The sequence below is a fragment of the Sorex araneus genome, chromosome 4, assembly GCF_027595985.1.
Source record: "Sorex araneus isolate mSorAra2 chromosome 4, mSorAra2.pri, whole genome shotgun sequence".
Classification (NCBI taxonomy): Eukaryota; Metazoa; Chordata; class Mammalia; order Eulipotyphla; family Soricidae; genus Sorex; species Sorex araneus.
Genome location: NC_073305.1, coordinates 197473254 through 197736372, shown reverse-complemented (window position 1 = coordinate 197736372; position 263119 = coordinate 197473254). Strand labels below are relative to the sequence as shown.

At 57.7% G+C, this 263119-nt stretch overlaps 8 protein-coding genes across 12 annotated transcripts; 4 read left to right on the top strand and 4 right to left on the bottom strand.

Annotated features, from left to right (window-relative positions):
• Window positions 1-16277: 16277 nt before the first annotated feature.
• On the bottom strand, window positions 16278-21572 carry CCL26 (C-C motif chemokine ligand 26). The gene is made up of 3 exons (XM_004620879.2): window positions 21481-21572; window positions 21284-21398; window positions 16278-16413 (listed from the first exon to the last, which is right to left on the bottom strand). Exons 1-3 carry the CDS (start codon window positions 21551-21553, stop codon window positions 16317-16319), a joined length of 285 nt encoding a protein of 94 aa, XP_004620936.2. The 5' UTR covers window positions 21554-21572; the 3' UTR covers window positions 16278-16316.
• An 18114-nt stretch (window positions 21573-39686) lies between these two features.
• On the bottom strand, window positions 39687-40726 carry CCL24 (C-C motif chemokine ligand 24). The gene is made up of 3 exons (XM_004620880.2): window positions 40654-40726; window positions 40435-40552; window positions 39687-39873 (listed from the first exon to the last, which is right to left on the bottom strand). The coding sequence occupies exons 1-3, from the start codon at window positions 40724-40726 to the stop codon at window positions 39687-39689; spliced, it is 378 nt and encodes a 125-aa protein (XP_004620937.2).
• Window positions 40727-77276: 36550 nt separating this feature from the next.
• On the top strand, window positions 77277-85381 carry RHBDD2 (rhomboid domain containing 2). The gene is made up of 4 exons (XM_004620881.2): window positions 77277-77549; window positions 79861-80268; window positions 83316-83466; window positions 84664-85381. The coding sequence occupies exons 1-4, from the start codon at window positions 77324-77326 to the stop codon at window positions 85022-85024; spliced, it is 1146 nt and encodes a 381-aa protein (XP_004620938.2). The 5' UTR covers window positions 77277-77323; the 3' UTR covers window positions 85025-85381.
• Window positions 85382-109140: 23759 nt separating this feature from the next.
• On the top strand, window positions 109141-148589 carry LOC101544915 (NADPH--cytochrome P450 reductase). Its single transcript, XM_004620850.2, has 16 exons — window positions 109141-109264; window positions 129940-130124; window positions 142452-142500; window positions 144330-144458; window positions 144683-144832; window positions 145114-145238; window positions 145408-145497; window positions 145573-145671; window positions 146050-146166; window positions 146242-146360; window positions 146882-147063; window positions 147151-147300; window positions 147395-147665; window positions 147742-147887; window positions 147961-148046; window positions 148141-148589. The coding sequence occupies exons 2-16, from the start codon at window positions 129952-129954 to the stop codon at window positions 148283-148285; spliced, it is 2031 nt and encodes a 676-aa protein (XP_004620907.2). The 5' UTR covers window positions 109141-109264; window positions 129940-129951; the 3' UTR covers window positions 148286-148589.
• A 99-nt stretch (window positions 148590-148688) lies between these two features.
• TMEM120A (transmembrane protein 120A) lies at window positions 148689-153171 on the bottom strand. The gene is made up of 12 exons (XM_004620852.2): window positions 152981-153171; window positions 151855-151973; window positions 151650-151766; window positions 150442-150501; window positions 150211-150306; window positions 150046-150135; window positions 149793-149858; window positions 149658-149719; window positions 149459-149551; window positions 149315-149379; window positions 148996-149064; window positions 148689-148925 (listed from the first exon to the last, which is right to left on the bottom strand). The coding sequence occupies exons 1-12, from the start codon at window positions 153059-153061 to the stop codon at window positions 148812-148814; spliced, it is 1032 nt and encodes a 343-aa protein (XP_004620909.2). The 5' UTR covers window positions 153062-153171; the 3' UTR covers window positions 148689-148811.
• A 754-nt stretch (window positions 153172-153925) lies between these two features.
• Window positions 153926-173503, bottom strand: STYXL1 (serine/threonine/tyrosine interacting like 1). 4 transcript variants are annotated; one of them, XM_004620883.2, is made up of 8 exons: window positions 173401-173503; window positions 169992-170053; window positions 168150-168294; window positions 163470-163615; window positions 158481-158626; window positions 157762-157859; window positions 155349-155461; window positions 153926-154312 (listed from the first exon to the last, which is right to left on the bottom strand). In XM_004620883.2, the coding sequence occupies exons 1-8, from the start codon at window positions 173501-173503 to the stop codon at window positions 154181-154183; spliced, it is 945 nt and encodes a 314-aa protein (XP_004620940.1). In that variant the 3' UTR covers window positions 153926-154180. The 4 variants fall into 4 exon arrangements, with proteins under 4 accessions (XP_004620940.1, XP_054992334.1, XP_054992335.1 ...); XM_055136359.1 differs by having other exon boundaries at window positions 163470-163612; window positions 168156-168294; XM_055136360.1 differs by lacking the exons at window positions 163470-163615; window positions 168150-168294.
• Window positions 173504-182724: 9221 nt separating this feature from the next.
• On the top strand, window positions 182725-193918 carry MDH2 (malate dehydrogenase 2). The gene is made up of 9 exons (XM_055137156.1): window positions 182725-182880; window positions 189847-190015; window positions 190468-190551; window positions 190735-190844; window positions 191197-191322; window positions 191714-191791; window positions 192385-192484; window positions 192880-193031; window positions 193648-193918. Exons 1-9 carry the CDS (start codon window positions 182815-182817, stop codon window positions 193777-193779), a joined length of 1017 nt encoding a protein of 338 aa, XP_054993131.1. The 5' UTR covers window positions 182725-182814; the 3' UTR covers window positions 193780-193918.
• Window positions 193919-208916: 14998 nt separating this feature from the next.
• On the top strand, window positions 208917-261566 carry SRRM3 (serine/arginine repetitive matrix 3). 2 transcript variants are annotated; one of them, XM_055134469.1, is made up of 15 exons: window positions 208917-209095; window positions 232054-232322; window positions 237055-237156; window positions 245164-245298; window positions 245788-245868; window positions 246111-246140; window positions 246677-246739; window positions 246821-246856; window positions 248520-248570; window positions 248999-249103; window positions 249228-249384; window positions 257716-258071; window positions 258385-258609; window positions 258700-258837; window positions 260252-261566. In XM_055134469.1, the coding sequence occupies exons 2-15, from the start codon at window positions 232090-232092 to the stop codon at window positions 260478-260480; spliced, it is 1941 nt and encodes a 646-aa protein (XP_054990444.1). In that variant the 5' UTR covers window positions 208917-209095; window positions 232054-232089; the 3' UTR covers window positions 260481-261566. The 2 variants fall into 2 exon arrangements, with proteins under 2 accessions (XP_054990444.1, XP_054990445.1); XM_055134470.1 differs by lacking the exon at window positions 260252-261566 and adding an exon at window positions 259146-259320.
• The last annotated feature ends 1553 nt before the right edge of the window (window positions 261567-263119 follow it).

Below are 263119 nucleotides of genomic sequence, written 5' to 3'. Positions count from 1 at the left end.
TAGTGCATCTAACGAAAACTAAAATTCAATGAAGTGAGTATAATAAATGATACTGTGCATGGACCAAAAAAAAGTTACAGGGAGAATGAATAACCCAGAGACCCAGAAATGACCCTGCCCCAGGCTCAGCCTCAAACACGGTGCCCAGGACCCAGCATTCCATGTGATTATGTCAGTTGCCATGAACCAGTGAACAGCTGACTGGATGCCTTCCCTAGGGACCCAAACGGGAAGGCTACTGTAGCAGAGCCTGTGTGGAGTCTTATGAATGGGAAAGGCTACAGTAGCAAGCGTGGTGTGGAGGCTTCTAGACAACCGGAACATAAAGGGATTTATTTAGAACAAGACAATTGGAGCTGGAGCGATAGCACAGTGGGTAGGACATTCGCCTTGCATGCAGCCGACCCAGGTTCGATTCCCAGCATCTCATATGGTCCCCCCGAGCAATGCCAGGAGTAATTCCTGAGTGCATGAGCCAGGAGTAACCTCTGTGCATCGCCAGGTGTAAAACAAAACAAAAAAATAAAGTAGAGCAAGACAATCTAGCAGGACTAGTAACAAGGGCTGAAAGAGTCAAAGCGACATGAAAACTCAAGATCCGTTTTTCAGGAAGTAATGAAAACACGGAGTCCCTTGTTCAGGGAATAACAAGCATTTCCCAGAAGAGCCGAGAGCCAGGAAGGGCCCTTCGGAGCTGGGCTCTTATGCAGTCGGCCACCCGGACCACCCAACATGAAGGAACTCAGTCCTGCTGGAGGGGGTTCGAGGAGCGAATGAGGCTTGGTCATGGGGGCCAGGTCCCCCCATAAGGACCCAGGGATTTCAAGATCAGCCCACAAAATTCTTTGAGAAGAGGTGAAGGCCTGGACTGGGTTGGACACCAACACGCTCTTCTGACCAACAGACCAAGCAGAAGTGACCATCCCCTGAGGGTGGAACCCACTGCCAGTTGCTGAGGACACACACACACACACACACACACACACACACACACACACACACACATGACAAGGGTCCAGCGCCCCGACCAGCAGCTCTACAGGTGAGCAAGCACGGCCAAAGTCCATGAGCAACTGTATTCAACGTTTCAGGTGAGCGTGGTCTCTGGGCACAAGGACTCAGAGGGACACGGAGCCACGCTCTCCCCAAGCTGCTGACTATGGACCAAGAAATAGGTCTTGTTTCAGCCCCTCTGTTGGGGGTCATTAGTGATGCATCCTTATACATCAATACAGCACGAATGCTCCGGAGGGTTGGAGTGACAGCACAGCGGTGAGGGCGCTTGCCTTGCATGTGGCAGGCCCAGGTTCAATCCCCAGCATCCCATACTGCCCTTGGAGCACTGCGAGGATCTTGAGCACAGAGCCAGGAGTAACCCCTGAGCACTGCCGGGAGTGGCAAAAATAAAAAGCTCAAAAACCAAAACCCAGATACTCTAGAGCCCCATAAAAACCACCCAGTCAGGGGCTGGAGCGATAGCACAGTGGGTAGGGCATTTGCCTTGCATGCAGCTGACCCGAGTTCGATTCCCAGCATCCCATATGGTTCCCTGAGCACCGGCAGGGGTAATTTCTGAATGCAAAACAAGGAGTAACTCCTGTGGTGCATCGCAGGGTGTGACCCAAAAAGAAAAAAAAATTCCCCAGTCAAAACTTTCCGGGGGAGTCTACCTGTTCCTCTCAACTCCCCTGTGCGTGTTCAGCCCTGGAAGACCATCTGGGTTTAGTGGGAAGGAGGACGTGTCCTGCAGCTGTTTCTGCTTTGGTGATTGGACTCTTGGGATGAGGAAAAGTGTCCCACATGGGGTGTCCCTGCTACATGGGGGACTCAGAGGAATCAGCAGGAGGAGGATCTGAGGGTTGGAGTATTGGGGCGTGTCAGGGAGCCACCCCCTATCCCCCTCAGCTCAACTGCTCTAGTCTGAGGCTTTGGGGTCCCCTCTGGGAGTTTCCAGCAAGGGAGAGAGATATTGGGTCTGGAAACTTCCCGGGTGGGGGGGTGGCATGCTCCTGCTGTGTTTGCCCCCCACTCTCTTTTGCCCTCTATGCCGTGAAATGGTGATCTTTCGTCCCCTGTGCGTCCCAGGATTTGAAGTCAGGCTGTAGTTCTATTTCTCCATTTCCCCTCCTGTAACTACAAAACAGCTGTGGTTGTTTTTTTTTTCTTTTTGGGTCACACCCGGCGATGCACAGGGGTTACTCCTGGCTCTGCACTCAGGAATTACTCCTGGTGGTGCTCAGGGGACCATATGGGATGCTGGGAATTGAACCTGTGTCACCGTGTGCAAGGCAAATGCTCTACCCGCTGTGCTATTGCTCCAGCCCCCAAAACAGCTCTTTTTGCTTTTGTTTTATTCTGAGGCCACACTGCTGGTGCTCAGAGCTTCCTCCTGGCTCTGGCCCCAGGGATCACCCTGTCAGTGCTCTTGATGTGTTGCACTCGAGCAGGAGGTGGGGTGGCCTCCTGTCACTATGTATCTGCTGCTGTGCTCTCAGTCGCTAAGCTCCTCTGAGCTAGAAAAGAAACGGGTTCATGGGAAGTTCAGATGTGGGGACTAGCTGCCCTCGCTGACCGGTCAAGCCTAGCCCTCAGCCCTCTGCCATACTTTCAGAACCTGACTGAGAAAACTGTTTCCGGGCGGGAGATAGGACAGTGCGTGGGGAGGCAGAAGACGCAGGCTTGCTCCCTAGCAGCCCACTCCGAGTCCCACCAGGAGTGACCCCTGAATGCAGAGTCAGGAGTCAGCGTGGGCACTGTTGATTGTGGTCCCTAAACAAAAACAAAGAAAACACTGTTTTGGGGCTGGAGTGATAGCACAGCGGGTAGGGCGTTTGCCTTACACGCAGCAGACCCGGGTTCGATTCCCAGCATCCCATAGGGTCCCCCGAGCACCGCCAGGAGTAATTCCTGAGTGCAGAGCCAGGAGTAACCTCTGAGCATTGCTGGGTGTCACCCAAAAAGCAAAAGAAAGAAAGAAAGAAAGAAAGAAAGAAAGAAAGAAAGAAAGAAAGAAAGAAAGAAAGAAAGAAAGAAAGAAAGAAAGAAAGAAAGAAAGAGAGAGAGAGAGAGAGAGAAAGAAAGAAAGAAAGAAAGAAAGAAAGAAAGAAAGAAAGAAAGAAAGAAAGAAAGAAAGAAAGAAAGAAAGAAAGAAAGAAAGAAAGAAAGAAAAGAAAGAAAGAAAGAAAATACTCTTTCCCCATGCAGGGGGTTATGATGGGGGGTGATTGCCTCAGCCGCGTCCCAGGAACCTGCAGGGCACAGAGGTGCCCTCCAGCAGGGAGGAAGTAGCCGGGCTGCCCGCCAGCTCCCGGTCCCGCTGCTCCTGCCTTCCACTGCCCTCAGCGCTAATGCGCTCGGTGGAAGCCTGGCAGCCCCTGGGAAGCGTTAATGGCCCCACAGACTCACAGCTGCAGCTGCCCCCGCCTTTAATAATGCAGGAGACTGTGGCATCTCCAGGCAGAGCCCGGAGACAGGCCAGGAACAAGATTGGCATCCTGGGGTCGGGCAGCCAGCGGTCCGTGCTGCATCCTTCTAGATTCTTCTGCCGGGAACCCGCCTCTCCGGCTTCTGCAGCGGCCCCCAGCTTCCATCCCTAGCCTGAGCGTATTGGGAGAAGATTGACGGGAGGACAGGAACAGATTGAGAAAAAAACTTCCGGAGATTCTGCAGTGTCTGCTGAGAGTCGGTGCTGAGTCGGCCTTGAGTCCTTCCGGCCGCCTTCCCGCAGAGGGGGACAAGCCAGCCGGAGGCCGCGGACAGCAGTGGGGAGGGGGGGGGCAGGGAAGGGGCCAAGGGCCATTTGTGGGAGGGAGAAGCACAGACGCCCAGAGCAGAGGTGAATCCAGGCTCGGGAGCGGGCGAGACCCTGGGGGCAGGGGCTGGATCTAAGCAGGTGACTCAGGAATCACTTCTCCCCACTGGGCCTGGCCCCCCTCTCAGCCCTCCGCAGCTCTCACTGGTTATAGCGGTTCACCTGCCTTTTGTTCTGTTTTGTTTTGTTTTGTTTTAGAGCCATTGGTGGTTACTCCTGGCTCTGAGCTCCAAAATTACTCCTGGTGGGGCTGGAGCGATAGCACAGCAGGTAGGGCATTTGCCTTGCACGCTGCCGACCAGGGTTCAATTCCTCCACGCCTCTTGGAGAGCCCGGCAAGCTACCGAGAGTATCTCGCCCCCACGGCAGAGCCTGGCAAGCTCCCCGTGGCGTATTCGATATGTCAAAAACAGTAACAACAAGTCTCACAATGGAGATGTTACTGGTGCCCGCTCCAGCAAATCGATGAACAACAGGACGAAGTGCTACAAGGCGGTGCTTGGGGGCCCTATGTGATGCCGGGGCTCGAACCTGGGTCAGTGGAGGAAGGCAAACGCCTTCCCCACTGCACTATGGCTCCAGCCCCTGCGCCTGCCCTTTTGTTTGTCTTCGTTTTGTTTTGGAGCCACACGCAGTGGTGCTCAGGACTCACTCCTGGCTCTGCACTAAGGGGTCACTCCTGGCAGGCTCTGGGGGCCAGATGGGGTGCTGGGGATCAAACCTGGGTCAGTAGTATGCCAGGCAAGACATCCTGCCGACTCTACTATCACTCTGGCCCCTCCACCTGCCTTTTAGAAAACCTGCTTTGGTCCCCTGAGCCACACCGCCAAGAGTAAGCCCTGAACACTGCTGGTGTGGCCCCAAAACAAAAATGAAAAACTACTTTTTGTTGCAGCAAAATAACAAAACTAGTAACAAAATTTACTAATTTTGGGGCTGGAGCAATAGCACAGCAGGTAGGGTGTTTGCCTTGCACGCGGCCCACTCAGATTTGATTCCCAGCATCCCATATGGTCCCCTGAGCACCGCCAGGGGTAATTCCTGAGTGAAGAGCCAGGAGTAACCCCTGTGCATCGCCGGGTGTGACCCAAAAAGAAAAAAAAATTTACTAATCTTCCAGGGGGGTTTTGGGGAGGCGGGGGTGGGGCAGAATTAAGGATAGTTGTTCTTGGTGACGCTTGGAGAATTGAACCCTTGCAGAGCTGGAAATTGAACCTTTGCTCCTTTGTGCAGGGAACCTTCTCCCCCGTCCCCCACGGCCTCCTTCCAAGCATGTGTTTTAATAGCATTCGGTTCATTCACCATGCTGTCCAACCACCCCCATATTTCTAGGACTTTCCTGCGGAACTAAACCACAGCTCTGCTCTCTCACTTCCTCCTAGCCCAGGAACCTCTATTCTACTCCGATGTCTCTGAACGAGCCTTTTCAAGCGACCTCAGAGCAGGGCAATCACGGTTTCTGTTCTGTGTCTTCCTTCTTTCACTTGGCTCTGTGCTCCCAAGCTTGATGCGTGCTGGGCTGTGGGTTCGAGTGTGCCCTCTGGGAGTCCACTTCTGGGCTGCCCACTGTTCAGTGGACACTCAGGTTCTTTCTACATGTTGCTTTGGATCCACAAGCATAGTCAACCACAGAACATCCAACAGCCATCGCAAGGGAAGGGGAGGGCATGAAATTTCTTGAACTCCTTTCAAAGCCCCGGGGAGATATTCTTAACTGATGCAAAAGAGTGCAGCCTTCGCATGCTGGAGCCCTGGGTTCAACCCACAGCCTCTCATGGTCTCCCAAACACTCCCTAGATTGACCTCTGGGCACAGAGCCAGGAGTAGCCCCTGAGCACTGCTGGGTGGAGCACCAAATGGAAAATAAAACAACAACAACAAAAAAGAGGCTGGGAGTAGGAGAGTTAATACAGCGGACAGGGAGCTGGCCTCCATGCAGCTGATCTGGGTTCTATTCCTGGCACCTCATATGATCCCCCGAGCCCTCTAGGAGTGATGCCTGAGCCCCAAACCAGGAGAAAGCCCGGAGCACTGCTGCATTTGGCCCAAAAAACAAAAACAAAAACAAAAGAGAGCGATAGCACAGCAGGTAGGGCGTTTGCCTTGCACGCGGCAGACCCAGGTTTGATTCCCAGCATCCCATATGGTCCCCTGAGCACTGCCAGGGGTAATTCCTGAGTACAGAGCCAGGAGTGACCCCTGTGCATTACCGGGTCTGATCCAAAAAGAAAAAAAAAAGAGGGAGTCTGAGAACTAGACTCAAGGTACAGGTTTGGAATGGAAATGAAAATGTAAATAGAGGGGCTGGAGCGATAGCACAGCGGGTAGGGCGTTTGTCTTGCATGCAGCCAACCCGGGTTCGATTCCCAGAATCCCATATGGTCCCCTGAGCACCGCCGGGAGTAATTCCTGAGTGCAGAGCTAGGAGTAACCCCTGTGCATGGACAGGTGTGACCCAAAAAAAGCAAAAAAAAAAAAGCAAATAGAGGCAAAAAGGTTTAACCACAAAGAGGGAAATTGTTTAGTGAGACTCCAGGGCCGGAGACCTGTGAGAGACCTGTGTCACCCGCCTCTGATGGGCTGGCTGGACATCCCAAGAGATTAGACCCCACCCAGTGCTAAGAGATGGACCCTGGGGCAGCCACATGCAAGGTAAGCGCTTTCTCCACTGTACTGTCACTCTGTCGCCCACAGATATTAGTTTTTTTTTCTGGTCATAGGGGAGAATGAGCTTCCAATGCTCCCAGGGATCTTGGAGGCTGGATGGGACCAAATGCAGTGTGCATGGAATGACTTGTGTCCCCCAGGGCCAGGAGGATGAGGGTGCAGGGGGTGGAGATGGAGCCTCACACCCTGGTCCTGAATGTATGTGAACCCCATCTTGGCCTCACCCATGTAGGCTGTGTAGTATGAGGGGACATGAGCAGAGCAGGGGTTGGAGATATTCTTTTTTTTGCTTTTTTGGGTCACATCTGGCAATGCACAGGGGTTACTCCTGGCTCTGCACTCTGGAATTACTCCTGGCAGTGCTCAGGGGACCATATGGGATGCTGGGGATCGAACCTGGATGGGCCACTTGCAAGGCAAACACCCTACTCGCTGTGATATTGCTCCAGCCCCTGGAGATATTCTTTTTTGAAGCGTTCTCTTCTGTTTGTGTTTTTTATTGGGGGGTGGCCACACCCAGCGATGCTCAGGGCTTACTGCTGGCAGTGCTCAGGGGACCATGTGAGGTGCTAGAGATTGAGCACTGGGTTGACTGCATGCAAGACAAAAGTTCTATCCACTGTACTATCCATCTGGCCCCCCAAGAGGGCAGGTAGCTTATTTTTATTTGTTCTACAGCCAACCTGAACTTTCTCTGACTAATCTTCAAGGAATTGCAGCAACCAGCAACCCATTCTGCAGGTTCCAAACCAAGCCAGCTCCGTCCCTGTCCTTCCTGTCCCCAGCGTCCTCAGCCTCCTGGTACCATGTTACACGTCTGTGTCTATTTTTACCTCAAACGCAAATGCATGAGATGAGGGGTCAGCATTCATTGGTCTCTGTCTTCTCAAAAACTATCGAGTCTTGGGGCTGGAGCAATAGCACAGCGGGTAGGGTGTTTGCCTTGCACGCGGCCGACCCGGGTTCGATTCCCAGCATCCCATATGGTCCCCTGAGCACCGCTAGGGGTAATTCCTGAGTGCAGAGCCAGGAGTAACCCCTGTGCATCGCCCAGTGTGACCCAAAAAGCAAAAAAAAGCTATCGAGTCTCTCGTGGTTCATAACAAATGTTTACTGGATGAATGAATCAAGTCTTTTATTGAACACTTGGATCTCTGCTGCCTAACCTCTTTATACATTTTTGGAAGCTGAGAACTTAATTTTTCTTTTCTTCTCTATATATTTTTTGTTTGGGGGCCACTCCCAGTGATGCTCAGGGGTTACTCCTGGCTCTGCACTTAGGAATCACTCCTAGTAGTGCTGGGGGGACCATATGGGATCGAATCCAGGTCAGCTGCATGCAAGGCAAAAGCCCTATCCACTGTACGATCTCTCTGGCCCCCGGTGAGCCTGTATTTCTGAAGCAGAACTGGGGGTAACTAATAATTGCTACATTTACAACAACCTCACCAAGAGCAGCTGCTGTGATGGGTCATTTCCAGAACCTTCGGCCTGCAGCCTCTCTCATACTAGAGCGGGAAGTTCCTAGCACCATTGTACAGGATGCACAAACTGTCTGGTTTCAAATGACTTTCAAATGAGGGAGAAGAATGAACGTCAGAGAGTTGGGACCCTGGACTCCATGCAGGACTGAAATTTGAGATTTGGGAAGTCAGAGCCATAGGACAGCGGGTAGGGTGTTTGCCATGCCTGTGACCAGCCTGGGTTTGATCTCCAGCATCCCATATGGTCCCTGAGCTTGCCTGCCAGATGTGGTCCTCGAGCACAGAGCCAGGAGTAAGCCCTGCACACCGCTGGGTATAGGACAAAAAACAAACCAAACCAAAATAAAACCACCAAACTTGAGATTTGGGGACTTAAAGGGCCAGAGCAGCTGGGACTTGGCAGTTCCCTTGGGGTGGACCGGCACCTGCATCGCCAGGGTCCTCTGCGAGTCCACGGTACCACTGGACAGATGGAACAGAGAGGCTGGCTGGTGAGTGTTCTCGGGGAACACTGCAAGGAGTGCGTGTGGGCGTCAGGAGAGAGGGACGAAGCCCGGCCGGCAGCTCCCAGCAGTGGGTCCAGTGGGCACTTCCCTCCCCTGGGACCGAGGGGTTTGCTGGGTCCCCTGGTCAGTGACGTGTCCCCAGCACTTCCCTGACACTCACCCCAGGGCTGCGATGTTCTCGTTTGTCACTGACTTGTGGGGTCGGGCTTTTGAAAGTGCCGTGAAGATGTGGACAAAGCCACCAGACGTGGCTGAGGAGACTTTGGCTCGTCACGCCTTCCCCGGCTCTCACAAGCCGCTGCTCCTGACCTGGCCATCACTCTGGCATCTCTGCAGACTGAGGATGCCTCTCTGTGCTCCTGAAAGATGCAGCCACACAGCCCTGGGGCTGTGTCTGACAGGCCTGTCTCCAGCCCTGTGCAAGCTTTACGGTAATTATATATTGCCAAGTCTGCTTTCCAATAGACCGTAAATTCCTAGATATCAGGGGCCATCTTTGCCCCATTATACCTACACCCCGCCCCCACCCCCACAGAAACACACACAACAGGGTGTCCACTGCAGAGCAGGTGAAAGTGAAGGAGAGTTCAATGGATGAAAAGAAGAAGAGGGGCTGGAGTGATAGCACAGCCGGTAGGGCGTTTGCACTCGGCCAAATTGGGTTCAATTCCCAGCATCCATCCCATATGGTCCCCGGGACCAGACCAGCCCCTGGGTGGAGCCTTTACCCAGCCACACCCCTGGGTGGAGCCTTTCCTGGACCAGCCCCACCACTGGGCGGAGCCTTTGCCCAGACACACCCCTGGGTGGAGCCTTTACCCAGCCCCGCCCCTGGATGGAGCCTTTTACCCAACCCCGCCCTTGGGTGGGGCCTTTCCTGGACCAGCCCCGCCCCTGCGGTCCTTTCCTGGACCCGGACCAGGTGGAAACTTGAACAGCAATAGGTCTCCACGCCTGGAGCGGTTCAAGAGCTTTCCGGAACCCGGTATTGCTATTCCAGCCTGCTGGTTTGCTGAATCAGGAAAGTGGGGCCCGGGGCTGGAGCAATAGCACAGCGGGTAGGGTGTTTGCCTTGCACGCGGCCAACCCGGGTTCGATTCCCGGCATCCCATATGGTCCCCTGAGCACCGCCAGGGGTAATTCCTGAGTGCAGAGCCAGGAGTGATCCCTGTGCATCAGCGGGTGTGACGCAAAAAGCAAAAAAAAAAAGCAAAAGAAAAGAAAAGTGAGGCCCGGCGTTGGCATCTGTTCGCACTCACACAGACCCCTCATCCCGTAGGGGGATTCCACCGCTCTGTGTTTGTCAGGCTCCCCTCCTGGTCCCCCGCCACTAGCCCTCTTTACCTGCTGGAGTCTTCTCTAAAGACGGAGCTAAGTCTCCCTCTTCTCACATCTCCCCACCGTGAGTGCATGTGACCCCTCAGCTCAGACAGCGTGTCAGTAAAGACATTCAAGGATGAATTAATTCCGGTCAAGGGGACGGTGGTTAGGTCAAGAGGAAATGCGACTCCTTAAATGATGGCGGGAGACTGCTGCCATCTGCTGGTAATTATGTGGTACTGCAGGCACCGATTAGCCCGAGAGACCCTCCACTCCGGTTTGGCTTGTAGGTTTCTGTTCACAGATGCAGCATTTGGACTCAAAGCCGAGCGGGAGCAGAGGGGCGATGTTCAGTGGCATTGTCCATCAATTTGCTTTTGGGAGTTTTTTTTACGAAAATATATGTAGACATCAGCCCTACAATTTCTAGGAGATCAGAGATTTCACGAAAAACATGATGCCAAAACGTTCATCAAAGAGTAGAGGTTCTTTGCCCTCTGGGGTCTGGTTGGCAGGGACTAGTGGAATTTTGACCGGGAGAAGATGGCTGGAGGGAAAACGGTCCCTTGGAAGGAAGGGACCCAGTGCTCACGGGACTCAGGAAACCCTGGGTCTGCTGGAGTGAAAGGACAGGGGTTGCACTAAATATTAACTGGGTAATTATGCAGATGTGGTGTCATGCTCAGAGCCAAGAAGGACGCAGCGTGTGGGCAGGTGGGGAGCTGGCATGCCCATGGTCCTCAAGGTGGGCTTCTTGTATGTGTGAGCACAAGAAGAGGTTTCATTGTCTTCTTCTTCTTCTCCTTCTCCTTCTCCTCCTCCTCCGCCTTCTCCTTCTCCTTCTTCTTTTCCTTCTGCTTCCCCTTCTTCTCCTTCCCCTTCCCCCTTCCCCTTCCCCCTTCCCCTTTCCCTCCTCCTCCTCCTCCTCCTCCTCCTCCTCCTCCTCCTCCTCCTCCTCCTCCTCCTCCTCCTCCTTCTCAGATTGCTGGGGCTGGAGCAATAGAACAGCAGGTAGGACACTTGCTTTGCATATGGCTAACCCAGGTTTTATCCCCAGCACCCTGAGCTCCATCAGAAAAGATCCTTGAGCGCAGTCAGGAGTAAGTCCTGATCACAGCTGGATGTGACCCAAAAACAAAATAGAACAAAAGAAAAATGGATTGCAGACCAACCAACGGATGCCAGAATAAACAGTGAATTCCCTGTAAGCTGGCTTCTCATGCATATTCCCTTTTGTCTGCAAACCTTTAAAGAGGACCTACTTTCCATCCTCAGTTTCTTCCAGAGAGACAAAGAAACAGAAATAACCCCTCACAGTTTCTATGAGGTCAATATTACCCTCACACCAAAAGCAGACAGAGACATCACTAAAAAAAGGGGGGCTGGAGAGATAGTACAGTGGGTAGGGTGCTTGCCTTGCACATAACCAACCTAGGTTCGATCCCTGGAACCCTATAGGGTTCCATGAGTGACACTCCTCCAGGAGTGATTCCTAAGTGAGAACCAGGAGTGACCCCTGAGCACTGTGGGGTGTGACCCCAAAACCAAAATATCAAAAGAAATCAAATTACAGACCAACATCCCTGATGAACACAGACACAAAGAACAAAGATCTTCAGCCAAACTTTAGCAAGCCAAATTCAACAAAGCATGAAGAGGATCATACCCCCAAACCTAAATAAACAAGTAAAACAATTGTGGTTAAGTGGGATAAACCTAGGGGTGCAGGATGGTGCAATACACACACGTCTATGAACAATGCAATACCACATTAGTACAAGGAAAGAGGAAAACTGTGTAGTCAAATCAATAGCTGCAGAGAGTACTTGACAAGATCCAACACCCATTTATTATAAAAGCTCTCACAAATGTTGGGGGGAGGAACTTTCCTCAATGGAGCGAACATCACTTACCACAAACCCACAACTAGCATCATACTCAGTGATAAAAAACTGAAAATGTTTCCTCTAGGGCCAGGCAGGCAGGAATGCTCCCTCTTACCATCATTATCAATAGAGAACTGGAAGCACTTGAGACCAGAGAGATTGTACAGCAGGGGGGAGAACTTACCTTATGTGCAGCTGAACTGGGCTCAACCCCTGGCACCCCTATGGTCCCCCAAGCCTGACCAGGGAAATTTGTGAATGCAGAGACAGGAGTATGCCCAGTGCAATTGGGTGTGGCCCAAAAACCAATAAACCAGAAAAATCATGGGAAGCTCTTGCCACAGCTCTTAGGCAAGAAAGAGATCATAAAAGAATTCCAACAGAAAATGAAGCCAACGGGCTGGAGCCATAGCACAGCAGGTAGGGCATCTGCCTTGCACATGGCCGACCGACCCAAGGTTCGATTCCCAGCATTCCATATGGTCCCCTGAGCACTGCCAGGAGTAATTCTTGAGTGCAGAGCCAGGAGTAACCCCTGTGCATTTCTGGGTGTAACCCAAAAAGCAAAAAAAAAAGAAAAAGAAAAAGAAAGAAAGAAAAGAAAAGAAAAAAATGAAAGAAAACAAAGTCAAATGCTCGCTATTTGCAGATAACGCGACCCTAGAAATTCTACAAAAATCTCCTAGAAATCATAAATTTAAGTAGTAATGTGGCAGGCTACAAAATTCATGAGCAGAAGTTCTTGGCATTTCTCTAGCAAACAGTGAGGTTGAAGAGAGAGGAATCTTTTAAAATCCCTTTTACAATTGTGCGCCCTCCCCCCTCCAAAAAAAAACACCCCCAAGTACCTGGGACTCAATTCAACAAAGTAGGTGAGAGATTTATAGAGAGAAAACCATGAGCCACTGTCAAAAGAAGAGAAGACACAAGGAAATGAAAAGATTTTCCTTCTTCATGGATTGCAAGAATTAGGATCATTAAAATGACCATTCTATCCAAAGCATTACACAGATTTAATGCAAGTCCCATCAAAATTCCCAGAACTTTAAATTTTTTTTTTTGAGGGGGTCACACTCAGCGGTGCTCAGGGCTTATTCCTGGCTCTGTGCTCAGGGATCATTTCTGGCAAGGACTCGGGAACCTTATAGGGTCGGCCACATGGCCAAAAATAATGGCTTTGGGGCTGGAGTGAAAGTACAGTGGGTAGAGCATTTGCCTTGCAAGCAGCCAACCCAAGTTCGATCCCCGGCATCCCCTATGGTTCCTTGAGCACCGCCAGGAGTGATTCCTGAGTGCAGAGCCAGGAGTAACCCCTGAGCATCGCCGGGTATGACCCCCAATTTTTTTTTAAAAAAGGGGCTTTATTTTTATTTCGTTATTTCTTTAATTTGTTTTTTGGGTCACACCTGGAGATGCACAGGGGTTACTCCTGGCTTTGCACTCAGGAATCACTCCTGGCGGTACTCGGGGGACCATATGGGATGCTGGGAATCGAGCCTGGATTGTCCTCGTGCAAGGCAAATGCGCTACCCTCTGTGCTATCGCTCTAGCCCAAGGCTTTATTTTTTAAGGCACAGAAATCAAATAGTTAGTAGTTAGTTTCTACAGAAGATCTGGAAGACAATACAGGGATTAAGGTGCTAAGTCAAGGCCCCTGGGCCTTCTGAGCATGCGCGGGAGAGCCCCACCGTTAACCGTCACCTCAGGTAATATTCGTGAAATGACAAAATGTGAGGAAGGGCAGATTAGCGATGCAGAGTTAAGGGAGGGACGAGGTCTGTGCAGGGCTACTGGGCATATCTTCTCGATGTTACGATTGTCCTGTCCTGTTTCTTGGCCGTGGGGGTCTCGAGAATATGCACAGGTGATCAAATGACAGGACCCACATGTCACCGCCCAGGTGCGTGTGCCAGTTAAGGAAAAAGGGAACTATTAGGGGAAAAAGGGCAAAAGGGCAGGTAATTTCTCTGCTCTTTTTGTCACTTCCTATGAATCTGTAATTTATTTATTTATTTATTTATTTATTTATTTTGCTTTTTTGGGTCACACCCAGCAATGCACAGGGGTCACTCCTGGCTCATGCACTCAGGAATTACTCCTGGCGGTGCTCGGGGGACCATATGGAATGCTGGGATTCGAACCCGGGTCGGCCGCGTGCAAGGCAAACGCCCTACCCGCTGTGCTATCACTCTAGCCCCTGAATCTGTAATTTATTTACTGATTTATTTATTTTATTTTTTGGGGGGGCCCACACAGGAGTGCTCGGAGCTTACTTTTTTTTTTTTGCTTTTTGGGTCACACCCGGCAATGCACAGGAGTTACTCCTGGCTCTGCACTCAGGAATTACCCCTGGTGGTGCTCAGGGGACCATAAAAGATGCTGGGAATCGAATCCGGGTTGGCCATGTGCAAGGCAAACACCCTATCCGCTGTGCTATTGCTCCAGCCCCTCAGAGCTTACTCTTTTTTTTAATCAATTTTATTTTAAAATCTTGCATAATTATCTACTGTATTACATAGTCACTGTCACTGTCATCCCGTTGCTCATTGATTTGTTCGAGCGGGCACCAGTAACGTCTCTCATTGAGAGACTTATTGTTACTGTTTTTGGCATATCCAATGCGCACGGGTAGCTTGCCAGGCTCTGCTGTGCGGACTCGATACTCTCGGTAGCTTGCCGGGCTCTCCAAGAGGGGCGGAGGAATTGAACTCGGGTTGGCCGAGTGAAAGACGAAAGCCCAACCATCAGAGCTTACTCTTGACTCTGTGCTCAAGGATCACTCCTGGCCGTGGAATGCTGGGGATGGAACCCAGGTTGACTGTATGCAAGGCAAGCATCCTCCCTACTGTACTATCTCTGTTCTCATAATTATTTTTTTTTAGTGCCACTTATTTTTCTGGTTTGGGGAATAAACCTGGTGGTGCTTGTGAGCTATTTCTGGCCTGTGCTTGGGGCTCACTTCCAGCCAGAGCTTGGGGGACCACATGGTGCCAGGGATCAGGTGTGAAGCGTGTGCTCCAGCCCTTTGAGCCGTCTCTCCCACTCCTTGGTTATTTGTGTGTGTCAGGGGTGGGGACAGGCTTGAGTCACACCTGCTGCTGTTCTGTATATGCAATTGCTAGCTTGGGGGCCACACCTGGCAGTGCTCAGAGATGACTCCTGGTGGTACTCAAGGAACCATGTGTGGTGCTGGGGATTAATCCCGGTTAGCCGCGTGCAGAGCAAGTGCCGCATCTGCCGTACTGTCTCCCTAACCTCCTGCGAGTTCTTTTCTTTTTTTCTGTTTGTTTTTATTTGGGTGCCACAATGGCAGTGCTCAGGGCTGACTCCTGATGCTTGTGCTCAGGGATCTCTCCTGGCCGGCCCGGGTTCAGAGGACCATATGGAGTGTCAGAGATTGAACCCGACTCAACGTCTTGCAAGGCAACCCCGGCGTCCCACCTCTGTAGCCCCCATGCGAATATTTCTTTTTTTTTTTTTCACTCTTTTTTCTTTTCTTTTTGGGTCACCCCTGGAGGTGCACAGGGGTTACTCCTGGCTTATGCACTCAGGAATCACTCCTGGCGGTGCTCAGGGGACCATGTGGGATGCTGGGAATTGAACTCGGATTGGCCGCATGCAAGACAAACGCCCTGCCTGCTGTGCTATCGCTCCAGCACCCCCATGGGAATATTTCTAAAAACTTTTTTAGGCCCTCAAGCCAGGCAGGTTGATAACTGTCACTGTCATCTCATTGTTCATCGATTTGTTCGAGCGGGCACCAGTAATGTCTCTCATTGAGAGACTTATTGTTACTGTTTTTGGCATATCCAATATGCACGGGTAGCTTGCCAGGCTCTGCCACGTGGGCTCAATACTCTCGGTAGCTTGCCGGGCTCTCTGAGAGGGGCGGAGGAATCGAACTCGGGTCGGCCGCGTGAAAGGCGAACGTCCAACCGCTGTGCTATCGCTCCAGCAGGTTGATAACACTTCTGCTAACTCCCTGATCCTGAGCCCCCATGGGGTATGAGGATTCGATCTGAACTTTTCACCTTCCACAGCCACACCTCTGGGAATAACATCAAAATATTTTGTGGCTATTTTGCCATCAAGGACAAGATCCTTGATTTTTGTTTTTGTTTTTGAGCCACACTCAGTGGTGCTCAGGGCTTACTCCTGGCTCTGGGCTCAGGGATCACTCCTGGCAGGCTTGAGTGGGGGCCTTTTGGGATGCCAAGGATCAAACCCAGGTCAGCAGCAGGCAAGGCAAGCACCCGCCCCGCTGTCCTGGTCCAAGACGGTTTGTATTGACTATGAGTTACGAGCAAATCAGATCTTTTTTTTTTTTTGCTTTTTTTTTGGGGGGGGTCACACCCGGTGATGCACAGGGGTCACTCCTGGCTCTGCACTCAGGAATCACTACTGGCGGTGCTCAGGGGACCATTTGGGATGCTGGGACTCGAACCTGTGTCGACCGAGTGCAAGGCAAACGCCCTACCCGCTGTGCTATCACTCCAGCCCCCAAATCAGATCTTTATGAAAGACAACAGCAACTTTATTGAAAGAAGTGAGAAATCGCCCCCACCCCCCACCCCCACCCCCACCCCCCACCCCCAGAAGCTCAGGAAGCAACTCTCGAGGTGCCCGGCCGTGGGCACAGGCATCACAGCTGCTGCTGGCCCTTCAGGGAAGCGAGGTACGTCTGCACCCACGGTTTCTTCGGGTTCGCGCAGATCTTCCGGCCCCTCTTGGTGATGAATCTGGGGTGGGAGTGAGGGAGAGACCGTCGTCATCACCGCCCCGGCCAGAGGGCTGGCTTCTGGGGGGCTGGGGAGATGGAGCCAGCACACGGGACTCTGGTTTGCTCATTGCGGTGGCGGCTCCAGCTGACCGCGGTCCTTCACCTCCTGCTGGCCCTGACCACACGGATGTTCAGTACAGGGTACGCACAGGAAGTGAACAGAGTGGAGAATGGGGCTCGCCGGCTTTCAAACACCACTAGGGGGTAGGGAAGGGCCTGCTGTAGCCGGGGCGGGGTGATGGCCTGAGATCTATCACCTGCTGGAACGTGGGTAGAAACGGGGGGGCGGGACTGCCCCCAACCCCTCCACTGACCCTTGGGCCCCTCAACTCCTCTCACTGCTAGGAAGTGTGTTTGGGGCCAGAGAGGCAGGACAGTGTAGAGGGCGCTTGTCTTGCACACAGCAGACCCGGGTTCGATCCTTGACAGCACACAGGGTCCCCTGAGCCCACCAGGAGTGATCCCTGAGCACCACCAGGCTGGACCCCTCCTCCAAAACAAAATAGAAACTTTCACATTCTAGGTCTACACCCCACCCCGCCCTGGGCATATCCTTTTTTAATAAAACAGCTTTGAAGCAGAGATAATGCAGCCTTTTGGGGTGTGCAACATGGCTTTCGGGGGTTTCAGAGATGGTGCAACCAGGACAGTTCTCACTCTTTTGGGGGCCACAGCCATCAGTGCTGAGGGCCCACTCTGGCTTGGGGCTCAGGGATCACTCCTGCTGGGGCTCGGGGGAACCCCGTGGGGTGTGGGTTGGCCACGTGGAAGGCCAGTGCCTTCCCCGCCTTCCCCCCTGTCCTGTCACTTGGGTCCCCCAGTCTCTATTTTAGCACATTCACATCCTCCCCAAGGACCCTGTCACCATCTGCCGCACTACCTTAGCCCATCAGCCTGTGAGGTCCCTGTCCCCACGGCTCTGGTGGCCCCCCGCCCCCGGGAGCTCATTAAGGTCACAGTGTGGGGCGTCTTGTGCACCTGAGAACTCCCATCAGCGACTAGAACCCCTTGCAGCCTCCTTCAATTTTTTCAGGTTCTTGGGCCAGAAGAAGAGCTAAAAGATGGGGCACAGGGAGAGGGTGGAGCCAGCGGAAGTGAATTTTTTTTTCTTTTTAGTTGTGTTTTTGTTTTGTTTTGTTTCGCTACACCCAGCAATGCTCAGAAGTTACTCCTGGCTCCGTACTCAGGAAGCATTCCTGATGTTTGGAATGTTGACGATGGAACCCAGGCTGGCCACGATGGAACCCGGGTTGGCCATGGGCAAGGCAAGTGCCCTCCCTACTGTCCTACTGCTCTGGCCCCCCAGGAATGAATTTTGTCTATGGGACTCACCTCTGGGTCGAGTGTGGCACCTAAGTTGGGGGGGGTGGGGCGGCTCAGGGGTCAATGCAATGACAGATCCCTACTGTTCACCCCGGATTCAGAGATCCTCACCCAAGGCCTCACACTTTCCCTTTGCGAATGAGCCGCCCGGACTCCCCGGGGCCACACAGCGCCCGCTAGTGTCACGGCTCAACCCCCCAGTTCCGTGGCTGGGAGGCCTGTCAAGCTCCTGAAAACCAACCTAGGGCGAAGAGGAGACCCGGGACCTTCTGAGGAACCCCCACCTCATACCTGGGGACCCAGGAAACTCTCTCCATCCTAACTGTCTCACGGTGACATTCAGCTTTGGCCCTGAGACCCCCCTCGAGTGCCCCCAAAGCAGTGCCAGAATCGCTTGTGTCTTTCACTGGAAAACCAGCTCCCTGAGGCCAGAGTGATAGTACAGCGGAAAGGGCGCTTGCCTTGCACACAGTCAACCTAGGTTCGATCCCCAGAATCCCATAGGGTCCCCTGAGCACTGCCAGGAGTGATCCCCAAGCACAGAGCCAGTAGAAAGCCCTGAGCACCGCTGGGGGGTGGCCCCCCAAAAAATAATGCAAAATAAAACAACAACAAGAAAAAGAAAACCAAGAGGGGCTGGAGCAATAGCACAGCAGGTAAGGTGTTTGCCTTGCATGTGACCGACCTGGGTTCGATTCCCAGCATCCCATATGGTCCCCCTGAGCACTGCCAGGGGTAATTCCTGAGTGCAGAGCCAGGAGTAACCCCTGTGCATCACCAGGTGTGCCTCAAAAAGCAAAAAAAAAAAGAAAGAAAGAAAGAAAGAAAGAAAGAAAGAAAGAAAGAAAGAAAGAAAGAAAGAAAGAAAGAAAGAAAATCAAGAGCCAGAGAAATAGTTCAAAGGCCAGAGCACATGTTCTGCTCTGCTGGAGCCCCAGGTTCGATCCCCAGCACAGCCTGGTCCCCCCAACAGCCAGGGCTGACCGTGACTCCTATGTGCTTAGCTGGGTGTAGTCACCAAGTACTGCTGAGTTTGGCCCAAACTCCCTCACCCCCCCCCCCACACACAAATGTTAAGGCAAAAACAAAAGAAAATCAGCTCCCTTCGTTCAAGGCCGAGCGCAGGTGTGGAGCGCAATGCTCTGCCTCTGCCTTCCTGTCCCACCAGGTGTGTCACTGCTTGGGACACCTCAAGGCAACCCGGTCATGACCCACTCACCTCCCCCTCTCCCTGCACCGTCCCTTCACCCCAGAGGCTCCCGCTTCCCCTCGAGGGTCTCTGGAGAGATTTTCTCAGCACCAAGTTCGTTCTCTTGTGACTATGCTAAAGGATGGCAGAATGCGTTACTCCAGGATATGCCACTTTGTAAAAAGATTCTTTTTTTTTTTGCTTTTGCTTTTTGGGGTCACACCCGGCAATGCACAGGGGTTACTCCTGGCTCTGCACTCAGGAATTACCCCTGGCGGTGCTCAGGGGACCCTCTGGGATGCTGGGAATCGAACCCAGGTCGGCCATGTGCCCCCCCCCCTCCGTATAAAGATTATTTTTGTGGGGCTGGAGCAATAGCACGGCGGGGAGGGTGTTTGCCTTGCACGTGGCCGAACCGGGTTCGATTCCCAGCATCCCATATGGTCCCCCAAGCACCACCAGGAGTAATTCCTGAGTGCAGAGCCAGGAGTAACCCCTGAGCATCACTGAGAGATAGATAGATAGATAGATAGATAGATAGAGAGAGAGAGAGAGAGAGAGAGAAGACTCTCTTGGAGCCAGAGAGATAGTCAGTGGGGAAAGTGATTGCCTCACATGTGGCAGACCCAGGTTCAACCCCCAGCACCCCGTATGGTTCCCCGATCCACCAGGAGTGAGCCCTTCGCACAGTCGGGTATGGCCCAAAAACCAAACCAAAACTGGTTATGGAGAGATAGACAGCGGGGAGGGCGCTTCCCTTGCACGTAGCTGACTCAGGTCTGATCCTCAGCATCCCACAGGGTCCCCTGAGCAGTGCCGGGATCCAGGAGACACCTGAGCATCGCCGGTGTGGCCCCAAAACCAAAACCAAGTAAATTTTTTTTTTTTTTTGCTTTTTGGGTCACACCTGGTGATGCACAGGGGTTACTCCTGGCTCTGCACTCAGGAATTACTCCTGGCGGTGCTCAGGGGACCATGTGGGATGCTGGGAATTGAACCCGGGTCGGCCGTGCAAGGCAAACACCCTCCCCACTGTGCTATTGCTCCAGCCCCCAAAACCAAGTAAATTTTAAAAAGAGATTCCCACGTAAAAAATGTTCTCTTTGTATCAGGAGGAAATAAACAGAAATATTCTTGGGGCACACCCCAGTGCTTCTCAAGGGCTCTTCCCAGCTGGGTGCAGGGGCCGGGGGGACACTCCTGGTGGTGTCCAGGGGACCAGGCCCCAGCAGGTGGCCAGCCCTGTGAGCCAGGTCCCCAGGCCCAGAAGAGAGACCTGTTCTCACTGCCAGGACATCGCACAGTCCTGGCCAGAAGGAGGCCAGGCGGGAGGACCCAAGCTGCTGAGAGGACTTGGATCATTCCCTGAGCCTCCCAAATTTTCTCACTTTTTTCACAATAATCTCTTGCTCAATCTAATAGGAAACGCATGGAGCTTTGGCCCCCACTCGGGGTCTCTCATTTCTCTGGGAAGGCTCCTGCCTAATGCAGCAGAGATCAGAATGTTTCTTCTCTTTAATCTAGATCTTGGCTCTGAATTGGGGGTTACTCCTGGCTCAGTGCTCAGAAGTTGCCCCTCCCGCAGTGCTCAAGGGGCCGTGGGGTGCCAGGAATGAACTGTGCATGCAAAGGCTGTGCTCCAGACCTTGGCGCCAGCCCCCCGCCCCTGAGCCATGGCCTTTCAAAGCCCTGAGTTTCCTATTCTGACCCCTTGTTCTCTCTTTCATAGCCAGCATTTGTTTTGCTTTGGGGGTGGCCCAAAATAAAATCAATTTATGTTTACATAAAACAAGTCCATTTTAGGGCTGGAGCAATAGCACAGCGGATAGGGCGTTTGCCTTGCATGCAGCCAACCCAGGTTCGATTCCCAGCATCCCATATGGTCCACTGAGCACCGCCAGGAGTAATTCCTGAGTGCAGAGCCAGGAGTAACCCCTGAGCATCGCCAGGTGTGACCCCAAAAAACCACAACCAAGTTCATTTTATTTGCTTGCTGGGGCGGGGGAGGGTGGCTGGGTTTCATGTGGCAATGCTCAGGACTTACTCCTGGCTCAGTGCTCCCTCCTGGTGGTGCTCAGGGAACTATCTGTGATGCCAGGGACTGAAGCTGCCTGCAACTCAAGTGCCTTCCCTGCTGTACTATCTCGCTGGCTCCATACCCTGAATTTAGTCTGGGGTGGGTGGGACTTGAGGGCATCGAAGCTCAGATCACACTAGTGAGCAGTATTGGGGGCCCCGGGGTGGGGGCGGGGAAGGCTCGCCTGGCCCCATCCAAGGAATGAGGCAGGAGATGAGGCACCGGGCGGGGAATACTCACATGACGGCCTGCTGGGAGCAGCTGCTCTGCGTGAACTCGAACGCGTGTACCAGCTTCCTGGGGATGACCTTGTTGCTGAACTGGAAGCAGCAGAACTTGGCCACATCGCTGCTCCCTGGGCAAGGGGAGAAGATTAGCTCTTGGGTCCCCCAGCTTCGGGCCGGGAAGGGCAGGGGAGGGAGCAGGCAGGTACGTACGAACAGTGGCGCCCAGGTGGACACTGAGCAAGCAGGCCAGAAGGACCGGGAGGGCTGCGTGGACTCTGTTCATGCTGCTGCAGGCTGCTGGGCTGGCCACGGCTTTCTCCCAGGTCCCTCTGAAGCCCCTGTTATAGGGCTGAGCTGTCCCCAGGGGGCATTCCTGGGAACTCTGTGGTTTGGGAAGGGGGGCAAGGGGTGTGTAAGGGCAGAGGCATGAGCCAGCAGGAGAGTCTCCAGCTGTGGCTATTGTCTTGTTCGCACATTTTTAAAGCTGTCTGATGGCTTGAAAAGCAAATTCAGAGGAAATGCAATGAGTAATTCCGGCAAAGTGACCTCAATTTGCTTCATGATGCAATGGGTTAATCCAGAAGGAGGGCTGAGCTCAGCTTGCCATGAGCTCCTCTGTCAGCCCCCTCTCCAGACAGGGTTCCTTCAGCGCCAGAAGGCGGCTCTGGGCTGGGTCCTTCCTAACTCAGTGCCATGGGAGGGAGCAGTCTCTTCTTGTCTGGAGCTCCCAGTCAAACAAGCAAAAAGTGAGGGCTGGAGCAATAGCACAGTGGGTAGGGCCTTTGCCTTGCACGCGGCCAACCCGGGTTCGATTCCCAGCATCCCATATGGTCCCCCGAGCACTGCCAGGAGTAATTCCTGAGTGCAGAGCCAGGAGTAACCCCTGTGCATAACCAGGTGTGACCCAAAAAGTGAAAAAAAAAGAAAAAAGAAAAAAATGAAACAAGCCTGGGGGCGGGAGACATAACACAGGGGAAGGACTCTCAGAATTGCAAGTGAACGACCTGGGTTCGATCCCCAGCACCTCATATGGTCCTCCAAGCCCCGCCAGGAGTAATCCCTGAACAGAGAGCCAGGAGTAAGCCTGAGCACTGCTCGGTATGTGTTCACCCCTGCCCCCCACCACCCCAAAAGAAACAATTCACCAGAAATCTGCACACAGACCAGAGTCAGAACATACAAAGAAGACTAGAAATCAATGCTCAAAAAGACAACACACAGGGGCTGGAGCGATAGCACAGCAGGTAGGACGTTTGCCTTGCATGTGGCCAACCTGGGTTCGATTCCCATCATCCCATAGGATCCCCTGAGCACTGCCAGGAGTAATTCCTGAGTGCAGAGCCAAGAGTAACCCCTGTGCATCTCCAGGTGTGACCCAAAAAGAAAAAAAAATGACAACACACACAAAGAGGCACACACTCTCACACACACACACTCACACACACAAATACAGAGAGACATGCACACAGACACACAGACACACTCACACACACACACCTGAAACAAAAGTGATGAAAACAAAGGTGATGATGATTTATTAATCAATAATGATGAATGATGAATAAGACATTTCCAAAAAGGGGCTTGATTCGTCATGGGAAAATGCAAACTGAAACCACATTGTGATACCAGACACAAAACCACAAAGATGAAGACAATGGAACAGACAGGAAGAGAACGTGTTCTCAAGGACTTGGAGCGGCGTGGACACCAAGGCCTTGACGGATGCCTCAGCAGACCAACTCTTCCACGACAGCCCAGCAATTCCGCTTCCCCGCCTGAGCCCCCCAGAGAGGGACCTTGTGTTTACCTGAGACGGTCTGTGATAGCCCCAAACCGGAAGTGGCCGATAGACGTTCCACGGCTGATAGGAACAGGTTGCAGACCCATCACCAGACAATAGTCAACAACTTTTATTTCCAGTTCCACAGACCAGATATAGGGAGGGCAAACGCTAGAGTGTGGGGGACGGTGGGAAACAATGGGAACTGGGAAACGATGCAGGAAAGTGTGGCACAGAGAAGAATCCAACAAAGGCACAGGGCACTGTGAGCACCCCTGGGCATCTATGAGCCAGGGAAGCCCTGCAATGGGTGAGAAGAGGTGGCAGGAGCTCAACTTCCCAGCAAGTGACAGACCTGAGCCAGGCCGAACTCCTCCTAATAGAGGAGCAGTGATCACAAATTAGGGGAGCCGGCCCACTTTGGGCACCGTCCTTTGCCTCTGAGGCGACGTCTCCAGCGCTCTCTCCCCTCAAGGAGAACCCTTGGGTGTATCAACAGAGCAGCACGCCAGACCGCGCCCCATACAGTTGCACTGTGAACTCTCCGCTCGCCCTGAGGCTCACCTTCCCATTTCCTTGGCGCTGCCTTCCAAGGAACATTCCCGATGGTGCGATCGTCCCTTGCTCTTCTTCAGGGATTATTCCCGCTGCCTACATGAACACCAGGGTCCCGCCAGCCAGGGAGCACGTCTAGGAAAGAATTTCTGCAGAATCTTTGCTCAAGGCCGGGGCCACCCCTTGGCCCAGAATCCTGCTCCGTGGACCAGCCTCTTCCCGGCGACTGAGGCTTCGCCCTCACCCCCCGAGAGCCGGGATTTTGCCGTTTAGGCACAGGACATTCCGAACCCCAAGTCCAAGGCCTGGACAGTCCCCTGTATTTCACGCTGAGCCACAATTCTCAAAACAGAAACTATCCCTGAGGAAGAACGTGGGGAGGCACGAGCCAAGAAAAAGTCCAAGGGATGCTGAGAGCAGAGAGCTGGCGGCTGTCAGTGCCACGGAGCGAAGCCTTGAGAGAAACCAGGGGTGAGTCTCCCGACCCTGGACGCTCTCAGCCACGGGACTGCGATAGTAAGGTCCGTCCTTATGTATTTTTGCTTGAAATTTTTTGCTGCAGGGGCTGAAGCAATAGCACAGTGGGTAGGGTGTTTGCCTTGCACACGGCCGACCCAGGTTCAGTTCCCGGCATCCCATATGGTCCCCCAGCACCGCCAGGAGTAATTCCTGAGTGCAGAGCCAGGAATAACCCCTGAGCATCTCCGGGTGTAACCCAAAAAGAAAAATAAAATTTTTGCTGCAGGGCCAGAGAGCTAGTACAGAGGGGAGGGCACTTGCCTTACATGCGTCCGGTTCGGGTTTGATCCCTGGCATCCCATAGGGTCCCCCTAAGCACCTCCAGGAGTAATTCCTGAGCACAGAGACAGGAGTCAGCCCTGAGCACTGCTGGGTGTGGCACAAAAAAACCAAAAATTCAAAAAAAGTTTTGTTGTTGTTTTGGGGTCATGCCAAGAAATGCTTAGGGGTGGCTCCTGGCGGTGCTTGGGAAACATAGGGGGGTCAGGGAGGGAACCTGAGCCTCTGAGCTCAGCCCACCCACGTCAGTCTGGCCCCCAGCTCTGTCCCTGGACTCCTTCCACAGCCACCCCCGCCCTGAGACTGGGTCTCTCCCCTCCTCCTCTGGGCCTGGGGTTGATTCCCCAAGAAGTTGTTTCCAGACAAGAATTTGAGTGGGAGGTGGGGGGCGAAAATACCCACAGCGGGTGGGAGGGGAGGGCGGAAGAGAAGAGCAGGCAGCCCACAGAGCAGCGCCACGGGGCCCCAGGGGGACTCGGGCGGGAGCACGGGCTTTGCCTATGGGGGACCAGGGTTCCACCTCTGGCACTGCATGGTCCCCCAAGCACCACTGGGTGTGCCCCCCCCAACAAACAAAGACTCTCATTGTGCAGGCTGCCCCCATGGCCAGCTGGGGCTCCACCCACTGGAAACCCAGGACTGGAATCAGCCGCACAGCTGAGGACCGGGAATGGACATCTGCCCCCCATCACCGTCGCCTCTGGCCAAGCGCCCTGTGCGCGGACCGCCAGGAGGGAACCTGCAGTGCGGAACCTCAGGGCAGAGGAGGGGATGGACACGGGGTGGGGGGTGAGCAGAGGGAGGGGCGGGGGCGGGGCTCCACCACGTCCTGCCGCTGGGATCTGCGGCTGCTCAGGGTCCCCTCCTTCCTCCTGTGGGCAGCCCGGTGCGGACGGTGACGTCACCCCTCACACTCACCGCTCACCTGTCGGCCTCCTTTCTGCACGCGTCCATTCATTCCCTCCCTGACTCATTCACGCAGCACGTCTGCGGGGTGGGGGGGGGGCTAGGGGAGGGGGGGGCAGGGCAGCGTGGACAGATGTGGGCACTGACCGGGGGTGTGGCTTCACGCGGAGCCAGGCTGGACCTGGGCGGGCGCCCAGAGAAGCAGCCCGTTTTTGGGGGTGCTCACTGAGGGAGACAGGGGCGTTCATATATTTTTTTTCTGGAAATAACGACCCTCGTATTAATGGAAAAGACACGAGGCCTTTTCTGGTTGTTGTTTTTGTTTTTTTTTTTTTTTTTTTGCTTTTTGGGTCACACCTGGCAATGCTCAGGGGTTACCTCCTGGCTCTACACTCAGGAGTTACTCCTGACGGTGCTCAGGGGACCTTATGGGATACTGGGAATCAAACCCAGGTCGGCAATGTGCAAGGCAAACGCCCTACCCATTGTGCTATTGCTCCAGCCCCCAACAAGAGGCCTTTTCAAGATTCTTCTTGAAAGAAAACTTCTTTCAAGATTAACTTGACTTGGGTCATTTCTTATGCTTCTGGAAATCAAGCAAAATTCTGTGTTTCCAACAATTGCTAAGAAGCAACCATTAGCCTGTCCCCTGTCATTTAAGGAAGTTCTAATACTATAATCACTTTAAAGAATAAATTACTGCCTTCCCACTAAGTAACTGTTAGAACAGTGTTATCTTTCAGCTTCCTTCCTTCCTTCCTTCCTTCCTTCCTTCCTTCCTTTCTTTTTTTTTAATGGGGGGTAGTGGGGGATGGGTTGTCAGTTTTTTGTTTGTTTGTTTGTTTGTTTTAGGACCAAAGGAGACCATTTGTTCTTTTATTGCTAGTCAGCCCTTTGCCGTGTACAACTCTGTACTCTGGTCACAGGGACAAGCAGAATTTATGGGTCGGGCTTCAATCACGGGGAGAAAGTGGGGGAATTGTAAGAGAAGCGTGCCTGGGCAACGAAGATTTAGTAGACACTTTCTGGGAACTGAAAATATGAGACACATATTGTCACAATTGCACCACTCCTTAAAGTTCAAAGATTTATTCTAAACTCTTTATATTTCATTAGCTCGTGGTAGAAAGAATGTATCTAAATTCTTAAGAATTAAGGAGGAAATTCCTCCTATGCCATCTCAGGGCAAATTAGTTCAAGAGTTCCCATCCACCCCTTCAGTTAAATCACATTTAGTATGGTCTTTCTTTCTTTCTAAAAAAAAAATATATATATATATTTAGTTGAGTTACCGTGAGAACAGTTACAGCGCTTTCAGGATCAAGTCTCAGTCAAACAATGATCAAACACCCGTCCCTTCACCAGTGCACATGTTCCACCACCAAGAACCCCAGCATACCCCCCCTCCCACTCCCCCTCTGCCTGTGTGGCAGATGATTTTCACTTTACTCTCTCTTTACTTTGATTACATTCAATTTTCAACAGGAAACTCACTATCATTATTTGGAGTTTTACCCCCAACAGTCAGACCTGTCGGAATGGCATCATTAGATTGTATGTTTTCTTTTGTCAATAACAAAGAGCATATGATGTTGCATGGTCTCGAAAGTGGCCGCCCAGTTTTGGGATTCTGGTATTAAGTCCAGAGGTATTTTTTTGGGGGGGTCACACCCAGAGATGCTCAGGGGTCACTACTGGCTCTTCACTCAGGAATTACCCCTGGCTGTGCTCAGAGGACCATATGGGATGCCGGGAATCGAACCCAGGTTGGCCGCGTGCAAGGCAAATGCCCTCCCCGCTGTGCTATCACTCCAGCCCCCAAGTCCAGAGGTATTTCTGCCAGCAGCCACTGCGTTCCGAGATGGTTTCTGTGCCTCTGGGATAATGGACGTTAACGGTGGCAGAGCCATTCCTGAGTGGTTTTTTTTTTTTTTTGTGTGTGTGTGTGTGTGTGTGTGTATCAGGAAATGTCGCGCGGCCTTGTAAGTTTGGAGAGATTGTCCCAGTCTCACATACCGGAGCCATGTTAGTAGAAGCTCAGTGTCGCCAGGACTCCATCTGGAGATGGCAGGTTGGCTGCACCTTCTCCATCTGGCACCCCGGTGTTGTTGGCCTGGTCTAGGGTCCGGAGCATTCTCCAGGGGATGGGGTTTTTAAAAAGCTTCTATTTGCTTTTAATGGAGCGCCATGCCTAGTGATGCTTGAGGACTCCCAGCTTAGTGCTCCCTCCTAACGGCCGTGCCTAAGGGAAACAAAAGCCAGGCCCACTCAGTCCTTTGGGCCATCGCCCCATGCCCCCCAGCCTGGAATAGCCTTCCTTCAGAGACTCTCGCCAGAAAAACAAGCCCTGGCGATTCTCCGTTCTCACCCCCCACTGCTCCCACACTTCCTCATGCTTGGGGGTGGTCTTCGGGTGACCTCAGGGCTGCTCTGGGGTGCGTCTGCCAGTGTCCTGGCCTCAGGCTGCGCCTGTCTCCTGCTCATCCTGCTCTCCCCCCTGCCCTGTGATGGGGTGTTGCCATGTTGGCGCGTGGTCTGGCTCCAAGTGCCCCACCTCCAGCGGGCATAAGTTCTCTGGCTGCTGCGGGCTCCCTCTTGCCCAGGTTCGGCACTCTCAAAGGGCCGTAGCTTCCTGCTGCACCGTTACTCTGGAGGCAAGTGCTCACCTCCCCACACGCTCCTCGTTTCCGAGTCTCCCCGGATGGTGGTTTGCAGCCATCGATGAGGGCCGGCCCACAGGGACCCAAAGGGTGAGAAGAAACCAGGGCAGTGGCCGTGAACAGCCTGAAGCCGAATGCATGTCAGAGGCGGGCCCTTGGGGGTGACCTGGATCTTTGCCTCTGTCACGGATTCTACTGGAGCCCTGAGCAGAAAAAAAAAAAACAATTTCTGGAAGTAGAGCAATAGGACCGCAAATAAGGTGTTTGCCTTGCACGCAGCTGATGCGGGTTTGATCCCCAGCATCCCACAGGGTCCCCGAGTCATTCCAGGAGGGATTCCTGAGTGCAGAGTCAGGAGTCATCCCTGAGCACCACCGGGTGTGACCCCAAAAAGACAAAAAAAAAAAAAAAAGAAAATTCCTCCCTTACAAAGGCTGGAGGACTGACCCCGGTTGGAAACTGCCACAAGTGGGGGGAGGGTTGTTAGGATGTTAGGACAGAGAAGGGACCGCTGTGACCATGATGCTTGGAAATGGTCACTCTCGACAAGAACTGAGTGCTGGGTCTGGAGCGATAGCACAGCGTGTAGGGCATTTGCTTTGCACTCGGCCAACCGGGGTTCAAATCCCAGCATCCCATATGGCAGCCTGAGCACCGCCAGAGGAAATTCCTGAGTGCAGAGCCAGGAGTAACCCCTGTGCATCGCCGGGTGTGACCCAAAAAGAAAAAAAAAAGAACTGAGTGCTGAAAGGAGGTAAAGGGATAAACATAGTAACCTTACAGTGGCTGTACTGCAAACCATGATGCTCAAAAGGAGAGAGAGACAGAGACAGACAGACAGACAGAGACAGAGTGGGGAGAGAAGGAAAGTTCCTGCTGTAATGGTAGACTGCAGGTGGGGGTGGCAGGAGGGAAACTGGGGACATTAGTGATGGGAAATGTACAGTTAAGGGACGGGTGTTGGAACACTGTTATTGAGAGCCAATCAAGAACAATTTTATAACTGTGTATCTCAGAGTGATTTAATAAAAAAATGAAATTTAAAAAAGGATGGAGAGGAGCTGGAGTGATAGCACAGCGGGTAGGGCATTTGCCTTGCACGTGGCCAACCCGAGTTCAATTCCCAGCATCCCATATGGTCCCCTGAGCACCGCCAGGAGTAATTCCTGAGTGCAGAGCCAGGAGTAACCCCTGTGCATCGCCAGGTGTGAGCCCCCCCCACAAAAAAAAGGCTGGAGAGGGCCCCAGGCAGGGTCACCCCATGAGGAGGGAGTCATTAGTGCTGTCGGGAAGGGGTGTGGCCACTGGCTCGAGGAAGCTGTCCAGGGAGTGCCAGGTGGGTGAGCCCCATAGCTAGTGAATAAGCAGCGAGTCTCACTGAGGGGTGAGCTAGAGGAAACCCAGGTGCTGAGAGGGTCTGTATGGTCGGGGGAGGGAGCGGGCAGTGCCCGGGGGGGGGGGGGGGAGGACGCTGTCCAGGTCTGAGCACTAGATGCAGGGCGGGACCATGTAAAGGAAAAATAATGGGGCCAGAGTAACAGCACAGAGGGGAGGGCGTCTGCCTTGCACATGACTGACCCGGCTTCGATCCCCGGCCTCCCACAGGGTCCCCTGAGCACCGCCAAGAGTCACCTCTGAACATCATCACTGGATGTGGTCCCAGAAGAAAAGGGGGAAAATGTGTTTCTGGGGGCTGGAGCGATAGCACAGCGGGTAGGGCGTTTGCCTTGCACTCGGCCAACCCGGGTTCGATTCCCAGCATCCCATATGGTCCCCTGAGCACCACCAGGAGTAATTCCTGAGTGCAGAGCCAGGAGTAAACCCTGTGCATTGCTGAGTGTGACCCAAAAAGCAAAAAAAAAGAAAAGAAAATGTGTTTCTGGCCCAAGAGATGAGCCCAGGAGCTGGGGTTTTGGGGAGCCCCAGGTTTGCTCCCCGGTGCCACAGGGTCCCCCAGCATCGCTAGGAACAGGCCCTGGGCACTGTGCTGGGAACAGCCCCAAACCCAGCAGGAGTGGTGCAAAAAAAAAAGAAAGAAAGAAAAGAGAAAGAAAACCACTTTTCTTGGGGCCGGAGCAATAGCACAGCATTTGCCTTGCATGCGGCTGACCGGGGTTCTATTCCCAGCATCCCATATGGTCCCCGAGCACTGCCAGGAGTAATTCCTGAGTGCAGAGCCAGGAGTAGCATCGCTGGGTGTGACCCATAAAGCAAAACAAAAAAACAAACAAAAAAAAACCACTTTTCCTGACAGTGGGGACCAGCGGTTGTTTCTGGTCCCCCCAAGGGCTCCCCAAGGCCCCCTCACGCCTGTCAGCTTAGGAATTAGGCAAAGAAGACATGATCCTTCCGAGGAAATTGGCTGACTGCAGGGTATTTCCCCCCTGGAATGAGGAAATGTCAAAGTCCTCATCTGCCTTTGTTAAAAAGAGGGGCTGGTCTGGGTGGGAGCCAAGGGAAGAGGGGGTGCCTGGGGTTCTCTCCCTGGATGTGGAGTTCGTCTTCATATTCCAGAGAATAAATCCAGATCACACGTACATGATCAACAAAATTTCTCCCTGCCGTTTGCCTCTGCTGAGGCCGGGATGGGACCGGGGAGGACCTCAGTGGAGAGACCCACAGACCCAGCGTCCCGGGGAAGAGTATTTACGGGTTCCTGAGGGGATTCCTGGAAAGGGCTGTGCCTGCAATTCTGGGAAGTGATATCAACCCTCTAAGAGACAAAGCTGTGGGGGGCGGGTGCGGGAGGGATACTGGGACGTTGGGGTGGAAAGTGTCCTCTGGTGGAAGGATGGGAGTTCAATCATTGTGTGACTGAAACTCAAACATGTACCTCACTGTGATTCAATTAGAAAAATGGAAAAAAAAAAAAGCAAGTCGGCTACATCAAACTAAACAGTTTCTGAGGCCAGAGCGATAGCACAGAGGGTAGGGTGTTTGCCTTGCACAGCCCACCCAGCTCAATTCCCAGCATCCCATATGGTCCCCTGGTCACTGCCAGGAGTGATACCTGAGTGCAGAGCCAGGAGGAACCCCTGAGCATTGTCATGTGTGATCCAAAAAAGCAAAAAACAAAACTAAACTAAACTAAACAGTTTCTGTAGTGCAAAATAAATGACTGCTAAATTAAAAAAAGAGAGAGAGAAAGCTGGGAAAAGAGGTGGGGCGGGCAGGAGAAAGGACAGGAGTGAGGGTGCAGGCTTTGGTGGGGGGAGACACCCACGTTCAGTCCCCAGCGTCACCTGGTCCCCAAGTGTGGCCAGGTACAGACTCTGAGGCCCCGGAGCACTGCGGGCTGTGGAGCTGGTACCACAACACAGAGACTAAGTAACTTTGAATCCTCAAATGGTGTTTGGCAGGGAATAGCAACTCCTAGTTTTGCTAAGTGGGCAGAGTGGATATATAGCCACTCTGCCCACTTAGCAACACTAGGAGGTATCCTATAAAGGAAGGAAGGGAGGAAGGAAGAAAGGAAGGGAAGAAGGGAGGAAAGGAGGAAGGAAGGGAGGGAGGAAGGAAGGCAAGAAGGAAGGAAGGAAGGAAGGAAGGAAGGAAGGAAGGAAGGAAGGAAGGAAGGAAGGAAGGAAGGAAGGGAGGGAGGGAGGAAGGGAGGGAGGAAGGGAAGGAGGGAGGGAGGAATGGAGGGAGGGAAGAATGGAGGGAGGGAGGAATGGAGGGAGGGAGGAAGGGAAGAAGGAAAGAAAGAAGGGAAGAAGAGAGGGAGGAAGGGACGAAGGGAGGAAGGAAGGGAAGAAGGGAGGAAGGGAGGAAGGGAAGAAGGAAGGAAGGAAGGAAGGAAGGAAGGGAGGAAGGGAAGAAGGAAGGAAGGAAGGAAGGAAGGAAGGAAGGAAGGAAGGAAGGAAGGAAGGAAGGAAGGAAGGAAGGAAGGAAGGAAGGAAGGGAGGGAGGGAGGAAGGGAGGGAGGAAGGGAAGGAGGGAGGGAGGAATGGAGGGAGGGAAGAATGGAGGGAGGGAGGAATGGAGGGAGGGAGGAAGGGAAGAAGGAAAGAAAGAAGGGAAGAAGAGAGGGAGGAAGGGACGAAGGGAGGAAGGAAGGGAAGAAGGGAGGAAGGGAGGAAGGGAAGAAGGAAGGAAGGAAGGAAGGAAGGGAGGAAGGGAAGAAGGAAGGAAGGAAGGAAGGAAGGAAGGAAGGAAGGAAGGAAGGAAGGAAGGAAGGAAGGAAGGAAGGAAGGAAGGAAGGAAGGAAGGAAGGAAGGAAGGAAGGAAGGAAGGAAGGAAAAGACAAAAGTCCCAGATGTCTTGGGAACAAACTTTGCAAAGGTTGAAACCAAGAACAAAAACAGGATTTCCACTGATCTGACAGCAAGACCTCTCCCTCGTGCCCGGACTCCCAGCAGGCCTGTTTCTGAGCAGATGTGGGTGCAGTGAAGAAAGGGGCAGTCTCTCAAAGAACAGGGGCTCCCTTTACCTGAGAGGAGCCAGCCCCCTCCTTGGGTGATGGTGACAGGGCAGGCAGGGGTGGGGAGGAAGGAGGAGAGCAGAGGAGGGTGAGGGAGGAGGAGTGTCTGAGAAGTTCCAAAGCTTCCAACAGGGGCTGGAGCGATCGTACAGTGGGGAGGGCCTTTGCCTTGCACGCAGCCAACATGGGTTTGATTCCCGGCATCCCCTAGGGTCCCCTGAGCACCGCCAGGAGTGACTCCCGAGTGCAGAGCCAGGAGTAAATCTCTGACTCATCATCTTGGCCTAGCAATAATGCTATTCATTTTTATTGTCTTTTTTTTTTTTTTTTTTTGCTTTTTGGGTCAGACCCGGCGATGCACAGGGGTTACTCCAGGCTCTTCACTCAGGAATTACCCCTGGCGGTGCTCAGGGGACCATATGGGATGCTGGGAATCGAACCTGGGTCGGTAGCATGCAAGGCAAACGCCCTACCCGCTAGGCTATCGCTCCAGCCCCTATTTTTATTGTCTTTTTTGTGATGCCCAGAACTGAGCCCAGAACCTCGCTCCTCTGCTGAACTACGACCCCAGAGCCCTGCTTTTAATTTCAAGGAACCTCCATACGGTTTTTCACGGTGGCTACCCTCACGTGGGCTTCTGCAAGAATGCAGATTTCTGGGCTCCTTGTTGGCCCGCTAGAGTGCTGTGTGTGGAGGGAGGGGCCCAGCAGTCTGTGTTTTTATTTATTTGGAGGGATTTAGGGGGTCATATCCAGCAGTGCTCAGGGCTTCCTGATGGCTCTTGCTCAGGATCACTCCTGGTGGGGCTTGGAGCACCTTGTGGTGCCAGTGATCAAATCTAGGTCAGCTCTGTGCAGGACAAGCGCCTTTCCCACTGTACTGTCTCTCCCGCCCCAAGAACCTGTATTTTGTTTGTTAGTTTTGTTTTGGGGGGGCCACAGGGTCAGTTCAGTTTTGTGGTCCGGGGTCACTCCCGGCAGTGCTCAGGAGACCATATGGGCTGCTGGGGATCGAACTCCAGTCTGCCTTGTGCATGACAAATGCCATAGCTGCTATACTATTGCTCTGGCCCCAGGACCTTTGTGTTCAGGGTGAGGAGTTGGTTTGGGGACCACACTGGTGATGCTCAGGGATTACTCCTGGCTCTGCACTCAAGAATTACTGTTGGTTGGGGGCTGGAGCGATAGCACAGCGGGTAGGGCGTTTGCCTTGCACGCGGCCGACCCGGGTTCGAATCCCAGCATCCCATATGGTCCCCTGAGCACCGCCAGGAGTGATTCCTGAGTGTAGAACCAGGAGTAACCCCTGTGCATCGCCGGGTGTGACCCAAAAAGAAAAAAAAAAAGAATTACTGTTGGCGGGTCTCAAGGGACCATATGGGATCAGACCTGGGTCAGCCATGGACCAGCGTGCACTTGGGTGAGTGCCCCCAGGAACCAGTGTCTTAAGGCCAGTCTTGCAGGGGGCCAGAGCGATAGTACAGGAGGGAGGGCACTTGTCTCGCACACAGGTTTGGTCCACAGTGCCCCGTGTGGTCCCCTAAGCCCACCAGGAGTGATCGCTGAGCACAGAGCCAGGAGTAAGCCCTGAGCACCACTGAATGTAGCCCCAAAATAAAAAAACACAAACAATGGGGCTGGAGCAACAGCACAGCGGGGAGGGCGTTTGCCTTGCACACGGACAACCCGGGTTCGATTCCCAGCATCCCATATGGTCCCCCGAGCACTGCCAGGAGTAATTCCTGAGTGCAGAGCCAGGAGTAACCCCTGAGCATCGCCGGGTGTGACCCAAAAAGCAAACAAAACAAAACAAAACAAAAAAACCCACAAACAAAACCCAGTAAAGGCAGTTGTGCTGCTGGCCAGGCGCGTGTCTCTGGCTCTCCTTCCTCCCGCCTGCCCCTGTCCCTGGGTCCGGAACTTCTGGGTCTCGCCAGGTGGGGGCGAGGTGGCTAGGTCCCTAGCCCAGCAGGGAGGGTACTTACCTTGCACTCGAGCAACCTAAGTCCAGCCCCCAGCACCCTAATATGGTCTCTCAAACCCGCTGGGAGTGATCCTGAGCACGGATCCAGGAGTCAGCCCTGTTGTGCCCCCAGGTCTGACCCCCCAAATATATGTGCTTTGGGGTTCAGCAGCCAGGCTGGCGGCAGAGCTTCCCTCAGAGTCAGTGGCTCAGCTGACGTTGCACTGCGGCTCGCTGGTCAAGTGGAGCTAACAGTGGCCAGGCCCTGACCCTCCCCACCCCCCACCGCAGCCGACTCCCAGCACCCCTCCACCTCCGGGGACCCCTCCCCAGGACAACTGGAGAAAGAGGAATGAGTCGAGTGAGTCGGTATGTGTGATCCTCCCAGTGATCCTGGCCTGGCTGTCCTCAGCCGGGGCCCACAGTCCCAGGCAGGGCAAAACTTCCCTCCAGAATAGTACCAGAGCCCCGGTCATCTTTCTGGACAGTGCTTCTGTCACCAGGGACATTCAGTGGCCAGCAGAGGGCAGGGACAGGAGGAAGCAGGGGGCACAGAACCAGCTGGAATGGCCACAGTGAAGTGCTGCTGGGTGCTCTGGCCATCAGACCATGTCCATGCTGTTCCTGAATAAACTTTTTTTTTTCTTTTTGGGTCACACCCGGCGATGCACAGGGGTTACTCCTGGCTCATGCACTCTGGAATTACTCCTGGTGGTGCTTGGATGACCATATGGGATGCTGGGAATCGAACCCTGGTTGGCCGCATGCAAGGCAAATGCCCTACCTTCTGTGCTATCACTCCAGCCCCAGCGGAAAAAATTTTGTTTGAGGGTTTTGTTTATTTTGAAGGCCACACCCGGCGGTGCAGGGATTGCTCCTGGCTCTGACTTAGAGACCATCCTGGTGGCCTCAGGGGATCAGAGAGGAACCCTAGGATTGGCCTGGGTTGGCTGTGGGCAAGGCCAGTGCCCTGTCCTCTACTCTATCACTCTGGCCCCACGGTTATTTTTTTTAGGGTGGTTTAATCCCAGGCAGGTATTTTCCAGTCTACACACTGGTCCTCTACAGCTTCAAGTTCCCGAGGAGTCTGGAGAGAATGAAAAGGGTCTTGAGCACGCCCACCATTTGGTAAGCCAGGAAATCTGTAAATCAACCCTCCTGGGGTCCAAAAGTATTACAGGGCATGGGGGGGGGGGTGGCCCGGAAAAACAAATATTATATGGGAAGGCTCTGAGCGATAGGATAGTGGGGAGGACATTTGCTTTGCATATGGTTGACCCGGGTTCAATCCCCAGGACCCCATGTGCTCCCCTGAGCCCACCAGGAGTGATTCCTGAGAGCAGAGCCAGGAGTAACCCCCGAGCATCACCCGGTATGGCCCAAAAACAAGAAGAAAAGGGAAAGAAATTTGTGCTTCTATTCAGTCTGTATGCTGAGCCTGGGCCTGCCTGCGTCCGAACCTCACGCACGGAACGACCCCCACGACCCTGCCTTGCTTGTGTGTCTGGCACATTCCCGAACTTGGCTTGCTGGCCCGAGGGGGCACTTGTAAGGGTGAAACTGACGCCATAACACGCGGCAGAAATGGGAAAAATCAGGTGGGCCTCAGGTTCAGTTCCTGGAACTGAAACAGACTCAGTTTCCCAGCAATAAAACAGTGCAGAACTAGCCAACCTGACCCCCCTGGGAAAGCTCCTGTGCTCAGCAAGTGGGCTCAGTGAATCAATCCACACGATGCCCCAGAAGTTGCTTTTTGTTAACCCTAAAAGAACGAGAAGTCTATGTAATCATAAAATTGGTACTGATACCTGGCAAGCTACCGAGAGTATCCCGCCCGAATGGCAGAGCCTGGCAAGCTCCCCGTGGCGTATTCGATATGCCAAAAACAGTAACACCAAGTCTCACAATGGAGACGTTACTGGTACCCGCTCGAGCAAATTGATGAGCAATGGGATGACAGTGACAGTGACAGTGACTGGAAATTATTGTTTACTTGTTGTCTAACCACTGTTACCCTAGACACTTGCCAAAACACCTTTGTTTGGTAACTAAGTGAGATTCTTTTTGAAACAGTAAAGCATGGACTGCTTATGTAATCAACCCCTATATCAACTGCTTGCTGCCTGTGGTCGGGGTCACTATCAAGAGACCACTCTGTGGGTGAGATGGTTGACCCCAGTGTACTGGAATAAAACTCCCACTGCTTTTGCAATAACGTGTTCATGTTTCTGTCCGTCTTGCTGCTTGGGAACCTAGAATCCCTGGCTTAACACACAGTTTAGCATATTCAACAAAAGCCACCTCAGGTTCTCAAAGGAGGCAGCACAGGCAGCAGGGGAAGAGACCTGCCCCCCTGCCTGGGACCTGCCCCCTCTGTACCTCCAGATGTGGCTTTCTGGTGGACATAAAGGAAGTTCTCCCAGAATTGACTCCAGGGCTGGGCAGAGGATCCCCCAGACTGTGTTTGGGCAAGATCTTGGGGTTGATCGAGCTGCGTGCAGATAGGCCAGAGGGAAGACTCAAGGAGTTTGGAGAGGGCATGGCGGGGCAGCCAGGTTGAACAGAACAGGGGCTGGAGAGCGTTTGCTTGCAACATGGCCGACCTGGGTTCGATCCCCAGCACTCCATGGGTCCCGAGTCCACCAGGAGTGGTCCCTGAGTGCAGAGCCAGGAGTCAGCCCTGAGCACTGCTGGGTGTGGCCCCCAGACAAAAATAAACAGCAGGAAACAGCTTGTGGAATTGAGCTGGGAGCAGGTTTAGCCTTGTCTGGGGGGTTCCAGGTGGGAAAGGTGGGGGGAGTCCGGTAGTAGTGAAGTCGGTGGGCACCCATGGGTGGCTTATGCGAAGCGGGGAGGAGAGAGACGGTCACTTTCTCCCGATCCACTCTGCTACCCCGGGACCCGCTGGGAAGACTAGGGCCGAGAAAGTCTGGGATGAGCCCCTGCTCGGCATGGGCCTGAGCCCCGCCTGCCCCACGAGGTGGCATCAGGCCACACGTGATACCTGCTTGGCCTGCCAGGCACGGGAGTCGATCCCTGCCACCCGACTTCTCGGGGAGCCACGGACCCAGGTTGGGATGAGGAATTGCTCTTTGCAGGAAAAAAAAGTCAGTTCTAGGCATTACCCAGGGTTACTGGGTTCTTGTCTCGCCTCGCAGAAAAGAATTTTAGGAGTACACAAGCAGTGAAGTGAAACAGATTTTGGAGGTTTTGGAAGGTGAGGAGGGAGGGAAAGTGAGAAAGAGACAGACAGACAGACAGACAGAGACAGAGAGAGGGAGAGAGTGTAATGCACTCGAGAGAATACAGGCTTCTCCAATGGCCGAGGGAATCTTGAATGGACTTTTTTGTTCTGGAATGTTCTGGAATTCTGGAATGTTCTGGAATGTTCTGGAGTCTTCTTTGGACCGAACTGCAAAAGTTAATCAGATTAAGGGAGGGAATTGATGGTTCTCGAGGATTTTCCTTCAGGCCCTTTCCTTGGGAAGGGTCTGCTGCTGCTGAAGGTCTTATAGGGTCTGGTTTTCTGTACCCTCAAGGTAGATCAGCCTTAGATTTCCCAGAAATGTCATTGGAAGCCCAAGTGACTTTATTACCTAAAAATTGCCATGGGTGGGCCTTTCCCTGCCTATCTGCCTGCCTACATTTCTTGTAGATGCCAGCTCTGTGCTCAGGGATCACTCCTGTGAGCTCCCTTCCCCAGCATGGCTGGGTGGGCTTAGAAGGGGGGTTCTTGTTGGCCACTGGTCTCTGCCTGTCTTTCACTCGGAGTAATGAAGTAACATGTTTCGAGACTGTCTGTTTCTGAAGCAAGACTGGGATGCCATGGACCAGACATGTGTGTGTGTCTGTGTGAATGCCGCTGCTCCAGGATGTGTGAGTGTGTGTGCACAAACACAAACTACTCAGGGACCGGAGTGGTAGGACGGCTAGGAGGACACTGCCTTGCATGCAGCAGACCTGGGTTCAATATCTGGCATCTCACAGGGTCCCCCGAGCACCACCAGGAGTGATTCCTGAGTGCAGAGCCAGGAGTCATCCCTGAGCACTGCTGGGTGTGGCCCCAAAATACAAGCTACTCTGTGTGTGTTTGTGTGTGTGTGTGTGTGTATTTTGCCATAATTCTTTCAAACTAGAGCCCCTCTTACACACTTTCACAGACCCTTGTTCCGGGAACTGTTCCTTCTGCAATGACATCTATCACAATCTGAACCAAGGATCTGCGTGGGTTCAGCTCCACAGGCTGTGAAGCTGCATTTCCTGGCCATCACGACGGTCTCCTGAGAGCAGCAGGGACCCCTCCGCAGCTGCCGTGGGCCTCGCCCACCTCCCAGGCCAGGGTGCTCTGAGGCACACGTGTCTCAGTGAACCCCCCAACCTGGTGCCCTCCCCCAACGGGAGACAAGAACAGGCAAGATCAACCTTCAAAGGAACGACTCTCTTTTATTTGGGGTGCTTTTTGGGAAGAGCAGACACGCCCCTGTTGGGCCGCAGCCAGGGATGGAACCCAGGGCCTCCCCCGCCGGGCCGCACCCCGGGCCCTGCTGTCCTTACATTTAGATCACATCCATGCAGAGGGGGAGAAAACAAAACAAAACTGGGGTTCCGCACCCGAACACCCTCACCTCATCTTCCTCTCACGAAAGTGGAGTGGAGGGGGGTGGGGAACCCCGCTTTCAGACCAGAGCAGGTCCTTGTCCCCCTAGCAGCATGGACTAAACTGGGGTCAGGAAGCAGAACCACCCCCTTAGGCAGGAATTCAACACCCCAGCCCAGCCCGGTCCAGCCCAGCACGCAGGCCCAGCTCTGAACCAAGGCCCAGGAGCTCCTGCAGTGTCCACTGTTTTCCACAGGGTTCAAACCGGGTCAGGAATCCACAGAAAGGCCCTCCAGGTTAGCCGGGTTTTATTCACTTATGGGGGGTGGAGAGTGGGGTCAGAGCACACAGCTGAAGAGGGACCAGCCTGGAGCATCCCTCACTCCCCAGAGAGCCCAGCTGCAGAAGGGGCCCATGCGCAGACGTGCAGAGAGAGGGTGAGCGCCAGCGCGGGCCCCAGGGCCTGCTGTGGCAGGGAGGGCCTAAAGAGGCAGGCACAGGCCAGGGAGCGCGAGGGGTGTGCCTGCAGCTGGTGCGCTGTGGACCTGAGGCTGGAGAAGGCCCGACCCCAGCTCAGGAGGAGGCTGTAGAGCTGGCTCAGGTCCTTCCAGAACCTTCTCCTTCAGTCCAGGGAAGGCCAGGAGTCCAGCTGCATGGGCAGACCTCCCTGGCCGGCCTGTCCTCTGTCGAGAGACGCTGAGAGCAGGAACGGGGCCTCTCGGGAGCAGACCCCCGTCAGGACTGCGCCCAGGCGGCCGGGACAGCCCTGCCGGCAGGGCGTCTGCGAGCGGGCACTCTGGTGCCCACGGGCCTGGTTCTCGCGGCTGCCTTTTTCTGCCTGGCGTCCAGGTTCTTCATGTACTTCTGTACCCACGGAAGCTTGGGGTCAGCACAGAACTTCTGGCCCTTCCTGGTGGTGAATCTGTGGGAGGGAGAACGGGCCGCCCTTGAGACCCCGGGACAGAGAGAGGTGGGTGGAGGCTGTTTGCCCGATGGCAGAGGTCTTTTTCCCTACCCGATGGGAGAGGCCCTGCCTTTGGGCAAAACAGATGGAGAAGGGACCCTCCATCTCCAGCCCCCGGGGAAGAAGGGGTCATGGGAAAGGCACTAAGACCCCCCAAGACCAAGAAGGAAAAACAAGTGTGGCTGGGGAGGCCGGAGCCGGGAGTGCCCACAGGAAGTCCCCGGGAGCTGGTTCCCACTGGGGGTGCCACGGCGGCCATGTTCACTCAGCACGCAGCAAGAGGTGGCAAAAGGGGGTCTGGGTGCTCAGTGCCCTGCCCTCTGGCCTGTCCCAGCCTGTGTGGGCACACGGGCCTCACCCCAGCACTGCACGGGGCCTCTTGGCAAGAACCTGCCCTGGGACTCGCCCGGGGGAGGAGGAAAGCTGAGGCTGAGGGTGGGACAGTGGCTTCCCGGGAACCGGGAGCTGGTCTGGGCAGTGCCAACCCTCCCCGAAGTGCCCGTGGGGGCGGGGTCTCACATCACGCCTTCCTTGGGGCACACGCTCCGGCTGGCCAGCTGGTAACCCACCACTCGGTTCTGCGGGATCTTCTTGGAAATGAAGGTCAAGCAACAGGAAGGGGGAACGCGCACGGAACCTGGGGGGGGGTGAGAAGGGCAGTGTCCTTCCCCAGCCCCGCCAGCAACCCCCCCACCCCGCTCCCCTCCCGCTGTGCCACCCTCGGAGCCACCCACTCACCTGCGGGAACCGTGTGGAGGGCGCACAGGGCCAGGAGCAGGAGGCCGGCGGCCAGGCTGCAGGGTCCCGCCATGTCGTCAAGCCAAGGAGGTGGCTCCCGGTTCTGAGCTGGGGTGCAGAAGGAGAGGGGCCGGCTCCTGACCAGTCCCCCACCTCCCTCTGCCCTTTATAGGGGTGGTGAGGGGGGAATGTGGGCTAACCGCACCCCCGCCCAGGCTTCCTTGAAAGCCTCAAGCCTCGGAAAGGGGAAGTGCTTGCCCGGCTTCCCCGGGCTCCCTGGACACTTGAAGAGTGTGTGTGGGGGGGGGGCGGGGGAGGGGGAACCCCCGCCTGACCCAAAGCTCAGGCTCCCCTGGAGATCCCAGGTTTGGCCCTTGCTTCTCTGAGCCTCAGTGTTCAAGCGAAACAAACAGTCACGTCCATGTCCCCCTCCTCCACGCAGTCTCTTATCCATTTGCTCAACAATATCTATTGGGGGGGCTGGGGGGCAGGAGGGAAACTGGAGACACATGTGGATGCGTGAAGGGAGAACGTTACAGGACTGAAACCCAAGCGTGAGCAACTTTGTAACGGTGTGTCTCACTGATTCAATGAGAAAGCAAACCAAGGCTTCCCCACCTTCGGGGAAGCCCACGTTGGGTTAACGCAACTGTTGCCCACTTTCTCTCCCTCCTTCCCCCTCCTAAAAAACTCCAAATAAAATCTGTTTTACTTCCAATTAAAAAAAAATAATTATAAAGCAAAACCCAAACACCAATGTCTGCTGGCTTTGTTGGGGGCGGGGGGGTGGGGGCGGCTGTCACAGCTGAGGGAGTCTGGGGAGCACTCCCGGCTTGGTGTTTGGGGACTCCTCCTAGTGATGCGTCTTGGGGGCCATGTGACACTGGGGATAGACCTGGGGGTTCAGCCGAGCAAGGCTCAGCCCTTGGATTCTCTCTTCAGCCTTCTCTTCGACTGTTCTTACCATGAATTGCCGGGCCCAGCTGCTGTCACTGACTGTCCTTGTCCACGACCCTGGGCCTGGGTGGTCTCCCATTGCCCCCTGCCCATCCCCAACCCCGTGCTGGGAAACCCCTGCAGGCTCTGGGATAGGGGGTAGAGCTGGTAGCAGACGCCTCCCCAGGACGCGCTCCTGGGCGCCCCGCGGGGTCCTGCGGCACGCTCCACTATGCCCTCCGTGCCGGCTGCTCCCTGCCCGCTGGCGCCCCCTGGAGGCAGGTTCTGCTCGCCCTGTTGCTTCGGCTCCTGAGAGCACTGCTCTGGAGTGGGGTCCCATCTGAGGTTTGGGAGGGAGCTCGCGGGGGCTCGCACAGCACAATGCTGAGGACTCGCAGGACAGAGCAAGACTGGGCACCCTGGGAGTCCCCATTCAGAGACGCAGCCCTGGCCTTCCTGTGCCCTGCAAGCGCGGGCGTCCCTGCGAGGGTGGCCAGCGCGGTCTGCGCCCCCCTCCCCGCCCCCACGTGAACTCCAATGCCTGTCCCTTGGCAGTGTAAGGAACGATTCTAGAAGGGACCAACTCTGGGTCCCTCTCCTTGCACCAGGGACATCAGGGGTCAAGATGTGCATGGGGAACCCTACTCTATCCTGCCTGTCACACAGGCAGAGCGGAGTGTTTCACCCCTCTTTGCCACAACCGCTTCTAAGGTGCTTCCCCACCACGCAGAGGCACAGAGGCCGGTGGCGGCTGGCGGGGAGAGAGGTGCCAGCGGAAGGAAGCGGAGCGGGAGGAGGCCAGGTCTGGGACACGCGCAGGAAGGTGGGGATCGGCTTGGTCGGGTGCGTGGCGCAAGGAGACACACTCGGTGTGTTGCAATCGGGGTGTAGGGGAGGCAAAAGGTCACTGTGTGGGAGGGCTTGGAGTGAGGCATGCCCCACCACCCATTAGTGAGATGGTGGGGAGCTTCCCCAAAGCCCTTTAAGAAAGCACTCAAGGGACCGGAGAGGTAGTACAGGGGCCAAGGTATTCGCCTTGCATGCAATGAGCGGGGTTCAATACTTGATACACCGTAAGGTCCGTTGAGCATTGACAGGAGTGAGCCCTGACATAGAGTCAGGAGTAAGCCCTGAGACCCACTGGATGTGGCAGAAAGAAAGGAAGGAAGGAAGGAAGAAAGAAAGGAAGGAAGGAAGGAAGGAAGGAAGGAAGGAAGGAAGGAAGGAAGGAAGGAAGGAAGGAAGGAAGGAAGGAAGGAAGGAAGGAAGGAAGGAAGGAAGGAAGGAAGGAGAGGGAGAAAAAAAGAGACAAAGAGAAAGGTATAAAGAGATCACGGATGGACAAGCACCTCCTAGGATTCTGATGGAGATGCAAGAAACCCAGAATGAGCCGTCCCCCATCCCGAAAAAAAATCCCCAAAACAAGGAACAAAGCTGGAGAACTGACACTGCCTGATTTGATTTGATTTTTAAAAATTTATTGAGAGGGGCTGGAGCAATAACTCAGCAGGTAAGGCATTTGCCTTGCACGTGGCCGACCCGGGTTTGATTCCCAGCATCCCATATGGTCCCCTGAGCACCGCCAGAGGTAATTCCTGAGTGCAGAGCCAGGAGTGACCTCTGTGCATCTCTAGGTGTGACCCAAAACAAACAAACAAACTATATATATATATATATATATATATATATATATATATATATATAGCGAGAGGAAGCCCACACCCGTCTGCACTCAGGGCTTCCTCCTGGTTCTGTGCTCAGGCATCGTCCCTGGCAGGGCTTGGGAGACCCAACGTGGTGCCAGGGTTTGGATCAGGATCGGCCACATGCAAAGCAAGTGCTTGAAGCCCCGTGCTGCCTCTGCTACGCCCCCACCTAACTCCAACTGTCTAACTCCAACTGAGGCACGAGCCGAGGCTGGGGCTGCCAGCAGGACAGACGTAGAGACTGGTGGAGGAGAGCTGAGAAATAAACCCTCACAGGCACAGGCACTTGAGTTTTGATGAAAGTGCTCAAGGCAAAGAACAGTCTTTTCAGCTGAGGGTGCTGGACCCCAAGATGCCCACATACAAACAAACAGAAGTGGACCACTACCTCACACCTCCTACAAAACTCACTCCACGTGGGTCCAAAACCTGCGGGTAGGATGACGCTGAGAAAACGTCATCGTGCCCTTGGATGAAGAAAATTTCCCTGGGGTCAGAAGAGAGCACAGCGGGAGGGCACTTGCCTTACACGTGGCTCACCCCAGCACCCCACTTGGTCCCCCGAGACTGTCAGGAGTGAGTCCTAAGCACAGAGCCAGGAGTAAGTCCCGAGTGCCACTTCATATGGCCCAAAATCAAAACAAAAAAGAGGGGCTGGAGCGATAGCACAGCGGGTAGGGCGTTTGCCTTGCACACAGCCAACCCGGGTTCAAATCCCAGCATCCCATATGGTCTCCTGAGCACCGCCAGGGGTAATTCCTGAGTGCAGAGCCAGGAGCAACCCCTGTGCATCGCTGGATGTGACCCAAAAAGAAAAAAAAAACTCTTACAACTCTACAGTAGCAAAGGCAAAAAGCCCATCTGAGGGGCTGGAGTGATAGCACAGCAGGTAGGGTGTTTGCCTTTCACTCGGCCAAGCCAGGTTCGATTCCCAGCATCCCATATGGTCCCTTGAGCACCACCAGGAGTAATTTCTGAGTGTAGAGCCAGGAGTGACCCCTGTGCATCGCCAGGTGTGGCCTAAAAAGCAAATAATAATAATAATAGTAATAATAATAATAATAATAAAAAGCCCATCTGAAAAATAAGCAAAGAGGGTCCAGAGAGATAGTACAGTGAGGAGGGCACTTGCCTTGCACACGGCCACTGCAGGTTCAATTCCTGGCCCCACCTGGTCCCCTGAGCACAGTTAGTGCCTGAGTGAAGAGCCAGGAATAACCCTTAAACATCACCAGGTGTGACCCAAAATCCAAAATTTTTTAAGCCAAAAACAAACAGATAGATTTTTCCTCAATAACCCTTCAGAAAAATCAAACAAATAGTCAAGGATCCCATGGAAAATTGGGCAGCATCATTAGTCATTAGGGGAATTCAAAAGTAAACCATGATGAGTTATTGTGAGACACCCACCAGATAGCTATAGAAAAAAAAAAACAATGGAAAATAGTAAGTGTTGGCAAGGAAATGGGATCGCCAAGCCATTGCTGATGGAATCCAAGATGGTGTAATCCTGGAAGAAAGTGCCAAGTTCCTCCAGGAGATAAACAGAGTGATGGGAGAAGGACCCAACAGTTCCAGAGTGAGAGAAGTGAAAGTTCTGCGTCTCACAGAAACTGGCTGAGAAGCGTTTGTAGCAGCATGAGTCAGCAACCAGAGGCGACACGACCTAATGTGGCCGAGAAAAGGATAAATTCAGTGGGTTCATCAGCCGTACATAGGAACCAAGGGCGCTAGCGGTTTATGGTGAAATTTCATTTGGTCGTGAAAAGGAATGAAGTTCTGAATGAAGTACAGGCATTTGCAGTAGTAATATATTCCTTCTGTGGCGTGGCAGAGGTCAGAGAGATGGTTAATGGCGGGGGTACGGTGCTGCCAGCAGGTCAACCTGTCCCTGCGGGGCGAGTGCATCAGCAGCCTGAAGGTGCTTTCAGACTTCCTGATACCCCAAAATTGCCACTGTGCCTTTGGCCGGACTCCAACAACTTGGGGCCAAGTTTACCAAGAAATTAAGGGGCCAAAGGGCTGGAGCTATAGCACAGTGGGTAGGGCATTTGCCTTGCACACAGCCCACCTGGGTTCGATTCCCAGGATTTCATATGGTCCCCTGAGCACCGCCAGGGGTAATTACTGAGTGCAGAGCCAGGAGTAACCCCTGTACATCACCAGATGTGGCCCAAAAAGCAAAAAAAGAAAAAAATTAAGGGGCCAAAAGTTAGGTATGTGGGAGCCACACCCACAAACCACATCCATTTTAGGTATATAAGCTCATTTATTGGCCTTATTTCAGAGACCCATAAATCTCAAAAAAGATCAAAAGCTGGAGTTAGGGCCGGTAGAGCTGTGAGTGAGCAGGAGCACCCTGCAGGGCATATGCCAATACTTTATTTCCCTGGAAAAGATGGAAACAAGGGCCATGATCCAGAGACACACAAAAGAATCTCCGGACCGAGCAGCTGGCTGCAGAGATGCCTTTAAGCCAGGCCGACTTCAGTTCACCCAGGTACCTCAGATGGGGGCAGGCACCGTCCCTCCACCTGCCCCCTAAGGCCCCTGCGGCCGCCAACTGCCAGAACCTAATGAGAAGTGCAGATACAAGAATTCAGTGATGGCAAACTCCAGACTTCAAGGGATAGGGGATGGGCTGATCCTTCTCACCCCCTGTCCCCATAGAACCCTGGAGGCCGCGCCCACAAACTGTTTCCACCTCTACTTAAGCTCCTGAATGGCCATGATCCAGAGACACACAAAAGGAATCTCTGAAATGAGCAGCTCATTGAGGAGATTTTTCCAGACCCTAATTGTCTAAAATTTTAGAATTTCAGGAGCACTCAGCCGCTCTCGAGTGCTGTATGGGGGATATTGTCTGCCATAGAGGCAGGGGAAGGGTGGGATGGGAAAGATTCTAGGGACCCCGGTGGTGGAAGATGTGCACCGGTGCTGGCTTGGGTGATCAATCATTATATGACTGAAACTCAAACAGGAAAGCTTTGCAACTGTATATCACAGTGATTAAAATAATAATAATAATGATAATAATAATAATAAAATTAACATTCTGAATTTTAAAAAATAATGTGGAATTCATACCCAATTCAATCAACTTAATCAATGGCTGAATAAATAGCACTACTCTTACATTAAAAAAAAATGGATAGGGCCTGGAGTGATAGCACAGCGGGTAGGGCGTTTGCCTTGCACGCGGCCAACCCGGGTTCGAATCCCAGCATCCCATATGGTCCCCTGAGCACCGCCAGGGGTAATTCCTGAGTGCATGAGCCAGGAATGACCCCTGTGTATTGCCGGGTGTGACCCAAAAAGCAAAAAAAAAAAAATGGATAATTGCATTGATAAGAAGTGTTCAGACCAGGTAAATCCAGGGAGGTAAGGACAGTGGTGAATGCCAGAGGCTGGGAGGAGGAGGAGAAAGGGGTTTCCATGAGAGCTAATAAAGGAGATTCTTTGGGGGGGGTGACTTTATTTGGGGGAGGTCACACCCCATGTTGCTCGGGGGTTACTCCTGGCTCTCCACTCAGGAATTACTCCTAGCAGTGCTCAGGGGACCATATGGAATGCTGGGGATCAAACCTGGGTCAGCAGTGTGCAAGGCAAATGCCCTGCCCACTGTACTATTGTTCCAGTCCCTAAAAATATTCTCAAAGTGATGGTTTGAGCCGAGAGATAGTCCAGGGGTAGAGCACTTGGCTTGCATACGCCCGAACCCACTTCAATCTCTGGCACTGCACATGGTCGACCCCCACAGCTCTTTCAGAAGGGAGCCCTGAGCACAGGAGTTAGCCCTGTACACAGCTCACAGTGACCCAAAAGCAAACCAAAACTAAAGTGAGAGAGTTAGGCAATGAATTGTTGACAATACCACTCAACCACCCACTGATGAATATTAGATTACTTAGATTTTTATTTGTTTGCTTTTAAGTCACACCCATAGTGCTCAAGGCTTATTTTTTTTGGGGGGGTCACACCTGGCAATGCACAGATGCACAGGGGTCACTTCTGGCTCTGCACTCAGGAATTACCCCTGGCAGTGCTTGTGGGACCATATGGGATGCTGGGAATCGAACCCAAGTTGGCCACATGCAAGGCAAGCGCCCTACCCGCTGTGCTATCACTCCAGCCTCTCAAGGCTTACTCTTGACTCTGTGTTCAAGGATCACTTCTGGTGGGCTCAGAGGACCATATGAGGTGCTTGGAACCGAACTGAGACTGGCTGCATGCAAGGCAAGTGCCATCACCACTGTACTTTCACTTTGGCCCCAAGATGATGTAGATTTTTATCTGATTTTTAAAAATGAAAGTTAAAGAATAAGAAGTTGGGCATGGAGTGATATCACAGTGGGTAGGGCATTTGCCTTGCACGCACAGCTGACCCGGGTTCGATTCCCAGCATCCCATATGGTCCCCCAAGCACTGCCAGAAGTAATTCTTAAGTGCATGAGCCAGGAGTAACCCCTGTGCATCGCCGGGTGTGACCCAAAAAGCAAAAAAAAAAAAAAAAAGAAGTTGAGGAAACTTAAAGAGACTGCCTGTTCAAAAGCCCTCCACCGGGGTGGAGGGGGGAGGCCGGTTATGGTGTACGGTGCTCGTGCCGCCATCAGATCAACCTGCGCCTGTGGGGCGAGTACATCAGTAGCCTGATGGTGCTTCAGGCTTCCTGATACCCCAAAATTGCCGTTGTGCCTTTGACTGGACCCCAACAACTTGGGACCAAGTTTACCAAGAAATTAAAGGGCAAAAACTTAGGTATGTGGAAGATACACCCACAAACCACCTCCGGCTCAGCTATATAAGCTCAACGCAGGCAGGGGAAGGGTTGGAACGGGGGTGGGGGGCGGCAATACTGGGGATTTTGGTGGTGGAAAATATGCACTGGTGAGGGATGGGTGTTTGATGGTTGTATGACTGAAGCTCAAACATGCAAGCTCTCTAACTGTATCTCACGATGAATCAAAAAAGGGGGGAAATAATAACAAAATAATAAAGTAAAATTAACATTCAGAATAGAATTTTTAATGTAGGGGACTGGAGCTATAGCATAGCAGGTAGGGCATTTGCCTTGCACGCGGCCGACCCGGGTTTGATTCTCAGGACCCCATATGGTCCCCTGAGCACCACCAGGGGTGATTCCTGAGTGCAGAGCCAGGAGTAACCCCTGAGCACCGCTGGGTGTGACCCAAAAAGCAAAAAAATAATAATAATTAAAAAAATAATGTGGAGATCAGCTACTGTCCAGATCCCATGGCTACTTCTCCTGAAAGGGAGCATAACATGAGGCCCCCATAACCATGCCACTGGACTCCGCGCCAGGCTGTTTCACATGGGGTGCCCCAGAGGGGGGCGGGGGAGAGCCCTCTGCGCCCTAAGGGACCCAGCCCCAGCAGCCAAAAACCTCCACAACTCAACCGCTGCCACACTCAAGGCTGCTCCCCATGCGCTCAGGACGAGCCTCACACATAAGTCCTACGGAACCCAGGTAATGTGGAACTTTGTGACCTTGTACCCGAGCTCAATGGGACCAGGAACGGAGATCCTCTGCCCGCTTTCCCCAATCTCTGGTGACCCAGGGGTCACGCCCATAAGTCACCTCCTGCTCAGGCCAGATAATTTCATTATCGACCACCATCCACATCCCACCGCTGTTTCTCCCGAAAGGAGCCCAACATGACGCCCCCATAACCATGCCAGATTGTTGTTTTCACTCGGGGCACCCCAGAGGGAGGCAGGTGAGAGCCCTCCCTGCCCCAAGGGACCCAGCCCCGGCAGCCAAAAACCCCCACAACCCAACCGCTGCCACGCTCAAGGCTTTTCCTGGACTACGTGGCGGCTTTTGAAGCCACGCGACACATCATAAAACACTCCCTACCCATCCTCCATAATTACCACACCACATTTGATGGGGTTCAGATAGTAGGCAACAAATCATAGAGGGAAATATATATATACACGTATATGTATATCAACATATATAGCAAAGTTCACATCACCCAAACTTTAACAACATGGTTTATCAGACTACAACCTGGACACACTAGACAGGTGGGGCTGTGGGGTTTCCCCTGGCTCTCCCCAGCCCAGAGCACCTTTAGGAACAGGAATTTTAGCTCGAGCACCCTCCGAGTGCATGGAGAACAAATCAGCAGGCTTCCTCTGCTTTCTTCCTCCCCTGTCTCTGGCTATCAAAACCGGCCCTACACAAGCATCCACTCTCGGACCCAGGTAGTCCAGGAGGCAAGCCTCGAGCCTTGCAGGTTCAAATTCCCGGCACTATATATGGTGCCTGAGCACCACTGAATGTGCCCCCCACCTCCTGCAATGAAACAGAACAAGGACACCCACTTTCCACCTACATGGGCAACACCAACTTAAAACAGAGGCTACTTGTATTCTAGGTCTCTTGAAGTGGGAAGCACAATTCTTACTCTCCAGACTTTTACAACAGATGACAAAGGGTGACGTGAGTGAACCCAAGGACAGTGGACTGGACACGGCAATAGGTGTATGTTCATACAAAGCAACATGGTTAGCTGGAGTCACACCAGGTAAACTCAGCTACTGGCTATGATCCAGAGACTCATAATAAAACAGGGATTGTTAGATGCTAGAGATCAGAAGGCAAAATAAATAAATAAATAAATAAATATTTTTAAAAAGAAAAAGATCAGAAGGCAATCTTTTCAGCAGATAGGATCTTTTTTTGTTCGGTTTTCTGGGGTGCCATGCGGCAGTGTTCAGGGCTTACTTCTGGCTCTGCACTCAGAAATAACTCCTGGTAGGTCAGGAGACCCTATGGGTTGCTGGGGATTGAACCCAGGTGGGCCATGAGCAAGGCCCTCCCCACTGTACTATCTCTCCAGCCCTTGGAAGAGATAAAATCCCTGCATCTAAAATGAGGTCATACAGGTACCCCCGGGGAACTACCTGGACATCAAAGGGGACATTTGGACACAGAGACAGACACACAGAGGGACTTTAATGTAAAGACACAGGGAGAAGTGGAGATTTACAAACCAAGGAGAGATCCTTCCCTTACAACCCCGGGTGCCCTTGACCTTGGTCATTTAGCCTCCAGAAGGAAGACAAGGTGGTGCATTTCTGCTTTTCCATGGCCCCATCTTCGGTCCTTCGTGGAACAGCCCAAGTGGACAGACAGGAAGAAGAGAAGTCTGTCCCTTACCACTGAATGCCAGCTAATACACATAGGAGAAGCAATGGGTTAGGAAATCATGCAACCGCGGCTAAAACCAGCCAGAAAAAGCACAATGAAATATGGGAGATAATGTAGAGCTTCTCAAAGTATTACCCCACTAATGCTAAATGTTCATTACCAGAAGCAAATGAGTGATTTTCTAAAGAAACTTAGGAAACAAGAGTTTCCTTAGGAGACAATTTTAGCTGTAAAACATATCAGTCCTGGGCTGGAAAGATAGAACAGCAGGAGGTCAGACACTTGCCTTACATCCGACCAGATTCAACCCCCAGCATCACATATAGTTTTCTTCCCCTCTGAGCACAGAGCCAGGAGTAAATACAGCTGCATGGAGCCCCAAAGCCAAAACTAAAAATCATATCAGTCTTCTAAGTAAGGTTGGAAGATGAATGAGGAGCCAACATGTGAGTGGAACAGCTTAACGGATGCCAACCATTTGTCTGCTGAAAACAAGTTGTCTGAACTGTAGCAAGTTGCTCATTTCTACCAAGCTTTGATTGCCCCATCTATGAAATGGGCAAAAAGGTACCCACCTGCCTTACCATGAGAAGGGGAATTAAGAAAATGATCGCTGGCGGTATCTTAATAAACCTCAAAACCTGGGCTTCATTACTACTCTAGACACAAGTTAAATCCAACCCCACACTCACCCCTTAACAACCTGACAGTGCTGTTAGTAGCTGAGGAGACAATACCCTCCTCTCACACAAGCATCTCCCTTAGCCAGAGGAATGAGGTCCACCTCAAGCATTAGAAAATAGGGGGATGGGGCCGGAGCGATAGCACAGCGAGTAGGACGTTTGCCTTGCACACGGCCAACATGTTTGATTCCCAGCATCCCATATGGTACCCGAGCATAGCCAGGAGTAATTCCTGAGTGCAGAGCCAGGAGTAACCCCTGTGCAACACCAGTGTGACCCAAAAAGCAAAAAGAAAACAGGGGAGCACTGTAGTACTGTTGGATCTTTTCTGGTTCCCTAAAATTGAACCTCAACTTTCTGACTCTACTGGCTCTTGAATGGAGTTGAAGAAAAAGGAAAACAACTGGAAGATAAGATCAACAATATTGCAATTGTCCTTAGTGGGGGACTAGGCAACAGCTGTTTTAAGACCCTTTCTAGAGTAGATGAAGGGTAGGTATGTTTTGAGGGGTTAGAAATATTTCTCTCCTCATCATGTTTTTCCAAAACAGATTATTGACAAATGACCTCTAAATAGTGTTCCATTAGTTAAAATGATGTTTTTTTTTTTATCACACCTGGTAATGCACAGAGGTTACTCCTGGCTCTGAACTCAGGAATTGCTCCTGGCGGTGCTCAGGGGACTATATGGGATGCTGGGAATCGAACCCGGGTTGGCCGCGTGCAAGGCAAACGCCCTACCCGCTGTGTAATAGCTCCAGCCCCGATAAGTGTTTCTTGATAGGAAGAAAAAAATCCCTCACACTGACCTATTAATCAAACATAATCAAATTAGTTTTCCATCCAACCATCCATTCACTTGCCCATCTACTCACCCATTCATTATCCATCCAACACCCACTCACCCATACAACCATCTACTCACCCATCCTTCCATCTATCCATTCACTCATTCATCCATCTATCCATCTTTATCCAACCGTCCACTCACCTACCCATCTATTCACCCATCCATTCATCATTCATCGAACCATCCACTCACCCATCCATTCACCCATCATCTCTTCATCCACTCACCCACCTATCTACTTACCCATCCATCTATCCATCCATCCTTCATCCAACCATCCATTCACCCCCCCCACTCATCCATCCACCCACTCACCTCCCCACCCACTCCTCCACTAACCCATCCATCCACTCATTGAACACAGTTACATATCAGGTTCCCTACTCAACCTGAACATACCCAGGACCGCTCACACTGAGCTATAAAAGACAAAGTCATTAATGATGTAGGTGGCAGGCACTCATGTGCAGGTGAGTATAGCAGATTGCATTACAGAGCAGAAGAAATCAGAGAAAATTTACTGAAAGAGATGATTGTTGAGCTGAGCAAGGCAATCCAAGTGGAAGAATTGTGGGTGTTCAGGTTAGAATGGGTCATAGTAAAAGGGGGGTAATCCAGGATCTGGAAGCCACAAGTTGGAAGTGGAGGAGGGGGTGAGTTGGTCCACTCAAAAGTTTTTAGGTCCTGGGGCTGAAGCTATAGCACAGCGGGTAGGGCATTTGCCTTGCACGCAGCCAACCCGGGTTCGATTTCAAGCATCCCATATGGTCCCCTGAGCACCCCCAGGGGTAATGTCTGAGTGTATGAGCCAGGAGTGACCCCTGTGCATCGCCAGGTGTGACCCAAAAAGAAAAAAAATATTTAGGTGCACCCTCAGCCCCCAGCTGCAAGATCCTAAACACAGTAACTATAACAAAGGCTGTGGTAGGAGAGGTGGGATGGCGGGGTGCAGGAGCAGGAAGAAGAAGGTGGATTTGAGATCTCCTCTAGAAGTTAACTCTCCTGCTCTTGCTACCCTGAAGGTTGAGGATGGAGAAGGAAGCAACCAGGATCATTCCTGAGTCTCAAACTTGAGAATGTGGAAGCCAAAGCAGGTAGGGTGTTTGCCTTGCACACGGCTGACTGGGATTTGATCCCCGGCATCCCATAGGTCACCCAAGCTCCGCCAGAAGTAATTCCTGGTTGCAGAGCCAGGAGTAGCCCCTGAGCATCGCCGGGTGTGACCCCTCCCCCTAAGACACCAAGTTGAGAGCATGGAGTGGGGTCATTCGTGGAGACCGATCTGAGTGATAGCTGTGGTGGGGGGCAGGGGATGCAGCTCAGTGGCAGAGCATTTGCCTTGCATGTGTAAGGTCCTGGGTTCGATCCCAGCATAGCACACACAGAGAAAGCAAGAAAGGAAGTTCTAGGCAGAGTCTGGACTGGACATGCTGGCCATTCTAACTCACAGTCTTCATGATTGGAGCAATCCCTTTGGGATCTCAGCTGTCCAAAATTGTGCTGGAAGCCCCAAGGGATCTCACAGCCCCTCAGATACAACTCCTGATTGCAGAGTGCCTGGGGTGGGCTGGGAGGACCCTGAAAGGCAGCCCTGCCCGAGTCAGGCCAACCTTCAGGTCTGAAACCCATTTGCTCTATTGGTAGGTCCCAGCCGCCTCACTGTGAGAAGGGGCTAGGAAATTCCCCCTACCCGGATTGCAGGGCCCCTTGTGTCTCTAGGAGGGTCCCCATTCTGGGGTACACCACTGATGGATAAAACATGACGGCATCCTAGGAATCCCCACGTGGCAGATGTGAACCCAACTGATTCTCATCTACCCCAGGTGGGGAAACAGAGGCATGGAGAGATTAAATGATTTGCTTGAGACCCCATAGCCAGGCCACAGCAAGGCCACACACACACACACACACACACACACACCAGACTTCCTGTCCTCTCCTTGTCCAGGCGCTGCTACCATTATTACACGGGAGCCAGTTCCCATCCACCGAGTGGACACTCTGGTCAGCTGTGCCAGGAGCCATCACCCCCGTGGGCTGGACCACAGTGGCTGGGGAGTTGAGGCTGGCAGACTGAAAGAAGGCACCAGAAGACTGGTGGGGTGCTGGGATGGGGCGCACAGGGTACTTCAGGGAGCAGCATGGGGACTGTCACTGAGACACATGGCACCTGCCGCCCTGCTCACACATGCACACGTGCACACACGCGCACACACACACACACACACGAGTCCCCAACCACAAAAACATAGAAACGGGGGAGGTCCTGGGACCCAGTTACCTGTCGGTGTCGAAACTGCAGCCTCAGCACCAGGAACAGAGCGTTTCCCCTCAGTGCACAGATCTGGGGTGCAGAGATAGTGGGACGAACGCAAACTCAGGAGCCCGGGGTGGTGGGGAGGCAGGCAACAAGGACTTTGAGAAGTCGGCTCTGCAGCACCTGCAGACCTTCGGGGTGCTGGGCCAGGCTATGCTCACCGGGGAACACAGTGCGTCCACTGTACGATGGACTTCTCCACACCCTTATTGTTTCTGGAAGGGGCGAGGCCCTGGCGGCTCTGCCCTTTGTGATGCCGAGGGCTCCATGAGAGCAGGAAGGGGAGGTCCTGATAGTGGCTGAACCCTCGGGCATCGCGACTTGCCCAGCCCCATCGGGGGTGAACAGAGGTGAATGGAGCCCAGACTGAGGGTCCCTGGTATGTCTCAAGATCCGTTGATGTTGGAAGCCCATGGTGGCACTCAAAGGAAGAGGACATTTGGAGTGGGCAGAGCCACCCAGAGACGGAAGTGACCTTCCGGGTGATGGCGAGGCCCCACCTCCCCCAGGAAGGCCATGCAAGCATCCCTCACTGCAGCGTCAGTGAGGGGGTCCTGGGGTCTGGGCTCTGGCGAAGGGCCTGCTGCAGACTCAGCACTTGAGGAGCTCAGAATGCACCAGTGACAAACACAGCCAGTGACAACAGTATCAGCCTCGTGCAGGCCACCGGCAGCTGCTCGGAAGAGGCATGGAGGCCTCGGCTTGTCTTCTGCTGGGGCCAGGAAGCGCTTCTCTGCCGGGGTGTTATGAGGACAGAGAGAACGTCTGAGCCGAGAGCGCCTGGCGGGGTGCCTGGCCCGCAATCTGCGCTGATAAGGGCAGCTGCTGCTCAGAGTGGGCACTGGGCAGGTTCAAAGGGCTCTGGGGACAACAGACCTGGGGCTCCTGGAGGACTGGGGGGAGGTGCAAACTCCAGGGGCGCAGGGAGGGGGGCAAGGACAGCAGGAAGCAAGTCCTGGAGGGGATGAAAGGAGTTTGGGACAGGGTGGGGGGGTGGCGCACGGACCCCATGCCCTGCCCCCACTACACCTGGTTTGTCATTCCTCACTGTCCAGATGACGGGGCTGTGCTCCCCTCCCCCCCACCCTGGCTGGATCAAACTGTGACTCTAGCCTTGCGTTGGCGGGAACACCTGCCCAGCAGAGCCTCTGCTCCCTCTGCACCTGGCCTCCCTCCCTCCGATCGGCTCTGTCCACGGGTGCCAGGGGCAGCTCGGCACTGCCCTGGAGACCAGCCCCAGGCTCCATCCCCGACATCCAAGAGCACCAGTGCTCACGGCATCTCCAGAAGTTTTGCCCATTTTTGATAACTTGAGTTCATCCAGAAATATCCAAAAATTCACGAGTTGAGAGTAGTGGTATATTTTTTTCTCCAGTGATTTTCCCTCCTCTTCTTTTCTCCCGTTTTATCACCGTGAGATACTCAGTTACAAAGTTGCTCATGATTGGCTTTCAGTCATATAATGTTCTGATACCTGTGTCCCTTCACCCCTGCACATTTCCCACCCTCAATAGCCCCAGTTTCACTCCTAGCATCCCCTCCTAACAGTTTTCCTCTCTCTCTGGCTTTCTCTCTGTCTCTCTGTCTCTCTGTCTCTGTCTCTGTCTCTGTCTCTCTCTCTCTCTCTCTCTCTCTTGCACTGTGGTTTGCAATGTAGGTATTGAAAGATTATCAGGCCAGTTACTTGACCTCCTCTCAGTGCTCAGTTCTTACCAGAGGGATTATTTCCAACTATCATTGTCATAGTGATGCCTTCTCTGTCCTAACTCTGCACCCCCCCAACTTGTGTTCTGTTCCGATATACTTTGAAATAGACCCATAAGTATTAAATGGAAAACAATGAGAGAGAAAGAGAAAATAAAGAGAGAGGAAGGGATAGAGAGAGAGGGAGGGAAAGATATGGGGAGGGAGAGAGAGGGAGGGAGGGGAAGAGAGAGGGAAGAAGGGAAAGAGTGGGGGAGGCAGAGAGAGGGAGGGAGGGAAACAGAGAGGGAGGGAGGGGAAGAGAGAGGGAAGAAGGGCGAGAGAGGGGGAGGGAGAGAGGGAGAAAGAGACAGACAGAGAAGCAACAGCAGCGGTTTTCAGTAACCATGGTGAGCCCAGTAAACACCTGGCAGGTGCTGGCAGACAGCCCTGGGAGACGGGGCTGGGATGCACCAGCAGCAAACGTTTCAGCACCTGCATTTTGGGGGAAGCTCGGCTTGGGACTGTAGCAGCAGGTTCCCACAGAGGCTGAGGGCAGGCTTCCAGCCTGATGCCGCTGCCACTGGAGCCAGCACTGGGGTCCCAATAACAGGCCGGCCAGGATAGTGGGGACTCGGGGTCAAGGTCTGGGAGAACACGGGTGGAAATCACCCTTTACCCGAGATATGCTCTCGGCCGCCGGGAGGCAGGAAGGCCTCTGAGCTGCGCCCCAGCATTGTCCTTGTGGCCCCCGCGACGGAGGCTGCAGCAGGCCCAGGACCGACTGGACAGACAGGCCAAGGAGAAGCCACTTTCGTGTCTTTCCTCAAGACCTGGTTCATCCTAGTAGAAATAACTCCCACTTGGAGCCCAACGGAGGGTCAGGTTCTGCTGATCCACAAAATCTGCTCGCCCGAAAGAGAAGTGAAAGTGTTTTCTCAAAATAGATTTTTTAAAAATCTTAATGTGCACATGAAAAAGAGAAAGAACGAAAGCGTATTCTCCCCTGAGCCCTGGTGCAGCTGGACTTCTTCCCTAAGGAGGAAATAAAAGAAAAATCTGCAGCTGGCGAGATGCTCAGAGGCCCAGTGGACAGCATCTCCCCGATACTCATGGAATTGTTGGGCCTGCTCCTTCTGGTCAGGTGTATAGGGGTGGCAGGGAAGCTCCAAGCTCTGAGCACTGCCCACGTAGTACGATATGAACGTGGACAGCTGGTGGCTTCTTCAGCCCCTACCCGCCAGCTCTCTATAAGAACTCGGTGACAAAGGTATGTTGCAAACGCAAGGGGGACTGGAACAATAGCACAGCCGGTAGGGCATTTGCCTTGCATGTGGCTAACCGGGTTTGATTCCCAGCATCCCATATGGTCCTCCAAGCACAGCCAGGAGTAATTCCTAAGTGCATGAGCCAGAAGTAACCCCTGTACATCGCTGGGTGTGATCCTCCCCCCCCCAAAAAAAAAAGTAAAAAACAAAACAAAACAAAACAAAAAACAACTGCAAGCCTGGTTCAGAAATGTGGAAGGAATGATAGCCGGGTCCCTCCTACACAGCCCACCTGGCAAACAGCCTCAGGCCACCAGGGGTGAGCCAGTTTCCCACAAGTTGGGGGACTTGGAAGAGCCGCGAAGAGTCCCAGGGGAGAAAGGAGGCACTACAACAGACAACAGCGCTGAAAGAGGAACCGGGAAGAAGCAGTGTTGGTGCAGGGCGAGCCCCGCGCGCCTCCTGCAGGCTCTCGCGGGTGTTCCCGTCCCCTGCGGTGTCAGGATCACACAGGCCTCACAGAATGAGCCGAGAAGCATTTCCTCCGCGTCTCTGTTTTGGGAAGAGTTTGTGAGGGATTTGTGGTTCTTTCTTCGTGAAATGTTCAGTAGAATTCACGATTTACGTCCCCAGAGCCCGTGCTTACCTTACCTTTGCGGGTGCTTTCAGTCTGTTTTGTTGGGGGGCTGGAGCAATAGCACAGCAGGGAGGGCGTTTGCCTTGCAGGCGGCCAACCCGGGTTCGATTCCCAGCATCCCATAGGGTCCCCTGAGCACCACCAGGAGTAATTCCTGAGTGCAGAGCCAAGAGTAACCCCTGAGCATCACCAGGTGTGACCCAAAAAGAAAAAAAAAACAGTTTGTTTTGTTGGGGGCTGTGTTCAGGGATCCCTCCCAGCGGGGTTCTGGGGATCTTATGTGGTGCGGGGGATAGAACCAAGGCCCAACCCCATGCAAGGCAAGCGTCTTCCCCACTGTACCCGCTGATGCCCATGAACGGGGCTGCTCTGCCTGCCAGCTCTCCCCTCTGTGGTTCCTGGCTCTGTGAGGGGCATTGGGCCCTACAGCTCCTAAAGAGATATGTGAGGGGCCAGGGTGGCAGTAGAACAGGGAAGGCACCAGCCCTGCATGCAGCCAACCCTGGTTCAATCCCCAGCACCCCACATGGTCGCCCCGATCCCTGCCAGGAGAGGTCCCCGAGTGCAAAGCCAGGAGTCAGCCCTGAGCACCGCCAGGTGTGGCCCGAGGGAAAACAAACAAAACCAAAAAGAGATGGGTGCGCTCCCGGGCTAGGAAGTGGGGCCTCTGGTGAGCAAGGGTGCGAGCTCCGCCGTGACCCTGAATAAACACCACAACTACAGTCACCCCCAATAAACACCACAACCATCCTGGGTGTGTCTCGCACAGGAGCGCAAGCACAGGGCTGGGGGAGAAAGTACAGCGGGAGGCATTTGCTTGCACACGGGTTTGATCCTCAGCACCCCACGTGGCCCCCCTGAACATCGCTAGGCGTAATTCCCGAGCACAGAGCCAGGAGGAGCCCCTGAGCATCGCCGGGCGCGACCCCGCCCCTCCCAAAGCTCAAATGTTGGGTGAGCACTTGTATAAGGGCTGAAAGAAAAGCCAACCTCGGGGTTGGAGCAATAGCACAGCGGGTAGGGCGTTTGCCTTGCATGCGGCCGACCCGGGTTCAATCCCCGGCATCCCATATGGTCCCCCGAGCACCGCCAGGAGTAATTCCTGAGTGCAAAGCCAGGAGTAACTCCTGAGCACCGCTAGGTGTGACCCAAAAACCAAAAAAAAAAAAAGTTAACCTCGATGAGCACCGTGGGCGAGAGCATGAGCACCACAGCCGGGTGTGCGACCCCAAGAGCATGACCGCTGAGCGTGTGTGGAATTCACACCTGGAGCAGGGGAAGATCTAAGTCAGCAGAAAAACACCCCATGCACAGGAACCGGAAACCAAGATCACATCTTGGCACCCCTTGCTTCTGGGGCTCACGGCCCCCAGCGAGCTCCAGATGCTTTTTTGCAGAAACTGACAAGCTGACTATGACACTCTGACGGAAACCCAAGGACCCAGAACCCACCCCACACCATTGTGAAAAAAGAAGAACAAAGTTGGAAGCCTGACACTTCCTGATATCCAGATTTCCTACTAACTCAGAAAAACCATGATCATTTGTTGACAGACGCCAGAGTAGACACAGAGGTCAAAGGGACAGAACTGAAAGTGCAGAAACAAGCCACACATCTGTAGCTAATAAGTGCTTAGAGACGAGAGTGTCACGGACACTCACTGGGAATAAACAGGCTTTCAACAGACGATGTGGGACAATTGGAGCTTCGTATGCAAAAGGTCCAACAATTTTATTAGGAGTTTATCTAGAGAATGAGAACATAACTCATGAGATATATGCACTCCAATATCCTTTTTCACACTTTCCACCAAAGCCATGGCAGGAAAACAACCTACTGGGCTGTTAGGCCCACCAGATAAATAAAGATGCGATAGATATATTCAATAATACTCAACAAATAGAACCTGGCAAGCTATCGAGAGTATCCCGCCCACACGGCAGAGTCTGGCAAGCTCCCCGTGGCATATTCAATATACCAAAAACATTAACAACAAGTCTCACGATGGAGACTTGGTTACTGGTACCCGCTCGAGCAAATCGATGAATAACGAGATGACAGGGCTACAGTGTTATTGAAAAAATGAAATTTTAGGACTAGGAAGATAGAGCTCATGTGGTAGAAGATTATTTAAAATGTGTTTGGGGGCTGGAGAGATAGTACAGTGTGTAGGGCGTTTGCCTTACACCATACAGTTCCTCAAGCACCTCCATGAGTGACCCCAAGCAAGGAGGCAGGAATAGTCCCAAAGTACTTATGAGTGTGACACTCTCCTCCAAAATAGCAGCTTTATTAAGATTTTTTCTTTCTTTTTTGTTCTTGTTTTTATTTTTGGGTCACACCTGGTGATGCTCAGGGCTTACTCCTGGCTCTGCACTCAGGGGTCACTCCTGGCAGGTCCAGGGGACCATATGAGGTGCCAGGGATTCAACCCAGGTGAGCTGCATGCAAGGCAAACACCCTAACCACTGTACTATCCCTGCAGCCCAAGATGTGCTTCTTTCTTTCTTTTTTTTAACTTTGTTTTGTTTTGTTTTGTTTTGTTTGGGGGCCACACCTGGCAATGCTCAGGGGTTATTCCCAGCTCTGCTCTCAGGAGAACTGAGATGCCAGGGATCGAACAGAGTTAGATCAAATAGGCAAGGAAACTCCCGACCACTGTACCAACACTCCAGCCCCGAGATATATTTCTTATATCATAGAATTCACCTAGTTTATTCTTTTGCTCTATTTTAAACAAAATATTATTGGGATGATATTGAAATACATTATATAAGGTGTATGGCATTATGATTCAATAACATCTATAGACATTTATCATAATCATCACCAAAAATCTAATTTCCATTTGTCACCAAAATTTTGTGCTCCCAGATGCGCAGTAAATAGGGAGGTGGCCTTTTTCCTCACTTCAGCCCCAGGACTTGGCATTCCTAAAGCAGCCTTTACCACAGGATACAATAATAGCTCCTTGTGTTTTTTTTTTTATTTTCTAATCATCTTTTCCTGACCATCCATGTATCTTCTTTGAAAAAATACCAATGTCTATTCCAATCCTCTGTCCATGCTTTAAAATTCACCCACAATGTTTTGCTGAGTTGTTTCTGGCACTGCTGTTTCAGGCAGTCAGGGTTCCAGCACCAATCCCACCGTCCCTGCGACCTTCCCTCCACCGCTGTCCCCAGTTTCCACCCACCCACCCACCCCCCAAGCCTGGCCCCTCAGAAGGCACAAACAAATTTACTTGATATTGTTTATTTCAACACCATGGCACATGAAATTATCAGAAAATGAGGGGCTGGAGCGATAGCACAGCGGGTAAGGCGTTTGCCTTACACTCGGCCGACCCGGGTTCGATCCCCGGCATCCCATATGGTCCCCCAAGCACCGCCAGGAGTAATTCCTGAGTGCAAAGCCAGGAGTAACCCCTGAGCATTGCTGGGTGTGACCCAAAAAGCAATAAAAAGAAAAAAGAAAGAAAAGAAAATGAGACACACAAAAGAATCCCGAACCGAGCAGCTCGCTGCAGAGGTGCCCCTGGACTTGGCACCAGGCCGCTTTCACCAGGCTACTCCAGACGAAAGCAGGTGCCGGCCCTCCACCTGCCCCCTAGGAATCCTGGTGGCTGTCATCTCCCAGAACCCAGCGAGAAGGCCAGGTACACAGGAGCAGTGATGACAAACGCCAGGTCCCACGAGATAGGGGATAGGCTGGTCCCTCTCATCCCTCTGCCCCGATGGGCCCCTGAGATGACACCTACGAACTACCTCTAGGTACTATTGAAGCTCCTTTTTTTTTCCTTTTTGGGTCACACCCGGCAATGCACAGGGGTTACTCCTGGCTCTGCACTCAGGAATCACCCCTGGCAGTGCTCAGAGGACCATATGGGATGCTGGAAATTGAACCTGGGTTGGCCACGTGCAAGGCAAACACCCTACCCGCTGTGCTATCGCTCCAGCCCACTATGTAAGCTCCTTAACAGCCATGATCGAGAGACACACAGAAGAATCTCGGAACCGAGCAGCTCACTGCAGTGATCTCTCCAGGCCCTAATTATCTAAAATTGTAGAATTCCAGGAGCTTGCGGCCACTCTTGCAGTCACGCGACATCTTATGCTATTCATAGCAAGGAATACGAAATCAACTGTCTAGCATTGCCTTTTCAGCAGGTTTGAGTGGTGGCGGGAAAATTGCAAATAATAATGGTGGGACTGGTGTCGAAATACTGAATTTAATCAAAGTAGAGACAGAGTATTGTGGAAATTGTCTGCCACACAGGAAGGAGGAGGGTTGGGATGGTGGGGGGGGGGGAATGCTGGGGATTTTAGTGGTGGAAAATGTGCACTGGTGAAGGGATGGGTGTTTTATCATTGTATGACCAAAACTCAAACATGAAAGCTTTGGAACTGTATCTCACAGTGATTCAATTTAAAAAAAGAAAAAGAGGGGCTGGAGCGATAGCACAGCGGGTAGGGCGTTTGTCTTGCATGCGCCCAACCCGGGTTAGATCCCCAGCATCCCATATGGTCCCCTGAGCACCGTCAGGAGTAATTCTTGAGTGCAGAGCCAGGAGTAACCCCTGTGCAGATCCAGGTGTGACCCAAAAAGCAAAAAAAAAAAAAAGAAATTATCAGAAAATACATGGATGAAAGTCCATTTGTGACCATGGTTATATCTCATGATGAGTTGCTGAGGTGATTTAGCATTCACTGAGCTGGTGGGTCCTGGCTGAACCTTCTGAGTCACAGCTTTTGCTCATTGAACTAGGTGGGCTTCTACACAACTTTCCCATCAAATTTGCTGTGCTCCGACAGAGCTGTCAGTACTGTGAGGTTTGGGGGAGATTCCATAACCACGTATGTGGCCTCATGCTCCAGGAGCTATAGAACTGGATCATTGATCTGTCAGAGGAAGTCAGGTGTGGCAGCCCCGGGGCCTCTCCAGAGGGAGGAGACTCTTCCCACCCCATTCCAAGAAAGTCATGGTGCTCTCAGCCTGGAGATCGACCTACCTAGAGTGATTTGGGAGCTCGGGACTTGTTCAGAATTCACCTATTTTATTTTGTGGAATTTCTTTTGCTTTGTTTTGTTTTTGTGCCACACCCCGCCATGCTCAGGGGTTACTCCTGGCTCTGTGCTCAGGGATCATTCCTGGTGGTGCTTGGAGATTGAACTTCGGTCACGCAAGGCAAGCACCCCGCCTGCTGGACTCTGGCTCCAGCCATAGCATTCGCCCATCTTAAAGACACAATTAAGGGCTGGAGCAATAGCACAGCGGGTAGGGCATTTGCCTTGCATGCGGCTGACCCAGGTTTGATTCCCAGCATCCTATATGGTCCCCTGAGCACCGCCAGGGTGTAATTCCTGAGTGCAAAGCCAAGGGTAACCCCTGTGCATTGCCGGGTGTGACTCAAAAAGAAAAAACGGTAGTTTTTAAGTAGTTTGAATTTGCTTATAAAGTTATATGAACATCATATAAAGCAGAAGATTTCTGCTTTAAAAAAAAAATCAGAGGGTAGGTATAGTCCCCTGGGTAAAACAAGCTAGTTTGGCTGATGGGGCTGCGAATGTGCTGCAGGGCAGGAATAGGTCACCCTGTGATGTTTAGATCACCCTGTAGATCACCCTGACTTTGATGCTGTGTGTGAAAGGTGCTTGCTGGTGGCCGTCACCCCTAAGGTCACAGATGTGTCAATTCCCCAGCCTTTGTTTGTACTGTACTTGCTGACTGTTCTCAACCTGTCTGTTAACTCAAACAGTGACACAAACCAAGAAGCCAGGGTTGGGGAGCAAAACTCGTACTCCACAAAAGGCCAGTCACCTTCGACATCTGGGGATGCTGAGGTTAACTTGCAACCTGGACAAGCCACAGCATCTGTCTGTCTCATTCTTTGTGACTGACCCTGCTGGACAGAGGTCGGAGGTGCCAATACAATTGACTTGGTTGTGGTCAATCACCACACAATCAGTTTTGTCTTTGAGGAAGGAGAATCCCCCAGGCACTGTTGAGTGCATCTGGGGGCCACTCCCCGTGATACTTGGCAGTGCCCATATCCTGCAGAACTGAGAGCCACTGGGGCAACATTTGGTGGTGCTGTGGGGGACTTAAGGTGCCAAGGGTCAGACTCAGAGTCTCAAGGGTGCAAGACAAGAGTTCCGCCCTTTGAGCGATCTCCGAGGCCCTCACACAATCCATTTTAGGGGGTTTTCATCTCCTTAAAAAAGTTCCCACCTGCGGGCACATTCCTTTGCCCCCATTATCTCTCTTGGTGCCCCCAAGCCTGGGCAACCACTAATGTACTTCCGGCCTACGGGTTTATAGACTTTGGACACTGAGCTATATCTTCAATTCAATAAAGTTTGTTAATGATAAACACAAGCCAATGGGCAGTTTTTACAAAAGTCAAACAATTTAGATGAAGTGAACAAATGAATTGAAAATAAACAATTGATGGTGCCAGGGAACTCTTCAAAGGGGACCGATGTCTGTGGCAGGTACGGGGGCCTGGGATTTGGCACCACATGGCCCTATTGAGTATGGCCAGCTGTGTCCCTAGAAAAATGAAATTAAAAAAAAAACAAACACACTTCTCAGAGCTGAAGAGATAGTTCAGGGAAGAGGGTGCTTCCTTGCACGCAGCCGTTCCTGGTTCCATCTCTGCCACTGCATATGACCCCCAAAACCCTCCCAGGAGTGATCCCTGAACACAGAGCCAGGAATAAGTCTTGTTTACTGTCAGGTGTGGCCCCAAAGCTCCACCCCCCCCGGCCAATAAAATCAACATTTGCCAAAACAGGCATAGCAGGAGCGTGGTTAATAGCTCAGTAGTAGAGCACATGATCTGCAGATCCTGGGTTCTAGCCCGTCACCCCCAAATAATAGAAATAATAGTAATTAGTAATGATAATAATAGGGCTAAAGCTTACAAGCTGCCAGCCTGGGTTCAATCCCAGCACCCCATATGATCCCCCAGGCACCGCCAGGAGTAATTCCTGAGTGTAGAGCCAGGAGTAACCTCTGAGCACCTCTGGGTGTGTCCAACCAAACAAACACAATAATAACAATAATGAACAAGTATGTGTTGGCTTACAGCTGTGCCTGTGCAGGTGGTGGAAACCTCTGCTCCCTGTGGCACCAAAGGGGGCATTACTGGCCCAGTGGCTCCCCCCTGTGGTCTCTCAATGAGGTTCAAGTTAGACTGGACTCAGCACCATCATTTGACTCCACCTGACTCAACACCATCAACCAGCAGCTTGGCCCAGCGAGGGAACCACAGAGAACAAAGCCCAGTGTGCCAGCCACGAATCTGACTGCACCCCACTTCCTAATGCTCCCGCCACTTTATTTCTTCGGAGGGGGGGGTCACAGCCAGCAGGCTAGAGCTTACTTCTAGCTCTGTTCTGTGCTTTGAAATCACTGTCACACTGTCGTCCTGTTGTTCATCGATTTGCTCCAGCGGGCATCAGTAATGTCTCCATTGTGAGACTTGTTACTATTTTTGGCATATTGAATACACCACGGGGAGCTTGTCAGGCTCTGCCGTGCGGGCGGGATACTCTCGGTAGCTTGCTGGGCTCTCCGAGAGGGACGGAGGAATCGAACTCGGGTCGGCCATGTACAAGGCAAACGCCCTACCCACTGTGCTATCACTCCAGCCCATATATATCCATATATATTTGGCTTTTAGGGTCACATCTGGCAATGCTCAGGGGTTGGTCCTAGCTCTGCACTCAGGCAATTACTCCTGGCATTGCTCAGGGGTCCAGATGGAATGCTGGGGATCGAACCCAGGTCTGCCACATGCAAGGTAAATGCCCTATCCGCTATACTATCACTCCAGGCCAGCTTTGGAATCAGATGCTCAGGGACCATATGTGGTGCTGGGATTTGAGACAGGGCCCCCTGCGTTCAAGGCAAGCCCCTTACTTCCCTTATCTCTCCAACCCTTTGATGCCTCTTTGGTCCCAGACACATGTGTGGTCCAGGCCAGGGTTAGTCTGAATAGCAGGCTTTGAATACCCAGAAATACAGTCACCTTCAGTCACCTTCAGTACAGTAGCAGACCATGGGCCCAAGTGACAGTAGAGCGGGGAGGCCATTTACCTTGCATGCAGCTGCCCCGGTTCAATCCCTACATCTCGTATGGCCCCCAAGCCTGAGAGCAGAGGCCAGAGAAGGCCTAAGACTGCTGGACATGGACAAGTTGCAGTCTACTGGCGTCTGCTTTCTGAGACGCTAGGAAGACGCTTCTCTCTCTCTGCCTCTCTGTCTCTCTCTCTGTCTCTCTGTCTCTCTCTCTCTCTCTTTCTCTCTCTGTCTCTCTTGGGTCTGGAGCGATAGCACAGCGGGGAGGGTGTTTGCCTTGCATGCGGCCAACCCGGGTTCAATTCCCAGCATCCCATATGGTGCCTTGAGCACTGCCAGGAGTAATTCCTTAGTGCAGAGCCAGGAGTAACTTCTGTGCATCACCAGGTGTGACCCAAAAAGAAAAAAAAAAACAGCTTCTCTCTGTCTCTCTCATTGAATCACCTTCACCGTGATATACACAGTTAAAGTTGTTCATGGTTGGGTTTCAGTCATACAATGTTTCAGCATCCACCCCTTCACCAGAGTACATCTCTCTCTCTCTCTCTCTCTCTCTCTCTCCCTCTCTCTCTCTCTCTCATCTCCCCCCATCTCTCTCTCTTTCTCTTTCTCTCTCTCTCATCTCCCCCCCCTCATCTCTCTCCTCTCTCTCTTCTCTCTCCTCTTGGGCATTGTGGCTTGCAATACAGGTACTAAAAGCATATCATATATATCTCTGTCAGCACTCAATTCTTGTCCAGAGTGATCATCTCCAACGATCATAGTGGTTCCTTCTATGTCCTGTCTGTTTCACGTGCAAATCTCACTCAAACTCTCCAGCCAAGATGCCCTGATGCCCTCAGAGGCCAAGGTCGCACCATTTAAACCCTATGAATGGGCTCAGGGCACACTGCTCAGTCTGAAGGTGGAAAGATGAAAAAAAAAATTATGTTCATGTGGGAAAAACAAGCACAAAAATGTGTGAATCTGTAACTGTACCCTCACTGTGACTCACTAATTAAAAAATAAATAAATATTTAAAAAAAGATCCAATGGATTATAGTGAAAGGAAATTGACACTTTGCTAAGGGGTATGGTTTATAAACATTGTTCTCTGGAAGCATGTAAACATTTGAGATACTGGAAATCGGTGTTATTGCAACTGAAAACAGATTAATGCGAACTACAAAAAGAAATTCTAAAGAGAAGTTGAAGCTGGTGTTTAGCTCTATTTTTGTCAGCAGCATTCTTAAAGCAACATGATTTGTTATTTGCAATTGACTTCTTTTTTCAGGTAACAGATCTGTTTCCATGTTGAACCTATTTTCTACTAAATATGGCAATGGAAATAAGGGAAAAACTCTTGTAACATAGCTTATAATCCAGGATAAAGTGTTAAGTACTTATACTAATGAGTGTAGGTAGCCATAGTTGAATTACAATTTCAAATTTCTATCTCACAGTGATACAATAAAAAAAATTAAATTTCTTAAAAAAAATTATGTCTTGGAGCCAGAGATAGAGTGATGTAGGCAGGCAGCTAGGGAAGGCCCCTCCCAAGGTAATGGCAGTAAATCTCCTGGGAAATAACAGCCCTGACCTCATGGAGAACTGGTGCCAGTCCGTAAGAGACCCTGAGGAGGCTGGACCAAGCCCCTCCAACAGGAGCTCCTGCAGAAACAGAAGTCAGGAAAGGAATTTCAAAGAAGACCATCACCACGCCCAACCCCCTTGGAAACCTCCCTAGCAAGGGACTTTTACCTAGGCAGGAGCCCCACGTGGGGGCAGGTTGGAGAAACCCTATGAAGCCACTGAACAAAGGAAGCGCCTGCAGATGCTGTCCAAGCCATGTGCTGCTCCTGCCTATGTGGCCGAGCACATGTGGTGGCTGAACACATGTGTCTCCCGCATCTTTAGATGTGTGCTTTCATGCTTTCATGTCGAATGCTGGGGTGTGTGCAGGGGCTCTCTCCACCCTTGGAGAAGCCCGGGCTCTCTCTCTTGAGCAGGTTACTCTCCACTCTCTCCTACTTTCTCTCCCTCCTTCCCTTCAAAACCTCCAAATTATGGGGCTGGAGCAATAGCACAGCGGGTAGGACGTTTGCCTTGCACACGGCCGACCCGGGTTCGATTCCCTGCATCCCATATGGTCCCCTGAGCACCGCCAGGAGTAACCCCTGAGCATTGCTGGGTGTGACCCAAAAAGCAAAAAGCAAAAAAAAAAACCCTCCAAATTAAAAAACGTGTAATTCCACTGCCCTCTACTCCTGAAATTCCTTTCTGCGAGGCGAGACAAGAACCCAGTAACCCTGGGTCCCGGGTGGCAGAGGCGGATTGGGAGAAAGTGATCGTCTTTCTCCTCCCCACTTCACATGAGCCACTCTGTGGGGCCCACCGACATCAGGAGCAGCAAGTAAGGGGCTTGCTCTGCACACGGCTGACCCGGGTTCGATCCCCGGCACACCCTAGGGTCACCTGAGCCTGCCAGGAATGAGCCCTGAGCACAGAGCCAGAAGTAAGCCCTGAGCTCCACCAGATGTGGCCCCAAATCCTAAAGAAGAAAGGAAAAAATGGTCTCTTCTCACGGTGAGACAGACAGGAAAAGGAAAAGACAGGCCGGACCCCCTAATCCTGAGGTGGCTGAGCTACTTCCGTCCTAGGCACGTCCACCTTTGTTGGATGAAGTGGAGATTGGGTCATTCCATGCCCAGGGACTGCCCCGCCCCAGAGGAAGAATTACAGACTCATCTCAGGTGCAACTGTGAGTGAAACATTTTCTTTCATTGTTTTGTTCTGTTTGGCGGCCACACCCAGCTTAAGGCTGACTCCCCACTCTGTGCTCAGGGATCACGCCAAGTTCAGCCCCTCCTGAAACAGTGCTGGCTCTAAGGCTGTGGGGGAGAAAATGCTGTGGTTTTGCCAGTGGTGGGGGGGGGAGTGAGGGGGAGGCTCTGAGCCCAGGGGCACTGCAACACCTCTTCCTGGGTCCCGATGTTCGTCCGCTGCCGACCACCTTCTCTGTGAAAGAGGGCAATGCGCTTAGTGGCAGCCCCTGCACCCCAGTTCTCCTCGGGGAGGGCCATCCAGGTGGGGGGCTTCCTCAGCCTGCGAGGGCAGGGGCCCTGGTCATGTCAGGGTGCTCTCTGCACGCCCGTGGGTGCTTCCTCTGCGGCCTCACTCAGGGCTCCCCAAGGGGATTCAGATCTGTGAACCCCTCCCCAAAGTCTCCCAAACTGGGACCCCTAGCAGAGTCTCTGCTCCTGTATTCTGCCCCTTAGAGGGGCCACCTCAGGACCGATCCCCACAGGGCTGGGCAGGGGTCCGACCCCACTTGCACTGTCTCCAAACCCGCCCCCACGTCTCAGCTCACTGGTGCATGACTCACTCCTGACTCTGACCTCGGTCTGCATTTTCCCTCCTGCGATGTGTGTGGGCTTCTCTCCTGTTGCTTAGGCAACCATGCCCCTTGGGGTCAGTTTTTCCAGGGTGCACTGTGCTCCTTCAGCATCGCCACAAGCAGCAGCTACGCCCCCCCCCCCCACCCTGCGCTTCTCTCCCCCTCTGGGTCTCCATCCCTCCTGCAAGCCTGCTGCCCGCCCTCACTCCCAGTCCTGCGGTCCTGCAGGTGGGTGCTGAGCCCCAGCTGTGGATGGGGGAGACTGACACAGAGCCCCTGGGGGTCAGTGGTCCCCACCTGCACTGTCACAGACCCCCACTTTCCGCTGTCTCAGCTGCAGAAACTCATTCTCCTGAGGGGGCCTGGGGGTGGGTACCCTGGACAGCAGGGAGCCGTGGAATAGGGGAGGGAGATGGGGCCAAGCTGCACCCCCACATCCAGCCTCCTCCCATGCATCCTTCCTCCCTCCCTTTTAGGGTCCCTGGTAGCCCCCAATCCAGGTACTCGGGTGCTGGGAGGAGGCAGGAGTCTTCGGGGATGTCCTTTGGGGGATGTCGTTGCGGGGGCTGGGACAGAGGGAGAAACTGAGGGTCTCCATTCTCCCGACAGCACCCCCCCTTCTCTGCTGCCGGTTGCCTTTAGGGACCCCAGGAGGCTCCCTGGTCCTTGGCTTGGGCACAATCCTCCCCCCCCAAGTCTCCCCTGGGGTCCCCTCACCCGCTTGCACTCCTTCCCCTGCTGCTTGCTTCAGAGCCTGTGGGAGGAACAGCAGCCCCCAGTCTTGGGGCTTCTACCCAGTGAAAGGTCAGTTTTTAGTCACCATGAGCCATGGGGGCATGTGGGGGTATCTGTGTCCCCAGAAGGCGCTTAGGAAGTTGGGTCAGAACTTGGGAGGGGAAGTTGTGGGTGGAGGACGGGCTGTCCCAACACAGACCATTTTCCTGGAAATGGGGGGCCACCCTCCACTCAGCTCTTCTGGGGTCAGTAGGTCAGAATGTTCCAGGCACAGGGAAGGGCCGTGGGGGCCAGGTGGGCACCCCCCAGTACTCCTGCTGTCAGAGAGACAGCTCCGTCCTGGGCACCAAGCCACACAACAGATCCTGGGGTATGACCACACTCAGATAAAGGGTCCCCCCAACTTAAAACATAGTTCAATTTCATCTCTCAATTCAAGCAGCAAAATTCTCTCTCACTCTCTCTCACTCTCTCGATCTCGCTCTCGCTCACTCTTTCTTTGTTTAAATTTTTGGCCAGACCCAGCAGTGCTCAGGGCTCTGCACTCAGGAATCACTCCTGTAGGACACAGGGGATCTGGGGTGCCAGGGATTGAACCCAGGTTGGCTGCGTGCAAGGCAAGCGCCCTCCCCTCTCTCCTATGGCCCCGGCCCGACTTCACTCTTTTCACTATTTTCTAACTCTGAGCCCGAGCATCTTTATGATGCAAGACCTTCGTTCTTGAAAATATTGAAGAACCCGGGAACCGTGGATGAACCCAGAGCCCCGCCATCACTGCTCCCGCATCAGCACCGGATGGGTCCCTCCCCGGCACAGCATGGCCGGAAGTGCCCCACACCCCAGCAAAAACTAACCAGAAACACCAGAGGCCTGAGCGATAGGACAGCAGGAGGGAGCTTGTGTTGCATTCCGCCAACTGGGGTTCAATCCCCAGCACCCCATATGCTTCACCAGGAGGGACCCCTGAGCACAAAGCCAGGAATAAGCCCTGCGTACTGCCAGGTATGACCCAAAAAACAAAAAAGAAACACTTGAGGGGCTGGAGCGATAGCACAGCAGGTAGGGCGTTTGCCTTGCACGTGGCCGACCTGGGTTCGATTCCCAGCATCCTATATGGTCCCCTGAGCACCACCAGGAGTAATTCCTGAGTGTATGAGCCAGGAGTAACCCCTGTGCATCTCCAGGTGTAATCCAAAAGGAAAAAAATGAAACACTTGACCCAAGAGGGTCCACTCCCATGACCCCTTGTTACCCACCGGTGTATGTTAGTCTGGGAGACTGAGCCACACAACTTCATGTTCCTTGTAACTTCTCCGAGTGGCCTGTTCTCAGGGCTCTGTGTTAGAGAAAGTTCCAGCACTTTTCCTCAGTTTCTCTTCTTTGGGTGGGTGCTGCCTCTGTTCTCCCCCTGCTACTGTTGCGATGGCTGTGATGCCCACACACGCCAGACTGTCCTGGCTGTAGCTCACTGGACACCTCTGGCCCCAGTGCTTCTGGGACAGTGCTCAGACACGTGGGCCAAGGGCTCTACCTCCAAGCTCTGCCTGGCCCGGGGCTTTGATCCTTGGGATGACTAGCTCTTTGTTTGTTTGTTTGTTTTGTTTTTATTTTGTTTTTTTTTATATTACATGATTATTTTACTTATTTATTTATTTATTTTTCAATTGAATCACCATATGGAAAGTTACAAAGTTCTCAGTTATACAATATTCAAACACCCATCCCTTCACCAGTGCCCATATTCCACCACCAAAAACCCCAGTATATCTCCCACCGCCGCCTCCCCACCCCCAACTGTGTAACTGATCAATTTCACTTCATTTTCTCTTTACCTTGATTACATTCCATATTTCAGCACAAAACTCACTATTGTTGTTGGAGTTTACCCCCAATAAAGACAGCCCTACTAAGGAAGCATTTGATAATTAGTTTTCCATTGCTTAGAATGAAGAGATATGGAGTCCCACTGCTCCAAGTACATAACTCTTTTTTTTTCTTTTCCTTTTTTTTTTTTCTCATCCCCCTTCCCGCGCCTCATAGTATGGTGGATGTCATGCCGTGTTTCTCCCTGAAAATGGGAAACAACCGGGAAAGAGGGATATTTGTCTTCTCGGCCGGCATGGGGCTATGGCTTAGTTCATAGTCTAGAGAAATGGCTGCTACTTTGATAATCAATATTTCAACAAAAAAACTCACTGTTATTGTTTGGAGTTTCCCCCCAAAGTCAGACCTGCTAAAAAGAAACCGTTTCACATTGCTGACAATTAAGAGATGTTAAGTTTTGGATTTCTGTATAAAGTCCAGGGAAAATTCTGCCAGAAATTGCATAGCCCAGCTCACAGTCCCAGTGCATTGCTGTAAAAAGCCGCTCTGGATGCCAAAATGGGTTAGAAGACCTCTGGAATCAAAGTCTTTAGGAGCAGAGGGTTCGTTTCGCGCTCAGTGGCTCCGGATTTATCTGGGCCGAGGGCGTGCCAGTAACACCCACTTCCCATGATTGCCTAGAGCCCCAAACTGTAAAAACCGTATACCTCTGGGTTAGGAGTCTTAGAAGGTGGCTCTCGACACGTGGATATTTTTGCCACCGCCATTTTCTGTGCAGAAAAACAGGGTGGAGAGGAAAAATCCATCCCCGGGCAGCGCGGAGTTGTAGCCCAGCTCACAGTCCCAGTGTATTGCTGTAAGAAGCCGCTCTGGATGCCAAAATGGGCTAGAAGACCTCTGGAATCAAAGTCTTTAGGAGCAGAGGGTCTGTTTCGCGCTCAGCGGCTCTGGATTTATCTGGTTCTTTAATTTCTTAAGAAAGGTTCTACCTTTACCATCTTGCATGCAGCGGACTCGGATTCGATTCCCAGCATCCCTCATGGTCCCCCGAGCACCGCCAGGAGTAATTCCTGAGTGCATAAGCCACGAATAACCCCTTATCAGACGCACGCCCTGGCACCTGGCCTCCTGCCCCCCGGGAGAGAGGACGGCCCGAGTCCCCGGCCCCCGCAGGCCCCCGCTGCACAGCCTGGAGAGTCGCAGCGTACAGGGCCATGGCTCAGGGCACCCTGTTTTGCTCTTTTTTAAAAAATTTATTTTAATGAATCACCGTGAGATACAGTTACAGACTTCCGTGATTATGATTTAATCATACAATGTACCCATCCCTACACCGGTGCCCATTTTCCACCACCAATAATGTTCTCAGTGTCCCTCCCACCACCTCCAGTCCTTCCCCCACCCCCGCCTCTGTGGCAGGCACATTCCCTCTTACTCTCTCTCTCCTTTTGTGTGTCATGGTTTGCAATACAGGTACTAAGCGGCCATCATGTTTGGTCCATAGTCTACTTTCAGCATGCATCTACCATCCTGGGTGAGCCCTGCAAGCATCATTTACTCAGTTGTCCCTTCTCTATCCTAGCTGCCCTTTCCCCCAGGGCATGACTAACTCTCCCACTGCATTGGTGGAATGCCCTGTTGGCGGGTGCCCGTCTCTGGCCTTCCTGGTGGTGGCTCTTGGGCTGTTCCTCCACTTTGCCTCTGCACACGCACGCTGGACATTCCCAGATGCGCTCTGACGCACATTTCCCAAGTGGCTGATGCTGCCGACCTTTCGGGCATTTCTCTATCACCTTTGAAGAAAGATCTATTAGGTCTTTAGCCTAATTTTTTTTGGTGGGGAGGGTTGCCAGGTGCCCTCCCTTTCCAGCCAACCAGGAGGATTCAATGTGAGGATGCAGTGCTGCTTAGGCCCCGGGGTACCAGGGGTCACCCTGATACTCTAAAGGTGTCTGTGGCCTCCAGAGCTGCACCCACTAGTGTTTGGGGGATCATGTGGTGCAAGGCATATACTTTAACCCCTGGACTAGCTCTCCAGCCCCTACCCAGTATTTTTGGGGGAAGGGAGGTTAGGTCACACCTAGAAATGCTCAGGGATTACTCTTGGCCCTGCAATCAGGTATTACTCCTGGCAGTCCTAAGGGGACCATATGGAATGCTGGGAATCAAACCAGGGTTGGTCACATGCAAAGCAACTGCCTTACCTGATGAACTATTGCTCTGGCCTCAATTTTTTTTTTCTTTTTGGGTCACACCCAACAATTCTCAGGGTTTACTCTTAGCTTTGCACTCAGGAATTACTCCTGGCGGTGCTCAAGGCAAACGCCCTACCTGCCATGCTATCACTCCAGCCCCAGGCCTCAATATTTTTTTTTTAAAGAAATATTTTATTGAACCACCGTGGAAAAAAAGGAAAAAAAATACAAAGCTTTCAGGTTTAAGTCACAGTCAAATACTGATTAAACCACCATCCCTTCACCAGTGCACCCGTTCCACCACCAAGAACACCAATACACCCCCCTCCCACCCCACCCCCCATCTAGTAGCTAATGATATTCCCATTATTCTCTCTATATATATTGAGTACATTCCATATTTCCATACAGAACTCACTATTATTGATTGGAAATTTTCCCCAACAATCAGGCCTGCTGAATAGGCATCATCTAATAATTTCTCTTCATTGCTAAGAGTGAAGACTTTAGCAATGAAGAGACGGTTTTGGGTTTCTAATATTTTAGCTCAGTTCACAGTCAAAATGGATGGCTGCAAGCATCCGCTCTGGTGCCAAAATGGGTTAGGAGACCTCAGGATCACAGTCAATAGGCGCGGAGGGTCTGTTTCTCGTGCCACGGCTCCCGGTTCATCTCTGGGCGGAAGGCACGCCGGGAACGGCCCCCCTCCCAGGACCACCTACAGGCTACGTCACTAAAGAAAGTCCTACCTCCTGGTGGAGGGGTCTTAGAGGGTGGCTCTTACCACGTGACTGCTACTGCTGCCGCCATTTTCGCTCAGAAAAATGGGGTGGAGAAGGAAAAAAATCCCTCCCCGGGCTGCACGAGGTTGTAGCTCAGTTCACAGTCAAAATGCATGGCTGCAAGCATCCGCTCTGGTGCCAAAATGGGTTAGGAGACGTCAGGATCACAGCAATAGGCGCGGAGGGTCTGTTTCTCGTGCCGCGGCTCCCGGTTCCAGGCCTCAATATTTTTTAATTGGATGTTTTTTTATGTTTTATTTTTATTTATTTATTTATTTGCTTTATAGGTCACACCTGGCAATGCACAGGGGTTACTCCTGACTCTGCACTCAGGAATCACCCCTGGCGGTGCTCAGAGGACTATATGGGATGCTGGGAACAAACCCGGGTTGGCCGGGTGCAAGGCAAACGCCCTACCCACTGTGCTATCGCTCCAGTCCCTGGTGTTTTATTTTTATTGCTGTTATGGGACGGGAGTAATAGTACAGCGGGTAAGACGCTTGCCTTGCTTGTGGCTGACCCAGGTTCAATCCCTGGCATCCTATATGAGTTCTTCCTATATTCTGGTTACTAGACCATTATCAGATGGTGACTTACATTCGTTCTCCCATTCAGTAGGTTGTCACATGGGGTGTCAACCGATACACTCCCCATACCCCAGTGAAGCCAAAAGGACCAGCCAAGAGAAAGCAGCACGTCTGCGCAGAAGTCTGCTGGAACAGGCGGGGCAGATACGGGCCTAATTAGTGGGCTGGCAGCTCCCGTGCTCTACCCTGAGTGTGGGAGGAGACACCTGGGGGGAGATGGCTTAGCAAATGACCTTGGGGGTGCAAGGTGCAATCAGGGCTTAGGACCTAAGGGGCTTCTTGTCTAGCGTCCCCACCCAAGTTAAAGCAATCCGTCAAGATGCGCGCCACCTCCCTGCGCAACCAGCAGAAGGCAGTATCCTCCACCAGAGCAGAGAGCGCCTGTCCTGCACCATCCGGCCGCCAGGGGTCGCTCAGTACAGGGCTCGGCTGCTGGAACCGGGACCTGGAGACTTGAACCAGGGGCTCTCCGATGCACGGAGCAGGTAAGAGAGAAGGGCGCGCACAAAAGGAACTCCACTGCCTAGTGAAGCTATGGCCCGAGAGGAAGGGAGCGTTTCTGACGGGTGGGATGGGAGAAGCGGCGGCCAGAGGACTGAGATGCTACTTGCCTAGAAGGCTTGGTGGGGGGAGGTCCCATCCCCATGTTCCCCCCAGCCCCTTGGGGATTCCTGCAGTGCCGCATCCCGTGCCCAAGGCGGTCACTACCCAATCCTGGTACCTCCAGCTCCCAAGTGTGGGCCACATCGCTCCCAGACTTGCCACCTCTCAAACCTTCTGGCCACCTGGCCTTTTCTTCCCCACACTCGAGATCCCGTGGTGTTGAGAGGGATGCGTCAGTATTTCCGGACTTCTGCCATGGGCGGGGCTGGGCGCCCCGCAGGCTTCGACCACACAGAGCACCTAGTCCAGCCGCAGTGACAGTCGCCGGGTGGAGGCTAGGGCTGTGGCTCATACGAACAGAGCTGCAGGTGTGAGGCCCTGGGTTGGATCCCCCATACTGCAAAAAATAATAATAATAATAATATATATATATATATAGACAACATGTGGGGAACCCCCCAGACAGTGGAGGAGCCCTGAAAGGGTGTGAACCAGGGGGCTGGGATGGAGGCACCACTCAAAGAACAAGGCAGGGAATAGTTACAGCACCCGGACAACACACAGGGTGGCCCGAAGGACAATCGTGGCCAATTCCAGGTCAGAATGGCAACAGAACCATAGTTCTAATATTGCCTTGCCATATTAACATATTAACCAGTTTACCCAGAAGCCACCCCAGTGCTCAGTTTCCCCACTGGGATATCTCTGTAATCTGGCACTGCATACTCTTCATCAAGTATCATGGGCAGAGGCGATGACATTTTGAGTTGCGGAGGTTGTGGCAGGCTGTGATGTAGCCTTGAGACCCTGGGTTCAAACCCCAAGCACTGCCTCAATAGCCAAAAAGAAAAAAGAAAAAGGAAGTCGGGCGGGGCCAGGAACGGGGCTCATCATTTGCACACTTGGCTTGCCCGAGAAAGTTCGCCATACGCCCACATCTTTTCTCTGACACGTTCCTGCAGGAACCCAATCCCAGACCACACCTCGGGCAGAGGGGCGGGCAGGTAGCGCGGCCGGATTGGTCTGCACGGCGAGGGGCGGGCAGATAGGCGCGACCCGAGTGGGCAGCTCGGTGCGGGACGGGGCGGAAAAGCACGACCGGATTGGGCTGCCCGGCGAGGGGCGGGGCGGAAGGGCGCGACTGGATTGGACAGCTAGGCGAGGGGCAGGGCCTCATGGAAGGCGGGGCCTCCGGACGCGGGCGCCGCAGTTGCCAAGGGAGATGTCCCGGGGAGGCGGAAGGGGCCACGCGGCCGCCTGGCCAACCGTGCTGGCGGCCCCCGAGCCCCGCTGTCGCGGCTGGTCCTTCATTCCCGAGGTGCCTTCCGCCACCTTCTTCACCGCGCTGGTCTCTCTCGTGGTGTCCGGGCCCCGCCTGCTCCTGATGTCGCGGCCTCTGGCGCCCTCGAACCTCTCGCTCAAGAACGAGGCGCTGCGCAACTGGCAAGGTGAGTGGGTGGGGGGCTAGACGGGGACCCCCGGCCCCCGGGGCCAGCCCGGGCTTCACCGCCGCCACCCCGCGCCCTCCGTCCGCATCATCGCCAGTGCCCCCTCCTCCAGGACCACCCCCAGAGCCCCAGACCCGTCATCCCTGGCACCCTCCTCGCGCCCGGTGTGCGCCCCCCGGACTGGTCCTTCGCTGGTCAGCCAGTTTCATGCACCCAGCCTTCACCTCCCCGCCAGCCTTAGCACCAGCCGCCACTGCAAGAATGAGCTCTCTTGCCTTCCCCGGGGACACACGTGAAATGTGCCCGTGGTACCCCCATGCCCTCCCCCGGACCTGGGAATTCCGCACGCGGACACCAGTCCCAGAGTCCCAGCGGGGCATCTGGCTTTGCAGAGCCTTTTGCTTGCGCCGGGGAAAAGACATGTTTCAGATCAATTCAATATAAACATCTGCTCACGGGAGACTCCTAGTCACCAATTCTCTCCAGGGGAAGGGGGGGGGAAAAAGGGAAATTGGCAGCTGGTTACTGCGTGACCCGGTGCACACCTTTTGAGTGGCCTTTGATTAGGGCCCATTAGGGAGAAGCAGCAGAAGCTGGGGCTGGATTAGGGGTGCAGGAGGGGGGAAGCTAGGAAATCCAGATTCTCTTTTCGATTGCATGATATTCTGATCGAAGTGTATGCAACCCACACACCAGAGAGTTGCTTCTAGAATATTCTACTCAGAAGTCTTCGCTTAGGGAAGGAGTCAACTACTAGTGTCGTATCTGGCAAGTATTGTGGCCTTGCAGAGAAGGCCTGATGGGGGTGGCTAGCTCACAACCTGCGACCCTGACCTGAAGCTGCCCCTACCCCCAAAGCCCACCTTGAGCTGCACAGTGACGCTGGCTGGTGCAAAATGTCCGTGGAAGGCCATAGCCACTCTCAGACCCTCCAGTGACCTTGGGGGCGGGTGGGTAATCCTGTTCCTTCCCACTCTCTCCCCCAGCCCTTTAGGCTGCTGAGTCTATAACTACTGCCACCTCTCTCTCTCTCTCTCTCTCTCTCTCTCTCTCTCTCTCTCTCTCTCTCTCTCTCTCTCTCTCTCTCTCTCTCTCTCTCTCCCTCTCTCTCTCTCTCTCTCTCTTTCTCTCTCTCCCCCCACCTCCCCTCCCTCCCTTCATGGTAGTGCCTTGGCAGCAAGGGCCATAAAATATACATCAGAGGGGCTGTAGCAATAGCACAGCAGGTCAGGTGTTTGCCTTGCACGTGGCCGACCAGGGTTCTATTCCCAGCATCCCATGTGGTCCCCTGAGCACCACCCCTGAGCAGCACTAGGAGTAATTCCTGAGTGCATGAGCCAGGAATAACCTCTGTACATCACCGAGTGTGACCCCAAAAAAAGCAAATATATATATATATATATATATATATATATATATATATACACACACACACATACATGTATATATACATATATATCAGAAATAACCATTTGAGAGGCTGGGGTGGTATACCATGTAAATTGCCTGCCCTGTACATGGCTGACTGTGGTTCAGTCCCTGGGTCTCCATATGGTCCCCCAAGTCTGCCTGGAGTATGCCCTGAGCAGTGCTAGGATGGCCCCCAAACAAAACAAAACAGAAAAGAAAAAAAATAATAACCACCTGAGGGAAAAGACTGTCTTTTGGGTTGAAAGGGCTGCTTCCACCCGGAGGTCTCGCTAAGACTCAAGACATCTGAGTTGCCTCTATTATTAGCCTCAGTTCCACTCTCTGTAGAGTTGCAAGATCATTAACAGTCCCTCTTTTCTGCTCCTAAACAGCCACTTTGGAAGGAGGGGCTGGGATTACCGCCAAGGAGCCTGGCACACAGACAGTTAAGTGACACCTCTCAGTGCAGCCCTGAAGCGGTCACTATTAATTAACACTCAGACTGCCAGGTGAAATAGGTTAGTACTCAGGCCAGAAAGCCCGCTGGGCCGGGCCATGGTTCAGGGTAGGTGCATGCCTTGTGCCTGTGTCGCATGCATGCATGCCACATGCATGAGGCCCCGGGTTCAATCCCCAGCACCACGAAGAGTGGTGAATCTGCTTAATGTCACGACGCAGATTCGGAAACCATGGCGTGTGCAGACCACCTCACCTGTCTTCCCCCAGGAGCTGGGCTCGGGCCTGGGACAGAGGGCTTAGGCACCCAGGCCTCGGCACTGAGCCTGGAGTCCTCTGTGGCTGGCGCCCAGCTCTGTCCTCTGGGCGCCGCCACACAGTGACCTGGCCCTCTCCCTGGAGCGTCCACCACTGCCCGCAGGCCACTGACCCGCTCCTTCCGCAGTTTACAGGCTGGTCACCTACATCTTCGTCTACGAGAACCCGGTGTCCCTGTTCTTCGGGGCCGTGATCATCCTGCGCTTCGCTGGCAACTTCGAGAGAAGCGTGGGCACCGTCCGCCACTGCTTCTTCACGGTGGCCTTCACCCTCATGACTGCCGTCATCTTCCTGTCCTGTGAGGCCGTCTTCTCCCTGGTCCAGCTGGGAGAGCTGCAGGCCGCCATCGGCTTCAGCCCGGTGGCCTTCGCCATGATGGGCGTCACCTCTGTCCGCAGCCGGATGCGGAGGGCCGTGGTGTTGGGCGTCTTCGTGCCCACGGTGCTGATCCCGTGGCTCCTGCTGTGCGCCTGCGCCTTGATCCCCCAGACCTCCTTCGTGTGTAACTTCTGTGGCCTCTGTGTCGGCATCGCCTGTATCCTTCCCCCCACGGTGGCGCGCCAGAGGCCAGCCCAGCCCAGGGCCCAGTAGATGGGTCTGGGGGCTGGCCCTGGTCACAGGTCACTGGGTGCCGGCTTCCCGATTCGACATCACGTGGGTGGGGTTTACCCTTTTCTCTAGGCACAAATTCCCTCCTCTGGAAAAAACCAGCAGAGTTCCAATATTCTTTTTTTTCTTTTTGAGTCACACCTGGCGATGCACAGGGGTTACTCCTGGCTCTGCACTCAGGAATCACCCCTGGAAGTGCTCAGAGGACCATATGGGATGCTGGGAATTGAACCCAGGTCGGCCGTGTGCAAGGCAAACGCTCTACCCACTGTGCTATCGCTCCAGCCCCATGCATCCTACGTGGGTTTTTTTTTTTTTTTTGGCTTTTTGGGTCACACCTGGCGATGCACAGGGGTTACTCCTGGCTTTGCACTCAGGAATCACCCCTGGCAGTGCTCAGAGGACCATATGGGATGCTGGGAATTGAATCCAGGTCGGCCGTGTGCAAGGCAAATGCTCTACCCGCTGTGCTATCTCTCCAGCCCCCGCATCCTACATGTTTTTATAAGCTGTTTTCACTATCACTTGATCTAAAATGTTTTCTTATTGTCATGGGATTTCTTTTTTTGATCCAAGGGTAATTTATAGACTGCTTATTTTATACATAGTTGGCGATTTCTCCATTTCTTTTGGGTAATTATTTCCAAGCTAACAAGAATATCCCGCCCACACAGCAAAGCCTGGCAAGCTCCCCATGGCGTATTCGATATGCCAAAAACAGTAACAACAAGTCTCACGATGGAGATGTTACTGGTGCCCGCTTGAGCAAATCAATGAACAGCGGGAGGACAGTGCTACAGTGCTATTAATGTGGGCAAGAGAAGATTGTGGTCTTAGAAAAATACATGTAGCAAGGCCTGAGTGATAGTATAGCAGGTAGGACCCTTGCCTTGTATGTGGTTGGCTAGGATTTGATCCCCAGCACTATATATGGTCCCTTGAGCTCTATCAGGACTGATCCCTGAGCACCACCAGTGTCACCAAAAATTGAAAGAAAAGAAAAATCAAATATTTTCTTTTTTAAAAAAATTTTTTATCTGTGAGGGGGCTGGAGTGATAGCACAGCGGGTAGGGCATTTGCCTTGCACGCAGCTGACCCAGGTTCAATTCCCAGCATCCCATATGGTCCCCCAGCACCGCCAGGAGTAATTCCTGAGTGTAGAGCCAGGAGTCACCCCTGTGCATTGCTGGGTGTGACCCAAAAAGAAAAAAAATTTTTTTTATCTGTGAGATAGACCATTACAAAGCTATTCATGATCAGGTTTCAGTCATAGAATGATTCAACACCCATCCCTCCACATTTCCCACCACCAATGTCCCCATTTCCCCCCACCCCCTCCCCCAGCCTGCCTTTATGGCAGGCACTTTTCTTCTTTCTCTCTCTCCTTTTGTGCATGATGGTTTGCAGTGCAGGTACTAAGAGTCATTGTGTCTGTTCAGGGAGTTCAGTAATTTTGTCTGGAAGAAAAGGCTGGAGTAACTCTTAACTGGGTGGGAGCTTGGGGCGTGGATGTGATTGCGGAGGCTTCCAGAAGTCAGGGAGGTAGGTGGAGGTAGCCCACCAAACCCCAAGAAAGCCTCGAGATTTCAGTCACAAAACCCACATACCCAAATTTTCAGCAGGTTATATCTTGTTGAGTCCATCCCGAAATGGTGGCCCGGGGGGTGGCGGCGATTTTGGACTGTGGGAGCAAGTGGCTGCCAGGGACACTGCTTGGGCGGGCACTAGGCTGACCCATCACCCCTCCAATTTACCCTGGTCTGTTCAGCCTTTCGAAAGTCTGAGATTAACTGTGGCTCTTGATCTCTCTCTATTTTTTTCTTTTTGGGTCACACCCAGTAATGCTCAGGGGTTACTCCTGGCTTTGCATTCAGGAATTACCCCTGGCGGTGCTCGGGGGACCATATGGGATACTGGGAATTGAGCCTGGGTCGGCCGAATGCAAGGCAAGTGCCCTACCCGCTGTGCTATCGCTCCAGCTCCAGTGGCTCTTGATCTCTTTCAAGATTTGTTTATGGGTCTCTGAAGCAAGGCCAATAAATGAGCTTGTATCGCTGAGCCAGAGGTGGTTTGTGGGCGTGTAAGGCTCCCACATAGTTAACTTTTGGCCACTTAAAATGAGAAAAACTTCTTGGGAAAAACTTCCCATTTCTTGGGAAACTTGGTCCCGAAGTGTTTGGGTCCAGCCAGAGGCACAGCAGGAGTTTTGGGGTATCAGGAAGCCAGAATGGGTACAGGTTGCTGATGCACTCGCCTCAGGGGTACAAGTTGACCTGCTGGCGGCACCACGCCCCCTCAGATATTCTCTTTTGACACCATTATCCCTGTCATTTCTGAGTCTCCTTTGACTGATGTTCCTCCTGCTCATGAGCCCCACTTGCCTTCATGGCTCACAATTCCTGTTTTGTTCCAGACATCGGGACGCGCCCCTCTCTAGGGCTTGATTCAGTCGTTGTCCTCTGAAATGTGGCATTGTCCCCTCACAGGCTGGTAACTTACTCACTAAAGTGTGTGCCTGCCCCGTCCCAGCCAGGGCTCAGCTCCGAGGGGTGGGAGGGGGTCCGTTCAAGGGGCTCGAGGGCTGCGATGAGCTGACATGGGAAAGGCATGGGGGTCGGGGGGCTCTCGACTTGCCAGGCCTTGAACCCTCCAAGGAAGGAGCTGGTGGGCTGGAGTGATAGCATAGCAGGTAAGCCTTGCACACGGCCGACCCGGGTTTTATTCCCAATATCCCACCAGCATCCCATATGGTCCCCCGAGCACCGCCAGGAGTAATTCCTGAGTGCAGCGCCAGGAGTAAGTCCTGTGCATCGCTGGGTGTGACCCAAAAAGAAAAAAAAAAAGGAAGGAGCTGGCCTCTTGGTCTCAGGGCTCTGGGGGTGGGTGACGGGACCAGCCCCCCCTCTGCAGAGGGGAATCGGCGGCCCACATTCTCTAGCTGTGCCCCGTTTTACTTAACCCGCCCACCCCAGACGGCATCTCCTACTGCTACTCAATCGACGTCTCCGAGCGCATGGCCCTGAAGCTGGACCGGAAGTTTCCCTTCTGCCTGATGAGGAAACTGTCCATGGTCAAGTACATCTCCAGCAGCTCGGCAGAGAGGAGTGCCGACAACTGCCGGCGGTGAGTGCGGGGACGCGGCGTGGACAGGGCCCTGAGTCCAGGTGAGCAGGGTGGGGCGTGGGGCAGCCGTCGGGGAGACGAGGGAAGAGGGGGCTGAGCCGGCCGCGTTCTCCCGCCTTCCCCGCCAGGCCGCACATATGGTCAGGGTCTCGCTCGCTCCCTCCCGCACTGCCCTGGGCCCGGGCCCTGCTGACGCTTGGCCAAACGAGAGATGGAGTGTGGAGAGGCAGACGCTGCCTCTGGCCTGAAAATCACAAACGGTCATTCCTGGGGTTTCACTGTGGGTGACGGCCAGAGTTTGGGGTATCACGGTTGCCTAGCTCTGGACGGTGGTTCCCAGAACCCGGGGAGAGTTTCAGGGGCTCGCCAGCTCCTTGAAACGGAGGGTAGGCGTCACTCCAGCACACACCCCTGGGGGCTGGGAGCCCCCTCTCCAGCCTGGCAGCCTCATACCCACATGTGGCTCGGGCGGTGGGGGTCTCTTCCCTGCTGCCTGCCCCCTGGGCCCCACTGCGGCAGGCACTGGGGCATTTCAGTAGGGAGGAGTGTGGCGTCTTAGCAGAGCCACCGCGCTTGCTGGGGCGTCAAGAGTCTGCTGGGCACTTCTGTCTCCTTGCAGCCTCTGGCCAGTCTCCCAGGAGGCCCAACCCCCACCCATTGACCCTAAGATCCCCCTGGCACACCTGACTTCAGTGTCCGGCCATCCTTCCCCTTGGAACGCCGCTTGGTGGTGGGCTCTTGCAGTGCTGGAGACAGCCCACCCCCGGCCCCGGCCCCCATGGCCAGCTGTGTCCCTCACCTAACACCAGGGCTCCTGCTGTCCTATGCGGAACGTGGCCTGGCGGCTTGGAAGAGAAAACACTGATAAATGCGCCCATTCTGGCACAGACACCCCCACAGCTGTGGGGGGACGCGGGGCTGTGTGGGGAGCGGGTTGGAGCAGCTCAGGCTGGCCCGAGCCCATTCCTCCTGCAGGTCCTGCCCACAGAGTGGCCACCCACACCCGCACCCACACTGTGGGGGTCTGGAGACCCTGTGTGTGTGCAGAGCTGGCGAGAAAGCAGCCCTGAGGGGCGGGGCCCTCCACACACGGGCCTTCCCTGAGCTGAGAGGACCCCAGCCTTTCCCCGAGCCTTGCGGGGGGCACTGCATGCTTTGGCACTCCTGACTGGCGTTCCGTCTCTCCTTCTCTCACAGGTTCAGTCCCCCGCCTGGCTCCTACCCCACGCAGAGCAGCTGCTCCAATGCGCCCCTCGGCTGCCCGCTGCAGGCGCAACACGCCAGTGGGGCCAAGGCCGCCCCACCGCAGGACCCCGTCCCCAGGAGCATGCCCAGCCTGCCTCCCTACCAGCCTGCCTCCAGCCCGAGCTACGTGCAGAACTACTTTGGCTCAGCCTGTAACCCCTCAGGGGTCCACCCAGCTTCTGGCAGGGCCTGCCTGGGGGTGCAGCCCCCTGCCCCCCTCCACTGCCCCGGTGTGGTGCCTTCCCAGAGCCCGGCCGCTGCAGGGGCTGCGCAGGCTCCAAGGAATATTCCAGGGTTGGCCGCGATCCCCTGAGCTTCTCCCTGGGGCCCACTGCGCCCCCTGGGGTCCTTGACAACGTTATCCTTGGGACACATCTGTGCCACGCCAGCCCCTCCCCAGTCCCCTCTGTCCTCAGGAGCTCTGAGGGGACAGGGACCCGGCACTGTGACTGTCTGTGGCTCGTCCCCTCTGCTGTGTTCGTACTGCTCAGTTCTCTCTCTGTGCCTTGTGTCTGCCCAGCCGTGTGGTATTTCTCCTGCAGTGACCCCCCAGCCCCCAGAAATGGGGAGGACCCGTGGGGCACAGCGGCTAGCTGCCGGCTGGGCCCGGTGGCTGAGACCTTTGTATATAAAGAGACTGCCTCCCCCTCCAATGTCCATGTCTGTGGCCGGCCACGGCCGAGAGGGCCCTGGAAGGGGGCTGTGGGTGCTGAGGGGTGCCCGGGCTATGAGCACTGCCCAGTGGCCTGGAAGCAGGAGACGAGCAGCCCCGGCTCTGCCCGTCTGACCCCTGGGCAAGGTTCACCAAGATCCCTGGGGCAGGTGAGCCCAGAAAGTATAGCCCGGGGCTCCCTCCCCCCCACCATGGTCTCAACAGGAGACACCCCGAATGCAGCCACAGCGCTGGACCTTCCCCTCCCCCCAAGTGGGGAGCCCCAGCCTGACTTTCCGGCAGGTCCCACAGTTTGGAAACGCTGAGAGCCCCATCTCTTAGCACACCAGCCAGGTGGGCCAGCAGGGACGGAGATCCGGGGGGTCTCCCTGGGGCTGGGGGTGAGGATGAGAGGGGGCCTCTCCCCCAGGTCCCCGAGTAGCCTGGCCTAGGGGTGCTCAGAGGAGACTCGGCTCCCACCCCTCCCACCAGTGTGACTCTGGGTCCCGGGGCATGGGATGGGTGTGGGGGGCCCTGCACCCTGAATCTGAGTCTTAGCCTGTGTCCTGGATGTCCCTGGGTTGGGCCCCCGGCTGGCCATGGAGCCCACTGAGGGGACCCTTTCTCCCAGCCATGGCCCATGCACTTGTCCCTAGGCCCCGAGCTGGAGGGGCCAGCGGCTCCGTGAGCTGGAAGCTCCCCATAGGTGTTCGTCACATGAATAAAGGGGCAGGTGATCCCCTGCCACGGGGGTGAGGGACAGAGAACTGACCTTCATGAGCGCCACCCAGCGCTTAGGGGCGGCCAGCCGGGCCTGGAGAGTGAGCGAGCTGGGGGCAGTGCACATCCGGGGCTCAGCCGGGATGGAAGGAGGAACGCACCAGCCGCGTCCTCTGGACACAGCACGTGAGTCAGGAGGAAAAGCTCCACTTCCTCCCCACAGGCTCTGAGCCTCCCCTAGTCACAGGCAGGCAGGAGCTGCTGGGCCAAAGAAGTTTCTAGAGCTAGCCCCATTTCAGGCTTGGCCGCCAGGGGGCAGCAGAGAAGCACATCACCGCTCACCTTCATCCTTTGCACCAGCTGTGATGAGGAAGAGGAGGCAGCCCCAGCTCTGCCTGAGAGGGCTAGGGGAGAAACGGGCTTCCTGGCAGGGCAAGGGAGGGGCCAGGAGGAGGAGGAGTGGGCATCTGGGCCCAGGGGCCCGCTGGGAGCACGGCGGGAAAAGAGCCGGCTGCTCCCTGGGCGAGAGAGCTGGGCGGGAGGCCGGCGCGCCCCGGGAGCGCAGGGTGGGAAGGGCGACCCTGCAGAATGAGGATCCAGATGGGGGCTGACCCGGGGGTACTGTCCCAGAGGCTCCTGAGACCACAAGGGCCCCTCGAGGTTCTCGCTGCAGCACGGGCAGCGGTCCCTGCCCCTGAAGCTTGGTTGCTTGGGGACCCGCACGTTACCCCCAGATCTCGCTGGGGCCCGCTTCCTCCTGGGGGCCCAGTTCCACCCGCAGAGGAGCCAGGGCCTGGGATGGACAAATCCAAGCGGGAAAACGAAGCCCACCTGGCCCGGGGAGCAGGAAGCGCAGCAAGCAGGTGGGGCGGGCCGCAGGTAAGCCCACAGCTACCTGGCACAGGCTCCTAGAAACGCCAGCTCCTGACGTTCCGGACTCACCGAGCTGGGTGCTCGCCTCCATATCCATGCAAGCTCACGCAGGCGACCACCGCCGGGTCGCACACGTGCGGGAGGAGGGCACACAGCCACGGCACCACCCCCACCCCCGCACGCAACTGCGCGTGCGCACACACACCCCCACACCGCGGGCACGCGCCCTCAGCTGCCCCTGCCTCTCCTCTGACCCCAGCGAATCTCACACCACACCCCCTGCCTGCCTTTCCCGCAAACACAGCCCGCATGGGGCCTCGGGAAGGGGAGGGTCAGCAGCAGGTGGCTGGCGTCCTTGGCGGGTGAGGGGTGAGGCAAGCCCTCCGGGTGCGAACATGTCAGTGCAGGGACCCGCATGGGAGACAGGGTTGGAAGGGTGTGACCCTCCTGCATCGGACAGGGATGGCAGGGCCCGGCTGGCCTTTGGGTGGCCGAGTGGCGCCCACTCATGGGCAAACCCAGGAGCCCACGGGGACCCTAGCCCCTCTTCCATCTCCCCAACCCCGCCCGTTGACTGGCCCTCTCCCTGGTCAGCGCCCCCTGCAGCCTGGATGCCCCAGGAGAGGAGAGCAGAGAGCATTGTCCCCTTCTCTCAGCCTCCCTCCGCCTCTCACCTTCGCACTCCCCCTGTGGGAACCACACCGCTGCAGGATTTCAGTGAAAGCTCCCCCTTCCTCCCTCCCTTCCTTCCACCCTCCCTCCCTCCCTCCCTCCTTCCTCACTTCCTTCCTTGCTTCCTTCCCAAACTAAGGACACAGACGAATGGTCCCTCGCAGGAACCCCAGCCTGCTCCTGGCCTCACGCACACCTGGGCAGGCAGTCTGAGAGCTCAGGCGACCAGCCGAGTTTCCACTCCCCTCCCCCCCTCGCTGTTCTGATCATCCATGGAACCCGACAGAGGGCCCCCGGAAGGAAGGAGGATGAGGGTGGTCCTTCCCTCTTGTCCTCTGAGGGAGGAGGGTCTCCACCACACATCAATTAAAACTTCTGGGCCCCAGATCAAAGTAAGGTTCTGCTGCCCCGGCATGGGGTGCCTTGTTCTAGAAGCTTCTCCCCAGGAGCTTGGCCCGCCCGCCCCAGAGCAGAATGTGGAGAAGGGCCTTCTGGCCCCCATACCCCCCACCCCTAGAGGGTGTGTGGCCTGGCTGGGTGTGAGTGGGGGACAAGAGTGCGCCTGAGGCCAGTGCCCAGAGGTGGACAGGAGAGTCTGAAGGGGCCCACCACAAGAGTTTGGACTCGATCCTGCCGGCGGTGGACACGTTTCCAAGGGATCCCTGGTCTCCTTACTGGCGGGGGCCTGCGGGAACGAGCCGGGTGGAAGTGGGCCTCCCGGAGCTGCCCCGGACATCAGTGTGTCCTCCGTGTGCCTGAGGTGCATGTGGAGCAGGGGTGACTGCCACGTGACAGGCTGGCTCGTGGCCCCATGCCTGGCCGGGGGCATTCCTGTGGCCAGCAGATTAGGAACCCGAAACTCCCTGGCCACCTGTTGGGACTTTGTTGTTCTCTGCCCCTGGGTGTGTGCTGGCGTCTCTCACTCCAGGTGCACAGAAGGTTCCCTGCCAGCGGTGGCTGAACCCGGACACATTCACCCCAAGGATGCTCGTGTCGGGGTTCCAGCTTGCCCCAAGGCCATGCCCCAAGGCTCTGCCATCTGGCCTTGGAGCCAAGTGCCTCCCTGTCCAAACAAAGAAGGCGGGCGATCAGCTGCAGGCGTCACAGCCCCCCTGGGGACCCCTCATCCCTGGGATGCTGGTAGGAGGGAGGGGGGTCAGAACCCCAGCGGGTCAGAAGAGCCCCCGAGGGTTGGAGCTAGCCCTTGGGGGCGGGGGTCTGTGCTTCCAATGTGGGCGTTAGGTGTAAAGCCTGGAGGTGCCACCCGGTGTCTCCCAGAACAGAGGCCCCTCTGCAAGGGTGGCCGACCTGAGCCCCTGAGGACTGTCCAGGACCGGCCTCCTGGGGTCCTGAGACAGGGTGCCAGCCATGCCCTGCCGACCTCCAGTCCCCATGCAGCCCTGCACTGGCCTCTGTCCTTCCTGGGGTCCAGCAGGGCCCGATGTGCTGGGAGAGCTGCCCACCACGCGTGGGCTGGGCGCGACCCACTCCCAGGCTTTGGGGAGGAAGTCTGGCCCCCACCACGCCTCCACCCGTCCCAACTGGCAGGGGTGAGGCTGCTTCCCTGAGAACCAGGCTGGAGGGGTCCGGTTGCAGGGAGGGGCCGGCTCAGGTTACCCCTGGCCCCCGGAGGCGGCTCAGGTTAGGTAACTGGCGACCTCAAGGGACCAGCCCCAGGCCTGCTGCTATCCTGCTGAGCCACATCCTGAGCCAAGGGAGCCGGCCTTGGCCCTCCCCCTCCCCCCAGGGACCAGGCAGGGTCCCTGGGCCTGTCACTCAGCCTCCGAGCCTGGGCACAGAAGCAGCGCCTTAGCCCCCTGCTCTGCCTGGGCCAGACCATGGCCGGTGCAGCTGCCAGCAGAGCCACGTGTGTCCGCACCTCACATGTGCAGCCGTGTGTGTATACATGCGTCAGTCCACACAGACCGTGTGCACATATGTGTGCCTGAATATGCATGCCTGCCCACGTGCGTGTAAGCATGTGTCTGCATGTGCACACATATGCATGTGCGCACATATGTTCATCTGTGTGTGCATGTGCCAACACAGTTGTATAATGTGTGCTGTTCCATGTACACCTGCCTGCACACATGTGATAGCATGTGCATGCATCTACTACCTGTTCATCTGTGTGCACACATGAGTGCTTCAGTGTGAATGTGTGTGTTCCTGTGTTTCTCTGTCCATGCGTTCACATGTGTGCATGTGAGTATACTGTGTGTTGTCTGTGTGTTCACACATGTGTGTGTCTGTGGGGTGAGGGCCGGGTTCCTTGTGGTCCCCAGGAACCCCGGGCCTCCCTCTCCATTGCTCCCCTTTCCCTGGGAGGGGCCCCTCCGTGCTGCCACATGTAAAGCCACCGTCCCTGGTGTCCTGGAGGCCACCAGCCCCCACCAGTGTCTGCCTGCCCCCAGCCTGGTCTATGGGGAGCATTTGTGCAAACTGCCCAGGAGCCAGACATCTGGTGACATCTGTATTGTCCCAGAAATGACTGCTGGGTCCCAGACAGGGCTGTAGGCTGCAGGGCATGCCCAGGCCAGAGCGTCAGTGCCAGCCAGTGGACCCCAGGAGTGCTTCCCTGTGGGCCCAGCTGCAGAAGTCAACTTCCTTCCACTGCTCTTCGGAGCCCTCTTACTGGCCTGATCAGGAGGGGACACAGTCCTTGGGCCCCAGGAGGCACCTCCCCGGTGTCCCCGGAGCTCATCTCCTGCTTCCCTGTCCCCTCACAGAGGTACCCACTGGGACCCCCAGCTGCAGAATGGCCCCCAGGCCCTTGCCCCTCCCTTGCTCTAGGCCTCACACACCCCCTTCCAGCCCCCACCAGGCTTCCCCTTGTGCCCAGAGCAGCCCTGTCCTTCATGCCCGGGCATAGGGCAGGTGCCCGGCCTTGTTGGTAAACGTCATGCCCAGCCGGTTCCCACGCTGCAGTGCCGAGGCCGGAAAGCTGAGTGGAGATTCAACTCCAGCTGGGAAGAGGACCGAGGGTGGGCACTATCCGACAGCGGGGAGGGTGTTTGCCTTGCATGTGGCTGACCTAGGCTCGCTCCCCGGCATCCCACATGGTCCCCGAGCACTGCCAGGAGTAATTCCTGAGCACAGAGCCAAGAGTAATTCCTGAGCATCGCTGGATGTGAGCCAAAAAAAAAAAAAAAACCTTTGAAAACAGTGGCAGGTTGAGCCTGGCTGGCTGAGCTCCGAGGCTCCGGCTCCTGCCACGGCAGCCCGGCAGAGGCCCAGGAGTAGGGCGGTGCTGGGCCCTGGGCAGACCTGCACTGCCGTGGCCCTGGCCCCTTTCTGGGCTTGTGCTGGTCACTCAGCAGCACTCGCCTCTAAGAGTGGGGCTGGGCCCCAAGGATGCACCCAGACAAAAGGAAAGGTCCTGGGGAAATATCTAGGGCGCCAGGGAAGGGAAAGGGCCAGCTCAGGTCCAGGACAGAGCCAGGACACAAGCCCTGGTGCTCGGCAGGAGCTCCCTCTTCCACATTGAGAGTGTGTGCATGTGTATGGGTATGTGTACACACGTGTGTGCATGTGGGCACATGTGTGTGGGTATGTGTACACAAGTGTGTGCATGTGGGCACGTGTGTGAGTATGTGTACACAACTGTGTGCATGTCGGTACATGTGTGTGGGTATGTGTGCACACATGAGGGTGCATGCATGTGGCATGTGTGCACACGTTTCAGATGCATGCTTGTGTGTCTGCATGGGTACATGTGTATATAGTGCATGGTGCATACAGATGTGCCCACCTGTTTACCCATGCATGTGTGTGCACAGGTGTCTGTATATGTACACCCACGCATGCATAGTGAGTGGAACCATGTGTATTGCTGTGCCCACATGCATGCACATGTGTGTGCAGTGTGCGCATGTGCTCCCAGGAGTGCTGCCGGGAGGAGGCGGCTGAGCCCCAGGCACTGCAGTGGGGGACACTCCGCTTCTCTGAATGGTCTTGGCTTCTAGCCATCAGCTCAGCTCAGGGGTGGCTCCTGGGCTCCTGCTGGCACCTCCACGGGCCTTCTGGAAGCTTCCCCAACTGCAGGACAGAAGAGAGTAGCAGCCAACGGTGGAGGCCAAGCGGGTCAGCTGTCCATCCCTCTCCCTAGCGCCCTGCCCTTCATGGCCCCAGTGTCGGGGACCCCAGGAAAGGCCACAGCCAGGGGGCACGGGGGCTGCTCAGCTGGTAGACAGCCTGTTTCAAAGATGAAGACACTGAGGAAAGAGAAAGCGACTCCCTCGGGTTCACCCCACCAGCAGCATGGGGGGATCAAGAGTGTGGGAGCCCGCTCAGGCCACCAGGGTCCCGCTGCCCCTCTGGAGCACCCTGGACAGCTGTCCCTGACCCTTCACAGTCTCCCCTTCGGCGGAGCTGGTCTCCTGACGGCCGTGATTCCACACAGTCCCACGGGGAAAACAGCTTCTGGGCCATTTCAGTCTGGCCCACCTTGGGCCCGGAGCCCGGCCTCCTCCTCCAGGAGCACTCCCTGACCGCTCTCTGCCCACAGCCCTCAGGGATGTCTCCCAGGTTGCGCCTCTGCAGTACTGGGTGCCCAGAATCCCTGTAGGGGTGGGGGGCGTGGATCCAGCATCCAGAACCAGCAGTGTCAGCATCACCTAGGAGAAGGGGGAGACCTTGGGTAGAAGCAGAATGTCCTGTGGACTAGTCCCTAAGGTCAGTGCTCAGGTCAGAGAAGAGTGATGCCCAGAAAATTCCCAACTCTCTGAGTTGGGGCAGAATTTCAGCAGATCTCATCTTACTGGATCTCATCTTTGTCCTGGGCATCACCCCCAAGTGCTGGGCGCTGGGCCAGAGCAGTAGCATAGCCTGGAGGGTGCCGGCCTTCCACATGGCAGACCCAGGCTCAGTACCCAGCGCCACATAAGCTTCCCTGAGCACAGAGCCAGGAGTGAGCCCTGAGCCCCAAAAATTCAAATCCAAGCAATCAGGAACTCTGCCTTACCGGGGCCGAGCGATTGGAGAGCGGGGAGGGCACTTGCCTGGCATGCAGACAACCTGGTTTCAATACACAGAGTCCAGTAGGGTCCCCAGAGCCCACCAGGAGTAATTCCTTAGTGCAGAGCCAGGAGTGATCCCTGAGCATTGCTGGAAGTGGCCCTAAAACAAACCCCCACCCAAAACAGAGAGAAAAACTCTGCCTTATCCAGAAGGGAGGGCCATTCTCGGGGCCAAAGCTCTGTTAAAACAGGGGTCTTAGGGCTGGAGTGATAGCACAGCGGGTAGGGCGCTTGCCTTGCACACGGTCGACCCGGCTTCGATTCCCAGCATCCCATATGGTCCCCTGAGCATTGCCAGGAGTAACCCCAGTGCATTGCCGGGTGTGACCCAAAAAGCAAAAAAAAGAAAAAAAAACAGAGGTCTTCTGGGGCTATGGGGGGGGTTTCAGCTCTCTGGTTACAGAATGGGGTGAGGGACCCTGTTCCCCAGGATCAACATCCCCTGCAGTGAGGGCTTCTGGGACCCCTGGAGGGGATGGGAGCAGGGACCAGGCTCCGGAAGCGGGGGGAACCCCAGCTCACACCCCCACACCTCCCGCCCTTCTCTGAGACCTGTGTGTCCCCTGAGAGTGCCCCAGCCCCAGCCCAGCCTGGCATCAGGGCTGGAAGTGGGGGTAGAAGCCGAAAGCCAGGCAAAGGGCACCAGCCTCCTTGCCTGGCCCCTGTCATTTCCAGAGCATTCTGGAAGCACAGGAGCTGCCCTGCACCACCAGGGACCCCCCTGCTCCCAGGCCGGGACTTGAGCCCCAGAAAGAGAAGCTGCTTCGTGTCCAGAGAGGGGCAGGGCGTGTACCAGGCCAGGGGAGTTCAGCCATCTGGCTGCCCTTGGGCTCGGTGCCTCTGTTCCGGCCAGACCAGGCCGTGAGTAGCCCTGGGTCATTCCCTGCAAATGCCATGGCCGTGGCACATCCTTGATCTTTGCAGCTGCAGCACCATCTGGCGACCTGCCAGCAGCTGCCTCTTGGGAGTCTCCCACCCCCACCCCCCATGTGCGTGGCAGCCCCGCTGGGGGACGGCTCCAACGCTGGGCCCCTCCCTCCAGCCCTCCCATGCGACTAGGGACACCTGCTGGTTTAGAGCCCCGCCCCCGCAGCCCGGGTGGGGTCCCACCACCGACACACCACATCATCCTGAGCAAGTCTCAGCCTCTCTGAGCCTGTTTCCCCTCCATAAAACTGGCTGTTTGTAACTGTGACCTGGGCCTGTGAGCCACAGGGAGAGGGGGCAGAGCACTTTGGGGTGGGATTTTTTTTTCTGCAATAAGTTTTACTTGTGGGGCTGGAGCGATAGCACAGCGGGGAGGGTGTTTGCCTTGCATACAGCCGACCTGGGTTCCATCCCCAGCATCCCATATGGTCCCCTAAACACCGCCACAAGTAATTCCTGAGTGCAGAGCCAGGAGTAACCCCTGAGCATCGCCAGGTGGATCCAAAACTAAAAAAAAATTTTTTTTACTTGTGTCCGTTGGGCCCATGAAGGAAGAGGGGTTTGGGATGGTTAAAGCACTGCCGGGAGGTGGGGGAGGGGGGAATGGTCGGATTAAGCAGAAACCCTGAGCCCAGGGGAGTCTTGAGTATCTCCCCCTGCAGCCCTGGGCTTGCCATGGAAGAGCCTGTCAGAGCCCACCTTGCCCAGCCCATGGCGGGGAGGGGTCCCCACCTGAGGTTTCTCCTGGGATCTCTAGGTCACCATGGGACAAATTCTGGGTCCCCTGAGACTGGGGGACTTTCAGCTGCAGGAAGGAAACCCCAAATCTGAGTAGCTTTCTGAGCGAGACAGTGACCTCCCCATAAAGCAGAGGTGGGGGCTGACCCAGAGTTGGGTGCGGGGGTGGGGGGCATCCCATGTCCCCTCGGAGCTAGCACCTCTCACCTGTTAGGCGGGAGATTGTTCACTTGAGGTGTTGCCCATCCCTGCACCCCTTCTCTGCTGCCACCAGTCCTGGCCCCCATTCCTGTAGCCACATTTGGGTTCTCAAGGCCATGGGGAACAGGGGCTGTGCGGAGTCAGCCAGCAGCACTTCGTGACACAGGCTGGCACAGACGGGCTGGGAGACAGGAGAGCCTGGGGTTGTCTGGGCGAGGGAAGCAGAGCCCCGGGGGAAGGAAGGGCGGAAGGTCCAGTTGGGCAGTCACCTTTCCACTCATCCACTCCCTCACCCATCCTCCCGTCCGTCTGTTCATCCATCCATCCACTCATTCATTTATTCACTCATCCATCATCTATCCATCAACCATCCATCATCCATCCATTTATCCATTCATTTATCCATCCATCCTTCATCCATCCACCCCCATCCACCCATCCAACATCTATCCATTCCCCATCCATCCCCTATCCATCCATCCATTCATCCATCCATCCATCCATCCCCCATCCATCCATCATCCATGCTTCATCCACCCATCCATTGCTGAGCACCTGAGTCAATCTTGGAGCGAGGTTAGGAAGACCCTTAACCACTGTCCCTGAGTAAGTGGGGACTGTCCTCTATCTGGCTTCCCCCACAACCCAATACCTCAAAGAGCGGCCAGGAGGGAGCTGGGGTGGTCCAGCATCCCAGAAGGGCCTCACTCCCTGATCCTGACCAGGCCAGCCCCTGTCCTTTCCCCTCCCCACCCCCTCTCTCGCTCCCCATTTCATCCTCTCCCCCCATCTTCCCCTGTTCTCTCTTCTTCTGCCCTTCCCTCTTCACCCCTTTCCTCCCACCCCTCCCCTCCTCTTCCCTCCCCTCTTCTCCTCTCCCTCTTTCCCCCAATTCACCCTTTGCTCTCCCATCTTTCCCTTCCCTTTCCTCCCCTCCCTCTCTCCCCTCCCCACCCCTCCCCTCTCCCCTGCCACTCACCCCCTCTTCCCCTCCCTTCTCCCCTGATCTTTGACTGAGATGAAGAGTTCTGTGAGCCTTGGCCAGAGGCTTCTGTGGCAGCAGCTCCCAGCTCCCTTCAGTGGGGGCAGGGGAAGAAGCCTCTCAGATGCCCATGCACACCGCTAATCCCTCTCACCACGCCTCTTGGCTCCATAAAAGGCCACCATGGGGCTCCAGCCTTGCAGAGCTGGGACAGTCGCCAGCACTGCTCCTGTCTGGGCACCCACACCCTAACTGCTCAGGTGGGTGCCTCCTGCAACATGGGCGGGGGGGGGCGGGGGGCAGGGGCTACAGCAGGCGGGACAGAGGGGAACAGCCGCTGCTCACAGCTGGGCTGGCAGGGGCTGGGAGGGCTCTGCCATGCCACTCAGCCTCTCAGCTGCGGGGGGGGGGGGGGGGGGGGAGGGAGGAAGCAGGAGCACCCCTGGAGAGGCAGTGAGAACCATCCTAGAAGGGAATGGAAAACGCTAGTCCCGGCCCTGCCACCCATTTGCTGTGTGACCTTGGGAAAGCATCTCAGCCTCTGCAGTTTGAGTAGTTTCTGGTCAAACAGGGTGCTTGTTGCTGCTGATCTGTTTTCTCTGCGCTGACGAACGCTGCTTCTAGCCCTTCTTCACATCCGCCGCCTCTTATCACATCTGCTATCATTTCTGATTTCTGGCTCCGCGTCCCCCAGTCAAGGACTGGCCGCTCTCCAGGGGCCTTGTGGGGGACATCCATCTTCCGCCTGGCCTGGGGGCAGGTCAGACATGCGCTTTCCGAGAGAACTGTGAAGTGTCTTCCAAGGCCAGGGGGCTACGGCAGCACCCGCAGGCTTATCCCGGGCAGCGGGGCCGGGGCAGCTCGGTCCACCCCTTCATTTCTCCGGCTCTGCGCGAGGATCTTTGTGAAAACGTGTTGGTTTCTGGAGGCCAGGGCGGGCACTGCAGGGCGAGGGGACGGACATGGCCTCTGGGAGCCCAGGGTTGATTGTCGTACCTCCCTCTCCCCTGCGTCCCCAGGAGCAGCCTTGGCAGAAGCAGGAACGAGTCAGACCCCAACACGACGGGGGTGGCCCCCAAACAATGCAAGGCTGCTCCTTGTTTCGGGTTTAGTTTTGGCTTGGGGGCCACAGCCGGTGATGCTCAGGGCTTACTCCTGGCTCTGTGCTCAGGGATCACTCCCTGGAGGGGCTCTGGGGAACATATGGGATGTTCCGGGGATCGAACCCGGGTGAGCCTTCTCCTTTGTTCTCTCCCCAGCAGCTCTTGTCTCTTGAGTGGGCCCTGTGACACAGTGCTCAGGAGCTCCTCCAGCTTACTGAGGCTTGGGGAAAGGTGTGAGGGATTCCCTTCTCCAGGGCAGGGGTGCGGAAGGAGCGAGTCCTAGACCAGGGCAGGCCGCCAGCAGCCACCTGCTTCAAAGAGTGAGGCCCCCGGGGGCTGGAGTGATAGTACAGTGGGTAGGGCATTTGCCTTGCATGCAGCCGACCCAGGTTCCATCCCCGGCATCCCATATGGTCCCCTGAGCACCGCCAGGAGTAATTCCTGAGTGCAGAGCCAGGAGTAACCCCTGGGACTTGCAAGGTATGATCCAAAAAGCAATAAAAAATAAATTAATTAAAAAAAATTTAAAAAGAGTGCACAGCCAAGACTCTCAAGAGTGTCTCAAGGGGATGGCGGTGGGTCACAGGCGGTTGCCCAGAGCCAGGAGCGAGCATGGGGGTCACGATCAAGGAGCTACTGATCCCTCCTGAAAAACATGTTCTGGGGAATGAGGCCAGAGAGGTTTCCTGTTCTGTGTGGCAGCCCTGGCTCCTGGCTAGTCTGGCAGAGCCCGTGATGCCAACACAATGAATTAATCCCTCCCCCACCCACTTGCGTGGGGGACCCGATTGGGTTTCCTTCCTTGTGGCCTCTCCCCCAACCCAAAGCCAAATCAAGCTCCTCCGACACCCTCAGGGCACCCAGGGCCTGGAAGTACTGTCCTGAAAGCCAAAAAAAGAAACTAAAGAGATCAGGGACCAGCATCTCCTACCAGGGGCTGAGCTGGGCCTCCCAACCCACTTTCACACTTTTATTCGGCTTTGGCTGGATACAGCTGAGCCGGGATAGCTCCTGACTCTGCTCTCGGGCCGTGTGCAAGGCAATCACCCTCCCCGCCGTCCTATCGCCCCACCCCAGATCCGTTCAACTTTCGAACTCAGAGAATGTAAGAGCATCAAGACACACAGTTCCTCTCTTTGGTTCATTCAATCCTCAAACCACCGTGTGTGTTGGGGACAGGGGGAGGGCACGGGGTAGCTGGTGAGTTTCCCCCCATTTATAGACGAGAAACTGAGGCCCAGAGCTGGTATCGCCAGCTTGCTGCGGTCGGTGGCCATGGAAACAGGGTGGCAGAAGCTCTGGGATCCCCATCTGCTGCTCCCAGTCACCTGCACGTGGCTGGCTGTTCAGGTTAAACAACACGACAGTTTGGCCACTGCAAACTGTCTGGGACTTTATACAAATAAACAAGGACAGAGGCCGGAGCGACAGCACAGCGGGTTTGCCTTGCACACGGCCAAACCAGGTTTGATCCCAGGCATCCCATATGGTCCTCCAAGCACCTCCAGGAGTATCCCCAGAGCATTTCTGGGTGTGACCCCCCAAAAAAAGCAACAAAGCAAGAACAGCCCCCTCTTTCTTCCTGGATAATCAGATTTGCAGTATCAGATTTTTTTTTCTCCAAAGGGGTCTTGAGGCCCAATCAACCCCCCAAACCCTGCTTGGGTCCTGCCGGGGCCTCCTGGAAGCACAGGGCCACCCTCCACGCTGTTTCTCCCTTGCCTCCTCCCGGCTCTCTCCGCCCCAACCGGCCTTTGCCCCCACTCCCAGAGGTGACAGGCCGGTAGGTTTGACCTGCTTTGCTTCTCCGTAAGTCAGGCGGTGTGGGAAACGGCCGGCTTAGTCCTCCTGGCTCACCCCCGGCACGTCAGCCTGACGTTTATTTCTGTTCAGGGGATCAGACTCAGTCCCATTGCCCTGGGCATGCGTCTGCGCCTTCAAAGCTGGTCAGAGATTTGACACAGGCACCCGTGCCCTGAAACCACAGTGGCACCCGCTGGTGGGGAGGCCCTGGGAGCTGCAGGGCGCTGAAGTTGGGGCGGGGTGGCAGGAGAGAACCCAGAGGGTAAGACGCTGGCCTTATGTATGGCACACCCAGTTCCATCCCTGGCACCGAGTATGGCTCCCGGAGCCCTGAGCACAGAGCCAGGAGTCAGCCCTGGCCGCCGCCCGATATGGCCCCTGTCCCTTCCTCCCCCCTCAAAAGAGAATTTGATGTGTGTTGGGAAGCAGCTCATCCGTGCAGCTCACTGCAAGTATGATACCTCGGACGCCAGCCCAGCACCCCATGCCCCCAGATCAGAAGAGAACTTTGAGGTGTGTGGGGGGGGTTCAGGCAGAAGGTTCACAGGGCAGGAACCTGAGAATCTGCGGGGGTTTGGGATGGGGGCTGGGAGATTCGGGGTTTTGCTTTCCATTTGGGCCACACCTGGTGGGGTTCAGGGCTTGCTCCTGGCTCTGTGCTCAGGGATCACTTCTGGAGCCCTATGGGGGTGCTGGGGGGCTAGGAAGTCTGGGTGGCCTCAGCTGGGGGTGTCACTGTGTCCACTCAGCACCTGGTTCAGGGGTTCATGGGTCCAGGGCAGGCACCCACCTCCTGCCCCCTTGCTCTGAGCCCAGGTTTCACTTTCAGAGCCCCTCACGTCCTCCTCGAGCCCCACAACCCTGAGGCTCTAGCAGGGGGCGCTGGGAAGGCCCCTGCCCCCACGGGGAGCACTGTGACCAGGGCTCAGGTTCTGCTGTCGGGCCCGAGAGTGACCATCTGCTCAGTGCCTTGTCACCAGGCTCGAGGGGACTCAGACCCCAGAGCGACCTGTCGGTCAGTCCCTGTGCCAGAGCAGGACGGAGTGGGACCCAGCGTGGGAACGGTCACCCCTTGGAGGTGTCTGTGGGACTGAAAGGGGTCCCTGACCCCGGCCCAGCCTCGTGCCTTCTGATTCCAAGGGGTTGTCTCTCCCAAGAGCTCCTGGTTCAAATTTAGGGGCCTCGGAGAGGTCGAATAAGGGTAAAGGGCCTCCCTTGCTCGTGGCTGACCCGGCTTTGACCCTGGCACCCCATAAGCCCCCCCACAGCCCTCCCATGAGTGATCCCTGAGTGCAAAGCCAGAGGAAGCCCTGAGCACAAACAAAAGGAGATTTGGGGGAACCTGAACTTGGACCTCAGCTCACTCACGCAGCCCTGGGGACACTGGGGGAGACGCACTGACCCAGCCCAGCTGGGCTCAGGAGACCACGGTGCCCCCAGGCCAGGGCAGGCCCGCGGCTGCCAGCGCTCTCTGCCCAGGCGTGCCGGGAACAAGGGCACCGGGTCGGAGCTGCTCCTGGCTCGGAGCAATGGTGGCAGCTAAGCTAAGCTTTGTTCCCCACGCAGGGTCCTCCCTGCACACACAAGGGTTGGAAGCGGGGTGGGTTGCCATGGCAACAGTGCAGCATCTGAGCCTGTTGCGGAACTCAGCAGGTTCTCTGCAATATATTTTTTTTTCGGGTCACACTTGGCGATGCACAGGGGTCACTCCTGGCTCATACACTCAGGAATTACTCCTGGCGGTACTCGGGGGACCCTATGGGATGCTGGGAATCGAACCCAGGTCGGCTGCATGCAAGGCAAAGGCCCTCCCTGCTGTGCTACCGTTCCAGCCCTTCACTCCAGCCCAATATTGAGGAGGGCAAAGGTCTGCATTTGGCAGCACTTAGCTGGGTGTGTGGAAGGAGGGAGGCAGGGGCGGGCTCGCCTTCCCGGCTTGTTCCTCTGGACACGGACATGCTGTTGGCCCTGGCAAAGCCAGAAAGAATTGAAATGCTGGTTGCATAACAGAGAAAGGAACAAAGAAGGGGGGGGGGTGTCCGGGTGATTCAGGGGACAGGAAAGAGGAAAGGATCAGGTCCCTAAACCCGCCTGGGCCACTTCAGGTGCGTGAGCCCCACCGACTCCTCACTCCCAAGGGCACATGGGACCCTCTCCAAGGTGATCCAGCTGGCGGGAGCTTGGCAGAGCCGAGACTGAGATTGTGAAGTGCAGTTACCAAAGGCCTTGCCACGTTGAACTCCTGACGCAGTTCAAGAGGTGCAAGAGTCTGGCGGGGTGCCCCGGCGGGGGAGCCAGGACGGTTTCTGACCCTCCTCTTTGTCTGCCTTTGAGTCAGGCTTCCCGGGCGCTGCCCGCACCCCGCGTCTGGCCGTGTGCGCCCCAATCAGATGGGTGATGCTCTGGAAACAGTTCGGTTGGGTGCTGAAGCTTCTGTTAGTTCTTGTCCGTGTGGGGGCCACACCGGCCGTGCTCAGGCTCGCTCCCAGCTCTGTGCTCAGGAATCAGGCCTGGCGGTGCCTCGGAGGGACCCTATGGGATCCCGGGGGTCAAACCTGGGATCAAGGCTAACACCCTCCCAGCAGGACAATCGCTCTGGCCCTGGGAGTTGAAGTTGTTTTCAAGGTTCTCTTGTGGCCTGGATTCTTGAGGTGGGGGTTGGGGTGCCGTCCTCCCATTGACAGTATCAATGGGATTGACGTCAGCAGCGCAACCCCCCACCTCGCCCCCCAGACTGCCCTTTGAGGCTCGCCGGCATTAACCCTCCTGACTCATGGCAGGTCTATGAGGCCTCCCACCCTCAGCCCTGCTCGGGCTCTGCACGGGGCTGTGTTCAGCTGGCGGCCCCCCTGCAGCCAGGGCCTCTGCTCTCTTGCGGCCGAGCAAGCAGCTGAGAATGAAAACGGGCACATCTGGGAGCTTCTGCAGAGAGATTCAGGCAGAGACTCCAGCTCTGGCGGAGAAACAGTCTTAGTTCCTGGGGGCCCCAGCCAGAGGACTCAGTCCTGTTTCCTCGTCTGTAAGATGGGGCAAGACTGAGGCCAAGTGCTCAGGGCCGACTTCTGACTGGAGACAGAAGTTGCCACCGGAGGGACTTAAAGACCCCAGAGCTGTGTCTCCCGGGAGCACCTCCCTCCCTCTGCCCCCAGCTGTCACCGTCCTGTGATCGTTAGCAGCGACTCCTGAGAGAAGTCACAGAAGCAGGATTTCCTCCTCCAACCCTCCCCCTGCCAGGTACTAGCAAGAAAATGAATTTCTTTTCTTCTTTTTTTTTTTATGGGGGGAGGGGCACCCGGGCACTGCTCGGAGGGGCTTACCGCTGGGGCTGCTGAGGACGGAACCTGTGGGTGGGCTGTTGGACGAAGCAAGTGCCCGACCTGCCATCCGGTTGCTCCAGCCCTTGGGGACTGATTTCTTAATCCCGGCAATCTGGCTACAGCGCTGCCTCTGGATAGCCGTGGATGAGGAATTTGTCCTCTGATCTCCAAAAGAACATTTTGTCCTCTGGTGACGGCCTCACCCCTGCCTCTTTGGGTCTCTTTATAATCGTAGCCACTGGCAGGGGAACAGAGAATCTGCAGACTCATTTCCCCTGCAAGCTCAGGGAAACTTCTCCGGGAGAGCGCGAGGCTGGCGCGAGGCTACGGCCTGGAGAGCAGATCGCTGAAGAGATGGGTGTCCCCCCCTCCCCCCTGCATCCCTCTGCTTCTCCCCCTCTTAGGCACCAGCTTGGTTTTTCCTTCTGTGAGACGACCGTCAGCCTTTGCAGGCATGCTTGGAGGGGCCATGCCCGGGGCTGGGTTCCCAGTGGCCTTACAGACTCTATAAGCCCCTGTGATGGGGCTGCAGCAATAGCACAGCCGGGAGGGTGTCTGCCTTCCACGCGGCCAATCCAGGTTTGATCTCCAGCAACCCATACGGTGCTCCAAGCACGGCCAGGAGTAATTCCTGAGTGCGGAGCCAGGAGTAACCCCTGAGCATTGCTGGGTGTGACCCAAAAGTCCAAAAACAAAAACAAGCAAACAAAACCCCTATGATATTAGAAGAATAAGTTAGAAGAGAGTGCCAGGGCGATAGTACAGCAGGTAGGGCATTTGCCTTGCACACTGCTGACCTGGGTTCAATCCTTGGCATCCCACAGGGTCCCCTGAGTCCCAGCAGGTGTGACCCCTGAGTGTAGAGCCAGAAGTAACCCCTGGGCATTGCTGGGTGAGGCCCCAAAATGGGGGAAAGAAAGCTTCATGTGTAGGGATAGAGCCACTAAAGAGATAGTGCAGTGAGTTAAGGCATTTGCCTTGTATGTGGCCAACTCTGGTTCGATCCCCGGCATCCCATATGGTCCCCTGAAACTGCCAGGAGTGATCCTAGAGCACAGAGCCAGGAGTCAGCCCTGAGCACCGCTGGGTGTGGCCCCCAAACCAAAATAATTAGGTAAAAGCATGATGAAGGGCCCCTGTCCTGTGCTGTCCATCTGCTCCCTGTGTCATGAACCTTGGGGGCGGGGTGATGTCAGTAGGGGGGTGGTATCTGCAGTGGACAAGTGGTCTACTTCCCGGTGGACGCCGCTGTCAGTGGGGGGGATGGTGTCTGCAGTGGACAAATGGCCCATTTCCCAGTGGACCCCTCCCTTAGGCCGATAAGCCCTGGAAGGTTCCTTAACTCAGCTGCCTGACCCCCACGAGACCAACTTTCTTCTTTCCCGGGCGGCAGCGCCAGCTGCCCACCAGCCATGAGGCAGGCCGTGGACGGCTCTCAGCAATCCTGAGCTGCAGGGCCCAGGAGGATGTCCTGCAGCGACCCTGGCCCAGCCCCCCAGTCCCTGTCACCCCCGCGCCTTCCCACACGCCCAGTTCCTGACTGTCTGTGGCTCATTCAGTGACTCCCTCCTGGTGGCCGTCACAGAGGGGCTGGAGACCATCAGAAGCAGGAGACCGTCTGGGCCTTGGGGCCCGCCTGCAGGATGACAGTTTTTCTGGGGACCACACAGAGAGGCTGTGGCCTATTCATGAAAGTCCGTGACGGCTCAGAGGGGGAGGCGCCCAGGGCAACGGGAGAGTCCTGTCTCCCTGCAACAGAAGCGGAGACAGTGAGGAGAAAGACGCTCAAGATCAAGAGGCAAAGCTGAGCCAGGCCACAGTGCTCGGGCCCGGCAGATGCACGCAGCCCACACTCTTCGCCCCATGCCCTGCTCTGAGAGTGCAGACACGGGGAGAAACACCTGCAGAGGCCCAGGGGGAGGTTCTGGGGGGCCCGGGGAGCACGAGGTCCCAGGAAAAACCAAGAGGTTGTTTCTTTCAAAGCAGGTCAGAGGAAGGAAGGCATGAGAGTAGAGTGGTTAAGATGCTTGCCTTGAATGTGGGCCGACCAGGGTTCGATCCCTGCTCTCCTCAGCACTGCCAGGAGTTATCCCTGAACACTGCTGGGTGTGGCCCCCCACAAAAAAAAAAATTACAAAAACTGAACAATAAATGGAAAAGTCGTGGTCCTTTAGCTCCGAGGAAGCCAGGTAAGTTTTTTGGCCAGCACCAGTTGTTTGGATATTAAATATATATGTATGTTTGGGGCCGGAGTAATAAATAGTACAGCGGGTAGGCATTTGCCTTGCATGCGGCTGACCTGGGTCCGATTCCTGGCATCCCATATGGTTCCCCGAGCACCGCCAGAAATAATTCCTGAGTGCAGAGCCAGAGCCAGGAGTAACCTCTGAGCATCGCTGGGTGTGACCCAAAAGGCAAAAAAAAAAAAAAAAAAAAGTATGGGATTTAGATTAACGAAATGGAAGATGAGGAGGGATGGGAGGAGAATGCTCCAGCCTCTTCCTTTCCAGAGGCCCCACACAGGCATCCACACGCATTCTCACTCCAGACAGACTCCCCGCGCTCCTCCCCCCACTCCCCTCCCTCTGCTCTGCTCCCCCTCCCCTGCTCCCCTTCCCCTTCTCTCCCTTCGCTGTCCTGGCCACTGCAGGTGCTCAGGGCTGTGGTCAGCTGGAGAGCACCCAGTCCGCCCTCAGCAGGGGGTGCTGGTGCCAGAAGGGAGCTCAGCTCGCAGTCTCTTGCCTGCAGGCGCTGCACTGGAGCCACATCCGGGATCCTGGATGCCCGGCGACGCCCACGGTAGCTCACTCTCCACTCTGCCTGCATCTCTGTGTATCTCAGACTTGAGCCATCAGTCTTGAGCTTCCTCACTTGTTGCTCATAGATGTGGCAAGCATCAGTCACCATGACTATTTCCACATAGCCCGCCATGTGTCGAATTTTGTCATCATCCTGGATGAAAAAGTCTCACCACTGACAAGGTGGGTCATTTTTGTTTTTGTTATTTTTTTTGATGGGGAGAGGGGTTGGGTGACTCCCAGTAGCTCATGGGCTACTCTTGGCTTTGTGCTCAAGGATCCTGGAGGTACTTGGGGAACACATGCGAGGTCACGGATGGAACCAGGGGTCAGCGTGTGCAGGGCAAGGGTCTTACTCCCATCTTTTCTCTCCAGCTCCTTGGCCAGGTTCATGAGTTTTCATGCCACCTCAGCCAAGTTCCTCTAAAGTGTGAGCGTGAAAGAGTTTCCATCGATTATACTGTGTTAATGTGTTTCCCCTTTCTGGGAACTAAGAGGTCCTTCCCTTCTTTTGCCTACTTGTGTCTGTCTTCTTCTCATTTTTCTCTGCCAGGGAAATCAGCCCTTAGGTTATTGAATAAGCATGAAATTTCTTCCAAGTTTGTCCTTTGTTGCTAATGGGTCTATCACATACCGAGTTGGAATTTTTTTTTAAAAATGTTACGATTTTATTTTATTATTTTGTTGATGTTATTGTGGGGGAGGGGGCTACACCCAGTAGTGCTCAGGCCTTACTCTTTGCTGAGTTCACTTCTGGCTGGCCTGGGGGGACCATAATTGGTGCTGGGGATTGGAACTCGGGTAGGCAGTGTTGCAAGGCAAACATCCGACCTGCTGAATTGTCTCTATTAAGTTTTCTTAATTGTCATTTTAAATCCATGCATTCTAAAACTCTAGAGGTATTCTTTTTTTTTTTTTTTTCGCTTTTTGGGTCACACCTGGCGATGCACAGGGGTTACTCCTGGCTTTGCACTCAGGAATTACCCCTGGCCGTGCTCAGGGGACCATATGGGATGCTGGGATTTGAACCCGGGTCGGCCGTGTGCAAGGCAAATGCCCTACCCGCTGTGCTATCGCTCCAGCCCCCGAGTTGGAATTTTTATGTTTGTTTGGGGGCCACACCTGATTATGCTCAGGGCGACTCTTGGGTCTGTGCTCAGGGATCAGTCTTGGCAGTGCTCAGAGAAGCCTACGGGGTGTCGGGATCAAACCTGGGTTGGCTGCATGTTCTGTTGCTCTGGCCTCCAGTTATGGAAGCAGTTCTGACTTCTTGGGTTTGTGTCAAAACCCAAAAGCGTCTTGAAGAGTATGAACACAAATTCTCCCATAAGTTGTTGTACAATTTTGGGGTTTCTTTTTCTCATATATGTGTGTGTGTGTGTGTCTTTGGGGGACCACACCTGGTGCTGCTCAGGGTTTTTTCCTGGTTCTGCACTCAGAAATTATTCTTGGCAGTGCTCAGGGTATCATATGAGGTGCCAGGATTGATTTTTTTTTTTTTTACTTTTTGGGTTACACCTGGCTCTACACAGGGGTTACTCCTGGCTCTGCACTCAGGAATTACTCCTGGAAGTGCTTAGGGGACCATATGGGATGCTGGGAATTGAACCCGGGTTGGCTGCGTGCAAGGCAGATGCCCTCCCCGCTGTGCTATTGCTCCAGCCCCGCTCCAGCCCCCTTAAAAGTATTTAACTCGGAGCAATAGTACAGTGGCTGACCTGGGTTCGAGCCCAGCAGCCCATATGGTCCTCAGAGCCCCACCAAGAGTGATCCCTTAGCACAGAGCTAGGAATAAGCCCTGAGCACCCCTGGGTGTGGCCCCACCCCCACCTCCCCAAATTAAACTATTCTCTCTCACTCCTCTTTTCTTCCTTCCTTCTTCCTTCCTTCCTTCCTTCCTTCCTTCCTTCCCTTCCTTCCTTCCTTCCTTCCTTCTTTCTTTCTTTCTTTCTTTCTTTCTCTCTTCTTCTCTTCTTCTTCTTCTCTCTTTCTTCTCTTCTCTTCTTTCTTCTTCTCTTCTTTCCCTTCCTTCCTTCCTTCCTTCTCTCCTTCCTTCTTTCTTTCTTTCTTTCTTTCTTTCTTTCTTTCTTTCTTTCTTTCTTTCTTTCTTTCTTTCTTTCTTTCTTTCTTTCTCTCTCCTTCCTTCCTTCCTTCCTTCCTTCCTTCCTCCTTCCTTTCTTTCTCTCTCTCCCTCTTCTTTCTTTCTTTCTTTCTTTCTTTCTTTCTTTCTTTCTTTCTTTCTTTCTTTCTTTCTCTTTCTTTCTTTCTTTCTTTCTTTCTTTCTTTTCCTTCCTTCCTTCCTTCCTTCCTTCCTTCCTTCCTTCCTTCCTTCCTTCCTCTCTCTCTCCCTCTCTTTCTTTCTTTCTTTTCTTTCTTTCTTTCTTTCTTTCTTTCTTTCTTTCTTTCTTTTCTTTCTTTCTTTCTTTCTTTTCTTTCTTTCTCTCTCTCTTCTTTCTCTCTTTCTTTTTTCCCAGGGAGTCACACCCTGTGCTACTCAGCTCAAGGATCACTCCTGACAGTGCTTGGGAGACCACATGCAGTGTCAAAACTATGGTTGACTGCATGCAAGGCAAGTGCCTTACCTCAAGGACTAGCTTCCGAGCCCTCTAACCTAATTTTTTCCCCATAGCTGGCTGGTGCACATTGACGGGGCAGGGGAAAGGGAAAGAAATGCAGGGCAGTGACCTACCTTCTGCCTAAGCCGGGCGCAAGGGAGCCTCCATGGTCAGTGGGTGGAAGGGCATCTGCAGGTGGCACCCACAACGCAGGTCTGCCCCAAATAGGGAGACGTGTCCACGCCACTGTAGAGATTGTATTCCTTCCCAAAGCCTTGAGAAGGTGGGAGGCAGCGTCAGAAATCTGGATGAAGGATTTTTCCACCCACTCTCCAGATGCCCGAGGGAGGAGGAGGTGTGCCCCACCCCAAGGACTATTACATTCATCAAACCTGTTAGAGGGACTGGTTTGATGGGGTGGATCCCAACTAGCTCCTGGGCATAGGAAGTATAAAACTGGGGCCATTCAGAACCCCTGGCAGCCACTTGCTTCCACAATCCAAAATCACTGTCATATCCCCGGCCTGACTCCACAATCTCAGGACAGATCTCACTAAAATATAATCTGTTGAAAATTCTGGTATGTAGACTTTGTGACTGAAATCTCCAGGCTTTCTCGGGGGTGGGATGGGCTACCTCCCCCCATCTCCCTGTACTTTTGGGAGCCTTGGCAGTCACAACCACACCCCAAAGCAACCATTCAGTTGAAAAGCTACTCCAGCCTTACCGTCCTGATAAAAATACCGAATGCCCTGAACAAACACATGACCTCTTAGCACCTGTATTGCAAACCATAATGCACAAAAGGAAAAGGAGAGAGAGAGCAAGAAGGAAAGTGCCTCCCATAGAGAGGCTGGGGGCGGGGGGGGGGGAAAGGTGGTAGGGAAATGGGGGACATTGGTGGTGGGAAATGTACACTGGTTGGAGGGATGGGTGCTGGGTCACTGTATGACTGAAATCCAATTATGAACAGCTTTGTAATGGTCTATCTCACGGATATCCAATTTAAAAAATTTTTTAAAAAAACATAATGTGGAGTTCATGCCCAATTCAATCAGCTTAATCAGGGGCTGAATAAATAGCAGTACTCCTCCATTAAAAATTAAAAAACTGGGGCCACCAAAATGACCCATGACCTGACTTGACTACTGTCCAAGTTCTTCGACGTTTGCATCGCTCTTGTTTCTTTAATGATGGTAAGTGGATTGATTGGAAGAGAACTGAGTTACAATGTGATAAAAAGCAATAATGAGGGCCATGCTGACAATCCAAGGCCAGATAACTAAAAGGAGATAAACTTCAGCAACTCGGGGTGCATCACCTAACCCTCATAACCCTGTAACACAGAAGGCAGAGGGGGGTTTCTTTCTCTTTTTCTTGTAGAGGGTGGGCAGTACGCTTCCAAGCGGGGCCCAGGAGGTCCAGGGGCGACCACCGACTCTCCGCCTGCCAGTGGGCCCCCGCCAGGCGGTTCCTGGACCAGCCCGGAGGTGCTGGGGAGCGGGGCTGCTCTGGGACAGAGCGGCGTCAGGACTCGGCCCGAATCAGGCGCATTTTCAGGGGCGCACCTTAAACCCCGCTGCCATCTCCCGGGCCACAGACTGGCGTTTTCAAACACACTCGTCCTGCAGCTCCGGTCTGGTCCTTGTTCCGCCACTTCCACGCCCACCGGCGCGGCCCCGGCCCGCCCCACCTGAGCCGGCCCGCATTCCATCCTGTCCTCCCGCGCCCGCGCCCGCGCCCGCGCCCGCGCCGGGAAGGACCTCGGCGACCCCTGGTCTGCTGCCCATTCATCGTCAGGTGAGGGGACCGAGGGTGGGGAAGAAGACGCCGCGGGCACGCTCGATCGCCGCCTCGGAGGCCGAGGCTCAAAGGCCCGAGGCAGTGGCCGAGAGAGCTGGCGGTCGGGCGGGCACCCGGACACGCCAGCGCGCGAGTAAGACGTGCGGGACCCAGGCGGCCGCCGAGGGGCGTGGCCGGCGCCGCCGGGGGCGTGGCCTTCGCCGGGGCCGTACCAACAGCGCGGGCCGCGGGGGCCTCCGAGCTCTGGGCGCGGCGCGCGCAGCCCGCGAGCGCGAGGCGGAGCCGCGGACGGCCCCGCCCCCACCCCCGGCCGGCGCAGGCGGTGGTAGCGGCCGGGGGATCTGGGCCTGCGTCCTGCGCGGGGCTCGGGAGAGCTGCCCGGCCGCCCGCGGTGAGTGTACGCGTCGGCGGGTGCCGGGGCGCGGGGCGGTGGGGTTCGGGGCCCGGCGTGCCCGGGGCACCGGGGGCGGGTGGGCTCCCGGGCCGGGCGTGGGCGTGGGTGGGCTGCGCGGCTCCCGCCTCGGCCCTGACCGTCCTGCCCACTCCTGGGGCTGCGGCTCGGGAGCGCCGAGGATTTCCCCCCGGCGAGGGCCCTTGGGCCTCGGCGTCACCATCTCCGAGCTACGCCGCTGTGCCTCAGTTTCCCCGCAGGAAGCTGCCCGTTGCCATGGACGCGCGCGGCGGCGCTAAGGACTCGCTCTGCGCCGTCGGGGGCGACCCGGGGCTGTGGTGGGGGGGTGACAGGTGCGTTGGTGGCTACCGCCTGGTCTTTGCCTGACTAACGTCACCCTTAGGTTCTGGGAGGTCACTGGGTTAGAGGTCGCGGTCCCCGGGGAGGTGCGGGGTGCCGTTCAGGAACTCGGCCTTTGGCCTTTGCTCTCTGCGGTCAAGCCCCTCTGCATCCGGACTGGAGCAGGGGGCCTTTCGGGACGGAGCGGCCACCTCTCAGTGATCCAGCGGTGCCGTTTCTTTGGGGGGTGCTGGAATGTGGGCCGGTGGACCCCTTCCCGGGAGCAGGGCGCCACCACTTGTGTACCCCCAAACGCGGAGGGTCTGATGCTTCAGTGGGAGCTCCTTTCCGGGGGGTGGGGGGGGCTCCAGGAAGAGAAGGGAGGCGCCTTTCAGGGGGTGCAGCTACCGATCCCCTCTCCAGTGCCCCCCCCCCCCGGGGTCGCTGCCGGTCCCGGTGCTCCTGTCTGAAGCATCCCCAGGATCTGCCTGTAACAAGTGGCTGCGGTGGCCACGGGACAGCAGGAGGATGGTCCAGGGACTCTGGGGTGAGGTGTCCCCCCACTCCTTCTTGGGGCTTCTCTAACACCATCGCACTGTGCCAGGGGGCTCATGTTCCCTGAGGTAGAGAACTCTTTGCCCCTTTGGCTTCCTCAAGTGTTCTGGGATAAGGATCCGGAGTAACAGCTCCCGGCTACCTGCGGCCAGGATTCCCCAAGGGGGTCCCCAAGATTCGTCCTTCCTGGCACTGGGGAGAAACACCACGGGGGCGGCAGAGATAAGGGGAGCCCCGGGGATACCCTTCAGCACCTGGGATTGGCCCCATCAGGCCTGAGCAGGCCAGCAAGGATGCCTGAAGTCACAGGACCTGCTGGTGACTCGGGTGACTCTCCTTACTCTTGAAAATCAGGCTCCGAGTCAGATCAGTCTTTGTTCTGAGGCGGTGGGACTAAAGTCAGGACAGTTAAACCCAGGGAACTTTCAGGTTAGCAGGAACTTAGCTTTTCTGGGGCGGGAGTGGTAGCGCCTGCCATGTACACTGTCCACTGGGTTCCTTCCCCGCACCCCTTAGCACCCCTGAGCTCTGCCTGGTGAGCCCTCCACCTGCCTCCGAAAGAGAAAAAAAAAGAAGAAAAAAAGAAAAATTGAGTTAAAAAAATGGGGGGGGGGATTAAAAAAAAAGAATTTAGCTCCTCAGCAACTTGGTTTTGCCCCCTTCCCCTTGCCGTGAAAGCCTCTTAAGCTCTGCTGCCTGTCGTGCCCCGTGGCGGGAGACCCTCCAGTCCTGGCTTTGCCTGCCAGCCTGGCATGCACCCTGGCACCCTGGGCCTGGTGTGTGTCAGTTCATTTCAAAACCAACATCAGTGCCCAGAGCACTAGTACAGGGATTAAGGCCCTTACCTTGTACGGGGCAGGCCTGTGTGCGAGCCTTGGTATTGCACGGGGTCCCCCAAGCCCCACTTGGAGTGATCCCAGGGCACTGCCAGGTGTGGCCCTAAGACAGAAGAGCAGGAAAGAGTGAAATGAAAAATGACCGGATTTATGAAAATGTGTATTTTCTGTTTGCGAAACTATTAAGTGCTCATACATATATATACACCCACATGTATACATGTATACATATATGTGTATATATTTATACACATATATACTTATATACACACATATATGTTATACATATAAGTTTTCTATATGTTTTGGGGCCACACGCAGCAGTGCTCAGAGCTTACTCTGGCTTTACTCTCAGGGATCACTCCTGAGGGGCCCGTATGGGGTGCCATGGATTAAACCCAGGTCAGTCACATACAAGGCAAGCATCTTACCCTCATAACTATCTCTCCATGCCTCATTGCTCAATATTTTTTTTAATTACAAAAATATAGAATGTAGTGAATATCCCGCATAATCCCTTACCGTGAGAAACCAGAAAAAAAATCCTTACTGGTTGTGAGGACATTCTCCAGATATCTTTAGTCACATATAAAAATATTTATTATTATTCACTTTTTTCTTTTCCCAAAAATCAACAAACATGAAAGTAATTAAAAAACAACATGGGGGGTGCATAGGGTGGGTGTTCAGGGGCTATTTCTGGGCTCTGTGCTGGGGAGTGACCCCTGGTGGTCCTTGGGGTCCATATGCTATGCCAGGGACTTTGAATCTGGGTCATGTTTGATGTAGCTGTGTGCAAGGCCTTACCTGCTGTATGGTCTCTCTAGCCCCTCAAACATTTTTAACTCAGTAAACTTTATTTGGCTTTTTATTTGGTTTTGTTCTGGGGCCACACCGGGCAATGCTCAGAGGTTACTCCTGGCTCTGCACTCAGGAATCACTCTAGGTGGTGCTCGGGGATCTTATGGGATGCTGGATCCAGCCTGGGTCGGCCGCGTGCAGGGCGAGCTTCCCTGCTATGCTATGACTCCGGCCTAGGGGGCTGCTATTTATTACCTAACACGATGTCTTCCCGCATCATGCAGGAAAGATGCACCCCCTTTAAAAGGAAAATAGTTACTAACAAATGACAGAATATTTAAGTAACCTGTATTTTTTGGTAGGGGAAATGCATGTAGTTTGTGTTTTTTTAATTCTGCTGCAGTGAGTATATTCTAGAAATACGGGAACTGGACAGCGAATATCCTCCCTAAGCTTGCACTTTTTTGATCTCTCTGTGGAGGAAAATCCTACAGAGAAGAGCATGTGTGCAGAAGTGGTGTGATTAAATGGCAATAGACCAGCCAAACTCCCAGCCAAAAAGGGCACCTCTGGCCAGAACCATAGTTCAGCAGGGAGGGCCCTGGGGTCAATGCCCTGCGCCCCCATGGTCCCTTGAGCTCCTCGGGAGTGATCCCTGAGCGCAGAGCCGGGACTAAGCCCTGGGCACAGCCAGGGGTGGCTCCCAAACCGAAACGACCAAAACCAAAAAGGGTCTCTTGTTACGTGCCCACCAGAGAGCATCTTGGTTTGGTTTTCGTTTTTGAGTCAGAGCTGGCGATGGTGGGGGCTGCTCCCGGCTGGGCAGTGACTGGGACCTGAGGGGTCCTGCGTGCAGAGCAAATGACCCCGTCTGTTGGGCCATCCCCCTGGCCCAGGAATCATCTAGGGGGAGGGGTGTGAGTCACTCAGAGGTGCTCAGGGCTGACTTCTGGCTCTGCGCTCAGAGGTCACTCCTGACTGAGCTCAGGGCACCCTGTGGGATGCTGAGGGTCCAACCTGGGTCGGCTGTGTGCTAGGCACGTGCCTTAACCCCCGGTATCTGCGGGCCCGGAGAATCATCCCTGTGAATTCAGAATTGTAAGGCTCATGCTGAAAGCTAAATGGCCCCTGCAGCGATGCTCGGGTTTCAGGGAAACCTGTGTCAGGTGTCGTGTGTCATGTGTGCCCATGTGTGCAGCACCCACTGTGTGCACTTTTTCAAGTTCTGGTGCCCCCAGAAGGCTGGTTTTTCGGTGCCCCCTGGGCAGATGTCGGAGTGCTCTCCCGCCTGTCCTCCCCCCTCCCCCATCCCCGGCCAGGCTCTGGGGCTGCTGCTCGCAGGACCCTCCCCCTACCCGGCGGTGTTGGTTCTTCTGAGTGCCGAGGACTCTTGAGCTGAAAGGGAAAATTCCCAGTTCACAAAGTCACGGATTCATCTGCGTGTTCCTCCTTGCTTGCACTCAGCCCTTGAGGGTTTCTGCGTCTGTCCTGTAGGTCTCGCTGGACATTGCGTCGCATATAAGAAACCTCAGTGTGAGGCTGAAGCGATAGCACAGCGGGTAGGGCATTTGCTGGCCCCAGGTTCGATTCCCAGCATCCCATATGGTGCCCTGAGCACTACCAGGAGTAACCCCTGTGCATTGCCGGATGTGACCCAAAAAGCAAAGGAAAAAAAAAAAAAAGAAAAGAAATCTCAGTGTTTGACAGAGGACACCAGCCCCCTGTGACCCTTTCTTTTCGGGGCGGGGGGCGCACACCCAGTGATGCTCAGGGCTACTCCTGGCTCTGCACTTGGGGACTACTGACAAGTAGTTGCTGGGGATGCTGGGATTGAACCCAGGTGAGTCACACGCAAGGCCAGGGCCTGCCCGCTGTCCTGTCTCTCTGGCCTTGACCCGGGACTGTTTTTGTTTTTTTTTTTTTTTGGGTCACACCCGGCGATGCACAGGGGTCACTCCTGGCTCATGCACTCAGGAATTACTCCTGGCGGTGCTCGGGGGACCATATGGGATGCTGGGATTTGAACCCGGGTTGGCCGCGTGCAAGGCAAACGCCCTACCCACTGTGCTATTGCTCCAGCCCCGACCCGGGACTGTTTTTATAGAAAGGCTGCAGCACACGGCATGCTCCCCCACCCCCATTGCTCGCCGTTTTGTCCACTGGTGATTCAGACCGTGGGCAGCAGGGAGAAGTGACCCCGTGCCAGGTAACTGTCATTCAGGCGCGCTGCTGGGTGCTGGCCCAGCCCAGTCCTTGTTTTCTGCACCAGCGAAGTGGGGGAGAGAACTCCGCTCCCTGGGTGTGGCGCTTCTACCCTGAGTGGTCCTCGTTGTTGGCGACTCTTGTCCTTGACAAATGGCACTTAAAGCACATGTGTGGGCCTCGGGGCCGAAGTATCCGCAGCAGACCCATTCCACCACTTGAGAACCCCCAAGAGGAGGGTGCGAGCGTCAGGGGAAGCCAAGGTGGCCAGCCCTCGTGGGGGCATGAGAGGCTCCCCCAGAAAGGCGACATCTGAGTCGGGTCGAGGGGGCTGGGGAGGAGGCCACGGCAGGTGCGGTCAGGGGACTGAGAGGTACGTGTCTTTCCTTCCCGGGGCTCAGGCGCCCGTCTCCAAGCGCCCCCCTGAACCCAGGGGTGACTGTTCCTGGTCGTGTATGTGTCTGGGGGGTGACCAGAGAGGTGGCCCCCGGGGTGGGCTGGTGGGGAGGCAGCCTTGGGTGGGTGTGGGGGGGATTCACTGGAGCTGGGCCTGATGGGGCAGCTGTACCCATTTCAGGCGTCCGGCTCCTGCTGAGCTGGATCCAAAGGGGGCCAAAGGGCTGCCCCGAGACCTCCCGCCGAGTCACAGGGACCGGGAAAGCACCTGCCACCCAGGACACACAGGCGTGCCCACGCACAGGTCAGGGGCGGGGCTGACCGGCAGAGACTTTGCCTTGGTTTAGTCACTGTTTTTAATCTCCTGCAGTTTTATCTTCCGGCCTGGTCCCACAGCCCGCCACCCAACCCCACCTGTCCGCTTGGCCCTCCACGTTGCCGCTGGTGCTTATGTAAGTGCCCCAGAGCCTGTTCCGGGCCAGGCCGGGCCTGTGCAAAGGTTTGAGGCTAAGCTGGGACGTGTGAACTTGCGCTCACCTCTGAACTCAGACGTATTGACTCTGTATCTGTATCGGGAGCCCACGAGGGGTCGGTTTTCACTGCAAACAGGACTGTTGGTTCCAGAATGCCCAGGCCAGGCTCCAGCCAATGGTGCCCGGCCGCTCTCGGAGGTGGGGTTTGGGTTTGGCTGGGATGCTGGCCAGGCTTTGGAATTGTTCCCATAGGGCTCTGTGGTCTCATGAAGAGCAGTCTCTGGTTTGCGGTTGTTTAAGAAACCCGTGTTCCGCAGCCCGTCGCCGGGCCCCTTACATAACACCCTTTGCCAGCCCCAAAGGTCACGAGACCCGCCCACCTCCACCTCCCTCTGCTTCTCCCTGGAGCCCTCTGGGAGGGTCTTGCCTGCTGGCGGCCTGGCCCCCAGCCCCATCCTCTGGGTCAGGAAGCTCCAGGCCCCACCCCCCACCTCCTCCCCTTACACGTCCTCCCCCACCCCCCAAACGCTCTCAGCTCTGTCCATGGTACCGCACGTCAGACTGAGCTCTGAGCCCTTGCTGCTAGTGCTGTCTTGCTGTTTTGTGTGGGGTTTTTGTTTGTTTTCTTTTTTTTTTATATATATACTTTTTTCTTTTCCTTCTCCATCTATGTATACAAAGGACATGGAAGTGGCCCTTGTGACATAAGAGTCTCAGGTCCGGGGAACTGGCTCAGAGAATCAGAGCACTGTCTCAGCTTGAAGGAGACCCACCCTCCCCACCCTGAGCCCCGGCTCATCCTCAGCCTCCACGTGGGTTCCCATGTGACACTGGAAGGGCCCAGAAAGGCAGACAGGAGGCTGAGATAGGGGCCTCCCAATAGGATTTTTGTTATCCACCTGTACGTGAAACTTAAAACATTTTCGCTTCCTCCTACCGTTGATCATTTATTCGATAATAACCAAAAAATCAGTTTACAATGGAAGAGAAAGAACCCGGGTCTCTCCCACCCCCAAGTAGCCTGAGTCTGTCTAGATCTGTCTGCAGCAGTTGGTTGGACTGTGGGGCTGGAGAGCGGGCCCAGTGGTTGGAGCACGCAGCCTGCATGCAGGAGGCCCGTACCATCACCGGCACCGCTGCTCGGTTGGCCCCAAACCAAAACAGTTAGAATGAATTATGTGCCAGGAAGCCTAGCTGACCTGTGCGTGCCTCATGTGTCAGGGCCCTAGTAGCATTTGTGTCCTGTGATCACCGGAATGTGGGCCACGGAGCACTGAGACTGGGATGCCTTAGCGCCTGGGCCCTGTGCCGGCCTTGCTGGACTCTGTCGGGGTTTGGAACCACAGTCGCACTGCCTTCAAGGCCTGTGTTGCTTCAGGGTTCTGCTGGGACACCTGGTAATGCTCAGACCCTACCCCTGGCTCTGCACTCGGGGATCACTTCTGGCGGGTCTTGGGGGTTGGGACCCCGTAGGATGCCAGGGATCGAACTCAGGCCAGCCACCTGCAAGGCAGGAGCCCTTCCGGCTGGACTCTGGCTCCAGCCACTCTGCCAGGCTTGGAGTGTGTTGGATTTCCAGACCCACGCTCTCAGGGAGCCAGAAACCTGTTACAGAGTCCGCCAAGACTCATCACTCACAGATGTTGGTGTTTGTGTTAATTCAGCCATATCCAAGCGTGAGCCACCTTTGACATGCGCAGGTGCGTCAGCATGGTTTTGTTTATTTTGGTTTTAAGGCCACACCTGGTGATGCTCAGGGGTTACTCTTGGCAGTGCTTGGGAGATCATACGGGATGCCGGGGGTTGAACCCAGGTCAGCCTTGTGCAGGGCAAGCGCCTTCCCCCTGTCCTGTTGCCCCAGCCCTGGTTCACCATGTTAAGAGAAGGGTGGGGTGCTCCATCGTACTGAGCTGTTTCAGTGCGTCCAGGGCGTCGAGCGTGCTGAAGGCTCGGCTAAGCCAGGTGGGGCGGGAATGGACAGTGCAATGCAGTGACCAACCCTTGGCCTTAGGATTGCGAAACCAAGAGGACGGAGCAGTAGCAGGGGTGGAGGAGGGGCCTAAGGTGGACTCAAGTGACTCAAGGACAGTGGGGGAGGGTCTTGGGCACACCCATGGTGGCGAAGGTGCAGTCTGTCCCTTGGTACCTCAAAACCAGAAGCCTCAAGGTGCTGGTAGCCAGGTTACCTGAAGTACAGTAAACAGAGAACCAAATTGCTTAAGAAAGGTAGCTCAGAAAACAAAGGCGGGCAGCATAGCCAGCCTCCCTGGACGAGGAGGCCACCGGGTCACTGGGCCTCTGCAAAGGCCACAGGGCTCAGGCCGTGAGCCTCGTCACGCTCCTGTGCTTAAGGGAATACTCCACAGAAAAAAGGCAGAGAGAGAGAGAGGTGTTCAGGACCTGGGCTCGGAAGAGCAAAGCTGGTCTTTCAGTAAGACTGTTTCTACAGCGGGCCGGACAGTCCGGGGCGGGGAGGGTGTTTGCCTTGCATGTGACCAACACGGGTTCTGTCCCCAGCACCCCCTTAAAAAGTCCCCCGAGCACTGCCAGGAGTAATTCCTGAATGCAGGAGCCAGGAGTAACCCCTGAGCATTGCCGGGTGTGGCCCCCCAAAAAAAAAAAAAGTAAGAAAGGCTGTTCGCACTGAGAGTCAGCAGGCTGGGCTTGCCCTCTGGGTGCCACCTGCACCCCATGAACCCAAACTCCGTCCCTTCGTAGCACGCCGTGAGTTTTCTGCCAGTGTCTCCTTTCTGTCCCTGGGGGCCACACCTCCGTTTAGTGCTCACATCTCCTCTGTCGCCTCCTAGCCATGAGACGTTTCCTCACAGTTGGGGTGAGGGCACGCAGCTAGGGCATCCCTCCAGAAACAGGTATTAATGGTGGATTGTTGCTGCTTGGGGCTTTGTTTAGCGTGTGTCCCCCCGGCCTTGTCCCTGAGAAAGTGACTGTTTTTCTCTGTGGGAGAGCCTTGAGAACACATAAATCCTGTTTCTCCTGGGATTTTTGCTCACTAATTTTAACACATGATTCGTAGGTCTGGCGCCACCAAGGAGAACACGGGCTTTTCCAGAGTGGAAAAAGCAGACAGGGAGAGATAACGTGTCCCCGTTATTACTGTGTATGGTCTTATGTAACTTGTTCTTTTTCTCTCTCTCTCTCCCCTCTCTCCTTTCTCCTCACTCTCTCTCCCTCCTCCCACTACATGTATTTGTGGGGATTTTACGGTAAGGAAGAGCTGCTTGCTCCTTTCTCCTCCGTTTTACTTTGATTATGTCCATAACGACCCGTTGTGGTTGTTTATGCTGTGGCTAAGCTCACGTTATTCGGCTGGGAGGAAGAGGAAGCTAAGGGAACTTTGGATTGCACCAAGAAGAAAAACTCTGGAATGATCAAGGAAGCGTAAAACTTGCTGGCTGCAGATAGCACACCATTGCTAGGAGGAAATAGAAATTCCTAAATGGGTGGGAAGGCGTTTCCTGCTTGCAGGTGGGAAGACTTCCCCGGAACGTGATATTATCCCCCCAGGCGAGATCCAGACTCACACAGTCCCTGACAGAACCACAGTGGCACTGCGGGTGGACTGGGAAGGCGGGTCTGCATCTCCCTGGAATCGATAGAATCTCCAGATGGCCGAGAGCAGTCCGGGAAAGGAAACGCCAGTTTGACAGCACAGCTCCTGATTGTGCAACGCGCCGTAAAGCCAAGTGAGGGCTGAGAACTGGGAGTCCCCAGACAAACCCATCAGGTGCTTCCTTATGGGGGGACTGCACCTGCCATGCTTGGGGACCACGGGGCCACTCCTGACCCGGTGCCAGCTGGCAGCACTCAGCGCCCCGAGGTCACCAGAGTTGCACCCAACAGTGCTCGAGGGCCACCAGCGCTACGGCAGATCCAAAGGGCGCCCGGTAGTATGGGGGATCAAACTCCTGGCCTTGCCGCTGTGCTGTGTCCCTGACCTGACCAGGGTCACTAGGGAAGTGATCTTTCGCCAGCAGCGCTGGGAGAGCGGGATACCCACATGCAGAGAATGAACCTGGGCCTCGCCTCACTCCCTGGAGAAGGACCAGCTCAGGGATGAAGAACTGATTGTAAGAGCCAGAGCTCCCCACCCTGAGACTGTGCAGGCATCCACCCGTAGGACCTTGGAGTTGGCGGTGATTTATGGTTGTTACACCCAAACTAAGCCACTAGCGAAAGAGTGGATAATTACGGGCTGGATGTTTGCGGTCCCCTAAAATTGATAGTTGAAAACTTTTTTTTTTTTTCTTTTTGAGTCACACCTGGCGATGCACAGGGGTTACTCCTGGCTCTGCACTCAGGAATCACTCCTGGCAATGCTCAGGGGACCATATGGGATGCTGGGAATCGAACTCGGGTCGGCCACATGCAAGGCAGACACCCTACCCACTGTGCTATTGCTCCAGCCCCGATAGTTGAAAACTTTAATCTTAACCCTGAGGGTCTTAGGCAGGACTTTGGGGGTGCTTAGACAGTGAGGGGGGAGCTCATGCTAGGATTGGTGTCCTTAGAAGAAACAGGTGGGCTTGTAAGTCTGTAATTGTACCTCGCGGTGATTCATTAAAAAATATATTGAAGAAAGAAGAGAAGAAGAAACGGGAGAGGGGCCAGGGTGATAGTACAGCCGATAAGGTGCTTACCTTGCACGAGGCCAGTGGTCAACTTGGGTTCACTCCTCGGCATCCCATAGGGTCTCCTGGGCACTGCCAGGAGAGATTCCTGAGTGCAGAGCCAGGAGTAACCCTTGAGCATCAACGGGTGTTTCAGAATAGTGAGCGTGTTACTCTCTGTGCTCTCTGCCCGTGAGGCCTGCACGGAGGACAGAGTTCTCTGCCCACTGCCCATCTCTCCTGGCACTGGACCGCAGGTGCCGGCATCTTGCTGTGCTATGAGAAATGGATGTTTCTGACTTCAGCTCAGTAGTCTCTGCAGTCTGTTATAGTAACCTGAGCTAAAATGTGGATGACATCAAACTCATTAAAGCTTTTGTGCCCCGAAGGAAAATAACAAGAGAGTAAAAGCCAGCCCCATATAATGGGGGAAATATTAGCCAACGATGGCTCTTCTAAGGGCCTAGTATCATGGGAACATGAACTCTCAATAAAAAATACAAAACCACTGAGTTAAAATTGGAGCAAAGTTAAAATTGGACTGGGGAATGTGGCTTAGTGGTGAACTGTAGGCTTGACATGATTGAGGCCCTGGCTCCAACTCTGGCACTGCCAGAAAGACCAAACCATACCAAAACAAAACCCAAAACAACACAGCAACAGCTGTGGAATAGATTCCTTTCCAAAGAAGGTATAACTGATCATGCATAGGATGCACTGCGCAGCATCCTTAGTTAGGGAGGTCGGTACCACTTCCTACCCTCTGGGATGGTTATTTAAAATGCAACCAGTCAATGATGTGTGGGTGAGGGTCTTGTGGGGAGAGCAGAGTTCACTGTGGGCTGGAGAGGTGCTCACTGGGCTGGCTTGCTAATCGGGCTGGACTGTGTGATCTGCTTGCCGGAGGCCTGGCTTCTGTCCCGGGCACTGCAAGGTCCCCTGAGCACTGCTGGGTGTGGCCCCCAAACCAAAAATAAGTAAACAGTGTGGGTGTATTTGCTGTGGAAAAGTTTGGCATTTCCTAAATTCTTTACGCAAAGAGTGACCAGCAGATCTACTTGTCAAACACCCAAGAGAACTGCAAACAGGTGCTCAAGTGATTGGCACATCATCGCATAGCATTATTGATCACAAACCCCCAGAGGAAACAGTGCACAGGCCCTCCGCTGGCCAGGGGGTCCATCAGAGGTGTGTTCGTGAAGTGGACCGGAGCTTTGGGCGCTGCGTGGGTCCCCCACACCACTGGACACTACCTTTAGCACCGAGTGGGAACTAGCCCCACTGGACGCTACCTTTAGCACCGAGTGGGGACTAGCCCCACTGGACGCTACCTTTAGCACCGAGTGGGGACTAGCCCCCGCAGCACTGCCAGGTGTGTCCCCTCCCTCTTTCCCTCCAAAGAGCAAAACAAACAAATTTTGAATCCATTCTGCAGAAGAGGTCGCATATTTGCACGGTATGTCCCTAATCTTAAACAATCCTGGTCAGCTCTGACTGTCCCCGGACAGAGGGAAGGGGGACTCTTGGCTGGACAGATGTCAGGAACCGCTTTTCCTTTGGGGTGATGCGACCGAGTGTCTGGGAGCAGAGTGGCGTGCTCAGAGCAGCGTGGCGCTTCCTGACTGGTGCCATGGGCAGTTTCGCTCTCCGTGGTCTCTGCTGTCAAACGCCTCTCGAGGTGGGCGCCCCACTGCACCCCAGTCAGCAGTGACTGTCCGGCTCGGGTGTTGCCTACGCCTGAGGGAGCCCCACTCTCGGGAGCCCAGTTTTCCCAAGCACTCCCTCCGGTGGTCACACCACAAGGTGCTTTAGGCCCTTCCCTGGCTTCCCTTGTCCCAGCCCCAGTCCCAGTCTCTTTAAGAAGTCTGGTTCAGGGCTGCAGGAATAGCACAGAGGGGAGGGCGTTTACCTTGCATATAGCCGACCCAGGTTCGATCCCCAGCATCCCATAGGGTCCCCTGAGCACCGCCAGGGGTAATTCCTGAGTGCGTGGCCAGGAGTGACCCTGTGCATCGCCAGGTGTGACCCAAAAAGCAAAAAAAACAAGAAGAAGCCTGGTTCTTCCTTAAGGGCCAGGGAAGTGTGTAAAGACAGCCCATGTGGATGGTCCACTGATGCTGGGCAGTCAGACGGCTGCGTATGGGCTCAACCCTTGCGTACATGGTCCTGGGGGCCAGGGGCCAGAGCCAGACACGGCGGCTAGGTGGGTCATTCCATTCCTCTGACATTAGATGTATTTTCTAATAAGCATGGAATAAGGGGTGGGACAGAAATAAGTGGTGAGCACTTGGATTCCGTTTTATGGTTATTGATTGTTTTTTAATTTTTCACATTTTCTTCAGTGGATGTGCATTTTTTGTTTTTGCCTTGGGGCTGCACCGAGCATTACCTCGGGGCTCCTCCTGGCTCTGTGCTCAGGGGTTGCCCTGCAGTGCTCAGGGGTCGCCCCCACCCCCGACGTGTCGCTGGGCATTGAACTGGGCCTCCCACTCGCACAGTGTGAGCTCAGCCCCTCGGGCTGTGTCTGGAACGGTTTGTAAGCTTCATTTTGAAATACTTGCAGATTTTCAGTAAGCGACAAAAACAGTGCCACCTTCCTTTCTGTCTCTCAAATTTAAGGACATTTCCCTTTTGTCTTTCTTGTGTTTGGGCCACACCTGGTGGTGCTTGGGACTTACTCCTGGTTCTGTGCTCAGGGGACCCTGGTGATGCCGGGGATCAAGGGGAGAGGGGCGCAGCCACAGCAGACACGTTCAGAGCCAGTGCCGTGTCCCTTCCCGTGCTCGTGACGCCCTGTGCCGTCGCTCGGCGTGTTCGGACTCTCCAGGTCCGGGCCCGTTCCAGTATGGCCATTCTCTGGTTCCCTCTGGCCACGGGTCCCTTCCCCGTCCCTCTCTTCTTCGTCTTTTCCCCAGAGTCTGGGCAACATCCCTCACTTGGGCGCGACTTCTGTTCCCTCGGGGATGGGGCTCCGGGTCAAGTTTGGGGCAGGATATCCCTCCCCGAGGGGGCACTGTGCGCCGAGAGCGAGAGTGGCAGCCTGGGACGGACGCTGTCACCGTCTGGCATTGCTCTGCTGCGACCCGGTACCCCCGGTGGAGCCAGGCTGGGGCTTTGGCTCTTGTCTGAAACCCTTGTCCGGTGGTTGTCGCCAGTCGCTGCTTCTCTGAGAGCCCGCTCCCTCCCCTCACACAGCTGGCCCTGCTCTGCGCAGAACTTCCCACTGGGCCTGTGTCTGCGTCAACCTGTTACTTATTATTCTTTCGGTTCTAAAGGCATTTATTTATTTATTGACAGGAATAATCTTTATGTATTTATTTTGATGTTTGGGCCACACCTGGCTCTGCCTCAGGAATCACTCCTGGAGATGCTCAGAGAACCTCTTGGGATGCCAGGGGTCAGACCCGGGTCTGCCACGTACAAGGCAAGCGCCCTCCCCGCTGTCTTGTCACTCCGACTCCAAAAAGTCTTGGTGCTCAGGTTGCCTGGGAGTCGGCCACCGGGAATCCCCGAGGAGCCCGGGGAGTGGACTCCTTTGTGTTTCGACATGTTCCCATCATTCTTGGAACCCCGGTCCGTCTCAGTAGAGCCAGGGTCCCCACACCCACCCCATTTCCGTCCAGTTCCAGAGTCCGCCAGCTCCCTTCCGATGAAAAAGGGGATTTGGAAACCCATCTGAGGCCCAGTGGGGTACAGCGGACTCGGCGGGGTCCTGAGCAGAGTCCCCGGAGCACCGTCTGTGTGGCTCCACAGCCCAGACCCGCAAGATCTGGGTGCAGGCCAGCACCTTGTTGCCTGGGTCTCCTGGGCAGAGCGGCTCGCTAGAGGGCATCCCCTGACCAGTGCCAGGAGCAGCCCTGGACATAGGAGCCCCGGACTTGCTCTTGCACATTCCCTGGTGTGGCAGAGACACTCATGCACGCACACTCGCGCGCACACACACACACACACACACACACACACACACACACCCTCTGTGTGTGTTTGCAGCGCTGCCGTGCTCTTTCCACCCCCACAGCGCCTTTCTTCTGCCGTGACAAAGCCAGCCAGCAGAATGGTCCTTCATTTTTTCATGTGACAGAGACTGGCCAAGGCTGGGGGCCGGGGCGATAGGACAGTGGAGAGGGCACTGGCTTTGCACGTGGCCAACCTGGGCTCAATCCCTGGCACCTCATAGAGTCCCTGTCAGGAGTGACACCTGAGTGCAGAGCCAGGAGTAAGCTCTGAGCACTGCCGGGGTGGCCCCATAGCCCCCACTCCACCCAAAGCCTAGCCACTGTGCCACAAAAGGACAAGGCCCCTTGTTAAGGCTTCTCTGGGGCTGGAAAGAGAACAGTGGGGGAAGGCACTGGTCTTGTACTTGGCCAACCCAGGTTCGATTCCTGGCACCCCATATTGGCCCCTGTACCTCGCTGGGAGTGATCCCTGAGCGCAGAGCCAGGAGTAATCCCTGAGCACAGCCGGGTGTGGCCACAAAACGAAAAACAGCCAAAACAAAACAAAAATTTGAAAAGCTGCTCCCTAGAGGAAATCACTCCAATTATTCCTGTCTTCTGCATTTGTTTTCTGGAGAAAGACAGAATGCTTTGATTTTATGAATGGTTTCCTAATGACCATATAAACCGTTTGGATTTTCTTTCCTTTTTATGTAATGCGCGTTGGCAGCTTAAGTGCGTTCCGCTGATGGGAATAGAAAACATAAACATGCAGCTCGGGACTGGTACACGCTGTGCTGCCCAGGGCCAGCAAGAGGCACATTCCAAGATGATAATCACTGGACCTGAGGGCCTGGGCGCATTTCACTTTGAGAAAATAGATAGAAAAAATAGATTTTTGGGAGCCAGGGCCATGGGTCAGCAGTAGGACACAGCACTTCATGTGTGGGAGGCTTTGGATTTGGATCCGCAGCACCACATCGAAATAAGACCCTAGGGCTGTGTTCTGACGGTGACCCCGCGGTCCTCAGAAGGCGAGCTGGGTCATCCTGTCCCCTTCCTTTCTCCCTTCCTCCCTCCCTCCCTTCCTCCCTCCCTCTCTTCCTCCCTCCCTCTCTTCCTCCCTCCCTTTCTTTCTTTCTTTCTTTCTTTCTTTCTTTCTTTCTTTCTTTCTTTCTTTCTTTCTTTCTTTCTTTCTTTCTTTCTCTCCCTCTTTCTCTCCTTCCTTCCTTTCTTTCTCTCTCTCTCTTTCTCTTTCTTTCTTTCTTTCTTTCTTTCTTTCTTTCTTTCTTTCTTTCTTTCTTTCTTTCTTTCTTCTCTTTCACTTTTTGGGTTATACCTGGCAATATTTGGGGCTTACTCCTGGCTCTGCACTCAGGAATCATTCCTGGCAGTGCTTGGGGGCTCAGCAGGGGATTGAACCCAGGTCAGCCACGTGCACAGCAAATGCCCTACCCGTTGTACTATTGCTCTGGCCCCCTGTCTGTTTTCTGAGTCTGGTAGGATCAGTGTCATTTCTTCTGAGTGCTGGGATTCACTGATGATGTTGTCGCCCTTGGGACCTCGATTTTCAGTAAAGGTTCTAGCTGCTAGTTGGATTTCTTTCTGAGAACGCTCCAGATTTGCCATTTGTTAATTCCCCAGAAGAGCTGAAGAATTGAACAAACCGAATGAGATATCCGTCCGACCTGGAGCTAGTTAATCATCCTCTTTTCTCTTTCCTTCCCAGCCTGGCCAGAGATCAGTGTAGCTGGCGACCGCTTACGTATTAGAAGTCTAAAAATGCGAATCTCGCGGAGGCTGGGTGGACAATTTTGTGGTTGTTTTGAGGCCACACCAGGCATGCTCAGGAGGTACTCCTGGCTCGGTGCTTGGGGGTAACTTAGGGGGTGGCTGAGAGGGACCGTGTGGTGCCTGCATGGAGCCAGGGTCTCCCCATCTCAGAAGGTTGGGGGTGTTCAGAGAGAGAAACACGTCCCGTCTGAGGCGCCGTGGTCAGGACTGTCCCTCTCAGCTGTGAGGCCCAGGAGGCGGGTCCGAGTCAGTGTCACTGCTGTGGGGAGCAGCTCAGACACCCCAGAAGTGTGACCGCCCCCTCCGTCGCTACATCAGTCCCTGCCTTCCACTGAGGGCCGACACCCGTGCAGTGCGTGCGGGACCGTAGCGCCAGCCCTGATTCTCACCTGCCCGGACCTGCTGCCTGGGTCCCCCCTTGGCGTCAGGCCAGCTCTCCTCAGCCGCTGTTTCTCAGGGGGGGTTCCCTCCTGGGAACAAGCCAGGGCTGGGCCCCTGATGCACACTGGCTCTGGGGACGCCAGGCTGGCTCTGGGGAGGCTGGGTTGGCTTTGGGGAGTTCGGGCTGGCTTTGGGGAGGCCGGGCTGGCTTTGGAGAATTTGGGCTGGCTTTGGGGAGGCCAGGCTGGCTTTGGGGAGGCCGGGCTGGCTTTGGAGAATTTGGGTTGGCTTTGGGGAGGCCGGGCTGGCTTTGCGGAGGCCGGGTTGGCTTTGGGGAGGCCGGGCTGGCTTTGCGGAGGCCAGGTTGGCTTTGGGGAGGCCGGGCTGGCTTTGCGGAGGCCGGGCTGGCTTTGGGGAGGCCGGGCTGGCTCTGTGGAGGCCGGGCTGGCTTTGGGGAGGTCATGCTGGCTTTGGGGAGGTCATGCTGGCTCTGCGGAGGCTGGGTTGGCTTTGGGGAGGCCGGGCTGCCTTTGGGGAGGCCGGGCTGCCTTTGGGGAGCCGTGCTCGTTGTCCTAGGATGGCCCCTTCCCACCCCCTCAGGTCCCCAGGAGGGGGTTGACTGACCCCACCACAGACTTATGCAAGTCGGGACCAGAGGGTGCGGTCCCCGCCCAGTTCTGGCAGCCCCCAGGCCTCCGCCCGCGCTTGCTGCTGCTGTGGGAACAGGCCTGTGCCCGGCACGTTCCTTTCTCTTCCTCCCTCACGCCCAGCGAGGATCAAGGCTGCCACTCAAGTGGGACACTTCAAGAACAACACCCCTACCTGCCTGGGCATCGCTCCCAGGGCTCAGGGGAGCAGCCGGTGCCCCGCACATGGAGCTGGGTGGGGTGGACGGGGCCCCACTGAGATGGGAAACTGCCACCTGTCTGTCCCCCGCCACCATGCACACCACGGGCCCTGCTGACGCCGCTCTCTGGGGTCGCCACCAAGGCCCTCGGTCTCATATCTTTATTTTAAGTCATTTACTTTGGGAGGTGGATATTCCTGGGGACCTTACAGGGCCCCACTTTGAGCGAAGCCTGCGCCGGCTCCCAGGCGCCTGTCAAGGTCTCGGCTCTGGGGTGGGGGTGGGGGGCACTCGCCCTTCCAGCCCCCCTTCCCCGGAGCCCTCATTCTCGGCTCCCCCTACTGGACCACCAGGAGTCCTAGCTGAGAATCCTCAGGAGTCTGACCCGGCCCCCTGAACACCCCTTGGGGAGCCCCCTCCCCAAAAGTCTCGCCTCTGCTGTGCTGCTCCCGTCCACACAGCAGCTCAGCCCCCGCCTCGAGACCCCCCGAGTCCGTGGCTCCTGCTCTTTCCTTCCTGAGCCCAGTGCCGCCCCCAGGGTCTGGAGTTTCTCTTGCCTCCATCTCTTGGGGCCGGGGGGTGCCCGTCGTTGCTGCAGCCCCGCCCGGTGACGGCCCGCGGGGCCCCATTCCCAGTGTCCCTCCGAGCTCGCCTGGCCTCCCCCGGGCTCGGTGGCGGCGGTCAACCCTGTCCCGAGAGCCGGGCTCAGGGTTAGTGGGTGACCGCAGCTCGCACAGGGGCCAGAGAGAAGCTGGGTAGAGGCAGCCCAGGGGCCAGCCCCGAGGGGCACTGCTGGAGAGCGGCCACCGGCGGCTGCCTGGAAATGGGCAGCTGGGCAAGTGGCGCTCAGCGAGCGGCCCTGGGCAGGGTGGCGGCCGGGAGGCGAGCTGGCAGCAGCGCTGTCAGAGTGACCGGGGCTGCAGCGCTACGGTCACGCGGGCGGGCGGGGAGGCGGGCAGTGTTAAGGAGCGTGGCTAAGGAAAGGCCACGGCCCTGCACGTCCAGGTGAAGCGCGCGAATCCCGAACAGGACAAAACCCAGAGACGTTCCCTCCAGCCCCCGTGGGCTTGGCCGAGTCTGTGCGGGCCTGTAGCTTTCCCCGAGCTCCCCGCTCCCCGGCTCTCCCCTCCGCCTCCCGCTCTCTCTCCATCCCTGCCTCTCCCTGCGCTGGGCCCAAGGCAAGAATAGGCTCTGTTTCCTGGGCGTTTTTCCCCTTGCCCTGAAGCCGCTGAGCCCGAGCGGGAGCAGCACTTTCTGAACCTGCCACCGCCCGGCCCGTCAGCACAGTGGGGGGAAAGGGATGTCGTCATCTGGGCCGTCCGGGTGACACTCAGGTGCCGGCTTCCTTCCTCCTGCCTGCCTGGTGACTTGCTCACCATGAGGTCAGCGTTGGGTCCATCGGCCAGCCTTGCTTACGTCCAGGAGGGGCGGGCGGTAAATGCAAAGACACGAAGACTTCCTGGAGGAGGCCTCCTGCGCTCATGTGTGGTCAGCAGCGAGTGGAGAAAGCACCCTTAGGTTCGGCCTCTTCTGCCCTTTCTGGCACAGGAGGACCTCCCCACCCCGCCTGTGCCCGTGGTCTGCGCCGCCCGCCGCAGGCCTGCCCCGCTCTGAGTGTGCTGGGCCGCAGGCTCTGGCGGACTCTGTCATCCTGTTTCCTCTGTTCCCTGGTCTGGGTTTTACTGGTTTTGGGTCACACCCGGTGATGCTCAGGGGTTACTCCTGGCTCTGCACTCAGGGGTCACTCCTGGTGGTGCTCAGGGGCCCTGTGGGATGCCGGGGATGGAGCTGGGGTCGGCCACGTGTGAGACAAACGCCCTGCAGTCTTTCATGACAGAGGAGAGCTCGCTTGGGCAGCCGCTCACAGCAGCGTGCTCCCTGCGTGCCCCGGCAGTACTCCCTGTCCCTCCAGTTGTACAGTGGAGGCTTGGAGGCGCCTGTGGGTGAGGGAGCAGTGCGGGGCAGGTCGGCCTCAGCTCACTGTCCAGGGCCCACACGAGCCCTGAAGTCTCTCCCCGGCACTGCCCTTCGGCCCCGCGCTGCAGCCCCCCACACCCCTGCCCCCCAGAAAGCAGAAGTCGCTCCTTCTGGCCTGTTTCCTCCTTTCACTGCCCAGGATGGCGGGGAGGTGGGGGGGAGGGGGAGGGGGAGGGGGAGGGCGCTCAGGCTGAAGGCGCTGCCTGCCCACGCAGCGCCCAGCCGGGACAGTCTCTGAGCCCCGAGTGGAGGGGGGGGGGTCCAGACGGGGGTGGGGGCCGAGGGCCGTAGCCAAAACCTAGCACGTTACTTCTCTTGGAGGGGAGGGCTGACTCTGAGGGAGTGGGCCAGAGGGGTGACCGCTGACCCCTATGGAACAGGACCCGACCCCCCCCCCACCCCATGACTTGTGTCTGTGGCAGCCGTTATGTGTTCCTGGAGGCTGGGGTCTCAGGGGTTCCCCAGCACGACACTCCTTCTTCTCCTGGACACTTTCTGCCCCATGCCGCCAGGGTGGCCTCCTCTCCCTGGGGTCCAGGAAGGGGCAGGACACGTGTGACAGACCCCAGCTGTACCTGTGCTTGCGCCACAGAACCCTCTGCTGGTTCCTCTTGGGCTTCCCGTGTCGGCCGAGCAGTGACTCAACAGGACTGGTCCTTCCAGAACCTTCCACCGCTGTCCTTGTCCCCGGCTTTGTGGGAGTGTGACAGATGACACTGCAGTTTCCTAAAGCCAGGGACAGCAAAAGGACGTAAGGGTGACCGTGACCAGCGCCCGAGACGCAGGGCCATGACTGAGTCTGAGCGCCCCGGGGTGGCAGCCGTGATTGCAGAAGGGGGTGACGTGGGTTTCCTGTAGGGCCTGTCCTGGCATGTCCAGCTCTCCCCGCCTGCCCACGGCCTGTGCGGAAGGACCAGGGGAGCCACTCTCCAGGGAACTAAGACGACATGTCGGGGGTCCCCTGAAACCACCCTCTGGCTTGGTGGCTCCCCGGGACCCGACCCAGGCAGCCGTCTCACTTCAGGTTGCGGTTGGTTCTGAGTAATACAGACGGGACCCAGCTAAGGAGCGAGCGCCCCAGAGGGGGATCCCGAGTGACAGGCCGTGGGGTGGCAGCCCTGCCCGCTGAGCCCCGGTGCCCGGGGTTCTGTGGAGAAATCGGAGCACCCACATCCCTAGACTATATAGTGCTCCTTCCCTGGTGCTCAACCTGGAGTGCCGGCTTTGGACTGTGCAGGGCCTGGGGCCACCTGGCCAGCTGCCCCGTGTGGGGGAAGTTGTCTGAACCCAGTGTTCCTTCGCTATCTCCACGGGGCGGAGGATTCTGGATGGTTCTGGGAGCCTGCAGCTGCTGGCCCGTTGCAGGCGCGCGCCGGAGCCAGCCTGGTTCTGGAGCCGCCGCGTGCTGCCTGCCTCTGCCGTCTGGGGGCCCTGAGGTGCCAGCTGAAGCTGGGGGGGCCTCCCCAGCACCTCCCTGCTGACGTCCACTCTCTCGCTCTCTCCCCCCACAGTGTGTGACCAGGATGGGGGGGCCCAGTGTGGACAGCGGCGCGCCGGACTCGGGGCCCGAGGAGGTGTCTCTCTTCAGCACCACGGACGTGGTCCTCTTCTCGCTCATCGTGGGCCTGCTCACCTACTGGTTCCTCTTCCGGAAGAAGAAGGAGGAGGTGCCCGAGTTCACCAAAATCCAACAGACGTGAGTTGCCCCCCCACCCGCCCGCCCTCTCAGCCCCTCGGGGCTGCAAGACAGGGACAGACAGACAGATGGACAGACCAGGACATGCGGAGGGTCTTCTCGTTTCTGCTTCTTACAAGGCCTTCGTGGTCTCCCAGGGCCCCCCAGGCCCTTGGCCCTCCCCACACGCACAGCTTCCAGTGGTGTCTTCCCCGGCAGGTGGCCGGGGCTGATGGCACAAGGGAGCACCCCCTCCTGGCCACGCTCAGTGCTCACGCGGGCTCGGCTGCCGTGCTGGGCTCCCTGACATCTCAGCCTGTGCTGAGACGTCAGGGAGCCCAGCACAGGCCTGCAGATGGCTCCACCTCGGGCGCCTGTCCGTGCCAGCTTGCCTCTGTGCTTCTCAGCAGCTGGCTGTGACTCGGGCACACTTTGGGGTCTGAGAGCTTGGCACTCAGGGGTGTCTTTGTTCACCGGAGACCATGGTAGGACACTGAGTCTTTCTCCTTCCCAGCCCTTCCCTGCAGGAAGGCAGCAGGTCGGTTTTGTAGCCTGCCGCGTCACTCTGCTCTCTCCGAGAGCTTTGGATTGGGATCGTCGGCGTCATTTTAGTGCAGCAGCCTCGGGTAAAGGGAGCGTCACTTTCCCTCTCCGGTCTGGCTTCCTCTCATTTCCCACCACTGCCTGACTGCTCCGACAGACCTTTAGCAGAGGAGGGAAGCGTCGGCGGCCAGGTCTTGCTCCAGATCTTGCTGGGAAAGCTTTGATTTTCCCTTGTGAAGGACGAAGTGCGCTGCGGATCTGTAGTGTGCGGCCTTCGTTATGTCGAGGCATGTTCGTGCTGTCCCACTTCATCACGGTTTTGTCCCAAAGTGGACGTTCTGGGTCCTGTCAGGTGCATCTCCATGCCCACAGAGATGCCCTCGGCATTGGCTGTCCCTGGCAAACACGGACATGGAGTTGCGCGTGTCAGTCTGCCCATGTCCACGAGTTCCGGCTCCCACAGCTGTGAAATTATGATCCAGGATGTTGCTGGGTGAATTTTGCCCTCTCTTTCCTTCCTTTGAGGGGAGGGCACACCCAGCAATGCCCAGGGCTTACTCCTGGCTCTGCACTCAGGCATTTATCAGGGCTGGAGCCATAGCACAGTGGGTAGGGTGTTTGCCTTGCACACAGCCAACCCGGGTTTGATTCCTGGCATCCCATACGGTCCCCTGAGCACCATCAGAAGTAATTCCTGAGTGCAGAACCAGGAGTGACCCCTGTGCATCACCGGGTATGATCCAAAAAAGGAAAAAAAAATTTCTCCTGCTGGTGCTCTGGGACTCTGGGATGCCCCCCTTGCCCCCACCCGCTGCACTGTCGCTCCAGTCCTGGGTCTGTTCGTGCTAGAGAAGCGTCCAGTCCCGGTCCAGTCCTCGGCAGGCGGTGCTTTTCCCCAAACCCACCCATCTCTTCTAGATCACCAAGTTTATCTCTGTTTTCCCTGTGAGCCAGCTCACAGAATAGCCTCATCCTGCCACCCCGCCCCCCTCCTGACGCTGTGGTGACCGGGAGTCGCACTGGGACAGCCGCGCTTCCGCACTCGGCCGTGATGCTGCCTGGAGTCCCTGGCACCGGGCTCTGGCCGGCACCCCTGCCAGGCCGCAGCTCCCTACATGGCTCCCGCCGCTCCCCTGGGGGACGACGCCGCTCTCTCCTGTGACCCCTGTCGGCTTCAGGTCTCGTGGCTCCCTGCTCTGCTTCCGGTACTGTTCTTCCGTCTTCCAGGTTTGGGCCTTGTTCTTTCCTGGGTTCCCGAGGTTCCAGGCTGAAGTGTTCCTGGGAGTTTCTATTCCTCTTGGGCCTGAATCGCTCGTCCTGTCCCTGAGTGCCCGGCCCACCCCATGGGTTCTGGCCATTATGTTTTTGTTTTCATTTTTCTCCAAGTCGTTCCGCTCCTCGCGGGACCCCGTGGGAGCTGGGAGCGTGACCTTCCGTCTCTGGGACCGAGACTTGCCCGGCGCTGCCTCGGATGGTCGACTTCTGGTTTTTGTTTGTTTGTGCCGGTGGTGCTCGGGACTTACTCCTGGCTCTGTGCTCAGGGGTCACTCCTGGAGGGGCTGGGGGACCCTCTGGGGTGCCGGGGAATGAGCCCAGTCAGCCGCGTGCCAGGCAGATGCCTTCCCGCTGTCCTGTGGCTCCAGCCCCGCAGTCTTCATTCGTTTCTTCCCATTGCTCACCTGTTCTCCGGTGGGGGGCGCCATAGCTGCTTCGCCCATCTGTCTGTTTCCTTGCTTACTCTCCTGCTCGGGGTGTGTTTGTGGTTGTAAGTGGGGTGTGAAAGCCCCTTGCTTTGGCTGTCGCGCTGCCAGGGCCGCCCTGTCGTTCCGTTGCTGCTGCTCCGTCCCCGTCAGTGCGGAGGGTGAGTGAGCAGCTTACAGGGTCGCGCTGTGCTCAGCCTCCAGCCGCCTCATACTCGCAGCCCTCTCCGTTGCCTGGAAACAGCTTTCCCCGAGCCACTGTGGCCTCTGTCTGGTCACGGCCACCGGGTGCTGTAAGATTGCCTCCGCCCTCCGTGCTGGGTATCTGCCAGGGTCAGACGTGTCAGACAAAATGAAGGGACCGCAGGGGACAGACTCAAACCGAGCTGGGGAAGCCGGAGCAGCAGCACAACAGGGAGGGCATTTGCCACGTGGCTGACCTGGGTTGGATCCTCGAGACCCCATAGGGGCCCGTGAGCCCCGCCAGGAGTGCTCCCTGAGTGTGGAGCCAGGAGTAAGTCCTGAGCACTGCGGGGTGTGGCCCCCAAACAAGACAGAACAAAAAGACTGGGGAAGTAGAAATGCAGCAGAGCTAGGTTATTCACCCGAAACGGGGCTGGAAGGGGCCATGCTAATGATCCTCGTTTGAAGTAGGGAGAAGAATTGAGCAGCAGGGATGGGGCAGCGGTTTGAACGAGCAGGAGCGCTCAGGGACACCATCGCCGCCGAGAGGCTGACACTGGCAGCTCGTGGCTCCGCGGCAGCCCAGCAGAGAGGGAGGATTAGGGGCTGGGGCAACAGCACAGCGGGGAGGGCATTTGCCTTGCACCCGGCCAACCCGGGTTCGAGTCCTAGCATCCCATAGGGTCCCCCGAGCACCGCCAGGAGTGATTCCTGGGTGTGACCCAAAAAGGAAAAAACACAAGAAAAGAAGAATTCAAAGGACAAAACGCAGGCTCGGGAGATGGCCCACAGGGATGCTTGGGGGCTCTGCCTGCCGGAGGCCGGGAGGCCGGGGTGACGCCCCAGCACCCCTGGGAGCAGCCCTGAGCACTGCCAGCTGAGCCCCCACCCCCCAGAATACGAAAGTGGTGTAAGAACTTTGTGTGAAGAGACGTAACATCCACACCTCACAAGTGGGTCACGGAAGAGGCAAGCCCAGTGACACTCAGGAGGCGCGGGGCAGGGTTTGGGGTGGGGAGATGGGGCACGGCCCCGGTCCCCCTCCGGGTGCCCCTCTCCAGCACCTGCCCGCGCTGGCCCACTGATGCTTCCTGTCACTCACCTGAGGGGCCGGTGGGGGTTAAAAACTGTCCCCACCACTGGGGGGGTGGGGGGCAGGGGGTACCCCGGCACATGAGCAGGGAGACTGTGGACTGAGCCGGGGACCACGTGACCTTGATGCTGTATTTCCCATCTCTGAGGTGAGGTGCATCCCCACCCCCAGACCCCCGGTGAGCCGGGGCCAGTGAGGGAGCCTCCAGCCTCCTTTTCAGCCGGACCTGGCTGTCAGGGAGTCCCGAGTGTCCCATGGCTGGGAAAGGGCCCCGCTCCCTCCTCCTGACCTTGGTTACCCCCACGCTCCAGGGCACAGGACGTGCCTCGGTCTCAGTGAAGTTGGCCAATGGCGTCTGCCACTGCCTTCGTCTGCTCACAACCGTCACCTCGGCTTTGGGCAGGAGGCAATCCAGGATGCACCTTGCTGGCCTGTAGAGGTTCAGAGTCAGCGTCCATCCCTCCCGCCCCTCCTCTCCTGCCCGTCCGTCCCTCCCGCCCCTCCTCTCCTGCCCATTCGTCCCTCCCGCCCCTCCTCTCCTGCCCGTCCGTCCCTCCTGCCCCTCCTCTCCTGCCCGTCCGTCCCTCCCGCCCCTCCTCTCCTGCCCATTCGTCCCTCCCGCCCCTCCTCTCCTGCCCGTCCGTCCCTCCTGCCCCTCCTCTCCTGCCCTTCCCTCTCCTTGCAGAGAAGTGGCGGCAGCTGTTTGCTGCAGGTCACTGAAGGACATGTGTGGGCTAAGCCCCTGGCCCCCCAGCACCCTAGAGCGAGCCCCACACCCCGTTCCCCCACGCGGCCCTTGGTGTCTGCACACAGGGCCGGTGCCCCCCTTCAGGGAAGGGAGCGGGTCTCTGAGTCGACCCTGCCGGGCTCCGAGACAGCGCCCGGGCCGGTGGGTCACACATCCCCCTCCATCCCCCCTGCCAGTGCCCCATGTGCTGTGCGGGGGTGTGGGGACACAGCTCTGATATGCTGCCCAGCCGCCGTGGGGGTCTCCAGCCCCTCCCGTCCCCGCTCCCGCTAGTTTTTTGTCCCCGGCTTCAGCCATTTTTGGGGCACAGATGCGTCGTGGTGTCCCTGCGTCTCTCTGCCCGTCTGAGTTGCTGGTCTTGCCTCCCCCACCCCCACCCCGTCACCGACCTCACAGGCTTGTCAGGTCCATCACATCGGCAGACCCGGCTGCCCAACCCGTCCCCTTGAGCCCAGTGGTCAGCTGGGGCCTCTCGTCCCGTCTCCACGCAGCAGTACCCCTGCCACCGCCGTCCCGAGTGCCCTGCTGCGCTCACTGGCCAGCCGTGGGGCGCCGTCTGCACCCCTGCTTCCAGCAGGCCCTCCCGAGCACCCGTGGCCTCGCAGCCCCGCAAAGCCCCGCCGCCCCACCCCGGCCCAGCGTGGGCCGACCTGCCCGCGTCTGCGCTCTGCCATATGCCCGTCCCTGCCCCTCTCCAGCCGCTGCTGTCTTCCGGCTTTGTTCTCTCTCCAGGTTCTCTTGGCTTTGGGGGCCCTGACCTGGCCTGTGAGCGTCAGCACCCGAGTGTCACCGTCCACCCCAGGGACCCCAGTCACTGCATCTGTCAGTCAGTCGTGCCTTGCTCTCCTCCCTGACGGCCTTTGGAACTGTCATAGTGACAGCCCCGTGTCCCCAACAGGCTCTGGCCCCACACCTTGAATTGAGTGTCCCAGCTGAGTGGGAGGCCACTGGAGGCCGCACTGGCATCGGCTGGTCAGCCGTGCCCGCTCCTGCACAGCCTGTGGGCCCGCAGGGGCCTCAGCCTGCCTGCTGGCCAGGGGGCACCCTTGAGCCTGCTGGGGGCGGGTGTTTCTGCCTCAGGGTGCCCCAACCCACCCACCTTGGCACACGGCCTGGCATGGTCAGGTACTGAGAAGACGGTTGGCTCTGGCGCGGGTTTGGCCCACACCATGGTTGTTGTTAAATGTTTAATGAGCGCATTGAGAGGCCGCCAGTGCCACGGGAACACGCAGACCCAGGGCAGGGGTACAGGCCAGGCTGGCATCGGGCCTCAGGTCTTGGCCCCAGCACCACATGGTGGCTCCTGAGCATGTCTGACCACCCGGCACACGCGCATGCGCGTACACACATATACACACACACACGCACGCACGCACGCACGCACACACACACACACAGGCACGAACACACGCACACACACACACAGCCTGAGCACACCTTCAGGGAAAACAACTCTTTCTTATGCAATTTTTCAAACAAACAGCAGCGCTCAGGAGTGACCCTGCGGTGGGCTGGCTGACAGCGTCCACTCCTGCTGGCCTGGCCGGCCTTGGCACCGCTCAGAAGCTGTTCCCAGAAATCGCATCACGTCAGATTTGGGACTGGTTCCTGGGAAGGGGGCGCCACTGGGACATGGGCACATTCTAGTCCCCAAGAGGGCGAAGGGCCTCTTCCCAGCCTGCCATGCCCCCCTTCCCTGGGGGACCCCACAAGCGGCCAGCAGTGTTTGGGGGCCTCTGCCTCAGGATCTGAGCAGGGCCCTAGTGCTGCAGCTGACCCCTTGCAGGCCGTGACCCCATTTCCCCACGCCCTTGGGCGTGTGTCCACTCCCAAAGCTGCCCCCACAGTTGGTCTCCCCAGCCCTACCCCCGCCCCCTGGCCACCCCATCCCCCTGTCCCAGCGGGAGGCGCCCTCTCCTTCCCGGCTCCTGCCGCCTTTCCTTGGTGCCCGCGGCTCGCCCCCCAGCCGGCCTCGAGGGGGCCTGCTTGTGGCTCAGGGTCCAGGCAGCTGCGTGGCTGGGGCGTGGGCACCCACACCCTGTGGCGGGTCTGTGTTTCCCACCCCCTCTGGTCCGACCTAGGAGGGCCTTTGCCTGCCATCTGTCTGTCTGTCTGTCTGCTGGGACGGGCACTGCCCAGAACCCCGGTGGGGGGCACGTGGGGACCTCGGGACCTTGCGACTCCAGCTCAGGGCGCGCTGCAGGTGTGAGGGCGGAGGGGGCACCCCGCCATTGCGCCCACCGAACCCCCAGAGGCGCACAGGGTCCCGGAGCAGCTGGACCCAGGTTTGTCCAGGCTTGCGAGGAGACCGGGTGTGGGCGTTGGACTTCGGGTCTGTTGTCGCGGTCACTCGCATGGTGCTGGATCCCCAGGGCCACACGGGAAGGGGGAGGAGCCAGCTGCGGGGATCGGACCCAGGGATCAGCTTGTGTCCCTCACCCGGAGGGTGGACACTGAGAACTTTGGGATGGAGGCAGGAGGATGCATGGTGGGTACCGCTCAGACTCGGTCGAGCGCCCCAGTCCCCTGACACCTGCTGGGCTGAGGGGCCCCTGCAGGCCCAGGCGCTGACGATGCCTCGGAGGCTGTTTGGGGAGCCCAGGTGGGCAGCACTGCCCGTGCCTCAGAGCCCCCTGGTGGCGGGCCCGGGCAGGAAGATGCTCTCTGATGGCTCCAAGGACCCCCTGCGTCAGGCAGAGCCAGTCAGCTTGCCCAGGTCGCGGCTCTGTGAGGAACACGCCTGAGAGGGCTTCGTGCCCGGGCAAGGGCTGTCAGAGCAGAAAGAAGGGACCTTGACCGTGGCTGTGGCCCGTGTACAGCGGGTGCTGGGCGGGCCCCTGCCAGGTGCTGACACATGTGCATTGGGCAACAGTGCCCAGTGAGTGGCTCTGCCTTCTGTCTCTGACCGGCCTCCCTCACCCCTGCCCTTCTCCCGCGGGAGCCCTGCACTGCCGGGGACAGACCTGCCACCTGTCACTCGCTCCAGCTAAGCACTTGGTCCCCAATGAAGGTGGCTCTCTCTCTCTCACACACACACACACACACACACACACACACACACACACACACATGCACTTGGTCCCCACTGAAGGTAAAACACACACACACACACACACACACACACACACATGCACTTGGTCCCCACTGAAGGTAACACACACACACACACACACGCACTTGGTCCCCACTAAAGGTAACACACACACACACACACACACACACACACCCCACCCCTGAGGTCAGGACCAGCCTGGGGAGTCTCTCTGTCTCTCAGTCTTTGTCTCTGTCTCTCTCTCACACGCACACACACACACATGCGCACACGCACACCCACTCACACACTCTGCCTGGACACGGCTCTGCTGGGTGCCCGTGACCCTGGGGTGGGAAGGGTCACCTGAGTGGGGTGCAGAGGTGCCTGTGCAGATAAGGAAGTTGAGTTCTCAGAAGTCCTGCCCGTGGCCTGGCCTGGGGCAGCAGCCAAGCCTCTGGCCACTTCTCAGCATGACTCAGCAGCCCCCGCGAGCCCCAGGCCGCCTGCGCCCGCAGCGCTCCCTGTCAGCAGCCGGAGCCCTAATTGGAACCTTTTGTGCTCCCCGCAGGAGCACGGCCTGGGCAGCTGCGAGGGGCCGCGTGCGCAGATGCCTTGGAGGGGGGGTTTCTGTTGAGGGGGAATCTCTCCACCGCCCCTGCCCCGGGGAGAGGGGGTCCCCCAGCAACGCCGGGAGCACCGAGGCCCGAGCCATTCAGCTGTCCCTCACTCCCCCCCCCAGCAGGCGGGGCGAGGGCCGAGGCTGTTGCCAAGGAGACCCAGTGGGGCTGGAGAGGCCGCTCAGTCCTGGTCCATACGGCGGGGGCGGGGTGCGCCCACACGCAAGGGCTCACGGGAGCAGCCAGCCCGACTGCCCAGATGTTGCTGTCCCGGCCGCAGAGCGTCTGAGGGGCTGCGGGTGGCCAGGGCGCCGCGCGTGGAGGATGGCCGGAGCCCCCCACTTCCCAGCTGCTGCGCCCCGGCCCCTCCCCTAGAGCTGGAGTGGGCAGTGAGGGCCATGGGCTGCACGTACTCCTCCCCTCGGGACGAGCTCCCCCCGAGGTCAGTGCTGGGCAGGGTGCCCCGACCACAGATGGGCGCCAGGAGAGTTGGGGGGATCAGGGCCTGCGGGCAGGGGGCGGGGGTGGGGCGGGAAAGCACTGTCCCAGCACCGGGACGTCGAGCAGCTGCACTTTGGGGGGCTGGGACTGGGGGCTGAAGGCTCCCCTCCTCCCCCCATTCTCTTTCCGCTGAGGGACCCCCGTCTGCCTGATCTCTAGACAGTCCCGCGCCGCGAGGAGCAGCCCCTCCTTTCCTGCCACCTGCAGCTCTGCCTGGCCCGGCCCTTGCTCTGGGTAGGGGGTTCGCCAGGCCTGGGGGGCCCTCACCTGGCCCCTCCATGGAGCCGTGCCAGCCTGTTCCTCGGGGTCTCTCCCCGCCCGCCTTCTCTCTGAGGGTTTGTCCTGTGGGGTCTCCCCGCCCACCTTCTCTCTGAGGGGCTGTCCTGTGGGGTCTCTCCCTGCCCCCCTTCTCTCTGAGGGGCTGTCCTGTGGGGTCTCTCCCCGCCCGCCTTCTCTCTGAGGGTTTGTCCTGTGGGGTCTCCCCGCCCACCTTCTCTCTGAGGGGCTGTCCTGTAGGGTCTCCCTGCCCCCTTCTCTCTGAGGGGCTGTCCTGTGGGGTCTCTCCCTGCCCACCTTCTCTCTGAGGGCTGTCCTGTGGGGTCTCCCTGCCCCCTTCTCTCTGAGGGGCTGTCCTGTGGGGTCTCTCCCTGCCCACCTTCTCTCTGAGGGCTGTCCTGTGGGGTCTCCCTGCCCCCTTCTCTCTGAGGGGCTGTCCTGTGGGGTCTCTCCCCGCCCGCCTTCTCTCTGAGGGGCTGTCCTGTGGGGTCTCTCCCCGCCCGCCTTCTCTCTGAGGGGCTGTCCTGTGGGGTCTCTCCCCGCCCGCCTTCTCTCTGAGGGGCTGTCCTGTGGGGTCTCTCCCTGCCCACCTTCTCTCTGAGGGGCTGTCCTGTGGGGTCTCTCCCTGCCCACCTTCTCTCTGAGGGCTGTCCTGTGGGGTCTCCCTGCCCCCTTCTCTCTGAGGGGCTGTCCTGTGGGGTCTCTCCCTGCCCACCTTCTCTCTGAGGGCTGTCCTGTGGGGTCTCCCTGCCCCCTTCTCTCTGAGGGGCTGTCCTGTGGGGTCTCTCCCTGCCCACCTTCTCTCTGAGGGGTTGTCCTGTGGGGTCTCCCCGCCCGCCTTCTCTCTGAGAGGCTGTCCTGTACCCTCTGCGGCCTGCTCCCTCTGGAACCCCAGGCAGATCCTGTCCTATCCGCCATGTGGTCTCGGCGCTGCCCCCGGAGCCACAGGGGTCCCAGGCACGCCCTTGCAGGGAAAGATGCTTCTTTACCTCAGCTGTTGGGGGCCCAGGACTCAGAACTGCCCTTTTCAGTCTCACACTGATTGGGGGCAAACCTAGGCATGACCCGGACATGACCCCCAGTTGTTGCTCACGGTGTGTGTCCCCGCTGCCCCCCACCCACGCGTCCCAACACCTGTGTTCCTGCTGGCCACTGGGCCGGCCCACAGCGGTGCCTGTCCTTTTCGTCAGCCAGGCCTTGAAGCCACCTCCAGATGTTGCTTCTCCACCGGCAAGAAGAGGCAGGTGCCCCCTTGCTCACATGCCCGGTGACCCGGTGTCTGGGGGGAGGGCCGGTGCTCTGATAGGGTATTTTATGTGGTGTCTTGAGGGATAGGTAGGAGTTCGTGGGAAGGGGGAAGAACCTTCTGGAGAAAGGCTGGCAGGGCCCAGGGACGTGCTGGGCTGGCTGCGGCCCAGGCTGTGGGGGATCCCTTCTTCCTCTCCAGAGCACCTTCTCTGCGCTGCCACACCCGTGCATGTGTGTGTGTTGTGGGGGTAGGTGGGGCTTGGGCCACACCTCGGCTCTGCCCGGGGATTGCTCCTGGCAGTGCCAGGGGGACCATATCAGATCCTGGGGATGGAACTAGTGTCTGCCCAGTGCAAGGCCAGCGCCTTCACTCCTGGGCTCTGTCCCTGGGCCCCCAGCATAAAGACACAGGGCCCAAGTACCAGAGCATTGCCTGGCACCAAATTCGAGCCCTGGTACTGCCTGGCTCCCCAGGTACCAGCTGGGCACAGCCCCCGAGCACAGCTGGGCAGAACTGTGAAATTCTTTTCATTTTTTTTTGGGGGGGGGTCACACCTGGCGATGCTCAGGGGTTACTCCTGGCTCTGCACTCAGGAATTACCCCTGGCGGTACTCAGGGGACCATATGGGATGCTGGGAATCGAACCCGGGTCGGCCACATGCAAGGCACACGCCCTCCCCGCTGTGCTATCACTCCAGCCCCAGAACTGTGAAATTCTTAATTAGAAAGAAGAACAATTTCCTTTTCTGTTGATTTAATTTTGGTACCACACCTGGTGGTGTTTAGGGGTTACTCCTGGCTCTGTGCTCAGGAATCATGCCTGACCATGCTCGGGGACTCCAGGAAACCCCAGGGAACAGGGACCAAGCCCCAGGTGGCTGCCTGCAAGTTGAGTGCCCTCCCTGCTGTACTGTCCCTCTGGTTCCTGTCTTCAGCGTTTGTCCTTACTGGGAACTGTTGTTTCCTGTAGGGAACCCAGGGCCGGGCGTGGAGCAAACGTCAGTGGGGAAAGGAAGAGCCCAACCCACCTGCCCCACCCTTTCCTGGGAGACACAGAATTGCAGCTTCTCCCTGTGAGCTGTGTGCGCCCCGTGTGGCCCTGGCACTTTCCAGAGCCCCCCGAAAGTACGGCACCCGCCCGCTCCCCTCCGGCCCTCCCCGAGCACGGCTGGGGCTCGCCACTCAGCGCCAGGGCGGGGCAGCGGGCCTTCCTTGGCACGGCCCCTGGACAGGGCAGTTTTCAGGTTCTGCTGAACCTGCACCCCGTAACTGGGGTCGCCCCATGACTGGGGGCTTCCCTGTGACTGAGGTAGCCCATGACAGGGAGCCGCTTCTCCATGTCTTTAAACCTTCGCATTGCTGCCCCCTTGCAAACTGACAAACCACCCTTCTGGAGATGACGTGGGTAAACAGATGTCTCGGCGGCCACCACGCCCCCCACCCCCAGGCTGGCCTTCCGCTGGCTACTGGGCCGGCCCGCATCGTTGCAGACAACCTTCCTCTGAGGAGGGTTCCCTGCCAGCAGACAGACTGTGGGAGGGGGGTGGGAAACGGTCCCTGCAGTCATGGATGCCCCGGCGGGTGGCCACTCCGCTCCTCTCTGCTTCCTGCTCTCCTGGACGGTGCCTGTCGGCCTTCAGCGGCTTACTCTTCGGGATTACACCTTGCCGATCGTCGTCACCCCTGTTGTTCCCACCCCCAATTCTGGGCTGCCTTCCGGCCCCCTCCCGGCCTTGCCGTCCAGTTTCCCCGAGTTTCATTGTCCTTGAGTTTATTGTCTGGGGGCCACACTCAGTGGGGCTTGAGGGATCTTGCAGGGATCAAACTCGAGGTTCTCTCGTGCCCTGGAGACGCCACCTCCTGCGATGCTCGCCCGTAGCAGAACCTGAAAACTGCCTTGTCCAGGGGCCGTGCCAAGGAAGGCCCGCTGCCCCGCCCTGGCGCTGAGTGGCGAGCCCCAGCCGTGCTCGGGGAGGGCCGGAGGGGAGCGGGCGGGTGCCGTACTTTCGGGGGGCTCTGGAAAGTGCCAGGGCCAGATCGGGAACCGTGCGGTGGGGCCCCAGGAAAGCGGGGGCACTGGCTGTACCCGAGGGGCTTTAGGGAGCAGGCGGGTCTGCTGGGTGGGCAATGAGTGGAGTTTGACAGGACCCCCCGGGCCCGCCAGGAGGGCCTGTGTCAGCTGCAGGTGTCGGGGGGTGATGGGACTGGGGTCCTGGGCGCCACTCAGGGGTGAAGGGTGGGGACGGGCCGTTGAGGGGCCTCCCAGCCGCTATGCGGGCAGCGAAGTGACGGAAAGGGGAGGTGAGGCAGGCAGGTGGCTGGGGGTGGTCTGTACAAGCTTTTCCATGCCTGATGTACAGCAGGGACCTGGGGGTCCCCTCACCTCTGCGCCCCTGTTCTGCAGGTCCACCTCTGCCAAGGACAGCAGCTTCGTGGAGAAGATGAAGAAGACGGTGAGTTTCTGGCCGCCCGCCCAGCCGCCCCGAGACAGGAATAGAGGCTCCCTCCCCCCGCCTGGCTCAGCCTGCACGCAGGGGTGACCTCTGCAGCAGGGCCGGGGCGCAGCCCGTCCCTCGAGAGCCAGCTCACCGGCGGGCCATGTCCAGTGCTGGCCAGGCGATACCCTGTCCTCTTGGGTGAACCCCTAGCCCCGGGGCGTCTCTCCCCGTTCCTGCCGCTCCGGGCTGGCATGGAGCTGCTCTAGAGCCGTTTCATGCCTGTGTCCCCCCAAAATGGCGGCTTCTTATTTTACTGGGCTTGTTTGTTTGGTTTTTGTTTTGTTTTGTTGCTTTTGCTTTTTGAGTAACACTCAGCGGTGCTCAGGGCTTATTCCTGGCTCAGCGCTCAGGGATCACTCCGGGTGGGGCTCAGAACCAGGTGGGATGCCTGGGATCGAACCCTATTCAATTGCTTGCACGGCAGGGGCCCTGCCCGCTGTACAGTCCCCACATTTTACATGTCTTTGCTTTGGGGAGTGCTTAGAGGGAGGGGCACTTTCCTAGCGGTTCTTGGCCCAGAAGTGCCAGCTGAGAGCCCAGGTCGAAGCACAGCTCCAGGCCTCCAGAGTTGTGGCCATGGGCCGGAGCAGTAGCACAGCGGACTGGGCGTTTGCTCGATTCCCAGCATCCCATATGGTCCCTCAGTACCGCCAGGAGTGATTCCTGAGTGCAGAGCCAAGAGTAACCCCTGAGCATCGCTGGGTGTGACCCATAATGCAAAAGAAAAACAGTTGTATCCATGGATGCTCCGGGCACCGTGTGGCAGTTTAGGGGGGCCCTGAGGACTGAGCCGTGCTCTTGTTTTGAGGGGAAGAGAATCCCCCCACCATGGGACGGATGTCTCTATGCAGAGGCAGGCCCCCAGGGCTAGTGAGCTCCTTCCCTGTGTCCTTCTCCTCCATCTGATAGGAGCAGTTCCCTGGTCATTTGCCAACACTGCGATGATTGAAAGTGATTTTTGGGGCTGGAGAGATGGCAGAGACGAGAGGTGCCTGCCTTAGGCATGGCTTACCGGGATCAGTGCCTGGCAGATAGGGTCCCCTGAGCCCGGCACTCCGCTGAGAGGGATTCCTGAGCACTGCGAGGTGTGGCCCCGTTCCAAAGGGAGAATAATTGACGTTTGTAGGATCTTCAGGAACTCTGAAAGATCTGAGAGCTGGTCGGGGTGATGGGGGGAGCCAGTGCAGGACATGGCTCCATGCGGACGTCTCGCACCGCCCACGGGGTGCCCCCGTCAGAGGTGACCAGGAGTCTGGGGAATGGCTTGGGCTTCTTGGTAGCTGCCAGAGAAGTTCCTGGAACAGGGGGAAACAGTGAAGGTGGCAGGAGCTGCCCGGACGCGCTGCAGCGGCAGAATTGGCCAGAAAAACTCATCCTTAATTGCCCATTTAGGGGCTCTGGGTTCATTTCTCTCTGGCCTTTTGCCTTTGGCTGAGTATCTTGTCAACTTTGTACAAATACACGCGTGCGCGCGCACACGAGGACCCTCGTCACAGACGGAGCAAGCACAGGCCTGAGTCCCTCCTCTGCTCCCCGAGCCTCCAGGTCTCCCCCAGGAGCACTGCCAGGGAGGCGCCGCTCCAAACGCAGCTGACCGATGGCTGCAGGGAGCCCCCGGCCCTAAGGGAGGAGGCCCTGAGGCTGGGAGGACAGCGCCAGGGAGCCTGAGACCGCCCCCCGCCGGCCCTCTGCCCCTCGCTGCCCTCTGCCCCCCGCTGGCCCTCTGCCCCTCGCCGCCCTCTGCCCCTCTCTTGCCTTTGCTGAGCCTCGTGTCCGGCTTCCAGGGCAGGAACATCATCGTGTTCTACGGCTCCCAGACCGGAACTGCCGAGGAGTTCGCCAACCGCCTGTCCAAGGACGCGCACCGCTACGGGATGCGGGGCATGGCTGCGGACCCCGAGGAGTATGACCTGGTGAGCCCGCCCGCCCCGGATCTCTCCCCGTGCTGGGCCGTCCCCGAGGGCCCCGTGTGCGCCCCAGGACCCGGAGTCTGAGGGCTGCAGCCCAGCCCTGCCCTCTGCACCTTCCAGACCCCGCCCCCTGAGGCCGGCAGTGTGCCCTGCCCCCGCGCCCCAGGGAGGGTGGCGCTGCCGGAGGGCATCTCACTCACCGGGGCGGGCCCGCGCGCTGCCCCCAGGCCGACCTGAGCAGCCTGGCTGAGATCGAGAACTCGCTGGCCGTGTTCTGCATGGCCACCTACGGCGAGGGGGACCCGACGGACAACGCCCAGGACTTCTACGACTGGCTCCAGGAGGCGGACGTGGACCTGTCGGGGGTCAAGTATGCGGTGAGTCCCCCAAGCCCAGGCCCTGGGACTGCAGGCAGGTGTCCAGCTCCTTGTGTCCCCACCCAGTGGGCGAGGGTCCGAGCGGCTCTGCGGGCTGAGCCTGGCACCGAGGCCTCCCCTCCCTCCCGGATGCGGCGCAGGGACCACAGCGCCTGGCCAGCCGCCCTGCCAGCACGGAGTAGCTCCAGGTCACCTGGCCAGTCCACTGCGCCCAGCTGCCTGGCGGGGAGCCCGCCCCCCGCCCCCGCAGCCAGCTCTCAAGTGGCCTCCTGCCTGCACAGGTGTTCGGCCTGGGGAACAAGACGTACGAGCACTTCAACGCCATGGGCAAGTATGTGGACAGGCGGCTGGAGCAGCTGGGCGCCCGGCGCATCTACGAGCTGGGCCTGGGCGACGACGACGGCAAGTGAGTGTCGGGCCCGCCCCCCTGCGGCCTTTCCACACCCCAGACCCCGCTCCGAGCCTTCGAGCACATTTGAGATTCTTCCAGTCCCTCTGAGCCCGGGTGGGGAGAGGGAGAGAGGCCGCGCAGGCCTGGGGGCACGGCTCACTGTCCCCCTGCCCCCCGCCTGCAGCCTGGAGGAGGACTTCATCACGTGGCGGGAGCAGTTCTGGCCGGCCGTGTGCGAGCACTTCGGGGTGGAGGCCACGGGTGACGAGGCCAGGTGAGTGCGTGTGCAGGGGAGAGGGGGGCGGGGGGACGGGGCCTCCTCCCTCCTCACCGCCCACCCCCCCTGCAGCATTCGTCAGTATGAGCTGGTGGTCCACACGGACATGGACACGGCCAAGGTCTACACGGGCGAGATGGGCCGCCTGAAGAGCTACGAGAACCAGAAACCGTAAGTGCGGGTTGAGCCTTGGGACCCCCGTCTCGTCTCTGCTGCTTGGCAGGGACGACGCCCCACAGCTCCGCTGCTGTGTGGACGCCAGCCTGTGCATGGGTGGGCTGCAGAACTTCGGCCAAAGGCTCCTCGAAACCTGCTCAGTCTGTGGCCTTTTGGGAGCTGGCATGCTGCAGCCTGTCCCGGGCCCCACGCCTGCACCGTGCTCGGGCCTCTTGGTGTCTGCTCTGCCCGCCCTGGGGGGTCCGTGGAGCGGGCAGCAGGAGCCCCTCTGGCTGTTGCTGTGTCCTCGTGGCCACCGAGGCCAGCTCCAGGGTGCCCGGTGTGTGTGACCAGAAGGGCAGCGGCAGCCGCTGACCTGACCGTCCCCCGCAGCCCCTTCGATGCCAAGAACCCCTTCCTGGCCGCCGTCACCATCAACCGGAAGCTGAACCAGGGTGGGGAGCGCCACCTCATGCACCTGGAGCTGGACATCTCGGACTCCAAGATCAGGTGTGCCCCGCCCCTGGCCGAGCCCGCCCTCGGCCCCCGCGCCCCCTCCCCTGACCCCTGCCTCTCCCCCTCCAGGTATGAGTCCGGGGACCACGTGGCCGTGTACCCGGCCAACGACTCCTCCCTGGTCCAGCAGCTTGGCGAGATCCTGGGGGCTGACCTGGACGTCGTCATGTCCCTGAACAACCTAGACGGTGAGCCCCCCGCAGTCACTCCCCCGCCCCCCCCCGCCCACCAGTGCTCGGGCCCCTGGCTCCCCCGGGCGTGTCCTGCAGGCGTCCAGCCATGACCACCCACAGGTGCTGAAGCAAACAGAGGCTCTAGACTTGGCCGGAGGCGGCAGGTGGAGTCTGGGGAAGCTGCGGGGAGGGGCCAGCGCCCCCACCTCAGCAGCACAGTGCTCAGGTCTCTCCTCGGCCTCATCAGAGCCGTGAACCCCACCTGCAGTCTGGGCCCAGCGCTGCCCTGTGGAGCGCAGCGGCCCTGCGCATGCAACCTCTGCTGGGGGCTCCAGGAGGCTCGGGTACAGTGCTCCAGCCAGCCGCCCGTGTGAAGTGCTCCCCGCGGGGCCCCTCCGGCAGCACTGCAGGGCCGGCTCCCGCCTTGCCCACGGCAGCCCTGCTGTGCCGGGAGGTTCTTGGACACTGCCCCGGAGAGGCCCTGGGGACCCCCAGGGCCCCCTGCTGAGCCCCCCTCCTGCCCCCTCCTCCCCCAGAGGAGTCCAACAAGAAGCACCCCTTCCCCTGCCCGACCACCTACCGCACGGCCCTCACCTACTACCTGGACATCACCAACCCGCCGCGCACCAACGTGCTGTACGAGCTGGCGCAGTACGCCGCCGAGCCCGCCGAGCAGGAGCAGCTGCGGAAGATGGCCTCGTCCTCGGGCGAGGGCAAGGTGGGCGGCCCCCCGGCCCCCGGCACGACCCCTGGCCCCCGGCGCGGCCCCGCACCCGGCCCCACTGAGCCCCTTCTGCCCCCCCAGGAGCTGTACCTGAGCTGGGTGGTGGAGGCCCGGCGCCACATCCTGGCCATCCTGCAGGACTACCCGTCCCTGCGGCCCCCCATCGACCACCTGTGCGAGCTGCTGCCGCGCCTGCAGGCCCGCTACTACTCCATCGCCTCCTCCTCCAAGGTGGGCCCAGCCCGAGCCCGGCGCCTGGGGCGGGGCCCCGGCACGTGCCCGCAGGCGGCCCTGACTCCAGTGACGGGCTCCCCCCGACCCCCAGGTCCACCCCAACTCCGTGCACATCTGCGCCGTGGCCGTGGAGTACGAGACCAAGGCCGGTCGTGTCAACAAGGGCGTGGCCACCAGCTGGCTGCGGACCAAGGACCCCGCGGGGGACAACGGGCGCCGGGCGCTGGTGCCCATGTTCGTGCGCAAGTCCCAGTTCCGCCTGCCCTTCAAGGCCACCACACCCGTGATCATGGTGGGCCCCGGCACCGGTGTGGCCCCCTTCATGGGCTTCATCCAGGAGCGGGCCTGGCTGAAGCAGCAGGGTGAGTGGGGGCCGTGGGCCGGGGCCCCGGGAGGCCTGGCCAGACCCCCGCTCACCCCAGCCCCTGGCCCCCGCAGGTAAGGAAGTCGGGGAGACCCTGCTGTACTACGGCTGCCGCCGCTCGGACGAGGACTACCTGTACCGCGACGAGCTGGCCCAGTTCCACAAGGACGGCGCCCTCAGCCGCCTCAGCGTGGCCTTCTCCCGGGAGCAGCCCCAGAAGGTGAGGCCGCCGCTGCTGGCGGGGCGGGGGCGGCTCCGGGACCCCCCTGCTCACGGGTCCTGCCCCCCCCCAGGTTTATGTCCAGCACCTGCTCAAGAAGGACAAGGAGCACCTGTGGAAGCTGATCCACGAGGACGGCGCCCACATCTACGTGTGCGGGTGAGGAGGCGGTGCCCCGTCTGTGCGGGGGGGGGGTGGTGCAGGGGGCACCCCACTGGGTGTGGCCCACGGTGCCACCTCCTTCCTGCTACAGGGACGCCCGGAACATGGCCAAGGATGTGCAGAACACCTTCTACGACATGGTGGCCGAGCTGGGAGCCATGGAGCACACCCAGGCTGTGGACTACATCAAGAAGCTGATGACCAAGGGCCGCTACTCCCTGGACGTATGGAGCTAGGCCCCGCCCACCCGCCCGCCCCACAGACTCGCTTGCCCGCCCGTATAATTGTTTTCCTCGCGCCCTCCTGCCAGCATCCGGGGGTCGCCCGGTGACAGAGACTCCTCCAGGAGGTGCCACTGGAGCCCCCAGGGCACAGGGCCACACTGAGTGGCCCCTGCTTGGCGGCCACCTCACTGCCCCCATGGCCGTTCCAGGTTCGACTCTCAGCTGAACTGGGGCCCGGACCCCTCCAATGATTTTCAATGAGTGTAAATAATTTTAAATAACCTTTGGCCCTTGGAATAAACTTCTGTTTTCTGTACTAGTCTGGTTACTGCCGACGAGACCTGGGGTACCCCTGAGTCCGCGGGCTTGGGGACCAGGCCCCTGCCCCGGGGATCGGGAGAGCACACGCGAGCCATCCTGTGCCTCTCTCTTTATTGAGGCCTCCGCCTTCCGCTCCCCGCTACTGGGGACACAGGCCGGCCCGTCCACAGCCCCGGGGAGCAGCCCGGACAGGGGGCGCCCCGCCCCGCACACGGGCTCAGTCCGTCTTGCCGCCGCGCCGCTGGCTGTGGAACTTCTGGTGCACGACGCGCAGTGTGGTGAAGAAGTTCCCGAGGAAGAGGAGCAGGAAGGGGAAGCCGCACATGAGCACCTGGGGGAGGAAATCGGGGTGAGGCTGGGCTACGGGTCCCCCAGCACCCCCCCAGGGGGCGGCGGCTCACCTGCCACTCCTTGCACTCGGGGTCCCGGGCCAGGTTGAACAACGTCAGTGCGTTAAAAAGCTGCCAAAACTGGGGGGAGGTGGAGATTACTCGAGAGGGGCCAGAACTGGGGCGGGGTACACGGGAGGGGCCAGAACTGGGGGGTTACACGGGAGGGGCCAGACTGGGGCGGGGTACACGGGAGGGGCCAGAACTGGGGGGGTTACACGGGAAGGGCCAGAACTGGGGGGGTTACACGGGAGGGGCCAGAACTGGGGGGATTACACGGGAGGGGCCAGACTGGGGCAGTGTACACGGGAGGGGCCCAGAGCCAACTCACTTGTCCGAAGAAGAGAAAGGGCAGCAAGAAGGTGAGGCCTCGCCACATCCAGGACTGGAAGCCCTCTTGGGGAGACAGGAGGGCGAGGGTAACCTGGGGCAAGGGGCACAGCCCCTTCTGGCCAGCCCATGTGCCCTGACTCACCCACGGTCAGGTCCATGGTGTGCCGCTGGCCCAGGGCCCGCAGGCGGTAGAGACAGCCGCTCTGGTAGTAGTACTGCAGGAACTGCACAAAACCTGGGGAGGTCAGGGGACGTCTGAGTCACCGAGTCAGACCCACGGCAGGCCCGCCCTCGCCCCCCACCCCCCCACCCCCGCCCTGCCCAGACCCCAAGGCTCTCACTCTGGTACATGGAGAAAGACAGAAACTGGTTCCGGAACTTCTGGTACATGAGACCATCGGGCCTGAGGCAGAAGGCAGAGGGCGGTGGGTGCACTGCCCCCGGCCAAATCCCCCATCCAAGGCCCAGCTGCTCACCACGTCAGCATGACTCCGGACAAGAACGTGGACACGTAATGATGGAAGACCCACCAGCCTTTGATCCTGCATCGGGAAGGACCGTCACTCCTGCCCCTGGGGTGGTGCTCAGGGCTGGGGGTGGGGCTGAGGTGGGAAGAAGCCAGGCCCCGCCCAGTTCCTGCTTCCAGGGGGCCACACCCACCCTCTGGGCGGCCCTAGTGGGGGCTCGGCTCCCACCCCGCCCCCTGAAGCTGGCCCCGCCCTCACACACCTGGAGCCGTTATTGATGAGAATGCTCTCCCGGATGGTCAGGGTGCAGTAATACCAGACCAGCAGGAAGTTGAAGGTAGCGTCGGTTACCCTGGGGGGATACAGCAGGGGGCGCTCAGGGGCCTGGACCAGGCGCCGGGTCCACCCCGGGCCGCGCTGGGCTCACCTGGAGTTGAGGAGGAAGCGGCAGGTGAAAGAGATGAGGATGAGGATGATGGTGAGGTAGAGCTTGAACTTCTCATACTCATCTTTGTAAGCAAACCTGGGTGGGCAGACACGGGCAGGCTGGGGGGCCAGTGGGAACCCCCTCAGCCCCCCCCCCACAGCGGGCTTCTGCTTCTGAGAGCAGCCCCTGCACCCGAGGCGAGGGGGGCGTGGGTGGGGCACCCCCACTTACTTGGCCTGCTTGCTCAGGAGCGTCACGTTGACGTTGCCCAAAACCAGGCTCAGGTACAACCTGGGGTGGGGGGCACAGGCTGAGCTGGCATCCACCTGGCCCTGGCCCCCCTGCTCCCCTGCACCAGCAAACCAAGCCCTCCCTCCAGCTCCCCGTCCTGCCTCAAGCCCCCTCCACACACATCAGGACCCCACAGGCAGCTGGCTCTCCCCTCACCCCTGCAGAGCTGGGCACCGACCAATCCCACCACAGCCGCCCACCACCCGTGCTGCCCCCTGCGGTACCCGGGCCCTCGGGGTCCCTCTCCTCCCTCTGAGCCTGCCAAGGCCACCAGCCCTGCCCACACACACCTCAGCCACTTGTCTACACACACACACACACCCCACCACCACCACCACGGCCCACCAGCACAGCCCCTCTTGGCTCGCCCCAGCCTCTCTGCCAGGCTCTCCCCGAGACCCAGGGAGCCGCCGGCGTGGACGGGGCTGCACTTGGCTTCCTGTTCAGCCTCAGCCACAGTCCCTGCGCACCAGCAGCCCCCTCCCAAGGTCCCCATCTGCCCCACACTGTGACAGCGCGCTTCCCCCACCGGGAGGCTCCCCCCCAGCCTGGGCTCCCTCCTCAGGGCCTGTCCCTTTGGCCCCCGACCCCACGGGTCTTCCCAGGCACAGCAGAAGCGGCCCCTCAGCCCTGGACCCGATGCCAAGTGCCAAGTGCCAGGCGTGCCTCTGCACTCAGAGCCCAGCGCAAGAGAGCGGCCAGCTGCGGCTGTTCTCCCAGGCCTGTCCCCCCACACCCACGGCCCCTCCCCAAGGGTCCTGGGGGTCTCTGCCACTCCCTCCTGAGGGCCTGGCTGGCCCACACTGGCGCCCCATCTCTCCTGCTCTTCCATCTGCTCTCGGGCGCAGTTCTGCGGGACCTTTTCCCGCCCAGCACTGTCCCTGCCTGTCCTCCTGGGTTTCAGCTGCTTATCCAAGTGCAGGTGGCCCGTCCCCCTGCCCCGGCTGCCCCCTGCTGTCACCTCCCTGCCATGCCCTCCCCACCCCTGTGCATCGCCCCTTCCCAGGCCCTCCCGACTGGCTCACGGAGGAGGGGGGAAGCTGTCGCTGCTATGTCAGGGGGCCACATCCCCCACCAGGGGTGTGACCCCCCTCCCAGTCCGCCTGAAGCACCCCCCTTGGGAAAGCAGCGGGGCGTGGGGGCCTCACCCGTTCTTCTTGGGCAGGTACGCCTCCATGTCAAAGAAGAGCCCTTGGCGTTCCTTGATCTGGTTCTCCAGCTCCCTCGCGGCCACCTCGGCCTCTGACGCGAGGGAGGGTCTGCATCTGCGGGGGGGCACAGGAGCCCGTCAGCGGGGCCCGGGGAGGACCAAGCCATGGGCACGGGCGCAGCCGGGGCCCCGGGGGTCCTAACTTCTTCAGGACGAGGGCCAGGTCCTGCAGCCGCTTCCTCTGCCTGGCGATGGCGCCGGTGCAGCTGTTCTGCAGCTTGGTCAGCTCCTCCAGCTTCAGGCGGTACAGCCGGTGGGTCTCCTGGGTGGGCGGGAAGGCACGGCTGGGGGGCGGTTGTCCAAGAGCCCCGGGTGGGGGCCCCTCGGGAGGGTCTGAGGCAGAAAGGAGCAGGACGGGCGGCCCGCTCTCCCAGGATGGCGAGGACACAGGGGGGCTGGGTTCCTGGGGGGCTGCTCGACCCCCCAGTGTTTCCCCAATCTCAGCCCCTCCACTGCATGCCCCACCCTCCTGCCCTGCCTGCGTTTGGACAGTCACAGGTGTCTTCTGACCAAGGGGGCTAGGGGGCGAAGGGGCACTCCCAGGTTAAAGGTTGCAGCCCTTGGAGCTCCCCGCACCTTTGGCCCGAGGCTCCTGGAGCACTTTGCCCTGGTGGCTGAGTCGGGAGCAGCGGTGGCCGGGAGCGGGCAAGGGGCACTGTGAGGAGGGCTCAAGGGCCGGGGCCAGGCTAGGAGAAGCTCCTGCCTGGGCTCCCGGGAGGAGGCACCCGGCTAGGCAGGGGCCGGGCCTGGACAGCAGGAGCCAGTCCGAGGGGGCCGGAGTTGTACCTGCCCCAGGAGGGTCTCCCACGCGCTGTGGCACTCGGTCCCCGGCTTGCCCGCAGGCCGGGTCCACCCCAGCCCCCAGCCCCCACTCTAAGCGTTTCTCTTCCTGCTGGCCCCGGGGCCGCAGACACAGGTCAGTCCGGGGCACGCAGGGCTGCCCGCGGCGCTGTTTGCCGAGTGACTGGGCGAGTCGGGCCGGCCACCGGCGCCAGAGCTGCGCCCCCGGGAGGGGCCGGGGCCGGGGTCGGGGTCGGGGCCGGGCCCGGGCGTCGCCTTCCCGCCCGCCCGGGGCGCGGGCAAAGGTTCGATCCGGGGACGAGATGCGGCCCCAGCCGGGGACACCGGGTCCTCGCGGTTCTGAGAGCCACTCCAGGGGGTTCTGGCCCCAGAGCCCCTGCAGCCTGGCCCGGGGCGGCCCGAACCTTGACCCTGAGCCAGGGTGACCTGGGTCGGGGCCGAGGGGCGCTCGCCGCGGTGCCCGCTCACCTGGATGCTCTGGAAGTCCTGCTGCAGCTCCTCCCAGTCCCGCAGGCAGTCGCTCAGCGGGCCCGGGGGCGGGGGATGCATGGCTGCCGGGCCCCACGCCGGACCGGCCACGAGTCGAGGACAGCACGGCCACCCCCGCCGTCCCCAGGCCCCTCCGCCGCCGCCGCCGCCGCCCCCGTCCGCTTCCGGGCTCGCGCCGCCGCGCCCACCAATGGGAGACGGCCCGGAGCGGCGCGCGCGCTGGCCCCGCCCCCTCCGCAGCCAATCCGGCTTCAGGGCGGGGGCGGGGCGGGGCTTCGCGCACGGCGGCCGCTCAGGTCCGGACGGGGACGCGGCGGCCGCGACCCCCTCGCCCGCCGGGCCCCGCCGCTCGTGGCGAGCGCTGAGGACAGCCCGTGACCGCCCGGAGAGTCGTGCTGGGAGAAAGCCGGAGCCTCCGTTTCACTCTCATCCGTGGAAAGCTGCCGCGGGTGGAGTTTCCCAGCGGCCTCCCGGCCCTGCACTCGGCCGCCGCTGTCCCTCCTTGCCTGCCAGGAGGCCCGCGGCTGACCGGCGGCCCCACGGCCTCCGGGACTCTGCGCTGCGTGCTCGACCCCCCTGCAGCCTTCTGAGACCAGACAGCGGTCAACGCCCAGCCCCCTCCCACCCTCAGGTGGCAGGGTATGTGTGGGGCACCCCTAAGTCGTCCCCCGCCCACCCTCCGCCGCGCTGCCCTGAGCCCAGCCTGGCTCCCAGCTCAGTCACAGGGTTTGGGGCACACCCTGGGAGACCCAGAGTCGCTGGGAAGCGGGGCTGGGTGAGTGCAGGGGGCACGCAGTGACAGACAGGGTTAAGCAGTGATATGGTGGCAGTTCCAGCCAGGACTGTGTGTGCTCTGTGCCAGCTGCCAGGCTCCGCCAAGGGCAGGCGTGGGGATCCCCACCCGCAGGCATTGTGACAGCCCCAGATGCACCAGCCCAGGGTAGGAGAACCCCTCGGGCAGCCTCGGGAATGCCAGGGGAATGTCCAGGAGGTTCTCTCGGACCACGAGGACACCTCTAGTGGGTGTGGACTACGAGATGCCGGGAAGAACCAAGGCAGGAGACAGACCCAGGCCAGGACAGCAAAGGCTTTAATCCCGCCCTGAACATGCCCCCTGGCCCCCGGCTCCCGGGGAACTGCAAAGTCGCTTCTCGAGCACCCAGAGGTGGAGCGCAGGGATCAGCAAAATGGCTCCTGGATGTCTGTGATGACGTCCCCGAGCACAACCTTCTCCCACTGCGACAGCTGAAGCACCAAGGTCCGGCTTAGAATCATGCTGTTCTGGCAGCTCTTGACCAGGGACCAGGACCTCTGCACGGAGGCGGGCGGAGAACACGGTTTAGGCTGCACGGGACTGGCCACCTGGCTCAGAGACAGCGCTGCAGGGCCAGCAGGCGTCTGTCCAGGGGTCAGCCACCAAGGCTGAAGGGCTGGAAGGAGGTTACAGCAGCCTGGAGGGGCCGTGGGCAGGCCCCTCTGCACATGTTTCTGAAGCTGGGGACGCAGCCCAGTTGAGCTCAGCAGGGAACCCCGACTTCCAGACAGCTGATTTTGAATTTGTTTTGGGTCTTGGTCCCCTCGGCCACCTCTCACTCATGCCAGATATCCTGTGACCCCCCCACACTCAGATTTTGTTTGGGGGCCACACCCAGCAGGGCTCAGGGCTTAGTCCTGGCTCTGCACTCAGGGATCACTCATTTGGCAGGGCTCAGGGGACCATCTGGGGATCGAGCCCAGGTTGACCACGTGCAAGGCCCTACTCCTTACACTGTCCCTCAGGCCTGCGACCCCCACACTCAGTGACCCGGTCCCAACTCACAGTAGATTGAGTTTTGAACAACCTGGCATGGGGTGGGCACTCTGGGAGGGCCTGTACCCTGAGTTCAGTGCTTTTCCTGGGAGGGAGATGGCGTCTGGGTAATGCTGGCCACCCTCTGGGGGGACTGACTGGCCCCTCCGACCCGCTCCCTGGCCCTAGTCTCGGCCCTGAGCCTTACAGGCCCTCCCCAGCCCTCTGAAATTGGGTCCAAATTGTGCCAGGCTCCCGCCCTCCCCTGGGGCAGGGCTGAGCCTTGAAGTGTGGGCAGGGCAGGAAGTGTGAGGCCCGTCCTGAGGGTGGGGTCCTGCTGCTCTCTGGCCCTGCTGGAGAACTGGGCTGACGGCCTGGGGGACTTACTAAGTGGCCAGTAAGCCCCCTCAGACACAAACAGCAATGGGGGACACACAGACAGGGCTCGTCCAGCCTAACCCGGGGACTGCCATTGCACCCCGCCTCCAGCCCGGCCCTGGAGCCTACCGAGGGAGTCGGGGTGGGGGGGGGAGTGGGCCCCGCCCGCCCACTGCCCACCTTCAGCGACTGCGAGTGATGGTGCATGAGGAAGGCAATGGTGGCCGCGCAGCTGCGGTTGATGCCCCGCGTGGAAAAGATGAGGATGACGGAGTCCAGCTCCAGGTGAACCTCTGCAGGGGGCGAGCGGGGGCTGAAGCCCTCCCTGAGTGCTCGGGACCAGCACCCCAGTCCAGGCATGGCCCCCGCGGCTCCAGGGCGTCCGCAGAGCCGGCCGCGGGTCTCCAGGCTCTCCAGCATCTTCCCGGCTAAAGCTTCCCTTGGCTCCTCCAGGCTTCCGGCCCAGGGAGCGAACCACCTCCCGGGCTCCCGGAGAGGAACTCGAGGTGCCCTCCAGAGCAAACGCGGGGGTGACACCCGGCTTGCTGGTGAGCCTGGGACCACCCCCCCCCCGCCATGTCTGACCTGGTTCCAACATGCCTGAGTCGCACTGAGCCGCCTCTGAGGCCAGCAAGGTGCGGGTCCCAGAGCCCGGCTGCCTCTGCTAAGTGTCGGAGCCCTGGGGAGCTGTGTAGCCTCCGCCCCTCTCATCACTGAGAGTGAAGCAGGAGGAGGATGGGGAGGGGGATGGATGCAGGTGGAAGCAGAGAATCCTGTCTTTTATTTTTTCTTTCTTTTTGGGTCACACCCAGCGATGCTCAGGGGTTACTCCTGGCTTTGCACTCAGGAATTACTCCTGGCGGTGCTCGGGGGACCATATGGGATGCCAGGGATCAAACCCAGGTCGGCCGCGTGCAAGGCGAACGCCCTACCCGCTGTGCTATCACTCCGGCCCCTTTTTTTGCTTTTTGGGTCACACCCAGCGATGCTCAGGGGTCACTTCTGGCTCTGCACACAGGAATTACCCCTGGCCGTGCTCAGGGGACCATATGGGATGCTGGGAATCGAACCCGGGTCGGCCGCGTGCAAGGCAAGCACCCTACCTGCTGTGCTATCACTCCAGCCCCTAGAATCCTCTGTCTTTAAAGTGCCTCTGAGGGGCCGGAGCGGGCAGGGCGCTCGCCATGCACACAACCCACCCGGGTTCCATTCCCGGCATGCCATAGGGTCCCCAAGCACCACCCAGAGGAATTCCTGAGCAATGCCACACGTGGCTCCCCCTACCCCCCAAAAACAGCCTCTGAGGGGCCTGGAGCAATAGTAATAGTGCAGAGGGCAGGGCTCTGGGCTTGCACGGGCCAAGCCAGTTGCGATCCCCAGCAGCCCACAGGGGCCTCTGGGTTGAGCACAGAGCCAGGAAGAAACCCTGAGCATCGCCAGGTCCAGCCCCATAACAGAAACAACCCCCCAAGGCCTTCGCGGGGTCTGTGCGCAGCTTGTGGGCAAGCTGGGCAGTGTGGCCCCCGGATTCCATCCCGCACCATGGGGCAGGAGAGGCTAGGCTGGTCTCCTGACCCCTAGGGACAAAAGACAAATGTAAAGCCTGGGACATCCTGTCGGGGCCAGGGGGGCTCAGCTGACGGCGGCCAAACGCCTGCCAGGAGGCTAAGGACACAGACGCTCAGAGCTGCTGGACTGGCCGCCCAGAGGGATTCTCGGTGCCACCAGGGGGCTCTGGCATCCTGCAGAGGGACGCAGGGAAGGTTCCGTCTCTGAGGCAGAGCAGCCACCGTGCCAGTGTCCAGTAGCTGGGCGCTGTGGCCTCGAAGCTGACAGCCTCGTTCTCCCTTGGGCAAGCCTGACCCTGGGGGTGACAGAAACAGCCCTGCGGGGGTGAGATCCTGGGCAGGTAATCTGGGGCTTGGGGGGAGATGGGGTACGGGGCACGTGCCGGCCGGGAAGAGTGGGTGTCGTCGGAGCAGGCCGGACACGCCCCCCCTCACCCCCTCCCACCCATCACCCGTCATGAAAGCAGGGAAGTGAAGGGCTGGAGCGTGAGATCAGCAGGGAGGGCATCTGCCTTGCGTGCCACCAGCCCAGGGTCGCTTCCCAGCACCCCATTTGGGCCCCTGAGTCTGTGGGGCACGACCCCTGAGTCCAGGGCCAGGAGTCAGCCCTGAGCACAGCCGGACATGGGCCCCGAACAAAGCAAACAGGCAGATCAGTGAGCTTTATCTCGGGGTCCCCAGAGCCAGCCCGGAGTGGGGCTCTGCATCCGGTGGGCCAGGACCCTCGCTCATGACAGGCACGGGGCACAGCCCCCCGGCAGCCAGCCCTGCCTCACACAGGTCTCCCCAGGCCAGACCGAGGGGGCCGAGCCCACAGGCTGCTCCTTGGGTTTGCTCCTCGCCGTCAGGGCTCCCCAGAGTGGCTGCCGCTGGGATGACAAACTCTGGGGTTCCCGCCCGCCCGGCTCTCCTGAGCCTCGAGCAAGACAAGTGTGAAGAAGGGGCGGAGCCACCCCGCCGCGGCCCTGCCCAACCCCCCCCTGCCCCCCCCCGCCGCCGCCCACTGGGCGGTCGCCGTGCCTTACCAATGAAGTGGCAGAGCAGGCGGAGGAAAGGGAAGAGGATGCAGTCCACAGAGTCCCTCACCTGGATGTGCAGGAGCCTGTCTGAGTCGCCCACAAAACTGCGAAGGGAGAGCCCAGGGAAGGGCGGAGTGACAAGCAGCCCCCGGGAATCAGGGACCCCCATGTGCGGCACCCAGCCACCTGTGGAGGAAACCCGGCAAGCCAACCCGCTGGGCTGGCGTGGCTGCAGCTGGGGCTGCGAGGGGGGCGGGGGATAGGTGGGTGGGGCTGAGGGAAGGCGTCTGGGAAGAGTCCCTGAGAGTCCCAAAGCCCAGTGGGGCAGGAGTTGAGTGTGGCCGAGAAATGAGGAGGCGGAGGGTCCAGACCCTATGACACACGAGGGGGCCGGAGCAACAGCACAGCAGGGAGGGCGCTGGCCTTGCGCACGGCAGACCCGGATTCGAGCCCTGGCAGCCTGCATGGTTCTCCAAGTCCCCAGGAGGGACCCTGAGCACAGCCTGAGGTCTGAGCACGGCTGCGTGTGGCCCCGGACAGAAACGGCAGACAAAGCGCGGCTCAGAGGGTACAGGCCAGGGAAGAGGACGTCGGCCGGGAGCAGAGGCAGCGGAGAAGCCCCTGCAACGGGTTGCGCTGTCTCCAAGCCCCCTCAACTCTGAGCACGCACGCCAGGGGTCCGTCAGGAAGGAGCCGGCCCGGAGGCACCAACGCCTGCTACTCACAACGGCGTGGACTCCGTGGAGACGTTGATGTGAGCTTTGATTTTCAGGTCCTTCTGGATCTGAGGGTCACAGGCTTGGGCAAAGTTGCCCAGGTAGACCTGGCCGTCCAGGACCTCGAAAGGGTAGGGCTTGAAGGCGTCCAGCTCCTGCGGGCCGAGAAGAGGCACTGTCTCAACGTACGTGTGTCCCATCTCTGGGACTGCTGACGGTCCCAGAGAAGAAGTTGGTTTTTTTATTATTATTATTATTATTATTGGTTAGTTTCAGAACTAAATAATTTTTTTTTAAAAAAAAGGGAAGGAGGATAACAGTGCTACAGTGCTATTGGTTAGTTGGTTTTTTGGTTTTTTGTTTTGTGTTAGACCACAGCCAGCAATGTCAGGGCTGAGTCCTAGCTCTGCACTCAGGGATCACTCCTTGGGGACTCCTTGGGGTGCCAGGGCTTGAATATGGATTGGCCTCATGCAAGACCAGTGCCTTACCCACTGTACTATCATTCTGGCACTGGTTTAGTGTGTGTGTGTGTGTGTGTGTGTGTGTGTTTAAATCTGACTCAGTGGCTGGAGCAATAGTACAGGAGATAAGGGTGCATGCCTTGCCAACACGGGTTCAATCCCTGGCACCTGATATGGTCCCCAAGTCCCACCTGGAGTGATCCGTGAACACAGTCAGGAAACAGCCCTGCACACCTCCAGGTGGGGCCCAAAACCAAATAAATCTGACTCAGCCAGTAAGCTCAGAAAGACAATTCAGAAAAGTAAGACTAGAATCCCAGCATGCAAGGAAATAGGTGGGTGGAGCCTGCCCGGGAGTGGCTGGCTGACCAGGTCATCCTCAGAACCCAACCCTCAGGCTGCCTCCACAACACCTGTGTGGGACTAGGTCACACACAAAGCCCACGGCTCAGGGCCAGGGCGACAGCACAGTGGAGGGCATTTACCTTGCATGCAGCTGGCCTGTGCTTGGTGCCAGCACCCTGAGCCCCTGCCAGGGGTGACTGCCGAGCCCAGAGCAGGAGTCAGCCCTGGGCATCACTACCCACCCCCCCACCCACAAATTTAAACTAAAGCTCCCACAGGATGCCACAAACCGGGTCTGTGAGCCACACTGTGGGTGCACACGGAGAGGGAATAGTCTGCAGTGTCTTCCCAGCACCCACCATGTGGAAGGAACATGCCCTCAGCATGGGCGAAAGCAATGTGATATCACACACACACACACACACACACACACACACGCATGCACACATGCACTCACAATGGCACCCTCGAGAGCCATGAGAAAGAAAACCAAGCCACCTGCAGAGACAAGGAGGAGCCCGGAGGGCCTTCGATAAGCCAGCGCCAGACTCACACGGAACCAGCTCAGTCAGGCGTGGGGTCGAAAGCGAAGCCAAACTCACAGCAGCCGGGCGCAGAGGGTCGGGGGTGGGTAGCTCGGTGGCCGAGCACTGGCCCTGCATGTGCCAGACCCCGGGCTCCAGCCCCAGCACACATACACATTCCCAAAAGAGCGGAGCAGGAAGGGGCCTGCCAGGGGCTGAGCGAGGGGAACAGACCGGGAACTGTAAGGAGCCTTCCTGTGCATTGTTAAGGAAGTGACAAAGGGTTTGGAGGGCACCAACAAACGGTGCGGGCGTGCTGATGAACCGCGTGCGCCAGACCACCAGGACAGACGCCCCTCAGTTGCAGGGCACGTGCCAATCCCATCTCAGTAAGGCGGCTCGCTCCACATAGTGTGATTGCTCAGGAGCCTGCCAGCCACGCAGCCGGGCCGGGCACCGTCGACGAAGGACACCAAGGGTGCCATGGCCGGGACAACCTGTCAGTGCGAGAGCCCCGCCCCGTGTGCCTGCGGGGCCGAGAGCTGGCAGGGTCTCCCTCGGATTCCTGAGGCTAAACTCAGATGGTAAAAGACCGGCTTCCTGCTCCTTCCTGGCACGGGCTGAAACTTCCCTCGTGCTGTTGAGTCAAATCAATCCTTGGCAGCGCCACACGCCCAAGAGAAAGTCAGCAGCAAGCCCCGGACCATGACGCGTCTGAGCACAGACCCGCCCCCTCGCTTCTGCAGTGTCCTCTGGGAAACGCTGGCCCAGGTGAACTGCAGAGGCAAAGTCCGGCCTGAGGTTCTGGCTCCAGGTCTGACTCAGGCCACGCTGTGTCAGCTCCTGCCCTCCCGAGCCCTGCCCTCCCGAGCACTGCTCTCCTTCCTGGAGCCTCCCACCAGCCAGCGTGCTGCCCCGGGGTTGCAAATGAGTTCTGGGACCTTGCTCCAGGCAGGCAGAGCCCCCCCCACGCCCCCGCCCAGCTTTGGCTGCCCGCCCCTCACCCCCGATGCTGAGCCTGAGGAAATTCGCTGAGTTCCGTCGGGAAGTTCCCGTGTGTGGGTCAGACCCGCCGTGAATCTCTCAGCGTCTCCCTCCTTCCCCAGTCCCGCTTCCTCTCGGGTGTTTGGATGGCTCCAGGGAAGAGCACGTGGCCCGGATCACACGGGCCCGTGTTCCACACCCTGGGCACCTTTCTAAGCAGATGCCAGAGCCCCGGTGTTGGATAGCAACCCTAAGGCTTCACCTGTGAATAGCCCTTATCCTCCTCCCAGAGAAGCTTACAGTGCTCTTGCGAGCATCCCCAACCCCCTGAGCTTATCTTGAACCTTTCCTTTGTGTTTTTCCTCTCAATTGTCATAGGTCCCCAAGTCAGTCTTGGTTTCTTAAAAGCCAAAACTCTCTGGTAACTCTGGATTTTTGTATTTGTAGTGAATTACTTGCTTTTCTATTTCCCCTCTAGCCTCTTCATCTTTTACTACAGAGCAATGTTCTTTGCTTAACCACAGAAAGATCATTAATGCTGTGCTCCTAATATTTGGGAGCTGATTGACTCTGAAATAAATCTACCCCCAGACATCCATCATAATTACTTGATTCAGGCTCTGGTTGCCATAGTTCCTCACATCCCCTAAGGGAGGTCCTGCCGTGGGACTGGGAAGGGCCTGGGGCAGGTGGCAAAGCTACCCTGGCATCGAAATGGGACAGTCTAGAAAGCATAAATGCATGGTCTTGATGCAAGCCGTTATGACTTAAGAGACAGGACCCCCATGGGGAAGGACAAGCTGAACTGGCCTGAGGACTTAGTCTGGGATTTACGGTAAAAGTCTTGCTTGCTCAGAGAACTAAGAGCCCCAGAGAACTAGGTTTGGGATCTTTATCTCTTACTGTGTTTATCCAAACAACTGCAAGTATTGATAAGAAGCTGACTTAATTGTTTGATATATAGGACTAGAGGGAAAGAGAAAAGCAATACAGATGTCCCTGGGAGACAGAGCATCTCCTTGCGTTTATCTCCCCCAGAGAACTGCCTCTGCGGGAATGTCTCGCCTCTGTAAATCACATGGACATGCGGTCCTACACCTCTGACCCCCTCAGGTGTGCTATAAGGATGCTAGCAGCTCTGCATTCAATGGGCCATTTTCACCCTCAGCCTGGTCCCCGTCTCTGGCTCTCTGGGGAGGCCTGGTGGGGGGGTGGGGGTGGGAGGTGACTCTCCGCCACTGAAGGCACGAGTCTCACAGCACCCGGCCTTGTGAACTCACACCCCAGCTTCTCACAGGACCCAGTCCAGACAGCGCCAGGGCCAAGGCCGTTTCCTGCACCGCCACCAGGCTGGCAGGAGCCCCTGCTCCCCCAGGTCCGACCAAAGCGCATGGGCCTGTTCTGCACCTGCAGGTCCTCCCCCTCCACTCCCACCGTCTCCCTAAATCTGTCCTGTTCCTCTGGGCCAAACTGACTTTTCAGGGTGCGCCCCAGCCCTGCCACCTGGCCCTTGCCATGGTCAGTGGCTTGTTACCAGCTCTCCCAGGCGAGGGTCTACACCAGCTACAGCTAGTGTAGGTGGTCTACACCTGGTTCTGACCAAGAACCAGGACATCACCGAAGAAACAGAAAACTCTGAAGGTCATACTGTGCAAAATCTATGCTTCCCGTCTCCTCCAGGGAGCAGCAGGCACACCCCTACTTACAAGATCCGATAACAGAACAGGTAGCAGGAGGTGGAAGGGGCCTTCACGTGTACCCTGGATTAGGACAAGTTCCCAAAGTAGCACTGTTGCACTGTCATCCCGTTGTTCATCAATTTGCTCGAGTGGGCACCAGTAACGTCTCCATTGTGAGACTTGTTACTGTTTTTGGCATATCGAACACGCCACGGGGAGCTTGCCAGGCTCTGCCATGTGGGCAGGATACTCTCGGTAGCTTGCCGGGCTCTTCGAGAGGGACGGAGGAATCGAACCCAGGTCAGCCGCGTGCAAGGCAAACGCCCTACCCGCTGTGCTATCGCTCCAGTCCCAAAGTACCCAAAGTACCTAAATTTATTTGCTTGTTTTCATGGTACACCTGGCAGTACTCGGGTTATTTCTGATTCTGTGCTCACAGATCACGCTTGGTGATGCTGGGGGGACCATATGGGATGTTGGGGATGGATCCCGGGTTGGCCACGTGCAAGACAAACGCCCTACCCTACCCACAGCACCATCTCCCCACAGCCCCCTAATCTGAGTGCAAAGAGGCCCGCAGGCCAGCCAGCCCAAGCCCCCAAACCGGGCTCTGCCTGCTCATCACTGCCACCCGGTGGCTGTCCTCAGCACTGCATCCCGCTCTGCTCCCAGCCAGGCTCTGGGGGTGGGGGTAGGGGTGTGGTACCGGATACCCGACTGGTCCCACAGCCCCTGTTCACTCACCTGCTCCTCCTCTGCACCTAAGTCTGTGGGACAAGTCAACTCACAGCGTGGGAGGAATGCCCTGCCAGCCAGCGCGGATCACAGACGCCGGCCCTCTGCCCAAGCCCCTCTTCAACCCCATGCTGCTTCCCGCCGCATCTGACTAGAAGTCTGTCCCCAGAGGAGTGGACTCCCCGACTGCCCCTGGCCCAGCCTTGGCCACCTCTGCCGGCGTCTCCGTGTGGGTCCCCCTGCTCCCCCGCGGCCCCCGAGTCTCACCTGTGGCATCCAGATGATCTTCTGCGTCCGGAAGAAGTGGTACATGGCGGAGAAGAGCTCATAGCCCCCTTTCAGGATGAGCACGGGCTGGCGGGTGTGTTGGCTCACGACTCGGCCACACTCAATGGCAGCTCCACAGTGCAGTTCTGGGAGGAGAGCAGAGGGAGGACTGTCCGAGAGGCCCCTCAGGGCAAAGCTGGGGGAGGGGGCCTCATTCTAAGGAGGGATTACCTAGAGAGTAGAGGCAAACAGAGCTGAGTGTGAAAGTAACACTCATTAAGTAACTAAGTAACACATTGGGAACCCAAGGGATAGTACAGCACACAGCAAGGTGGGCGTTTGCCTTGCATGCAGCTGACCCGGGCTTGATCCCGGCATCCCATGGGGTCCCCCAGACCTGCCAGGAGTAATTCCTGAGTGCAAAGTCAGGAGTAATCCCTGAGCATCGCAGGGTGTGACTGAAAAAGCAAAATAAGTCAAAAAAAAAGAAAGAAAAAGTAATGCAGAGGCTAGAGCAATGGCACAGCGGAGAGGGCGTTTGCTTTGTATGTAGCTAACCCAGATTCGATTCCTGCCACCCCATAGGGTCCCCAGCACCCCCAGGAGTGATCCCTGAGTGCAGAACCAGGAGTAAGACCTGAGTACTGCTGGGTGTGTCTCCACCCCTCCCTTGCAAATAAAAAAGCAGGACCAGAGCAATAATCTGGGGGGAGGGCATTTGGCTTACAAGCTGCTGACTGGGTTCGATCCCTGACATCCTGTATGTCCCGGAGCCTGCCAGGAGTAATTCCAGGAGTAAGAGCCTGTGCTAAGCACGTGCACGTGCAGGATCCTGCAAACATGTGGACTCATCGCTTTCGGGTATTTTACTGCTGTTGCTATACCCTACGGTCTGTCTAATGCTCCAAGGAAACGCCAAACTCTCTTCCACAGCAAAGAAGCAACTGCGTCCTGACCAGCATCGAGTGAGTGTGCCCCTGGCTGACGCCCAGCTCTGTGCACAGGGTCACACCTGGCAGTGCTCGGAGGGACCATACATGGTGCTGGGGGCGGAACTCAGGCTGTGGCATGCAGGCTGGCCTCGCCTTAGTGGATGCACTGCTCTTTCCCCTCGCACTCTCCACCACTTTAATTTTTGTGTGTGGGAAGGGCTTGGGGTCACACCCAGCGATGCTCAGGGCTTACTCCTGGCTCCACACTCAGGAATCACTTCTGGCTGTGCTCAAGGGGGTGGACCCTATGGGATGCCAGGGATCGAACCTGGGTTGGCTGCACAGAAGACAAGCACCCTTCCCGCCATGTTATCGCTCCGGCCCCTCTTTTATACAGGCTGTCTGGGTGGCAGGGGAGTGACGGCTCATGGTGGTTTTCACATCAGTTTGATCTTCAATGTCTTTACGGAGCTGCAAAATCCCTCCAGTCAGCCTGTGTGCAGAACACAGTAACTGGAAGCTTCCTCAGGCTGAGCCAAGAAGTCTGAGGCTAGCACTGGGTCCCGGAGAGAACTAACTGCATGGACACAGGAGAAAGGAAGGGCGTGGGGGGGGGAGCTGGAGCAATAGCACAGCAGGTAGGGCGTTTGCCTCGCACGAGGCTGACCCGGGTTCGATTCCCAGCATCCCATATGGTCCCCCAAGCACCACCAGGGGTAATTCCTGAGTGCATGAGCCAGGAGTGACCCTGTGCATCGCTGGGTGTAACCCAAAAAGGAAAAAAAAGAAAGGAAGGAAGGGCGTGGGCTCTGGCTTTGGTGCCAGGAAGAGGTGGCCTGTCCACAGGGGCTGCTGAGGACACGCAGTGGACCTCTGTGGAGGACCTGGAGGGTCTGCCCTGGGGAGAAGAGCCCAGAGCCAGAAGCCAGGTCACCTGGAGCCTGACCCAGAAGCTCTCACGGCCACCAGCTCCCTCTGGAGCGAGAGTGTGGTGACCCGCTGTGGATCAGAGACCTGGGGGCAGCGGGGACGCAGGAGGGAGTGCTGGGCTGGAAACCAGAGAGCCGCTCCCGGCTCATGTACCCAGGCCCAGCAGCGGCTTATTTCCAGGGATCAGTGAGGATCCAGCAGACAGCCGGAATGGCCTGTGGCGGGCCATGAGCCAGGATAGGGGTGGGGTCAGCCTCCTGGCAGGATTCTGCCTGGTGGTGCCAGCTCAGGGCTTGGACACGCCCCCTCCTCATGGAGCTGGGCCCCCTTCCAGTGGTGCTCAGGGGGCCATATGGACCTTGGGTTTCCACTTCTTCTGGGAGAGTGGACACCACCCAGAACGAGAGGAGCACTGTTCAGCCGAGCTCCCTAGGTCACCTTGGTCTTTAGCCAGACCATTGTCCTGGGGATCTGGTTTCCTTGAGTAAAGGAAACTCCCAAACTCCCCCAGCTCCTCTGCACAGTGGCCCTGGATGTCCGTCCGGGACCCCCAGCCCCCTGGCTGTGGGCCGAGGTCCAGTACAGGACGGATGACAGGAAGTGGGCGTTGTGCTAACAGAGCCCGAGGCAGGGAGCAGACGGGGCTTCCTAAGGTTCGGAAGCAGGGAGCCAGGGCAGAAACAGCCCCTGGGGAGGGGTGAAAACAGTGCCCTCCATTTTCCACGAGGCTCCTGACACCCCCCCAGTGGGGTGGGGGTGTCAAGGTCAGAGGTCAGAGCCTGGGGAGCCTGCACGCCAGGAAGCCGGCAAGAAAGCACCTGCTCTGGACTGTGGCAAAGGCCGCCCACACCCGGGTCCCCCTGGGTAGCAGAGGAGCAGAGAAGAGGGGAGTGGGGGTCTCTGGCGTGTCTTCCCCAGGGAGAGGGGCCCTTTGCAAACGTGCATTCCACGCGCTGTGGCTGCGTCCTCCTGCCCAGCAGACGCGCTCCTCAGCGCCGTGCGGCCGGCGACAGATGGCAGACGGTTTACTTGTGGGGCACCAGCCTGGAGGATTGCGGGCAGAGGGGGAAACCCAGACCTGAGGGTTCCCCTGGGGAGCAGCTCGGCCAGCGTGGTTTTATGACAGGTGGAAGCCTAGCACCCCCCAGCGGCCGCTGGCATGAATGCCCCAGTGCCCAGAATGCCCAGGTGGGGTCAGCCGCAGTCCCGGGGCTGTGGCAGAGCCTCCTCCAGGCGGGTGAGAACTGTTGGGCTTAGCGTCTGGCTCAGGACTGGGGGCACCGTGCCAGTGGACCCTGCCCGTGCCCGCCGCCCGGCTCTCCAACCATCACCAAGTTGGAGCCCAAGTGCAGACTCTGGCTTGTATGGCCTGGGGTACTGTGCTGAGCCCCCAGAGTAGCAGGGGCTGTCTCTGTCTCTGTGTGTGTCTCTGTGTCTCTGTCTCTCTGCGTCTCTGTCTCTGTCTCTCTGCGTCTCTGTCTCTGTCTGTCTTTCTGTTTCTCTGTCTTTGTCTCTGTCTGTCTCTCTGCCTCTGGGGAAACCAGCTGCCACATCAAACTGGAGGTCCCTGGGGTGAGGAACTGGGGATGCTGGCACAGCCAGAAGGAAACAGAGGTCTCTGGACAGAGCCCAGAGGGAGTGACTGCAGACCATAGTAAGACCACGCCCAGCAGACAAGACCACGCCCACCCGGAAAGACCACGCCCCCAGGTAGGTCCACGCCCAGCCCTGCAGACCTTGCCCTCCTAGGCAGCCCTCCCGTGGCCGTCTGGCTGAAGTCAAGACTCCAGTCTGGGGGGCTTGAGGGGGAACTGCACTGGAAGCCCCCAGCTAAGCAACTCCTTAATTCCAGACCCCACAGAAGCTGAGATAAGCAATGTCTGCTTACGGCAGGCCATGGAGTGTGAGGATGGCTTTTTACAGGGCAGCGGAGAATTTATTAGGACCCTCACCAGTCACCCCACCTTTCCCAGCCCCCTGGAAAATGGAGGTGCCACATTTTAGGAGATAAATTCTAGGGTCTCATTTCTCTGTGTGTTTTTTGCACAAAAGCGTTGGCTTTGGGCACAGCGGGTAGGGCGTTTGCCTTGCACGCGGCCAACCTGGGTTCAATCCCTGGCATCCCATATGGTCACTCAAGCACCACCAGGAGTAATTCCTGAGTGCAGAGCCAGGAGTAACCCCTGAGCAATGCTGGGTGTGACCCCAAAAGCAAAAAAAAATAAATAAATAAAAGCGTTGGCTTTTCTGGGATATTTATGGAACAAACTGGGGCGAGAGATTGAACCCCCAGAGCTGAAGCAGGCAGGCTTCTGTCTGTTAGCAACAGTTCAGGTGTTTGGAGTTTGGAGTTCCCCTAAAACAAAACCCAGGGTCCAGAGAGACATACAGCGGGGAAGGCGCTTGTCATGCATGCGGCCGACTAGGGTTCTCTCCTCGGCACCAGGTGTAGCCCAAAAATCAAATAAACACAAAACTTTTTAACAAATAAAACCCAACAATGTGTGTAGAGGTTTGGCCTTCGCAAGGGTCCCTGTGAGCACCCAGCCGCGGGGTCCCCCGGTAGGAAGCAGGAGCTGGCGCCTCAGCTGCATGGGAGAGTAAATGCCCCCTCTCCCGCCTGCACCACGGCATCATGGCAGGCAAATGCCATCCCACAAGGAAGGGCCTGGTTCGCCCCTGCCCAGCCTGCCCTCCCGATGCAGAGGAGAGACTCTGCACATGGCAGGGCCGAGCGGAGGGAGCACTGGGCACAGCTGTGACCCAGGGCCGAGACCTTCACTCGCTGACCCTTGTCCTTGCCCTGGTGGAAACCCACCGTTATTGTCGCTTTCCAAGTCCTCGGAGTTGTCGTCATGGGCTTCCAGGTTCACGTCCAGGGTGAGGGTGTTGCTGTCGTACACGACACAGTAGCGCACGCACTCCAGGTCCACCGACTCGGGGAGGACGTACTGACCGGCCTTCTAGAGAGACCACACGAGCGGCTGTTGGCGGGCAGGCGGCTGAGTGGAGGGGACGTCGCCACCCCCCAGACACCGCAGCACAGGCAGACACTGGCCATCGGGGCACCTAAGGGGTCCCCGGCATCCTGGCGTGCCCGGCATCCTGGCCTGAGCCTGCCCTGGGCACAGCGGCCTTGCTGTATGAGCGCAGAGCAGCGGAACAGCGCCCTCTGGTGGCAGCGCCGGATCCAACAGATCCGTAAAGAGGCCAGTCAGGAGAGAGGCCGGAAACCACCAACTTGGGTCCTGCTTTACATCACTGATGGACCCCAGGCTTCAAGATCAGTGCCCCGGCTCAGGGCAGGTCAGAACTCGGTTAAGGGATCAAATGTGCCAACAGAGCCATCAGGCCCCACAGGTGGAGCCTGGGAGTGGCCCCAAGGGGGAAGGATGGGGGCTGGAGTGGGTAGAGCGTTTGCCTTGCACGCGGCCAACCAGGGTTCGATTCCCAGCATCCCTTATGGTCCCCTGAGCACCGCCAGGAGTAATTCCTGAGTGCAGAGCCAGGAGTGACCCCTGAGCATCGCCGGGTGTGACCCAAAAAAGCCAAGGGGGGAGGATGGACTCGCCCTAAGGTCTCTGAGTGGAGTGACCCAGAGCAGACTCTGGTCTTCCCTTGTTCCCCGGGCACCCCGAGCCTGACGCCACCACCAGGGTTGGACGGCGGAGAGGCCCCCCACAGAGGGGGTAGGTGAGGACGATGCCGGGGACCCCAAGACCTCAGGGTCAGCGCAGGCATCTGACGTGGCGGCTCTTCATTTTGGAGGCAGAGCTTAAGGGTGGCGGGTTGTGGCTTGGCCCGAGAGTATCCACCCTGCATATCTGATCTCCACACACCCCCTCAAAGGGGAAGGTTTTATCATGCAAACAAGAGTGCCCTTCCTCCTCGGGGCTGGCAACGCGGGCAGAGGCAACGAACCAAGAGCGGCTCATCTCGCCAAGACCCAGAATTAAGCAGATGGTTTTTTTTTTTTGGGGGGGGGGTAGAGTGGAGGGGTGGATTGGGTTTAGTTTGGTTTGGCTTGGGGGTTACACCTGACAGTTTTCAGGACTTACTCCTGGCCCTGTGCTCAGGGATCACTCCTAGCAGGCTCAGGGATGCAGGGATAAACCCGGGCTAGCCACACCCACAAGGCTACATTTTTACTAATACTCCGCTCTGATGTCTTTTTGGTTTGTTTGTTCTGGGACCACATATGGTGGTGCTCAGAGGTTACTCCTGGCTCTGCACTCAGGAATTATTCCTGGGGGAGCCTGGGGGGTGCTCAGGGGACCATATGGGATGCTGGGGATCGAACCCGGGGCTGCCATGTGCAAGGCAAGTGCCCTTGCCACTGTCCTATTGTTCCAGCCCTGATGTCTTCTTTTTTTTTTTTCTTTTTGGGTCACACCCAGTGATGCTCAGAGGTTACTCTTGGCTTTGCACTCAGGAATTACTCCTGGCAGTGCTTGGGGGACCCTATGGGATGCCAGGGATCGAACCCGGGTTGGCCGCGTGCAAGGCAAATGCCCTACCCGCTGTGCTATTGCTCCGGCCCCCTGATGTCTTCTTAATGAAGCTATTGACTCTGGGGTGGGACGGAGGCATGGGGGCCCTCCGGGGATCTGGGGAGGGCCCACAGGGTGCACAGGGGGGCCGGCTCAGACTCAGACTCTACCTTCTTCACGCGGTGGGCAGTGATCACGTGACTTTCATCATAGTCCTGCTTGGGACGCACATCTGCAAGGGAAGGTGTTTGGTGAAAGGTCTCAGCCAGGGAAGGTTCCAGAAATGACATCTGCTCAGAGTTGATACCTTTGATTTGGGCGAGTATTCCTTTCTTTCTTTTTCTGTTAACTTTGGGGACATGCCCAGTAGTGCTCAGGGATGATTTCTGGCTCTGTGCTCAGGAATTCTTCCTGGCAGGCTCAGGCGACCATGGCAGATACAAGGGATCGAACCTGGGTCAACCCCAGGCAAGGCAAGCACCCTATCCACTGTATTATCTCTCAGGTCCCTGGGGGAGTTTTCTGAGATCCAAAACGGCAGGGAGGGTCTGGGCTGGAGAGATAGTACAGCAGGTAGCGTGCCTGCCTGGCAAACAGCCAGCCTGGGTTCTATCCCCAGCACCCAAACCCCAGCAGGAAAGAGCCCTGAGTGCAGAGTGAGGAGTTAGCCCTGAGCACAGTCGGGTGTGGCACTGAAACCAAAAATAAATAGAATAAAGGCAGGAGGGAGAGGAAGGAAGGTGAGAGCAAGGGCACACTCAATCCCGCGGGAGTTTTAGAGCCAAGTTCAGACTCTGGAATGTGCAAGCCGAGGGCCTTGTGTCCGGCCAGGATGGATGGGTGAGGGATCGAGGCTCCTCAGACTCGACTGAACAAGGAACAGACACGGAGTCGGTGCCTGAGCCCAGAGAGTTCGGGGACGCAGCCTGCAGGGCCCAGGGTCCAAGGAGATGGCACAGCAGGGAGCGGCGTGGGCTTTGCATATGCTGAGACCCCCCGGCCCCGCTCAGAGCCCATCACCACAGGACTCTGAGCACTGAAGACTACAGCTGTGGAGATGACACCCCCAGTTCCAGGTCCCCGGCACTGCAGGAGCTGAGGAACACGGCACCCTGGGGCCCTGGCTCAACCGGCATGTACAAATTCTCCGGGACTGGGGGGCCCTGGCTCAACCGGCATGTACAAATTCTCCGGGACTGGGGGGCCCTGGCTCAACTCGCGTGTACAAGATCTCCAGGACTGGCCCCCAGACCCCCTCACCCAAAGCCTGGAAAGCAAAAGTAAATTAATGAATTAAATAACTACTTAAATAAATAAAAGGACCAGGAATGTATGTGGTTCTGCAGGTGTGAGGTCCTGAGTCCAATCTCTTGCACCACCACAACCTACAAAAAAAAGTGCAGACACATGTAGAAAGACTCATCACTCTATTACTGAATAAGGAACGGCACGAACACACACCTTATGGAAGACATACACATGACCAAAAACACGTTAAAGAGGTTCAACATCAAGTATGTCCATAGGAAATTACAGTTACAGTGAGACACACATACCTGTCGGAATGCTCAGAAATCCCATATGGTTTCCTGAGCACTGCCAGGAGTGATTCCTGAAAGCAGTGACACTAAACACACATACAGAGAGAGAGAGAGAGAGAGAGAGAGAGAGAGAGAGAGAGCAGAATGACACGCCTGATCACTGAGGAAGCAAAACGCAGGCTCCCAAGTCAATGTGTGGGATGGGTGGAGGGTGAGAGTCTCATAGGGAGAAATTCACAGTTTCTGGATTCCTGCTGGGGGCTTTCATTTTGCCAGTCTCATTGTCCCTGGGGAATGTTATTCTCATTTTTCCTAGGGGTTCCCACTTTGCTGGAGAGATTACTCTCATTGTCGGGGGAGGGGGGGCAAAAAACAAAAGGAAGGAAAAAAAAGGAAGGAAAAATTAAAGTAAACTAGATCTGAGGCTGGAGTGACAGCACAGTGGGGTAGGGCGTTTGCCTTGCACATGGGCGATCCGAGTTCGATTTCCAGCATTCCATAAGGTCCCCTGAGCACCGCCAGGAGTAATTCCTGAGTGCAGAGCCAGGAGTGACCCCTGTGCAATGCTGGGTGTGACCCAAAAAGCAAAAATAAATAAATTAATCTAGTTAATTAATAAAATAAAAAATTAACTAGATCTTCATGTAAAAGAAGAAACTCAAATATAATTTTGATTTGTTTTTTTTTTCTTTTTGTCTTGGGGGACCAGCTGACAGGTGATGCTCAAAGGGCCATCTGGGATACTGGGTATGGAGCTGGGTTGGCTGGGAGTGGCAGGCAAGGCCCTCCTGGCTGTTCTGTGGGTCCAGTCCCCAAGTATGAGTGGAATCTGGGGAGGTGAAAGTGCCACCTGGGCGGGAGGAAGTGCAGAGGACCTTGTTCAAGGTCTGAATGTGCAACATTTGAGTTTCTGTGTTAAGTGCCGGATACACAGTGTTCATTAGTGTTACTACAGTGAGATCCTGTGTTAAGTGCTGGATACACAGTGTTCATTAGTGTTACTACAGTGAGATCCTGTGTTAAGTGCTGGATACACAGTGTTCATTAGTGTCACTACAGTGAGATCCTGTGTTAAGTGCTGGATACACAGTGTTCATTAGTGTCACTACAACCAGAGGATCGAAACACTTTTGCTGAAAACAGTTTGGGGAACCTTTTCCGGAACAGACTCACTGGTGATCTTCCAGAGATTTCTGTGTTTATTCTGGGATGGTTTCCAAGTCTGCTCCAGTTAGTGGCATTTTGAGCTTTGTCTCCAGAGCCCAACAGGTTTTTTTTTTTCTTTTTTGGGTCACAGCCAGCGATGCTCAGGGGTTACTCCTGGCTCTGCACTCAGGAATTACTCCTGGCGGTGCTCGGGGGACCATATGGGAGGCTGGGAATCGAACCCGGGTTGGCCACGTGCAAGGCAAATGCTTTACCCGCTGTGCTATCGCTCCAGCCCCCCAATAGTTTTCTTAAGTGGCTTATTTTCCCAGCCCCAGAAGTTTGTCATTTTATCAGGACAAAAGAAACCCTCCAGAGGCTGGAGCAATAGCACAGCGAGTAGGGCGTTTGCCTTGCATGTGGTCTACCCGACCCAGGTTCGATTCCCAGCATCCCATATGGTCCCCCAAACACCGCCAGGAGTAATTCCTGAGTTCATGAGCAAGGAGTAACTCCTGTGCAATGCCGGGTGTGACCCAAAAAGCCAAAAATATTAAAGAAAGAAAGAAATAAAGAAAGAAATAAAGAAAGGAAGGAAGGAAGGAAGGAAGGAAGGAAGGAAGGAAGGAAGGAAGGAAGGAAGGAAGGAAAAAAAGAAAGAAAGAAAGAAAGAAAGAAAGAAAGAAAGAAAGAAAGAAAGAAAGAAAGAAAGAAAGAAAGAAAGAAAGAAAGAAAGAAAATGTCTGTGGCCGGGGCTGTTGCTCAGTGGAGCGTGCCTATCTTACATGTCTGAGGTCCTGGTTTCCGTCCCTGCCATCAATTAACTCATTTTCCTCCTCGCCATCATAATATCAGGACACTGTTGTCACCTTATGCTTCTGAAGGGACTTACCCAGCAGACAAAGGTAGTTGGGTTCAGTTAATCTGGACAGTTTTGTCACTTGGTTCAAGATGTTGTAAAGCTCTTTTGGCTCGCACAAAGCCAGACCAGCCATCCTGCGGGGAAGGAGACCGAGCCCAGCTCTCCTGCTTCAGACGGATGGCCTCCAGAGGACCACTTAGATTCTTTGAAGTACCTTCAAATTAAGATGAAAATCAGCATGTAAGCGATCAAGAATGCTTCAGGGGGAAAACAATAGGAAACACAGCAGGGCTGGAGCGATAGTACAGCGGGGAGGGCACTTGCCTTGCACGCAACCAACCCAGGTTTGATCCCCGGCATCCCACAGGGTCCCCCGAGCACCACCAGGAATAATTCCTGAGCGCAGGGCCAGTAGTAACCCCATGTATACTGCCAGGTATGGCTCCCCCAAAACAAAAACAGAACAAAAAACATGGGAGCCAGAGAGATAGTTCAGCTGGTAAGGCGTTTGCCAACCTAGGTTAAATCCCCAGCATCCCATAGGGTCCCCTGAACACCGCCAGGAGTAATTCCCGAGTGCAGAGCCAGGAGTAACCCCTTAGCATCGCTGGTATGGCCCAAAAATAAAAAGAAAAATACACAGTAGAATGCATGCAGAAGAGCACAGCGGACACATATGGAAACCAGGAAGGCTGAGGCAGCCAGGGTCCCCTGATGAGCGTCGCCGGACTCCACGTGTCTGCTGGCCTTATCGAGACGGGCAGGGAGCAACGCCAGAAGCCTCCAAGGAGCCAGGTGTGACCACGTTGGGAGGTGGCCAAAGGCCCCCATCAGGGCTCTTGAATCTTGTTCAAGATGGTCAGGTCAGCAGCGGGTAGCGGTTCTGATGTGCACTGACCACGCTGGCTGCTGGTCCGAGGCTCTGGCTGACAAAGGCTCCTGGGGCCAACCCCAAGGACACTGAGGCAAGGGCCAGGCCTCAGCGGCATTCCTGCAGGAGAGCCCAGCAGGCCTCCGAAGGTCAGCATGGACGCTGGGGAGAAGTTGAGTCCAGAGGTCACTGTGGTTCAAAGACCACTTCCGTTACCCAGTCAAGGCCACCCCCACCGCCCTTCCCGGGCTCCGGAACCTTCTCCCCTCCTCAGGATCTCCATTTCAGCCTCCTGAACCCACCTGGTTCTCTTTTTTTTTTTTTTTTTGAGCCACACCCGGCGATGCTCAGGGCTTATTCCTGGCTCTGCACTCAGGAATCACTCCTGAAGGGCCTTGGGGGACCCTATGAGGTGCCAGGGATAGAACCCGGGTCAGCTACAAGCAAGGCAAATGCCTTGCCCGCTATACTGGAGGGTACAGTGCAGCTCCAGCCCCAAGCCTGGCTCCTTCTTAGGGGCCTTTGCCCTCCTCAGCAGCCTGACTTCTCAATAGCGTGGGCTTGATCCAGCCCCTCCTTCCTGGGCACAGTGACACTGGCTTGGAGACCCAGCTCAGCCTGACCTGGAGGAATGAGCCTCTCTGGCCGGGAGTCAAGCAGGGTCGGGACTTCTGCAAAACAAGGACCGGAGCCTGCACATGGCCAACGCAGGTTCGCTATTCCACAGACTCCGTATTCCACACGGCATTTGGTCCCTCGAAACCGGCAGGAGGGATCCCTGGGTGCAGAGCCAGGAGTCAGCCCTGAGTGCTGCCGGGTGTGGCCCAAACAAGGCTGGCAGGATACCGGCACGCTGGGTGGAGGGGACTGCAGAGACAGCGGAGCCGGGAGGGGCAGCTGGGTGCTTGTGAACTTCTCAAGCCCCAACGCCCCCCACCCCAGAGATCGCAGAAACTGCTTTTGTCAAGCTGCCAGCAGCGCCCCTTAGCCAGATATGTCGGTCACTTCCCTGCAGGCTCCACTCCCGGGGCCACTTGGCACTGTTCGCCCATCAGCTCTCACTCCCCAAGCCCTCCCGGGACGCCTCACGCCCCAGCGTGCCCCCCCCCCAACCCCGCAGCTTCACTTCGACTCTAGCCCTTGCTTTGCACACTAGGTGCCCAGCTTCAATACCGGCACCCCGTGCACCGCTGGATGTGTCCCCAAAGAGCAAAAAAGAGTGTCCTTGGGCATTGTCACCCCTCTTGGCCTCTGCACTCCCTCTCTTGGTGCTTCAGTCCCTGGAGACCAGGCGCTTCTCTGTGGGGTGCGGGCCTTGCCCTGAAGTTCCTGATACGGCCGCTAGATGTCAGTAGTAAGCAAATCCACCTGCAAGCTCAGATTCCCCTGAAACGAATGTTTGTTGTCCAAAGTGGACAACACTGCAAGGGGCACTGGGCAGTCAACATCTAGGGGGTCAGGGTCTGAGCAATAGCACAGTGGGGAGGGCGCTTGCCTTGCACGCAGCCGACCTGGGTTTGATCCCTGGCACCTCTCTTGGTCCCCCGAGCACCACCAGAAGTAAACTCTGAGTACTACTGGCTATGACGCCCCCCTTCCTTCCAAAAAGAGAAGAGAAAAGAAACCGGCCTCTAGAATCTGGGGCTTGGGGGATGGGTACTCGAGCACTGTATGACTGAAACGCAAGCACGAAAAGTCGTAAGTCTGTAACTGTACCTCACAGTGATTCACTAATAAAAATTTTAATTAAAAAATAGAATCTGGGGGCTGGAGCGATAGCACAGCAGGTAGAGCATTTGCCTTGCATGCGGCCGACCCGGGTTCAATTCCCAGCATCCCATATGGTCCCCTGAGCATCGCCAGGAGTAATTCCTGAGTGCAGAGCCAGGAGCAACCCCTGTGAATCGCCGGGGGTGACCCAAAAAGAAAAAAAAAAGAATCTGGGGCCTGGGAACAGGCACCTGTTTTAGAATGGTCCAAGTCCTATTGAGGCTGAAGCCTTAGTACACCAAGTAGGGCACCCGTCTTGCAAGAGATCCCCGGCATCCCACGAGGAGTAATTTCTGAGTGATCCCTGAGTAACCCCCGAGCATCACCAGGTGTGGCCCCAAAACCAAAAAATAAGATAAATACTCCACAGCGGGTAGAGCATTTTCCTTGTGCACGGCTGACCCAGGTTTGATTCCTCCATCCCACTCGGAGAGCCCGGAAAGCTACCGAGAGTATCCTGCCTGCACAGCAGAGCCTGGCAAGCTCCCTGTGGCGTATTCCATATGCCAAAAACAGTAACGACAAAGTTTCACAGTGGAGACGTTACTGGTGCCTGCTTGAGCAAACTGTTGAGCAACGGGACGACAGTGCTACAGTGCCACTAGTGCATCATTGAGCCCCTGGAGAACACTTGCATGCCAGTGAGTGCCCAAAGGTGGGCCGGCTTGCCCACTGCCCCAGCTCCAGACTCCACTTGGACACCTGATGGGCATCGCCAATATTCCATGGTCAAAAGGGGCCTTTAATGGTGCCTGCCTGCACGGGAGTTCTTCCGGCTCAGTCGACTGCACCATTAACACTCAGATCCTGCTATCTGCTCCTTCCTTCCCTCTCCCCTCCCAGCCCCTCTGCAGCTCTGCCAACCTAACTGCTCCCTAATCCGCTGCCTTCCTCCCTCCTCCACAGCTGACATCCTGGTCCAGACACTGGCTTCTCTCTGTCTGTAGCACCTCCCAGTTGGACCTTATGCCGCTCGGTTCCCCCAGCAGGTGAGCTGTGATCCCCCTGGGGTCAGGGTGATCTTTCCCAAACGGGGGCTTCTCTGAGCTCGCTGCACGGGCCCTTACCTCACTGCTGCCGTATTGGCAGCCTCCTGACTCTCACCCCCTGCAACACAGGGTAGGGCTCGAGCCAGAGCCTTGCCTGTCTTCCTCACTGCGGTGTCCTCAGCCAAACTTGGGCACAGAGTCCTGCTCAGAGAGCCCACGGGGAGGACGCGATGGCCAGTGGCCCTGCCTTCTCACCAGTGGGCCAGCAGGACCAGACGCCGTGTCCACGGCACCCTGAGGCAGATCTCTCCGAAGGGCACCCTTGCCCTGCTCCAGCAGCCCCAAGTCCTCTTCCTCAGAGAGTCCTGCCTGTCCCCCCATTTTAGAGGTGGTTACTACGGGGGCAGGAGGACAGGCTGTGGGACCACCCCAAAGCTGGCTCCTAGCTCCCCTTCCCCCCCATCTGCAGCTACACCCTCCCTTCCCCCTTCACACCCAGGGACATGTCTGAGAAGTCAGTCCCAGAAAGTTCCAGCAGGGGGCGCTCTCCAGCCAAGGAAGCCCCCTGCTCCCAGCCCCTCCCGCACGGGACACTGCCAGTTCAGTGGGGCTGAGAGCAGTCCAAAGCCTAACAGCCAGTCCCGAGAGGGTGCCAGCCTGAGAGCCCCGGAGGAGGTTGGGTGCACCAACCTGCAAGCTGGTTGAGTGTGGGACAGAGACAGTGGCATGCCTTTGGCACTGCTCCAAACACTGGGGTCAAGGGCACTTACCTTGCACATAGCCAACCTGAGTTTAACCCCCGATACCCCAAAAAGTCCTGAGTCTTGCCAAAAGTGATCCTTGAGCACAGAGCCAGGAGCACCCCTGGGTGTGGCTCCAAAAGAAAAACAAACAAATGCTCTACTATTGAGACCTAAAGACTATTTTGATAGTCAGGGGCAGGGGAAAAAATAATATTTTGATACTGAGCTTTTAAGTGACAACACTAAGGCAAAATTAATGAGTTTCTCCCCAAATCTCCTTAGTGAAGCCAATTTCACCTTTTCTTTTTCTAATTTGCATTTACCAATTCTACTTTTTCTTTTCACTTGCAGTTTGGGTTAGTCAAGTGCTTTTACAGAGATCTCAGTTTTTTCCTGTTTTGTTTTTGGGACATACCCGGCGATGCTCAGGGCTTACTCCAGGCTCTGCACTCACAAATCACTCCTGGCGGTTTTGGAGACCATACGGGATGCTGGGGTTCGAATCTGGGTCAGCCACATGCAAGGCCGATACATTCTCCCACTGTCCTATCACTCAAGGCCTGGGGGCAAGTCTTTTGCATGTGAACATTCCCGAAAGAACATGATTTCTTGGGGCTGGAGCGATAGCACAGCGGGTAGGGCGTTTGCCTTGCACGCGGCTGACCCGGGTTCGATCTCCGGCATCCCATATGGTCCCCCAAGCACTGCCAGGAGTAATTCCTGAGTGCAAAGCCAGGAATAACCCCTGAGCATCACTGGGTGTGACCCAAAAAGCAAAAAAAAAAAAAAACAACATGATTTCAACATGTTATCAACAGTTTTGATAACAAATTTCACAGAACAGGGTGTCATCTTTTGGGGGGGGCAATGGGAGGCTTTGGGGGCCACACCACCAATGCTCAAGGCTTACTCCTCTTGGCTCTGCACTCAGAAATTACTCCTGGCATGGCTCGGGCGTGGGGGATGCTGGGGACTGAGCCCGGATTGGCTGAGTGCACGACAAGCATCTAATCCACTGGGTTTTTTGTTTGTTTCTTTTTTGCTTTTTGGGTCATACCCGGCAATGCACAGGGGTTACTCCTGGCTCTGCACTCAGAAATTACTCCTGGCAGTGCTCAGGGGACCATATGGGATGCTGGGAATCAAACCCGGGTCGGCCACGTGCAAGGCAAACACCCTACCCGCATTTTCTTAAGGGTTATCATGGCCTGAATCTAAGTGGGAACAGGGTCTTCCCCGTGCCACACACGAGGACAGCAGAGCTGCCGAGAGGCTGGGCCTGGACTCCAGGATCTACCGCATCCCTCAAGTCCCTCAAACGGCCAGGCTCATAAGCGTCACTCTATGTCCCCGTGACCCAGAGGATGGTCCAGACTTGAGCCAAAATCCACAGCCACGCCTGTGCCCTGCTTCTGTGGGACACTCGGACTGGACCAGGATGGCCCAGGACTCCAGTTGGTGGTGCCACACCAGAGTCATCGCTGCATGGACTTGACACAGAAATGGCACACGGGCTAGTGAGCACTGTGCAGAGAGCAGGGAAAAGAAAACGTCTCGGGCAAAGACTAACACAGGAGTTGGCTAAGTTAATCAGCCAGCGTGGCCGAGGGCAGCATGAAGATCAGGAATTCTGGCTTCCAGCGGGACATTGGCCTGGTGACAAAACTGACCAAGTTGGAACACCGAGCTGGGACAGGCCGCAGACGTGGTCCAGAAATCGGCCTGAGTGCGGAGGGACACCAGGTTCTCTTGTGGGACCCTGCATTACTCGCTTCCCTGTCACCAGACTCCCAGGCTCCACGGAGGTGGCCCGGTGGTGCCACCTGCCCCCTCCTCCTCCCTCCTGCTCCTCTGATGTGACCCCTGACCCAAGGGCCCTGCCCAGGCCCGGAGGTGACCAGGTCCCCCCTCCCCTCACTCAGGCTGCTCTAAGGGCTGCAGGCCTCGGTCTCCAATAAGAAAGGACTCGGCCAAGGACTCCCAGGGGGAAATGTGGGGGGTCAGAAGCATCCAAAGGGCCAAGGTCAGTCTAGTGTCTCTGCCGAGCATGGGCTGACATCCTGGTCTGTAGGGAGCCATTTTACCTTACTGATCTTATCCTGTCACTATTTGTTTAATCACTAGCTAACCCCATGCCACACCTAGCAAAGGTTGCCACTCCTAATCTTACTGATCTTATCCTATCAGCATTTGTTTATTACTAGCTAAATCCCGTGCCACCCCTGCATTTCTGTTGGGGGTCCCGGCACCACCTCCTCCCAACAGGGAGGTATAAATACTGTAACTGCCATAGAATAAATGCCTTTTCTCCCTCCTCCGGGCTCTGCGTCTGTTCTTTCGGCTGCGCCCTACGAAGGGTTCTCCCTGCTGAACAGAATGAGACCTCCACATCGACTTCCACACTGGTCCTTGCACAATCTGCTTGTCCCTGACTTGTTACCCCCCTCCAGCCTTATCAAAAACCAATCAACTCTCGTGGCTGGAGCAATAGCACAGCGGGTAGGGCGTTTGCCTTGCACGTGGCTGACCCGGGTTCGATTCCCAGCATCCCATATGGTCCCGTGAGCACCGCCAGGGGTAATTCCTGAGTGCAGAGCCAGGAGTAACCCCTGTGCATCGCCGGGTGTGATCCAAAAAGCAAAAAAAAAAAAAAGAAAACCAACCAACTCTCCCCAAATTCTCAGCGCCCGCCCCCCCCACTCTCAGGCTGGTAACATGCTGGACAATGAACTCAGAAAGATAGACTAGAAAACAAGATGCTGTCAGCTCTACTGATAAGATAAAGGGGTAAATCATCCACCAGAGATAAGGAGAGGCTCATCCTCAAGGCCATTCCAATGGTCACTGTCCCCAGGAAAGAAGGACTTTCCTGCTGCTGGGCCTTTTTTGGGGCTCTCCTGTACCCTCAAAGCAGCACTCATGGGCTTGGGGAGATGGTACAGTGGAACGGGCGCCAACCCAAGTTTCATTCCCGGAACTCCTGAGAGCCACTGGAAGTGATCTGTGAGCACCGAGCCAGGACTCAGCCCTGAGCACTGCTGGGTGTGGCCCCAACACCAAAAAGGGAAAAGTATAAAGTGTAGGAGCTGGAGCAATAGCACAGTGGGTAGGGCGTTTGCCTTGCACTCGTCCAAACCGGGTTCGATTCCCAGCATCCCATATGGTCCCCTGAGCACCGCCAGGGGTAATTCCTGAGTGCAGAGCCAGGAGTGACCCCTGTGCATTGCCGGCTGTGACCCAAAATGCAAAATAAAATAAAGTATAAAGTGTACTGTATACTGTTCAAGGCCCAGCTTCTAGTACCCTCATTTTATCACTCTGACACCAGCAAGACCTCTCTCCCTTCCTCCCTCTCTCTCTCTACTCTCTCCCTCTCCTCCCTCTCCCTCCATCTCTCTTCCCCCCCAGGCCTCCCCCCCCTCTCTGAGACTAGCACCCACTCTTTTTTTTTTTTCTTTTTGGGTCACACCTGGCGATGCACAGGGATTACCCCTGGCGGTGCTCAGGGGACCATATGGGATGCTGGGAATCGAACCCAGGTCAGCCGCATGCAAGGCAAACGCCCTCCCCGCTGTGCTATTGCTCCAGCCCCTAGCACCCACTCTTTCAGCTGAGAGGTCTCACTCACTCTCCGGAGAACCTCTCCCATGGTCCCCAGCCGGCTGCCCAGCACCTCCTGTGTGCCCACAGCTCGGGGCAGCTCCCAGGGTGGCACCGTTCGCTACTTAAGTAGCAGTTTCCCTGCCTCCCTCTAAGACCCCGGAGTGCCTTGCAGGCGGGAAGGCAGCTGGAGTTCAGCCCCGTCCAAGGGCTCCATAACACGGGGAGAGAGGGAGGGAGCCAGCCAGTGACCACGGACTTTGGGGGTATTTTGTTCGTGTTTTTGAGGGGGGCTGCGGGCTGGGGCATTCACACCCTGCAGTGTTTGGGGGATCGGGCCCAGCCAGGGATCCAAGAACTCGGGCCTCTGAGTCACGCCCCCAGTGGGTGCAGATATGTTCTGACTCAGTCCAGCGGCTAAGGGAAGGGAATCATCAGTAGGGAAAGTCACAGGGGTGGCAGGAGGCCTGAGTCGCCTGGGTGACCCAGCATCCGATCCGTTATAACGCTTTGGGGTGGGCTGACCTCTAAGACCCCGCTTCCCTGACCACTGCTCCAGACACATCCCCCCGCACGGCGGCGTCTGTGTCCACCTACCAGGCCTTCAGCGCCTCGGAAGGCCCACCTGACGCTGACCTCGGAGGGCCGGTGGCCCAGGAAACCCAGCGGGAGGGAAGGGGAACCGGGCCCCGAGGCCGTGGGGCAACTAGCGAACCCGCTGTGCTGTGGAGAAGCTCGGAAGGAAGTGGCCGCGCCCGCGGTTCCTATGGCAGAAACAAGCTGGGTGACACTCTGAGCGTTGCCGGGCAAAGCTGCGGGCGCGGGCAGGGGCGCGGGCGCGCACGTGACCACCTCGAGCCCCAGCTCTCCTACAAAGCTCCTTGAACCGTGCTCAATTGCTAAACGAGGGGCTCAGAGCCAGCCTGCCCCGAGGGATCGTGGGGGCCCCGGGCTTCTGCCCACACAGGGGAGGTCCGGTGCACACCCCCGAGGGTGGACGGCAGTGGCAGGGGGGCTGTCTGTGCGCGTTTGGGGGAGCAGATGAGTTTGCACTGGAGTGGTTGGTTGGGGGCCCGGCGGGGGGCGGGGCCCTCTTGCCTCTGCAGCGCTTCGAGCGGCCTCCCCTCTCCCCGCCGGAGGGGTGGAGGGTCGGGGGTGGGGTGGGGACACACGCGTCTCAGTCACAGCCAGACTCGGGCCCCCTCCGGAAAACGGCTCCCGTAAGGGTGGCCCTACCACCAGCCCGTCCTCGTCCACCCGGAGCCGGCGCGCGCTAGGACCCGGCCCGCGCGGCGCGCCCAGAGCCGGTCCCGCGAGATCCGGGAGGGGGCGTGGCCGGAAGCGGGGCCGCTATCGCGAGGCCGGCGCGGCGGCGGACGGGGCCACTTCAGCGTGTGGAGGTCGTTGGAGTCACTCGTCGGCGCCCGCCCGCCCGCCCGCTCGCCCGCCGCCCGCGCCGCGCGCCGCAGCCATGCTCTCCGCCCTCGCCCGGCCCGCCGGCGCCGCCCTGCGCCGCCGCCTCAGCACCTCGGCCCAGGTGAGCCCGGGGGGGTGCTGCGTGCGGGCCACGTGCGCCCCCGGCCTGCGGGGCCCCCGCGCCGCCGCCCCCGCCCGCCGCCGGGGCTGGGGCCGCCGGGCTGGGCCGTGGCGCCTTTGCATCTTGCTGCAGCTTTCCCCGGAGCCCCTGCGGCTCTCCGGCCGCCTCCCTGCGGCGGATGCCCAGTCCTCCTCCTGCAGGTCCGCGCCGAGAGCCGGACCCGCCGCGCTCCCGCCCTGCGCGTGCCGTCCGACCCCCGGACGCCCCTCGCTAGTGGGCAGCGGGGTTGGAGGCCACACCCGGCGCTGCGCCGGGGCTTTGCCTGGCACGTACTTAAAGAAGGGCGCCCCTGGCGCTGCCCCAGCGTCCATCTGCGGTGCTGGGAGTCGTACTGGGGCCAGTTGCATGCGAGGCAGGCGCCTTAGTCCCCGGAAGAGACCCGGGCCTTGAGCATATACCTATTTTTACTTAATTGCGGGGACCACGCCCAACTGTGTTCAGGGCTTATTCCTGGCGGGCCCAGGGGACCAGATGTGGTATTGGGGATCGAACCCTGAACCTCTGCGTGCAAGGCAGTCGCCCTCTATAGCTGTATTATCTTCAGCCCCCCCCCCTTTACATTTTTATTGTTGCTGGTTTTGATGCTGGAATCAAATCCAGGGCCTCAGGCGCTGTACCCCTCAGCCGTGTCCCAGGACCTTTTGTAAGGAGCCATCCTGCCCCCATGATGTTGGGCCTGGCCCGCGACTCCCTAAGCCGGAGTTATTTTTAGCCATCTTCTCAGCCCTTGGGTGGCCCCCGCTGCCGTGTCAGTCACCTGGACGCTAGTAGCGAACACCTGGCACCTTCTAGCGTTACGTGGCACCCCAGATGCTTCTGACAGAGCTTGAGGCCCCGGGAGATCCCACTTGGCCCCTTAGCATCTCCCTCAGAGAGGTGATGGAGGAGGTCCCGGGTTTGTAATCATGTTGCTTCTCCCCCTGAGTTTCCTGTGCCTTAGATTCGTTTGGAAAAATAGATGGGGCACCGAGTGTGTGTCTCTCTGGGCGGCGCTGCCAGGCTGAGATGGCCTGGAGATGGGCCAGAGTTGAGTAAGTTTGGGGCAAGTGGGGGTGATGAAGATGGGGCGGGGGTGTCCTGTTCCGACCGAAAGGAAAACAGTGGGGTTTGCTGAGCGATGATCAGATAGGGGGCAGGGATGAGATTGGAGCGGGGCCTGGGACGCACCAAGGCTGGTTCAACCTTTGGAGGTGAGGTTTGCGGGGTTGGGCAGGGGCCAGCAGGATGCAGTGGACTTCCAGGACCTGTTGGACAGCAAGGTGCAGAGAAGGAATCAGTCAGGAGCCAGACGGTGCATCCCTTGGTGCCTCCGGTCCCGTGTCCTTCCCTGGAAGATGGGTTGGACACGCAGCTCTGGGTTTTCTTGGCTCAGATGTCCTAACACAGGCAGGCAAGATGTGGAAGTTTAGAAGCAACCCCAGTAGACTTTTTTTTTTTTTTTTTTTAAGGTTTGAATCCACACCTGGTGGTGCTCAGGGGAGCCGGGGATTGAACTGGGCTGGCTGCACGCAAGGCAGGCGCCCTCCCTGCTGTGCGGTCTCTCCAGCCCCCAGTAGACTTAGTGAAGAGTAAGGAGGTGCTGGTGTAGCTGTGAAGCATGCAGCTTATCTCTGATACTGAAGAGCTCTCTTGTGCCCTTGCTGGGGTGAAATCAGACAGAAACGTCCCCGTGGCGCCGGAGTGAAGGCAGCTTTCGCCCACTCTCGGTCCATGTTGGGTGGGACTAGCACTCGTGGGCCCTGCTGTAGACCCTTCCTTGGCAGTTTGATTTTTTTTTTTTTTGCTTTTTGGGTCACACCCGGCGATGCATAGGGGTTACTTCTGGCTCCGCACTCAGGAATTACCCCTAGTGGTGCTCAGGGGACCATATGGGGTGCTGGGAATCGAACCCGGGTTGGCCGTGTGCAAGGCAAACGCCCTACCCGCTGCACTATTGCTCTAGCCCCATGCAGCTTGATTCTTAATAGAGATGTACGTTTTGTCCTTTCCATCCTGGGTTCCAGTGGGTGGGACTGTGCCCCACAGCGGGCCCTCAGCCCTCCTTGGGCTTTGGAAACCATACTGTATTCCCGCCCTGAGGCCATGTCGGGGGATTCTTGGGCAAGGCGGTGAAGGGATGAGAACTTGAACTTCTAGGAAGGAGAGCTAGGAACCTAAGTGAGATAAAGGGATGAAAACGAGGGGCTGGAGCGATAGCACAGCGGGTAGGGCGTTTTCCTTGCACGAGGCCGACCCGGGTTCGATTCCCAGCATCCCATATGGTCCCCTGAGCACCGCCAGGAGTGATTCCGGAGTGTAGAGCAGGAGAAACCCCTGAACATCGCCGGGTGTGACCCAAAAAAGCAAAAAAAAAAAAAAAAAAAAAAGGATGAAAACGAGCTGGTTGGGGAGAGGTCTGAAGAGAGAGTCCAGATTTTATTTTATTTGGGGCCTTGCGTGGCAGTATGCAGGCTTCTGTTCCTGGGCCCAGCAACCACTCCTGGTGGTGCCAGGGTTGAGCCTGGTTCAGCCCTGTGCAAGGCAAGTGCCTTTGCCCTGTACTGTCTCTCGGGCCCATGTGCTCTGCTAGGCATCTCACGTGCGGAGAGGGAGGGACTTGGGAGGACGAAGGTGCTGTTCAGAACAGAGGTAGATGGGGGCCGAGAGGGCATTTGCTTGCATGGATTCAATCCCTGGCACTCCATATGGTCCCCCTGAGCACCACCAGTAGTAATTCCTGAGTGCAGAGCCAGGAGGAAGTCCTCAGCATTGCCGGTGTGACCCAGAACCAAACAACAGAGGTGGAGGATTCTGCATTGTGGGGTCACAGCAATACCCAGCAGGAGACCTGGTGGGGGGTGGGGGGCATGCAGAGTTGGAATCAGGGACTGAAGGCTTGGGCAGCTCTGGGCTGCAGAGATAATGGAAACTGGGGTGGTTGAGACGGCGGTGTTCGGGGTTCTGGCTTGGTTAGGCCAGAACCTGTGACCTCAAAGACTAGGCTTCAGAGCCCCAATTTGGTGTTTTTGTTTGGGGGCCACAGTCAGTGGTGCTGGTGGTTGGTAGGCGAGCTCTAGCATGCAGGGTTATAGCCCACCCGTTAACTGTCTCTGGGCCCCTTACGACTCCAGCTTTATTTATTTTTTGGTGCTTGGGTAACACCTGGCAGTGTTTGGGAGACCATAGTGGATGCTGGGGATCTGACCTGGTCGGCCATGTACAATGCAGGCACCCTCCCCTCTGATACCTCTCTGGGATCACAGCACCTACATGAAAAAAAAAAAAAAGACAACAAACTCTTCCCCTCCCCAAATCTTGGTTATGGCCTTTTGGGTAATGCGTCCTTAAGTAAGTCACACTGGGTGTGGGGGGAGTTGTGAAATTTGGGGGAGGCAGGGTGCTCTGGAGAATGGACCCAGGGCCCTCCTGCATGCAAATCCTGTGTCTACTACCGAGCTACATTCCCAGCCCCTTGGTTTTGGTTTTGGGGTATGTGGGTGGGAATTGAACCCAGCCTTCGCGCATGCAGGTGCTGTACTGCTGAGCCTTACCCCCACCCATGCTTGAGGGTCTGGGGCTCACACCCTCACACCCTGCGGTGCCCAGGGCTTACTCCTGGCTCTGTACTCGGGATCACTCCTGGTGGACTCGCGGGACCCTAAGGGGTACTGGGGATTGAACCTGGCTTGGCCTCGTGCAAGGCAGGCGCCCTCCCCGCCGTCCTGTCGCTCCAGCCCCTCTTGGTTTTTGCGAATCGGAGTTCACTGTTACAGGTCTCAGTGGCATTGGGTGCTGTGAGTAGTGACCTCGAGACCTGGTGGCCGCTGTGGGTGACATGGGTGCTCTGGGATTATTTGTCACCGCCCGTCTCCCTGGCAGCCGCCTGCCTGTCAGGAACAGAACGGATCTCCCTCCTTGTTTATAAGTTTTTTTTTTTTTTTTTTTGGCTTTTTGGGTCACACCTGGCGATGCACAGGGGTTACTCCTGGCTCTGCACTCAGGAATCACCCCTGGCCGTGCTCAGGGGACCATATGGGATGCTGGGATTCGAACCCGGGTCGGCCGCGTGCAAGGCAAACGCCCTACCCGCTGTGCTATCGCTCCAGCCCCCCTTGTTTATAAGTTTTGATTAGAATCACGCTTACTGCTGCTGACTGAAGGTTGTTTAAATATTTTTTTCCTATTATGTTTTTGGGGCTTCATCAGGCAGTGCTCAGGACTTATTCCTGTCTCTGCCCTCAGGGATCAGGGACCATGGGGTATCAGGGATCGAACCCAGGTCTGCTGTGTGCAAGGCAAACACCCTCCCTGCTGTCCTATCTCTCCAGCCTGTAGCTGGAGATTTTTTTTTTTTTGGCGTCACCCCCAGTGATGCTCAGGGGTTACTCCTGGCTCTGCACTCAGGAATTACTCCCGGTAGTGTTCAGGGGACCACATGGGATGCTGGGAATCGAACCCGGGTTGGTCGCTTGCAAGGTAAGCGCCCTACCCACTGTACTATTGCTCTAGCCCCTATAGCTGGAGATGTTTTATGAGTCCCAGGGATACCCATTTAGGAGGGTTCATCTGCAGGACAGGGCAAATGTCTCATCTCCCAGCTTCTTCACAGTGCAGGTGAGGGCAGGAGGGAAGGCGGGGCTTTGTCCCCTGCAGACAGCAGTACGGCAAGGATCAGGTTCACTTCTCATATTTCCAGCTTGGTGGGGCCAAGGGTCAGGGTCTCCCATCAGTATGGCAGTAACAGGCCAGCAAGGATCAGGTTCACTTCTAGTATTTCCAGCTTGGTGGGGCCAAGGGTCAGGGTCTCCCCCATCAGAAGTCACGGGAAGCAGTCTTAGATTCATTATTGAGTGACCGTGGTGGCCTGGTGGTGGTGCCTGAGGTCCCCGTCGGTCTTGACCTTGCCTCTTGCCCTACCATCCGGCAATGCTGGTTCTCCTGGGCTCTGCCCTCAGTGTCGTGCCAAGCCCTGAGCCCGCAGGACCCGCACACGTGCGTGTCCAGAGTTGACCAGCCCTCCGAGCTGCAGCTCAGCCCGCTCACCCGCCCCTCGTCCCTGAGTCCCACCCGCTCTGCGCCCCGGCCCCCTCGCAGGTCCGCTCCCAGACAGCTTCCTGGCCTTCCCCCGGGCCCCTGCCCACAAGGGCCACTTGCTCTGTGCTGGGCCCCACCTTGCTCTCACACTGTGGGGAACTGTGGGGGCCACTTCCTCCCTCCGCAGCCTGGACATGGGCCCTTCGTGTCTTGGCCCGAGTCACTGGCTGCTCATTTCAGTCTGATTTGAGGTCAGCAGGAAGCCAGGCCTGGTGGACCGTAGCCGAGGCCTAAAACCGGAGCTGCCCTTTGGGGAACAGCACGCAGCTCACCCGTGTCCCTGCTTGGCACCCACCTGTAAAACAGTCACATCAAAGCTGTGCATGAATATTCAGAGCTTTGGGACAAGGCGAAAGGCAGGGAGAGCCCGAATGTTGATTAGCTGGTGGATAAACGTTTTTCCATGGAAGGGCATGTTTGGCTGTAAAGGGAGCCACTATGGGGTTGGACCTTGGAAGTGTGCTGGGGGAGAGGGGACACTTGGAATGTGATTCCATTTCTGTGTGACTGTCAGGGAGGAGCAGTGGGGACTTGGGGAGGGAGGTGGGTGCACTGGTGGTGGGTGTGGTTGGATTCGGGGGCCAGAGAGTTGGTTCCGTGGGTCAGGTGCTGGCCATAAATGTTACCAACCTGGCTTCTGTCCCCTGCACACCAAGCCCCGCTGGATTTGGCTCGCAAATCAGAAAATAAAGATTTTTTTTTTTTTTTGGGTCACACCCGGTGATGCACAGAGGTTACTCCTGCACAGAGGTTACTCCTGGCTCTGCACTCGGGAGTTATTCCTGGCGGTGCTCAGGGGACCATATGGGATGCTGGGATTCGAACCCAGGTTGGCTGCGTGCAAGGCAAACGCCCTACCCGCTGTGCTGTTGCTCCAGCCCCAATAAAGATTATTTTAAAACTAGAATTAGGTACACATGAAACTCTACCAGTACCTCACACCATCAGTGAAAAGTTCAGTGAGTAACTGTTGCCTGCTGCCCCGGCTGCATTCCAGGCTGACCCAGATGGCCACTCGCATGTTCGGCTGTCTGGAGCGTCCAGCAAACGGTCACTGTTCCCCGGGACACTCGGGGAGGAACTGGAAGGGCCCTTGATTGTGACTCCCTGCAGACTTTCGGGGGTCTGGGTGGCGGGGAGTCCCCGCTGGGAGCCCCAGCAGCTGCTTACAGCTGATTCCATGTACCCCGAGGTTTGAGCCACAGAAACAAGGGCCAGCCACTAGCAGGCCCCAGGATATTCCAGGGGTGCCACAGGTAAAATTTGCATAAATGGGGGGGGCGAGAGTGATAGTACAGTGGGTCGGGCACTGGCCTTGCACGTTGCAGACCCGGGTTAGATCTCCCATACAGTCCCCAAGCATCGCCAGGAGTGGTCCCCGAGCGAAGAGCCAGGACTAAGCCCTGCGCATTCCTGGGGGTGGTGTGGCCTCAAACAGAATAGAATTGCCCAAGTCGAGGGGAGGCGGCCCCCTCTGGAGAGCTGGGCCCGAGGAGGCTGAGAAGACGGGCCGGTGCTCGCTCCCGTGTGCTGTCAGCTGCCAGGCCCCCGCCCACACCTCCCTGCAGTCCACTGACGTCTGCTCGGGCATTGGTGGCCTTTCAAGCTCGCTTTGAAGGGAGCCGCTGGAGCCAGCCCAGCCGCTGGGCTGAGGAAAGCCTGTCGGGCCTGTTTGAAGAGTGGCCTGGCCCTCGCCCCGTCTGCAGATGCCCACCCGGGCTTTCTAGGACAGCGGCTGGACTTCAGACTGGCCCTCTGGACCCGCCGAGAGAGCCGCTCGCGTCACCCTGCGAGGTTCTCCCCGCCCACACGCCCTCTCGTGCCTCTCCGCAGAGCAATGCCAAGGTGGCCGTGCTCGGGGCCTCCGGCGGAATCGGGCAGCCCCTCTCCCTGCTCCTGAAGAACAGTCCGCTGGTGACCCGCCTGACGCTCTATGACATCGCACACACGCCCGGGGTGGGCGCCGACCTCAGCCACATTGAGACCAGAGCCAACGTGAAAGGTATGAGGGGGGACGCAGATGCGTCGGTGCCCACCCGGTGTCCGCCCTGTGACACTCCGGGGTGCTCTGTTGGCACCCACCTGTCACTGTCCCACATGGTGGCCTGTGGGGTGCCCCCAGCTGCCCTGCTGAGTGGGAGCACGAGCATGACAGGGTTCCAGCCCAGCTGCACGGCCACGCCGGGCTCCCCTCCTTGCGGCAAGAGTGACCGTGGCTGCCGGCCTCCCGGGCCCTGTCCGGCTTCTCTGTCCCCCATGTCCTCTGCTCTCCCTCTTTTCCCCTGGGCTCCACGGTGTGTCCGAAGGCTCCTGTGAGGAGAAGGTGTGTCGGGACTGAGGGTGTCCTGCGGCCTCCACACAGGCCTGTCCCTCTGACGCGCCTCCCCACTGCTGGGTGACGGGGAGGGTTCCCGGGCCGTGCCGCCCGTGGTCACTGTCCTCGGGCTTTCCTAGGCTACCTGGGACCCGAGCAGCTGCCAGACTGCCTGAAGGGCTGCGAAGTGGTGGTCATCCCGGCCGGGGTCCCCCGGAAACCAGGTACGTGTGTGAGCCTTGCTCACCGTGGGGGGTGAGAGCCGGGGTCTCCCTAAAAACAGCCTGGGCCCCAGGACCCGCCACCCCACATTCTGCCTCGGCCACTTGGCCCTCTGGACCCTTCCCCGCGCCCGACTTGCCGGGGCCCATCCAGAGCGTGTGTCCTGAGGCGACTCTCTCTGCCAGGCATGACCCGGGACGACCTCTTCAACACCAACGCCACCATCGTGGCCACCCTGGCCTCGGCCTGCGCCCAGCATTGCCCTGAGGCCATGATCTGCGTCATCGCCAACCCGGTGAGTGTCTGCGGGGGCACCTGCTCCAGCTGCTTCTTGCCGGTGGCTCCCACAAACTTGGGGGCTCTTCTTAGTCCCTCTTTGCCTCCAGTTGGACACACACGCTCTCGCTGACCGCCCCACACCCAGGGCTTGGGCCCCCCCTCCCCGTCTCCTCCTCGGGCAGTGGGCTGGGATTGGTCTCTGGTAAAGTGCTGAGTTTCTCTGTCCCCACCTCACAGAACAGCCCTTGAACTTGAGGGACAGGCCCAGGGTGGCGGTGGGTGGCAGGGCTCAGGACACCTGTGGTCACCGTGTGGAGTGGCTCTGCCGTCCACGCAGGCAGGCTCATGTGGCCTCTCCCGACTCACAGGTCAACTCCACCATCCCCATCACGTCGGAAGTTTTCAAGAAACATGGCGTCTACAACCCCAACAAGATCTTCGGGGTGACCACCCTGGACATTGTCAGGGCCAACACTTTCATTGCTGAGCTGAAGGTAGGTACAGCCGGGGCGCCTGCGAGTGACCCTGCCGGGTCCTATCTCGGGGGGTGGGCAGCAGGTCGCAGCACGCATAGGGCACTTGGGCTCATCGGTGGGCTGCCCCTGGGGCCAGCCAGCACCTCCCATGACTCCCACCAGAGTCCTGTGAATTCCTGAGGGCCAGAGAGAGCTCGGGGGCGCGGCCTCTCGCTCCTGGGTCCCGTCGCCACAGGCCCGAGTCCAGGGGACACAGCAGCTGGGCTGGAGTTGGGCTCTGAGGGGGCCGTTTGCCGGGTTCTGTGTCCTGCGGACTTGCCAGCGTCGGTTCTTGGGTGGGTCGGGTGTGGCTGGTGCGTGAAAGAGCCTGACAGATGAGGCTAACCAGGCTTCACATTTTGGTGGCCAGAATTTGGATCCAGCTAAAGTCAACGTCCCAGTCATTGGCGGCCACGCCGGGAAGACCATCATCCCTCTCATCTCTCAGGTGCGTGTCTCCTGCGGGCGCTCGGGCTGTGGCGTGGAGCCTTTAGGAGGTTGAGGCGGTCCTGCCTCGGGTGCCAGGGAGAGCATGTGGCTGGAAGCTTCTGGGAAAGAGGTTGTAGGCGACAAAGCTGGAGAAATCTGGGCCTGATCAGAAGGGAGCAGGCCCAGGTGAAATGCAGGAGGACACTCCAGCACCCCCAGACCCACAGCCCCACATGCCCTGTCGGGGTGTTCTCCCCCAAAGCACAGTCCAGCACCTGCGTATCTGCATGTTGCTCACGGGGCCCTCGGCTCCCCTGCAGGTGGGGGAGGGGTGCAGGGTTGCTGTGGGGCCACCTTCCTGCAGCGCAGACTGGGGGGAGGGGCGCGGCTCTTCCCTCTTGGTCGCTGTGCAGGATATACAAGGTGCGATACCCGAGGTGGCTCTTCGGACCATCTGTACCGTTTTCTTCGCATCTCACTAGTCCATTGCCCAGAACCCAGCACACACCCATCGGCGGCTCTCAACCAACGGGCTTGTTTCCCTGTATGGTGGCACTCGGGTGGGCGGCGGGGCGGCCGCCTGCCCCACTGACTCTGGCTGTGACTTTGCAGTGCACCCCCAAGGTGGACTTCCCCCAGGACCAGCTGACCGCCCTCACGGGGCGCATCCAGGAGGCCGGCACGGAGGTGGTGAAGGCTAAGGCTGGGGCCGGTAGGTCCTCAGAGGCGGCAGGTTTTACGGTTAAAGACTGGCTGGGGGGGGGGTGGAGCTCCAAAACAAAAACAAGACAGGCCAAGTCCTGCTGTTTTTCTTACGGTGCCACCTGGCAACGTCGTCACCTTGTTGTTTCGGGGCCACTCCCAGCTGTGCCCGGGGTCAGTCCTGGCTGAGTTCAGGGACCCATATGTGGTGCTGGGGGGTCTGTGCCAGTGGGGGCCGGGCCAGCGGCGCTGGGGCTGACCTCCTTTCTCGGAGCAGCAGACTGGTGCCCTCCAGCCTCCCGTGGAGCGCGGGGTGCTGCGTGGCCTGGCCGGGAGGCTGAGCTCCGCTGGACTCCGGGTCACCGCGTGCTGGGCTGAGCCTGTCTGTGCCCGTGTGTGTCCTAGGCTCTGCCACCCTGTCCATGGCGTACGCGGGCGCCCGCTTCGTCTTCTCCCTCGTGGACGCGATGAATGGCAAGTCAGGCGTGGTGGAGTGCTCCTACGTGAAGTCCCAGGAGACCGACTGCACCTACTTCTCCACCCCGCTGCTGCTGGGGGTATGAACGCCACGCCTGGGGGGGACTTTCTCCGCCCCTGGGTCCAGGGAGCTCGAGCCCATTGTTCTGTGTGCTCCCCCGTTCCTTTGTGCGGGAGTGTGGGAGGTTCCGTTGCCCTCTGCCAGTCTCACTACCATGGGCACTGCTGTCAGCTGCGTCCCTGTCTGCCTTCTCGGGGGCCAGTCCCAAGGCTGACCCGGCCCCTTCTCGCCCCTTCTTGCCCCTTGCCCCACTCCGGAGGGCAGGGCTTACCCCGCTGGGCTCAGGGTTGATCCCCAACGTCCCATAGGTCCCCAAGCTCTGCCTGGAGTAATCCCTGAGCACCGCTAGGTGTGGCCCCAAGACTGAACAGAAAAGGGTCTCGGGGAGAAGGTTCAGTCGCTGAGGCTGCGGCCCCACATGCCGATGCTGACCTTTGCCAGGGCGGCATCGCGCCGGCAGCCGTGTGCTGTGTTGGCCCTTAGCCCCTCAGGAGAGAGACAGGCCCCGAGAGTGCGCTGTGTCTGTGGGTGCGGGTTCAGGCCCCCCAGTAGGACAGGCTGTGCCAGTGCCAGAGCCCAGCCCAGCAGAGTCCAGGGGAGAGGGCAGAACTGACCCCTCCGCCTCCCTCCTGCAGAAAAAGGGCTTGGAGAAGAACCTGGGCATTGGCAAGGTGACCCCGTTCGAGGAGAAGATGATCGCCGAGGCCATCCCCGAGCTGAAAGCGTCCATCAAGAAAGGCGAGGACTTCGTGAAGAGCATGAAGTGAGCGGCGCCGGCCGCCTGGGCTCCCTAACTTATTCACACATCATGGCCGTCCACCCTCTCCGGCCCTGCGGGGCCGCGCCCCACCCCCACCCCGCCATCACTGGCCGGTTCCCGGCGTGTCAATAAAATCCGTTTTTTGATGTTTGTGTCAGTGTGTCTTTCTTGGGCTCTGCTTCCCGGCAGGGCTGACCTTCGTGTCTCCTGACCCTCAGCTGACCCGTGCCTGCCGCCGCCTCAGGAGGCTGAGCTAGATGTCCCTGAGCACTGCGCTGCAGTGCCATCAGCAGCTTGCAGAGAACACTTGCAGGTCTCAGCCTTCTGCTTTGGTTTGGTTTTTTGTCCTGGGTCACACCTGGTGGTGCTCAGGGTTGATGTTCTGCTCTGCCCTCAGGGATCAATCCTGTTGGGGCTCCAGGACATGTGGGGTCCCGGGATCAAATCTGGGTCAGCCATGTGCAAGGCCAGCACCCTACCGGCCATTCGCAGCCTTTTCACATCTGTGCACTGGTGCTGGCCAGCCTGTCTAGCACCTTGCTCTGCACCCAGCAGCCCCTCAGAGGGTTGTGTCCAGTGCGTGATACCCTGCAGTGCCCTTTGACCCCAAGGGGCCGGTGCCCAGCTAACACCAGGCCAATGTGTTAACGTTCCTGGCTCTAATGAAGCTGCCCTGGAAGGGGCCTCTGGCCACCGTGAGCACCAGCCCTTTGACCTGGGCCTTGACACCCAAGGACATTGACGGCCACAGCCAGGGCTGTGAGGAAGTTGGACTGGGCAGAGAAGTGACTAAAGCACCAACTGCCCCAGGCCCCCGCCCCAGTGGTGACTTGCATTCCAGCAGTAGGGCCAGAGGCGCTTGTGCTCACATGGCCTTGTGGAATGGGGTGTTAGGGGACCCAGTCCCCTCATGGTGGACTGTGCAGGGTCAGGAACCAGGACCTCTGCAACGGAAGCATCTCCACACCCTCACCCCCACCCCCAGCACCTTTTGCCTCTGCACCATGGAAGGGTGTGTGTGTGTGTGTGTGTGTGTGTGTGTGCGCGTGCGCGCGCGCGCGCGCGTGCATGCGTGCTCGTGTCCAATGACTCATTATGTGTTTTACTTTTCAACTAGAGCTAGAATCTATCAGGAGTGCCATTGTTTCCATTACAAAGTAACACATGTTCTCTGCTGAAACAGCCTGGGGGAAGGCAGTGGGTCAGGCCTTTGCCTTTGGGTTTGGTGGTTTGATTTGATTTTTGGTGTTTTGAGCAACGCCAGGATTTGATGCTCAGGGCTCAATCCTGGCCGAGCACCATATGGGGTGCCAGACAGCAGCCCTGAATGGAGGGCAAGTGTCCCACTCGCTGTACCACCTATCCAGCCTTGCACGTGACCAACCTTGGTTTGATTCTTGGCGCCCCACACAGCCCTCCGAGCCCCACCGACTGACCCTTGAGCGCAGTAAACCCTGAGCAGCCCCCGGTGTGGCCCAGACTCCCACCCCACCCCCGAAAAAAACCCACCAATACCCCGCCATACAATGGATTGAGCTGACAGGCGTTTGCAGGGGGAGGAAGCCTAGAAGTGAGACGCGGGGTCCCCCCACAACCAGGGTCATTAAAGGGCAAGCGCGAGTCGCTCAGACAGCCATCTTCAGCACTAACGCAGAGGGAGGGACAGCGCAGGGACCTGGCGGAATCCCCCTGCACTTCTCGCGGATACCAGGAGGGGGAGCTGGAGGCCACGGTTGCAAAGCGGACGGTCGTTCAGGTCAGGGAGGAGAAGGCGCATTCCCCAGCCCCCACCTCTGCCGGGAGAGCTGCGGACAGGGCTGTGGGAGCCGGAAGTGAGTGAGGTTGGGCTCCTGGGGTTTGGAAGCTGGTCAGGGAGACAATGCGGAGGCTCAGGTTGGGAGGCAGGGAGCAGGCCGGAGAAGGAAGCACCCGTTTGCTGTAAGCGTTCTCTAGAACCTGGCTTATTTCAATTTTATTTTTGGTATTTGGGACACACCCGGCCCTGCCATGGCTTATTCCTGGCTCAGGGATCACTCCTGGTAGTGCTCAAGGGAAGATAAGGGATGTCGGGATGGAGCTCAGGTTGGAGGCTTGCAGGGAGAGCACCTTGCCCTCTGCACTATCTCTCTGAACCCTTTTGATTTGTTGTTTAGGGGCCTCACCCGGCAGTTTTTTTTTCTTTTTGAGTCACACCCTGCCGGGTAACTCCTGGCTCTGCACTCAGGAATCACTCCTGGCGGTGCTCAGGGGACCATATGGGATGCTGGAAATCGAACCCGGGTCAGCCACGTGCAAGGCAAACGCCCTACCTACTGTGCTATTGCTCCAGCCCACACCCAGCAGTGCTCAGGGAATAATTCTATGTCTGTGTTCAGGCATCACTACTGGCTGGGGCTTGAAGGAACATATGGGGTGCCGGGGATCGAATCCAGGTCAGCTGTGTGCAAGGCAAGTGCCCTACTCCCTGTATTGCTTTGGCCAGAAAAATTTAAATCTTTTTATGATTTATTATCAGTAGTTGTTTGGTTTATATATAGTACACTTCTATGCATAACCAGGGTCCAATAAGAATTCCTTTAGGGTTATGGGAGAGAGAGTACAGGACCAAGTGCTTGCCTTGCACACGGCCGACCCAGCACCCCGTATGGTCCTCTGAGCCCTGCCAGGAGTGACCCTTGAGCACAGAGCCAGACATAGGCCCTGAACACCACTTGGTATGACCCAAAAAGTGGTGTCCCACCAAAAAATAAAAAATTGAAGAACAAAAACATTTTATTTGGGGTGGAACAGGGGGAAAGGGGTGCCAAGCAGAGGCGTTCTGAAAACTTTGCTTTTGTTGCTTCTTTTTTTTTTTTCCTTTTTGGGTCACACCCGGCGATGCTCAGGGGTTACTCCTGGCTCTGCACTCAGGAATCACTCCTGGCGGTGCTCGGGGGACCATATGGGATGTTGGGAATCGAACCTGGATCGACCGGGAGCAAGGCAAATGCCCTACCCGCTGTGCTATCCTTCCAGCCCCTGAAAACTTTGCTTTAGAGGGCCAGTGTACCTCCTAATTTTCAGGTAATCTTGGGGTCCCAGTGCCCTGAGAGGACAATCAGGATGGAGGTTATGTGTCCAGTGGGCAGATGTGGTCTGGTCAGTCGGGGGATCCCAGGGCATGAGGCCCATGCCCACAGGCCCCCCGAGGCCCCCAGTTCCTGCGGCATGGCTTCCCTCCACACTGCCTGGGCGGGTTCCCTCGGGCTTGGGGTGATGTGCCCCACTAACCCGCCACCACCTCACGCCCTGCCTGTGTGGGGGGGCCGGCACAGGGCTGAGCCTAGGAAGCGGATGAACCGGACCAACCAGAGCCCCGCCCTACCCACCTCTTCATTTCCTTCTAGAAGCTTCCTCCAGTTTCTCCCACAGCCCAATCGGGTCATGGTGAGCCCAGATGTTGGAAATGGGCAGGCTCAGCCACAGCTGCACGACCTCTGCTCCCTCTGACCCCTAGGGCCACACACCCCCGCCCCCCCCAACGTTGTCCCTCCCCCACTGGGGGTGAAATAGTCTAGCCCATCTGGGGAGGGGCAGAAGGGCCTGGAGCACCCCACCAGAGGGGATTGAGATAGGGGGGCTTGGTGGTGGTTCCCCAAGGCCCTGTGAGTCAATGAAATGCTGTAGAAAACAAAGGGAGATTGTTGGATTCTCGGTAAAGTGAGTTTCTTGTTTGGGGGCCACAACCCGCAATTCTCAAGGGTTACTCCTGGCTTTGTGCTCAGGGATAACTCCTGGCAGTGCTCAGGGGCCATCTGGGATGCTGGGGATCGAACCTGGGTCAGACCTGTGCAAAACAAGCGCTTTCCCTGCTGGACTTCGGCTCCAACCCAGATTCCAGGTGAAGAGAAACAAGCAAACTCCAAGAACTGTCACTGTCACTGTCATCCCGTTGCTCATCGATTTGTTCAAGCGGGCACCAGTAACGTGTCTCATTGAGAGACTTATTGTTATTATTTTTGGCATATCCTATACGCACGGGGAGCTTGCCAGGCTCTGCCGTGCGGGCTCCATACTCTCGGTAGCTTGCCGGGCTCTCCGAGAGGGGCAGAGGAATCGAACACGGGTCGGCCGTGTGAAAGGCGAACACCCAACTGCTGTGCTATCGCTCCAGCCCAAACCCCAAGAACAGTGAAAAGAAGTCAGTGGGTGGAAGCTTCTAGATTGGGGAAGGGACTCACCCTTAGGGGCAGCTGCTTGTAGGGGGTATTTTACTCCGTAGGGGCTCGGTATTTTACTCTGTATGCTGTCAGTGGTTGAACAGTGTCCCCCACAACTCCCATGTGGGAATGTAGGGATTGAATTAGGGCCGCTCCCACCCTACCCCCCCAGTTTCAGGATGTGACCTAATTGGAAATAGGGTCACTGCTGTCGTCATTTGTTACGACAAGGTCACCTAAACCGATACAACCAGTGTCCCTATCAAAAAGGAGGGTTGGGAGCCAGAGAGATAAAGTAGCCAGTAAGGCGTTTGCCTTGCACATAGCTGACCCAGGTTCGGTTCCTGGTACCCCATTGGGTCCCCAGAACCAGGAATGATTTTTGAGCGCAGAGCCAGGAGTAAGCCCTGAGCACTGCTGGGCATATGCCCCCATGAAACAGGAGAATTAAGTAAATAACTAAAAGGTATGTTTGGAGACGGCCACACCCACAGGAGGATGTGGCTTTGCAGTGACAGTGGGGTCAGGTGTAGCATCTCTACCCAGGACCAGAGCCCGGGAGAGGCGGCAGCTCCCTCCCCTCTGAGGGAATCTGCGATTCTGGTCTCCAGTGGGAGACAGACAGTTATGTTGTTTATTTATTTATTTTTATTTATTTGTTTGTTTGCATCACACCAGCGATGCACAGGGCTTACTCCTGGCTGTTGCTCCAGCCCCTATTTATTTTCATTATTTTTTTCTCGTTGGGTTTACTAGGCATGCTCAGGGATTACTCCTGACTCTGCACTCAGTAATTGCTCCTGGTGGTACTTGGGGGACCACTGGGATGCCAGGGATAGAACCTGGGTCCGCGCAACGCCCTCCCCCCTGTGTTATCACTCCAGTCCCTAGAGTTCTGTTATTTAGGATTTGGGACCACACCCATCAGTGCTCGGGACGCTCCGTGATGCCTGGGACCAGACCCCCAAGCCCAGCCTTCTTTCATTGTTTGTTTGGGGCCACACCTGCTGATGCTCAGGACTTACTCCTGACTCTGCACTCCGGAATCACTCCTGGCGGTGCTTGGGGATCGAACCCGGGTCACCCACATGCAAGGGCAGTGCCCTCCCCACTGTCCTGTTGTTCTGGCCCACAAACCCGGCTTTCTGCATGTGAAACACACCACAGTAGCCCTTGAGTGTTCTCTCCGGCCCCTGTTCTGTTTGTTTTTTTTTTTTAAGCTGCTCTGTTGGCTGAAAAAGTCTGTGCCAGGGACCCAAGTAAGCAAACATTCTTTGAGCAGATGAGTTGAACCCCGAGCCATAACACCTCCTTGAAAGGGGTCAGAATGAACAAAACTGATGAGGAAGTGGGGAGCAGGGTGTGACTCAGTAACCTGACACACACCCCACTGAGAAGGAAAACGGTCTCCATGTGCATGTGCGTGTGTGCTTTATATGTGCGTTATGTGTGCGTGTGTGCGTTACGTGCGTGTGTGTGTGTGTGTTATGTGTGTGTTTGTGTGTGTGTGCATGCATGCATGTGCTTTGGGCCACAGCTGGTGATGCTCTGGGCTTATTCCTGGCTCAGGCTCCTGGTCACTCCTGATGGGCTCAGAGAACCCTACGAGGCACCAGGATCAGCAGCAAGGCAGGCGCCCTACCCGCTATACAACTGCTCTGGCCCCAGACTATCTCTTTTGAAAGCCCCTCCTGAGCTAAGCCCACCCCGACCTGCTCCTTGGGTATATGTGTGGGTCCTGGACCTCGTCGCCGCCCATAACTGCCCCGGCCCGGACTCAGGAGCAGGGCCAAGGTCAAGTGGCACGGGAGAGCGAGGCCCTCCCACTCCCAGCCTTCCCCACCTCTGGAGCTCACTCACCCCCAGCGTCTGAGCACGACCCCACCGTGCTCCTGTCCGCTGCCACGGACACGGAGGCCCTGTGGACAGGGACCACCCACTTGCCGAGCGTATCCTGTGGGGTCGTGGAAGGCCCTTGACCAACTGTCACACGCTGTCCCTGCAACTAAACCTCATGCTGCTGCTTTTCTCCTTTTGCTTCCTTCTCTGATTTGTTTTGTCTTTAGGACACCGAGAGTCTGGCCACGCAAGGCGGGTGCCCTACACTGGCCACGCCCCTGACCCTCGAGTCACTTTGGGTCTCAAACAAGCTTTCCTGGCTACCCCAAGACCCCTCTGTGCCTGTCTGAGGCCCCACCTCTCCCCTCTCCCTGCCGCTGAGCACCCCCTGATTCTTATTCTCCTGCAATTGGGGGTGAAGAGCAGAAGGATGGGCCCGGCCCGGCCCCTGCGCAGAGGGCCTTCTGGGACTAGGGGGAATCCCCCGGGTGGGATCACAGGGCGCCTCAGCGAAGGGGACAGGAGGGAGATGTGTAGGGAGCCATCTTACAGAGTTTGGCTCTTATCGTCTAGTCAAGCGGAGGCTGCTTGGGATTCCTGTGATCTTATCATTTCACCATTTGTCTCACTAGCCAAAGGCCATGCCTGATCAACATTCTACTACTGTTCCTATGGGGGTCCAAGCATGCATACCACCCCCCTCCCACCAAGAGGTATAAGTATTGTAACTGCTGTAAATAAACTCTCTCTCTCCTCCTCCTTCTGGCTCTGCGTCTGTTCATTCGGTTACGTCCCGTCCTTAGCCCCACGAAGGGTCCTCCCTGCGGGACAGGATGATGCCCGCTGGGGGGACCCCACAGAGATGCATCCGGGCAGCGGGTGGGGGAGGGGCACCAGTGGCCCCAGAGAGGAAGAAGAGGAGGGCTTGAGCTCAGGCCAGGTTGACCCCCAGCACCTCAGCATTGCCTGAGCACTGCTGGGAGCACCAAGCTGGGAGTAGCCCCCAAGTGTTCTTTATCCGCCCCCGCCCCCGCCCCCGCCTTCCCAAAGGAGGCAGACAAGGAAACACTTTTCAGAAGGAATATCCCGGCTGCTGGCCTGCAGGACCTGAGGGGGACAGGGGGCCTCGAGCCAGCGTGTGTCTAGGGACAGACGCAGGAGACATGGACCGTGTCCTGGGGGGTCTGCGCCCACGGCCCCTGCTCTCCTCTCCGCCCGAGGGTGGGCCCGACTCTTCCTTCAGTCTACGGGGATTAGTGCTGGGGTCGCACAGCTGGACAGGAGCCCGAGGGCACAGGGAGGGGCCATGCTCTGAGAGCTGGTGTGTCCTTCCGTGTGACTGTCCCTGCCCGAGAGCGCTGGCGGAAGTGCAGGAGCGGAGGGAGGGGCCGGCTGCTCGGGAGAGCCCCAGCAGCAGCCACCGGCCCGTGAGAACCCACCGTGTGTGTCTGTGTGTGCATCGCACGTGTGTGTTGTGCACAGGCATGTAGGAATGTATGTACATGTGTTTGTGTGTGTTTAGGTGTCTGTGTGCACATACATGTGTCCATAATTGTGTGTATTTGTGTATTTCTGCTATGTGTCTGTGTGCATATATGTATATTGTATTGTATCATGTGTGTTTGTGTGCATTTGGTCACACATGTATTTGTGGATTGTGTGTATGGCATGTGTGTTTAGATATATGCGCGCATGTTTGTGTGTAGGGCTGGAGCGATAGCACAGCGGGTAGGGTGTTTGCCTTACATGTGGCCGACCCGGGTTCAATTCCTCCGTCCCTCTCAGAGAGCCCGGCAAGCTACCGAGAGTATCCTGTCCACACGGCAGAGCCTGGCAAGCTCCCCGTGGCATATTCAATATGCCAAAAACAGTAACAAGTCTCACAATGGAGACGTTACTGGTGCCCGCTCGAGCAAATCGATGAGCAACGGGATGACAGTGACAGTGACAGTTTGTGTGTATTGTATTTATGCACTTGAGTGTGTGTATAGTGTGCATGTGTGTTGTGTGTGTGCGCACGTGTGTAGGTGCACATGCCTGTTGGGGAACACTGACAGATGACCCCTCCTTTGCCTCTCCCCTTCTCTCCAGCTCGGGCCCGGCCCGGGGTGGGGGCAGCTCTGGTGGGAAGTCCCTGCAGCTCCCCCTTCCTTTCCCCACTGCACCCCCCTTCCTGGGAGCCCAGGCCGGCCCGTTCCTCACAGGCTGCTGTGTCCCATCCCTCTGACGGCCCCAGCTGCTCGCTCCAAACCCCACCTCTGGGCCTAAAAATAGCTCCACACTCTCCCTCCCGAGCTCCCGCTGGCTCTAATATTCTCACAGCCAGACTGCGCGCCTGGTGGCAGCAGACCACGGGCCAGTAATCAGGTTAACTCGGCAGCCCCGGGGGACCCTGGGGGAGGGCACTGGAAATGCCGTCACCGCGCAGATGGCCTGTGAATAGGGGCTTGCATGGGGTATCTGGGCGTGGGTGGTGTGTGTGTCTGTGTGTGCTTCCTGGGGTCATATGATATGGGTGGTGTGCGTGTCTGTTTTGTGGGTGAGGGATGTGGGATGTATCTGTGGAGTTTTCTGGTCTGGTGCATGTTGTCTGGGTGTATGTAGTAGGTATGTGCCTGTGCGACATGTGTGGCATTGATGTGCCTTCTGTACTCTGTGGCATAGTTCATGTATAGTACTGCACTGTGTGGTATGTGTTGCATGCATGTAACACTAACAAGTGGTATGTGGCCTATGTGTGTTGTATGATGTGGCATGAGTGTCTGGCATGTGGTGTGTGGTGTGTGTGAGAGCATGGTATGTGCCGTGTGTATGTTGCATGCACACAGCATGAGTGTAGAGTGTATTGTGTGTTACATTGTGTAGCATCCATGTACAATGTATGTGTGGGCTGTATTGTTTGTGTCAGAAGGTTGCACGGTGTGTGCATGTGTGTAGTATGGATTGTGGCAGGTGTTACATGCATGTGGCATGAATGTATGACATGGGTGGAGGAGGTGTGTTACGCTGTGTACTGGGGATGCGGGCCCTGCAGCTCTGAGAGGGGCAGTGGGTGCCAGTTGGCCCTGGCTGGGCCCTGAGCCCCACTGCCCCCTCACAGGGCTCCCAGAATGGTCCCAGGTGACATCCTGAGGCTTCCTGGGTGACCTGTGACTCGGGGAAGACAGATGGCCGAGCAGTCAGCTGGTGCCCACTGGGTTCCCACCGACAGCTGTGCCAGGCCCAGGGCTGCTGTGGGGATAATTCCTACACTGGGGCCGGCCCGGGGGACCCAGTGCCGAGTCCTGGCACACGGGCAGAGCCACCGCCAGCGCTGCGGGCCCAGACCGGGGCTCCCCAGGGGCACCCTGACCCCCACCAGCACCCGGGTAAGCGTCAGAAATGCCCGAGTGCAGCTCAGCCAATGGCAGAAGGTGCTGGAAAGACAATGGCCGAGGAAGCGTCGTGTGGCACAGAAGGCTCTGGGAGAAGGAGGCTGTGGAGACGGAGCCCAGATTGGCGTGTCAGGGCCACCTGCTGCCGCATGTGCAAGCTGACTCTGCACGTCCAATGCTATGGAATGTTCCGGAAGGAATACTCCGACATGCTGGAGGAATCTGGAAGGACGATCTGAAAGAGAGGGCTGTGTGGGGCCAATGAGGAGTCGCCTCAGTGGACCCCGCCTGGGGACCATTTATTTCCTGCGTGGGGGTGCAGTCGCCTGCCATAGGTGGGGACTCTGCCTGCTCCCAACTAGTCTAAAGCACTAAAGCACGGTGCAGACCAGGCCCTCGAGGCTTCCTCAAGGGGCGTCTCGGTCCTCCTGGATCTGGGGGGCGGGTTCTGGTCTGAGGGGGGCGCTGAGGTGACCCGCCTGGGTCCTGAGTTGGAGTGACTCTGGAGCAGGGAGGTGTCCCTAGAGGGGTCACCCTGTGTCCCTTGCATAGCACAGTGACTGGTGTGGCACCCAGACGGGCTGGTCTAGGACTGAGGTCTCCCGCTCACCCTCACTGCGGTCCCATCCCCAAAGCAGCCTGCTGGGGGCACTGAGCTCCTCACCCCAGCCCCTCCCACTCCCTCAGCGGGGCACGCTGGAAGTTCTGGAAGGACAAGGGTCATCTGGTCATCAGTCCTTCCATGCGGGAGCCAGCATCTCTGCTGGGAACTGCTGCAGGACCCTGGGAGGCGCCTCAAGGAAGAGGGGGACCTGGGGTGGGACCCTCCTAAAGGACTCTCCGTGTGGGAGCCTGGGTGGGGTTGCTCCTTGCGGCATCTCCCACCCTTGCGAGGAGACCCGGGCTGAGGGGGCGTGGGGCTCAGGACACGGGTCATACGTGGGGCACTGCGGGGGCTGTGGGGGGTGAGTCTGGTGTAAGTGCATTTGTGTGTACAGAAGCCTGGTATATGTGAGTTTGTCGTGTGAGAGTGTGTGTATGTCTGTTAGGCTTGTGTGTGAGAGTCTGGGGTGTGTGTCTGGTGCGTGAGTTTGGTGTGTGTGAGAGTTTGGTGTGTATATGGTGTGTGAGTCTGGGGTGTGTCTCAGGTGTGTGTGTGTGTATGGTGCATGAGACTGGTGTGTATGCATGTGTTCGGTGTGTGAGTTTGGGGCGTGATTCTGGGGTATATGTCTAGTGTGTGTGTATGAGTGTGTGTGTGTTCGGTGTGTATGTCTGGGGTATATGAGTGTGAGTCTGGCATGTGTGTGAGTATGGTGAGTGAGACTGGTGTGTGTGCGTGTGTTCGGTGTGTGTCTGGGGTGAGTCTGGTGTGTGTTATCTGTGGTGTGTGTATATGTTTGGCATGTGAGTCTGGCGTGTGTGTGAGTATGGTGCGTGAGACTGGTGTGTGTGCGTGTGTTTGGTGTGTGAGCCTGGGGCGTGAGTCTGGAGTATATGCCTGGTGTGTGTGTGTGTGCATGGTGGCTGTGTGTCTGTGTGTGCGCGTGCGTGCAGAGCATTCAAATGCCTGGAATTTGTTCCCTGCAGACACTGCTTGCAGTGAAACTGGGTCACATCTGCCTCGCCGCCTCGGCTGTCACCTCCGTGGCACCTTCCTCTGTGCGAGCCTGTCCCAGGCAGACCTGTGACCCCCATGTGGAAATGCAGGTCTCCAAGGAGAGCCGCTGGCACCCCCTGGATGAGGGGCCGGGCCAGAGGCCAGCGCTGCCAGTGCCGCTGCCTGGAGGCTCCCGGGACCCAGCACGTCCCAGGGTGGGCTGGAGGGATAAAGTACTGGCGTCCAGGAAAGGGACATGTGTCCCAGGCCACTGAGGGCTGAAGCGGCAGCGACCTCAGCTGTCACAGCCCTCTTCAGATGCCCTCCCCTTATTCCCATCCACTCACCCTTCACCCCTTTCTCTCCTTACCTAAACTTGGGCATGACATTTTTTTTCGTGAGATAACATATGTGCAGACAAAGTTTAGAAACCGTCACTGGGCCGGAGAGGAAGTGCAAAGGCTCACGTGCTGGCCAGCATGCGCCTGTGCTTTCTGCCCCCTGCAGGGGGTGGGCACCGCAGGGCAGGAGCAGAGCCAGGTGTGACCCTCTGGGCACAGAAGGGAAGGGAGGGAGGGAGGGAGGGAGGGAGGAAGGAAGGAAGGAAGGAAGGAAGGAAGGAAGGAAGGAAGGAAGGAAGGAAGGAAGGAAGGAAGGAAGGAAGGAAGGAAGGAAGGAAGGGAGGGAGGGAGGGAGGGAGGGAGGGAGGGGGGGAGCGCGGGGTGAGTGGGTGCCCGGGCAGTCTCCAACAGTCTAATTCTGTTGTTCTGACAAGTATGCTCTCTCTCCTCCACTGATGAGGACCCCGGGGTCCTTCCATTCTGTCCCTGGCTTCCCCCCTCCTTAGAGCCACCGCGCCTTTAGCATCCGCCCGGCAGGTGGGCGGAATCTGACGTCACATCTGCCGACATTCCATTGCCGAGAGTAGGTCACGTGGCCTTACGGCACGCAAGGCATGCTGGGAGATGTAGTCCGGCCACTGCCCAGGTTCCAGCAGCCCCTCCTCTCTGGGCGTCTCTGCCCCGTGGATCTACTGGGGAGGGCAAGGCCCGAGAGGACAGTCTCTTTGTTCCTGCCCCTGCCTTTCCTGGCGAGCACAGTCCTCTGGCTGTCTGCTTTGCTTTCTTGAGTGACTTCTCACACCTTCGTTCCATTCATTTGTAAATTCATTCACTGAGTCAAGCATTCAGGAGTTGGAGTGGGCGACACAGCTGGGGGGGGACTCAGGCTAGGGTCCCCAAAGCAAGCGTTCTGAGGAGCCAAGCTGTTGGTAGCCGGGACTGGAGGCTCCGGGGTGTCCCGACAGATGGTCAGGAGTCTGGGTCCTGAGTTCTGAGCCGCCCCTGGTGAGTCTCAGCCTAACTGTACAGGCCTGTGGTGCTGATTGCCATCAGGCTACCCTCAGCAATGCCCAGGGGCCGGGTGCATGCAGGACGTGTGCTCCAGCCCTGGCACTCTCTCCTGACCTGGCCCCTTTGAGCCCAGAAAGTCTCATGTCAGTGGTGAGGACTGGACCCAGAGGCCAGCGGGAGGCCTTGGTAGGGGGCTCCCTGGGAAAGCTCAGAGCAGGCAGCCCTCCACACCCACCTCTCCCCTCCTACTCCTGCAACCCAGGGCATGGGCCAAAAAGGATCCTAACAGGGGGCTGCTGGCCCAGAGCCAATCACCAGGTGAAGGATTTACTAGTATGGGAGAGGCAGGGAGGAGTGGGGCAGAGCACAGAGGTGGGCTGTGTCAGCTGCAGGTGCAGGAGAGGGGCAGGGAGGGTGGGGAGAGGTATGGTGAGAAGGGTTGGGGAGTGGAGAGGGAGTGCAGAGGGAAAGGTAGGGAGGGATGGGTAGTGCAGGAGAAGGGGAAGCCGAGGAGGGCAGGGGTGGGCAGAAGAACACAGTGGAGGGGCAGAGAGGGGAAGGAAGAGACAGGAAGGACAGGGGAGGGGAAGGATGGAAGAGAAGGGGAGGGGAGCACAGGGGAAGGGGAGGGAGGGTAGGAGTGGGGAGCAAGTGGAAGGACTGGGAGAGGAGGAGAGAGTAGGGGAGGGGAGGGGAAGGGAGGGGCGGGGGAACACAGAGGCCACCACTGGGCTCCTCATTTTTTATTAAAGATCCCTTCAAGGTCAGTCCTGCCAGCCAGCCACAAGGGAGTCCTCCATTTCCCAGGCTCTGCAGGGGGGGGCGGGGAGTGGGAGTGGCTTCTGGTCCCAGGAAGGCCTGTGGGTCCTCTCCCAGCCCCTGGATCTCTGCTCCTCAGCTCTGTCCTGGGAGGCGCCAGCAGGCACAGGAGACAGTCCCTCCCCTCACACGCCAGCCCCCTGGTGCTCAGCCAGCCTAAGGCTTCAGCAGATGAAATATTCATGTAGAGCCAGAAGGAAGGAGCCTCCGCTAGAGCTGCCCCTGGGGGTGCGGGGCTGCAGCTGTGGCCCACCCCTCTCTCCCGCCCCAACCTTTGTTCTGCTGACCAGTGTGGGCTTTCAGTACCAGGATCTCAATACACACACACACACGCACAAGTACACACACGTACACACACATACACACACTCATACACACTCACTGCAAAGACACACATAGGTGAAGAAACGTGTGTGTGTGTGTGTGTGTGTGTGTGTGTGTGTGTAGGGCGGGGTGGGGCACACAGGCAGACACAGACTCCAGACGGGGACACAGGAACAGACGCACAATCACACACAGATGGGAGCATCAGCGCTGACATTCACAGCCGCACTGGCTCCAGGCAAGCCTCTTCCCATCAGGGAGTCGCCTTCTGATGTTTTTGAAATTAAAAAAAAAAAGGGAGGCTTAGAGTTATAGTAGGGCTCTTGCCTTGCATGCGACTGAACTGGATTTGATCCCCAGCACCCTATATGGTCGCCCAAGTCTGCCTGGAGTTATCACTGAGTGCAGAGCCAGGACTAAACCCTGAGCATTTCTGGGTGTGGCCCCAAGACTAACAAGAAGAAGAAGAAGAAGAAGAATTTTTGTTTGGGGCCACACCCAGTGGTGCTGAGGGATCATGGCATTTGGAGGTTTCTAGGTGCAGCGGTTCAACCCTGAGTCGGCCGCAGGCAAGGCGTGCACCTTCCCTGCTGTCCCATCACTTACAATCTCCTTGCGAAAATGCACCCTGGCCTGGAAAGACAGTACAGAAGATAGGGCACTTGACTTGCACGTAGCCAGTTGGAGTTCAAGCCCCAGCTCGCCTGAGCTTTGCCGGGAGTGATCTCTGAATGCAGAGCCCGGAGTAATCCCTGAGCATAGATGAGTTTGCTTCCCCAGAACCCCCCAAAAAAGCCTAACCTGTAGATGGAAAGAAAGTACATTCATTTGCCTTGCATGTGGCTATATTGCTGGGGACCCAGGTTTAATCACTGTCACCATATTTTGGATTCCTGAGCACCCTCCGGGGTCATTCCTGAATACAGAATCAGGAATAATGCTCCAGCATTACTAAATGTGGCCCCAAAACTAAACAAAAAGAGGTCATTTGAGCTCAGGGTTCTATGCATATAGTCCCCTGAGCACTGCCAGAGGTAATTCTTGAGCTCAGATCCAGGAGTTCCTCTGGGTATGACCCCAAAACGAACCCCAAACCCACCTGCACTGCGGGCTTCAGGGACTGGAGAGATAGTACTGGGGGTAGGGCGCCTGCCTTCCACGGAGCAGATGGAAGATGCCAGACCCCACGTGATCTCTCGAGCAGCGCCAGGAATGACCCCTGAGTGCAGAGGCAGGAGTAAACCCTGAGCACCGTGGGGTGTGTCTCAAAGCCCTAAAGAAAGAAAAATCTGAAGTGACTTTGAACTCAGAATTTCAAACACTCAGTCTCAGAGGGTCCCCAACCGCATTCTCAAGCCCTGTCTGGGTTAGACATCCTCCACCAAGCCCTCGCGTGAAAGTGGGGCCTGGGGGACCCTCTTCTCCGCGGGCCGTGTGGAGTGTCCCCTCGTGAGGACTCGAATACCAAATCCTCTCCCCGCTCCGCGTCAAGAACCTCCCCGCGGCTGCAGCCCACTTGACCTCGCGGTCCCCGGGGCCGGCGGCGGGTGGCCCTCCCGGCCAGAGGGGGCGCTGTGGGCTCCGGGCCGCTCTGGCCGGCGGGCGGGCCGAGGGCCGCCTCGATGGTGGAGCGCTGTCCAGCATTTCAGCAAGCGGCGGCGGCGGCGCCCGCGGGGAGAGGGACGCGCGGGCCCGCGGGGGCCGCCGAGCTGCGGGGCCGAGGCGAGCTCAGGAGCCCACCCCGGAGAGGGCCCGGAGCAGCGGGGCCCCGGGGCCTGGCTCGGGTGCCCGGCGGAGCGCGGCGGTCAGCGCGGAGGTGAGAGCGCGGCCGGGGCGGGGGCATCTCCCCGGGGGCCGGGGCCGGCTTGGCCCCTCGGGCCTCGGCCGCGGGGCGGGCGCCCGGGGTCCCCGGCACCCGGAGCAGAGGTTCGGGCTGGGGGGCCGCGAAAGTGTCTGGGACGGGTTCGAGACCCCGGGGAGAAAGAGAGGGAGCGGAGAAAGGCTTTGCGTTTTGCTGAGAACGATGGGGAAAGTGAAAAGCCAGCGGGGAGGATGTCCTGGACGTGGAATGATCTTGGCCCAGCCCCTGAGCACGCAGGGAGGCCCCCACCGCAGGCCGAGGGGAGAAGCCCCTGCGCCCCCCCGGGAGGTCCCTGGGAGGGAAGGAGAGAGCACCCCCCCCGCCCCCGCATGCCAAGCTGTTGGGTCCAGCATGGGGTGGCAGCTCAGGGAACAGCCTGGCCCCTTTCCCAGCTGCCCAAACGCCCTGGGCAAGCCGGAGCTGCCGCTGAGAACTGGGTCTCACCCAGGACGGCATTTCCTCTCCAACTGGGAAGAGGATGGAGGACGCGGGAGAGGAAATAACCAGGAGGGCTGTAAGGCTGGGTCTAGGGTAGGGTGGGGTGGGGGCGGGGGCTCTCTGAGGCTTCTGGGGATGCTTAGGGAGAGTTTATGGAGCTCAGCGTGCGGGAAGCCCAGAGCACATTCCTGGCAGAGAGGAGAGGCGGGAGATGGTGCAGGCTGCGCTGTGAACCCTGCCTGGACCCCAGGGGAACCACCCGGTTCCTGCATCCTAGAGAAGCAGGTGGGAAGGCGCAAGACAAGGTCCAACCTGGCACTTGCATGCCTGTGCTTCTGGCAATCACTTCTCACTCCCCCCAAGACTTCATCCAACACCCCCTCACCCCACCCCACCCCCCGCCCCTGCTTCCGGCATCCAGGGGCCTGGCCGGCCTTTTGTTCTCCATCAAGAGAAAAGGCAGGTGCAGGGATGGAGAGGAACAGAATGGGGGCTGGAGAGTTTCTCTGTCCAGGGCTGGGGGCGGGGCCCAGGGGCCTCTCTTATGGGCCAGATCTAGTTTGTGCCTGATCCTTCCCCAGAGAAAAACAACTGACATGGCGAGGAAATTGCTCCCACACACCACCTTAACCTTCTTCCCATCCCACACTCCCATGAGGGCTGGAGGAGGCGTTCTTGAAGGGTGAATCAAGAGTTGATGGGGTTCTCAGAGGTAGCAGAGAGGGAAAGGGTGGCCTCCTTCCTCCTGAGACATGTGTCCAGATCTAAACCAGATGACTTGGCCAGGCCATTCAACCTTGGATCTGTCTGCAGAACGAGTAAAGTAATAACATTCTATTCCACTTCACAGCAATAACTCTCGCAGCAGACAGGAAATTACTTATAGGCTCCAAACCACTAGGGAAGGGCAAGTCAATCCTCTGTGGGGGGGTGGCTGGAAGAGAGGCAGGGAAGTTGGGGCTGGGCCGATAGGACAGTGAGGAGGGCCCTTGCCTTGCACACAGCTGACCAGGGTTCAATCCCCGGCATCCCATAGGATCCCTTAAGGACCATCAGGAGTAATTCCTGAGTCCAGAGCCAGAAGTAACCCCTGAACATTGTCAGGTGTGGCCCAAAAACCAAAGGGAAAAAAAGAAAGAGGCAGAGAAGTTTCCAGGTCTGTTGAGGCACTTGGTTCCCTTCCCAGAGGAAGTGAACAGTGGCCGAGGGCCTGGTCCCAGCTCTGTGCTAGGCGCACGGCTACAGTTGATTCTGCCCAGTGCCCCCCAACTTCACCCTGCGCCCAGCCATCCTTGTCCTGATTTCCTGGCTGAGAAAGGTGACTCAGACACTTTCCCAAGGTCATGCTGTCACCCAGTCTGTCTGCCCCCCACCCCCTCCCCCATCTTGCTCCTCGATAGCCAGCGTGGGCGGGCTCCAGGCCCTGGGTCCAGGAAACCGGCTCTCCAGGCAGAGGACTTGAGGCTCACGGGGAAGGGGTGCCTGCATGAAGAGCTGGCTCCCCAAGGTCACCAGGATATTCCGAGGTGCAATGTGCTCCCCACAGCCGCTGCAGCGTCCCCTGCCACGTCCCTCCTGATGGGGATTCTGGCTCTGGCACCTCCATCTGCTCCCTGCTGCACCCACTTCTCACCTCTCCTGCCTGCCTGCCAGCCTCTTGCTGACCTCAGCGAGCCTGGCCTCCTGGTTTTCTGGGAGCGGGTGGCCCTTGTCATCGTCTCTCACCCGATGGGGCTGTGGTCACCAGTGGCTGGGGGAGCCAGACTCCCCAACTGAATTCTTTCCTCCTCTGCCCTCATCCCTGCAGCCAGGAAGGGGCCCCACAGACACTAGAGGAAGTCCCCCCTCTCTGCCTTAATTCCCACCCGCACCCTAAGCCCCTGCCTGGTCACTGCCCTGGACATTTGCCCCTTCTCCCCTGACTTGTGGCGGAGGCCCCGCTGGCTATTCCTGGCACAGCCATGGCCTGGAGGGGTGCGATTTCCCAAGGTCACAACCAGGTCTACTGCTGCTCATGTGACTCCCACAGAGCCTCTCTGTCACCCATTCTCCAGTGGGACGGTCATTCAGGACATCAGGGGCCAGCGGGGGGGGGGGGGGCGCGAGGAATCTGAGGGTCTAAGAATGGCCTTTGTAGAAAGAACCTCTCCAACCTCAACTCCTTGTGTGACCTTGAAAGGTCCCTGGTCTCTGCCTCAGGGCCCCCAACTATAAAATGACGACGGTGACTCCATGCCCCCAAAGGCCCCGCTGAGCCCTGATTTCCAGCTCTCTCTGCTCTGTAATTTGCATCGAGAAGCCGGGGTGGCAGAAACAAAGTTTTGAGGTGCAATTTTTGAGCTGGAGATGAGTTTTCAAATTTGTCCCTTCTACCTACGAACTTGGGGTCTTCTTCACTAGCAGGGTGACTACAGCGCCTCGAGGCCTGCTGGCTCCTCTGGAGAGGCCCTGCCTCGTGGGCTGAGCCAGGACAGACATCCAGGCCTGGGCCTGAGGATGCTGGCAGGGACACGAAAGGTGGCCTCCCTGCAGCTCCTGGGGACCTGGGACTCACGTGTGCAGGCCGGGAAGCCGCGGGGGTGCAGTGGGGGGAAGGTGCACGGTGGAGCTTATTCATGGGGTTGCGGTGGGGGGAGGGTGCATGGTGGAGCTTATTCATGGAGCCACCATGGGGCGCGGGAGGGATTTTGCAGCTGATGTTCTGGAGGGAGGATGTGGGGTGTAGCTGAGGGGCGGGGACTTGTCTGGGCAGGGCAGAGAGGGGGCAGCCAAGAAACGGAGGGTCGGGTCAGAGGGTCAGTGTCATGGCCCGAGGGGAATTGTGGGCTCAGAGGAAGGAGCAGAGAACGGGTGAGAGGGAGGAGCCGAGGGAAGGAGCTCAGGGCTGACCATCCCTGGCCTCCGTGGGACTTTATATCTACTGCCCCTCCCACTCCTGCCCCTTCCTCACTTCTGGGTCTTGAGATCCATCCTCGGAGGCCAAACCTGGCTGGTCCGTGGCACCCAGGATGGAGTGTTTTGTGGCCAGGCAAGTGAGCCACCGTAAACTGCTCACGGACCTGGGAGAAAGGTCACTCTGGCCCTGGGGTGCTGACTGCACCATGGCCCCCCATGCCCCCAGCTCTCCTCCCCTCTTACCACCACCCCTTGTCCCCTCCCCAGTTGACCGTCTGCCATGCGGCCTCCCCGGCACCCAGCCTGGCCAGCCTGGCCTCAGCCTCCTGCCACCCCCACCCTGGCCGCCTGCCTGCTGTAGCAGCTGGGGCCGGCCTCAGTGCCCTGCTAGGTCCTGAAGACCGGAAGGAGACCTGGACCCTGGGGTGGGGAGGGGACAGGGCCTGCTGAATTCAAGCTTTGAATGTGACTGGGACCCCTCCCAGGACTGCACCTGGGACCCGCAGGGTAGAAACGGAGCAAGTCTGTGCCGCTGTGCCCTCTCCAGCTCTGCCGGCCCCCGGAGAAATACCCGAACTAAGAGCAGAAACAGGTTGGGGAGAGGTTGGGGGGCCTCCAGGAGCCTCAGGTGTGATCCCCAACTCTGCGCAGTCCCCTGAGCACTGCCAGGGGCACCTCTGCCCTGGCCCTGAGCTGATGTGGCCCCCAAGCAAAAACCAAACCAAAAAATTGCCTGTAATTTCCCACTATCAAGGGATAGCCATGGTATGTACGTGTGTGAGCGTGTCTTTGTGTCTGTGAGTGTCTGTGTGAGTTTGTGTCTGTGTGTGTTAATTTGTGTCTACCTGTGTGAATTTGTGTCTATGTGTGTGTTCTCTGTGTGTTTGTGTGTGACTGTGTGCATGAGTTTGTGTATGTATGTGAGTTTGTGTCTGTGTGTGTCTGTGTGAATGTGTAAGTTTATGTATGTGTGTGTGTCTGCGTATGAGTGTGTATGTGAGGTTGTGTCTGTGTATGAGTGTGTGTGTGACTGTGTGCATGAGTTTGTGTCTGTGTGTGAGTGTGTGAATGTGTGTCTTATGTGAGTTTGTGTCTGTCTGTGTATGAATGTGTGTGAGTTTGTGTATGTGTGTGTCTATGTGTGAGTGTGTGTTTTTGTATGTGTGTGAGTGTGTCTGTGTGTGAGTGTGAGTTTGCGTATGTATGTATGTATGCATGTGTTTGTGTGAGTGTGTCTGTGTTTGAATTGTGTTTGTGTGTGTCTGTGTGTGAGTGTCTGTGAGTGTGAGTATGTGTGTGTGTTTCCTTCTAGGAATTCATTCCCAGAGTGCTGGGGGGCACTCCTGGGAAAGGATTGGGCATGGGGGAACCTCTTTCCAGGGGGTCATGCAGCTGTGGGGAGAGCAGGGCACTTTGGGGTCCCTTGGAAAGGAGAGGACAGCTTTGGGGTCTGTGGCCAGGTCAGCAGGGACAACGGGCTCCTCTGCCCTTACCCCTGTGTCAGGAGCATGTGAGGTGCTGCCTGCTGGGCTGGGGAGCGGCCAGCAAACGGCTGCCCATCTGCTGGGCTTGGGCCTCCTTGGACCAGGCCCATCTCCCCCCGAAGCCCCCCTCCCTCTCAAACCAGGCGCAGTTTGCCCGCATGCCGGTGGTGTGAGAAGTAGGCCAGGCACCCAGCAAGCGTGGGGGCACATTCGCCCTCTGCTAAGCATCACGGGGCTCCAGGGCCCTGCTGGGCTGGTCAGACCGTGGCCTGGCCAGGAGGAGCCCCAGGCTGGCGGAGAAAGGGGGTGCAAGGGGACTGGCAGCTGCCAGGCTCCGAGGTTCTGTGTAGAGCCCAGGTGTCCAGAGTGTGGAGCTGCCAGGGATGCCATGGGAGAGGGGATTTAGGCTGGGGTCGTGAGGGGCAAGCAAGGGACTGTCCCCGAGAACAGCGGGGACAAGCGAACACAGGTGTGAGGTGTGGGAGCGGACAGCTGCAGACTGAGCTGACAGGCGGGCAGGAGGGGCGGCCGGGGACACGGGTCTCGGAAAGCCACACTCGGGGCAGGGACTGTGCCGACGCTCGGGAGCGAGCTGACGGGACTGTGCTGGTGCCAGGGTGGAGAGTGAGGAGTCAGGGCCACAGAGGGACTGAGCTTTGACGGGGTGCAGGGCTCCGGGGCAGGAGCCAGGCAGGAGAGAGGTGGGCAGCCTCGCCCGGACCCCAGCCTCCTCTGCTGGCTGAAACGTCAGGGACTGAGCTGCGGGACCTTCCCAGGGAGCGGCACCCCTCTCCCAACAGTGCCACTGGGGACTCCTGCTCCCAGTCTGGCCTCGGGGACCCCCCCACTTCATGATCCTGGAGCCCATCCTTTATTCTCCCTGAAGACCTGTCTTCCCTGCCTCAGATTCTCTCAGCCACGTCCTCCGGCTCCTCAAATGTCAGACAGAGATCAGAGCCAGCTGTGCAATTCCTTCATTCATGCACTCATTTATTCGCTCTCTCAGCCACTCATTCATCCATTCATTCACTCCCTCACATATTTATTCACTGATTCATTTTTTCACTCACTCACTTGGTCATTCTCTCATTAATTTGTTATTCATTCATTCACTCACTCAATCACTCATTTATTTATTCAATCACTCATTGACTCACCCATTCCCTCATTCATTTACTCACTCACTCACTCATGGAGTCCTTGTGGCCCTGTGCCCTGTTCCAAGTGAGGCCCCGTATGAGGCTTGTGGGGAGTAAGGTTCAGAGGCTGATGTTTGGGGAGAAGTGCTGGCTCTAAAGGAGCGTCTCAAGGGCTGCCAGGCCTGGGGGCGGGGGGCTGCTCCACAGGCTGGTCTTGTAGAGTCCTAGGGCACAGAGGGAAGGAAGTTAGTCGCTGGCAGAAGGGCAGGAGCTGCCCTGTGTCGGGGGGAGCACCTGACTTGGGGTTCCGGCAGTGAACCTGGGGAGTCAGTGACGCTGGGGTCAAGGGCGGGCTGGAAGGAGGCCTCGGAGTGTGGCCATGCCAGTGGGGGCATCAGCCTTTCTCAGCAGATGGTGAGAAACCCAGGCTGCTTGCGGGGGGGACATGCAAGTGCGTGGCACGGCGGTGCAGTGTGGCCAGGCAGAGCCAACAGTGGGGTCTGTGGCAGGTGCTCTGTGGGGGGCCGCACCTCCTGCAGCTCAGCTCCTCCCCACTGGGGACCCTCAGAGTCACTGCAGCTGGCATCTCCAGGGGCAGAGAACCCACCTGGGTATTTCTCGAACAGTCTGTGGCACGCCTGAAAGGACGGATCCTGACTGCGAGTTGAGGGGCTGTGTTTGGGGAAGCCGCCAGCTGGTGCTCCAGGCCTCGCCTTGCTTCAGGTGATCAGGGCCGACTCCTGGCTCTGTGCTCAGGGATCACTCCTGCTGGGCTTGGGGGGACTCTCCGGTGCCAGGGATGGAGCCTGGGTCTGCTGTGTGCAAGGCCGGCACTCTAACCCCCGTGTGCTCTCGCCTCCGCCCGGAAACCCATCCTCCTCACTCCCTGTTCTCCAGCCTGGACTTGTAGCGTGTGACGGGTGCAGCCTGTCTGACGTCTGCCCTCGGTGCTCTGCTCCCCACCAGGGGTCCCCTATGAGTTGCCATGAATGCCCCCACCTCTGACAATGCTCACACTCTGGGCACTGTCTAAGGGCTTTAGGTGGACACCCACACAGCCCTCAGGACAGGCACAGGGCGGCTCGGGGGCCAGACCTGACCCTCCAAGGGAGAGCGTCTGTGCAGGGTGCAGGCGCAGCACAAAAGGTGCAGGGTCTCCGCCTGTAGGAAGGGCTTCATGAAGGGCTGCAGTTTTCCCCAGGGCACCGGGGCTGCCACTGCCTTGTTGGGGTGCGCGGTGATGGCGGTGGTGGCAGCCGAGGAGGGAGAAATCTGGGATTCTGGGGTGACAGTTTAGTTTCCTGTCATATCCAGACCCTCTACACCCCGGACAGGGCCTCAGGGATAGGTGGGGGGGTTTTGTCTGTTTGCAGCTGGGGGCCGGAAGCCCTGATGATTCTGGGGCTGGTGCCTGAACTAGATGGACACTCAGCGCTGCCGTGGACGCAGGAGAGGCCCAGCTCTCCGACCGGGTGGGAGGGGCACCTCCTTCCTTCTCACCCTTCCTGCCTCCCACCCCCAATCCCACAGGAGCCATAGGTTATTGTCAATGATGTTGATTCACTGCTTAATTAACTATTAAGCTAATCAGATTAATTGACATTAATTGGCTGCCATTTGTCAAGGACCCTGGGATGCTCCACCTCTCCGATGGGGGGATTGACTGGACAAGGCGGTGTGCGGGAGTTGTGGCGGTGGGCGGGGCGCAGGGCAGGCGGTGGGCGGGGCGCAGGGCAGGCGGTGGGCGGTGCTCAAGGCAATCGGTGGGCGGGGCTCAAGGCAGGCGGTGGGAGGGGCGCAGGGGCTGGGATGACAGCCTGGGACCTAGCCATTGGGCTCCTTGGCCTTGGTTCCTTACACTTTGGGAAGCTCATCACCTCTTTCTCCTACTTAGTGGCATGAAAGAGATAGGACGCGGGGCCAGAGGTAACCGAGATTCTACCGGAATACCTGGGTGGGCTTCAGAAGGGCAGCGGCCATTGAGACTTCCTTTGTGAGGGGCAATTGTGCCACACCTGGGGTGCTCAGGGCCTATATCTGGCTCTTTGCTCATGAGTGACCTCTAGCAGTGTTCGGGGAGCCATCTGTGGTGACGAGGATCAAACCGAGGTTGTCTGCATGCGCGCTTTACTATCTCTCCGGCCCAAGGAGAGATCTTAACAATCTCAAGTTTTAGGCCAGGGAGATCGTCCAGGCAGAGCCCCTGTCTGCTTTCTGCACGGCCCCAAGTTTGGGCTCCAGCACAGCACGGCTCACCAGGGCTGCCAGTGTGTCTCTGCTGGCCCGACGCTCTCAGCACTGCCGCCCTGAGTTCTAAGCTCTCAGGCCCTGCCAGGTCAGGCATTGCCAAGGATGACCCCGTGTCTGCTGAGCACTTCTGGCGGGGGAGCCCTGATAAAACAAAAATCCTAAATAAGTCATGACAGGGGCCGAGGCAATATAGCGGGGAGGGCGTCTGCCTTGTATGCAGTCAACCCAGGTTCTATCCCAGCACCCTATGTGGTCCCCAAGCATGACCAGGAGTGCAGAGTGCAGAACCAGGAGTAACTCCTGAGCATTGCTGGGTATAGCCCCCGCAAAAAAAAAAAAGAAAAAAAGATTTGAGTGATGTGAGTAGGTCACCCCCCCACCACAGTCAGGACAGAGCTCATGTCCTCAGTTAAAGGAGATGAAGGGGCAGCTGAGCTCCCACGGAGATGTGATGGCCCGAGATCAAAGTCGGTCCATGGCAGCTCCCCAGAGCATAGCATTTCTCCTCCAGTTTTAAGGTTGTTTTTCTTTTTTAAATTTTGTTTTGTGTTTTTTTTTTGGGGGGGGGTGGGGGGAGGCACACCCAGCAATGCTCAGGGCTTACTCCTGGTTCTGTGCTCAGAAAACACTCCTGGCATTGCTCAGGGGACCTTATGGGAGGCTGGGATGGAACCTGGAACGGCCGTGTGCAAAGTAAGCGCCCTCCCTGGTGCACTATTGCTCCAGCCCCTCTCTGCCTGTTTTCAAACTCAACTTTCAACTTCCCATTCTAACGCTTGAAACAGTCACATGAGCCAAAGACTATGCGACACATCCTAGGTTGGGATGAAGGGGGAAATGAGATGTCCCTGGGGTGCAGATTGTCTTCGGAATCCGGCTCTTGGCTCCAAATGCCACCAGGTTCAGAGCTGGTTTTCCCAGGGCTCATCCCCTCTCTGGTGAATCTCTGGCCTGTGTTCTTGAGAGCCAGGTTTTGGGGGCTGGGGGGCATTGGAGATGACGTAGATGAATTCAGATGTTAGGGAGAACAGGGAGGCATATAGGTGGGAGGGTCAGGGTCCCAGGACTGGGCACGGGGAGGGCCCCCCTGCCTGGAGACAGACATCTCTAGCTGGGGAAGGGATGCTGGGAGATGAACATGGGGTCTCTCTCTTCCTTTACTGCCCAATTCTGCAGCCCCCAGGGGGGGGAGGACCGGGAGACTCTGTGGGCCGTTGCTTAGCGACAGGAGGTACATCTGGATGGATCGATGGGAAAAGGCAGACTAGGACGAGGCGGCTCCAGCCCCCAGCCCAACTCTCTCTTTGATCTCACCCAGGCCCGGCAGGGACCTGGGGATATGCCAGGGGCAGCCTGGCTGATGAGAGCCCAATCAATAGAGGGATTTTCCATAATGAGATTGTGCCTGCGTGAGGCAGCTGCCCCCACACCAGGGAATAGAAGGGGCCTGGCGCTACAGACATCTCCTCTCTGCCCAGGGTTTCTGGGGATGCACAGCACTGCCCCACCCTACCCGGACTCCTGACCCTTGGCGCAGAAGGGGACAACTGACCGCAAAGACAGTATATATCCTGAATATACCTGGAACTGACGAGATATCACAGCGAGCCTTGCACACAGCTGACCCAGAGTTCAATCCCTGGCACCCCATAGGGTCCCCCAAGTCCCACCAGGAGTGATCCCTGAGCGCTGAGCCAGGAGGGAGGAAGCCCTGTGCACTGCCTGTGTGGCCCCCAAAACAAGCAACAATAGAAAGAGGTTATACAGTTCCTTAGCCTGATTTCACCTTCCCTCGTCCAGCTCCAGGCATGAGCCCAGCCAGGGCTAACCCTATGGGAAGGGGTGAAGGAGGAGGAGGAGCACCCCTGATCCTGCCTCCAGGAGTTCCCAGTACTCAGGAGTCACCCCATGACACCTTGCCATGTCCCCATGGCCTAGATACTGATTCCAGCCCCTGCATCCTGTGCCATGTGCCCCCACAGGCCCATGTTCATTCCCCCAGCAGGAAGTTGTGGCAGGGAAGAGGAGGGTCCTGCAGGCAGAGGGGGATAATGTTCCCCCACCCTGGTGGGGTGGACTATAGGGCTGGGAGGGTTCAGACACAGACCCTTGGTAGTTTGCATGGGTCCTGGGCCAGCCGGCTGCAGCCAGTCGGGGCTGCACTTCCCCGTCCACATGGCTCTGGTCTGCACACGGAGAGCTCTGCAGTGTCCACTCTGCACCCTGGGTCAGCTCTGTCCTGGGATCTCCTCAGTTCGCTGGTGCTTGAATACTGATGACCCATCTAGCCATGTCCAGTTCCCAGAACTCAAATCAGATCCAAGTGGAACAGGGGCAGGTGCCCTGGGCTGGGACAGGGAGCTGGGGTCAGGCTGGTCCTTCCAGGGCCTTGTGGAGCTCACAGAGGGCAGCTGTAGCCACGCCAGGGCCCACATACCCAAAGCATTGTGCCCAGGGCCCTTTCCCACCTGAGATGCGTTGGGGATTAGACTAAAAGCGAGTTCCCCGTCCGAGCAACACAGGCTGATTCCAGCTCACGGCTGCTTGGGGTCAGACCCAGAGCTGGGCGTGAGGGGCCCACCCAGGCTGGGAGAGTCCTTGGTCAGTCAGGGAGCACTAGACACAATGGAGGGAAGCCAACGCCGAGAGTGGGACCCAAAATAAAGACTCTGGAAGCGGAGGAGATGGGGCCGGGGTGATAGCACAGCGGGGGCGGGGGGCCCTTGCCTTGCATGCAGCCCACACAGGTTCCATCCCTGGCATCACATAGGATGTCCTGAGCATCACTGGGTGTGACCCAAAAAGCGGGAAGGAAAGAAGGAAGGAAGGGGAAAGGAAGGAAGGAAGGAAGGAAGGAAGGAAGGAAGGAAGGAAGGAAAAAAGGAAGGAAAAAAGGAAGCAGGGAAGCAGGGAGGGAGGGAGGGAGGGAGGAAGGAAGGAAGGAAGGAAGGAAGGAAGGAAGGAAGAAGGAAGGAAGGAGGGAGGAAGGAAAGGAAGGAGGGAGGAAAGGAGGGAGGAAGGAAAGGAAGGAAGGAGGGAGGGAGGAAAGGAGGGAGGAAGGAAAGGAAGGAAGGAAGGAGGGAGGGAGGAAAGGAGGGAGGAAGGAAAGGAAGGAAGGAAGGAGGGAGGGAGGAAGGAAAGGAAGGAAGGAAGGAGGGAGGGAGGAAGGAAAGGAAGGAAGGAAGGAGGGAGGGAGGAAAGGAGGGAGAAAGGAAAGGAAGGAAGGAAGGAAGGAAGGAGGGAGGAAAGGAGGGAGGAAGGAAAGGAAGGAAGGAAGGGAGGGAGGAAGGAAGGGAGGGAGGGAGGGAGGGACGGAGGGACAGAGGGACGGAGGGACGGAGGGAGGGAGAAGGGAGGGAGGGAGGGAGGGTGGGACGAAGGGAGAGAGGGAGGAAGGAAGGGAGGGAGGGAGGGTGGAAGGAAGGAAGGGAGGGAAGGAGGGAGAGAGGGAGGAAGGAAGGGAGGAAGGAAGGAAGGAAGGAAGGAAGGAAGGAAGGAAGGAAGGAAGGAAGGAAGGAAGGAAGGAAGGGAGGGAGGGAGGGAGGGAGGGAGGGAAGAAGGGAGGAAGGAAGGGAGGGAGGGAGGGAGGGAGGGAGGAAGGAAGGAAGGAAGGAAGGAAGGAAGGAAGGGAGGGAGGGAGGGAGGGAGGAAGGAAGGGAGGAAGAGAGGGAAGGAGGGAGGGAGGGAGGGAGGGAGGGAGCACAAGCCAGGCTGAGGAAGCAGGACAGACAGCGTGTTCTTGGGGGTAGGGAGAGTATCTGAGGCCTGGGGTGCCTGCAGTGGCTCCTCCAGGAGCCGGCTACGCTGGCTTTCTCTGTGGTGGCAGGCTTGTCCTTCTCCTGGCCGGCCCAGACATCCCATCTTGGATCTGGGAACTTGGCCAAACCTGCTGTCTCCATGGACAGCCCCGACAGTGACTGCAGAGATGGGGACAGCACGCAGGGCTGCATGGGAGAGGCCGGGAGGTAGCGGGAAGGCCGCCCCCTACAGACCACCCTTCCAGCCCGGCTGGAACCAGCCCACCCGTCACCCCAGACAGACCTAACCTGGAGGCTCTGGCCAAGCCGGCGAGCCAGGGGCGGCAGGAAGCTGAGCTGCTGAATAATTAAAAGCAGATTTCCCAGCGCCCTCCACCCCTGCAGCCCAGGGCTGGGTAACAGACACGTCGCGCCTGCCTCTCCAGAGACTTCCAAGGAGGCAGAGAGGAAGCTCCCCCTGCTGCCGGCCACTCCAGCCGGGCTGGCCGCTCTCAATCCATGCAGAGCCCGGCTCTGTGCAGAGTTTGTGGTTTCGTCGCCATCGGAGTCGGGTCTGACTTGGGGAAAATGCTGCTTAACCTACTGGGTTCTGCATTTTCTCAGTTCTTCTGTTTTTCGTGTTTGGTTGTTGCAGCCCGGGGGTGCTCAGGGATCACTCCTGGTTCTGTGCTCGGAGGCCCCTGGGGGGTGCCTGGGATGGAATCTGGGTCAGCTGCTCGCACAGCAGCACCTTAGCCCTGCGCCATCTCTCGGCCCCGCCTCCCCCTGGCTCACCAGGTGGGGGGCACCGACCAGCCGGCGCTATTCACATGGCATTCCCTAGAGGGCGGTTGGTGGCCCTGCGGCACTGACCCTGCCCGTGTCTGCTCCGTCCTCCCCTGGGGCCGCACGGGCACAAACCCATTTCTGAATCAGGAGACTGAACACCAAGGTAGCTTGGGAGCACCAGGAGCCTCCTGAAGGCATGTCAGGGTCCTGTCCCCACTGGTCAGTCTGTAGGCACCTGTGCACAGTCCCCTCTACCCTGGGGACATTTTCCCCTGGAGGGTCTCCACCATATTTGCAGGCCCCATCTTCAGAGAAAGGCAGTGTACCCCCATGCCTCCTTTCCATTCTGGCCCTCTTATCCACAGACCATTGGGGTGTCATGCTCTAGGCCTGCACCTGTGGCCCCAGTCTTGGTCCCCACCCCCTTATATGCGACAGATCCTGCTTTCAAACGCCTTTGTGAAGGCTTCTTTGTCGTTGCTATTGTTTTGGGGGCTATACCTGGCATTGCTCAGGGCTTACTCCTGGCTCTGTGCTCAGGGATCACTCCTGACAGTGCTCCGGGGACTCTGTGAGGTATCAGGAATCGAACCTGCATGCTAGACAAGGGCCTGGACTATCTCCTGGCCCCTGGAAAGCTCCTCGAAGTCCCCAGACAAAGGCAGACCCTTCCTGGTCTCTTTTTGGCTCCTCCCAGCAGGCGGTGTGGGAGGCAGGAGGTGGGTGCCCAGAATCCTCTTCCTAACAGGCTTGTCACGAGAAGGACAAAGGGTCCCACCCCTGCTGTGAGACGGGGAGTATGTTTTTTCTTTTTGGGTCACACCCAGCGATGCACAAGGCTTACTCTTGACTCTGCACTCAGGAATTACTCCGGGCAGTGCTCAGGGGACCATATGGGATGCTGGGAATCGAACCCGGGTTGGCCACGTGCAAGGCAAACGCCCTACTCGCTGTGCTGTTGCTTCAGCCCACGGGGAGTATTTTTTTTTTATCTCCATTTCACAGATGAAAAAAACTGAGGCTTGGGGAAGCGTTTCCTGATCTCTAGTCAGGGGGTCAGTTGAGCATGAATTCAGGCTCGTCTTCCTTGCTTCTCTCCCTGCCCCCTCTCCTGGGGTGGGGGAGGTGGCTGGAACAGCAGGAAGTTGTTGGTGGCAGAAAGTGGGGACACTATATGCCTGTGAATGATGGTTTGCCTGGAGCGGAGGGAAGTCGGGCCTTCCAGGGCTGGAGGCCCGAGTCCTGACATCACTAGCGGGTGTTTTGGAAGCCAGAGACAGGAAAGGGAGCAGGGGTGGGGGGGGGGAGGGAAGGGAGAGGGGAGGGTGCTCTGGAGGGAGAAATGGAAATGGGGGAGGAAAAGAGACCCCAGAGGGAGAAAAGGGGAGCTGCCCCCAGGACCCCTGCAAGAGCCTTCTGAGTCCCAGCTTAGGTGTCCAGGGCCTGTCCATGGCGGCGGAGCTGTCCATGGTGCTGACGGCCAGGGTGGGAAGGTGTGAGGGGCTTTGCGAGACCAGCAGAGGGGGAGGGGCAGGTGGCCCAGGCCAGCTCCTCTCCATGGTGCCCCCCTCCTACCCCGGCGTCTGCCCCCTCCACGACCAGCCTCTTTCCTCTGAGTTCCTCCCGTGCCATGGCCACTCCCAAGTTGGGGCCGGAGTTCAGCCCCCGCAGGGTGGTCCCAGGCTCTGAGGCTTCCTGGACACTTGTTTGGTGTTTGGGCCACGCCCGGAAGTGCTCAGGAGTTAACTCCTCACTCGCTGCTTGTGTTGTGCCAGGACGGGGCCCGGGGCCCAGGCCATGCTGGTGAGAGCTTGGGGAGTGGCAGAACGTGTTTCCCATTTGAGCCGCTCCTGGAGGGGGCTGGAGCCGCAGTGCAGCAGGAAGGTGCTGGCCTTGCATGGAGCGGACCTGGGTGCGGCCCCTGGTGCCCCATAGGGTCCCCCGAGCCTGCGGGGAGTGATCCCGGAGTGCAGAGCTGGAGCAAGCCCTGAGCATCTCAGGGTGTGACCCGAAACCAAAATAAATAAGGAAGGAAGGAGAGAGAGAGGAAGAGAGGGAAGGAGGGAGGGAAGGCAGGCGGGAACAGGCCAGTTGCAAGCCCGAGACATGCACGGTGATAAAGCACTCACCTCACAAGTGTATGGCCCTGTCCCATCCCTGGAACCTCATCTGGTCCCGAGCACCACCAGGTATGACTCCAGGGCAGCAGTAAAGTGTGCATTTTCCAGCATCTCCTGACTCGTGCCTTAAAGACTGGGTGAGTCCAGCCCTCAGTGGTCACACGTGCCGCAGCTGGCCCGGTGTCCGAGCATACTTGGCAGCCAGCCTCTCAGACTGTGGACCACATAAAACCAGGTCATTCAGCATCTCTCCACTAGGGGTCCTGTGGCCCCCCTGGGGCCCCAGAATATTCAAAGGTGAACATTATGTTGGGGCTGGAGCCATAGTCCAGCAGGGAGGGCGCTGGCATTGCACACAGCTGACCGAGTTCAATCCCCAGCATCCCATATGGTCCCCTGAGCACCGTCAGGAGTGATCCCTGAGTGCAGAGCCAGGAGTAAGCCTGAGCATTGCTGGGTGTGACCCAAAACATGTTCCAAAATTAAAAATAAATAAATTTATTATTGGGGCTGGAATGATAGCACAGCAGGGAGGGCATTTGCCTTGTACACGGTCGACCCGGGTTCGATTCCCAGCATCCCATGTGGTCCCTGAGCACGGCCAGGAGTAATTCCTGAGTACAGAGCCAGGAGTGACTCCTGAGCATCGCTGGGTGTAACCCAAGAAGCAAAAAAATACTGATAATAAATTGAATAAATAAATAAATTTATTATTTTTTCCAGTGATGTTTGGTTTGGATCCTATTGTATAGACTATTCTACCCAGACCTGTAAAACTCTGGGACATCTGAGAAGGCCTTAGAGCGGGAACAGTTTAAGAAGCTCTGTCCACTCTGCTGGCCTCCGTCCTGGGGCAGAGGCTTTAGCAGCACCCTTGGCCACATTAACATTCCCCCACACGTCGTGACTGGTAGGTCTGGAGTGGGTCTCAGGCAGGACCAACATATGAAATACAACTTTTGGTTGTTTTAGATACACCTGGATGTGCTCAAGGATTACCCCTGGCTCGGTGCTTTGGGGTCAGTGTTGGCAGGGCCCAGGGGACCCTATGTGATGCCAGGATTAGAACCATGGTCCATCACATGTAAGGCAAATGCCTTAAGGCTTGTACTATCTCCCTGACCCTACAAAAACACAATATCTTGTGGGGAGGCCACACCTGGCAGTGCTCAGGGGCTACTCCCGGCTCTGCACTCAGGGATCACTCCTGGCAGTGCTCAGGGGATCATACGGAGTGTGAGGGATTGAACCTGGGTTGGCTGCATGCAAGGCCAATGCCCTTCCTGCTGTGCTGCCACTCTGGCCACAATTTTATCTAAAAGGAAATTTACTTTTAGATACAATTAGAGAAATGTAGGGGGAGAGGAAGAAATGATGTGTTCAAAAAGGGAACGTGGGCTTCTTCAGAGGGGCAAAAGCCGAGCGTATGCGTCTGTGGTTGAGATGTGGGGTGCCCTCCAGGGTGAAGAATGAGGCTCCAAAATATGACTTAAAGGCTGTGGATGTAGCTCAGGCATAGAGTACATGCTTAGCTTGTATGGGACCCTGAGTTCGAGTCCCAGCACCAGAAGAAAAATAATGAAATCTCTTTTTATGTTTTGTTTTTATTGGGGGGACATAACCTGCGATGCTCAGAGGTCACTCCTGGCTCTGTGCTCAGGGATCACTTTTGGCAGTGCTCAGGGGACTCAATGGGATGCTGGGGATTGAATCCAGGTAGGTACATGCAAGGCAGATGCCCTCCCCGCTGTACTATCACTGCGGCCCTAGAAAGAAAAGAAAATCTACTTAACCCAGTTAAATTTAATAAACAATGAGGAATTTTTGAGTGCATGTCCCAAACGTAAAGTTCATGAAATTCAAATTTAATTGACGTACACTATCTTGCCTTTCATTATTTGTCAAATTTGCTAACCCCACGTACTTCTAACCAGCCTCCCGCTGACTCCACCAGCTTCGCTTAAATCCTCTTCAATTCTCAGTGATTTTTTTTTAATGTAGGAGTACTGCTATTTATTCAGCTACTGATTAAGCTAACTGAAGTGGGCATGAACTCCACATTACTCATTTTTTTTAGTTTTGTATTGAATATCAATGAGACAGACCATTACAAAGCTATTCATTAATGGGTTTCAGTTATACAATGATCCAACACTCATCCCTCCACCAGCGTACATTTCCCATCACCAATGTCCCCCGTTTCCCTCCCACCATCCGCCAACATCCTCCCCAACCCAACCCCCCAGCCTGCCTCTATGGCAGGCACTTTTCTTCTCTCTCTCTCTCTCTCTCTCTCTCCTTTTGTCCATTTTTTTTTTTTTTTTTTTTTGCTTTTTGGGTCACACCCAGCGATGCTCAGGGGTTAGTCCTGGCTTTGCACTCAGGAATTACTCCTGGCGGTGCTTGGGGGACCATATGGGATGCCGGGGATCGAACCCGGGTCGGCCACGTGCAAGGCAAACGCCCTACCCGCTGTGCTATCACTCCGGCCCCTCCTTTTGTCCATTATGATTTGCAATATAGATACTAAGAGGTCATCACATTTGTTTAGAGAGTCCAGTATTTTTTTCAGGAAGGTAAGGTTGGAGTGGATTATTTAACTGGGTGGCAGTTTTGGAGTATGGACCTGCCTGCTGAGGCTTTTGGAAGTACAGGAAGGTGGGGGGAAGGTAGCCCATCCCAGCCCTGAGAAATCCTGGAGATTTTGGTCACAAAACTCGCATTCCTGAATTTTCAGCAGATTATATCTTGGTAAAGTCAATCCCAGGAGTCAGGCTGGGGGCATGGCAGCGATTTTCTTTTCTTTTTGGGTCACACCTGGCAATGCACAGGGGTTACTCCTGGCTCTGCACTCAGGAATCACTCCTGGCGGTGCTCAGGGGACCATATGGGATGCTGGGAATCGAGCCCGGGTCGGCCGCGTGCAAGGCAAACTCCCTACCCGCTGTGCTATTGCTCCTGCCCGTGGCAGCGATTTTGGACTGTGGGAGCAAGTGGCTGCCAGAGGCTCTGTGTGGGCGGGCACCAGGCTGACCTGCCCCCTCCAGTTTACCCTGGTCTATTCAGTCTTGCGCAGGTTTGAGATTAACTGTGGCTGGGACCGGAGCGATAGCACAGCGGGTAGGGCGTTTGCCTTGCACGCGGCCGACCCGGGTTCGATCCCCGGCATCCCATATGGTCCCCCAAGCACCGCCAGGAGTAATTCCTGAGTGTAAAGCCAGGAGTAACCCCTGAGCATCGCTGGGTTGTGACCCAAAAAGCAAAAAAAAAAAAAAAAAAAGAGAGATTAACTGTGGCTTTTGATCTCTTTGGAAGTTATTTCTAGGTCTCTGAAGCAAAGCTGATAAATAAGCTTGTATAGTTGAACTGGAGGTGGTTTGTGGGGGTGGCTCCCACATACCTAACTTTTGGCCATTTAATTTCTCGGGAAACTTAGTCCCAAGTTGCTGGTGTCTGGCTAGAGGCACAGCGGCAATCTTCATCAGGCTTCTGATGCACCTGCCCCCCAAGTACAGGCTGACCTTCCGTACCCCCAATTCTCAGTGATTTGAAGCCTGGGATTCTGACGCTATGTCTAGGGTCCAAATCTTAGCACCTTAGCACCGTCCCATTTCCACTTTATATTGCTGTCAAGAACATGCCATTTGGGGGCGTCATACTGTATGTTGGTTCTTGTGGGGTCCATGATCCTTGACCCCCATCCCTGTCGTCCCCCAGTATACCACTTCTAAACTATATCTACCCCATTCCTGAATCTTAGCTTGGAACCCAGTTTTCGAATGTATCATTAGTTATTCTGCTTTTTTTTTTTTTTTTTTTTTTGCTTTTTTTGGGTCACACTCGGCAATGCTCAGGGGTTACTCCTGGCTCTGCACTCAGGAATTACCCCTGGAGGTGCTCAGGGGACCATATGGAGTGCTGGGAATCGAACCCGTGTCGGCCACATACAAGGCAAACGCCCTACCCTCTGTGCTATCGCTCCAGTCCCCTAGTTATTCTGCTTGTTTTATTGTGGGTGTGGGGGGCATGAGAGCTCAGGGCTCGGGGGTCGCTCCTGGTGGTGCCTGGGGACAGAGACCAACTAAGCTTCAGCTGCTGACCTGACTCTGGTCCCTCCATCTCTTTTATTGGAGGGGGCAAAAGGGAGGCACACCTGGCGATGCTCAGGGGTTACCCCTGGCTCTGCTCTTAGGAATCACTCCTGGTGGTGCTAGGAGGGGACCCTACGGGGTGCCAGTGGTTGAACCCTGGTCTCCAGACATGTACAAGGCAAACGTCCTCCGCATTGTACTATCACTCTGGCCCAATGTTTGATTCCTTCCAGCTTGTCCGTCTACTGAGTCTTTTTCGGGTCTGGCTCTGTGTCTTGGAGCCCTCTTGAGCTGAAACTCCTCAGCAAATCACCAGCTTCCCTCCGGTCCTTGTGTTGGGTCTGGTGTGGGTGAGGCCGGAGTCCAGTGGGCCGGCTCTGAACACACACTCTGTAGCACGGGGCACTGAGGAGATGCCTGAAAGGGCTCAGGCTCTGCATGCAAATGCCTGGGTTCCAGGGGCTGGAGTGATAGCACAGTGGGTAGGGCGTTTGCCTTGCACGCGGCCGACCCAAGTTCGATTCCCAGCATCCCATATGGTCTCCTGAGCACCACCAGGGATAACTCTTAAGTGCATAGCCAGGAGTAACCCCTGAGCATTGCCGGGTGTGACCCAAAAAGAAAAAAAATGCTTGGGTTCCAGCCCCAGCTCCCCTGGGTGTGGTCCCAGAGCACTTTACAGGAGTAGCTCATAAGCACCGCTGAGAAACAGCACTCCAGTGTGACAATGGCACCGTGACAGGCGCTTCTGAGCCACAGCTGGTCTACCCAAGCTGCGAGCTTCATCCCCACCAGCTCCAGAGCACAGGGATAGGTGAGGGGCCACGGGGAGGCCATGTAGAGTCCCTGTACCTGCCGTAACCCCGTCGGCCCGGCAGCCTCAGCTGGGAAGGAAGCGGGCTGAGTGCCTCCTTCTGGGGGGCTGCCCTCTCTCTGGGGGTTCTGGATCATACTTTGAGTAACTTGCCTTCTTTGAATGCCTGCCTGGCATCCCCGACTCCTCTGGGGAGCTGTCGGAAGTGCTCTCTGCCCTCTCACCTTCCATCTTTCCTGAGGGACTTAGTAACTTAGCAGAACTACCCCGAACGCTGGAGGTAGGTGGTGGTGGTGGTGGTGGAGGGGGGTGTCTGCGGAGGGGGTGAGTGCATCCACAGCTGCTCCCCCCACCCCTCCCCTGACCTCAAGGAGCATCAGAGGGGAAGCAAGCGGGGTGACTCCCCAAGACAGGAGCGTGTCTGAGTGTGGTAGGTGCCGTGACTCTGGCAGTGAAGCCTCCCCTCCCCTCAAAGGGATCACAGTCTAGAATCAGGGCCAGGCACCTTCTGAGGACCAGCAGCCTACGTGGGTGAGGTCCCGAGGCCATGAGTCCTTCCTTGGTAGGAAGGAAGACTTCCTGGAGAGGGTGACATTGGACAGAGCCCTGAAGGAGGAGGTAAATATTCCCCAGGTGGAGAAGAGCAAAGGGAAGCAGAATCCAGCACAAGGGAGCAATAAAAACAAGGTCACCGAGCCCTGAGAGTGATGTGGGCCAGATGGCCAAGGCTGGGGTGTTGGTGCTGGAGGAGAAGGTGCGAGCAAGAGATGAATAGTGAGGCGAACTGTGCCAGGGAAAGAGAGAGTATGTGTGTGTGGGGGGTGGGGCAAGGAGAGAGGGTGGGGGAGGGAGGCAGCACTTAAGGCCTAGAGCACAAGCTTCTTTATTTTTATTTTCCTGCCACACCTGGCAGTGCTCAGGGCTTTCTCCTGGCTCTGCACTCAGGAATCGTTCTTGGTGTTGCTCGGGGGACCATATGCCAGGGGTCGAACCTGAGTCAGTTACGTGCACGGCAAATGCCTCGCCCTGGAGCCCAGCCTTTGCATGCAGGAGGTCCAAGTTCAGTCCTTGGCGCTGCCTGGTCCCCTGAGCACCAGCAGCAGTGCTCCTTCAGCACTGAGTACCACACCTCTGGGCATGACCCATAAGCCAAACCCCCTGCCTGGAGCACCAGGGTGGGTTAGGTGCTGTGCTGGTTTGGGGGTTGGAAGCGCCCCCCAGGCAAACAAGGCTCCACTGGAGTGCTCCAGAAGATGGTCCCTCCTACACTCAGTGACCGAGGACACCAAGGAGTCAGAGAAACAGCTGCCAGTGGAAAGGCCTGGAGGCAGAGGGAGGGAGGACAGCGGGGACCCTAAGGAGGTCAGGCCAGCCCTCTGTTAACCAAGGTCACGGTTAGTACTGGACGCCATGAGTCAAGGAGAAAGTGCAGAAAGTGGGGCTCGGGCCAACACTGAGGGTCTGGATGGAGCTGGTGGCAACAAGGGGACTGTCCCTGAGAAGGGCCCAGGTGTCCTGATGGGAGACTGCAGTGCCGGGTTCAGAAGCTCCACAGATGAAGGGGTCCCCAGAAGCCATTCACTGTGGCTAACGTGGGAGCAGGACTCCAGAGCTCTGCTGTGGAGTGGGCTGTGAGTGGAGAAGCACTGGACGAGTCGGGGTGCAGAGCTGGGTGAGGGACAGAAGCAGGGAGCTGGGGGAGAGGGTGAGAGAAGCCGGAAGTGACCCTGCAGGCCCACGATCAGCTCTTGCTGGGGCAGGTGGATGCTGCAGCCGGAGACCAGAAGAGGTCAATGCCAGCCTCAGGGTCACACAGGAAGGAAGGAAGGAAGGAAGGAAGGAAGGAAGGAAGGAAGGAAGGAAGGAAGGAAGGAAGGAAGGAAGGAAGGAAGGAAGGAAGGAAGGAAGGGAGGGAGGGAGGGAGGGAGGGAGGGAGGGAGGGAGGGAGGGAGGAAGGGAGGAAGGGAGGGAGGAAGGAAGGAGCCCAGCCCAGAAGCCAGGGACAGACGCTGCTACTGTCCCCTGTGAGTGTCCCCTACCTCTCTTCCCTGCCTTCCATTTCTGTGACTCTGAGCAGCCCTGCACCCCACGACTCTGAGGCTGGGGGGTTGCAAGTTGTAGGGAAAGGCTCACCCAGGATGTCCAGACATGCCCAGTCCCTCCACTTCCGCCTCCCTCCCGTGTCCCCACTCCTCAGGAAGGAGGCTTCCCTGTTGCTTAGCAACCAGCTGAGCCTGGAGAAAGGAAATGGAAATAGCTCCATGCCTCCCTTGGTTGAGATAGGTCCTTGGGGTGTGTGTGTGTGTGTGTGTGTGTGTGTGTGTGTGTGTGTGTGTGTGTGTGTGTGTGCTGTCCTCTGGGGAGGTGCATGTGTGTGTCCATACACGTGTCTGCACATGCACATGCGTTAGTCTGGGGTGTGAGTGTACATGTGTGCATGTCTTTGCTTTATACTGGATTGTATGTGATGTTCTGGGCTCCCCCGGGGCCCAGCACAGAGGGGGGTTCCAATGTGACCTGCTGACACCCCACTCCAGCCTACAGGGCCTCTGTCTGCTGGGGGAAGCTAATGCCAGAGGCACATTAGTCATGTACTGAGAAGCAGTGTTTCTGGAGCACAGGAGGGGACAGTGAAGCGAGCTCCCCTGAGCTCCCTCGCGCTTCCCCGCTTCCCCTGGTAGCTGGCTCGGAGGAGTGTCCCCAGCAGCCTCTGCAGAGTATGTAACAGAGCAGAGCCCCCTGCCATCTCAGCAGGCTGGCCTGGGTGAGAGCACTGGATCTGGGACAGTGGGGGTTGGAGAGAAGGGGGGTTAAACGGAGCCCAAAGGAAAAACAAATCAACATTTTTCCTAGACAGCAACCGAATTGGCTGCCTAGCTCAGCGAGCGGCAGGCCGGCTCTGGGTTCAGGGAGAGAGGAAGGCCCAGAGGTCCTCCCCGTGCTGCATGCACCTTTCAAAGCCCAGGGTCTGATCCACCCGTCAGGCCCTGAGGTGTGACCCAGAGGTGCAAACCTGACAAGCACCCTCTTTGGCAGCACCTGGGGAAGCGGATTAGCGCCGGAGGGAGCCTTTAAATCTCCAGGATTAGCCCGCAGAGAGTTTAGCGGGCGGCCGAGAGCTGACCATCTCGCCTCGTGTTTGTGCCTTTCCTGCAGGGACTGTCGCGGCCAGCGGCTCCCGCGCCGGCCGCCATGTCCTCCACCGTGAACAACGGCGCGGCCAGCATGCCATCCCCGCCCGACGCCGCGAACGGCTTCCCGCAGCCGGGCGCCTCCTCCGGGGCCTGGCCGCGCGCTGAGGAGGAGATGCGCGCCGCGGAGCCGGGCCTGGTGAAGCGCGCGCACCGCGAGATCCTGGACCACGAGCGCAAGCGGCGCGTGGAGCTCAAGTGCATGGAGCTGCAGGAGATGATGGAGGAGCAGGGGTGAGCCGAGCGGCGGGGCGGGGCTGCGGGCGGGGCGGGGCGGGGCTGAATTGGGGGCGGGGCCGAGGGCGGGGCGGGCTGTGGTAGGGGCGGGGCTGAAGTGGGGTGGGGCCGCGGGCGGGGCGGGGCTGCAGGTGGGGGGCTCTGTTCGGTGGGGCGGGGCTTTGGTTAGTGATGGTGCTCTGTTAGGGGCAGTGCCATGTGACAGGGACACTTTGAAGCGGAGGGCAGAGCCCTGCCAGAATTGGGTTCAGGATCCCAGTTTTTTTTTTTTTTATTAATTGAATCACCCTGAGATACACAGCTACAAAGTTGTTCCTGATTGAGCTTCAGTCATACAACCTGCCAACACCCATCCACTCACCAGTGCACATTTCCTACCACCAATGAGCCTGATTTCCTTCCCTTAGACTTACACCAGGCTGTGCTCAGGGATCACTCCAGGTGGAGGCTGGGGGACCGTATGCCCTCCAGGTATCCAACCAGATCAGCAAGATCCTTAAGCCCTGTGCTATCTCTTTGGTCCAAGTCTCTCTCTATTCTTCAAAACCGTTATAGATGCTGAGACTTCCAGAGAGCAGGAGCCTGGGAAGTACCTGTGCTGGGCAGTGGGGGAAGACAGCCTGTGGCCAGCAAACTGTCCACACCCCATCTCCTGGGCTTCCCCCCACACCCTTAGCAGCCGAGCCAGGCTCTCCTCAGCCTGGAGTTCAGGAAAACCCTGCACTCAGGTTGTCAGAAAGAGGAGCTGAACCCACGCTTCTCGGCTGGGAACTAGGCAGAGCCACCCCACCCATCAGGAAAGAAAGGGGTGCAGTGCCCGGCTGTACTCCGCAGTGGGGAGCAGGTGGGGAGGTCCCTGCGGAGATGGCTGGTGCCAGGTTGCAGCAGACAGATGAAAAGAGGATCCAGCTGGCAGAGAGAATCCGCGTGAGCCGGGAGAGTGGGCCGAGATGAGATCCCCAGGCAGGCAGAGGGGGCGAGGGGAGGGGAGTCCCCTCCGAGGACCTTAATTAAGCCAGCATATCTGCCAGGATGCAGGGAGTGTGGGCAGGTGCCCAGGCTGGGGAAGGACAGAGCTTGGAAAGCGCTTTCTCCTCCTTTCATCTGCTCTGGGAACCCCCAGCCCCTCACCCCTCCCCCAGCCTCTCCCACTCCCCCACCACACTTTCTGGCCAATGGCTCCCACAAATTCTCTCTTTGTCAGTTTCTGGGCATCGAGCATTCTCAAAGTCTCTCTGCGGAGCCCCCACTAGCTCACCTCCTGTCCTCTCTAGGCAGGGGGTGGGGGCGCATCCCCACCCAACCCTGGCTGGAGAGATCCTTGGAGTCCTCAGCCCTGGATTTCCTCAGTGGATGCAGCTCCCTGAAATCTACCAACCCAGGGGCCCAGCCCTGCCCTGGACCTTGGCTGAGCTGGTTCTTCCCCTCAGCTCTGGGGCTGCTGTTTTGGTCATTGTTCTGAGCGGCCTGCTGTCTGCAAGGCTCCCAGCAGAACAGAACTGCTGGGGAGTCCCACCGTTCCTCGCCCTGGTCATTAATATCCATTTCTGAAACGCGGCTCCATTCAAGTTTATTTACCGGGTACTCAGGCATTTGACAAATATTCCCGCAACTCCCGGGAATGCACGTTCTGTAGCCGCATTAAAAAGCAATTTCTCTCTTGAAATTGATGGATGGCGCAAATTCCCCGCATGACTGATGCCTCATGGGGAGTCGCCTTCCTTCCCCACCGGCGGCTGTGGGCTACCTCTGTCACCTGGGCATCCCCGTACCACTGCGCAGACCCCACCCCAGCTCAGGGCCTCTCACTGCTGGGCTCGGCGCCCTCCCTCTTCTGTTTCGTCATCTGTGAAATGGGAATCATAGCACCCCATCCCTCCTGGAAGCAAGATCCAATCAGAGCTCTCAGAAGGAAGCGATTAAGTGATTCTCCCAGAACTCTGTATCTGGGTGAGCAGCAGAATGAGTCATTTTCACTCTGGGGACCTCTTACTGCACCCCAGACCCAGAGGGTGGTCTGGGGGTCTAACAAGCAACAATGCATTTGACTTGGCCCTCCTGGGGCCCTGCAGAGACAGATGCCACTGCACTTCCTGTGGCCATCCTCCACAGGCCAGCGCGGCCTCCTGAGGGGTCTCCAGTGCTGCAGGATCCCTCTAAGGAGTGGCGGGTTGGGTTCTTGCCTCCTTGTCCCTCTCGGGCCGGCCACTGTCTCCCCAGAGAACAGAGTCAATAACCAGTGATGCCAACGGCAGGTCACTGGGAGGAATGGGCAGGATCCTGGGATGGGCACAGCCCTGCCCCCTCTGTTCTGGGCTCACAACCCCCCACGAGCAGCTCCCCACCAAAGTCCAGGCTGCCGGACTCTTGCCCCAGCCCCCAGCCAGCTTCCCAGCAGAGGGAGAGGTGGCGGCTGAGGAAGCATCGCCCCGAGCTGGAAAGTGGGGGGGAGCAGGGTTAAACCCAGGGCTGTTTGGCCCTCCTGTCTCCTGCCCACCACAACCCCCGAGGCCTCAGCTGCACAGGTTACCCCAATGTCATCCCCGGGATCCTGACTCCCCCACAAGATGGGGTCCTTCCCCCACCGGACCCTGGGGTGCGTGCCCAGAGCCCACGCCCAGCACCAGAGCTGGGCTTCACTGGCACTGCCTGACCTTGGTGCACTATAGATCCCCAGGCGTGAGGGTCTGGATCCTGGCCGGGAGAGCCCCCTCAGCACCCCAGGAGGGTCCTGCCAGGTCTTTCCCCGACGCTCACACGCGAGCCCCGGGCCTCTGAGCCTCAGGGCTGGGAGTGAGTGAGTGAGTGAGTGAGTGAGGCTGTGCTGTGAGTGTCTGTGCTGGTGGCAGTGACTGACTGTCACCTCTGGAGAGACTGGTTCTGTGTCTTTGCAGCTCAGAGAGCCGCTGCCCCCTTCCGGGGTCCAGGGCAGCCCAACCAACAACCGCTCTGTAGCCCCATGGGTAAGGCCCAGGGGTCTCTGGGTAAATGCTCAAACCTAGTCTGAACATCGCCACAGTGCCGGGACCCAGAGTGTGACAGGGTGTGAGCACACGATAACCTCACATATGCACCTGTGTGCACATATAAGCATGCACACATGTGCAAATGCACATGTATACACAGATACGTGCACACAGGCATGCATATGTATACCACACACGAGTGCACACACATGCATGCTCACACATGCACACTCAGAGTGTGTCAGGCTGGGGACTGGAGTTGATGGGCCCCCTCCCCATTCATACCCCTAACTCAGGTCAGGGACTCCTGGGGACAAAGTAGGTCAGGATTAATGGTGCTGTCCCCCATTAATCCCTGACAGATTTAACATTCCCCCGGATGCAGCCATTCTCTGCCCTAGACCATGTCTACCCTGAACCCCCCCTCCATGTCATCCTTGAGCCCGAGGCCAGCCCCCCCCGCCGTGCCCCCAAGTCCCCTCCTCCAGTCATCAGACTCCCCAAGAAGAAAGTGCAGGGTCCAGAGAGGCAGCACAGGGGCTAGCCTGGCACGCGGCCAGCTCCAATTCCATCCCCAACACCACACAGGGTCCCCTGAGCACCCCTGGGTGTGGCTCCCAAGCTAAAATATAAATAAATACAAGCACCGCCAGGAGGGATTCCTGAGTGCAGAGCCAGGAGTAACCCCTGAGCTTCTCTGGATGTGACCTAGAAAAGCAAAGTCAATGAAATAAAATGTCCTTGAAACATAAATAAATAATAAATAAATTTAATTTAAGAACAAAAGGGAGATGCAGCCTTCAGACTGCAGTCTTCAGACCCAGGCGGGTGGGGTCAGGGCGGGATCAGAGGCGGGGCGAGGGCGGGGCAGGGGCAGCTGCTACCCAGACAGCCTTGGCCCTGCCCTCAGGGAACCCCCAGGTCCTGCCACAGAGAATCTCAGATAATGACCAGTGCAGGAACCACCTGCCGGTTCCAGAGGGAGCTGCAGGTTGCTATGGAAACAGAACTGTTAGCCCTGGAGTGCGGTGCTCAGGGGTCCCCCTCCCCGCCCCATCCCTGCTGTCAGGTCTCTGCACTGAGAGACTCAGACACATTGATCTCCGCAGGCTCGACGTGCTAGTTCACGTGGATGTGCTCGGTTTGCTTTGGAAAAGCTTTTTCCAGGGCACCAGAGAGTCCAGCGGGAGGACGCTTGCCTTGAACACAGACAACTTGGAGTTCAATCCCGGCAACCCCATCAGGTCCCCTGAGCTCTGCCAGGAGTGATCCCTGAGCACAGAGCCAGGAGTAAGCCCTGAGCACAGCTGGGGCACAACCCCCAAAAATAACACCCCCTGCTCCTCCCCACACACACAGAGTGAGAAAAGACTATCTGATTTAAACAACAACAAAAAAGAGCAAAGCTTGTATTCAAAGGCCAGACTTCCTCCCCCTGCCTCCTGGGTCTGGATCCAAGTCTCTCTTTGGCCTTGATCTTGCAGTCAGGGGGTGATGGGCGGCCCCCCACCCCAGGCTCTGGGAGTGTCAGTGTCCCTGAGGCCTGCGGCGTCTCTGAAAAATGCCTCCAGTGAGAGAGAGCAAGGTGGGAGCGAGGGCCCCTGACGTGGGCGTGCGCTGAGCTGGCCAGTGCAGAGGGAGGGACCTTGAGCTCGCTGGGGCGGGCGCCAGACCCTTGCTGGCTGCTGATGAGTCATTGCAGTGGGGGGTCTCTGGGGGAGGGAGCCAAATCCACGAGCCCGCCCCCCTCCCCCCACCCGCAGGTACTCAGAGGAGGAGACGCGGCAGAAGGTGGGGACGTTCCGGCACATGCTGATGGAGAAGGAGGGCATGCTCAGCCGGGAGGACCGGCCTGGAGGCCACCTGTGAGTGTCAGGGCCGGGCGCGGTGTGGGGGGCGGGCGCTGGGGCCCCGGGCGGCAGTGGGTGGGAGGACGAGGGAGGCCCGGCCTGGCTCAGGGCCTGGGCATCCCCGAGCACCTTCCTCTGCCCTGGGTTCTGTCTGTGGCCCCCAACAACTGTGACCCCTGAAGCCCTCCGCTCCGCCTGGCTGCAGGCCTGGTTCTCCCAGGCACGGCCCCCGAGTGCCCCCTCTGCTGGACACCCCTTGGCTTCCGGAGTGCTGTTCTCTGCACATTTCTCCCTGCCTCTCACCCCTGTGGCTTCTGCTCTCCCCACACTCCTGCCCCCTTCCCAGAAGCCGATACCCCCAGGTTCTCTCATGCCCCCATGTTCCTCCCTGAGGGCTGGAGCCTCCTTCCCCGTGGAACTCAGCAGCTGGGACTCTCTCACCTGGGAGGGACTCCTGAGTTTTTTCCGTCTCTCTGTCTTTTATTGGGGGCAGGCCACACCCAGCGATGCTCAGGGGTTACTTATTCATGCCTCTATGCTTAGAGTGACTCCTGATGGTGCTAGGGTGTCATATGGGGTGCCGGGTCGGCTGCGTGCAAGGAAAATGCCTCCCTACTCCCTGTACTATCTCTCTGGCCCCTCCTGTTCTTCTCTTGCCTTGGATGAATGAAAGAATGAGAGAATGAATAGATGGACGATGGATGTATTTAACTGGGGTATGCAGGGTAACATGCCATGGAGGTGTTGCAGGATCTCCATTATCAGAAGTTTCTAGAAGGTCTGTCTTCGTCTGAGGCTGTTGGGGGCAGGGAGGTGGAAATAAGGAAGGGGGGAGCACTGGGGTGGGGGTGCTCCCTACTCTTTTCTAGAAACAAAGTCTGACACCAGAAGCCTGGAATGATGGCACTTCCAACAGGGGGACAAAGTGTGACCCCTTGCTTTTTTTGGGGGGGATCACACCCAGTGATGCACAGGGGTCATGCCTGGCTCTGCACTCAGGAATTACCCCTGGCAGTGCTCAGGGGACCATATGGGATGCTGGGAATCGAACCTGGGTCGGCCGAGTGCAAGGCAAATGCCCTACAAACTGTGACCCCTGGAACAGTTTCCTCTCCCACCTGCGCTCAGGGGAGGCTGAGCTGGGGCGGGCTGAAGCACTAACCTGCACCTGCTCTGTGTCGGGGGAGGACTGAGCAACGTCCTGGGTTCCCTCTGGAATACCCGCTGCGGTGGACACGGTCTGGGTCACTTTATCTGCTTTCTGCTGGGTCTCCAGCTCAGGCAGTTCTGGAAATACCCGAGCGGGGATCCCAGAGTTTCAGACCTGGCTGGTGGGCAGGACTCTGCCCCCCGCCCCCCGCCGGGAGGAGCTGTTTGTGGTGCTGAACCCAGGGGGGTTTGGTGAGTGGGGACCGGAAGGACTGTGCTTCCTGTGGATGGAGCCGCCCAGTGGGGGTACTGGAGGGAGCCTGCAAACCCAGCCCCACCCCCGCACCATGCTAACGCTCAGTTCAGTGCCAGCGCGCTGAGACCCTAACATATCCCAGCTCTGAGACAAGGGCAGCTCCAGAACTTCTCAATTTATAGAACGGAGCTGTGAGGTGGAACGCTTAGGTCCAGGATTGCTGAGGACCCTCGAGAAGAGGATGAGAAAAGTGTAAGGATGGTGGCCGTCACAATGCAGTCACTTTTCCCAGTGGGTCACCGAGCATCTCAGCCATGCCAGCCAGCTCTGGCCACCGGCCACAGACAAGGTGACGGGAACTCTTACAGGTTTATTTTTTTTTTTTTTTTGCTTTTTGGGTCACACCCGGCGATGCACAGGGGTTACTCCTGGTTCTACACTCAGGAATTACTCCTGGCGGTGCTCAGGGGACCATATGGGATGCTGGGATTCGAACCCAGGTCGGCCGCGTGCAAGGCAAACGCCCTACCCGCTGTGCTATCGCTCCAGCCCCAGGTTTTGTTTTTTTTTTTTTTTTGAGGCCACACCTAGTGATGTTCAGGGCTTGCTCTCCTGGCTCTGCACTCAGGGATCACTCCTAGCAGACTTGGGGACCCTATGGGGTGCTGGGGATCAAACCCAGGTGGGTTGTGTGCAAGACAGACATCCTACCTGCTGTACTATCACTCTGACCCCAAAGCTAGGGCTGCACTGGGTGGGTTTGAACCACCAACTACTCAATTAACAGCCGAACACACTAACCGATTTCACCACATAGACCTGCAGCTATTTCTCATGGTTTGGGGGGCGGGGAATTGGCACACCTAACAATGGTCAAGGTTTATTCCTGGCTCTGCATTCGGGGATCACTCCTGGAGGTGCTTCAGGGACCCTATGGGATGTTGGGGATCAAACCCAGATCAGCTGCATGCCAGGCAAGTGACTTACCTGCTGTACTATCTCTCCAGCCCCTATTTCTCATAGATCTGAAGGCTGCAAGCCCAAGGCCCCAGTGCCAGCATGGCTGGGTTCTGCCCACGCTCTCCTGGGGGTGGCAGATGGCCACCTTCTGTGTCCCTATAGAGCAAGAAGAGATCTACCATATTTCACTGAAAAGTAGTCACCACCACATAAGTACAACTGACACATTTTTTTTTTTTGCTTTTTGGGTCACACCCAGCGATGCTCAGGGGTTACTCCTGGCTTTGCACTCAGGAACTGCTCCTGGCAGTGCTTGGGGACCATATGGGATGCCGGGGATCGAACCCGGGTCAGCCATGTGAGAGGCAAACGCCCTACCTGCTGTGCTATCGCTCCGGCCCCTGGCACAATTTTTTAAAAAGTGCTTTACCTAGGGGCTGGAGCGATAGCACAGCAGGTAGGGCGTTTGCCTTGCACGTGGCCGACCCGGGTTCTAATCCCAGCATCCCATATGGTCCCCTGAGCAACGCCAGGAGTAATTCCTGAGTGAAGAGCCAGGAGTAACCCCTGTGCATCGCCGGGTGTGACCCAAAAACCAAAAAAAAAAAAAGTGCTTTACCTAGGGGCTAGAGAGATAGTAGAACACCAGTGTGCTTGCCTTACAAGCATACAACTCAGGTTTGCTCCCCAGAACCCGCAGGTAAAATAGAGGCTGGAGAGATAGTGTTAAGGGCTCAGCACGGGCTTTGTTTTCAAGGGCCCTGGATTCAATTACTGGCACTTGATTGGATTCAATTACTGGCATTCCCATAAGAACCCCTGGGAATGACCCCTGACCATTGAGCCAGGAGCAGGCACCTGGGCATGGCCCTAAAGCCCCTCAACTTTAAAAACAAATTTACATAAGGAGAGACAAAGCAATAATACAGCAGATAGGGCACTTGCCTTGCACACAGTCAACTTGGATTTGATACCTGGTACCCCTTATGGTCTACTGAGAGCTGCCAGGAGTAATCCTTGGGCACAGTGCCAGGCGTAAGCACTGAGCACCACCGGGTGTGGGGCCACCCCCTAAAAAAAAATAAGTTTTACCCACCATTTTTTTTTTGGTTTTTAAAAAACTGGAACCGTTATTCTTCACCCTATGCATCCATCTTTCTGCCCTCTTTATGGCTCATGATATTCTCTGGAATGGAATGTTGGCTCAGTCACAGGTGGCTTCTGGGCATTAAGTGATTAAATGAGATAAATGTGCACAAGGGGCTGAGAACAGTATCTGGCCTCAGTGCTTGGCGTTAGGATCATAGAGTCTTCGTTCTTCCCTTCCTGTCCTTGAGGTGCTAGAGGGAGCCTGAGTGGCGGCCCTCCCCTTACCTGCAGCCAGCGACGCCCCCTGCTGGTCCTTGGTCAGGAATCCTCCAGGGCTCTGGCTTGGTCCTGGTGGGTGGTAAACACTGCAGGCCTGAGAAAGGGCAGTCAGACCACACGCGTCCCTGCTGTGCTCCCCCTCCAGGTCGCCCTGCCTTGCACTTGGATTGCGCCCCAGGGTGCAGCACCAGCACCCCCGCCCCCCATCTCAGCGCAGTGAGGAGCCCCAGAGATCACAAATGGGCCTAGGAGAGTGAACAACCTCGAATGGTGGACACGGGAGAGAGGGGACCGCAGAGTGATGTCCACGGCAGGGAAGGCCACCGGCAAGGTCACATGCTAGCCCCATGTGACTCAAGATCAATGTCACTGGTGAACAGAGTATTTATTTTTATTTTTTTATTTTTTTTTTTTTTTGCTTTTTGGGTCACACCTGGCGATGCACAAGGGTCACTCCTGGCTCTGCACTCAGGAATTACCCCTGGCGGTGCTCAGGGGACCATATGGGATGCTGGGAATCGAACCCGGGTCGGCCGCGTGCAAGGCAAACGCCCTACCCGCTGTGCTATCACTCCAGCCCTGAACAGAGTATTTTTTTATTTTGGTTCTGTGGCCACACCTGGCTGTGCTCAGGGTTTACTCCTGACTCTGTGCTCAGGGATCTGGCAGGGCTCGGGGACCCTATGGGATGCTGAGGATTGACTCCATGTCAGCTGCGTACAAGACAAGCACCCTCCCTGCTGTCCTCTCCCTCCAGCCCTGAACAGAATTTTTACCCAAATTGTGACAGACATGAGCCAGGCGTGTGCGTCAAAGCATTGGAGCAGTTGCTTTGCATCAGGAGACCCGAGTCCAATCCCCGGCACCATCTGGTTCCCTGAGCACTGCCAGAAACAACCTCTGAGCACTGAGCCCAGAGTGGATCTGAGCACCAGCCGTGTGGCCAAAAACCTTTGAAAGGAAAACCCCTCCGTGGCTGGAGAAACAGGACAGGAGCTAAGGTGCTTGTCTTGCTAATGCTGGTTTGATCCCCCGTAGCACAGAGGGTTCCCCAACCACCTCTGGGAGGCACTCCTGAGCACAGAGCCACGCATAGCCCCTGAGCACCACTGGGTGGGTCCCAAAAGCAAAAAAAAAAAAATGATGATGATTAATTAATTTAAAATAAAAAACAAGGGCATCTGCTTTGCATGTGCCGTGACAAGGATTTGAATCCTGATGCCACATTTGGTCTCACCAAAACTGGCCCCTGGGCACAGAGCACAGAGCCAGGAGCTGCCTCAGAGCAGGTGTGATCATTCTCCTATCCCAGAGAGTTCCATCTTGGGGGATGTTTTTCCTTCCTTGGGCCTCAGTCTTCTCACCTGTGAAATGGGGGGAGGACAGAGTCTCTCAGTCAGGAAGTTTTGAATGGAATCAGGGAACAGTGTGAGCTACTTAAACAGAAGAGACTGGCATACAGCAAAGGCAGAGAGGACCCCAAATACAGAACACAAAACCAAAAGAGACCACAACTGTGCTCCTCACAGGAGCAGAGGCACGTCTGGGACCCCAAAGGTGCGGGTTCCAGGGGTCCTGCTGTGTGCTGGGCCTGCTGTTCTTGGTCTGAGACTGCAGCCCCCACCCCCACCCCACCCCCCATTTCCTTCCGCGGAGGGTCTGGGCTGGCTGACAGTAACCACCAGGGGGCAGTAGGCATCCATTGGTTCATTACAAGGGGTTTGGATCCCATGCTGTCCCCTAAGCCAGGAGTGACCCCTGAGCACCACCAGATGTGCCCCAAAACAAACAAAAGACCTGGACCCACATAGTAGACATCCTCTGTAAGTCCTTCCAGAAGGTTCCGGGACCACCCCAGGAGCCCGCTGCCCACCAGCTGTGCCCCTTCTCTGGCTCCCAGTGCTGCCTCCCAAGTCACCCTGTGGGCAGGGAGGGAGTGGACAGTGACGAGGCCCAGGGAACCGAGGTGGGTGGGACTCTGTCTCTGCCAGAGCCGAGATGGAGCTGGTGCAGAGTTGGGTGCCCAGAGCCCAACTCAGCCTGTGGGGGAGGAACGCTTGCCCGATCCATCAGCCAGACCCGTGGCGCTCACAGAGGGTGCCCCCAGAGGGCAGGTTCTTCCTCCCCCACCCCCACGGGCTCACCCACAGATCGCCGTGGCAAGTGCCCGGAGGTTTGCTGTGTGTGTCAGCCTGGGTGTGCCCACAAGCTGTGTGGGGTGTGCAGGGAAGCAGGGTGGACGGGAGCCCCCCCCCCGCCCCCCGGAGACGAAGGCGGCCGGCCACTGATTTGGGGAAGAGTGTGTGTGTTGGGGGGGAGTGAGAGAGTGCGGGGGCGGCTCTGCAAGGTGAGGAGTGACATGAGTCTATCCCCAAACACCCCGCAAGTCTGGTGTGAAGGGCGTGGCCGGGGCCTGGCCTGGGGGGGGGGGGCGGCGACGTGTCCAGTACACAGTTGGTTCTGCCACTGCAGCCTCTCACCAGAGCCCCGGGAGCACTCCCCAGGGCGGGGAGCCGGGGCCCCCCACTCTGTCTCCTGTGAGTGGCCAGGGGAGGGGAAGGTCCCCTGATGGCAGTGGTGGCGCCCACCTGTCCCCGTCCTCGGGGTCTTACAGGCAGAATCTCCTGGGAGAGGCTCCTCAAAGCGGTGCCTTCTTCTTCGTTTGTTTGGCGGCTAAGCCTGGTGGTGCTCGGGGCTCCCTCCCGGCTCTGCACCCAGGAATCACTCCTGGCAGTGCTCTGGGGACCATATGGGGTGCCGGGATCAAGCTCATGCAAGGCCAGTGCCCTCCCGCCGTCCTATGGCTCCAGCCCCATAAACCGACTGGTTCTTTTTGTTTGTTTGTTTTTAAATTTATTTTATCTCTATAAAATAGTTCACAATATTTAATTACATCTAATATACAAGCACCAATCCCACCACCATTAAACTTTCCCACCATCATATTCCAGATATTTCCATCCCGAACCCCAAACCCTGCCCCCAAAGCAGAACCGAAATAATTTATTTTGTATTGCTTGTTATGTATAATCTGCTAAAAATGACCCCAAAAAGGTTTTTTTAGAGGAAAGTGTGTGAAGATTGTTGTATTTCACCCCGGAGCCAGTAAGCCCTTCTATAAGAGGTTACTAACATGTTAAAGGTTTGAACCTTGTGTGCTCATATATGTATACATATATATCTGTAAAATATATTTCCCCCTAGGCCTGGCTGCCTTCTACTCTAGGCCCCATCAAATGTGGCGCGCTACCCTTGGGATCTTAGTGGTGTAAAGTATGAGGTGTCACGCACCCGAAAATGCGTTCACTCAGGGATGAGGCTCAGCCCAGGCGTGTGGAGAGCGGCTATGAGCATGGCGGTGGCTGAGTTCTGGAGGTTTCTGGCTGCCAGGATGGGCACCTAGAGGCCGACTGTTTATTAAGTGCCGCCTGGATCCAGGCCCGGCGGGTGACCCAAGGCCCATGCCAAGTCCCAGCCCTCTGGGCAAGGGAAACTTGGAGGACACTCTCTGCCCTCCCTCTTCCTCCCTCCCTCTCTCTCTGCTTCCCTCTTCCCTCTCTCCCTCCTTCCTCTCTCCCTCTCTCTGTCTCTTTCTGTCTCTCTCTCCCTTTCTCCTCTCTCTTCTTTCTATTTCTCTCTCTCTATATATTTCTCTCTCTCTGTCTCTCCCCCCCTGCCCCCCAGCCAACAGGCAGCACCCGGGAGCGAGGGCAGCTTCACCTCCACCGGGCAGAGCCCCCTTGGGGAGGGCCAGCGGCCCCTCTGGGGAATGAAGTCCAGGATGTGGGGTGGCTCTGTGGGGGCTGGGCCTTGGAGGACAGAGTGCTCTAAAGGGGAGGGATGACTCTCCTCTTGGAGAAGAGGCCCCAAGAGAGGACAGCAGGTCACAGAGATGCGAGGGGCCCCTCAGAGCTTGCGGTGGTCCCACACCTTCAGGGACAGTGCCTGTGGGCAGCCCCCGAGGCCCTGGGGTGCAGGCAGCCCTCTCTGAGGGAGAGTCTGGGGTGCAGGGTGCTGCAGAGGGGGCTGTCGCCTGGGGGAGTGAGGGGCAGGAGGCTGACTCATCAGTGGGTCAGAGAGACCACCCAAGGGGACGGGGTCTCTCGGAGGCAGATTTGGGGGTGCAGGGACAGGACTGGAGCTAGGTGAGGTGCAGGGTTTGACACGGGGCTGAAGGGACACTGGGGGCCCCTCCCCCATAGGAGGACCGGAGTCTCCCCGACTCTCTAGGGATAGTGCCACACAGACCCCCGCTGGGCCCGAGTGCTCAGTGTCCCTGTCGCCTGCAGCGTGGCCGACACCCCGCGGCTGATCGAGGGCCCTGACCCCGGGTTCGAGTACGCGCCTCTGGACGATGATGACGGCGACGGCCCGCTGGACTGTGACTGCCCGGCTGCCTGCGAGCGCGGCCCCCGCGGCTACAGGTCAGGGCGCTGGGGGGGGCGGGGGAAGCCAACGCTGCAGGGCTGGGGGGGGTGCGGGACAGGGGACCCCATGCTGCAGGACAGGGCGGAGGACCCCAGCGCTGCAGGGTGGGGCGCGGGGTGGGGCCAGGGACCCCAACGCTGCTGGGCGGGGCGCGGGGCGCAGTGTGGGGCGGGGACCCCAACACTGCAGGGCGGGACGCAGGGCGGGGCAGGGGACGCCAACGCTGCAGGGCGGGGCGCGGGGTGGGACCAGGGACTCCAACTCTGCAGGGCAGGGGGCGGGGCGGGGGACCCCAACGTTGCAGGGCTGGGCGCTGGCGGGGGGGACCCCAGTGTTACAAATTGGACATCGACTAGGACAGGATGCGGGGACCCCAATGTTGCCTATTGGAGTGCCAGCCAGGGGGACCCCACGGTTCTGGTGGGGGCTCCCATCAGGGCTGGAACCCGAGGCAGTCCTCTCCTCACCGCACCCCTCTCCCCCAGGACCAAACACTGGTCCAGCAGCTCAGCATCGCCCCCTCCCAAGAAGAAGAAGAAGAAGAAAAGTCGCCGCCGCAGGGGCCGGTGAGGGGGACAGGGGCAGGGGGGCCCACACTGACCCCTCCCTTCTTGGGGCACCCTGCGTGCCTCCCCTCTCTTACCCCCTTCCTTCCTCTGTCCCCTCCACCCCTTCCCCAGCCCTGAGCCCACCACACAGCGTGAGGGGCTTGCTGGGTCTCCCGTCTCCGCATGGACCCCTCCCCTGACCCAGGGGGTCCAGACCACTGACCGTCCACTGTCTGTCTATCCTTTCTCCCTGGCCGCAGCAAAAAAAGGAGACTAGAGCCAGAGCACAGGTCAGTGAGGGGAGGGGTGGTGTGAGAGTGAGGGTGGGTGTGTGAATGTAAGCGTGTGGGTGTGTGAGCGCGTGAGTGTGAGTGAATGTGAGTGTGTGTGTGAATGCACGAGTGTGTGTGTGAGGGTAAGTTGTGCGTTTGTGTGTGTGTGAGTGTGAAAGTGTGTGTGTGTATATGAGGGTAAGTTGTGTGTTTGTGTGTGTGTGAGTGTGAAAGTGTGTGTGTGAAGGTAAGTTTGTGTTTGTGTGTGAGTGTGTAAGTGTGTGAGTGTGAAAGTGTGCGTGTGAGTGTGTATGTGTGAGGGTAAGTTTGTGTTTGTGTGTGAGTGTGTGGGTGAGTGTGTGAGTGGTATGTGTGATCAGGAGTCTGTGTGAGTGTATGAGTGTGCATGTGTGACACTGCCACCAGGTGGCCCCCAGGGAGCCTGTCTCCTTCCGTGGGGGTGGAGGGGACAGCAAGGGCCACTCGCCAACAGGGGGCTCGAGGCCCCAGGCCGCCGAGGAGGCCTTGCACCTTAGCGCAGTCTCTGTCGGCAGCTGTGGGAGCCCGTCACCCCTGCGCAAGAAGAGGAAGAGTGTGAAGAAGCACCGGAGAGACAGGTACCCTCCGGGGGCAGCCCCCCTGCACGGGAGCCCCTGAGCCACCCCAGGTGCCTCAAAACCACCTTCTGTGGCCTGCAGGTCCGACTCTGGGTCCCGGAGGAAGAGAAGGCACAGGTGAGCCGTGCCGGCAAGGAGGGGTGCGCAGAGCCCTCACGGCAGCCCTGCCCCTTCCCTGCTCCTGCTCCTGCCAGGGCCGCACCCTTGCCTGCACCACAGGGGACCCCGAGGATTCCCAGACGGAACCGGAGGGTCCGGTTCCAGGGCTGTGTCCTGGTGTGGCGAGAATGTGGGCGCCTCAGGAGCCTGTGCTAGAGGTGGAGTTCCGGGGGACACGGGGCAGCCGCAGTGGGCCCGGCTACCACGTGGTGGCGCTGTCCTCCCCGCTGGGGGCTCCTGCTCAGGGACTGGGGGACTTCCCCCTTCTTCTGGACCAGTGTGGATGCCTACTGCCCCCAGTGGCCGCTCCACCCCCAGAAGCAGCAGGAAATAGGGGGGCTGAAGCCTCGGGTGGGGAGCAGCAGGCCACCTGGAACCCACACCTTTGGGGCCCCAGGCCTGCCTCTGCCCCTGTGAGAGGCACAGCCACTGTCTCTCTTGGGTTTGTGTTCTGTTTGTGGGGTCACACCCAGTGGCGCTCAGGGGTCAGTGCTGGTGGTGCTCGGGGACTGAGCCAGGGCCAGGGCCAGGGCCTTCCCCGCTGTCCTGTCGCTCCCCTGCTCCTGGCCTCTCAGCATCTCTCGTAACTGGTCAGACCTTGAAGGGGCTGCTGGGACCTCGATGGACCTAGAGAAGGAGACCTACTAGAAGCTTCCAATCCTTGTGTCAAAAGCAAAGGAGCTGAGCTAGGGAGCTGAGCCGCAGGAGTTGATGGGACGAGATGGAATGGGGACCCCAGTGAGAAACTACAAAGCAGAAAGAGTTTCTTTCCTACCTGAGGGTTATTTTTTTTTAATTATTAAAGCCATGGGGGTGGGGGGGCTGGAGCAATAGAACAACAGGTAGGGTGTTTGCCTTGCACGCAGCCGACCCGGGTTCGATTCCCAGCACCCCATATGGTCCCCTGAGCACCGCCAGGAATAATTCCTGAGTGCAGAGCCAGGAGTAACCTCTACGCATCACTGGGTGTGACACAAAAATTAAAAAAAGTAAAGCCACTGGGGGGGCCTAGAGAAGAAGACCTACTAGAACTTTCTCTGGAACCCCATCGGAGAGGAGAGGCAGGAGAGCCGGGCTCCCCTTCTGAGGGCCCTGGGGGCCCAGAGAAACAGTGAGGTACTCCCCATGGCTGAGGCAGTAGCACAGCGGGTAGGGCGTTTGCCTTGCACACGGCCAAACCGGGTTCAATTCCTCCGTCCCTCCCGGAGAGCCCAGCAAGCTATGGAGAGTATCCCGCCTGCACGGCAGAGCCTGACAAGCTACCTGTGGCATATTTGATCTGCCAAAAAACAGTAACAAGTCTCACAATGGAGACGTTACTGGTGCCCGCTCGAGCAAATTGATGAGCAACGGGATGATAGGGATACAGTGATACTCCCTGTGGAGCCCCTACGGCACCCCGTTGGGGCCCTGTCTTAGGACCTATACGAGACGCATCTCCAAGGCACTTCCAGTGGGAGTGGGGCACTGGGCTGGCGCTGACCTCGGGCTGCCAAGGAGGAGGACAGCTGTGCTGGGGATGAGAGGCAGCATCAGGGGCCCGTGTCAGAGACACAGCACCGGGTGCCCAGGTCAGCACGGGCTCAGTCTCGCTGTGTCCCCACGCCTCTGCTCTCCACAGGTCTCGAAGCTCCAAGAGCAAAAGGAAAGAGAGGAACAAAGAGAGGAAGAGGTGAGTCCCCCACACTCTCTGCCCCCCTGCTTGGCCAAGAGAACTTTCTAGAACCCCAGAAATCACAGGGGAGAGGACCCTGCCCAGGGAGGAAGCCCAGTGCCCCTGCACCAGTCAAGGGTCCATCAGAGCGGGGTCCAGTCCTGTGCCCGACTCAGCGTCCTTTCAGGCCTTCTGTCCTGATCATTTCCCGAGTCCCCTGCCGGAGTCAGCAAGCTGAGGGGGTGATCCCAGTGACCTTGTGGGGTGTCTTGGCGGGGCCACGGGGAACCACTCGCAGGGGTACTTGGCCTCCAAGGCCCGGCCATGCAGAGCGGCTGCGGGCCACGGATGCGGGATGCGACTGGCAGCCCGGCGCCTGGCAGGCACGTGTCCCCCTGGCATCAGCAGGGGTCAGGCGGACTGAGGCGCCTGCTGCTGTTCCCCAGGCCCCACGCGGACTCCCCAGGCCCGCGGGCCCGCGGACACAGCAGTAGCGGCCCCAACAGCCCCGCCCTCTCCTCCCAGGACAGCGACTCGAGGTCGCCCAGAAGGTAAGTGGAGCCCCGGGGCAGGGGGGGGCCTCGGTCAGACCCCCGTGCCCCAGGAGCGGGCGGGCACGGGGCGGAGACGCAGCGCCCCACGCCGCCTCCCCGCCCCCTGCTCCCCGCACCCCAGGCCGAGTCCCAGGCACCGAGACGACGGGCGGAAGACGGGCAGCCAGCGGTCCAGCGCGAGCCGGTCGCCTTCCCGGTCGGGCGGCAGCGGATGGGGGTCGCCGCGGCAGAACGGCGGCGGCGGGCGGCAGCGGAGCGGAGCGCGCGGCCCGCCCGATGTACGTAGCCTCGCTGCGCCCACGGTTCCCGCCTTCCCCGCGCCGCCCCCGCCCGCCCGCGGCGGCGCCCCCCAGGGCCCCTCCCCAGCAGGGAGATGGGGTGTGCAGGGGCGGGGGGAACCTGCAAACTGGTGGGAGTCAGGATCAGGGTTCGAAAGACAGGTTCTCTGGTCCCACCCATCACTCTGAACTGAGCCCCCCCCCAAAACCTTTGCTCCCTCTCTGAGCCCCTTCCCTCCATCCCCCCTCACCCTCTCTCTCGATCCCCCTCCGGCTGCCCTTCTCAAGCCCCTGCTCCTCCGTCCTCGTCCATACTAGGTGCTGTAAACTTGGGGTGCACTCCCCGTGCCTATCCTTCCTGAGGCACCCCAGCATCTACGACTCCCCCAGACACACCTAAAGCTCCCCTCCCATCCTGAGGTGGTGAAGAGAGAAGCTGGCAGCTGAGTTGGGGAGGGGTCCCCCTGGAGGGGGTGCTGGGGCGGGCAGGCCTACCTCCCCTCCCCCGGACTTGTCCCAGACACCAACAGGGCCGTGGCCATCAGGTCCTTCTGATTTCTGGCTGTCCCCCTTCTGCTCTGCTCTTCCCCCTTCTTTGCTCGCCCCCCCCCCCCCCGCCGCCGGGATAGCCCAAGGAGGGTCCTTGAGGCTCTTGGTGCAGGGTCCACTGAGTGAGGACTTGGCCAGTCTCAAAGCACCCATTTCCCTCCTGGGTGCCCAGGGTCCTGGCGGCCCATGCAGAGAGGGTCACACCAATGTCCCGCTCTGGGTCTGAGGCAGGAGTGGACACACAGCGGTCACTGAGGGCAGCCAGGACTAGGTGCCATGGGTGAGAGGGTGCCCCCTCCATGGGCACGGTGATCCCACAACACCTCTCTCGGGGAGCTGTCCACCCTCCTGGAGAGGGGCGCTCCAGTCGGGGCCTAGAGGAGGTCCCTTTCGACTTCTGGTGCCCCCAGAACCCTGGAGGTCTGAGCATGTGCAGATAGAGTGCCCCCCACACACACACCACCACTGGGCGAGCCCAGGAATGTGCAGTGAGGGGGGATGCCTGGACTCCAGCCTGGGGGAGGGAAGGGCTGGGGTGTGCCCACCTGGGGGAGCCCCCACATGCGCCCCTCCCTTCTGGGGTCTCTGCCTTGGCCCTGGCCCCTGGCTCGGGGGCTCATCAGGTACCGCCCCGGGACACGAGGGGTTTGGGGCTCTTGACCTTGTCCTTCACCAAACCAACTTGGGGGAACTAACAGAGGGGGACTGGGGGGCATTCTTGGACGCTGCCTTGCAGAAAGAAAACAGAGAGAGAGAGAAAGAGAGAGAGAATGGAAAGATGCGCTCACGGTTTTAACCCCGTCTATGTTTTTGTTTGTGTTTTTAGCCTCCCACTTGACACGTGGTAATATTGTGATTCCTTGTCTCCTTTACCCGAGGGAAGGGCGGGGGAGTTATTTTGGTTTCGTTTGTGTTCCTTTCCCCTCTCTTATTTCTTTTTTTAAGTTTATTATTTTCTTTTCCTGATGTACAGAAATGCAAACTCTTTGTCTGGGTTTTTCTCTCTCTCTCTCTCTCTATCTCTCTATCTCTCATTCTCTCTCTCTCTCTCTGTTGTTCTGGAATCTTGCTTTTGTGTGTGTTACTGTGGGGAGTCTCCTATCGAGGAAATGGTTTGGAATATCAAGTGAACATTCACCATATCATTTCTCTATACACTTATTTTCTCCCTCTGTGATCAGAATTTAAAAGGGAAGATAACTTTAAAATAGGGGTCCCCTCCTACAGCTCCTCCATCATGGCAGGTGCACCCCAGGGCACCTTTCTAGACGGGGGTGGGGGGAGAGGCTGGTCCCGACCCCCCAGGGGAAGCCTGGCTCCTTTGGTTGTAACTGTAACCTCTGGTGTAACCCGTGTGGACGGAGGCAGGGCATCCAGAACCTTCCAAGCCTAGTCCAGGTCCCTGGGTGAGAGTGGGAGAATCCTCTGAGCTGACTCATAGGTGAGGCCTGCAAAGCCAGCCAGGCAAGAGAAACTTCCAGAAACTTCTCCCAGGCAAGAGAAACTCTCCATCTTACTCTTGAGACTGGGAACCCCAGCACATTCCTTTGTTGGCCCCTCCCAGACCAGGACCCCAAAGGGATTTCTGGGTTCTTCTACTCTCAGAAGTAACCTGCAGCTCAGAGAGGGCAAGAGACCAACTTTAGGTCACACAGCTTTTGAGAGGTAGAGCTGGAGGTGGAGAGGGAGTTCCATGAGGCACACTCCAGGGCCCCTCAAAAGAGGAGGCAGAAGGGGGTGCACACTGGTTGTCTCAGTGTCTGCCTCTCCCCCAGCCACCCCCCAGATGACTGATGTCTGCTCCCACTCTCTCAGTTGCTCGAGCTGAGACCAGGCCTGGGTGGGCCTTATGTGACTCAGTGTCCCTCTGGTTTGGGGGCTGCCGCTGGCTGTGCTTAGGGCTTCCTCCCAGCTCTGCGCTCAGGATCACTCCTGGTGAGGCTCAGGGGTGCCAGGGATCGAACCCGGGTTGGCTGTGTGCAAAGCAAATGCCTTCCTCCTCCCAGCCCAGGGTGCCGTCCCTGCCTCTCCCAGCCCCTCTGGAGCCCAAACCCCCGGTTCATACACGATGGGGGCCTAAGTGTATGTATTCACTCTAATAGTGAAGAGCACTGGACGGGAGCCGCTCAGAGGGGCACTGTGTGGCCGAGGGGAGCCCCACAGCATGAGCCTGCCCTGAGAAGGGGGGCGGGACCCGGGGTCAAAGCCCCCCCGAACTCCGGCCTCCCTCTGGCTCCATTGCCAGTGCCAAATGCATCACCTGGGATGACCGAGAAGGTAGGGTCCATGGCCCTCTCCAGCACCCCCAGAAAAAAATCAATGACCACCATACTGGAAGGAGACCAACTAGGAAGGGGGTGCCCTGGCCTTGTCCCCCAGGGGTCACTCCTGATTCTGCACTCCAGAGTCACTCCTAGCAGTGCTCGGGGGACCCTATGGGATGCTGGGATCAAACCCGGGTCGGCCGCGTGCAAGGCAAATGCCCTCCCAATTGTCCTATCACTCCGACTCTCCCAGAGACCCTATTTCCCACCCCCTCAGATGCTGAAATCAGAGGATAGGGGAGTGGGCTAGACTGAGGCTGATCAAGCCCCCCCCCCCCCCGTGGAACGAGGTTGCCTTCCCTTTTAAATGCACAACCCCCGGCCCCATCCCTCCACTGCCGTCTTGTCTCAACAGCTCTGCTCTGTTCCTGTCTCGTCCACCTGTCTCTTCCCCGCCTCCCCACGGTCTCTCTTGTCTCTGTCCATGTCTCTGCTGTGTCTCCCGCTGTCTTCCTCTCCATCTCTCCTCCCCCATGCTCCCAGCCCGGACACCCCCGTCCCCCCCAGCCCACCCTTCCATCGGCTGCTTCCTGCATGCCCTCGGAGGAATTCAGTGGTGGGAAGAGCTGAGGAGAAAGCTGGACTCTTGGCGGCTGTGGGGTTTGAGGACAAAGAGAGGGGAGAGGAGCCCGGGCCGGCCGGGCCAGTCCCAAGGGGAGCGCAGCGTAGCCAAGGTCTGGCCCCCTTCTGCATTCCCCACGCGGAGACCTTCTTTTCTTTTTTATTATTGCATTCCTGTCCCTGGTCCCTGACCACTGAGAAGGTAGGTATCCCGGCTCAGCTGTGCGCTCGCTGGTCCCATCTCAGGCAAGCCCCACCTCTCTGCTTGGTTTGAATGTGGTTCTCTCTCTCTGCCTCTCTCTCTCTCTTTCTCTCTCTCTCTCTCTCTCTCTCTCTCTCTCTCTCTCTCTCTAGATCTGTCTCGCTCTGGTTGGTTAATCTCCCCTTTTCTCTTTCACCGTCTTCATTTGTAACTTGCATTTCCTCCAAATGAGCTGCAAAGCTGCGTCTCCTGGTGTGCCCTCCCGTGGTTCCCTTGACCCCCCCCAACCCTTCACTTTTCTGGTTCATCCTCCCCTCCTTCTACCTGCCCTGCTCCTCCTCCTCCCTCCGCCCCCCTCGCTCCCCCTCTCTCTCAGCGTGTTGTCGAATGCATTTCTGTGTGTGGTTTAGCTCTCTGAGTTTGTGTTTCCCTCCCACTCTGTCTGATGCCCTTGAACCTCTTTGATTTCCGTTGCCTGGAGTAGCCGCTAAGCCCTGGGGGTTCCACGCGGGCTGCGTGGACGGGCCTGCACTGGCTTTGGGAGGAATGTCCCATTGAGGTCCGCCTCGAGGAAGGGCTGCTGTCCCTCCTCCTGGGCCCTTCTGGGCCATCCTGCATCTTGGCTGGCCCTCGCCGCTGCACCTTTGGGGTCTGACGGTACTGGAACATGGATGAGGCACTGAGCAGGCCTCAAGGTGGCATGGCCTCGGAGGGCATGTCCACAAAGTTTGGAGGACGGCCTGGGGGCTGGAGGGGTTCTCAGAAAACCCACCCCCCCAGGATCCCTCCCCCAGCCCAGACAGGGAACCCTCTCCCCCGCCAGCACCTCCACCTTCCAAACTTGAGACCCTGTGCTCCCGGAGTACGGAGAATGCCTGGCCCTCATGGCCCTGAGGGCGGAGGAGGTCTAGGTCCATCTGGGCAGGCTGAGGGTCCTAGTCAGAGCGCAGGGCGGGGACCCCCTCTCTGCTCACCTAGATAGGCCTCCACCCTCCTTCTCTTGTCTCAAGGTAGACCACATTGGGCAGGTCCTGGGAAAATCACTTGCTCAGAACCTCTTCCGGGAGTGCCAGGAGGGCAGAGAAGGAAGTTGGTTGGGCAAGGAGGAAGCTGCTGGTCTGATGGAGGCCCTGACTGCAGGAGGCCCCAGCACGGCACACTCAGCCGTCAAGTCAGTGGGGCAGTGATCTTTGCTCAGCTCCGCAGGCCTCTGACCTTCCATTCATGCACTCGCCCTTGTCTCAGGCCTGGCCCCATCTGGACTGATGGGAGGAAGGGATGGAGAGGAGCCTTTACTGTCTGGCCTCTCCTCCCACTCCGTCTTGGAGGACTTCCTGGAAGCAGCAGCCCTTGGGCCGAGAGTAGAGAAACACAGGCATTAGCCGACTGTGAGGCAGAAGGGGGAGGAAGCAGGCAGGAGTCACCACGAGCAGGCTCTGGAGGCGGTGCTTGGAGGGCCCTCATCACCGAGACCCCTTCCAGCCATGACGCCCCCCCACCACAGTGTCTGGACTTGGAGCTTCCTTAGCTTGGAGAGGAACGAACTGGAAGTGAAAGCTCACGCCAGGCGACCGTGAGGGCCCCATCAGGGTCAAACTTGAGGGTGGCCCTAGGACGTTCCCCACCCCCAGTGCTCTCTGACACCTCACCCGCAGCCCCTGCCTCCCATGCTCTGCCACCCTGAGCACACCCAGATTTGGGGTCCTCCTGGGGGCTTCTGGCTTCCCTTTGAAGTACTCTGTTCCCTCCTGGTCTGCCCAGCAAGGACCCCAGCTCAGTTCCTCTATGCTTTGACTACTGGAGAAACTGAGGCCGCGGGGTTGAGTTATTTACTCAAGGCCTCAGCAAACCCGGGGTGATTTCAGGGTGTCCCACTTGACCCCTTTACTGCCCTCTGGGCCTGAGAGATGACCGGGAGAAAGGGAATAGTGTGCACTTTCATGTTTTGTCGGCAGGGGGCGCACGATTAGCACAGGACTCTCCCTCCAGGGCTCGTGGCATCTTCGGGTTCCTCAAATTCCTGTCTCACTCTCAGCCTGGGGGTCTAGAGGGTCCGACAGTGTGTGGCACCTGGCTCCCCCCAGCTCCCCTCCCCACTGTCACTTCTCCCTAGACCCCAAGCAGCTGACTCAGCTCAGAGTCAGAGTGGAGCAGGAGTCACGTGCTGCCCAGCCCCTCCCTGGTTCGTTTCCTGCCTATTTGCCTTGAGCTACCGTTCAATCAAAAGCAAGTTAAAGACTTTACTTAAAGGAGGGGCCCGGTGACCCCTTCGGTATGGACCACTATGCATTGGTTTTCGGGGCTCCACGTTCCGGAAGCTACAAACATAAGGGGTCTGGAGCTCCTTCCTCATTGCTCCTTCTGGAGGGAATGTTGATGACAGAGCCCAGGGCGGCGCAGGAGGGGGCCATGGGAGCTGTGAGGCCTCTGCTAGGGTGCGGGACTGTGTCTCGGGAACCAGGGTCTCCGGGCGCTGTCTGAAAGGATCCATCTCAGAGGGCCTACGGCTGGACTACCCAGCACCCACCTCTCCCGATCTTGGGTGAGATGATGATCAGGCAAGTTGGGTTTTGGAGGGGCACCCTGATCCCTGATGCCATTCACTCTGCCAGCCTCTGCCCCAAGCAAGTTCTCCCAGGAAATTTTCGGTTCCACTTAGCGCTGGAGAGCGGCGCCCACCACTAGGTGCTCATTGGCTGCTTTAGCCACCAATCACGAACCAGCTACACCTTTTCACCAATAGGCTTTCTCGACCCCGCCTCCATGGCCCGAGGTCTTGGGGACTATAGCGTGGTGAGGCCGGAGGCAGGCAGCATCCTGGGCACTTCTGTCGTTCTGTGCCAGCACCGGTGCCCCCAAAGGGGGCAGGTTTTTTTCCCTCTCCCCAAAAGCTGGCCCCAGTCCCTGGCCCTTGCAAAGACACGTCCTCCTTGTGGCCTTATTGGAAGTCAAAACTGCGATGCAAATTAAGGCCGCAGAGCTGAATCCCCGGATCTGCCTCGGTGGTGCCCCAAAATGGTGCTAGGGATGGCGGGAGGAGGAGTTGGGGGAGGGAAACAGGCGTCCAGAGACCCTCGCCATAGATGTGAACCCAAAGGAAGTGCACAGAAAGTCCAGGGATATTTTGCTCCAGAAGCAAAACCCAACCGTCTCCCTTTGAAGTTGGGGAAACTGAGGCCAGGGATGGGGAAGGGGGTTAGTGTCACTCAGCGAGGTAGAGGCAGGCCCTGGAACTTCTGGATCCCAGCCAGAGCCCTTTCTGGCTTTCTAGAGCCCCACCCTCGTGTCCCGGCTCCAGTTCTGGAAAAGACAAACCAACACCCGCCCCCCAAAAGCCCAGACGTCTTGCGACCTAGCGGTTTGCCCGGAGCCGGCGCTGCCGCCCTCTGCACAGCCTAGAGTGGGGTGGTTGCGTTTCTCTCTCTCTCTCTATCTCTCTTGCATTTTTGTGAATCTAATGATGAACTTATGCTACCACACTTTTCCCTTCTCTTACACACCTACTAAAGGAGGAAGTACCACTTTATTGGTAAGTGGACGTAACCAAGAGGGAAGTACAAAATCAGAGCTTTAAAAAAAAAAAAGAAAAGAAAAGAAAAAGAAAACAGAAAAAGAAAAGAGAGAAACAGAAAGACAGTCGGGCGCTATTGAGAGCTCCACGGGTCTCTGCAGGGTCGAAGCCGAGGAAAGGACGTGTTGACAGGAAAATGTCCGTTTTCCCTCCCGGAGTTTCAGGCTTTGTTTTTGAGTTTGGTATCTAATGACATTTGTGGATTTTATTTTTCAATTTGTTTTTCCTCCCTCCCTTCGGTTCAGTTTTGAGTTCAGTTGTCCAGCCCCACCCCCGCCCTCACTCCATCTGTGTGCCGTGTGCCCCTCCACTCCCTCCCCCCACACCCCTGCGCTGGGGGCCCGGCCTGGTGGGCTGGCCCTGGTCCGGCCTCCCGGGCTGCCCTCTCTCTTCTCTCTGCCGGGATCGTCTGTCCCCTGGGGGGGCAAGGCTAGCCCCCATCTGTTCTGGAGCCCCCTCCCTTTCAGCCCCCCACCGCTCCGCACCCCTCCCCTTGTGTTTTGCATGCCGAGAACCTTGCATGAGCTGCAGTGTGAGGCCCAGAAGGTGGAACAACAGAGAGACAGGCAGGCCAGGCGCGGGGAACCGTGTGCGCGATGCTCGGGCCATGGGGCCCCCCGCCTGGGCCCGATGAAAGCCCCCTCTCCCTCTCTCCCCCCACCACCCTCCTTCTCTCACCCTCTCTCCGTCTCCTCTCGCCCTTGGCTCACCCTTGGCTGGATGTCTTCTCTCTCTCCCCCCCCTCTCTCTTCCGCCCTCTCTCTCTCCATCTCTCTCCATCTCTGTCCCTCTCTCCCCTCTCTTTCTCCTCTATCTTCATCTCTCTCCCTCCCTCTCTCCTCTCTCCCTCTTTCTCCTCTATCTTCATCTCTCTCCTCTCTCTCTATCTCTGTGTCTCTGATTCACTGCCACACTCCTTCTCTTCCTGCCTGCCTGGCCTGTTCTTTCCTCTCCCTCTGCCTCTCCGTGTCCCTGCCGTCTCATTTCCTGGTCCTGTGTCTCATTCTCTGGCTCTGTCCCTCTCTGTCTGTCCCTCTGTCCCGCGCCCTCCTCTCCCGCTGGGCCCTCGGTCCTCCTCCTCTGTCCCCCTCCACCCCGGCCCCTCTCTGCCTCTCTCCCGTCAGAAGCCCAGCTCGCCCTCGCCCAGGGCCGGCGACCAGGCGGAGGCCGGCGCAGCCACGCCGCTGGCGCGGGGGAAGCGCAGCCCGAACCCGCGCGCGGCGCCGTCGGCGCCCGGCAGAGGAGGCGGCGCCGCGGGCCCGGCCCGGCGGCGGCGGCGGCGGCGAAGGCGGCGGCGGCGCTCCCGCTCCTCGGCGTCCGCGCCCCGCCGCAGGGGGCGGCGGCGAGCCCGGCCCGCGGCCCCCCGGGACTCGTCGCGCTCGCTCAGCCGGGCCCGCTCCAGCAGCGACTCGGGGGGCGACGCCCCGGGACCCGGCGCTGAGCCCGGCTCCGAGCGAGGCCACAGCGGGCACGGGAAACGGTGAGTCGCGGGCCCGCGCGCCCTGCCCCTCCCTGCACCCCTGCCCTCCTCACCCCTACCTGGCCACCGTCCCAGCCCCTGACCTCCCGGCACCCACCTCGTGACTCCCCCTCCCCTCCGCTCCTCCCCATCTAAGTCGGCCCCTCCGGGCCTTTCCCCTCCCCACTCCCAGGACCCCGCCGTCCGACCCTCTCCCCGTCGCCGGCCCCTCCTCTCCGCGGGCACTCGCGCCCTCCGCCGCCCCCCACCCAGCCCCGGGCGCCGCGCTGGACGCGCCCCTCGGCTGAGCTCCCCTGTCGCCCGCCCCGTCCAGGGCCAAGGAGCGGCCCCCGCGCGCCCGGCCCGCCAGCACCTCCCCGTCCCCGGGCGCGCGCGGCCGGCACGGCGGCCCCGACGGCACGAGCTCGTCGCGCAGCCCCGGGCCCCCGCCGCGGTCGTGGGGCTCCAGCCGGTCGCCGTCCAAGTCTCGCTCGCGCTCGGCGGAGAAGCGGACCCGCAGCCCCAGCCGCTCGCCGTCGCCCAAGAAGGCCGCGGGCCGGTGAGCGGGGCCGGCGGGGGCGCGCGCGGGGCCGGGGGAGAGGCCGGGGGCGCGGCGCGGGGACGCGGGGCTCACGTCGGGCCCCCGCAGGGACAAGGACGCCGAAGGCCGCGCCAGGCACGCCGAGGCGGAGGCCGCCCGCGCCCGGCGCCGCTCCCGCAGCTACTCGCCCATCCGCAAGCGGCGCCGGGACTCGCCCAGCTTCATGGAGCCGCGGCGCATCACCAGGTATGGGGAGGCCCGGGGTGGCTGCACGGGGCCACCGTCCTGCAGGCGGAGGGGAGGGCGGGTAAGGGTTCAGGGCAGGGAAGCGCACGGCGGGGATCCGTGAGAGTTCAGGGAGATGCCGGTGTGCGGGGCCTCCAGGAGGGCGGGGCGGGGCGGGGCGGGGTGGGGGGAACTTCCCCGGGAGAGGCCCTTGGACCGGGGGTGGGCAGCAGGCTGGAGTTGAGCCGCTAAACCTCCGTCTCCTGCCACCCAGCCCTTCCGTCCGCCTTCCCGCCCCCACAACATTTCTCCTTCTCTCCTCGTCGAAGGTCCAGCCTGCCGAGTGGCCTGTGGGCAGCTCGGGGCCCAGGTGGCCCACCTCCCGCCCCCCGGCCGCTGGGGGCCGCCCATGTGAGCGATCCGGACGCCTCTCCTCTCTCTAACCCCACTCTCACCTCCCAGCCCCAAGGGATTTGGAGGAGGGGGTGAAGGGGTGAACGCCTGGGGGGTGGGCACCAGGGGGGGCTGCACCCAGAGACAGACACGGGGGCCAGCTTCTCCAGTAGGATAGTGTCTGTGAGGTCAGAGTCTGCCCAGACTCCTGATGGCCCCAGGTGGGGGGTGGGAGGGGAGAGGCAGAGGGCTTGCACCCGTTGGCACCAGCTCTGTCTGCCTGGGCTAAGTCAGGGTGCCCAGGCGCCCAGATCTCTTCCACCCTTGGCGTGGCCCCAAGCTCCCTGCACAGATATCAAGTCCCCGAGCTTAGGACACCCCCAGACTTATATACCCCACCCATGCACGGAGGGGTCCCTTACATCCAGCACCCCCAGGGGCCCCCATCCCAGGCTGCCACCGGCTCCTCCTCCTCCTCCTCCTCCTCCCACTAATGTCCCCCTTTTTCTTCCTCAGAATTAACCCCGAGCCACAGGGCAGAATGCCCCCTTAACCACTCTTTTTCTGGGTCACAGCTTCCTGATTTCACACTAACTCGGGGCTGGGGGGCTCAGTGGGAGAGTGGGGGGCTCAGTGAGGAGCAGAGCCAGGAGATGGGCAGGGCTTGGACACACGGGGCCGCAGTGGCCAGGGTCATCCCCACTTTTTGCCCGCCTGTTTCATGGGGGTGGGGGGAAGCACGCAGGGCGCGTTGCAGCTGCTGTGTGTGCACGCGTGGGGGGGGGGGAGTCCCACATTCAGGTATCAGTTGACACCTCTTCAGTCACGCTGAAATGGGGCCTCATGGAAGAGCAAGGATGTGGGGGGAGGGTGGGAGGAAACCCCGTGAAATTGGCACGGAGGACTCTCCTAGGATGGAAACACAGGCGCTGGAGGGCAGGAAACACGGCCGGGGAGCCCTGGCCACTGCGGAAGTGGGGGGTGTGGCGAGAGCTTCAGGGCCCTGGAAGGGCAGGAGGTAACTGGCTCTTTCCTCTCGCAGTGCCAGGAAGCGCCCGATCCCCTACTACCGGCCCAGCCCCTCGTCGTCCTCCAGCTGCCTGAGCAGCGACTACTCCAGCCGCAGCCCCAGCCCCGGCCCCAGCCCAGGGCCCAGCCTGGGCAGCTACAGCAGCCGCAGCCGCGGGACGCGCAGCCGCACACGCAGCCCCTCCCGGACCCCCAGTCCCAGCTACTACAGCCGGAGCAGCTCAGAGAGCGGGGGCTTCTGAGCCCAGAGCCCCCAAACTCACGCGGGAGGGAGGGGGGCGCACCCCACAGTCACCAAGAGGTCCCCGGGCCAGGGAAGACCTCGGTGGGGGGGCGCCCTACAGACCTGGGGCAGCCGGAGTCTGCTGCTTCTCAGGATCCCAGCTCCCCACCTGCTGCCTGACCACCAGGCCCAGGGAACAAAGAGCCGCTGCGATCACAGGGGCCACCTGCGCCCCTTCCTGCTTGAGGCCAGCTCTCCAAGCTGGGACATCAGCGCCATGCAGCCAAAATCAGGGGTACCTTTGGCAGTGTGGGAGCTGGGGGGCTCGTCCCCAAGGCCCACAGCCTCCCTTACCGGGCCCCTCGGGGGCAGAGACAGGGAGTTAGGTCTTATTTGGAGGCACGTTGGGAAGGCTGAACCCCCACATGCCCCATCTTCCAGGCAGGGGGGCAGCTGCCTTCCCACCAGGCCGCAGGAGAGAGTTGGCTGGAACTGCAGAGGAGCTCACGGTCTCCCCCAGACACTCCCCTGGCTCCCTGAGGGCCCGACCAGGAGGGCCTTGAGCTGGGAGCTCGCCCGAGAACAGAGGCTGGACTCCGCTTCCGGCCCCCACCTGCCAGGCCCTCTGAGCAGCAGGGGTGGGGACAGACAGACCACACAAGCACGCAGCCCTGAGGGCACGGAGATCAGGAGAGTCGGTGGCCACTGGCCGAGCAAGACCCCGTGTCCCCCTGGTACGGGGAGAGGGCGGCTGGCAGTGTAGGGTCAGGTAGGTGGGGGACACGGGGAGAGCCAGCCTAAGGGAACATGACTTCCTGTCAGAGAGGGGGTGCTGCAGTAGAAGAAAGAGAGGGGACCACCCCCCCCCCGACTGAGGGCCTGGGGCACCAGCACACCCCCTCCTCGCTGCCCTCAGCCCCACCTCCTGGGGCCCTCAGGGATGTCACCCAGTCTTCCTTGGTCTCGCAGGGCAGTTGGCAGAGTGGGGAGCAACTGGAGTCTGGTCGGGGTCCCCTCTCTCGCCTGTCCCCCTCCCCCTCTCTCCGTGGAGTGGGTCACAGTTGGACTCTAATAAACACTCGGTGCCCGGATGGCACGTGTGCAAGCCGGTGTCTGTGGACGTGGGGGCCCAGGGAGCGGGAGGCTGCTGGGAGCGAGGGGTCCAGAGAGAAGAAATGACGTGGAGAAACGGGGGCCCAGGGGGGCTTCCTGTCGGAGTGACCCCCCTTGCTCCTGATCCTTGGACGCCCCCTGACCCCTCTCACCAGTGACTCGGCCCCTCCCCGCAGCTGGACCCCTGGGCTCTGACCCTCCCAGCTTTGTGACTTGTGGGCTGGGATGCTGGGGTGCAACAGAGAGAAGAAAATCTTGCCATGGGAAGGCCTGGCGTAGCGCAAGCATTGGCTCCGGGCCTCGCACCGGCCCTGGTGGCACGTAGGGGCCCGAGAAGAGACGGCGTTGGTGCATTTATTTCACTGGGGGGTGTTACTCCAGGCAGTGTTTGGGGGACCGCATGAAGAGCTGGGGCTCAAACCTGGGTTGGCCACATGTCGGACAAGCGCCCTGCCCGCTGTACTACCTCACCTTTTCACCAGGTTTTCTCTCAGCCGCCAAAACACACCCACAAACTCCCCTTCTCCTCCTCTCCCCTCCTCTTCCTTCTCAGCTGGGCACCATTCGTTATTTTTGTGTTTTTTAGGTTTTGGGGCCACACCGACTGCTCAAGGGTTACTCTTGGTTGTGGTCAGGGCTCATTACCGGGAGGGCTCGGGGGACTCTATGGGGTGCTGGGGATCAAACCTGGGCTGACTAGGTGCAAGGCAAATGCTCCCCCACACACACACTGCTGCACAATCTCCCTTCCCTCTGCTTTCCTTTCTCTGCACCTCAGTGCCAGACACGGCCCCAGCCTGCCCTTGGCTCTGCCCAAATGCAAATATGACTCATCTGGGGAGACTGGGCGGCGAGGGGGGGTATGGGCACAGCCAACCCCAACTGCTCCCCCAGGGTGGACCTGGAGGTCCCCAGCACCAGAGCTTCAGGGCCTCCAGTTCCTTCTTGCTGGCCTGGGAACAGAGTCTTACCAGGAGTGACCCCGGGGCCTCAAAAGAACTGCTTGGGAGGCAATCAGAATGCAAATCTGAGCATTCATTGAAAGGATGCGGCTCATTTAGCACCTCCAGACAGAAGCACCTGCCCATAGGGGTCATCTGTGACCTGCCCCCAGCTACTGGCCTTCACAATGGCTCCTCAGGGACGACTGTCCTCCCCCACCACTGTGACTTTAGGATACCTCAGTTCAGCTGACCCCCTTGTCAGCTGGCTTGAGGTCGGTGTAAGTTCCCGCTGCCTCCTACTCCGAGAAGCCCTCCTGGTGTTCTGTGGCAGTGCAGCTGCCCAGCCTCTCCCAACGATGGGCCGTTTCCAGGCCCAGGGCTCTAAGTCTCCCTGAATCTGTGCGTTTCTGGAGACCAGGATGTGCCTTCTTGGTCTCTGCAGCAGCCCCCGTAAACAGGCACCCTGGAGATGTTTGAGGAATGAGGAGCTGAGGGGGACAATGAGTAAAGGGGCTCCAGAACCCGGGGTGGGGGAGCGCCAGGGCCAAAACAAAGTTGTCAGCAGGTGGACACTAGAGGGCGCTAGAGAGGCTGCTGGGGC

Excerpts from the sequence above, each read along its gene's own strand:
- LOC101544915 (XM_004620850.2), top strand. The coding sequence starts at position 129,952 with ATGGGGGGGCCCAGTGTGGACAGCGGCGCGCCGGACTCGGGGCCCGAG. Across the intron at positions 130,125-142,451 it reads TTCACCAAAATCCAACAGAC|GTCCACCTCTGCCAAGGACA; the intron begins GTGAGTTGCCCC and ends CCTGTTCTGCAG. Across the intron at positions 147,888-147,960 it reads CCCGGGAGCAGCCCCAGAAG|GTTTATGTCCAGCACCTGCT; the intron begins GTGAGGCCGCCG and ends GCCCCCCCCCAG.
- MDH2 (XM_055137156.1), top strand. The coding sequence starts at position 182,815 with ATGCTCTCCGCCCTCGCCCGGCCCGCCGGCGCCGCCCTGCGCCGCCGC. Across the intron at positions 182,881-189,846 it reads GCCTCAGCACCTCGGCCCAG|AGCAATGCCAAGGTGGCCGT; the intron begins GTGAGCCCGGGG and ends GCCTCTCCGCAG. Across the intron at positions 190,845-191,196 it reads TCTGCGTCATCGCCAACCCG|GTCAACTCCACCATCCCCAT; the intron begins GTGAGTGTCTGC and ends CCCGACTCACAG.
- TMEM120A (XM_004620852.2), bottom strand. The coding sequence starts at position 153,061 with ATGCATCCCCCGCCCCCGGGCCCGCTGAGCGACTGCCTGCGGGACTGG. Across the intron at positions 151,974-152,980 it reads AGGACTTCCAGAGCATCCAG|GAGACCCACCGGCTGTACCG; the intron begins GTGAGCGGGCAC and ends CCGCCCACCCAG. Across the intron at positions 149,380-149,458 it reads CACCATGGACCTGACCGTGG|AGGGCTTCCAGTCCTGGATG; the intron begins GTGAGTCAGGGC and ends TGTCTCCCCAAG.
- SRRM3 (XM_055134469.1), top strand. The coding sequence starts at position 232,090 with ATGTCCTCCACCGTGAACAACGGCGCGGCCAGCATGCCATCCCCGCCC. Across the intron at positions 258,072-258,384 it reads CACAGCGGGCACGGGAAACG|GGCCAAGGAGCGGCCCCCGC; the intron begins GTGAGTCGCGGG and ends CGCCCCGTCCAG. Across the intron at positions 258,838-260,251 it reads GAGCCGCGGCGCATCACCAG|TGCCAGGAAGCGCCCGATCC; the intron begins GTATGGGGAGGC and ends TTCCTCTCGCAG.
- CCL24 (XM_004620880.2), bottom strand. The coding sequence starts at position 40,726 with ATGGCGGGACCCTGCAGCCTGGCCGCCGGCCTCCTGCTCCTGGCCCTG. Across the intron at positions 40,553-40,653 it reads CCTCCACACGGTTCCCGCAG|GTTCCGTGCGCGTTCCCCCT; the intron begins GTGAGTGGGTGG and ends ACCCCCCCCCAG. Across the intron at positions 39,874-40,434 it reads TGCCCCAAGGAAGGCGTGAT|ATTCACCACCAGGAAGGGCC; the intron begins GTGAGACCCCGC and ends TCCCTCCCACAG.
- STYXL1 (XM_004620883.2), bottom strand. The coding sequence starts at position 173,503 with ATGGCTGGTCTGGCTTTGTGCGAGCCAAAAGAGCTTTACAACATCTTG. Across the intron at positions 168,295-169,991 it reads CTGCCCACCGCGTGAAGAAG|AAGGCCGGTCAGTACGTCCT; the intron begins GTAGAGTCTGAG and ends TGGTCTCTCTAG. Across the intron at positions 154,313-155,348 it reads ATCACTCGCAGTCGCTGAAG|AGGTCCTGGTCCCTGGTCAA; the intron begins GTGGGCAGTGGG and ends GCCTCCGTGCAG.
- RHBDD2 (XM_004620881.2), top strand. The coding sequence starts at position 77,324 with ATGTCCCGGGGAGGCGGAAGGGGCCACGCGGCCGCCTGGCCAACCGTG. Across the intron at positions 77,550-79,860 it reads GGCGCTGCGCAACTGGCAAG|TTTACAGGCTGGTCACCTAC; the intron begins GTGAGTGGGTGG and ends CTCCTTCCGCAG. Across the intron at positions 80,269-83,315 it reads CCTCTGTGTCGGCATCGCCT|ACGGCATCTCCTACTGCTAC; the intron begins GTATCCTTCCCC and ends CGCCCACCCCAG.
- CCL26 (XM_004620879.2), bottom strand. The coding sequence starts at position 21,553 with ATGAACAGAGTCCACGCAGCCCTCCCGGTCCTTCTGGCCTGCTTGCTC. Across the intron at positions 21,399-21,480 it reads CCACCTGGGCGCCACTGTTC|GGAGCAGCGATGTGGCCAAG; the intron begins GTACGTACCTGC and ends CCCCTTGCCCAG. Across the intron at positions 16,414-21,283 it reads TGCTCCCAGCAGGCCGTCAT|ATTCATCACCAAGAGGGGCC; the intron begins GTGAGTATTCCC and ends CTCCCACCCCAG.